This window comes from Schistocerca americana, chromosome 1 (assembly GCF_021461395.2).
Source record: "Schistocerca americana isolate TAMUIC-IGC-003095 chromosome 1, iqSchAmer2.1, whole genome shotgun sequence".
Taxonomy (NCBI): Eukaryota; Metazoa; Arthropoda; class Insecta; order Orthoptera; family Acrididae; genus Schistocerca; species Schistocerca americana.
Genome location: NC_060119.1, coordinates 1,044,085,303 through 1,044,373,660, shown reverse-complemented (window position 1 = coordinate 1,044,373,660; position 288,358 = coordinate 1,044,085,303).

The following is a 288,358-nucleotide window of genomic DNA, read 5'->3' as shown; positions in this document are numbered from 1 at the left end:
CTTTTCCTTGTAATATATTTGCTTTGACATCCGTATTACAGTCTTTAATATTTTGCAGTATTTCTTATAATGTGCTATAGCATCAACATTGGAAATGTTTCGGATTGACAGATACAGTTTTCTTTTTGTTTTACAAGATACCCCTATTCCTCGAGTAATCCATGGCTTCTTTGTAGACTTTGCTCTAACCTTGGTAAGTTTTGGGGGAAAGCAGTGTTCAAATAAGGTAAGCACTTTATTAGCAAAAATGTTATATTTTTCATTCATGCCATGAGCACTGTAAACATCAGTCCAGTGAATGTCTCTGAGGAGTGTCCTAAAATAATCAATTTTTGGCTTACTGATTACCCTCTTGAGCTCAGATTTAACAGATTTTATATCCTGTTCAGTATTAACATTTAACAGAAGGAACTGCATGTCATGGTCTGAGAGGCCATTGACTATTGGTTTTGTAATATAATTTTGTTCATTTGACTTTTCTATAAAGATATTATCAATGGCTGTTTGTGAGCAAGTGGTTATCCTAGTGGGGAACTTTACTGTGGGAATTAAGTTGAATGATAGTGTTACTAACTCAAATAGGTTCTTATTGGGAGAGTCTTTAAGGAAATCTACATTGAAATCACCAGCAACCACTATTTCTTTGTTTTTGGTTGTTAAATGGGCCAGTACAGCTTCAAGGTGGTTTACAAACAGATTAAAGTTACCTGCAGGTGCTCGATATACACTTAATATTATGAAAGATTTTTTGTGAAAATCTAATTCTGTTGCACATGCTTCCATATGCTGTTCTAGGCAAAATTTATGAATGTCTATGTTCTTAAATTTATGACAGTTCCTGATGAATGTGGCAACTCCTCCTTTCTCCATTTCTGATCTACAATAGTGAGATGCTAACCTAAACCCTGTAACACTTAAAAGTTCTATACCAGTGGTCACATGATGTTCAGAGAGGCAGATTATGTCAGCTGGGTTTGAAGACTCTAATTCATCTATGCAGATAGTTAATTCATTAATTTTATTTCTCAGTCCTCGAATATTTTGATGCAATAAAGATAGCTGACATTTCACATTGACTGACTCAAAATTGGATGGAGTTAAAATATCTGCTGACAGTTGAAAATTCTTAACCAATGGCTGTTTATGTTGATGTAATAAGCTGGAATTATGTTTTTTGATTTCTTTCTCAAACTGAAGGTTTGTCTCAGTTCTAACCTCTCTTAAAATTTGTTTTCTTTCTGTCCTCCCTACCCTAAAAAAGGGTCTTTTCTGAATCCTATAACCACTGGTATTTTACCACTCATGACAGTGCCTCCCCCCTTTAACTTTCCTGCTATTTCCCCAGCCAATTTACCCTTCCCCTTCCTGTTGAGGTGAAGGCCATGCCTAGTATAATCCCACCTACTGACAGAATCAACATGAACCACACCAATGTGTGACCCCGCACCCGACATGAGCAGCCGTTCCAGCTCCAAATTAACTCTCTTGACAGAAGAGTTCAAATGAGGTCGGTCATGGCGCCCAAGAACAGATACAAACTCAACACTGGTATGCCTCGATGCTGATGCAATCTTCGCCAGGTCACACTCTATGCTGTACCCAGGATCTCTGTCAATACTGTTACCTGCCCCACCCACTATAACCACGGTGTCTTCCTTAGTGAAATCTTTGCAAAGTGATCCTAAATCCTCTGTCACCTGCTCCAGACCAGCACTAGGTTTAAAAAAATTGGTGACCTGGTATTCTGATCCTAGTTCATCCTGCAAGAGTTGGCCAACACCTCTTCCATGGGAACTACCTAACAACAACACTTTCTTTCTCTTTAATGATTTCCCTACATTCTTACTTTTCAATTTGCTGCTGAAAGTTTGTTGTGCCCTGTCTACACCTGTAACTGCTTGAGGCTCACCAGCTTCTAACTGAAGCAACAGGTCAAATCTATTTTCCACATTCACCATAAAGCTGTCAGACAAAGTTCTAGGCCTGTTCCTCCTGTTGCCTGTTGCCACTTCCCACCTCTCTTTACCCTTCTCCCTCCTTAACCTGTCAAGATCTCCCCTGGCCTTGTCTAACTCAGCCTGAAGGGCAGCAATTTTCCCCTCCTGTTCCAGTATCTTCCTATCTCTACTACAAATCCTACAAAACCACTGATGAGTCTCATTTACTTCCCCTATTCCCACGCCACTACAGTCACCCACATGGAAAAAACTACAGCACCCATCACACCAAAGCCCCGACCTAACAATTCTACGGCAAGTCAAGCACTTTTCACTCATGATAAACGTAATAATTTATTAAGAATAAGTCAGTTAAATTACAGATAAACACGAAAATATGGTTACACAAATTTGGCCTATACGCAACTGTGTGTAAACAAAAACAAAAGTGCAAAGTTTCTGAAACAACAAGTTAAACTTTACGCTACTTTCCGGAAATGCTAGTTAAATAATGAAGAGGTACGCTAAGTTAAATTGCTGGAGAGAGCAAGGAACAACTAAACGAAATTCTATAGATTTGCTGCAGCAGAACGTAAACAGAAAATACGACTGTACGGTCTTTTCGCGTTTTCTGCTATATTACGTAATGAGAAATGAAACCTTTAATGGTACACTTAAACGGCACACTAATACACTTATTTACCACGTAATCACACACCTTTCACAATAATTATAAATAAATATTTGTTTATAAATAAAGAAGCCGGTATTCTTGCACAAGTGCGCTCACGTTAAATGACAACAGATTATAGCAAAATTTTATTTAAACAGTTATGTGTGCCTGCTTGACAAAAGTGTCTTTTCACACTCTTTACAACAGTGGTGTCATCTAACACTTGCGATTGACCACTTCTTAAATTACCATGATTTTTTACTAGCAGTTTTAATAAATAGTTAAATAAATATCTGAGAAAATTAATAACATATTGATCAAACAATCACACAAATATGAGAAGCTATGAGGTATTCTTATTGCATTCATTTGCTGTGTTATTATGCTGCGTTCTGGCAAACATTTCTGTAACAAAAAAGATATAAAAGACATTAAAAGTTAATAAATGTTATAGATACAGGTACATAACTTTCAGAGATGATACCTATAGTGGAATGCTATCATCTGAGATGTCAGATGTTGAAATCGCATGAAGCATTTAAAAGCTGTTAATTCAGAGGTTTATTGTGAAAATGATTATTCACTGTGAAATATTAACTTCCAAAGTACTGTAGATACTGAAAATATTATTGCGTCATTGGATGTGTAATTTTTATGAGATCACATACAGGGAAAAGGCAAAAAAATGTGAACAGTGGTAGTGATGGATGGTTGTGTTTGATGGTCAACAACGCAGGTAAGGCACGACTCGCTCTGGTGTGTGCGTGGTCAGTACGGACTAGGTAGCAGTGCAGGTAGTTTACGAGTAGTGCACGCTTCGTATTTGCATTCAGAGGCCGACGTCAGTTGGTTGATCCGGGGGAGGGGATCAGACAGCAAGGTCATCGGTCTCAACGGAGTAGGGAAGATGGAGAAGGAAGGCGGCCTTGCCCTTTCAAAGGAACGTCCCGGCACTTGCCTGATGCGATTTAGGGAAATCACGGAACACCTAAATCAGGATGGTTGTACGCGGATTTGAACCGCCGTCCTCCCGAACGCGAGTCCAGTGTGCTAACCACTGCGCCATCTCGTTCGGTGGACAGAGGTCGACGTGAAATGAAAGACCTAACAGAGTTCCAAAGAGGGCACATTGAGTGGGCCCGATTAGCTAGAGTACCAGTAATCAAGACAGCCAACTTAGTGAATGTTTCAAATGCAACTGTTTCAACACACATGACAGCCTACACAAAAGGCGGAAATATATCATCGTGTAAACGTAATAGTAGGCGCAAATCAAAACTAAATGACAGAGATCGGCCTACGCTAACACGAATTGTGTCAAAACAACACAAAACTACGGCGGCCCTGTATCTATCGATACTGTCCGCCGAGAACTCCATAAAGCGAATATTCATGGACGAGCTGCTACACCGAAAACACTAGTGACGACAACCAACACAAAGAAGCGTAAAACGTGGTGACAGGAGCGTAAATCCCGGACGCCTGATCTGTGGAAACACGTCATATGGTCCCGTCAACGTATTCGTTATTTCCAACATCGGAGAGGGTTTACGTCTGGAAAATGCCAAAAGAAGCCTACAGTCCTGATTGCTTGATTCCAGCGGTAAAGCGCAGAGGTGGAAGTGTGATGGTGTGGGCAGCCATATCATGGTATTCTGCTGGTCCCATCATTACTCTCGAAGGCCGTGTTACAGACAACCATTATGTGAGCATTTTAGATGATCAGGTGCACACCATGATTCAAATGGTGTTCCCAACAATGATGCCATATTTCAGGACGGTAATGCGCCAATTCACACAACCAGGACAGTACAATCGTGGTATGAGGAGTAGGCAACTGTACTGCAGCGCCTTCCCTGGCCAGCACAGACTCCACACTTTAACATATCGAACCCTTGTGGGTGGTATTGAAGAGCAGACTCCGGAGCAGACTTCCGCAACAGGAGTTAGAAGAGGTTCTGATAGAAGAGTGGCATAACGTTCCACTGGAGACTATACAATCATTATATGCCAGTACTATAAGAAGAACCGCACGTGTATTGCGAGCAAATTGGGGTTCAACCCCTTATTAATAAACCATTCCGAACCAATTACAGGTGTTCACATTATTTTGCTTGTCCTCTGTATGTATTCAGATTTGTTTTAATATTTGTCTGTGAATTATTGTCTCATTTAAAAACACTGTAAGAAGCCATGAAAAATGCATGGTTTCGCGGCGATATGAATTAATAAAATTTTCTCGGGCTTGCAGCCGCGTCAAGACGTTAAAATGCCACTAGGTCGGTCGAAAGCTCGTGGGATTTTAACCACCTGACGCGGCTGGAAGCCCGAGAAAATTTTATTAACTGTAAGAAGCCTTCTTTCAGCTTGTCTGATACACCCCAAATGATGGAGCATAGCCGGTCCTTTTAGCGATCGATGCGTCGTCCGAAGCTCCCCGCACTGGGATTTTCCCCATTTCCGGCCAAGCCTTTGCGCCAGCACCTGGGCTGATCAGAAACGGCCGCTGGGGCAGGACCGGCCGCGGCGGTTTAGCGACCTTGGGGCTGTCCGCGAGCTCTCAGCCTCACAAGTAATTCACCTCGCCTCGGACCAGTTCCAGGCTGCCGAATGACTCGCCTACATAGGCTTATGCTTAGATGATTCTTTGTCTGAGACTCTGAGTGCTGCTGTATCTTGGGGTATCTTTCACGTTAAGTTCAACAGCGTTGGGCAAATGGGTTTCTGGTTATCACGCTTAATCTGTGTATATCAGGACAGGTATCAGTTTTTGTGCATGCCAGAAAACATTTATACGTGAAAGGGCTAGATAAGTAACCTGAACAATGGAGGTACCTCGCTAATGTGTCACTCATTGCTTAAAACACAGCGAAGTTTTACGACAAACTCAGGGAAGAAACGTGTTGCCGTTCATTGACTAGACTGATACCTTGTCCGGCCCCGGTAGCTGAGTGGTCGGCGCGACAGAATGTCAATCCTAACGGCCCGGGTTCGATTCCAGGGGTCGGAAATTTTCTCCGCTCAGGGACTGGGTGTTGTGTTGTCCTAATCATCATCATCATTTCATTCCCATCGACGCGCAAATCGCCGAAGTCGCGTCAAATCGAAAGACTTGCACCGGGCGAACGGCCTACCCCAAGGGAGGCCCTAGTCACACGACATTCATTAACTGTTACCTTGGTAGTCACCTGCCTCGCTAAAAATTACATCAGTTTTCACCGCCCACATCGATTCTGCCTTCTTATATTCAATGTAATTCATAAGAAGGGCTGGCGGTGCGGTACCTCAGCGTGTTCGAGCGTGGGTGTGGCTAGCCTCTGTTATATAATAACTAAGCAGAATTTTCATCGTAATATTTGAAAAGACATTATGTGACTTCCGCACATAATAAAGGTGACGAATAAACAGACTCAGAAATAAAAATAAAAAAAACTGAAATATTGGTTAGCTTCTCTGACTTTGGTACGGTAGGACCTGGGTTCGATTTTCCTTACCTCTTCCCGTTCTTTTGATGTATGGAGGTCTGAAACGTGATCACTGACTCGCGAGGCCAGATGAGGAACTGCTTCAGTAAAGAATCAGCGGAATCATCAGGATTCCTCTAGATCTACATCTACATTATTACTCTGCAGTTCACAATTAAATGCCTGGCAGAGGATTTATCGAACCACCTATGTGCCGGCCGCTGTGGCCGAGCGGTTGTACGCGCTTCAGTCCGGGACCGCGTGACTGCTACGGTCGCAGTTTCGAATCCTGCCTCGGGCATGGATGTGTGTGATGTCTTTAGGTTAATTAGGTTTAAGTAGTTCTAAGTTCTAGGGGACTGATGGCCTTAGATGTTAACTCCCATGGTGCTTAGAGCAATTTGAACCATTTGAACCACCTTTAAGGTACTTCTCTACCGTTCAACTCTCGAAAAGCGCGCGGAAAAACTAACACTTTAATCTTTCCGTGAGTAACCTTCTACCTCTTAGTTTATTATAACGTGTAAGTGGGCAGCAACAAAATATTTGTATACTCTGAGGAGAAAGCTGTTGATTGAAATTTCATGAGAAGGTCCAACAGCAGCGAAAAACGCCTTTGTGTTAACGACTGCCACCCTAGTTCGTGCATCATCTCCGTGACACACTCTCTCCTGTTTCGCTATGATGCAAAACGAGCTGTCCTTCTCTGAAATTTTGCGATGTCGTCCTTCGTTCCTGTCAGATGCGGATCCCACACTACACAGCAATACTCCAGAAGAGGGTAAACATGTTACATTTTCTAAGTGGTCTACCATTAAATAGCAATCTTTGGTTTGCTTTCCCCACTGCGTTATTTATGTGATCCTTTCGACTTAAGCTATTCGTAATTGTAATCCCTAAGTATTTAGTTGAGTTTACAGCCTTTATATTTACCGAATTCGTTTTAGCGCTCAAGTGGGTGACTTCCAATTTTTCAGGATTTAGAGTCAATTGCCACTTTTTTGAACCATTTAGATATCTTGTCTAAAGCACTTTGAAATTGGTTTTGGTCATCTAATGACTTTAGTTGACGGTAAATGACAGAGCCATTTGCAAACAATCCAAGAGCACTACTCAGATTGTCTCCTAAATCGTTTTTGCAGATCAGGGAGAATGGAGGACTTATAACACTTCCTTGAGGAAGTACAGATACTACCTATGTTTTACTCTATGACTTTCTGTCATACGAACTGTGACCTTTCAGACGGAAAATCACGAATCCAGGCACACAACTGACACGATACTCCATAGGCATGCATTTTAACTAGAAGTCACTTGTGAGGAACGGTGTCAATAGCCCTCTGGAATTCTAAAAATATGGACTCAATCTACTGTCCTCTGCCGACAGCACTCTTTACTTTGTGAGAATAAATAGGTAGTTGTGTTTCTCAAGAACGATATTTTTTAAGCCGAGTTGGTTATTTCTCAATAATTCGTTTTATTTTTCGAAGTGTTTCATACTGTTCGAGCACAGCACATGTTCCACAATCTTATTACAAATCATGGTTAGTGATATGGGTCTGTAATTCAGCGGATCAATCCTGTTTCATTTCTTAAGTATTGGTGTGACTTGTTCAACTTAACGGTCTTTGGATGCGGATCTTTCTACGAGCGAGCGGTTCAAATGGTTCAAATGGCTCTGAGCACTATGGGACTTAACAGCTGAGGTCATCAGTCCCCTAGAACGTAGAACTACTTAAATCTAACTAACCTAAGGACAGCACACACATCCATGCCCCAGGCAGGATTCGAACCTGCGACCGCAGCAGGGGCGCGGCTCCGGACTCCACGCCTAGAACCGTTCGGCCACCGCGGCCGGCAGCGAGCGGTTGATGGAGCTGCTCTATCAGCATATTTTGAAAGGAATCTCACTGGTATTCAATCTGGACCGGAAGTCTTGAATTTCTTAAGTGTTTTAAGCTGCTTCGCAAAACCGAGGGTATCTACTTCTACTCACAATAAAAACCAGAGATTGACTTCATGCTGATCACGTGTCCCACAATCATAGGCTCCATTTGGGCAGTCGGAACAGGCATAAGGCTTAGTCCGTGAGTGGTGTTCACATTTTACAAATTATACGTCAGGATACCTCCCTTTCCTGTTCCAGTCGCGTATGGTTCGCGGGAAGAACGACTGTCTGAAAGCCTCCGTGCGCGCTCTAATCTCTCTAATTTTACATTCGTGATCTCCTCGGGAGGTATAAGTAGGGGGAAGCAATATATTCGATACCTCATCCAGAAACGCACCCTCTCGAAACCTGGCGAGCAAGCTACACCGCGATGCAGAGCGCCTCTCTTGCAGAGTCTGCCACTTGAGTTTGTTAAACATCTCCGTAACGCCATCACGGTTACCAAATAACCCTGTGACGAAACACGCCGCTCTTCTTTGGATCTTCTCTATCTCCTCCGTCAACCCGATCTGGTACGGATCCCACACTGATGAGCAATACTCAAGTATAGGTCGAACGAGTGTTTTGTAAGCCACCTCCTTTGTTGATGGACCACATTTTCTAAGGACTCTCCCAATGAATCTCAACCTGGTACCCACCTTACCAACAATTAATTTTATACGATCATTCCACTTCAAATCGTTCCGCACGGATACTCCCAGATATTTTACAGAAGTAACTGTTACCAGTGTTTGTTCCGCTATCATATAATCATACAATAAAGGATCCTTCTTTCTATGTATTCGCAATACATTACATTTGCCTATGTTAAGGGTCAGTTGCCACTCCCTGCACCAAGTGCCTATCCGCTGCAGATCTTCCTGCATTTCGCTACAATTTTCTAATGCTGCAACTTCTCTGTATACTACAGCATCATCCGCGAAAAGCCGCATGGAACTTCCGACACTATCTACTAGGTCATTTATATATATTGTGAAAAGCACTAGGTCATTTGTATATATTGTGAAAAGCATTTTTGTAAGTAAATTTTGCCACAAGTACTGATGGAATGATACAGGAGTCGGTGTTAGAAAGTACTTTTGCGCTATTTTAAAGTTGATGAATTCGGAAAGAAACGCGATAAAAATTCGTGAAATGCCCTACAGACTTTTGAAAGATGTTCCCGTTCGCCCTCCCAGACTTCTCATTGCAACACTTGTACGTACCTCACCACAATTAATACAGCTATTAAGTAAATCTTGTTATAAAAAAAGGGGAACACTTTTTTAAAAATGGTGCTAGATATTTCGGTGCATTTGGTTCCCATTGTAATTACACAGAAGTTTTACGCTGGGGAGAAAAGGGTAAGAAAAAGAATAATAATAATAATAATAATAACAATCTAGCTCCATTTGCGCATTTCTCTCGTGAGAAATCAATAAAATAACCGAGAAGCTACGTGCATGGTGAAACCGCTCTGTTTGAAGAGTTCTTGTAGATTACAGTGGAGTATAATTGTAGCATTAGCATTCTATCCGTAACTCAGGTCCTAAACAACTGCAAAAGTAATGTGGAAAAGACAAATTCCTGTTGCAAACGGTACAAGACCTTCCAGATGACGATTTTCTATGAGCCCAGAATGTTGTCGAGGAGTCATACAAAAAAATGTATCCACATTTGATTACTTACCGTTTTTTCGGGTTTATTAACGAGTCCTGTTTCATAAGGAAAAAGGTTTTCAGCTGCGACACTTGCCATGTCTCGAACTTGCAAAATCAAAATAATATTCATGAGCCAAGATTAACAACCAGTTTCAGTGTGCTTGTTTTTAAGCACTGAACTGATGAAGTATTACCTTCCGCCCAGCACGCTTCCTCGTGAAAACTTGTCCTGTCTGCGCACCGTATAGCTGGAAATATACGGTTCCCGTCAATTACAGAACAACTATAATAAATAGTGAGACCCACGCGTATTTAGACGTAATATTTTATTCCTCCATACATCAGTTAAAGTGATAATCAAAGTAATCCGTACTACTTATATCTCCTTCACGGTTCCTTCTCCCGAAGCCTTAAGGTATATATATAATTTTATTTCGTAATTATGGTTACAATGTAAAAAGCATCACAACACTGTCTGTTACAAGTATTGAAAACATCGCTTTCCCTAACACCAATTACGCCAGTGCATGCACTGCTAACAGTTTGCATTAGTGGATGAGTAATACACTGACCGAAACTGAAAGCTTTACGCATAAAGCTTGTCAGACATTCGACACTTGTTCAACAAGTAATCGGTATTAAATGATGAACTTTAAATTCCATCGAAAATTATCTCCCTCTTCAACATTTTTATGAACATTAATCCGTACAGATACGAATACTCTCTAATCTTTGTTGCGACATGCATGCAAGAAGTCTACGAATGTCACCTTGAGGAATTTCTTGCCATGCCTGAAAAACACGCTGTGTCAGTTCGCGTATAATGTGGACTGGGGGCAGGTATGAAAGTGTACGTCTTTCTATGGCATCTACGACATTCTATACTGGTGTCACATTAGGGTATTGGGCAGGGCAGTCAGCTGTCTGCATCTTTAGTGGTGTAAGGCACACTATTCTGCTAGAATACGTCATTTGGTACACTGGTCGTGAATGGTTATGCCAATGGGGATCATCAGTCTTATCACATACTCGCCAGTATTCAGATTCCTATCAACAATTACGAGATTACCCATAACTAACTAATAGATTCCCCCACCATGATTCCACTAATTCCAGAGGTATCGATTCGAGAACCACCGCATTCTCTGACCCTCTGCCAGGTCGTCTACGATACCGTTAGCGCCGATATGACTGTCTTGAACAGAAGCCAGAATCATCGCTTAACACCGCAGGACGTCACTCAGTTTCGCAGTTCATTCTGACTCCACGTCGTGCAAGTGACTCTTGTCTGTGAAATGGCGTCGGGGACGAGCGACCCACGGCACTAGCCTCCGGTAATCTGTTTCGTACGGTTATGTGGTAAGAATTTACCTGTAGCCTCGGCTCAGAGTTCCTCTGTTGTCATCTGTCTACTCATCACAGATCGTCAAAATATATTACGATCTTCTCGTGATGTACTCTTACAGCCGTTTGTGCGGTTTGTCGGTATAATGGTCTCATATTGCTCTAGTCAATGCTTCCACCTTTCTTAAAGTCTGAAAGAAGGTGAAAATCTGCAAGTACAGGTTGTCTGGGTCTGCTATGTTAAGATATCCATATGAAATGTTCGAGTAATGTTAGACACACACACACACACACACACACACACACACACACACACACATGTTATAGACCGCCATGTACTCACAGCATTTTTCCTCTGTAGGCATTCTTTTCTTTTCTGTAGTGAAAATAAGCTTGCGTCAGAAGTAAATTTTAAAAAGTATATGACACAGGTGAGGACGTACTGGAGTATCAGTTCGGTAACTTCGGTAACATCAACACTTTTCACTTGCGTCACGTGAGAGATCGAGAGTTACTTCTGCGAGGCTGATCGACCACTTTGTTGAAGCCATCTTGTACTCCCACCATTATTCTGCTGTAGCAATGGCTTCATGTACCACTTTATACGTATACTATACTGTAGTGTGGACTTACGTACAGTCCATCCAAAACATTCGGAGACTGATTTTATTCTTGGTGTACAAGCCATGTCATTTCATTTATCACTGTTGCAGCTTGAACTAACTACTACTAACAGATGGAGATTAAACCACTCACAAGGGAATGGTCCAATCCGGCATGTCGAAGCCAACCCTGAAATTTTTCACACGCGAAGAATACACTGAAACAAATGCCATGTCAAAATGTTAGCTGCTAAGGTGCACTGCAACTACTTAAAAAAAAAGAGCATTGCCGAATTCGTAGGTCTCCAGGCGGCTGGAGAAGTGTACACCCCCACCGTAGCTGCAGCAGACAATGCATGTGCAACAAGAAGGCCACATATTCTTGGTTGATGGCACATTGGTAAGCAGATAACACGGCTCAGCACGATCGTAATTTGTAAAGCGAATTTCATTTCCTTTGACGCAGTTGTTCACAGTTATCATTCAGTTGAATTTGAAACTTATTTTATCCATAATTATTAGCAGTAGCCTTCGCGGTACCACGGTTAAGAATGGAGGAAAAACTGAATTAACTTTCTTTGTGAGTTCTTCATATTGTGTAGCTGGCTATGAGCATCTGCCTTCGTGGGGGTTCCAGAGTTTCACAGTAATGTGGATTTCAATTATTGTTTTCAACCTACCGAAGGGAAAATGTGAAGAACACAGTATGCAATCGAAATCACGTGTCTCTCATAAAGACCATGCCAAAGATGAAATATGATGAACGTAGTATGCAATCGAAATCACGTATCTCTTATAAAAACCTATATATGTCATATTGAGTAGTTAACTTCGTGACATTCATTCGAATGGTGTCGACACATTAGACAAACTAGACACGTTAGAGAAATTTGGAAGTAACTTGGACGATTCGTTGAATTTTGGTTCGTACGATGACTGTTGTCCTAATTAAAGTCCAGAACAAAGACCGAGTACCTTCTAAGCCCAAAGTAATAGATTTCAGAGACAAAGAAGAGGCTGAAAACTTTCTGGTTAAACGAAGCGGGCAGAAAACGTTTAAATTTAAACTGTATGGAAAGACGGTTTCCTTTCGTAAAATCTGAACATGAATTGTATAAGTGGATTTATACGAAGTACGAAATATGCGTCAAAACGAAGCTCAGAAAAGTGTGAAAGGAAAACCATTTGAAAGACTTAGAACTGCTTGTGATAGTCAATGCGCCACTACTGCGGAAGATCTACGAAACTTCAGCGCTCTGAATTGCAAGTGAGACAAACATTACTGGTATCAGTGAATTACCGTCTCCGCAGCTTTTTATTTGTATTCAGGTACCTCGAGTGAAATTAGAACCAAAAAATAAAAAAAAAAGGCCGTTCGCTTGTGTAAATCTTGTAATCGACGTAGCAAAATCTTGAAAAATAGGAGAGAATAATTTTCAATGTAACACCCGAAACTCCATCTTATCATTTGCAGCAAATAAATGATTGCCTTTGTTGGACTCTTGGCATGGTCATAATGACACATCCGTCTTCAGCAGGACGATGGAAAGATTGTTAATATAATTCGGATTCCACGTGGAACTAATAGTGTGATTCAGTCTCTCGATAAAAAAAAATTAAAAAATAAAAGTAAAAATAAGAAAATCAACAGTGTAAGGCCTTTTTCAGAAACTTATTTGACAGTATAATTTTCGGTAAATTCTCTGTCGCAGTTCTTTCAGCGGAATAGTATTGTTAAAATTCAGTAATTTCTGCATTGGCAGCTTGCATCATCAGAATTTACGAGTTTGATCGAGTATGTCTCGTACGCAGCACAATATACAGAACATCGGTCACGACCTTTTCTTCCTCCATTCCAGTTCTATGTAAATATGACTAGTAATTACTGTGAAGTGCTTGAATGCATTAATTTTCCTGTTACCAGTTGTACTAGGTGTAAGGTGTTTTCGTCATCCAATAGACACTTCGCATTTTTGTGACAATTGGAAGGTATAACAGGGAACTATTTCACTGTTACTAAAATATATAGTATTGAAATATTTATATGAACTGCGCTACAGGAATTGTTATAAAATATTTAATGGCAAAAATTAAGTCCCGATTGGTGGAAGTCGTCTGTAACGTAACATCATATACTGCCTTCATTTTCTTTTCTCTGCTAGTAACTTGTGTAACAACTGACTTAGCTGTGAACATGAACTGCATTTATTCAAAAAATTAATGATTTGAGGTATTGTTCGTGTAGTTTATGAGCTTCCAGTTCGCATGTGTGCACTTTGGTCTTCGTGCTACGTGGTGCTACGTTCTCTTTTCTCGGTTGCGTTTGCATACTCCCTGATTTGCACACTAGGCAACAACTGTTATAAACGGTTTATCGTGTTGCAACAATGAGTAACTTCAACATAAAAGATATTTGCAATGCAGCTTATCAGCTACATTTTGACAATACATTTCGTTCGGTGTATTCTTCCCGACTGTAAAATTTCAGAGTGGGTTTCGTCAAGTCGGACTGAACTTTTCCTTGTCAGTTGTGCGCAGACAGTGTTAAGTAGTGGACGTGCAGCCGTTGTGCATCAGCGTTGTTGTGTCACAAATGGCAATGGAGCAACGCCTCTAAATGTAGTCTTCAACGCATTTTCCAGAATGGTTTGAAGAAGAGAAAAGTCTGCAATGTTTTTGTCCGCACACCTTGACTCCCGAGTGAAAACCACGACGTGGACCCATCCGGCGACTTGGTTGAAACGCAAACCATTGAGAATTCTTTTCTGGAAAAGTCATCACGGGCAACACGACTTCTTGTTATCAATTCGTACCTACCACAAAACGATCACGTGCAGAATTTCGTATGAAGTGTCAACGCTTTAACGACATAGTTGACATTTAAGCCAAGGTGACGAGCTATTTGAATAACAACCCCAAGGAGTACTTTCTGTGCAGTTTCACATGGTTATATGAACGTTCTGTGCGTTGTAATCGACAGGGGGGACTACGTAGATCACGTGAAGCGTTAAAACCATCATCTGAACATTCTCTAACTTTATTGATCCAGTCTCGAAGTTTTTGGAGTGACGTCACGGGGAACAACTTTTATTAGAGAAAAATGTTCACTGACGCTTCCCAGCTCTTCTAGGCACCTTTAAGTGATCGCCGGACCTGGGACGCTGGTGTTTCAGCGAATTAGCAAAGTCTGCTAACGACTTGTGCAGCATATTGCCTACCCCCGTTAACTGATGAAGTTATTTTCAACAGGAAAACCATAAGAAAGGGGTCTCTAAGTGAAGAAAGATATTTTAGAAGCGAATCATGGACTTCAACTTGTCTAGGCCTATCGCTTCTCATGCAGACCAAAAGCATGGATGACAGGCAACGCACCTTACATTCGAAAGTAGCAGGGTGCCAAAGCCTTGTCACGTCTCAGGGAAATAACTAGTCATAAACACGCCATTAGCAAACTTTTTGTCTCTCGCAAAAGTTGTTACCCATGACGTGATTTATCACACTTTGAAGTTTGTCGTAACAACTTTAAACGCCCTGTATATACAGGGTGAGTCAGGAGGAAAGGTACATGCTTTCAAGGGTGATAGTGATTCTGAACAACAAGCTTCATATGGATTTATGTCCTATTCCGAACAGTTTCCGATACAGAACACAATTAATTTCACTTTTGTATGTTTCTCTTGAATAACTCGGAAACCGCACCCTCCAGCGAAAATGTGTCGCGGTACAAAATTAAACCATATTAAATTTCATACAAAACAGGTCCAATTGATTTTTTCCTCTAAAACTACTGGGTTGTGCGAAGAGAGCACGAGAATGTTGAAAAACTCGCTCGACGCGCCTGCACTGTAGCTTACGTAGTTTTTGTAGGCCAGTTTGAGGGAGTTTCCTAACTTTATAGACCACAAGTGTCCCGTATCAAACTGTTCGTCTCAACTTGCTACTTCAATATGCTATCTAAAATTGGCCTTCAAAAATTACGTAAGCTACAGTGCATGCGCGATATGCGAGTTTTTCACCATTCTCGCGCTCTCTTCGTACAAACGATTAGTTCTAGAGAAAAAAAATAATAGGACCTTTTTTTGCAGGACATTTAATATAGTTTAATTTTGTACTGCGACACATTTTCGCTGGAGGGTGCAGTTTTCGAGTTATTCAAGAAAAACGTACAAAAGTGATACTAAAAGTGATCTATTTCGGAAACAATTCGGAAAAGGTTATCACCCCTCAAAGCATGTACCTTTTCTCCTGACTCACCCGGTATATGAGTGTTTCCCTCCTAAGAGTCGGCGCATTTTTTCTAGTGTTTCGGAACATAACTGCAATTTACATTTCGCAGTGTGTAGTTGGAGTCAGCTCAAACAAATACTGCGCTTCACATCTTTCATGTGACGGTCAGTGTCGATGGAAATCGTCGGTTTGTTTCCCATTACGAATTAATTGTTTTTAAAGCGGAATTTTACGTGCCTGTTCGATAGAGCGGACTCTCATTATTCTTTTCCGATATTCATTTTATCGACGTGTATTAACAGAGACATTAAAAACACGAAAAACAACAAGTAGACACTAAGTAGCGTTGCCGCATGCCGGTGCTGACGCTGCTGAAGTACTGTTTATTCATCTTGTTTTGCTGTCGCCGTTAATACATATCCCACGACACTAATTGGGATACGCTCTATCGAATAGGCACGTAAAATTTGGTAATGAGAAACAACTGGACGCTTTCTGTCGACGGTGGTAGTCGCATAAATGACGTGAACACTATTTGTTTGGCTGAGTCCATATGCACATCGCAAAACCGAAGATGCAAATATCCACCGAAACACCAGAGAAAATGCGCCAGATGACTCTTGTGTGAGTTGGCGCATGCGAATACATGCCACGGTTAATAATTGGCTCCTTTTACCGACCTCCCGACTCAGCAGCAGTAGTGGCAGAACAACTGAGAGAAAAATTGGAATACATTTCACATAAATTTTCTCAGCATGTTATAGTCTTAGGTGGAGATTTCAATTTACCAGATATAAACTGGGACACTCAGATGTTTAGGACGGGTGGTAGGGACAGAGCATCGAGTGACATTATACTGAGTGCACTATCCGAAAATTACCTCGAGCAATTAAACAGAGAACCGACTCGTGGAGATAACATCTTGGACCTACTGATAACAAACAGGCCCGAACTTTTCGACTCTGTATGTACAGAACAGAGAATCAGTGATCATAAGGCCCTTGCAGCAACCCTGAATATGGAAGTTAATAGGAATATAAAAAAAGGGAGGAAGGTTTATCTGTTTAGCAAGAGTAATAGAAGGCAGATTTCAGACTACCTAGCAGATCCAAACGAAAATTTATGTTCCGACACTGACAATGTTGAGTGTTTATGGAAAAAGTTCAAGGCAATCGTAAAATGCGTTTTAGACAGGTACGTGCCGAGTAAAACTGTGAGGGACGGGAAAAACCCACCGTGGTACAACAACAAAGTTAGGAAACTACTGCGAAAGCAAAGAGAGCTCCACTCCAAGTTTAAACGCCAAAACCTCTCAGACAAACAGAAGCTAAACGATGTCAAAGTTAGCGTAAGGAGGGCTATGCGTGAAGCGTTCAGTGAATTCGAAAGTAAAATTCTATGTCCCAACTTGACAGAAAATCCTAGGAAGTTCTGGTCTTACGTTAAATCAGTAAGTGGCTCGAAACAGCATATCCAGACACTACGGGATGATGATGGCATTGAAACAGAGGATGACACGCGTAAAGCTGAAATATTAAACACCTTTTTCCAAAGCTGTTTCACAGAGGAAGACCGCACTGCAGTTCCTTCTCTGAATCCTCGCACAAACGAAAAAATGGCTGACATCGAAATAAGTGTCCAAGGAATAGAAAAGCAACTGGAATCACTCAATAGAGGAAAGTCCACTGGACCTGACGGGATACCAATTCGATTCTACACAGAGTACGCGAAAGAACTTGCCCCCCTTCTAACAGCCGTGTACCGCAAGTCTCTAGAGGAACGGAGGGTTCCAAATGATTGGAAAAGAGCACAGATAGTCCCAGTCTTCAAGAAGGGTCGTCGAGCAGATGCGCAAAACTATAGACCTATATCTCTGACGTCGATCTGTTGTAGAATTTTAGAACATGTTTTTTGCTCGAGTATCATGTCGTTTTTGGAAACCCAGATTCTACTATGTAGGAATCAACATGGATTCCGGAAACAGCGATCGTGTGAGACCCAACTCGCTTTATTTGTTCATGAGACCCAGAAAATATTAGATACAGGCTCCCAGGTAGATGCTATTTTTCTTGACTTCCGGAAGGCGTTCGATACAGTTCCGCACTGTCGCCTGATAAACAAAGTAAGAGCCTACGGAATATCAGACCAGCTGTGTGGCTGGATTGAAGAGTTTTTAGCAAACAGAACACAGCATGTTGTTATCAATGGAGAGACGTTTACAGACGTTAAAGTAACCTCTGGCGTGCTACAGGGGAGTGTTATGGGACCATTGCTTTTCACAATATATATAAATGACCTAGTAGATAGTGTCGGAAGTTCCATGCGGCTTTTCGCGGATGATGCTGTAGTATACAGAGAAGTTGCAGCATTAGAAAATTGTAGCGAAATGCAGGAAGATGTGCAGCGGATAGGCACTTGGTGCAGGGAGTGGCAACTGACCCTTAACATAGACAAATGTAATGTATTGCGAATACATAGAAAGAAGGATCCTTTATTGTATGATTATATGATAGCGGAACAAACACTGGTAACAGTTACTTCTGTAAAATATCTGGGAGTATCCGTGCGGAACGATTTGAAGTGGAATGATCATATAAAATTAATTGTTGGTAAGGCGGGTACCAGGTTGAGATTCATTGGGAGATTGCTTAGAAAATGTAGTCTATCAACAAAGGAGGTGGCTTACAAAACACTCGTTCGACCTATACTTGAGTATTGCTCATCAGTGTGGGATCCGTACCAGATCGGTTTGACGGAGGAGATAGAGAAGATCCAAAGAAGAGCGGCGCGTTTCGTCACAGGGTTATTTGGTAACCGTGATAGCGTTACGGAGATGTTTAATAAACTCAAGTGGCGGACTCTGCAAGAGAGGCGCTCTGCATCGCGGTGTAGCTTCCACGCCAGGTTTCGAGAGGGTGCGTTTCTGGATGAGGTATCGAATATATTGCTTCCCCCTACTTATACCTCCCGAGGAGATCACGAATGTAAAATTAGAGAGATTAGAGCGCGCACGGAGGCTTTCAGACAGTCGTTCTTCCCGCGAACCATACGCGACTGGAGCAGGAAAGGGAGGTAATGACAGTGGCACGTAAAGTGCCCTCCGCCACACACCGTTGGGTGGCTTGCGGAGTATAAATGTAGATGTAGAATAATTATATTCTTCTTGAAGTATGAGGGTATTTCGTCTGTCTCATACATCTTGCTCATTAAAAGGTAGAGTTTTGTTAGGCCTCGCTCTCCCAAGGCTGCCATTAGTTCTAATGGGATGTTGTCTATTCCCGGGGCCTTGTTTAGACGTAGATCTTTCAGTGCTCTGTCAAACTCTTCACGCAGTATCATATCTCCCATTTCATCTTCGTAGACATTCTCTTCCATTTCTATAATATTGTCCTCAAGAACATCGCCCTTGTATAGACACTCTATATACTCCGTCCACCTGTCTGCTTTCCCTTCTTCGCTTAGTACTGGGTTTCCATCTGTGCTCCATGCAAGTCGTTCTCTTTTTTCCAAAGATCTCTCTATTTTTCCTGTAGGCAGTAACTATCTTACCCCTAGTGAGATAAGCCTTTACATCCTTACATTTGTCCTCTAGCCATCCCTGCTTAGCCATTTTGTGCTTCCTGTCGATCTCATTAATGAGACGTTTGTATTCCTTTTTGCCTGCTTCATTTACTGCATTTTTTGTATTTTCTCCTTTCATCAATTAAATTCAATATCTCTTCTGTTAACCAAGGATTTCTATTAGCCCTCGTCTTTTTACCTACTTGATCCTCTGCTACCTTCACTATTTCATCTCTCAAAGCTATCCATTCTTCTTCTACTGCATTTCTTTCCCCCATTCTTGTCAATCGTTCCCTATTGCTCTCCCTGAAGCTCTCTACAACCTCTGGTTCTTTCAGTTTATCCAGGTCCCATCTCCTCAATTTCCCACCTTTTTGCAGTTTCTTCAGTTTTAATCTAAAGTTCATAACCAATAGTTTGTGGTCAGAGTCCACATCTGCCCCTGGAATGTCTTACAATTTTAAACCTGGTTCCTGAATCTCTGTCTTACCATTATATAATCTATCTGATACCTTCCAGTATCTCCAGTCTTCTTCCATGTATACCACCTTCTTTTATTATTCTTGTACCAAGTGTTAGCTGTGATTAAGTTATGCTTATAGTTCATAACCAATAAATTGTTGTTAGAGTCCACAATCACCCTTGGAATTTTCTTGCAATTTAAAACCTGGTTTCTAAATCTCTGTCTTACCATTATATAACATATCTGAAACCTTCCGATGTCTCCAGGCCTCTTCCACTTATACAGCCTTCTTTCATAATTCTTAAACCTGGTGTTAGCTATGATTAAGTTATGCTCTGTGCAAAATTCTACCAGGCGGCTTCCTCTTTCATTCCTTACCCCCATTCCATATTTACCTGTTACTTTTCCATCTCTTCCTTTTCCTACTCTCGAATTCCAGTCCCCCATGACTACTAAATTTTCGTCTCCCTTCACTATCTGAATGATTACTTTTATCTCTTCGTCATCTGCTGAGCTGCTGGCATATATACTTGTACTACTGTGGTAGGCGTGCTCTTCGTGTCTGTCTTGGCAACAATAATGTGTTCAATATGCTGTTCGTGGATGCTTACGCGCGCTCCTATTTTTTATTCATTAATAAACCTACTACTGCATTACCTCTATTTGATTTTGTATTTAGAACCCTGAATTCAACTGACCAAAAGTCTTATTCCTCCTGCCACAGAACTTCACTAATTCCCACTGTATCTAAATTCAACCTACTCATTTCCCTTTTTAAATTTTTTGACCTACCTGACCGATTAAGAGATCTGACATTAAACGCTCCGATCCGTTGAACGACAGTTTCGTTTATCCTGATAACGACGTCCTCCTGAGTAGTCCCCGCACGGAGAAACGAATGGGGAACTGAAACTTCCTGGCAGATTAAAGCTGTGTGCCCGACCGAGACTCGAACTCGGGACCTTTGCCTTTCGCGGGCAAGTGCTCTACCATCTGAGCTACCGAAGCACGACTCACGCCCGGTACTCACAGCTTTACTTCTGCCAGTATCTCGTCTCCTACCTTCCAAACTTTACAGAAGCTCTCCTGCGAACCTTGCAGAACTAGCACTCCTGAAAGAAAGGATATAGCGGAGACATGGCTTAGCCACAGCCAGGAAGTTTCATATCAGCGCACACTCCGCTGCAGAGTGAAAAACTCATTCTGGAAACATCCCCCAGGCTGTGGCTAAGCCATGTCTCCGCTATATCCTTTCTTTCAGGAGTGCTAGTTCTGCAAGGTTCGCAGGAGAGCTTCTGTAAAGTTTGGAAGGTAGGAGACGAGATACTGGCAGAAGTAAAGCTGTGAGTACCGGGCGTGAGTCGTGCTTCGGTATCTCAGATGGTAGAGCACTTGCCCGCAAAAGGCAAAGGTCCCGAGTTCGAGTCTAGGTCGGGCACACAGTTTTAATCTGCCAGGAAGTTTCATATCAGCGCACACTCCGCTGCAGAGTGAAAAACTCATTCTGGAAACATCCCCCAGGCTGTGGCTAAGCCATGTCTCCGCTATATCCTTTCTTTCAGGACTGCTAGTTCTGCAAGGTTCGCAGGAGAGCTTCTGTAAAGTTTGGAACGTAGGAGACGAGATACTGGCAGAAGTAAAGCTGTGAGTACCGGGCGTGAGTCGTGCTTCGGTAGCTCAGATGGTAGAGCACTTGCCCGCGAAAGGCAAAGGTCCCGAGTTCGAGTCTAGGTCGGGCACACAGTTTTAATCTGCCAGGAAGTTTCATATCAGCGCACACTCCGCTGCAGAGTGAAAAACTCATTCTGGAAACATCCCCCAGGCTGTGGCTAAGCCATGTCTCCGCTATATCCTTTCTTTCAGGAGTGCTAGTTCTGCAAGTTTCGCAGGAGAGCTTCTGTAAAGTTTGGAAGGTAGGAGACGAGATACTGGCAGAAGTAAAGCTGTGAGTACCGGGCGTGAGTCGTGCTTCGGTAGCTCAGATGGTAGAGCACTTGCCCGCGAAAGGCAAATGTCCCGAGTTCGAGTCTCGGTCGCGCACACAGTTTTAATCTGCCAGGAAGTTTCATATCAGCGCACACTCCGCTGCAGAGTGAAAAACTCATTCTGGAATGGGGAACTATTTTACCTCCGGAATATTTTACCCAAGAGGACACCATCAACATTTAACCATAGGGTAAAGCTGCGCGCCCCCGAGAAAAATTACGGCTGTAGTTTTCCCTTGCTTTCGTCCGTTCGCAGTACGAGCACAACAAGGCGATTTCGGTTAACATTACAAGGCCAGATCAGTCAATCATCTAGGCTGTTGCTCCTGCAGCTACTGAAAAGGCTTCTGCCCCTCTTCAGGAACCACAAATATGTCTGGCCTCTCAACAGATACCTCTCCGTTGTGGTTGCACCTACGGTACGGCCATCTGTATCGCTGAGGCATGCGAGCTTCCCCACCAACGGCAAGGTCCATGGTTCATTGGGGGTGCTATGAAACTTACAGTTCTGAAAACCACTTACCCGCCTAATTAGGCAGGAACATTACAGTTTAAGCTAGATATAACATTATAATTTACAAGCTAAAAACCTTTGTAGTAAGAAATCCAATCAGAGAATGACGAGACCATAATCATTCTATCTTACACCAGATGTAATACAAACAAGTAAGTAAAATGCGTCGCAGAGAAATAGATAGTCGGTAGTTAGTGTCGCATTTGAATATGGCGATATATTGCGGCGCAGACCTGAAAGGTTCTCGTAATACAGAACTGATTGGGCAGGAACCTCAGCCTGTAACGGATATATAGAAATTTGCCACTAACATAACAACGACAATATACATTCAGATTTCTCTTGTGAATCTTCACAAAATTGTTTGATTAAACTTTCTGATATTAATTCAATTTAAGTGCTACTGTATACAATTGTCATTGCAGCAATAGAAATTGTATAGCGATTAATCAATGAAAATGCTAATACGAAATATGATCCGAAACACCACCCTAATTATTATCGATAGGCAGAAGTATGTAGCTCCGACATGGGGAGGTTGTGACGACGTGGAGGGCACCGGAACTCAGCGCGTGCCAGAGAGTACAGAGACAAAGAGGTATCCGAACTATAGCGTGCTCCATGGTAGTGTTAACGTCAATATGTCGGTGCGTGAGAAACAGCGTGCTGTAATTGAGTTTCTAATCGTCCACACAGAGAGCACCCTCTCCTTCAGCAGGCCACACACGAGGGATGCGACGTCACCAACCAACCAGCACCCTGGGTTCACTGTCATCAATCATCCTCCATACAGTCTCGATTTGGCCTCATCTCTTCCAAAACTTAAATAACATCTTTGTGGCCTTCACTTTGATCGTGATGAAGCGTTGCAAGCAGAGGTGAGGTTGAGGCTCTACAGTGGTGGTATCAACAAAGTGATTTCTCGTTGTGAGAAATGAGTCCGTCGCCAGGCAGGAATGTTGATGAAATATCGATACATCGATACTTTCCAAAAATGGGACGATATAAATCGGTGGAGCTCTTCCCACGATATGTCGATATCGAAATCGCAAAATCGAGTGTTTGCTTCTTTTTAAGCTTTCATCGCGTCCAGTCTTTCTCTCAGACTGTGTGAAGCAAGTACAGGGTTATTACAAATGACTGAAGCGATTTCACAGCTCTACAATAACTTTTTTATTTGAGATATTTTCACAATGCTTTGCACACACATACAAAAACTCAAAAAGTTTTTTTAGGCATTCGCAAACGTTCGATATGTGCCCCTTTTGTGATTCAGCAGACATCAAGCCGATAATCAAGTTCCTCCCACACTCGGCGCAGCATGTCCCGATCAATGAGTTCGAAAGCATCGTTGATGCGAGCTCGCAGTTCTGGCACGTTTCTTGGTAGAGGAGGTTTAAACACTGAATCTTTCACATAACCCCACAGAAAGAAATCGCATGGGGTTAAGTCGGGAGAGCGTGGAGGCCATGACATGAATTGCTGATCATGATCTCCACTACCACCGATCCATCGGTTTTCCAATCTCCTGTTTAAGAAATGCCGAACATCATGAAGTGCGGTGGAGCACCATCCTGTAGAAAGATGAAGTCGGCGCTGTCGGTCTCCAGTTGTGGCATGAGCCAATTTTCCAGCATGTCCAGATACACGTGTCCTGTAACGTTTTTTTCGCAGAAGAAAAAGGGGCCGTAAACTTTAAACCGTGAGATTGCACAAAACACGTAAATTTTTGGTGAACTGCGAATTTGCGGCACGAATGCGTGAGGATTCTCTACCACCCAGATTCGCACATTGTGTCTGTTCACTTCACCATTAAGAAAAAATGTTGCTTCATCACTGAAAACAAGTTTCGCACTGAACGCATCCTCTTCCATGAGCTGTTGCAACCGCGTCGAAAATTCAAAGCGTTTGACTTTGTCATCGCTTGTTAGGGCTTGTAGCAATTGTAAACGGTAAGGCTTCTGCTTTAGCCTTTTCCGTAAGATTTTCCAAACCGTCGGCTGTGGTACGTTTAGCTCCCTGCTTGCTTTATTCGTCGACTTCCGCGGGCTACGCGTGAAACTTGCCCGCACGCGTTCAACCGTTTCTTCGCTCACTGCAGGCCGACCCGTTGATTTCCCCTTACAGAGGCATCCAGAAGCTTTAAACTGCGCATACCATCGCCGAATGGAGTTAGCAGTTGGTGGATATTTGTTGAACTTCGTCCTGAAGTGTCGTTGCACTGTTATGACTGACTGATGTGAGTGCATTTCAAGCACGACATACGCTTTCTCGTCTCCTGTCGCCATTTTGTCTCACTGCGCTCTCGAGCGCTCTGGCGGCAGAAACCTGAAGTGCGGCTTCAGCCGAACAAAACTTTATGAGTTTTTCTACGTATCTGTAGTGTGTCGTGACCATATGTCAATGAATGGAGGTACAGTGAATTTATGAAATCGCTTCAATCATTTGTAATAGCCCTGTATAGGTGGCACAAAGTAGTAGTCCGATGGCACTGGGGAGGGGAGCGGGGGGTGACAGTATGAATGGAACAACAAGATTTCCGAAGTGAAGAAATACTTCACCAGTTACCTCAATAACAATTTTTAACGCAACTAGTGTGCTATTTATTCTCATCGGCATTCTTCAAAAACAGTTGCTGAAAATTATGAACGAAAATCTAAATGACAAGATTGGTCTTTACGGCGGGCGGACCCGTGTGAGGGGAAATGCTGACGTAATCAGAGCTCGGTGCTACCAACAGTAACTGTAACGTTTAACTTCACCACACAATTTTGACACTATAGCTGCTAGGTCGCTGGCGTTTGCAGAAATGAAAAAACAGGGAAGTCAACATGAAGTGTTCCGGCCAAATTCGATGTGTGACGAAACAGAACAACGGACCCATCGAACACCTTTTATTGTGCCATTTACATGCAGTGGTTATCGCCAAGCGTGAACGTGCGTCGTTTTCTTTTCAGTTCTTGGTCTAAGGGGGATAAGCAGCCTGCTAGCTTGTTGATGTACAGAATAATTAATAATAAATCAATACTTTAACGTACAGTTCTAAAACCGGCAGTATATTAACACTGTGCAACCAATATTTTTATAAGTCGGTACGTCGATACTTTTCCCTCTGTTTACCGATACATCGACAATTTTTTCCTATACATCGAGGGCTGGTATATCATTAACTTCGGTGACTTTTTCCAGGTTTACGTTGCCTGACTACAAGATTGAACTCATCATGCACGATTTCGTCTCCCTATTCTTCCGTATCGTTTTCCTCAGCATTCTCCAGCCCCAGTTCTTCATTACGTCCTGCATACAGTTTCTGGAGGTATTGTTTTGCCTTTCTGCTCATATAATACTATTACATCATCGTTCTGAATCCCACTGAATTTTATTTGTCTCTTTCGAAAGAACTGTTTAATTGATTTATAGGCAGATTCCAGCTTTTCTACCTTGATCATTACGTTCACCACTTTGCATTGGTCCTCCAATAATTGTTGTTTAGCCTTTCTTTACTTACAGTTGATTTCATTCTTCAGTGCTCAAATTGACTTTTTCCTTCCTCAGCGTTGTCTTAAGTTACGTCTTAACTTCATCTTTGTTATTATGCTTTCTGTAACCCATCCTTTTTTATGCTTTGCCTTCTGTCTCCCAATTACTTCTTTTGCTGCTTGTAAGATACTGCTTTTCAAGGACTCCCACATTTCTAAAACATTTCTGGTGTTCTTCATAACTGTTGCCATCTTTGTGTGTTCCTAGTATGTCGACGTAACCATATCATCCTTTAGTCTGTCCAGTCCCATTTTTTACAAGATCTTTTGTTAAGATTTTTGGATTTCAGATCACACTCTCCTTTTATTATGTTATGGTCACTATCAAAGTCTGGGCGTTGATAGCTTTTACAGTGTCTTATCCGATTCCGGAAACTCTGTCTATTTAGAATGAAGTTGATCTGATATCTCTTCCTGTCTGCAGAGGCTTTCTATGTATACCTTCTCCGTGGATGGCGTTGAAACCCAACTTTACTAGTTGATGTTCTGTAGAGAATTGTACTAATCTGTCTCCCTTTCATTTCTTTCTCTAGGCCCAAAAGGTCTCACTACAGTGCTATCTCTTCCTTTCCTACTGATGACTTTTATGTCACTGAACACACTTCTCAATTCTTCTTCCTCAGAGGTTGATGTCGGCATCTGCACTTGAATTATCAACTGTCTGGTTCGGTTTTGTGTCCAGTTGCACAAGTAGTATTTTTCCACATATTTGTTGATAACCATCTACTCTGCTTCCGAGCGGCCTGCAGTGGACAATTCCTACCCCTCCTTCTCCCGGTCGCTCCTGTATGCAGCCCTTGCGTATAACTCTGTAGTCACCACTCTAAAAGTCTCCACCATCTGGCGAACTCATCTGCATTTCCAGCTGTAGGTTCTCTAGTTTGTCTCACCTCAGAAGTGCCCGAACGTTCCATGATGCATTCCGTTTTCCTGTTTTCTTCATAACCTTTGTTTTATTGGAAGAGCAGACTTCTGTAGTCCTCTCCCTGAGGTCTGAATCGGGGAATGCCCGCATCTCGTGGTCGTGCGGTAGCGTTCTCGCTTCCCACCCCCGGGTTCCCGGGTTCGATCCCCGGCGGGGTCAGGGATTTTCTCTGCCTCGTGATGGCTGGGTGTTGTGTGATGTCCTTAGGTTAGTTAGGTTTAAGTAGTTCTAAGTTCTAGGGGACTGATGACCTAAGATGTTAAGTCCCATAGTGCTCAGAGCCATTTGAACCTTTTTTTTTTTTTTTTTTTTTTGAATCGGGGAATATTCCAGAATCATCCACAAAAGTACGCTTCATATTCATTTCTTAAGTGAAACAAAACTGCTGTTTCTTGGGATATCCTTCGGATCTTAATGTGGTGGTTTCCCCTTGCCTTCCACATCCTATGCCATTGAGTCGTGAAGAGTGCATCCGTCTTCATGAAGGATTTCTCCCACCAAGGGCAAGGGGGTGTCCTATATGTGGTGTCACCGCCAGACACCACACTTGCTAGGTGGTAGCTTTAAATCGGCCGCGGTCCATTAGTACATGTCGGACCCGCGTGTCGCCACTGTCAGTGATCGCAGACCGAGCGCCACCACAAGGCAGGTCTCGAGATACGGACGAGCACTCGCCCCAGTTGTACGGACGACTTTGCTAGCGACTACACGGACGAAGCATCGCTCATTAGCCGAGCAGCTAGTTAGCATAGCCTTCAGCTAAGTCAATGGCTACGACCTAGCAAGGCGCCATTAGCATTACATTGCATTTATCTGGAGAGAGTCTCACTTGTATCATCACGAACGCTGTATACAAATGATGGATTAAAGTTAAGTATTCCAGCAGCTACGTACTTTTCTTTATAGCATTCATTACGTATCCTGTTTCAGACCTAACGCCCGCCTGCGTGAGTTAGCGCGTGCATCTTGGCCGTCTCTTTCAATTAGTGTGCGTAGTGTTGGCAAGTCTGCCGACACTACACTATACATCTGCCTGCGCATCCGTCCATCAAAGTAGCCGTTGACACTTGTCAGAGTGGTATTCCTGTCCCTGTCTTCGTTAGCCATATGTCAAAAACGACAGGATTTTCCTTTCATCATGGCTAGGACTACGATGGTTTTTCCTAGTTTCTCCAGTACTTTAGAGATGGGCGCATTGTCAGCAGATTATTGCTATTATTATAATTGTTTTATTATTATTATTATTATCATCGTTATATTCTATCAGACTGGTTTGATGCGGCCGGCCAACAATTCCTGTCTTGTGCCAAACTCTTCATGTCAGAATAGAACCTGCATCAAATGTCCTCAGTTATTCAAGTACTTGTTCGACGTATTCCAGCTGTGTCTTGCCTTACAGTTTCTAACGTCTACAGTGCCCTTCAATGTCATGAAGGTTATTCCCTGACGTTCTTAACACATGTCCTATCATCCAGTCCATATTTCTTGGCTGTGTTCTCCATATGTTCATTTCTTAGTCGATTCTACAGAGAAGCTCTTCATTCATTATCTTATCGGTCCACCTACTTTTTAACAGACTTTTATTCTCCTACATCACAAACTCTTTGAGTCCCTTTTCTCCCTGTTGTTCACAGTCTGTTATTCACTAATATACAATGCTGTGCTCCAAACGTGTATTCTCAGGACTTTATTCCTCAAATTAAGGCATATATTTGAACGAAATATTAATTACTAATGAATTTTCTTTTGGCAAGGTAGTTTATATGCCTTTTAGCGAGTAACTATTTCATACGAAGCGGTATCAGTGGCTAGCGTCGCGCTTTAGCACTCTTGCGTCCCTTGCTCGAAAGCCGATTTTTATTTTTTTTCGTGTATCTATCTGTGTGCATAGAATAGTATTAAATGAATACTTTCCAATGTACATTGAAAGAAACCTTCTCTTTTCGTCTATTACTTGTATGTCTGGTGAATGAATAACAAAAAAATCGAATGAAAAAATTGTTTGAAATTGTTTCCGGTGAAATTTCTGTAGTGTATCTTGATTCATAATCAACTGTAAGCGCCAGTTTCCAGATATGTGATCTGTTGGTTTGCCGCAAAGTTGTTGCCTACGTGTGAAATCTTCAGCAAAGTTAACAACGTTCCTTTCCCGAATGAGATTCACAAAAGGAAATGTCACTGTGGAAGACCAGACTTCGCGTGATGCTCGTGGTGTTAGGGTTTTCTATGTTTCGAATCTTTCTACAATTGGTATCATCCAAGAATAAACATAAGAATAAGATATAAGAATTGCTGGAAGAATGAAATACAAGAATATGAGAGTTTAATAAGATCGTAATCCCTGAAAATACCATACATGTCCCTAAAAATACCATACATGTAGCATATGTTAAATGAATGACGCGTATTTATTGTGGAAGCCAGTTGCAATTTTGAAATTGGAATAATGCCCATGTATTCACAAACGTGATAAAACAAATCGAGTTGTAACCTTCTATGGCCTATGGTAGATGAATGAAGAAAATAAATATGTAAAAACAATAATCAGATTTCGAACACACACGAAAAAAGAAAAAGAAAAAGGAAGTCAGGGACCGCGACTCTAGCATGACATTATCACCTGCTAAAAGGCACTGCGATGGAAACTTTGATGTTTTCTCAGAAATGATCGAGTATTTACAGGTAAGCGGAGTCATGTGTTCGCTTATTTTGACTTCTCTTCACGAGCGAAGTTCCTGAGAAATTGGGTTACGGCATTTGCTGTGTTCTGCTCGTGAGGATAGCAATGTCAATAGCGAATCTTATCATTGATATCGTTTCAGCCTGAATTTTAATCCCACGCAAGAACTTTTCTTTCATTTTGGACAATCGTTCTTCGATGAACAGATAGTGCAGAAACGGGTGAAAAGCTGCATCCCTCTTTTACAACCTTTTTTATTCCGAGCACTTCGCTCTTGGTCGTCCTACATTAGATACATATTCTTGTACGAATTGTGCACTGGTGTGCTAAACTTAAGCGATGACATCGCATGTCACTGCATGTCACTGCCAAGTAGCATGGCTCGATGAAACATGGACCATACGTAGAAAGAACTGCTACAGTATAGAATTGAAGGTACCTGAAAGAAACCCGCAATGAGACGAACAGAAATGACACTTTTGTTCAAGACGATAATTACATTGAAATCACCGCTATTCATAATGGTCCATAGGACATGCAAAAGACGGGTCTTAAGAGGCTAGGTGAACACAGTAGAGCGCAATGCATGCCCTGAAACGTACTCCCATACTGGCCACAAAGTTAATAAGGAGCTCTTACGGTAGGGCGTTCTCCACTAGTGCTATAGACAACTATTGGATATTGGTTGGTGCGTGTGGATATGCTGCAACGCGTCTCCCCCAGACGCATCCCACACTACGTCAATGCGATTTACGTCGAGGAAACTGGAAGGCCAATGTATTCGTTGAATATCATCTCCTTCCAAGTGCTCCTCCACCTGCGCTGCTCGAAGTGGTCGCGAATCGTCATCCATGAAAATGAAGTCAGGGACGAATCCACCCCTGAAACACAAACCACGTTGATGGAGGAGTGTAAGGCCCTACCAAAATAACTCCTTACTAATGTAGTTGCCAGCATGGGAGCATGCTGCAGAGTACGTACTGACGTAGTGGTAATCAAAACCCTGGTCCGTCATAGCTCGCAATGACTTCAGCGCAATTATTGTCTTTGAATAAAAGTGTCATATCTATTCATCTCATTGCGTATTTCTTTCAGTTACCTTCTGTACTGTACTATACAGTATTGAACTGTACCGCATCAGTTCTTTGTACATACGGTCCAACTTTCATTGAGCTATGTTATCTGGGAGTGACACTTCATACGAAAGTTTTCTAAACGCTTAAGTTTTGCACGCCAGTGTATATTACCCCTCTTTACTTTAAGCTCACTCCAGTACTTTTTTTTCAGTATGTTGAACATATTGTACCATTTACCATTATCTTTTGAATTTTTTCAGTGTCGGTAAATTCTGTGAAAATGTCCTAATGTTTCTTGAGTCTTTCTTCCGTTATTAAACAAAAGAACAAAAGAACTGCTTCTCTGTTGTCCTTAACTTTAAGAAAACCAAACATCTCGTCATCTAATAAATTCTCAATTTTCTTTTCCAATTCTTTCCCATTCTTCCATTCTTCTCAGCAACTTAGCTACACGAGCTCTCAATCTGACTATGCGGCTGTTGTCTTCCGGAATATGTGGAAGATAATTTTCAGTAAATTGATGGTATGTTTCCAGTCGCACCGATCCAATATAATAGCTTTGACAGTTGTTGTGTTGGCACCTACCTCAATAATTTTAGGAATTCCGATTAAGTGTGCCTAATTTGGTCGCAAGCCTTCCAAAGCTCTGTTGAACTCTGACTCTAATATTTTATCCTCGATGTCATCCTTATCACGTATCTTTTTTTCTTTTATCACGTCGTCACACAAATCCTCCTGCTCGTAGAGACTTACGTACTCTCTCCACACATCCGCTCTCTCTTTTGGGTTTGAAAGTGGGACTCCCACTCCACTCATAATGTAGCCGCCCTTGCTTCTAATTTCAGGTAATGCTGTTTTGATTTTTCTAGCTGCTGAATCAGTCCTTCTCACGATCACTTCTGCTTTCATTTCTTCACATTTTTCCTGCTTCCATTTCGCCACAGCTAAACTGTTTTATATATATTTCATTCCTAAAGGAGATTGCTATATTCCTGTCTTTCCCTGAACATTTTTGCATTTCGTTCTTTCCTCAATCAGTTCTAGTATTTCATCTGTGTCCCTAGGTTTCTCCGCAGGTATCTTCCTGGTACTCGTATCTGGCTATTCAACTTAAGTGATTACCGTTTTTTTAAAAAAATGTCTATTCCTCTTCATCTGAAAATCCTGCTGTGGTATTCAATATTGCATTATGTAGTCTCCAAACGCAGCTCATCATTCCTCAGTAGCTCAGAAACATATTTCGTTCCACACTGATTTTCGCGAACAGTTCATTTAAAATTCAGTCCACTCTTCATCATTACTAAGTGGCGTTCCATTTCCATTCCTGATTCTGGGTACGCGTTATAACATCTGATTTCGTAACTTTTGTTTGACTATGATATAATCTAGCTGGAATCTTCCTATGGGCCAGCCGCTGTGGCCGAGTGGTTCTCGGCGCTTCAGTCCGGAACCACGCTGCTGCTTCAGTCGCAGCCGATCGGAGTGGCCGAGCGGTTCTAGACGCTACAGTCTGGAACCGCGACACCGCTACGGTCGCAGGTTCCCATCCTGCCTCTGGCATGGATGTGTGTGATGTCCTTAGGTTAGTTAGGTTTAAGTAGTTCTAAGTCTAGGGGACTGATGACTTCAAATGTGAAGTTCCATAGTGCTTACAAGGGAACCTCCCCATCGCACCCCCCTCAGATTTAGTTATAAGTTGGCACAGTGGATAGGCCTTGAAAAACTGAACACAGATCAACTGAGAAAACAGGAAGAAGTTGTGTGGAACTGTGAAAAAATAAGCAAAATATACAAACTGAGTAGTTCATGGGAAGATAAGCAACATCAAGGACACTGGGAACGCAGGAGCGCCGTGGTCTCGTGATAACGTGAGCAGCTGCGGAATCCAAGGTCCTCGGTCAAATCTTCTATCGAGTGTAAAGTTTAATTTTTTATTTTCAGTTTATGTGACAAACTCTTATGTTTTCATCACTTTTTAGGGAGTGATTATCACATCCACAAGAAAACCTAAATCGGGCAAGGTAGAAGAATCTTTTTACCCGTTCGCCACGTGTACAAGTTAGGTGGGTCGACAACATATTCCTGTCATGTGACCCACATACCGTTACCAGTGTCGTATAGAATATATCATATGTGTTTTCCTGTGGAGGAATCGGTTGACCTATGACCTTGCGATCAAATGTTTTCGGTTCCCATTGGAGAGGCACGTCCTTTCGTCTACTAATCGCACGGTTTTGCGATGCAGTCGCAAAACACAGACACTAAACTTATTACAGTGAACAGAGACGTCAATGAACGAACAGACAGATAATAACTATGCAAAAATAAAGAAAGTAAAATTTTTACTATAGGGAAGACTTGAACCAAGGATCTCTCGTTCTGCAGCTGCCCACGCTACCACGGGACCACGGCGCTCCTGTTGTGTAATTGTCCATGATGTTGCATATGTGATCCATGGACTACTCAGTTTGTATATTTTGCTTACTTTTTCACAGTTCCACACAACTTCTTCCTGTTTTCTCAATTGATCTGTGTTCAGTTTATCAAGGCCTATCCACTGTGCCAACTTATAACTAAATCTGAGGGGGGTGCGATGGGGAGGTTCCCTTGTTAGAGGCATTTGAATCATTTCTTCCTATGGCTGCATCCCTTTACCAAGTATACCTCAGCCTCTTGTGATCTATGAACGGTGCACTCGTAGTTTCTAGCTGAAATATATTGCAGAATCAATCAGTACTTCTCCTCTCTCACCCTTACTCCTATAACCCTTTCTTCTGTTCCTCCAGCTACAGTACTGCAGTCCCTCATGATTGTTAGACTATCATCTTTATTTACATGCCGAATTCCCCGTTCAGTTTCTTTTTATACTTTCTGCATCTTCACATTGTTGACCACTGCTGACTCTCCCACCTTTTAAATGCACTTTTCCACCCAAGTACAAAAGATTTTCCTGAAGGTTCGCTCTTCTGCCCTCTTTGTCAGGGTCATTGGTAGATCGAGGTGGTCTACTCATACCGGAAGACTTCGGCCGCCATTACGGACTCATTAACAGCGCGAATATACGCAGGTACCGGCTGTGGGCTGTGCTCGCAAGCCATCTGTAACACTAGACAACTGGGAATAGTAATTCATGTAGAATCGTGATTTGTAATCAGTTAATCAACGTACCTCAAACACACAATGTTTGCTTCCAAAATAGCTGTATGTTAACAAACAAAAAACTCAATCTAAATTCGTATTTGAGTGTGAAACCACATACAGGCACGCATGGTCATCGTGACATAACTTACAGAAATCAATACAGGGTGGTACGAAACAGCTTGAAAAGCTTTTTAGGGTGTTGTAGGGCGGGTTGTATTGAGAAATAATAGAAATAGTTAAGAAAAAAATTCGATACGTCCGCAGTTTCCGCGTTAATTATTATTCAAGACAGCCAGTCAGGTCGTGCGAGCGTAAATTCAAGTGGCCAGCCACATATAGTTCGTGTCAGTTGTTCTCATAACGAAGAATCGTAGATGACAGCGCATGAGACTGTTAAGCCTTTGGCTCTGGTTCGATCCTTATTACCGTCCATTTCCAATTTCTGTATCACTTTCTTACCCGGTTTCAGGAAACCGAACGAGGAACACTTCGGCAACACCGTCCTTGTTCGGCCGCTGCAACGTGCGAGCGGTGACGGCCTGATTTGCTAACTACAGTGCTAATTACCTCGAAAACGGTGCAACGTATCGATTTTTTTCTCAATAATTATATCTTAACCTAACCTAACCTGCAACATCCTACAACCTTCTCAGACTGTTTTTGAAAACCTAGTATTTTTCGTCCCTATGTTTTCAACAATATGTTGTTTGCAATCCAGGACACAGTAAACGTACCACAGGACATAACTTTCACATTTGATAATTTTTGTCAAATTTTCCTTGTTGTTTTACTTTGATCTTGGATGTGCAACAATTCTGAATCCCAAATAACGCTAAAGTTGGTAGCAATCACAAAATTATATAAGACGTGGCGGATAGCCTACGATCGTAAACAATAACCCATGTAGCAGAGCAACGATTCTTGGATTGGCGACTTTGGTAGTTGCTAATGTTTCTAGTCCACAGCTATGAAGACTGAATGACCACGGCCGCTGGTCTTACTAATCAGACAGTAGAGTCTCACCTGAAGTAAAGTAGAAGAGTCCCCCAGCTACCCAAGTGCCAAGGAAAGAAAAGTTTCCTAAACCCATTTCTACGACCTCTAAAAGTAAATGGCAAGAAGATAAACAGAGCTTATTATTTCTTTGAAAGGACGAAGAAAACGACCGTGCGTAAGTTTCATTGGTTATTAAGAGTTACAATTGTTACATAGTGTTATATGGGAATTTAGCGACTGCTCATAAATAATGATTGAATCACTGCATAAATAATGACCTGATGAACGTTTAGAAATTCGAGAGTAGTGAATTCCATCTGGAAACTGTACTTTAGAGATGTATATTTACAACTAACCTTGGGTAATGAATCTTAAAAATAGTGCCACTAAATTTGTCTTTGGATTTGTTTCGTTATAATCGATTGGCATTGACGATAGCCAGCTCTCTACCTGCACTTTAGAGGTATTTGGATTAAGTAACAGCAGCCGTTCCTCATCACGTATTGGTTGACACAGTAATGGAAGACTAATTTCGGGAGCAGCATATCCGAAATCTAGGAACCGTTTACTCGCCTCCACGATTCAGAATTAAAATGCATTCTAAACAGATAGAACTTTTTAATAGGAAAGTCGCATGTCTGGGGCTTGGGTTCACCATGTCCGGCGCTTTCCATTTACAACAACGCTTGGAAACAGGTCACCAAGCGTTCACCTAACGTCACAGAGTTTTAAGCGTTTTTAGGTAAAACTAAATATTAAGAGTAGTTTTGGCCAGGGCCACTGAATTTCCAGGGGCCTTATATATAACGCTGCACAAAAACAGAGAGTTTGAGTGGGCCTCTGTATGTGAACGGGCATTTCAATCTCATAAAAGAAAATTGCTCGCCTCGCCTTGCATAGAAAAGCACAAGTCCGCGAAACCATTAGACTTGGCGACCAGAGTGTCATGATATGAAATGGGTGCGGTCTTTTCATATTGAAGTCCAGATGGTAGTGAACAGCAGACGGAATTCGCTTCTGAAACAATATAGGACGATTTAATTATTCCAGAGAAGGGAATGAATATATCTGTAAGGCCTGAGGTCGTCAGTTGAGGAAGACACAGCGATATATATTATTTATTACAAATGTGAATGTTCATGATCTCAATAAAATGAAAAATAACTGGGTCATAACTACTTTTTCTTGAACAGCAACCAGTAACTCGTCAACTGATCTAGTTATTTTTACATGGCACTGATATCAAGATCGTTAAAATTTATAAGTAATTAACTCAGAAACACGGCGTTGCCCGGATGAGAATATACGGCTTGGGAAAGCCATGAGTACCATTCTAGATATGAGATGCACACAGACGATTATCTGATTGAGGATATTATGAATGCTGTTATTGTGTAAGGTAATAGCGGTGCGTGGCAATGGGTGAGCGCGTTGGGCAAAAATCCGTGAAATGTGGAGAAATAAAGCTATTAGTTGAAGGTAAATAATGTGTGACTTGCGAACTTCTTCATACATGTGAAAATGTTTTTATTGTTTCATTTTCAATGCAATGTAATGTCGATCGGGTGGGTGGAAGTTGGTGATTGTGGTTTTCTTAGGAAAAGCTTTATCCTCTATGACTTTTGAATTTTACCTTATTAGTGAATACATAATCCTCACCCTGTTCTAACTACACTACCATTAACATTACGTTATGCAGATATATTTAACTGTGGGTAACACGGCGTAGCCAATGCTACTTTAGGGAAGTTAGGACGTGGTGAGTATAAAAAAGAAGAAGAAATAGGTTATTGACGAAAACGTTCTAAATTGTGAAAACGATTATAGTCACGAAGAATAAGTGAAATGTTTGTCCGAAATCACTGTATCGTATCGTCCAGTCAATCATTTGTTAGTTACAAGTACTTTTGTCTTTTAGTCTGAAGTGCAGTGTTACTTGCAGTGTAATGCTGTGTGCGAGTGATGGCTATTTGTAATTATTATCTCTGGCGCAGTCTCTGACTAACGTTTCTTCATTTGTTTTTATGCTGTCCTGTTGTTTAATTTTCTAGTAAAGGCGTCGTATGAGTTACAGTTTGCTTTTATGATGCAATTAAGTAAATACAACTAGTTCCGCAGCACTGGTGACCCCGACGTGATGTCCGATGGTCACTAACGTGAAATTCGACGATCACTAACACTCAGTATCGTGCCGCGTCGCGTTAAACACGAACATCCGCGTCAGCCGCGTCGCGCATCTTCCGTGTTCACTATGGCAGACCCACCACCATCTGCAGAAGTGTCCACTGGCGCAGTAATTAATCGCGTGATAGTAACTTTGGCAACAGAATCCCGTGCTGTGGTTTGCTCAAGTAGAAAGTCAAATTGAGCTAGCGCACATCTCTGCAGACGAAACGAAGTACAGTCACGTAGTTGCTTCACTCAATGAAGACATGGCTGCAGGAGTTCAAGATATTCTGGCGTCAATACCGAGTACTGATCGTTACACAACCATCAAGAACGGTATGATTGCCCGGCTCTCGCAGTCCGAGGCGAAGAGATTGGAGAACCTACTCGGCACAGAGGAGCTAGGCGATCGCACGCCATCGCAGCTGCCACACCGACTGCGTACATTAGCGAGCAACAAGGTCAGTGATTACATTTTGTGGAATGTTTGGCTATCGCACGTGCCACCCGACTCGCAGAAAATATTGACAGTGTGTGCCGGCGATCTGGATGCACTCGCGCAAACCGCGGATCGCATAGCGGAAATGGATCCATCTGCAAGCATCGCAACAGTTTGCCTGCAAACTCGCGCAGATAACACTCTCGTCGCACTCCAAGCACAGGTTGCCGAGCTCACCGCCCAAGTAGCTGCATCACGGACCCAACTACCAGCCGCCGATCTCGTCTCCACCGCTCGCCAGGTAAGCGCAGCCACTCACCTTCGTCAACAAGAGTCTGTTGGTATCACCGACGGCATGGAACCGCTACGGTCGCAGGTTCGAATCCTGCCTCGGGCGTGGATGTGTGTGATGTCCTTAGGTTAGTTAGGTTTAAGTAGTTCTAAGTTCTAGGGGACTGATGACCTCAGAAGTTAAGTCCCATAGTGCTCAGAGCCATTTGAACCATTTTTGAACCAGTAAGTCACTGATAATGGCCTCTGGCTCTCCAGACTGCTTGTAACGGAACGTAGCACAAAGTTGCAGTATTTTGTAGACACGGGTGCTGACGTGTCAGTCTATTCATCTGCCTGTCTGCCACGTCGCAAATGTGATAACTGCCACTTTTCCGCGGCCAATGGCTCCACAGTAACAACGGATGGTTGTGCCACATTAGTTTTGAACTTGGGCCTGCGACGCAAATTTGATGGCAATTTGTCGTAGCAGATTTGACGCACCCAATAATTGGATCGGAGTTTTTATCATTTTATGGACTCCTGCCTGACCTCCGTCACCGACGCCTTCTTGACATTACTACCAACCTGGAAAGCCAAGGTCGAGTGCATTGTGAGGTAGACACAGCAGTACGAGAGGTGATTCTCCATTTGTAGAGCTCCTTAGACAGTTCCCAGAGATCACGTGCCAGACTCCCACAGGAGCACCTGAGCAGCACTCGACAGTGCACTATATTTTGACTACACCTGAGCCACCACTACATGTCCCACCACGCCGCTTGACACCCCAGAAACTGAAGGAATTCTCGTACATGCTGGCACAAGGAATCTGCCGCCCATCGAGCAGTAGTTGGTCATCTCCTCTACACGTGTTATTGTTACCGCTTTGGGTCCGCCAACCCCTGGCGCCACCTGACGTCACCGTTAGCTGCCCGAGTCGATTTACGAGCGCGACCCACATTGGACCGATCCGATTGGCTGCTGATGATGTCATCATGCCTATATAAGCGAGAAACCGTAACAGCCCAGGCAGTCGAGACTTCAGCACCGAAGAACTCCACAGAGTAGCAGGAGTCCCGTTGCTGAAACACCGATTCCGGCAGGCGGCGCATCGTTTTTACGCGGCCGCCCGGATGTCGGAGAACGACCTTCTACGCAGCTTGGGAAACCAAGTGCACTGGCGCCCGACCACAAGGTGGCCAGACCTGTTGCTGGAGTGAAGGCACGCCGCAACATGAGCCAGATGAACTAAAAGAAGCAACGCAATCGGGAGGAAGATTCTGACGAGAAGACAACTTCCAACACACCCAGAAAGAAGAAGGAAAGACGTGATCCGCTCACCCTACAACACACCGGATTACGAAGCTCCATGCATTTGCGTAGCGAGCGAGCCCAGGCAGTCAGTGAACTCCTGACGACGATGGCGGGGATTGCCATCGAAAGCTCGAGGATTTTATTCGAAATGACTCGACTGGAAAACCGAGAGCGTTTTATTTAGCAACGTAGTTTGTTAAAGGAATGCAGTGCGTTCTCACGAAAAAATTGCAGCAAAGATTCATCACTCGTGTATAATTAGGTTGCTTGAACTCATAAGATAGGAGATTTGGCGAACATTTTAAGAACAGACATTAGTTTCAAATTAAACCTACATTCATGAACGATAATGTCATGTTTCTGGCTGACAAGTCTAAGACGTGTGTCAAACTGGCTAGTGGAAAAATAACTGCAGCAAGAAAAACAATATAGCCTCCATACGGCATCAAGGGATCACCAATTTAGTTTTGGAGGGCAGCGTGGAGGGTAAAAATCGTAGACGAAGATCAAGAGATGAAGACACTAAACAGATTCAGAAGGATGTAGGTTGCAGTAGGTACTGGGAGATGAAGAAGCTTGCACGGGATAGAGTAGCATGGAGAGTTGCATCAAACCAGTCTCTGGACTGAAGACCACAACAACAACGGAAGAATAAGGCAGCTGTTCTGAGGGAACTGGGCTATGCAGGAACGCAACCGTTTAACGGAATTCTCATATCTGTATCACCGTAGACGGAACATTGGCTCAACTGAATATAATTAGAGTAAGGTGTTAGCCGTTTAATGTCACAGGAACCATTCCAGAATTCACTTAACGTATTTAGGGAATCTATGGTCAGTTAAGACTGGTTTACGTTTCTCGGCATCTCGTCATGGGTTGTTTACGTTTGCTTCCGTTAATTACGTTAATGACATAATCTCTTAAGATATCGTAATTTCGCGCAACTCTGTGCATTCACCAAAAATTATTAATAGCCCCGAAAAGAGATGTGAGACAGAAATATTGTGTCAGTTCGCGAATATATGAACAACGGCGTAGGGGAAGTTCGTGAACTGACACAATACATCAGAATAAACTTCACACTGAAGCAAGAAAGATAAACAGTTTACAGTTCAACAACACTCCCTTCGGGATTGTACAGAAAGGAGTACAGTATTCATTAGACTTCTAACAGAACTGAAAAATATATGTTTTCATTCCAAACACTCGAATTAAAGTTGAATGTTTCCATTGTGACCCACTCCTATTTATATGGGAATTAGTGATAAGTTCTGTAGGACCAAACTGCTGAGGTCGTCAGTCCCTAAGCTTACACACTACTTAAACTGACTTACGCTAAGGACAACACACACACCTATGCACGAGGGAGGATTCGAACGGGAAAGGGGGGGGGGGGGGGGGAAGAGGGCTGCCCGACTATCCCGCACGGCCTATTCATATGAGTTGCTCGCAGTAGCATGCAGAGTGTATTTCCATGCAGAGTGTATTTGCTTAGTATAGTTTATTCCCTCAGATGTTTTCATGTTTTATTATTGGAGATTTTCGCTTGTAAATTTTCTTATTATTACATAAATAATCCATTGGCTTGTTTCATAAAAGAAGTAGTTTTGGTTCGATTGAACCTAAGGAACCTCACAAATAAATAAAAAAAATACAAAAAAGAAATAAAGTACCGCAGAATTAGATGATATGTCCAACGGCGTTATTCCCCGTTCACGTAGCTCAGCAGGTAAGAGCTTCGTACATTACAGCCAAATGTCTGCGTTACAGTATCGATAGAGAAGAGAATCGAAGCATTTGAGATGCGGTGCTACAGTAGAATGTCGAAAATAACGTGGAATGATAGGGCAGAATCGGCGAAAAGAGGAAGATACACAAAATACTGACATAAAGAAGGGACAGAATGATAGGTCATCAAGGAATAACTTCGATGGTAGAGAAAGACAGAGACTGGAATACAGACGACAAACGGCTTAGGACGTAAGTTGCAATTGGTACTCTGAAGGAGGAGGAGATTACCGTTTAACGTCCCGTCGACAACGAGGTCATTAGAGACGGAGCACAAGCTCGGATTAGGGAAGGATGGGGAAGGAAATCGGCCGTGCCCTTTCGAAGGAACCATCCCGACATTTGCCTGAAGTGATCTAGGGAAATCACGGAAAACCTAAATCAGGATGGCCGGACGCGGGATTGAACCGTCGTCCTCCCGAATGCGAGTCCAGTGTGCTAACCACTGCGCCACCTCGCTCGGTCGGTACTCTGAACTGAAGAGGTGGGCGGAGCAGAGGAATTTGTGGCATGTCGCATGAAGGCAATCAGAAGACTGATAACAATAAATAAATAAAATTAAGAAATTTTAAAAATAAAAAACCCTTTTAAACTGACTTATTTCTTTAACGAAAATTTTCTATCTTCATTGGTTTTTACGTTTTTACTCTATTAATATTTAAAGTATACACAGTAATCTTTTATGGCTGCCCGGGCGTGGCAACCATAGTTTGGATATGGAGTAGGACGTGACCAGGTTGTGACTAATTCTGGTGGCAAGAAAACGATTAGTGACAAATAAGCGCCAGCTAGTATAAAACAGTTACTTATCTTTATTGACAGCGAAGGGTGTACCGTAGATACAGTTCCAATTAGTGTCCAAAGAACATTCCTGGTTCGTGGCCTAAGTCGTTATACAATACTGAATCACACAGCGAGCTAGCTAACCAGACAACGAACGACGGCCCTGACGACTGCAACGAGCTGTCTGCAAGACTCGCTGACTCGGTGCCGGCGCTCCTGTTATGTCGTGTAGCCAGAGGACGCTGTGGGCCCCAGCTCAGCAATGGCGCGACGTCTTCGGTCGGCGGCAACGCCATGCGTCGCCGGCGGTCGCGACGGGAAACTGTGGCAAGCGATGCGACGGCAGGGCGCGCGCGCTATTCCGTTGGGTCCGTGGATACGACATAATCCACCCTCCAGAAGTGGTTTACATCCTCAAGCTACTTCGTTGAGTGCGGGCGCAAGAATTTTTTTAACGTTTCTAGACCACCGAAACTAAAATAAGAAGTTGCAGTGTCTGACATGACATATTTAAACCTGCAGCTTAGTCCGCTGCGAGACGTGCAGAAAGAGAGTCAATGAGGTTGTGGAAGGTACCGACCGGGACGTGGAGCCATGCCGAATCCACATTTCTAGGTCGAGGATCCATGGCGCGGGACAGCCTAGACGAGGTGGTTCACAGATTCTCGATTGGAGCTAAATTTGCGAAGCTTGGTGGGCAGGGGAGACGGTAAACTGATCCAGATTCTCTTCGGATCACATACGTACACTGCATTTTAGTACTGGTAGATGCCATCGGGCCGAGGAAAACCAAATTGCGTATAGGGTTTGACATGGTCCCAGGGGAAGATGCATACATGCATACATCCATTTTGCCTCCCAGAATAACGAGATCACCTAGGGAACGCCACGAAAACGTTCCCCGGACCATAACGCTCCCTCCCCCGGTCTGGCGCCTTCCGACGATTGTTATAGTTTTTGCTTTCAGACGCTTCACGCCGTACCCGCCAACGACAATCGTTTCAATGGAGCATAAAACGTGATCCACCTCAAATGGTCACGTATTGCTATTCAGTGGACGTCCTGTTGCAATATTGGCGTGTAAATTCCAGCCTTGGCCGCCGATGAACATCAGTCAGCATGAGCACATGAACCAGGCGCCGGCAGTGGAGGCTCATACGCAGCAACGTTCGTTGAACACTTGTTGTGGAGAGACTGTTGGTAGCCCCTTGGTTCATCCGGGCAGCCAGCTGCTCAACAGTTGCACGTCTGTTCGCCTGTAAACTCCTCCGCAGCCGTCGTTCATCTTTGTCGTCCATGGCCCGTGGTGTATATCTACATCTACATCTACATGGATACTCTGCAAATAACATTTAAGTGCCTGGCAGGGGGTTCATCGAACCACGTTCACAATTCTCTATTATTCCAATCTCGTATAGCACTCGGAAAGAACGAACACCTATATCTCTCCATACGAGCTCTGATTTCCCTTATTTTATCGTGGTGATCGTTCCTCCCTATGTAGGTAGCTGTCAACAAAATATTTTCGCATTCGGAGGAGAAAGTTGGTGATTGGAATTTCGTGAGAAGATTCCGTCGCAACGAAATACGCCTTTCTTTTAATGGTGTCCATCCCAAATCCTGTATCATTTCTGTGACACACTCTCCAATATTTCGAGATGATACAGAACGCGCTGCCTTTCTTTGGACTTTTTCGATGTACTCCGTCAGTCCTATCTGGTAAGGATCCCATACCGCGCATCAGTATTCTAAAAGAGGACGGATAAGCGTAGTGTAGGCAGTCTCCTTAGTAGGTCTGTTACATTTTCTAAGTGTCCTGCCAATAAAACGCAGTCTTTGGTTAGCCTTCACCACAACATGTTTTATGCGTTCCTTCCAATTTGAGTTGTTCGTAATTGTAATACCTAGGTATTAAGTTGAATTTAGGGCTTTTAGATTAGACTGATTTATCGTGTAACTGAAGTTTAACGAGTTCCTTTTAGCACTCGTGTGGATGACCTCATACTTTTCGTTATTTTGGGTCAACTGCCACTTTTCGCACCATTCAGATATCTTTTCTAAATCGTTTTGCAGTTTGTTTTGATCTTATGATGACTTTATTAGTCGATAAACGACAGCGTCATCTGCAAATAACCTAAGACGGGCGCTAAGATTGTCTCCCAAATCGATTAGTAACAGCAAAGGGCCTATAACACTATCTTGGGGAACGCCAGAAATCACTTCTGTTTTACTGGATGACTTTCCGTCAGTCACTACGGAACTGTGATCTCTCTGACAGGAAATCTTAGGTCCATTCACATAACTGAGACGATATTCCATAAGTACGCAATTTCAGTACGAGCCGTTTGTGTGGTACAGAGCCAAAACCCTTCCGGAAATCCAGAAATGCGTAATCGATGTGGAATCCCTCGTCAATAGCGCTCAGCGCTTCATGTGAATAAAGAGCTAAACCCATGTTGACTGTGTGTCAATAGAGCATTTCCTTCGAGGTAATTCATAATGTGCGAACACAAAAAAATGGCTCTGAGCACTATGGGACTTAACATCTGAAGTCATCAGTCCCCTAGAACTTAGAACTACTTAAACCTAACTAACCTAAGGACATCACACACATCCATGCCTGAGGGTTCGAACACAATATATGTTCCAAAATCCTGCTGCACATCGACGTTAACGATATGGGCCTGTAATTTAGTCTATTACTCCTATTACGTTTCTTGAATATTGGGGTGACCTGTGCAACTTTCCAGTTTTTGGGTACGGATCTTTCGTCGAGCGAACGGTTGTATATGATTGTTGAGGTGGTCCGCCACAATTGCCTTGGCGCCAGTTTTGGGTAGCGTCATTTTGCCATACACGGTATGGTTTAACCGCTGCGGCACGGGAACAGCTTACGAACTTAACGACGTCAGAAATATTCGTTCTGCTGCAGTTTAGTTCTTCCAGACGCGTTTGGCAGTTTACTTTAAGGCATCTTCGGTGGAATGTAGACTTATATACAATCAGTTTTATTTTAATATGCGATATTTGTAGATTGTAAAGCAGTTTACGTCTTGTTTATTGCGTAAATAAATGGTTACTTACAGTTCCTCGTGGTTTTGGTTGGGATCGCCATTTCCTCTCATCTGGCTACAAAACGAATATTTCTGTGAATGCTGCTGATGAGGGCCACAGAAACTATCTTGTCATCGCTGCAATGCTTCCACCCTTGACGCGAAACCAATGACCATTCCCCTTTTGGACGGCAAATAAATCGCTCCGTTTCCGCTTTACGACAACGACTGCACGCACTGTTTCCTGGATCCTCCACTCTCCCCGACATGTTTTGTATACCCTCCACAGCTAGTGGTTTCGCCTGCCGTCTATAAGCGGTTATTGCACATGACGTCGAACATCAATCTCTCTGGACATGTGTAACAGACATGAGCGTGGAAGGAACAACAAAAAAATGGTCACTTTTAAACTGGCTTGCACAAAAGACTTGTAATTTTGACACCATGGAAAGAAACCCGAGAAGCGAAAATATATTCTCGTTCCCGCAGTGACGCAGTAACACGCTCGTCCCTTTGAGACCATAGAGTGCGAGCAGCCGTCCATTAACATTTTCCCGGCGCAGCGGCGACAAAATTTCTGTGACGTGTGAACGCGATAACATTTTGGAGAGGCGAGGAATAGGCAGCGCTTGTGGAGTATGTTGTGCGAACAGCCGGACTGTTCGCAAAGGAATCGTTGATGCGGCAGCAACAGCGCGTCTGACGTAGAGCTCTCGTCATAAATTGAATGCCAGATACCCTGTGACGCGTACCGCAGTTTGCCTAGCATTTACAGATGCGATGGTGGAACGAAGAAGCCGTTCGGGGACTGTTGATGTGTGACAGTGGTGAGCTATCGACGGGCAGGGGGCAGTGCGTGATTCCTCTTTAGTTCAGACCTACTTGTTCGTTGTACTTCTGCAGTGTGAATGTAATTACGTCTGTGCCTGCCGAAATACTCATACATCGAAAAAGTCGCGCACATGAGAATAAATGATTCTGAGGACAGAAAATCTTCGAGGCCACGATTCGCCACAACCTTTTGGTTTCCAGCCAAACATTCTACGGCTCTTTATTTTTTTTATTTCTGTGGTGTACAAAATGCTTGTGCCGGTGGAAAAGAATAGACACAGTCAGCTTCAGGCTGGCTGGAGAGGAGGTGCATAGGGATCGTCGAATCCCGAGGCTTGACCACGACGGCTTCGCCCATCTGTCGTTATGTTGGTCACTGTAACATCATAGATTAAGGGTCGACCTGCGACAGCAATCGCCCAACTTGCGTACGAGCCGCTAGACGCCGCCGCGAGCGCTATGAGGGCATTGCGGTCGCAGGCGCGCGTGTTGCGTACGGGCCGCGAGGTTTCCGCCACGAGCGCAACCGTATATAAGTGCCGACGGAGTTCGGCCAGCTCTCATTTTGTTGGCATCTCATTTTTGCCTATTCTCTTATTTGCTTAGTTGCGTAGCTCTTATTCGTTTATGGCTCATGTTATTGTGCTCTCTTTCAGCCATTATGATTGTTTTGATTTACTCCCAATTGAGAAGTGCTTGTTTTGGCATTTCACTTTCGCATATTTCTCATTTTACAAATAATATGCTCCTTAGCTTTTTACAGTTGAATTGATTAACATAGTGTCATGTACCGTTTGTTCATTTCAGTCTGTTCATATTTTCATGTTCTTTAAAAACTGTAATAATTATCGGAAGTATTTCTTCCCTTAAACTTGTGTAAAGTATTCTCGATGTAGGATTTGTTCTGTGACTCAGGTGTAAGGTTTTGAGTATAAATTATATACGAAACTGTGCCTTAAAAGGAATTTATTTTTTCAGTTTGTACTACATCAGACGACAATTTTGTGATATGAGGGAGAAATTTGAGGGGCGAACCCATGGAAATAAAGTGATCCCCTTTAAAAACAAAAAATTGTGTGACACAGAAAGACGTGACACTGCAGGCACCGAAAATTTATATATATAAAATTATACGTAACATCCCTCACATGGTACTGGTATTTTTATTTTTATTTGGTTGTTTTTTAACTTTAACAACTTCCTATACAAAAAGTGAAACAAAATCGGAGTTCATCCTACATAGCTTCAGCCACTTAAAAAAGAAAAAAAATCATTTCCAGTCATTACCTGTAACAATTTTTGTTTACCTCTTTTTTATTAATTAAAAAAGAAAACAGAAACAAAAAGGGCCACAAAAATGGAATAAACTGCTTAACAATAATCTTGAACCGGGCCCATGTCTAGAATACCAAAATAACCGATCAACTCAAACCGATACCGTGCTGACGAGAGACAAGGTTCAACATAGTGGCAATAAGTCGCGATAGAGTGGCAGGGGCAAACACTTCCAATATGCAGTGGTCATATATTGGCGGAAGGTTTATGGGTCCCTATGGCCCCTTTATGTAGATGTAATGAACACTCATGCAATGTTATTTGACTTTGCTCTGAGAAAGTTAGAGGAGTCTGCACATCGTAGGATATCAGCCGAAAAGGCAGTCTCAATGGATTCAGTTAGAAACGTTGATTATCTTTTTAGGCCAGTGCCAGATTGCTTCGCGACCATGACAAGTACATCCATGTTTTAGCGTGCCAAACTTCATGGTTCAGAGTTTGCGGGCTACGGGTGCGCCAAGGCTCGACGTGTCTCGGCTTTGTTCGGTCCTTTTTGGAAGTGCCCAGAACAGCACGACACTTCGTTGAGTATCGCGCTGAGGCATTTTCGCGTCCAACTCTCTTCAGTTGGGCAGAACCATGTTCACAGCGCTGCTTACCCTTTCCTATTTGTTCTTAGTATGGATGTCCAATGGCTCTTTACACAAAGAGAGAGAGTCTAGCGATCTATTTTTTTTCTTTATTGATTTTCAATTCCCCCCGAAAGGGGCGGGCTGGCAGCAGCTTAGTACGCTGCTCTACAGCCTACAGACTTTTTTTAAAAAAACGGAAGAAGAAAAGAAACAAGAAAAACAGGCGATAAAACGGTGACTTAAAATGTAAAATGGCGGAAAAATGCGGAAAGTTAAAGCAAAAAGCAAAAGGGATTGGCAATGTTAACAAAAGACACAGGAATCAGACAAGTAACGTAGTGCAAACACAATTAAAGAACATGACGACAGTTTGGTTTCTGTTCGCAAGAGATAAAAAGCACACCCAGCGACTGTATGATGGCCGTTCGCAACACTTCCCAAAAAAAAAAAAAAAACACGGAACACTCACTGTAAAACACTGCACGAAAATGGCGGCACAAAGATGACACTCCCGAGCCAAAGGCAGATGGGGGAGGGCGAGGCCTGGAGGAGGGGGAAGAACAAGGAGGGAGGAAGCAAAAAAAACGAAAAGGGGGGGAGAACGAAGGAGGGAGAGAACTCAAAGGGGGAGAGGGGCAAGGCAGACGCGAGAGGGAATGAGAAGAGGCAGAGGAGGGAAATTCAAAAGGACTCGGGGGAGAGAAGGGGGCAGAGAGAGGGGAGGTGGGGAAAAAGAGGATGGAAGGGGGGGAGAGGGGGCCTGGGAAAAGGACAGAGGAAAGGAATGGGAGTGAAGATCAGAGTTCATAGGAGGGATAAATGGAGGGAGAGAGGGCATCATCCGAGAGGGGAAGTTGATGGAAGCCACCTTGGGAAAGGATATGAAGGGTGTAGAGATGGAGGGTAGGGGGGACACAACAGTGAATACGTGGCAGGGGGTGGGGATGGGAGAGGAGAGGAGCAACCAGCGGGTGAGGGGTATCAAGGCGGTGGGAGGTGTAGAGGATGCGGATATGTTCGAGGCATAGGAGCAGATGGGGGAAAGGAATGAGATCATAGAGGATCCGCGTGGGGGACAGGAGGCGTATATGGAAGGCGAGGCAGAGTGCATGACACTCAAGGATCTGGAGGGACTTATAGAATTTGGTGGGGGGCAGATATCCAGGCAGGACTGGCATAACAGAGGATGGGATGGATTAGGGATATCTAGGTGTGGAGGATGGTAGAGGGGTGCAACCCCCATGTCAGGCCAGAAAGGAGTCAGAGGCGGTTGTGGGCTTTGGATTGGATGGAGCGGAGATGAGGGATCCAGGTGAGGTGACGGTCAATTGTGAGGCCAAGGTAGGTGAGGGTGGGGGTGAGGCGGACAGGATGGGTGCAGACAGTAAGGGAGAAATCCAGGAGCCGGAAGGAGCGAGTGGTACTACCTACGATGATTGCCTGGGTCTTGGAAGGATTGATTTTCAGGAGCCACTGGTTACACCATGCAGCAAAAAGGTCAAGGTGATTCTGGAGAAGGTGTTGGGACTGTTGGAGGGTAGGAGGGAGGGCGAGGAATGCGGTGTCATCAGCATAGTGCAAGAGGTGTATTGGAGGGGGGGGGTGGGTTGGGGCATATCTGCCATGTACAGGAGGTAGAGAAGAGGGGAGGGGACAGAGCTCTGGGGCACACCTGCAGAGGCGCAGAAGGTGTGGGAATTGGCATTATGGATGGTAACATAGGAGGGGCAGTGGGAGAGGAAGGAGGGCATAAGATGGATGTAGTTGATAGGAAGGGCGTAGGTTTGGAGTTTAAACAGGAGACCGGGATGCCAGACACGGTCATAGGCCTTTTCGAGGTCGAGGGACACAAAAATGGCGGAGCGACAGGAGTTAAGCTGGAGTGAGAGGAGATGAGTGAGGCGGAGGAGTTGGTCATCAGCAGGGAAGGAAGGTAGAAAGCCACATTGGGTGTTGGGGAGGAGGTGGTTTTGGTGGAGGTGGTGATGGATGCGCCGGGAAAGTATGGAGTCCAAGAGCTTGCTGAACACCGATGTGAGACAGATAGGACGATAGGAAGAGGCATCAGATGGAGGCATGTTGGGTTTGGAGAACATCAGGATATGGGAGGTTTTCCACAGGTCGGGATAGAAGCCATTGGCAAGGATGACGTTGTGGCAAGGACTGAAAGGAAAGAGGGAGGGCAGTGTTTGAGGTGGTGGTAGGTAATGCAGTCGTGGCCGGGAGCAGTGTTGCATTTAGTGCAGAGTGTGAGGCTGATGTCCTGTGTAGTGATGGGAGTGTTAAGTTCAGATGGTGGTGTGTGGCCCAAGTACTGGAAGCTAGGAGCAAGGGGAGGAACAGAGGTATTCGTAGTGTCCATGACGTCAGGGAAGAGGGTATAATCAAAGTGGGGATCATCTTGGATGGAAAAAATATTGGAGAGGTGAGAGGCAAAGTGGTTGGCCTTACTGAGGTTGTCAGGAAAGGGACGGTCATTAAGGAGGAGAGGGTACTGGGGGGTGGGGTGGTTCCCAGTAAGGCAGTGGAAAGCAGACCAATACTTGGAAGAGTTTATGGGGAGTGTGGTGTTGAGTTGTGTACATGTCTGGCGCCAGGCACGGCATTTCTTCACAGTAAGCAGGTTGCGGATGTGTCGTTGTAATTGCCGGTGGTGGGTAAGTGTATCCCAGTCAGGAGTGCGGAGAAAAGAGTGGTAGAGGCGGCGGGACTCTCAAAAGAGAAGGACGGCCTGTGGAGGCAGGGCGGGGCGGTGAGGGTGGATGGCTTTGGTGGGGATATGGGTGGTGACGGCGTCAGATAAGGTCTGGTGCAGGAAGGCAGCAGTGCGAGAGATGTCATTAGGAGATTGGAGGGTAAGGTCGTGGCCGTCAACCTGGGTGTGAATGGAGTCCTGGTAGGCATCCCAGTTGGCACAGGAGTAATCATGGACAAGTTTAGGAGGGACGTTGGGGCGAAGTGCGTTGCGGGGATGGCGACCAGTAGAGATAGTGAGGAGAACAGGAGCATGGTCACTGCCAATGAGGTCAAGGACATCTGCCGTGTTGCGCCCTAAGAGGTTGGGAGAGGCAAGGACCACATCGGGAGTGGTGTTGGATTCGGGTCAGGTGTGCTGAGGCAGGGAACCAGGTCTCCCTGGAGGGTGGTGAGAAACTGATACCACCGCTGGAGGTTGGCAGGATCACGGCTGTGGATATTGAGGTTGGCGGCAATCACGTAGGTGGAGAAGGTGCGGTCAATGTGGGCCAGGAAATTGTATGGGATGGGGGTGCGAGGGCGGACATAAATGGTGACACAGGTGATGGTAAGGGTGGGGAAGAAGAGGCAGAGGGTGAGATGCTCGGCAGGATTGTTAAGGAGAGGTTGGGCTGGACAGGATGGTGCTTGAGGTGGCCTTAGCAACTCCGCCATGCGCCAGAGGGTACGAGGTATCAGTGCAATGAAGGGTGTAAGGAGCCGTGGAGATAGAGATATGGGGTTGAAGGAAGGTTTCATTTAGGATGAAGGCATCCGTGCGGTGCTGACAGAGGGTGTGGAGGAAGAGGGGTTTGTGGGTGGGCAGGGAGCGAATGTTGTGGTACAGGATACGGTAGGGTTGTTGTACCATGGGAGGGGAGAGTTAGACGAGGGTGGTGAGGGGGGTGAAGGTGGGCCTGGTTGTGGGAGTACATGGCATAGGTGGTAAGATGGAATGGGCAGCAAGGGCGATTTGGGAAAGGGTGTGGGAGCGCTGGAAGGGGTGGATGTTTTGGAGCACAATGGTGATGAAATGGATGATGTCCTCTGCAGTCGGGTGGAGGGCGGAGCGAGTTGTTGGGGTGGATGGGGTCATCAACAGGACGGACAGGGACGGTGAGCTCAGGGGTGACTGGAGGTGGTTTCGCTTTACACTTCGAGGAGTAGGTAGGATGTGGTTCGTTACAAGTGTTGCAGGAGGGGGGAGAGGTGTGGTTGGGGCAATTCTTGAGGAAGTGTGAAGCTTTGCAGTGGGGACAAGTAGGGAGGTTCTTGCAGGCAGAGGTAACATGGTCGTTGTATGTGAGACAGCGTTGGCAGCGGTAGGATTGGACTGGGGAACGGGAGGGGTCCACTTATGACGGCGATTGTAGATGAAGCGATTTATTGTCAGAACCCTTTAAAATGGATGGGAATGACAGAAGAGAGGGATAAGAATTCTCAATATATGTTATGCAGTCATATAAACTGTGGGTACTACAAATTTGCTATGAAACGATATTACAATGCAATGCAGAAAGAATTTAGAGATTTATAACGGGCGTTAAAAAAAACGAGCCAGGGTCTGGAAAGCCCAAACCGGTGACAGGAGGATAATATCGTTGCTTGTGTAACGAGATGTGGTTCTGACCAGAGCGTGGAGGTTCACGGCCCGTCGCTAGAGGGCACAGTGCACGTCACGTGAGTATACAGAGCTAGCAGCAGCGTGCATCAATCGTCCAACTCTGTCACTCGCATTGAAAACAGTGACTTGGAGGCATTAACAAAAGAGCAAAGATGTGTTGTTCGTTTTCTGACAGCGGAAGAAGTAGGAGAAACGGACATTCATGGACGAATGTCACAGCCACGAGGGGTAACCGCGCGATCTAGGCGTCTTGTCACGGTCCATACTGCTCCCCACGTCGGAGGTTTAAGTCCTCCCTCGGGCATGGGTGTGTGTGTTGTCCATGGCGTAAGTTAAAGTTAGATTAAGTAGTGTGTAGGCTTACGGAAAGATGACCTCAGCAGTTTGGTCCCATAAGTCCTTACCACAGATCTCCAATTTTTCGAATGTCACAAGTGTACGGCGAACACTGCATGCGGTTGGCAAGGCCGTGGCACAAGCGCTTTAGTGAAGAACGGGTGTCGTTAGCCGATGATTCACGGTCTGGAGCACCACACTGCGTTACCGATGACATCGTTCAGCTGGTGGGTGCACTCATTACCCAGGACTGCCGAGCGTCAGTGGAAACCATAGCCCGACACCAAAAAAAAAAAAAAAAAAAAAAGCCAAGGCCATCGACACGAGTGCGGGAAAGGTTGTGCTGACATTCTTCTTTTACCAAGATGGCCCCCTTCTGATTCACTTGCTGCAGCGCGGGACAACACTGAAGGCCCAACGTTACTCGCAAACCTTGACCAACCTTCGCCAAGCGATCAAATCAAAACGAACTGGCAATCTCACCCGTGTGGTCATTCTGCTCCACGACAATGCAAAGCCTTATACAGCCAACACAGTCGCGGCACTCGTGCAGAAATTGAAATGGGATGTTCTCGGCCATCCTCCATACGGACCGGACCTCTCTCCCTGTGATTGCACCATTTTTGGTCCTTTTAAAAAGGCTCTGAGGGGCAAACAATTCACCTCGGATGACGACGTCCACTGTACGTGCGGAAATGGTTAACATCGCAGCCTCAGGAATTTTATAAGACAGCCATTCACCGCCTTGTGTCACAGTGGGACACGTGTCTCAACAGCCAGGGTCAATACTTCTAACATACAGGTACTGGTTTCTGTAATTATGCCTCCGGATCGTTTCTTTTTGAACGCCCCTTATAGTTGACAGTGAAATACGCAGGTCTCAGCATTACGAAACACTCAACCGACAAAATTACTTTCTGGAGAGGTGGGTGAGGAGTAGACGTATCCGACTTCTCACTATCCTGCGTACGCCGTCTTCTAAGTTGCACTTCGGACACTGCCGGTTTAGAAACAATAATTTCCAGACCGTGCTTCGAGGGTAAAGGCGGAAAGTCGAGAGCAGTAAGCTGCACATAGCTCTGTTGTTCCATTGCACACGGGGAAGACGTGGCAGCAACGTCGTGAGCAGTAGAAACTGGACCAGCTAACGTCAGTTTTCGGCGCTATTCGAATGAGGACTTCAACATAAGTACCCCCAGCGGGAAATTAGATCTAAGACGCATTGCAGAGAAAGCAGTCCTCCCTTGCCCGCTAAACGTTGTAGAACACGAGATTTATCTTATGAGAACCTCGTACACTCTCAGAAAATTAGAGTTTCGTGAGCCGTATCGCAGAGTCGAGTAGTGGACGTTAATTCCTTTAAAATTATCTCTGAATGGTAGACCCTCCCCTCCCCCCTTCCTGCCTTTGCAAGTTCTCCTCTTTTGACGACTCCAGATTTCTTTCTGTGGGACTATCTTAAGGGAAGGATCCAGAAAATCAGGCTGCACACACTGGCAGAACTAAAGATTAACATAGAGATTAACAACTTCATTTCCCACGTCTTCCGTAGCTGGTACAACGAGTGCTTGCATGCGTTAGTGAACAGGCAACCATTTTGAGGAAATTTTGTAAACAGTAACTGCGAGTTTATGAAATAGAATACGTTTTATATTGTACCTTTTACTTCCACAATTGTTCTGATTTCTTCCATTCTGATGTGCTCTGATCTTTAGATTCCAGCGCTGCATTTTCAGTAATCCTTTTCTTTGGCTAGCAATGGATCTTCTTCTCTCTTTCTTCTTGTATATAATCGTTTAGATTTTGTTTGTGAGATTATTACTCCAAATGATTGAATTTACCTGCCGAATAACGCGTTCCCTTGTCCAATCCTATTTTTAGCATCTTCTACGCCATTTCCATTCGTAGTTGTAAGTACATATAGGTATTTTACAGGAGAACAACATCTAATACCAAAATTCCCGGCATCTAAATCAAGCGATTCAACATCCACTCTCACATAATCAGTTTCCTTGAAGCAGTTTCCTCACTTTACAGCTAGAGTCTTTATCAATTACTACCTTGCTATCAGTGAGTAAGAGAGAATACAGTTTTTCATCTTTGACTCATTTACCACACTTCTACCCTGAAGATACACATTTCATGGGCAATGTTCTTATATCAGCTCTTTTGTTATGTACTATACTTCGAGAACTGGTAATCCTACCAAACTGTTCATTCTTGTCCGTCTACAGCTTTCAGATTCGAGTACTGTCTTCACTCACGACAACACATTCGAGTACTGGTTTACTCACCAGAACACAATTTGGTAGAGGGAACCCATCGCAGAACATAGCAAAAGGTAAGGTCAATTTCTCATTCATGCTGAATATGAAATGACTTTCTACTCTGGGCACACCACTTGAGAACTTTTAGAAATCTTGTTAACGGGTTACGGCCAACAGCAGATCGAGATAACTTCAGAGGAACAGTTAAATCGTACTGGCTAAGCGTTTTTCGTGCAGAAATGTGGCGTTTCGAGAAAAGATGATAGGAAGGAATGCATTTGACAGCAACGTGAAAAACAATGCTATTTGCTAGGCAGAAACAGAACGGTACGACAGATCACTGACCGGGAAGACAATACTAAATACGGAAAAGTGTGAGCCAAGATACTTAGGTTTAAACGATGAAAACGTGTTTACAACGAAGCCAAATATAAATCGAAGAATTCATGTACGTTAATGAATTAAGAGTTTAAAATAAACCCAAGCTGCGACAATGAAATTTGGTCCTGATATAGCTCTTCTCCATACTGTATATTCGCCTTGAATGTGACCATAGAAGACTTCGAGGAGACCTCGGTTGAAGAAGACTGGACTTATACCGTCTTGGCTGTACAGGAAACGTTCCACCTCAAAAGTTAGCTCATCGTCACTGTGGAAATGGATTTTTTTTTTCATACGAGGAATGTGTGACATGCCAGAAGAATACGGGGCAGGGGGAGGGAGGAGGAAAGACAAAATTTTTGAGTGTATACTGTGAAGAATAACCTCGGGCGTCGTCGTAGCGGAGAAACACCACTTTGCATAGCTATAGCTTAACAATAGGCCTACTCCTCGTCTTGACAGCCCACGTAACCTCGTGAGGTGATTTCTACAATATGCTCCTGAAACAGTTTGTGCCTTATGAGCTTAATCTGTTTACACCACAGCATGACAATGCCAAGAAACTCTCAGCGCCGTGTTTTCCGATTATACATTTAAAATCTACCCTCGATTTGTTTGCGAAAATATATGTTCAAAGTCGGTGGTAGACATAAAACATCTTCCGAAATTGTACTAAATGCTTTCTCTGAGAATTACTTTGAACAATTATTACATGAGCACACGAATTGTAAATGGTTGCAAAAACACACTTGATCTCTTAGCCACAAATAATCCTGATCTAATAGAGAACGTCATGACGGATACAGGGGTTAGTGAACACAAGTTCATCGTAGCGAGGCTCAAAAACATATCAACCAAAACCACTAAAAACAAAAGCAAAATATATCTATTTAAAACAGCAGATAAAAATTCGCTTGATGCCTTCCTAAGAGAGAGTCTCCATTCCTTCCAAGCTAATTATGTACGTGTAGACCAGATATGGCTCAAATAGATTCATACAGCATAAATTAATAAGATACTGGGCTGATCCACCATGGTACACAAAACACGTCAGAACACTGTTGCAGAAGCAACGCAAAAAGCATGCGAAATTCAGAAGAATGCTAAATCCCCAAGACTGGCTAAGTTTCACGGAAGCTCGAAATTTAGTGCGGATGTCAATGCGATATGCTATTAATAGTTTCCACAATGAAACATTGTCTCAAAATATGGCAGAAAACCCAAAGAGATTCTGGTCGTATGTAAAGTACACCAGTGCCAAAAAACAGTCAATACCGTCACTGCGCGATAGCGATGGAAATGTTACCGATGATGGTGCCACAAAAGCGGAGTTACTAAATACAGTTTTCCGTAATTCCTTCACGAAGGAAGACGAAGAAAATATTCCAGAATTCGAAACCAGAACAGCTGTTTGCATGAGTGACATAAAATTAGATATCACTTAAGAAAGGCAAAGTCTTCCGGTCCAGATGGTATACCAGTCAGGTTCCTTTCAGAGTATGCAGACACAATAGCGCATTTCTTAGCAATCATATACAACCGCTCACTTGACGAAAGGTCTGTTCCTGTAAACTGGAAACTAGCACAAGTCACACCAATATTCAAGAATGGAAATAAGACTAACTCACTGAATTACAGACCCATATCACTGACCTTAATTTGCAGTAGGATTTTGGAGCATATACTGTACTCGAACATTATGAATCACCTTGAAGAAAATGACTTATTGATACATAACCAACACGAATTCAGAAAATATATTTCTTGTGCAACACAGCTAGCTCTTTATTCCTATGAAGTAATGAGTGCTGTCGACAAGGGATCTCAGATCGATTCCATATTCCTAGATTTCCAGAACGCTTATGATACCGTTCCTCACAAGCGACTATTAATCAAACTGCGTGCATATGGAGTATCGTCTCAGTTGTGCGACTGGATTCGTGATTTCCTCTCAGAGAGGTCACAGCTCGTAGTGATAGACGGTAAATCATCGAGTAGAACAGAAGTGATATCTGGCGTTCCGCAAGGTAGTGTCATAGGCCCTCTGCTGTTCCTGATTTACATAAATGATCTACGTGATAATCTGAGCAGCCCCCTTAGATTGTTTGCAGATGACTCTGTAATTTACCGTTTAGTAAAATCATCAGACGATCAATTCCAATTACAAAATGATCTAAAGAGAATTTCTGTATGGTGCGAAAAGTGGCAATTGGCACTAAACAAAGAAAACTGCGAGGTCATCCACATGGGTACTAAAAGAATTCCGATAAATTTTGGGTATACGATAAATCGCACAAATTTGAGGGCTGTTAATTCGACAAAATACCTAGGAATTACAATTACGAGCAACTTAAATTGGAAGGACCACATAGATAATATTGTGGGGAAGGCGAAAGAAAGACTGCGCTTTGTTGGCAGAACACTTAGAAGATGCAACAAAACCACTAAAGAAACAGCCTACATTACACTTGTCCGTCCTCAGCTGGAATATTGCTGCGCATTGTGGGATCCTTACCAGGTAGGATTGACGGAGGGTATCGAAAAAGTGCAAAGAACCGCTGATATCTTAATTGAGTAACCACTTTCGGCCCACAGACCATCGTCAGGTTCATAATTATTTGTTCAACAGTACACTAATAAGCTATATACGAGCGGCATTCAGTAAGTAATGCAACACTTTTTTTCAGCAAATTTCGGATGAAAGAAATGCGGAATTTGTTGAGGGACATCGTGGAATATTCGCACTTCAGTCCCTGTAGTGCCATGAGGTTCCGATAGGAGATGGCGCTATACATAGCCTTCAAAATGACGTACGTAATTGAGGTGCGTCCCAAGCAGAAAACTGTCATCAGGTTTCTTTTTGGCGAAAAATTAGATCATCATTCATTAGTGCTTGAAGAATGTCTACGGAATACTGATAATGAACAAAAGCACGATGAGCCGTTGGGAGAGGTGTCTGTCATTATCACAATAAGGTCGCACAAACCAGCCCGGTCTCTTGCATGCCGACCGGCCGCACACACTCGCGACTCTTGCAGTGATGGAGCGTGCGGACACTCTCAATCGATGTGATCGACGGATCACAACCAAATACCTCGCTCCGAAATGCACCTCTCTGTTGGTAGTGCTGAAACGATGAACTCTGACGCGTATTGGGCTACTCTCAGGAAAATGAAGAAACAGCTTCAGTGTGTTTGTCACCATAACGAATTTTTCCTTCTCCGTGACAACGCAAGGCCCCACACCCGAAAGAAGCTCACAAAACTTCATTGTGCTGTTCTTCGTTGTCCATCCTATAGCCCGGATATTGTCCCTTCAGTCTATGGCCCAAGGAAGTGTGCAGGAAAGCAGTACTTGGGTGATGGGGAGGTTATTGATACAGCAATGCGTTGGCTCTAGAGTCAACCAGTAGAGTGGTACCATGCGGGCATGTGGGCCCTCCCAGTATAGTGACGCAAGACCGTCGTTTTGTAGACGAAAGAGTGGGGAATAATATGGTGTACTGGAATCTTAGATAAAAGCAACCTACTGTCAGATTAAAAAAATGTATTGCATTACTTATTGAACGTCCCTCGTAAAATCCACGGCATCAAGTAATAAATTCCGTTAATTTGACACAGTTGTCAAAATAATATAAGTTACACTGTCAACCATAAAATGCGCTATACAGTGCACTCATTCATCTATATCTACAGCTTTAATGCACGAACGGAAGCATCCTATTTATGCCCCTATACTTTCTTTCACAGCGTTAATGCTGACTGTTCAAACAGCACAAATGTGTGCGCTGTCTTGCGCATTTTATGATTGACATTGTAATTTATGTTACTATGCGATCAAAGTTACGAATTAATGGATTTTATAATCTGACGACATTGATCTTATATCGCCTAGTAATGTTTCAATACTTTTATGGACTTGATGATCGTCCGTGCACGGAAACTGGTTGCTCAATAAAGATATTTTATCAGTATGTCTGGGCGGTAAATCATAACATTTTTCAAATACTAACTAATCGCGGAGCACCAATTTCTGAAAAGATAGCTGTATCGATTGTTGTAGCATTGTTCCCATTCAAATTTTCTAACGTACTACAATATTATTGTCCGTTTTATTAATAGGCTGCAACGTATTGTTTTGGTTCCTGTAGCGTAGTGACTAGCGATTTAATGTTTACCAGGAATGCAGACGTGTTGGTCTAGTTGAAAACCTATGAAACATTAATTACGTAACTTTGTTTTTGTGAACTGATAATTAAGAAATTTTGACTACCGTCACTTATATTCTGTTTTGAATTATAAAAAGTAGTTTTTTATATAAAAGAAAAAAGTTACTAAAATGACGACTATTTACGAACAAACGCAGAGATCCAAGATGTATGAGGCTCTTTTATAGTAGTACCGTTTCACAGGAAGCACTTAAGGAAGGGTAATGGGAGGGTTTACATGTACCTTCACGTATAATTGAACATTACATAGAATGTTTGAACATTATCGCGGAGTGTTAGGATCACTTCTAGGATACTACAAATGGCAGTTTTGTGGGCGTATATTGCTGCCACATCATGGTATTTATTTTGCTGTGGTGCTCCAAGATTCAGGTAATAGCGCTTTCTCTGTGTAACTGGAAACGAGCTACGTGATCCTTTATACAAGACGACAGGGCTGTGCTGATTCTCTAGTACCTGCTGAAAGTCATATAATCATCGCTTAGCTCACGAGTTGTGCTCTCACGCCCACTGCAAAATGAAGGAAGGCAGATGGGGGTTTAACGTCCCGTCGACATCGAGGTTATTAGAGCCAGCCGCCCACAGCAGCCTACATCGTAGTTACAAGTTGCGTGCACAGCTGCAGGTGGACAGGTCGCAAGAAAAAGCCGCATGATTAGCGATAATATCGCTCCTCGCAGATTACCGTTGCAATTACTACTCTTCTTATTGGATGTAAGGTCCGCCACTTATGCAAAACACCGTTTTTTCAAAGTTCCCAAACATGTTTCAGCACTTCTGCGCCGTCATCAGTGGGTTTATCTTCAATTTAATCTGTAATATGAACATTTTTACTGAATGATTACAAAATTACGGAAGTATTTAGTTCAAACTGCTACTTGTTCCTGTTAGTTAATACCTTTACATTCGGTTTGCGTGGTCTTGTAGGACCACTTTGCGTATAATTTCGTACTGTTCACTTGTCATCTGCATTCAAACGAAGCTGATGAGAATTTTTTTTGGGAATTCACCTATCATTTTTTATACAGTAAACGTAATTTAGTTTGTCGCGATATTTCGCGCATGCATTCTTTTTTGCTTACGTTTTTGTGTGGCAAGCCCTTTTTTCAAAGCATCCTGATGAGGTGTTGTGACGCACTTAAATATAACAGATATTTTCAAAAATTTGGTCGTTAAAAGCATTTTACACTTTACCAAAACACACTGCAATCGTGGTTGTTGTGAGTCCCAGCCGAGTCAGTGTTCATTTGTTCACCAGTGAGTTTGGTACCAAATTTGAATTTTCTTTACATTTTATCTTTCTGTGTGTGTGCGTGCATGTGTGTGTATGTGTGTGTTTGAATATTATCCGATAGTACACACACACACACACACACACACACACACACACACACACACACACACACACACACACACACGAACGCACCCAGACTAAATGTCCCTCCTCGAATAATACTTGCATTTTCATCAGTATTTATCAGCAACTGAATGTGTTACTGTTACATTAATTCAAATGACAACCGAAAGAATTCTCGACTTCATTGTACTTATTCTTGAATGTAGTTGAGGATAGGAAAACCAAAAAGTGAAGTTTTAATGTTTTGTGGCACCTTGGTAGCACTACTGTGCAGCAGAAAGGTAGCTGAGACCGCAAATAAAAGAAAGGCGGACAGAAGAAACTCACAGTCAGGTACAAGGTAATTTATTTTTACTGGAGAAGATGTACGTACTCATACAGGTATTGAAACGTCCCCTTAGAACAATTTATACATGACTGTGCTTAACCTGACACACAATATTTTTAGCGCAACGCAATCTGACTTTCAAAAATCCCTGCAAAAGAATGGCCCTGAGTAACATTAAACTATACCTTTCAGAAATCACCTACCTCACAAAAATCTTCATTACTCGAACTACTGCAGGACAGCGAGCGCCACTACTGCCAGCTAAATAAAAGATTCAAACTACGGAAGGCACTAACTACTGATAGGCATAGTTAGCAAATGAAAGATTTTAATAGAGAACGAACAATGTATTTACCTTAATAGTCATAATATATATAGCAGTTCATGACAAATTACAAAACTCCGCCATCTCTCTCCCCACATCCACCACTGCTGGCGGCTCACCTCCAACTGCGCAACGCTACGCGCTGTTCACATCCAGCTGCCGCTGCCCAACACTACAATGGCAGACAACAATGCAAACTAGCCACAGATTGCACACAGCACAGCCAGTGATTCTCACACAGAGCGTTACGTGGCGTTACCAATAAGAAAACCTAAACAGCCTACTTACATAGCCCCCATGCTCCCCACAAAAAATTTTACAAATTGTTTTGGGCAGTGGCCAATAATGATTTGAAAAAAAATTTTCATAATTACAATAATAAAGAAATCAAATGCACACACTTATTGATACAATGTTGGTCAAAAGTTAAAATTTTCTCACAGTCCATAAAGACAGTCCTGATCGTTCATCACAATAAAATGGCACTGTTTTTCTCAAAGTCTGAGCAGTAAAAGAAAATGCACACGGAAGTAGTGGATTTCCATGCAGTCTTGAAGAAGTAGTGTTGTCCTTCCAACAGAAAGACAGTGCTGACTCTCGACATGCTGACAGATAATGGGCCACAACAGAGCAAACCCACAGCAGAGTCATTCGACGTTTTGAAGAATATTGGTAGGTAGGTCATCACAGAGTAGACCCACTATAGTCTTGGTAGAGAGTATGGTATAGGTGGGCCACCAGAGGCGCAGACCCGCTGCAGTACTTGTAGAAATAATGGTACTGGTGAGTCAGCAAAGACGCAGACCCACTGTAGTGCTTGTAGAGACGGCCAGCAGCCATCTGTTGCAAATGTGCAGGTGCACAATCACCATCGAAGAGTCTTGCGGAGAATATAGCAAGTCCATAACCACCACTTTTGCACTCACAAAGTGTTTGGAATTGTCCTTAGAACCAGCAATGCTGTTATCCAGTCCCTTGCTGAATTATTAACACACATGCAAACACTAACAGTCCCTACTTCTCACATATTGTCCATATACTATGACCAACAGAAACGTGTGCAGTGAAATGTAACTTACAAGTTACTTAATTTGATGAACTGGTGTCAATTACAATTTTATAACATAAGAATACAATAATAATGGTACAAAATACATCATTAAAAACATAACAGTACAGATAAGATAACATTTGTAGTAATACAGGCTTTACAAAAGAATAAAAATAAACATATACATCATTGTCACAGGAATTATGAGTACCTACATAAAAGATCAGAATAACTTTGGAAATATCAACTTCACACCTAAGCATTAAAACAGATCATTTATTTCCAAGAAAATCCTACCTAAACCTGTTGTCCCTAAACCCTACTTTTTTGGTTCATATCCTCTTTCAAAATACTTTTTTTTTTGTTGGTCAAACCATTTTCTTATAGCTTCTAAATGCATTTCTTCCAATTCATCATAGTTAGTTGCTTAAATCTACTGAGCTCAGATGCTAAACTAAGGGACGAGGCAATGCAGCAGCACAAAACAATTAACACAAACAGTAATGATAAAAAAAATACAAATGCCATGCAAGCAGCATAAATTAGCAGAGCAATTGCAATATTACAACTAATATAAGGCAATGTGCAGCAAATAATAAAAATAAATCAATAGTAAAACTGGCTTAACCCAGTAATACAAAGTCAAATTCAGTAACACTATGCCTGGCAAGCAGCAGCAGCAAGTGCTATAAACCTAAACATGACAAAGCTCAAGCAGAAACAATTTTACACTAAAGATAACAATGCAGATAAGGGAAATGTCTATTCACATCTTAATGTCTATGTAATTAAAGTGGTGCACCACCAGAAGTCATTCTACCAAAAAAATTACCAAGTACTTGAAAAGAAAATTATGTCTTTTTGTGCTCCCTCATTTTTTTAAAAAAAATTATTATTTACTCGATCTGTAGACAGAAAATATTTATATAAATACATCTATAAATTTTTATTTTAACCAATGCTGCAGTGCAGCTAGAAACTAGATATTAAACAAAATAGGCAAAGCAAGGTGTCAAACGTCATTCACTAGCCATATGGCACTTCATAATGCAGTAAACAATCTTTCAACTAGCAAGACAATAGACATAAAATGTTTCTCATCATGTCATTTCAATAAATGTCATAAATTAAGAACTCTACAGTGTAATCATGTTTTCAAGTTTGAGGGTGTCGTATTTACGATGCTTTCTACAAAGGAACATCAATAGCGAGGATAATGGCCCCCCCTTTTTTTTTCCACCCATGCCTCTGGAAGGCACACGCTAATAGCTTTTTTTTCAAGGCGACTGTCGCCCAGCTGGGTGCCCACGACGCATTAGGTGCAGGTGGTCACTTAACTTTCTTACCAAAATATTTACGACACTAGTTTCCGCTACAGTGACAGTCTCATATGAAAATTTCACAGGTCGAAAATTTACGTTACAAATGTGTAGAAACAAAATCCTGTAAATATAACAGTGTCCAAAAAAGTTTCGTCAGCATTGTGGTACATTCAAGCACTTACACACATTTCATAACTCTTAAAGTATGATTCTTGGTTTCCAACATCCTGTTCCACAAATCAGAGTCCCTAACCACTACTCATTATTCCTTACCTCATTATACATATACATATTCATCGACACTTCTTCAATATTTCATCATGAGAAATACGTAGCATAATAAACATTCCTCAACAACATAATACACATCGTCGTCTTAATAATAACATCATAACACCTCAGTCAAATCTCAAAAACGTCGTAGCTTTCTGCAATAATTTCAAACCCTAAAAAATATTCTCTGCTCATTTCAATAGTGTCATCTACCTCAAACGTACTTTAAAAATCATGATCCCATACCAAATACATCATTCAAAGCTCTCATAGTATCACAATGGTTCTGAAAAAATATGAACAGTTCACAAAGTACAAACAACATACAATTTTGTAAGTGTGAAGTTATCCAACGGTGTAATTACGTAAACGTCTGTCACTGATGTGGTAAAATAAATGTTTGTCTCTCTCAGGTAAATAATCAGATAGCTGTGTAATTCTGTGTTAGAGAAATATGGTACCGATGTGTAAAGTTGTATAAGCAAATACCATATTAGCTAGGGCTCCTTGTGCTTGCCAAACACATGGTACACAAAGTAGGCGTGTACCCCCCTGAGGATTAATGTAATTAAACCCTCAGGTGTTACAAATTACAGCAATGGAATGAAATATATCACGGAAAACCCTTGTATCACTGTACTTCAAATATCTTAAAAAATACATGTTTTAAGTGCGAAATTAATCACTCAAATACGTGTCCTGTAGCGCTAAATGTGCGTCTTGCTGTAAGATAATCTCTGTGGAAGTGTCGTAGTTATCGTCCTCCGAAAGCTAAGTTCTGCAAAAGCCAATGTACTTACCTCATGATAAACAAAAGTGAAATGCTTTGCGTATAGATATCGTAGTTATTACGTACAGTACTGTGATCAAGAAAGTACTGCACTGTAACGTATTGTTGTGCTGATAGAAAAAAAGGCTGTCTCCTTGTAGCTATACCACAAAGTTACTACTAAAACCTGTTTTACTTACCAGAAGAATTCAGAAAAATTGTGCAGATATAAAACAGATACACCGCAAAAGTAACAATGTAAATTGTGTCACACATTAGTAGTGTCATGATATAGTCGTGTAGCTGTCAAATAAACTAACCACTGTGTCATCTGGTATCTCTCAGAAAGCACTTTGAATCCATAATGTATTTTCAAGTAAACCAAAATGTTGCATTAAAATCTCATTAGTAGTACCAGTACATGTTCGAAGTATGTAAGCCTGATAGTCGTTACGTAATCGTGTAACTAACAAGCAAGAATGTACACACACAATAACACTGTGTCGTCTGTTCACAATAACAATGCATTCGTAATTTCTGTTTAAATAAGTTCTCTTGGTTCTTGACTGGATATTTAACTTCAAACATTATTGTATGTTAACAGATTCTAAGTCTGACAAAGCATACTAGCAATGTAAAGTGAAAAGTTATATGGCAAAGACAAAGTTAAAAAGCAGATTATCTTTCAATAAACGGTTTTACATGTGAAATGTGGTGTAAACCTTTACTCTTCCTAGTACGCAGAGTTTCAACTTCAACGTAATTATCATGTGGTATACGTCGGATTCTATAAGGTCCATTGTAAACTAGAAAGAATTTGTGACTCAAATGTTTCTTCTTATGTGACAATGAATGAGCTTTAATGAGAACTTTCTGACCAATATACAATTTCTTTGCATTTGCTTTACCGTGTAGTTTTCGCCTTTTGTCTGCTGCAGATTTTATATTTTTAAGATCCAAATCAATTATGTCTTTGTGTCGACGTTTACGTGTATTCGGGAAAGGTACAAGCTCTCTGATTCTGTTCGGTGGTTCTTCATTCTTTAGTACAAGAGTGGGTGGTAAAGCAGTGGAATCATGAGGCATTTCATTCAGCACATTTTGAAATAAGTGTAAATATCTGTCCCAGTGCTGATGCTTTCTGTGACAATAAAGTCTGCTAAGCTTATTGATTTCTTTCATAATCCGTTCAGATGGGTTACAATGTGGTGAGTACAATGAAATAAAAACAGGTTTGATTTTATGATTCCGAAGCATGCGTGACCAAACAGCAGATCTGAATTGAGGTCCGTTATCTGAAATGACTTTGCTAACGTGTCCAACTTCACGTAAGAAATTTTTAACAAAGGCGTTGGATACAGACCGTCCAGTGGCTTTACGTAACAGTGTGAAAGAAACAAATTTCGAAGTAAGTTCAACAGCGACTAGAACGTACGAAAATCCATTAGATGTTCTGACAAGTGGTCCCAAGAGATCAACAGCAGCAAATTCTTTTAATTTAGAAGGAATGATAGGAAACAGCGGAGCACGATGGGAGATAGTAGATGGTTTCGCCTTTTGACAAAGTTTACAAATAGACAAGACTCTTCGAATTCTCTTTTCCATATTGTTAAAATAACAAGTCGTTCGAAGAATATGATAACATTTTCGTGGGCCAAAATGTGCATAGCTGAAATGAATGTACCAAATGAGCTTATTAACAAAATCGTCAGGAATGCAAGGTACCCATAGCTTGTCATCAACAGTGCAGCGTTTGAACAGTATGTTGTTTCTAACCAGATAATAATGCCGAATCTGTGTGTGTGTCTTTCCATGTCATTTGCTCTTGATGTCTTTCCAAATCGGATCTTTATCTTGTTCATGAGCAATGTCCTTTAAAGATGTGGTGATGAAGTTTTCAAAGGCGACTTTCTGAATGTAAAGAATACTGAAATTTTTTTCGAGGTTGCCTTCTGTGTTCCTTTTTCAAGCCCAGCCGGTGCGCGTGACAGTGCGTCCGCAACAATGTTCTCCTTGCCGGGAATTGTGAAGCGGAATTCTTGCAGAAACAATGCCCAACGTTTTAACCTGTCATGATTTAATTTTGAAGACATAAAAAATTGTAATGCACGATGATCACTGTATACTTTTACGTGCTTACCAGAAAGAAAGAAACGGAATTTGTTAAATGTCCAAACGATAGCTAAAGCTTCTAATTCACTAACGGAATAATTTTTTTCAGATTTTGTTAGCACTCGGCTAGCAAACGCAATGGTTTTCTGAACGGTAGTGTCATTTTCTATGGCTTCTTGAAATAAATGGGCACCAAGATCGACTTTAGAAGAATCCGTGCTAAGGCAGAAATCTTGTGACAGATCTGGATGAGCTAGTATTGGCGCGTTAAGTACCGGTTCTTTCAAAGAATTGAATTCCAACTGTGCTTGTTCGTCCCAGTTCCAAATAGTATTTTTTCCAGTGAGAAAACAAAGTTTTGGTGTAACAAGAACTTGCATGTTCAGAAAACGACGGTAAAAATTTACGAGACCTAGAAAACTGCGGACTTGTCTTTTTGTGGATGGAACTGGAATGGCTCTGATTGCTTCTAACTGTTCAGGATCCGGCTGAATACCTTCAGAAGAAATAATATGTCCCAAAAACCTCACCTTTGACCTACCGAATTCAGACTTTTCCAAGTTAACTGTAATTCCAGATTCTGCAAAAACACGTAACAAACTGTTGAGGATGCGATTATGTTGTTCCCATGAAGCTTCTGCTATTAGAATATCGTCCACATATAAGGTGATGAGACGTTTTAAGAACTCAGGTAATATGGAATTTAGCCCGCGAATGAATGCTGCCGAAGACATATTCAAACCAAAAGGAAGTTTCCGAAACTGATAACAAACGCCGAAACAAAGGAAAGCTGTGTATTTTCTACATTCTGGATGAAGTTCGATCTGATAAAAGCTGGATCTGAGATCAATGGAAGACAACACTTTTACACCATTAAAATTTTGAAGAAGTTCTTCCAACCTTTGCGGCCTGTCTGTTTCAGGAATAATGATAGTATTGATTTGTCTCGAATCTAAGACAAGCCTGATCGATCCATTCTTCTTCTCAACAACACGTAATGGATTGTTGTATGAGCTTACTGCAGGCTCAATAATGCCCTCGTCAAGCATAGATTGTATTTTTGTTCTAACACGGTCCCTATAATGTGCTGGAATTACGTATGGTCTAACACAAAATTTAGTATGCTCACGAACACGAAATTCCTTGATTGTTCCTGTTTTGTGAGTAAAAACTGCGGAATGTTCTCGTAAAATCTCAAAAAGGTCCTGCCTATCAGTGTCATTACAATTCTCAATTGTTTGAATTTTATTCTGAATTAACTCATTAATTTCAAATATGCCGTCGATATCATCCCTGTCAGTACTTGCAGAGTGATTGTTAGTGTCTAGTTCCGTAGAAAATTCCGAACTGTTGTCCAACAGAAGGTAAAGCCGATTAATTTCTTCGTCATGGTTTGAGAGCCAATCTTCAAATTTCAAAGCTATTGACTTACCTTCGTTCTCTAAACTTATTTCAGCATCGTGAAAGTTTAAGATTGCTTTGTATTCATTCAAAAAGTCTACTCCCAATATAATTTCCGTCGACAATAATGGAACAATAAGAAAGTTCATAGAGAAGCTGTGGCTTTGGCAAAAGAATTCTAAATTGGTTTGTTGGCGTACATCTACACTTTTTCCAAAGATTGCACCTTGTAATTTAATCTTACGTAACGGAAGTGTGGGGCAATCGTTCGATTTGTTACATTTGCTAAAAGCTGTTTCACTAATTACTGAAATGGGACTGCCAGAGTCAAGTACTGCCGTAAATTTTACGTCATTTACAGTAATGTGAATCACAGGATATTCAATGTTGTTATGTTTTACATCGTGTTCCTGGAGTAAGATGTCCCTAATGTCTTCCATTTTTACGTAATTACTAGCTACAGCAGTTGCGTCGTCAGTTTCATAAGTACGTTTTGTGGCTGCCAGCGGTGTGAGTCATTGCCTATTGTCTCTTTGTTGGCGCGCGTCGTTATTGGGATTTGGGGACCTAACTTCTACAAATTCACCTCCTCGAGAGGGCTCTGCTCTGTTTGAATCCCGCCAGTTCTGATGCAATTCAGGTCTGTCGTTACGATCACATCGTCTGTAGTCATGTAGGTAGTTCCTGTAGTTTCTTTCTCGTCGGTTAAGTGGTGGAGAATTTCTCCCTGAATCGTAACTGTGCGCTGGACCATTGCGTCTGAAGTTATTCTGTCTCCCGTGATAATAATAGTTCTGGTTGCCATATTGTCTGTTTCTATGATTGTCTCTGTCATAGTCATTACCGCGGAGGGGTGATCTTTCCCTGTAATTATTACTACTCTGCCAACGGTTGTCATACGGGTGCTGTCTGTTATGATCACGATATGTGTTGTGAGAATAGCCTTGTCGTGTCCAGTTATTATTTCTTTCATCGCAGAATTGTGACAGATGTGACCTGTAATTGTTGTGCTCCTGTTTCCGCGTTCCCCGATTGTCAGTGTCAATTTCCAGTTCTTGTAACAGTCCCTGAAAAGCCTCAATGTCTTCTTTGCAACGTCCTGCTAAAATAATATGTCGTAAATGTTCAGGTAATTTGATTAAGCAAATGCGGATGAGTTCTGAGTGGCTGTATGGGTTTGACAGGTACTGATTCTTGTGCAACATGTCTTCAAAATATTTCACAAGACTGGAGAATTCAGATTGTTCGAAATGTTTCGTCATTATGATGCCATGTTTTACTCGGTCTTGTGTGGCTTGAGACCAATATGCTGAGAGGAAGGCATGGTAAAATTCTCCTTCACTGTGGCAATCGTGAATGACCGATCGCATTCTTACAGCTGGTTCATTCTCTAAGTAGCCACACATAAATTCTAATCTGTGTTCTAACGACCAGTTGGGAGGAAAACAATGAGAGAATTGATGGAGCCATGCTTGTGGATGTATGTCGTTGCCAGAATTCTTAAATGTTTTGAATTTACGTGTAGTAATGAACAGCTTATAGTCAAAATCATCATGTCGGCGGGTCGCATATCGGTCATTGTTAGGTCGTGTCGGCCGTTCCATCTCAAAATTCGGTGCACATTGCCAATTTCTTTCATAACTTCCGAAATGCCCTGTGTTATTATTTTGCGGCTTTTCCGTATTTCTAAGTCCCTCTTCCCGTGTTGGAGCGCGAGTGTCCTCTGAAATTTGTAATTTTTGTATTACTTGTGCCGACTGATCTTGTACTTCCCGGATTTCTCTTTTGTACTGTATATTGATTTGATTTTGATTGAATTTCCTAATTTGTTCGCACTCTTCTGTGTCATTTAAGACTACCGGTTTTGTGTCATTCAGATTATCATCTACCTTCGTAGATAAATTACTGAATTGATCCGAAAGTTCGGCTACTTTCTCCGATAGTGTACTTATTTCCTCAGTGTGTTTTTCTGAACCATGTTTCAGAGTATCTACTGTGTCCTTTAAGTTTTCCTGAGTTTTTGCAAGTTGCGTAACCGAATCGGTAGATGCAATTGAGTCAAATTTAGCTTGCATGGTCTCATGATTTTCATGAACAATAGTTTGCAGTTCTTTTATGGCTGCTTCGTGATTCTGTAATGCATTTTCATGCCGCGAAAAAATAGGTTGAAAATGCTCACAAATTTGAGTTTTTGCGTCATTACAGACTTTTTGACATTTCGATTCAATGTTATGTAACTCAGTAGTTAAATCTTCACGTGTTTGTTCAAGAGTTTGTTCCAATTAATCTAACTATTGAAGCTGTTGCTGTGTTTGTCTCTGATTTTGTTCCATCGTGTCTAACTTTTGAAGATTTTGTTCCATTGTGTCTAACTGTTGCTGTGTTTGTCTCTGATTTTGTTCCATTGTGTCTAACTTTTGAAGATTTTGTTCCATTGTGTCTAATTTTTGTAGCCTTTGTCCCATTTGTTGCATTAACTGTAATAACAATGCACTGGTGTCTGAAACATGTTCCTCAGTGCTTTTCGGCAGTGAAGTTGCACCGGCAACATTCACATTTTGACAAGCAGAAAATGTTTCTTGACTCATTTGAGAAAACGGTGAGAACCCAAAACCTGAGTCTACAGTATTTGCAATATTGTGTTCTGTCATTCCCGATTCCTGAGGCGAGCTGTTGCCGACCGATCGATCGATAATGCTTCCCTGTTCACTACCTGTTTCACTGTCTACACCGTTATTTGTCGCCCGCTCCATTTCCCTATGCACAGTTACCAAATTACTACTTTGAATGTCTGTTAATTCATTACACAGCGGTGCTGGTAAGCTACACTCGTCGTCACTATTATTTCTCAGTTTACTTTGGAGCCTAGTGTTACGTTTTTCACACGCCATTATTGTCACAATATTTCACACGATAACACAGAAAAGCACAATTTGAAGAGCAAAAATAAGAGAACACATTAACATAGCACTGAAAATAATATGTAGTTAATTGCAAGCGCAGCAGCGAAATACTTGGTGCAAATCTATATGCATGCCACAACTATTTTACTGTACAACAATGAAAGGCTGCAAGTATAAAGGAGATTCTCTCTACAATTACGCGCTAGCAATAAACAATAGCTACACTAATTACACAAACTACAAGAAAAAAATCAAAAGATTCCAGTGAGGTATCCTCGGCTAAGGGTCGACATATGAAACGTCCCCTTAGAACAATTTATACATGACTGTGCTTAACCTGACACACAATATTTTTAGCGCAACGCAATCTGACTTTCAAAAATCCCTGCAAAAGAATGGCCCTGAGTAACATTAAACTATATCTTTCAGAAATCACTTACCTCACAAAAATCTTCATTACTCGAACTACTGCAGTACAGCGAGTGCCACTACTGCCAGCTAAATAAAAGATTCAAACTACGGAAGGCACTAACTACTGATAGGCATAGTTAGCAAATGAAAGATTTTGCTGGCCAAAGTGGCCGTGCGGTTAAAGGCGCTGCAGTCTGGAACCGCAAGACCGCTACGGTCGCAGGTTCGAATCCTGCCTCGGGCATGGATGTTTCTGATGTCCTTAGGTTAGTTAGGTTTAACTAGTTCTAAGTTCTAGGGGACTAGTGACCTCAGCAGTTGAGTCCCATAGTGCTCAGAGCCATTTTTGAAAGATTTTAATAGAGAACAAACAATGTATTTACCTTAATAGTCATAATATATATAGCAGTTCATGACAAATTACAAAACTCCGCCATCTCTCTCCCCACATCCACCACTGCTGGCGGCTTACCTCCAACTGCGCAACGCTACGCGCTGTTCACATCCAGCTGCCGCTGCCCAACACTACAATGGCAGACAACAATGCAAACTAGCCACAGATTGCACACAGCACAGCCAGTGATTCTCACACAGAGCGTTACGTGGCGTCACCAATAAGAAAACCTAAACAGCCTACTTACAGTATGACTGATATGTGGGGTAATCATAACTTCAAAAAATGGTTCAAATGGCTCTGAGCACTATGGGACTTAACATCTGTGGTCATCAGTCCCCTAGAACTTAGAACTACTTAAACTTAACTAACCTAAGGACATCACACACATCCATGCCCGAGGCAGGATGCGAACCTGCGACCGTAGCGGTCACGCGGTTCCAGACTGAAGCGCCTAGAACCGCAAGGCCACACCGCCCGGCAAATCACAACCGTCGCCTCAAAAAATAAAGTTACATAATAACTTTTTCTTCGTAAATTGTCTTCACGGGTTTGTCATCGGATCAGGTTCTGAAAATTCCATAATATTTCTTCGGAGCAACTGTCCGACATCTTCAGGTGGTTCAAACTTGCTCGTGGCTAGGTACGACTGACGGTATCCGCACACCGACGCCCCGTTTTAGAACACGCGCATGCGCAGTGATTTGACGTATTCAAACTGCCTGTGCCGAAAATCGCAGAGTGGCTCTCCCACGCGTGCGCTGTACGCTGCGTTTGTTAACAATGCGGCCAGACGTTACTCACCAACGGCCGTACTAGGCCACTGTTATGATGTAAATAGTCTTTTCGTAACACTAAGAATGAAATGGCTGGCCATTTCTCCCAATGTGGTCAGACAAGTCAGAATGTAATGGCAGCCCGTCTCTTCCATTATAATCAGGCAAGTTAGAATGAATAAGAATGAAGTGCAGACCATCTCTCCCAGTGTGGTCAGACAAATTAAAATGACTAAGAATGAAGTGGCAGACCATCTCTCATAGAGTTGTTACTCAATTCAGAATGACTAAGAATGAAGTGGCAAACTATTTCTCTGTGAAAAACCGGGAACTGCAGGAGAACTGGAGGCCGTGGTGCTCGAAGCCCGGTGTGTCGCAATCGAGGTGGCACTGAAAAAAAGTCATAGATTATTTTAGACATCTTAGAAAGCATTTTGAATGTGACAAAGGTTGGCCATTCAAAAGCTCACCGAACAGAAGCAGCAACGAAACTGGTGCAGGGGCGTCAGGTCGATTCAGATGATTTCATTAGCCACCTAATATCCGTGTAGAAGTGTTAAATGTGTGACTATGACCGCGAAACAGAAGAGCCATGCAAACAGTAAAAACATGCATTTTCACAATCGCAGAGAAACGCAAAGACCGAACTATCAGAGGGAAAAATGATGCAGATTGCTGTTTGGGACTGCAGTGCCAACACATTATGCTCACAAGGGGTTAAACAGTCACAGAACGCTAAATAAGTCTCATGAGATATTACCAGAGGCTGTCAAGACGACCATTCGCAGGAACCTGGGGCGGCGCGGTTCCTTTCGTCCTTTTTACCGGCACGTACGTGTGAACTCGTTGCAGCAGATCGTCGGTAGAAAAGCCGAACAGAATCCTACCGTACTGCAACTCGCACCAGGCTGCATACAACCTAACTGTTGTAAGAATCGGGAAATGTCTTAATTCTGAATGACAGGTGAAGAAACCGGCAGAACGTGGGTATATTCTCTTGCGTATATTCTGAAGTTGAGAATTACAAGTTCACTGCCAAGCCCGTGCTAATCCTACCACAGTCGTGGACAAACCCTTTCATTCACGTTATCAAGTTTATGGTAACGTATTTCCCAATATCTGAACAGCTACTAAGCACGGATTGTTCTTAAATGAAACTGCTCGCCACTCTATAAACTTTATCGATGACTAACACACTCAAGTTTTTTAGTCACCGACGTGCTCAATATGCCAAGCGGAATCACAGTCTTTTCTCATACTCAAAATTACCTAAAAAAATCCGGACTTTCTAAAAAAACAACACACGGGAAGGAATAGGCCTTCACTTTAAAAGCATTTTTAAGGCATGTAGCACAACTAAAACCGGCAAACTATGGCTTCCTTCGGAGCTCAAACTACACACGACAGTACCATTGAAAGGCTGGGCTCCGACTTCTTAGACTGCTTAAGCATTATCTATCTCCATGAGAAAAGACGAGCGAAGAATACTCCTTTCAGATTGGTCAGTTTTCTTTAACGCCAATAGAAGAACATTATCCCCCGCGTTAGTCCGCGCTTTTAATAACTAACCAATCAACAAATAACACACTTTCCAACTGTACTTTTTCCCGAAGTAAATATTTAACATTCTGATACTATGCTTATACTTTACGTTATTAACTACTTTCATTGGCATTCTAATTAGCTTTCCTTTTACCACAAACTTTCTTAACATATCATGATACAAAATTCCCCGTCGTCTGCATTCACACTGTCTTCAAAAATTTCTCATGCTAGTTCGTACAGCGGTTATCAGTAGAACAATGAACTACGTATTTACTGTAGACCACATCCGCGCATCATTCACACAACTGAAAGCATATACAAAACTGTACTAACGTCAATAGACAGAAAAGCCTTCAAGAAATAAACAGAACAATTCACAAAAACATTCTCTTGACCTGTTTCTTGAATGTCTCAGTGCACTACTGTCATCTATCAGATGAAAATTAGAACTACATACTCGACTGAACCCGCTTCAGACCGTCTGTCACAGTGCACGCATGAGGCATTCTCCCGATACACAGGCTCTAGACAGGAGCGATATAAGGCGCCACGCCTCAAACCTGTCCAAGAGGAAGTTTTTGTTACACAGCAACACCCCAAAGCATTCTGCACATTCACATGTAGCTTATTTGAGCTATCAGATTTTGCCTTATCCTCGTATTCTCCTGGCATGATACGCTATGGCTTCTTCAAAAAATATTCAAATGTGTGTGAAATCTTATGGGACTTTAACTGCTAAGGTCATCAGTCCCAAAGCTTACACACTACTTAACTTAAATTATCCTAAGGACAAACACACACACCCATGCCCGAGGGAGGACTCGAACCTCCGCCGGGACCAGCCGCACAGTCCATGACTGCAGCGCCTTAGACCGCTCGGTGGCTTCTTCCCTTTTCCGTGTGGTAGACACGTTCAGAATGATGACGATGTAAATTTCGAGGTGGAACGTTTCCTAAGCAGCCAAAATGCAGACTGCTTCAATCGAATTCTCCGGCGAGTCATCCGTCGCTGGAAGATTGAGTTTCGCCAGCTCATAACAAAAACTGTCTAACCTTGTTATGTTCTGATAAATTATTCTACAACGTATCAACACCAATAACAAAACTGTAAAACCGTTGTGTCAGTCTGTTTGTTTTAACACGCTGATCTCCAAAATTGCTTGACTAATTTGAATGGTGTTTTCAGAGGTAACTTGAGCGTTGCTTTGAGCAACGTACAGGCTTTATTAACTCAAAATCTTGTCACGGAAAATGAAAGATATCGTGATTTAAAGTTTTATGTAAAATCATCTGCTAAGCTTATAAGATTGGATAAATAAATGTTGTTTGACTAGGGCCTCCCGTCGGGTAGACCGTTCACCGGGTGTAAGTATTTCGATTTGACTTGCGCGTCGATGGGGATGAAATGATGATGATAAGGATAACACAACACCCAGTCCCTGAGTGGAGAAAATATCCGACCAAGCCGGGAATCGAATCGTATGTTTCATCATCACGCCGTAGTACACCAAAGATCCAACAAATGGTGCTCTTAGTCCCATAGTAAATCAGGGAACCGATAGATGGCACTGATAGCTTTTTACCTGAGTGACAGAAGTATTTTCCTAACTTTACATCGATGTCAGAATTAAGCAGGGCAGTCTTATCTTCACAAAGACAAATTGGGATGTGCTGCTTTACTGATTTCTTTTTGTGCATTAAAAACTTAACAACATTGCTTTCCATCTTTTGACATATTTTGTTTGTACTTTTTACTAGGAACGAATGTATTAAGTTCACCTTGTGATTTGGGTGCGTAATTATTACATTTTGGTTTCGTTTCGTTTATGAATAAAAGGCCCTGGAAAATGGCCGAGTTTCTGTGACTACACCAGAGTGGCTAAAAGAATGAGGACAACGTGGTCTCAAGAGTCTAAGGAGGAATACACAAACGAATTACAGACCTTGGCTGTGAGCGGGCATTGATTGAAATCAATGGTGAAAGTACAAAATTTGTCGCAGATCTGGGATTCCCACCCGCCTCTCCTGCTTACTAGGCAGATGTTCTGACCAGTGAGCCATACAGACACAGTGCACAGACTACACATCTCTCCTCTCAACAGATCCAAATTCTCAATTTATCCACACACTAATGGGCAACGGGCATTACTCCCTGATCAGAGCATCTGCCAGTTATGCAGGAGACCCGGGCTCGAATCCCGGCCCGACAAAAATTTTCGACTTTCCCCACTGAAGTCTCGGTCACAGCTATAACTAAATACACAGGCAACCCCGGGTTTTTCAGCTAATAGTAAATAATTTTGTCAAACTTTCGTAATGATATTAGGAATTGCGTTTTTTCAATGCCACAGAGAATTTGACCTTCGTATGAAATGTCTATTGGTTAGACATATTTGCTGTGTAGAGCGAGTATGAAAGAATGAAGCGTACCAGAAACCGAAGTCCTATACCTTTCATGTCTTGTCTGACCTGAACACGTATTCTAAACAATGTCGTAACCTTGTAACCTTGACAACCCACTGCATTTCCTTGGCGTCTCACTAATTTCTCTTCCGTTTAATCTATGAGCCACGCAAATTCTTTCAACAAGAGGATGAAACTAATAATAGATTTCATCTTCGCAGCAGTTTCCTTGTATCCCAGAGATTAAATATTCTCGCGATGTTGAAAGAGTGCACGTTGTTATTGAATATTTCAAGATTTATCACACTCCCCGTGCCCCTGTGCTACATATAACTGCCGGAATTCTACTCATCTCGTCTCGTAGACCTCCTCCACCGATAATGAATCAATCCGCGTACCATTCAGGAAGCACAACGCTGGTAATAGTAGAACGACGGTTAGAGTTAGCGTCTTTGAGACCTGTAATTCAGTGGAAATGATCATCAACTCAGCCCTCAGATTACGTTTTGTGTGTGTGTGTGTGTGTGTGTGTGTGTGTGTGTGTGTGTGTGTGCGATTGGTGAGAGGGGCTGCGGGTGGGGAGGGGTTGTAGCGGAAGTGTGTAGTCCACAGCAGTGCTGAATATATCATACTGGAATTCACCTCAAGTGATTAACTCAGTCTATTAGGTCGGTTCCTTCAGAATGCAAAACGTGCTGTTACCTATGTATAGCTTTAGCTCGACAGGATACAAATGACTCTTTGATTCTGCCACAAGCATACGAGCTTACATTACAAGCACTGGTTTCCAGTGATGTAGTATTATGTATAGATTGTACTGAAGACCAACACATCTTTCATAAATTTTGAGCAAGATCCATATAATTGGGAGTGTGCAGTCATAACTGCATCCATTCTTCCATGGATGTTTCTGCTGCATCCATTCTTCCATGGATGTTTCTGCCTGACTGGTTTTAACTTTACTTGCTGGATATCAAAATTGTTGTCGTGATCAACTAATTGCAATGCAAGCAGCTGAAGGTAAGTGCACGACTCCAAATTTTAATTTGTGGGTCGCAGAATCAAAAGGGGTTGGTCACACACTGTTACTTTTATGCCCTAATCAAAGTCTAAATCATGAAGCCGTGTCATTAACATAAACATCAAGGACAATGAAAACAAAAGGATAAACAATAAATGAATGGAAATTAAATGGTAAGGATACGAAAACAATCGGTTGGCGTAATAATGTCTACAACGGATGGTTTGACCGTTTGACCGTACATAAATTAGCACACAAATGCGTGCGAGTGCTGCCCTCATATCAGTTGATCATTTATCAGAACAGTGAATAAAGATGGCAAATTAAAATACAGACGCGCAGTGCAAGCAGGACATCCGCTAACAATAGGACCGCTTGAGCAGGCGTTTGTGAAGTCGCAACAGCCGTTCCATTTACCCCCGTCGCTTACCATCGTAATATGAGGGTCAAATGGTCAAATACTGACAGAAACCAGACGGTGAAAATAAATGCTTTTTCTGTCGAGATTACACATAATATATTTTTAAAGTTCATTGTTAGCGTAAGTAAAATTGTCGAAGTTCGTTCCACTAATCACTGAAAATCGGCTTTAGATTCTAAGTACAACCGCATTCAGAATCAAGAAAATATTCTAAGTAGTGAACTCGGGTACATGGAAGTAAAGCGAAGAAGACCAAGCGGCACTCAAACCGCACATACCTGCGTAATACCAAATCGACCGTTCACTGACAAAAGACGCTGGGGCCTGACCTCCTTGCTTATTTAAAGGTATCACGTGACGACTACGCTACTCAATACAGTGACTTCAAGCAATGATGAAAATTGGATAAAAACTCAAAATTTAAACATTTAATAATAGGTTTTACAAGTTTTTGCTCAGTTTGTGTACATTACATTATTCAACTCTAAATGTGGAATAACAACTAACTTTACTAGCTTTGTTCACCGCATCAGGCGCTACATGTCAATAGACAAGACAATAACTTGGCACTGAATCATTACACTAGTCAAAATAATAACTTTATAATCACAAAAATATCGAAATGTCCCTAAATAAACATAAATATTGTAAGTAGGCTTTTCAGGTTTTAATGTTGGTAACGCCACGTAGCGCTCTATATGAAAATCATTGACTGTGCTGTGTGAAGTCTGTGGCTGGTTGGCATTGTTGGAATAGTCGCTATTGTAGTGTTAGGCAGTTAGAGGTGACCCTCCAGCAGTGGTGGATGTGGGGAGAGAAATGGCAGAATTTTGAGAGCCCACGAACTGGACGTGTGTCCATCAGAAAGAGTAAATTTGTAATATTCGATATCATGAACTGATATATATATATATATATATATATATATATATATATATATATATATATATATGGCGACTTTCGAAAGTTAGTGCCTTCAGTAGTTAGAATCTTATATTTAGCTGGCAGTAGTGGCGCTCGCTGTATTGCAGTAGTTCGAGTAATGAAGACTTTTGTGAGGTAAGTGATTCATGAAAGGTATAGGTTATTATTAGTCAGGGCCATTCTTTTGTAGGTATTATTGAAAGTCAGACTGCGTTGCACTAAAAATATTATGTGTCAGTTTAGTGTTGATCAGAATAGGTAAAGAGCGAAATGTCTGAGTACGTTCAGCTCTGCTCAGCTGTTTGAAAATCAAATAATGTAAGAAGTTTATCAGCACAGTCATTCATAAATTTTTCTAAGGGGACGTTTCATACATCGACCCTTAGCCGAGGATACCTCACTGGACTCTTCTGATTTTTTTCTTGTCGTTTGTGTAATTAGTGTAGCTATTGTTTATTGCTACCGCATAATTATAGAGAGAATTTCCTTTGTAGCTGTAGTTTATCATTGTTGTACAGTTCTGGCATGCATGCAGATTTGCACCAAGTATTTCGCAGCTGCGCTTGCAACTAACGAGATATTATTTTCAGTGCTATGCTAATGTATTTTCTTGTTTTTGCTCTTCAAATTGTGCTTTTCTTGTTATCGTGTGAAATATGTGATAATTATGGCGTGTCAAAAACGTAACACTAGGCTCCAAAGTAAATTAATACATGACAGTGAAGAAGAGAGTAGTGAGTTAGAGCCACCGTGTAATGAATTAAAAGATATTCAGAATAGTAATTTGGTAACTGTGCATAGGGAAATGGACCAGGCAATAAATAATGGTGTAGACAGTGAAACAATTAGTGAACAGGAAAGCATTGTCGATCGATCGGTCGGCAACAGCTCACCTCAGGAATCCGAAATGACAGGACAAAATTTAGCAAATACCGTAGATTCATGTTTTGCGTCCTCACCTTTTTCTCAAATAAGTCACGATTGCATGGAAATCCACTACTTTCGTGTGCATTTTCTTTTACTGCCTAGACTTTGAGAATAAAATTGCAATTAATACTGTGATAAAGGATCAGGACTGTCTTTATGGACTGTGAGGAAATTTTACTTTTGACCAACAGTGTATCAATAAGTGTGTGCATTTGATATCTTTGTTATTGTAATTGTGAAAAATTTTATGAAATCATTATTGGCCACTGCCCAAAACAATTTGTAAAATTTTTTGTGGGGAGCGTGAGGGCTATGTAAGTAGGCTGTTTAGGTTTTTATGTTGGTAACGCCATGTAGCGCTCTATATGAAAATCACTGACTGTGCTGTGTGAAGTCTGTGGCTGGTTGGCATTGTTGGAATAGTTGCTATTGTAGCGCAACGCAATCTGGTGAGCCGCCAATATTGGATATCATGGATATATATATATATATATATATATATATATATATATATATATATATATATATATATATATGATGACTTTGGAACATTATTAAGGTAAATACATTGTTTGTTCTCTATCAAAATCTTTCATCTGCTGACTATGCCTATCAGTAGTTAGTGCCTTCGGTAGTTAGAATCTTTTATTTAGCTGGCAGTAGTGGCGCTCGCTGTATTGCAGTAGTTCGAGTAATGAAGATTTTTTTGAGGTAAGTGATTCGTGAAAGGTATAGGTTATTGTTAGTCAGGGTCATTCTTTTGTAGGTATTATTGAAAGTCAGATTGCGTTGCGCTAAAAATATTATGCGTCAGTTTAGTGTTGATCAGAATAGGTAAAGAGCGAAATGTCTGAGTACGTTCAGCTCTGCTCAGCTGTTTGAGAATCAAATAATGTAAGAAGTTTATCAGCACAGTCATTCATAAATTTTTCTAAGGGGACGTTTCAATATCAATGGGGTACATGGCTGAGATTCTAGTGCAGTTATCAGTCGAAAGTGGCCACGTAGAAGACTCTTAGTTCAGGTACATTTCTTTATATTATTGAAAAATTGTCGCAATTATTTACCAATTTCTTTAACAATAAAAGTAACACTCGCAGCATTGCTGGAGCAAGAGCTTTCCAACGCTGTGCTTAATGTGTACATTGGCGTATGTGCTTCATCAGTTATGAATTTTGTAAACGATAATAATTTGACATGCAAATAGCTTTGTCAGAAATATGTTTGCAATCACGGTTTAATTTTCAACGAGCTCCTCTCACTGCCGGAAGTCAGACACTGATTTTATGTTTTCCGTAGCGTGTCTGTGAAACATTTTAGTGATTTCAGTGCTTATTTCATGTTTTATTCTATACACCCAGTCACTCAGCCATCCTACCTCGCCTCAGCAGGCACGCCGCCGCATCCTCCCCCCCCCCCCCCCCCTTTCCACTTCAGCCGTCGGTACATGGACCGTGCATTCGAAAGTTGAGCGTCGAGAGTGCCGAATTTCTGACGTCACAGTGTGAAAAAGGTACATTTGGGAGTACTTCTGAAAGTACAGGGCAATAGCTAGCATGCCAAATATCACGCGTTTGAATGTCAGCCAGTGAGACGGACGAACGCCACCTACGTCAGATAAACGATCTATCTTCAGTGCCGGGTCGCGAGACGCCATTTTAACTTTCAGTTGAATCCCACATGCATAAATGCAGTTTATAAGCAGTAGAAACTTGCCGATCTCTCGAAAACCTGTCATTAATTTTACGATTTGTTGTAATAAAACAACGGGAAACGTCATTGATGATTAAAGAATTATTGTAATTTGTGTATTATAAAAGTATGCCTTTTTAAGGCAGCAGAATATTGAAGATGAATCAAAAACGCATTGTTTTTGGTACAGTTTGCTATAATTAAATGTCTGTTGACGACGTATCTACGATTGAAGCTTTTAGGAAACGCTGAGACGCAATATATATGTCCAACGATGATTTATGGGAGACGTAGCGCAGTGAATAGATACACTGGTTGATATTGTAAAATATGTGGTGTTGCTGGTTTGCATCCCACTGCATCCATTTATTTTTACCAACCATCCCTTTATCTAATGGGTTCTGATACTTCCTTGTTTGTTTAATAGAAGGATATTCTATAATATTTGATGCTACGTAAATATAAGCGCGTTCTTCCTAAGAAATGATAGCTGGCGCTTCTTGCACTAAGAAATTTTGCAGTTTCTTGTTTCAAGTTTTTTATTTCACATGTTGTGCATGTTCTGCTACTGAATAGGAAAAATTATGAATTAAGAATGACACTAGGGTTTTACTAAAAAGTGGAAATGATGAAAAAGTTTTTAACTTATGTGGCGGACTACTGTAAATTTCCATCGTACTGTTTGTAATGGTACTTCTATAGGCCGATGTTCCTATTGACTGCACATAGCATTTTCCTTTTTGCATTATACCACGTTCATAGATATTGAAATTTTTATTTTTGCATACCACACACACGACAACAATACAAGCGTATGGACAAGGGAGGAAACGTACATTCTAATACGTCCGTCTATTTAGTAAACAGTGTGATTTGCGAGCCAGTTACAGCCGATACTGCTCACTGTAATCGCGTGTATCACTTTCAGGCACACGTAACGTACAGTATGATTAAGTCGCATCTTTTCTGAGCTTTCATCAGCACGTCGGACTCAGTACCCTCAACGTTGACGTTCGAAAGCACGGCCCGTGAGCTGCTGACTTTCCTTTAACGTACCGGGCGGCCCCTGTCCTCTCACGGCTCGCCGCAGCTGCCCGGCTGCTCTGCACAGACTTGGGGGCCAGAAACCTCTCAACCACATGCTGAGCACTCACACAGTTCGTAGCAGGTAATCAGCTCGTAATATCGCTGCCTCATCAGCCATATTCCGAATTAAATGACTATCTTTCTGCTGGCGTACATCCAAGAAGAAGAAAAAATCAGTAGAGGAATTCGAGTCATGGGCTATGCGGCTGGTCCCGGCGGAGGTTCGAGTCCTCCCTTGGGCATGGGTGTGTGTGTGTTTGTCCTTAGGCTAATTTAAGTAGTGTATAAGCCTAGGGACTGATGACCTTAGCAGTTAATTCCCATAAGATTTCACACACATTTGAACATCGAGTTCGAGTTATTACGCTTGCTGCCCAGAAACTTACTGAGTCATTCAGCACCCCGGAAAAAAAATGTTGCACACTTTCAAGTATGTTCATAAGGCATATCTTTCTCAATAATTTCCGAACAACGATGAGACATTGCTACATGTCGTTTCAAAGGTTACAGACGCGCGAAATCTCTTGTCCGTCAAACGTTAATATGCGTATGCTTTCGTCTTCATTTCGCTTACTAGGAATCTTCTCATCTACAGTGACGCAGCAGACACTCAATTTTGAAGCTTGCAGCGATCAATGATGATTCAAAAAGTCTTTATTGCCTTGATCACATAGGTAAGCCATCAATTTCGGTGATGAGTATCATCTTCATATGTGTGTTGACTTCAGTGAGTCCCAATAAATTCGGCCGTCATTAAATTCTCCTGAATACCTACGCTACAAACTCTAGATCTAATTGTAAATTTTGCTTATCTGATGTAATAGTTGTAATATGCACAGAAATGTTTAACATAGTTTCCTTCTAGAAGTGATGTAGAATTAAGTTTCTGTGATATCTCATTTTGTTCGTCTCTCTAAAATGCCCAACTTATACCTTCTAGTACTTCTGTTCTCGTCTGTTAGACTTGTTTTTACGTTGAATCTCGTTCCTTAACTTTGTTCATAAGTTTAAACAGTGACTATTGACTCTGCTACGTAATTTAAGTTCTGTATGTAGTGAAGTCTACGTGTCATTTTCCCAATTCTTTTCATGTTCATCGAGAATATTTTGACGTTCTATTATTTCAATACGTCTTTAAATATTTTAAATGAAATTCTTAATGTGCGCCATTCCATGTTCATTAACTGAATGGACCATAGCTATTTTTATGCACTTAACACTCTTCTCTTCAATAAACAAATAAAATACTTTCATTCAGCGCAAGTCTACTATTATAAGCCAAATTCCATTTATTCAAATTCAGTGTCGCAATACAATGAAACAAAATTGTTGTGTGTTAACTTCCACATTTTAGAAGCTAATAGAGATATTGCGAACAATTATAGCGGTCTACTTAACAAAATACAAAACTTTAAACTAGAAAAATGAGATATTCGAACCAGTATCCTATTCCAGCAAGTACAGATACGATTAAAGTAATTATGTCTCTTTTTTTTGTAGTTATTCCTGGTTCAGTATCAGAAAAAACACATGTCATGGGCATCTGACGTCTGGTACTTGCAGATATGTTAATTAACAAAGATGATTTTGGCATGTTCCCTGAGTAGAATTATTTTCCACTGTCGCTCATCCTCAATAGTGAATCATACAGGTGTGGCTTATAATTTCGTGATCAGTTTATGTATCTTTGTGTGACACTTCTTGGTACAAAAGGCAAAGTGGGTGTCGTATTTTGCTGTACAGAATTCATAACAAATGCCGTTCTCCAATTTGCATAAATTGAAAATACAAAAAAAGTAAGCAATGCTTTTTTAGCTAGCTTTCATTCATTTCTCATTTTTTGGAGCTATTTACAACAAAAATGTTCATTCCTTTCTACTAAATGTATTTCTGTTTGTCTCAATCTTATTTTTAATACATATTATTCAAATATGAAGATGTTAGTTTATTCTGCAAATATCCATTCAGTAATTAACTTTTATTCATTTCTTGGGGAAACTGAACTTGCAAGAGAAATATTTTCCTATTGCAAAGTTTGTTATAAGAAATATATTTGGTGTCAGCTCTGCAGAAACTGCTTCAAAAACCATTGTATTTTGGCTACTTTTCGCAATACTGTCCTTTCTCTTTACCAGTTTCTTTTGTCTCCGAAAATTCTGCGAAGAACGAATATAACTCTATGATCTCTACATAGATTTAAACAGCTAACAGGAGGTTACAGAAAGGAGCCAGATATATGGACAAATGTGAATTCACTAGTCTGCCAGAGTGTAGGAAGTTGTGGGTAACGATGGAGAGATTTTAAACTCTGTTGATCCATCGCAGACAATTAAAGCAAGTTCTGTTGCGCAACTAATTCCAAAATTCTTCACAAAAACACGTATATAGTATTGTAACAAAAATTACATTATCGTACAATGCCATACGATAATCGAAAAGCAAAGACAGTTTAAAATGAGCAGAATTATGTTGATAAAAAAAGAAACTTCTTTGTCGTCCACTGTTTCATGTCGTCGTAACTGCCGTCTGCTTCACGTCTGCTGTTCAGCGAGCTACGTTAATTTAAGTATTAACTGTATTTTTCTGACTTGTCACTTCTTCTTCCGTGTGTTTTAGCTTTTAGGAAGCTTTAATTGTCGAGTGCTAGTAATAGTGTTCCATAGATTTCGTGTTTGTTTTGAATACAGTCAGAGAGAGTCCCTTTAGTCAGCCATTGTGCCAGTAGTGCTAGAGTTTGTTTTGAATACAGTCCAGAGACACGTAGTGCTATTTGCATTGTTTTCTACAAGAAGTGTCTAGTAACCTCAGTTTAGTCAACTGTCAACCGCCTTCAGTGAATTAGCAGTCTAGTTAAAAGTTGATTAACTCTCTACAGTAAATTTATTTCTTAGGATGGACAGGATGTGTGACTGTTGTGTACGGACGCAGGAGGAGCTGCCCACTGCTCGCGAACAGATGAACGTGTTGATGGCCGCGGTCAGCTGTCTTGAGGCTGCTGCCTCGGAGTGTAGCGGCAGTGGGGAGTCTGGTGCGTCGCATGGTACACCCCGGATGTTACATGCTTCACCCACTGTCCCTGCTGTCGAGACATCTTCGCGGGTACCGGGCGCGGTTGGGCCACCCTCTCCCCAAGGGGAGTGGCGGGTTCAGCGGCGTTCGCGGCGCACGAGGCGGAGGGTCAATGTGGAGGCTGGCCGTGTGGCATCGCCCGCTCTGCCTGTGAGTGGACATTTAGCCACTCCTTCTGCAAGGTCCGAGCAGGCACACGGGGAGGGGGGGTTATTAGTGATTGGGAGGTCCAATGTTAGGCGGGTGATGGAGCCCCTTAGGGAAATAGCGGGAAGGTCGGGGAAGAAGGCCAGTGTTCACTCTGTCTGCTTGCCGGGGCGTCTCATCCGAGATGTGGAGGAGGCCCTGCCGGCGGCGATAGAGAGCACTGGGTGCAACCGACTGCAAATTGTTCCTCATGTCGGCACCAATGATAATGTGCTAATAGTAATCTGCAGGAGCGTCTACAGAAAGGTCCCATAACTGCTCTCATTAATAAACGGTCACAATGCCCACATAGTACTAGGGACAGAAAGTTGGCTGAAACCAGATGTAAACAGTAATGAAATTCTAAACTCAGATTGGAATGTATACCGCAGAGACAGGTTGGACAGTGAAGGGGGAGGCGTGTTTATAGCGATGAGAAGTGCAATAGAATCGAAGGAAATTGACGGAGATTCGAAATGTAAAATAATTTGGGTGAAGGTCACGGTTAAAGCAGGCTCAGACATGGTAACTGAATGTCTCTATAGGCCCCCTGGCTCAGCAGCTGTTGTGGCTGAGCACCTGAAGGATAATTTGGAAAATATTTCGAGTAGATTTCCCCACCATGTTATAGTTCTGGGTGGAGATTTTAATTTGCCGGATATAGACTGGGAGACTCAACGCTCAAACGTTCATAAAGGGTGGCAGGGACAAAGAATCCAGTGAAATTTTTTAAAGTGCTTTATCTGAAAACTACCTCGAGCAGTTAAACAGAGAACCGACTCGTGGCGATAACATACTAGACCTTCTGGTGACAAACAGACCCGAACGCAGAACAGGGAATCAGCGATCATAAAGCGGTTACTGCATCGATGATTTCAGCCGTAAATAGAAATATTAAAAAAGGTAGGAAGATTTTTCTGTTTAGCAAAAGTGACAAAAAGTAGATTTCAGAGTACCTGACGGCTCAACACAAAAGTTTTGTCTCAAGTACAGATGGTGTTGAGGATCAGTGGACAAAGTTCAAAACCATCGTACAATATGCGTTAGATGAGTATGTGCCAAGCAAGGTCGTAAGAGATGGAAAAGAGCCACCGTGGAACAACAACCGAGTTAGAAAGCTGCTGCGGAAGCAAAGGGTTCTTCACAGCAAACATAAACATAGCCAAAGCCTTGCAGACAAACAAAAATTACGCGAAGCGAAATGTAGTGTGAGGAGGGCTATGCGAGAGGCGTGCAATGAATTCGAAAGTAAAGTTCTATGTACTGACTTGGCAGAAAATCCTAAGAAATTTTGGTCTTATATCAAAGCGGTAGGTGGATCAAAACAAAATGTCCAGACACTCTGTGGCCAAAATGGTACTGAAACAGAGGATGACAGACTAAAGGCCGAAATACTAAATGTCTTTTTCCAAAGCTGTTTCACAGAGGAAGACTGCACTGTAGTTCCTTCTCTAGATTGTAGATATCGAAATAGACGACAGAGGGATAGAGAAACAATTAAAATCGCTCAAAAGAGGAAAGGCCGCTGGACCTGATGGGATACCAGTTCGATTTTACACAGAGTACGTGAAGGAACTTGCTCCCCTTCTTGCAGCGGTGTACCGTAGGTCTCTAGAAGAGCGTAGCGTTCCAAAGAATTGGAAAAGGGCACAGGTAATCCCCGTTTTCAAGAAGGGACGTCGAACAGATGTGCAGAACTATAGACCTATATCTCTAACGTCGATCAGTTGCAGAATTTTGGAACACGTATTATGTTCGAGTATGACGACTTTTCTGGAGACTAGGAACCTACTCTATAGGAATCAGCATGGGTTTCGAAAAAGACGATCGTGTGAAATCCAGCTCGCGCTATTCGTCCACGAGACTCAGAGGGCAATAGACACGGGTTCCCAGGCAGATGCCGTGTTTCTTGACTTCCGCAAGGCATTTGATGGCTCTGAGCACTATTGTGTGATTGGATTGAAGAGTTACTAGATAACAGAACGCAGCATGTCATTCTCAATGTAGAGAAGTCTTCCGAAGTAAGAGTGATTTCAGGTGTGCCGAAGGGGGGTGCCGTAGGACCGTTGCTATTCACAATATACATTAATGACCTTGTGGATGACATCGGAAGTTCACTGAGGCTTTTTGCGGATGATGCTGTGGTATGTCGAGAGGTTGTAACAATGGAAAAAAAAGGTTCAAATGGCTCTGAGCACTATGGGACTTAACTACTGTGGTCATGAGTCCCCTAGAACTTAGAACTACTTAAACCTAACCAACCTAAGGACATCACACACATCCATGCCCGAGGCAGGATTCGAACCTGCGACCGTAGCAGTCGCGCGGTTCTGCACTGCGCGCCTAGAACCGCTAGACCACCGCGGCCGGCTGTAACAATGGAAAATTGTACTGAAATGCAAGAGGATCTCAACGAATTGACGCATGGTGCAGGGAATGGCAATTGAATCTCAATGTAGACAAGTGTAATGTGCTGCGAATACATAGAAAGAAAGATCCCTTATCATTTAGCTACAATGTAGCAGGTCAGCAACTGGAAGCAGTTAATTCCATAAATTATCTGGGAGTACGCATTAGGAGTGTTTTAAAATGGAATGATCGTCGGTAAAGCAGATGCCAGACTGAGATTCATTGGAAGAATCCTAAGGAAATGCAATCCGAAAACAAAGGAAATAGGTTACAGTACACTTGTTCGCCCACTGCTTGAATACTGCTCAGCAGTGTGGGATCCGTACTAGATAGGGTTGATAGAAGAGATAGAGAAGATCCAACGGAGAGCAGCGCGCTTCGTTACAGGATCATTTAGTAATCGCGAAAGCATTACGGAGATGATAGATAAACTCCAGTGGTCGACTTTGCAGGAGAGACGCTCAGTAGCTCGGTACGGGCTTTTCTTGAAGTTTCGAGAACATACCCTCACCGAGGAGTCAAGCAGTATATTGCTCCCTCCTACGTATATCTCGCGAAGAGACCATGAGGATAAAATCAGTGAGATTAGAGCCCACACAGAGGCATACCGACAATCCTTCTTTCCACGAACAATACGAGACTGGAATAGAAGGGAAAACCGGTAGAGGTACTCAAGGTACCCTCCGCCACACACCGTCAAGTAGCTTGCGGAGTATGGATGTAGATATAATGAAATGGCGGGCACTCGCAAAGTAAATGACGTAAATGCTACCTCTCTCCCACCACTGGCAGCGGTCTACTAGCCAATTTAGAATCGTCCGTTTTCCGAGCGTGAACCTACAGACGTTGCGGAATTCACTTCATTGTACTGCACTTATAATAAAACGCACACACTTGACACACGTTATGATTTTTATCGGTGGCATCCAACGAACGTGTCATAACGTAAATTTTTTTCGATGTGTTTCTGTTCTTGGTTCAGCATCTGACTTCGTTGTTTGCATGTATCCCTGTTTTTGTACTGATATCTACCTTTCGAAGTGAAATAGTTACAATTCCGCTACTTGTGGTGTTTCTCTTAATTTGTCCACTCAGCTTTCATTGGCGTAAAGGCAGGGTTCATACTTCTTTGCCATTTACAAACTTTGATGAGATTCTAAAACGTTAAAGCTGTTTTAGTGTCAATTATGAGAATCATTTGTTCCTTTTTAACCTCGTATACCAACAACAGTAACGAAGCCACCTGGAAAACATGTGTGGTAAATGAATATCCGGTGTTAATATTACTGTATAGATACTGTCATTTCATTAAAAGAGAAGTTGAACATAGGTATAAAAGTGTATTAGAAAAATATGTATCGAAGTTACTGTTCGGGCATGATGTAGCCCTTTTTGTCGAAATTAAGGACTACTTTGTAAATTTAACTATTTGGCATAGACGAACTCTTGAAGTAGACAAGCAGACAGAAAAACAAACATCCTAACATAGAAGATTAGGAACATGGCTTACGATGGCGTGGGGTTGAGGGCCCATACAGTGCACTTCACGAATGAGAATAATCTGCCGCTTGGGGAAACCTTGGAGAAACCTTACACAATCGATGTCTCTGTTACTTCAGAGCTCTCCAACAAGAGATACTATGTAAATGACATGCCTGTCTATTTTTCAGATGCTAGCGACAGCCACATTTTCAGTTTTCCTCTTTCACTGAACTGGAGGCACCGGTTAAACAAATAGTGCAACTTCTGAACCTGCGTTCTTTTCTTAAGTAACCGAATGAAAAGTGTTATCGATGACCGCACCACTTCGACACTCTGAGGAAGACTGCTGTAAGACGGATATGTGAATGGGACCTGCCAAAAGAAGTATCAGATGACTTAACCCATCTTTCCTATTTTGTTCTTTGACAGTTTTCTTATTAAGGAGAATCATCAAGACTTTAAACATTATGAAATAATATGAATTTATTAAACGTACATTCAAGAATACATGCTGGTTTATTTATCAGATTCCTTGAGACTATGTGAGCCAATGCTACTTGTTAGAAGAACGAGGCAGTATATAGTTTACAAAACACTTACCTGAAAATTTATAATCGGAAGGATCAAAGAATTAATAAAACGCCAAAAATAATCGTAAGGGAGAATACGAATAAATAAATCCTTGCAAGAAAAAGTTCTGGAATACTGTGAAGAAATACTGTACGGAATAGAAGGAATGTGCCACAAGGAAACTGAAATGGTAGGTACCTACATTAGTGAGTGGTAGGGTGCTGGAGCAAATAAATTGATACAGTTTCAATTAGTTTACTTGACAATAGGATGAAACATCAACAAGATGTTTTAGCTCTCTTAATGTTCCAGGCGGACGCTTCAGGCAAATAATATACACCCTATTAATTTTTGCATTCTGGTAAACAATAATGAGGGTACAAGCAATAAAATTTGAAAAATAATTGCAACTATTAGCCCCCTTAGAAGGGAATAGAATAAAAAATGCATTAATTAAGTAAATGTCTTCCCGGTGGCGAATGTGTTTCAATTCAATTTGAAAACAGTTAGAAGTAGTAGCTCGCCTCAGTCGGCACCCAGAGAAGCAAAATTAAAAAAAAAATAGCATTTGGCTTCTAGTCGTGACAGCAGTTAGGTTAAACTGCCAAACCAAAGGACACCAGAATTTAACCGTCTGCCCCAGTTCGACAACAACGTTTCAAATGAGGTACTAAAACTTAGAAAGCATCTTTTGAATAGAAACGTTTAGCAAACAAGGCCCTCCACTGAGTTATTTGTTAATAATTTAAATCCGTTATAATATCAAGGCCTGTAAACTGTAAGAGGCTACCTGAAACACACCAGAAAAGCTTTAAAGAGTGCTTAGAGAAGCAAACAGAATTCAACCTGATTTAAAATTCACAAAGGAGATCAAACTTTAAGGCCTCAGCCAGTAAAACAGAAAATAAGGAATACACCAGAAAGTAACCACAAGACGGGCACCAGCTGAGAGGGCACAAGAATCAAAATATAAAAACCAGTTAAAGCGGAAGTGGCACAGAACATGTCGAAAGCCAAATAATGATAAACGTGAATGGTACTTCTGCCAGTGCCTACGGCCTCATGCAATTTTACCTCCAATGTAAACACAAACAAAATATGTTATATATGGATAATGTCAACTAGTAGCCTACTGCATGTACAGGGTTATTACAAATGATTGAAACGATTTCACAGCTCTACAATAACTTTATTATTTGAGATATTTTCACAATGCTTTGCACACACATACAAAGACTCAAAAAGTTTTTTTAGGCATTCACAAATGTTCGATATGTGCCCCTTTAGTGATTCGGCAGACATCAAGTCGATAATCGAGTTTCTCCCACACTCGGCGCAGCAAGTCCCCATCAATGAGTTCGAAAGCATCGTTGATGCGAGCTCGCAATTCTGGCACGTTTCTTGGTAGAGGAGGTTTAAATACTGAATCTTTCACAGAACCCCACAGAAAGAAATCGCATGGGGTTAAGTCGGGAGAGCGTGGAGGCCATGACATGAATTGCTGATCATGATCTTCACCACGACCGATCCATCGGTTTTCCAATCTCCTGTTTAAGAAACGCCGAACATCATGATGGAAGTGCGGTGGAGCACCATACTGTTGAAAGATGAAGTCGGCGCTGTCGGTCTCCAGTTGTGGCATGAGCCAATTTTCCAGCATGTCCAGATACATGTGTCCTGTAACGTTTTTTTCGCAGAAGAAAAAGGGGCCGTAAACTTTAAACTGTGAGATTGCACAAAACACGTTAACTTTTCGTGAATTGCGAATTTGCTTCACGAATGCGTGAGGATTCTCTACCGCCCAGATTCGCACATTGTGTCTGTTCACCTCACCATTAAGAAAAAATGTTGCTGCATCACTGAAAACAAGTTTCGCACTGAACGCATCCTCTTCCATGAGCTGTTGCAACCGCGCCGAAAATTCAAAGCGTTTGACTTTGTCATCGGGTGTCAGGACTTGTAGCAATTGTAAACGGTAAGGCTTCTGCTTTAGCCTTTTCCGTAAGATTTTCCAAACCGTCGGCTGTGGTACGTTTAGATCCCTGCTTACTTTATTCATCGACTTCCGCGGGCTACGCGGGAAACTTGCCCGCACGCGTTCAACCGTTTCTTCGCTCACTGCAGGCCGACCCGTTGATTTCCCCTTACAGAGGCATCCAGAAGCTTTAAACTGCGCATACCATCGCCGAATGGAGTTAGCAGTTGGTGGATCTTTGTTGAACTTCGTCCTGAAGTGTCGTTGCACTGTTATGACTGACTGATGTGAGTGCAATTCAAGCACGACATACGCTTTCTCGGCTCGTGTCGCCATTTTGTCTCACTGCGCTCTCGAGCGCTCTGGCGCCAGAAACCTGAAGTGCGGCTTCAGCCGAACAAAACTTTATGAGTTTTTCTATGTATCTGTAGTGTGTCGTGACCATATGTCAATGAATGGAGGTACAGTGAATTTATGAAAAGCGCTTCAATCATTTGTAATAGCCCTGTATATTGACAAGGCAACCCTGCGCCAAATGTGAGGCAGAGCTTTATAAAAATGAACAAGAAGTAATACATGCTGATCACCCGAACGGGGGGAACCAATGCGCCCACACATGTCGGCATCGCACAGTTTGACGGCTCAATATGTCTCGATTACTAGGATGGTAGAACCTTACGGCTGAACAATGGGATTTTCCTAAATTCCCCTACGCGCTTGCTGATGGCTGTAAATCATATGTTGACTGTTTGCACGGTGTTCGTGGATGAAATTAAAACCGCCACAGTCCCCCTGTCCACCAAGCAAAGCAGCGAATTTCAGAGACTCGCTGCCGTGCTGCCCAAGCAAGAAGCAAACAGCCAATTACAACTGCGTGGCAACCCCGTTAACAGTCAACACGTTCGTCTCGATACTCCAAGCGGACCCAGTTGCCGAAGACAGTCCCTCGATCGTTACACTGAGCCCTATACAAAATGTTGCCCACATGTCGCAGTACCGCAGTAGACGCTCAACCAACCTCACAGCCGTAACTCGTGCAAGAGCGTATATCCTCAACAAGCACTACGTCGTTGCCGCTAGCGCAACGTCGGACCCACAGTTACCAGGTAACGGGTCAAAAGACGTTAAACTAGAGGGGCAGATCTCAATAAAGACTCTAGCGCGATTCGGATCTGAATACTCGGGATTTAACATTTAGTTTTCGCCGTTATGCTGGAATCTCATAGAGAAGGGAAACTGCTGAATAGTGCTCTCCTATTTGTACTGCAGCGGCGCGCTCAGGGCAAGTGCTCGTTGCTGTAAGTTATGTTCGTTGCAGTAATCAGCTGGTACAGTATTTCATCATCGCACCTGCCTCGGTAGACCAGTACTAGCACTCGCTCCATGACCTGTGGTATTTGCAAAATCCAGGACGCTTCTGTACCATTCCCAGGGGATTATGTGATACCTAGGAGGTGTGCTTGTCAACACGTCCACCTCTCGCGCATGCAGATGCTGGCCATTAAGCTGGCCAGAGGCAGCAAATCGGTGTTCACTGGGGATAAATTCTAGTGTCCGGTACCACCCGGCGGCTTTGACCAAAGACGTCATATGTAAGGCAAAGATGCTGCAATGGACAATCTATGAATGGGACGGATCATAATCGTAAACTAACGAATGTAGCATGCCATAAAATAATACTTTTAACGCGACTATTACTTACGCGCGAATTTCATTTAAACGAGTTGAAGATGAATGAAGTAAATAAGAACAAGAGAGCAATTACGAGTGCATATATTATATTATATTTTCCACACGTACTACAAAAACGATCTAAATAATGAACCGTCGAATAGTTGTGATCGATAACTAGAAACAACCTATGCAGGAGGTCATTTCCAGTTACCGATTCCAATATTATTGTTTGTTGCGCAAAAATCATATAACATATCAGAAACGTGCTTAAAAAAATGATCTTAGAGAACAAAATAATACGAGTAGACTTTCAAAACATGAAAATCTTTACACACTTTACTGCACACGCAAAGAAATAAAACGCAAAAATGACCAAACCCTGGAACCGATAACTGTACTACATGAAAGTCACACCTGCTACAGTAACTCCAAAACAACACCCAGTAAGACTGATACATCAGGAATGAAAGCAAAATTAAGAGCAGTGTAGCAGAAACATCGAAAAGGAAAATTAAAAGTGGCTACATAATAAGAAACTTACTCCATACGAACTTCCAAAGGAGTCAAAGATCGAGGCTGACAAGAACGAAATAAGGAGATAACAAGAAATAATAATGTTAGAAGGTCAAACTGTAACTAAAGAAGCAAAATCCAGAATAACTAATGAAAAAATAATAGGAAACACAAACTAACAGGCATGAATGCTATACCACCTAAATCATTTCTTCCCTGCCACCCGCCCTCAATCAGACACAAAATTTTGAAATAAAAAAAAAAAAAAAAAAACGAAACCACGAGTCAGTCACATAAACCCTCCGGAAGAGACACAGCAATGTCCCTCGACCCACTATTGTAACCAGAAAATATTAAAATGACATAAAAACCTCCCTCCAGATAAACCAAAAAAGTAGCAGTCACGCAATACAGTACCATAAAAAATATAACGTAAAGCAAGAAAAAAGTATCAGACCCACCAACACCTAACTAACAAAACGAGGCTGATACATTTTGCTGACTACTTTCATAAAGGCAAGAAATAAACAATAACCTTTAGAAATACTCTTCCTCCAACAGCATTCATCTAAAAGGCCTTGCAACATTGAAATACTTCCCTTTCCCCGCCCGACAACAGGTTTTACAGCCCCCAATACCCCTCGATAGTATTAGTACATGCCCCCGTCTTATAATCTTTTAAGTGAATATTGTGATTCACAATCAAATGATGATAACCCATTTCACCCAACCCCTTGTACGAAGAAAACTCATCCAACATGACTACAGAACCTTCTTCCACATATTCTTCTATTAAAGATGTCAAGACTTACTTTGTTCGATTTGGCACAACCCTAAATTCATCAGCACAATCTCCTCCAGAAACTAATACTCCAAAATCCCAAAGCCCAACAACCTCGTGCCCCCTTTCGTACTTTCTCTTTCCAAAATGTGGCTCATCTACTTCAACTATAACCCCCGCCGAACTCCCCCCCTCCCCACAATGGCCCCCTATACTTCATAAATTCCCCGCAGACATCTCTACAAAATGAGAATCCGTCGACTACAGTGCCACACGAATCCCCTGCTTCATGCGTGATAGATTTCCGAAATATTCATAGCAAAAATAGTAGGTTAGCATGACAATTACTTCTAAATTCAGCCTCGATCTTTCGAACCACGTCTCCCGGCATATGAATCTCCATATGTCATCTTTTCTGCATCTCCACATGTACTCGTCGGAAGTTTGTGATGACCCAACCTTCGTCAAAACCATATAATTTCCACAGACACTGCACTTGCAAAATTCAGCAATGACGCCGAATGATTGCAAAAATTTTATAGTTGATTTACGGTCACTCATTTTCTGAAGCAGAATTTTCCCAGTAAAAACAACTGACTCATCCATAACGAACAGCGTGAGAAATCAAGACATGAATCACGACTACTTATAAATCACGACTAATTTCATTAACAAAAGATGCCTAAAACAAATTACGAGATGAAAACAAAAGAATCTACATCGAATTTTTAATATACGCACGTAACGAGGAAATCTAGAGAAATCATTTAACGTTCATCGACAGCAATTTGCGGCACAAACAAAATAATATCACACGTAACGTCATTGGTCAAAGCCGATGGGTGGTATCGGAAACTAGAATTGACCCTCGCTTGGGGGCAGGCTAGCACCGTGTGACCGGTGAGACACCGACACTTTGCTTTCGGATAAGACCGTGATCTTTTTGTCATAATGTTGGCCAATGAGAGACAAAGAATCTTTTAAAATTACCTCGGTATATAATGATACCACGTCAAAAATCCCCAGCACATCCGTTCGGACGGAAGTTACGTCAACAATGGTTCCAAAAGGTGGACCAAATTGTGTGTGTAGTCTGTCTAAATGACACGAGACGAGAAGGTATTGTGAAAGCACGTTTTTATCATAATATCAACTGCACTGCGTCTGACAAGGCAAACTACTAACATTTAATTTCGCCCTTAGTGTTACAACACGAGAGGCAGGCAGTTTAGAGAGGAATTGTACTGATTACTATTTTGGAACAGTACATTAATAGTTTACATTTAGAAAGTGCGGCCCCAGCTCGGAAATAATTGAATAACGTCATAGTTACCGCCAAGGGCTTCTGATAAAATTTATTTATTTAGCAATTAGTTTCGGTGCACAGAGCATCATCAAGTTCATAAGAGCACTTACAACATGATATTCGGCGATATAAAATTAGTATTTCGAATGCCTCGGTTCCTCGCGTTAATGCTGGTTTTTGATGTTGCGAGAATGAGTAACCTGTCTGGCACAATTTGTGATCGCCGATATAATTTATATTACAATATGGCGTCAGTGACGAATACATGGATTTTATTATCTGACACCAATGCATTTACGTCGCCTAATAAGATATTGTTGATGCTTTTATGAACCTCATGATGGACTGTGGACGGAAACTGGTTGTTAAATAAGAAAATATTATAAGCAGCTTATGGTGTTTATCGTGACGTTTTTCTTATAAATTCCTGTTGATAGCTTTACATTATTTTTCAAGTATATTCTGTTTCAAGTACTTTTGCTTCAATCCTGTCAAAATGCAATTTGGTAAGTGAATAGACAACACTTACCATAAAAATTGGTCTGGCTCATATTTATAAGGAAATGGAGACATGTAAATTTGATAGATTTCATTTTAACAGCATTTGATTAAATTCATATTGTTAGTTTCTCAAGGCAAAAGTAAATTCAATCTTACAACAATATTTAATTTCATTTCTCTTAGAATAGCTTTCGTAACATCGATGAATAAAAAGAAAGACTATAAATATCTTGTGGGTTCATTCTTGTACTAAAAACGCATGTTATATTTAGTCAGAGATAAACTCATTGACTATTTATTCAAAATTTGTTCCCTCAGTGCTTCCGAGCGAATTTAGAAGACATAATTATTTTCAGACGGAAAGTATGTAACGTTAGGTTTTTTTTTATCTTAGCTCAGCTGTAAATAATGACAGTGGTTTTGTGGAAAAATCTAATCATCAAAAAGTTTAATTAACGTAGAGTGAAATGAAAAGTTAAATGAAGTTTCTAGAGGGAACGACTCCTCTAAATTTAAGATAGAATTGACAATAATCAAACGTCTTCACACGCAGTTAAATTTTATAAAACTATTCAATTTAAGTAAAAGCAGTTTCCGAAGTGTAAAATTTATTAATCTTCTCGAGTTCATAATTACGACATATTGAAGGTTGTAGTCACAACTTAACAGATGCGACTTTCCACTCGCAATAAGAGACGATAAAAGTGTACGATATTTGGAAGTAGGAAAGGAGTAGACAGGCAATGTAGAGTGCTTGTGGAGTGTACAGACCATGTAGATATAGAAACATTTCCGTACTGGTATTATGTACGAATATAATACTCCGTTATCTAACTTTCAACATAACCATCGGTAAATAATGGACATTCTGTGAAAGTGGATAAGACTTAGATTATTCAAACGTTGACGCATCTCACCGGTAGCTCATTTTGCCACTTTATACTCCCACGTGTTGAATCTTGACATCAACTGCCAAAATCTTTACAGGCAAATATTTCTTACGCATGAATGTTATCAGTGAATGTGCCAAAGTATCCTACTGCCACGACTGGAACTGTGTGGACCAGAATTATTGTACAATGAACAAATTTACTTTCGGCTTTTGTTTTATTTTTCGCTCTCGTTTGTACAAAAACATGTGTAATTTTCGTTTCGTTGATAAATCACTATCCTCACTCCCGATATCGACATTAGGGTTGATTTTTCTAGGCGTGAACTCAACCATACACACATGATAACGTTCCAGTCAGCTTACATGTGTCAGCTGTAGGCCTGTTGTTCACATCTTAGCGAACAAATCCTAACATAGAAATCAGACCTGAAGACGATGATCTGTTAGCCATAACCTGTAAACCATTGGTATTTTTGCGATGCAGACGGGAATACGAAAGAATATTTGAAATGCAGTGATCACTGTTTTCTCCAATGATTGTTGCATCATTTGAAAATTTACTTTCTCTGGAAAATACTTTACGAAGAAATTTATAAGCACTTGAAAGTCACAACAACGGAGATTGTTTAATGTACGTGGTATCGTGTTAACATTAGTATTTGCCTCCGCAACTGAAGCACAGATACTACAACACTATTTTATTATTTGTTGATTTATTTAACCTGCACTGATTAAGGCCATCGTGCCCTCTCTTACATGGACCAGGGTTTCACATATACAGCACCTTTTTTTACATCACAGATACCTGATTTTAGTACAACAAACAGTATTAAAGTGATTTCAGTGTCTACAGTGACAATGTGAGTAAATAATACTGACTACGAGCTAATAAAGTTAACATTGGTAGTACTTCTGCTACCGTTGCTACTGCCACTAATCGTATTTAACAACAACAACAATAATAATAATAATAATCTTAGTAACAATATAACAATAATGATACCAGGAGATATAAAAAGAATTTATAGAAGAAGAGAATAGATGTCTTCTGATACAGCGAGTTCTGGATAAAGGAAATTTAAGGAGACTGCTCAAGCTGAGAATACTGGGAAATGAAGATCTGAATGGAAAGAAGGATTTACTGGGGTTACGAGCACATACAGGGGCAATAATAATCATTATTATTGCTTCAGCAGGTATGTCATCAGCTGTCTTGAAGCCAAAGATGTTATTCAGTTCCCTAAACTTGTGCGGCAAGTTATTCCAGAGATGGGTTCCTGTTGCTGAGGAGGATTTCGAGGAAGTGGCTGAAGGATTGAGCAGAACAGAAAGGATTTTGCTCTTGTTAAGTTTGAGGAGAGGTACAAGGAACAGTGTATGGTTGGTAAGGCAGTAGAGAAGGCAGAGGGTATGCAAATCTTTGCACTTGTCTACAAGCAGCCAGAACAGTTGAGCATATCTTACTGAAATGTGATCAAAGAGTCAAACATCACAAATATAACAAGCATAGATAATCATAACCAGTTCCAGGCACCGTGAGCCTTCCTGGGAAAGAACTTGCAGCATATATCGCTGTAATCAATAACTGGAAGCAGAACTATTTGTACGAGATTCCTTTTCAGGTCAAGAGGGAAGAGCTTTTTATATTTGTGGATGGCAAGCAGATATCTTGTAGCCTTCTTGCACATTTGAGCTACGTGCCCAGCCACTTTAGATTTTCAACAATCATTACTCCTAGACTCTTTGGTAAGGGAGAGAAGTCGATATCTATTCCATTTACTGTTAATGATAGTAGAGATTCCCGCTATTTCGGGCTAATATGCCTAGAACAACCAACCAGTATCTCTTGAGTATTGAATGGATTTAGCTTTAAACATATATCCTGCGCTCGTTTTTATAGTGCAGACAGGTTGGTATTGAGATCCTTGTCAAATGTATTCCGTTTTATTGTTTTAACCGATGACACATCATTGACACGCAGTGAAAAGAGTATACGACCTAGTACCGAACCGTGGGGGACGCCTGATACTACCGTCCTCCATTGTGACTTAATGGTGTCAGAGCTGGCGAGACGCCAGGTACGAACCGAACCACTGCGCTGCACTGTGCGATAAGTTTAGGCTGTTAAGTTTGGCAAGTAAAATGTTGAAGTTTACAGTGTCAAATGATTTTCCTGAAGTCTAGAAAGCACGCGACAGTACCCTCTTGCGTATCCATGGGAAGCTTACGGTTGAGATAGATGTTGCGCTTCGATGTTAACGGAAACCTGGTTGGTATTCGTCTAGTACGAGGGTACTTCGGAAAGTAAAGATCCACAGAACGCCAGCGGAACAGAAGAGTTTTGGCGAGCAAGTTGGCAACACTGGTGTTAACCTTGAACCGTTAGCTTCCCCCTCGCGGTCATTCGGCAGCTGAACGTTGCTTCTGGTTGGAGTAGGTCTTGTTTAAAATGGCTGCGCCGATTCAGAATCCCGCCAAATGCGAAGTGCGCTCCGTCATACGTTTTCTTGGTGCAAAAGGTCACCGACCAGCGGATTTCACAGAGAAATTGTTTCTGTTTATGGGAACATTATGAATCGACAAAATGTAACCAAATGGTGTCGTCATTTCTCTGAAGGTAGGACCGATGTTCATGACGAACAAAGAACAGGTAGGCCATCTGTGATCTCTGATGCCCTTCTTCAGAGAACGGAGGAAGCAATTCGTGCGAATAGACGTCTCACATTGAACTAATTGCATCAGATCATACCGGATGTGTCAATGACAACTCTTTATGGCGTTGTGACTGTCGAGTTAGGGTACAGGAAATTGTGTGCACGCTGGGTTCCAAAATTGTTAACGGAAGAACACAAAAACAAAAGGATGGGCTTTGCACTGGACTTCCTCACACGCTATGCTGAAGCAGGTGATGAGTTCCTTGATCACATTGTGACAAGTGACGAGACGTGGGTGTATCACCATACACCTGAATCCAAGCAACAATCGATGCAATGGCGCCATTCGAATTCACCAGAATCCGAAGAATGCAAAACGTCGATTTCAGCGAAGAAAGTCGTGGCTTCTGTTTTTTGGGACAGACAAGGCATTCCTCTGTTGGAATTTATGCCTCCTGGAACGACAGTTAATACTGCTGCATATTGCCAGACTTTGAAACGTCTTCGAAGTGCAATTCAAAACAAACGCAGGGGAATGCTGACAAGTGGAGTACGTTAGCTTCGTGACAACGCTCGGCCTCACACAGCGCTCGTAACCAAAGCACTACTGGGAGAATTCAAATCGGACATATTGGACCATCCGCCATACAGCCCCGACCTTCCACCCACCGCCTTCCATGTCTTCCGTTACCTGAATTCACATCTTGGTGCACGACGGTGAAGAGATCGAAGATGAAGCTGAAATGTGGTTCCGACAACAGGCGGCAACCGTCTACGACTGTGGGACACAGAAGCTTGTGCACCGACTAAACAAATGTTTGGATAACGCGGGTGATTATGCCGAAAAGTAACCAATAAGCCAGTTAATAAGATGTAACTGACGTTTTCTAAATAAATGTTCTATTTAAGGACTGCGAGCCATTGTATCTTTACTTTTCGAAATGCCCTCGTAGATTGATCGTAATTAGGTAGTTTGTTAGCTGGTCGTAGACAACACATTATAAGGTTTTGGCCAGTCAGGAAGAATGGTTTAACTGATACCTGTTCCCAGGCCTTAGGAATAACACTCCTGGTTAAGGAGTGGTGGAAGATATAAGTTATAGCGGGGAAAGGTTTATCATTTTGACTGGAATGTCATCGTGTTCAGTAAATGCTGCTCTTATACCCATGACAACTTTTCTGACAGTATTGCAAGTAACATACTTTAGATAGAATGTTTCGTGGACACAATTGTTTACCTCCATGAAGTAATTAACGAGTCTCTATTTCTGTCACGGATATATGATGCAAATATAGATCCCCCTCAGAAGGTAAACATATGTCATAACAGAAAGTGGAATTTAACGTTAACTCTATCATTAGCAACTATTACAGTGAAATGGAGGAACTTATATCTACAGACAAATAACTAAGTTCTTCTTTGCCTTCGTTATATTTTACGTTTAGGGATTCTTGTGGTCTCTTTTAAATAAAAGGCAGCTGAAAGATCCACTTTAATTAAATCCAGTTTTACATTGGTCTGTTCGCTGTCTTCGAATTCTCGTTTGCCTACCAGTTACGTAGGGAAAACAGACGCGGGCTTCGGGCAACTGCTTTGTAATGCAGCTCCTGGGAATTAATTCCGGTGACCTCAGAGTTCCAGAGATATCAAAGGCCTCAAGTTCGCTCCCTAGTTCACAGGCATCGCCTCCAGGTTTAGCCTTGCCTCGGAATGAACTGGAGGTTGTGGCCAAATCTCGAGGCAAACGGTTCATTGTGGTTGCGGTACCGGGTAGTTGGAGATATGACAAATAAGACTCAGTACGACTGAAGTGTTGGATGCATAATTATGTAATACCGTCGTTGTGTGGTTTTTTAAGGTCATATTGGACAAAGACCCCAAGGAACCAAGGGTCGTACCGTAACTACAATCACTACGCAGGGTTATCTGTCAGAAGCCAGACAAAATGGGCTTCCTGAAGAGGGGCAGCAGTCCTTCCAGTAGCTGCAGGAGCAACAGTCTAGATGACTCAATGACCTGGTCTTGTTACATGAACCAACACTGCCATGCTTTGCTGGTAATAAATCACAGCCGTGATTTTTCACGAGGGCATGTAACTCCACGGTCTGGCTAAATGATGATGACATTCTCTTGAGTAAAATATTTCGGAAGTAAAATAGTCCACCATAAAGATATCCCGAAGGGTCGGAGAGGGGAATTTAGATTCCTTAATCGGGCAATTACGTTAAAAAGTTTTGAACGGGAAAAGAATAGTTTGAGAGCAGATGTAGTGGGTATTAGTGAAGTTCGGTGGGAAGAGGAACAGGACTTCTCGTCGGGTAAGTACAGGAGTATAAATACAATATCAAACAGCGGTAGTGTAGGAGTGTGTCTAATAATTAATAAGCAAACAGGAATGCGATTACTATGAACAACATAGTGAACGCGTCACTGTAGCTAAGATACACACGAAGTCCATGCCCAGTACAATAGTACCGTTTTATATGAAAAGAAGCTCCTCAGATGATGAAGATACTGAAGAAATGTATGATGAGAACAACGACAATTTAGATAGTCAATGGAGGCTATTATTTAATTGTAATGGATGACTAATATTCGATACAAGGAAAAGGAAGGGAAGGGAAAATAGTAGGTAAATATGAAATGGCGGAAAGGAATGAAAGAGGAAGCCGCCTAATGAAGTTTTGCACACGAAATAATTTAATCATTGCTAACATTTGGTTTGAATCATAAACGATAGCTACATACGTAGAAGAGATGTGGAGACATCGGAAGGTTTCATAGTGATTACGTAATGGTAAATAATTTAATCATTGCTAACATTTGGTTTGAATCGTAAACGATAGCTACATATGTAGAAGAGATGTGGAGACATCGGTAGGTTTCATAGTGATTACATAATGGTAAGATAGATTTTACGGATCACGATTTTAAATTATAAAACTTTCCAGGGGCAGATAAAGACTGGAGTCATATTTTATTGGTTATCGACGGCAGAGTAAAAGTGAAGAAATTGCAAAACAGCAGGAAATTATGGAGACTGGACTTGGATAAGTTGGGAAAAAAAAGAGAGGTTGGTGAGGTTTTCAGAAGGAGCAAGAGGATGAATTGGCTACAACATGGGAAAGGAATTCAGTAGAAGACGAATAGGTAACTTTGAAGAATTAAATAGTGAAGATAGAGGATCAAATAAGTAAAAAGACAAAGTCTAGCAGTAATACTTTAATTTCACAGAAGATACTGAATTTAATTGATAACATGAGAAAATATAAAAATACAGCAAATGAAGCGGGTGAAACAGAATATAAACTATTAAAATTGAGATTGGCTGGAATTGCAAAATGGCTAGAAGACAAATGAAAAGATATAGTAGAAGATATCACTGGAGCACAGATAGATACAACCTACAGTAAAATTAAAGGGGCCTTTGGAGAAAGGAGAAGCAGATGGATGACTATCAAGCGTTCAGACGGAAAACGGGTACTAAAAAAAGAAGGAACAGCTGAAAGTTGGAATGATTACATACAGGGCCAATGCAAGGGAGATGGACTTGAAAGCGATATTATAGAACAGGGAGAGGACGTAGATGAAAATGAGATGGGAGACACGACACTGCGAGAAGAATTTGACAGAACACTGAAAGACCTCAGTCGAAACAAGGTCCCTGCAGTAGAATACATTCTGACAGAACTACTAATAACCTTGGGGGAGTCAGCAGTGGCAGACGTATGTCACCTGGTAGGTAATATCTATAAGACCGGCAAATTCCTTCAGACTTCAAGAAAAACGTAACAATTCCCATTTCGAAGAAACGAGGTGCTGGCAAATGTGAATATATCAGAACTATCAGTTTAATTAAGCTATGGTTCCAAAAGAATATCACGAATTCTTTACAGAAGAATGGAAAAACTGATAGAATCTGACATCTGGGAATACCAGTTTGGATTCTGGAGAAATGCAGGAACACGAGAGTTGATACCGACCCTGTGACTTCTCTTATAAGGTAGGTTAAGGAAAGGCAAACCTACAGTTATAACATTTGTGAACATAGAGAAATCTTTTGACAATGTTGACTGGAATACTTTCTTTGAAATTCGGAATTAGCGCGGATGAAATACAAGGAGTGATAAGCTATTTACAACTTGTACAGAAGCCAGACGGCAGTTATAAAGAGTCGGCGGGCGTGAAAGGGAACCAGTGGTTGAGAAGGGAGTGAGATAGTGTTGTATCCTATCCCCGATGTTATTCAAGCAGTACATTAAACAAAAAGTAAAGAAAACCGAAGAAAAATTTGCTACAGAAATTAAAATTCGGGGAGAAGGAATAAAAACTTTGAGGTTTGCCAATAACATTGCAGCTCTCTCAGACACAGCAAAGAACTTGGAAGATCAGTTGAACGGAGTGGATGTGTCTTGAAAGGAGGATATAAGATGTGCATCTAAAAGATGAGCAGCTAAACGAACATAATGGAACGTAGTTGAATTAAATCAGATGACGCTCAGAGAATTATGAAACGCAGAAGAGTAGCAAAGTAGTGCCATAAAGACACCCAGAAGGAAGGCGATCATGCTGAATAACTTACAAAGTCTGCTATTTGCTGAATTGGTCGCAAACTATGGAACTTTATAGAAAGTAAAAACATATATTCCTTCATTTATTAATCCACTTTTATGCGATTTTCGACATCATCAGAAACCTGGTTCAGATACAAACGAGACGATTACATAGTTACATGGTTGACTTGTAGTCTTCTCACGTTCTTTACAAGACAACCATGCACCGATGAAATCCTCTGATTTTTACCTGAACCAGGATTCTACTGGTGGCTGACGCCGAAATATGTGAAAATGGATTAACTGATAAATGAATAGTAGGTTTTACTTTTTCTGCATTACAGTTTCTTCATCCGCGTTTAATTCAGAAAATTGCAGCCTACCTAAATGGTAGAAGAGTTTTGATATTTAGGCAGCAAAACACCTAGAAACAGGTGAAATAGAGGGGATACAAGATACAGAGCGGCAATTGCAAGAAAAGCGTTTCCGAAGAAGGGAAATTTGTTAACATCGAATATAGATTTCAATGTTTGGAAACCTTTCTGAAGGTGTTTATCTGGACTCTAATCATGTACGGAAGTTTACTACGCAGGATAACAGTTCAGACGAGAAATGAAGCTTTTGAAACGAAGCTTTACAGAAGAATACTGAAGATGAGAAGGGTTGATCATCTAACTAATTAGGAAGTACTAAATACAACTGAGGAGAAAAGAAATTTATGGTACAACCATACTAAAAGAAGGGATCGGTTGATAAAACACATAGTGAGACATCAAGGGACCTCCAGTTTAGTATTGGAGGGAAGCGTGGGGGATAAAAATTGTAGAGGGAGACCAAGAGATGAATAAAGTAAGCAACTTCAAATGGATGTAGGTTGGAATAGTTATTTGTAGATTAAAACGCTTTCACAGGACAGAGTAGCACGGAGAGCTGCATCAGACCAGTCTTCGGACTGAACACTACAGCAGAAACAACTGGACAAGGATTGGGGTGGGTTAGATCTTGGCCGTTTGAAAAGTCGGTACTCGCATTTGTCAGCAGAAAGTTTGTAAAATCATAGAAAACTTAAAACATGGTGGCCACACAAGTATTTGGTTTTCGCTCCTCCTAAATACTGGTACATCATTACCCTCGCTTGAAATGCACATATTGGCATCTTGCCACTTTTTTTGCTTAGTGTGGTGACTGAGTCACGTTTCATTGCATGACCGTGAAACATAACTCAGTAACATGGAGGAGAATGTCAAATGTGATACGGGCGAGAGCATACATCTCTGCTCTCTGATGCACAAGATCGTTGGGCAGTGAAAGATTTCGAAAATGCTTCTGTGGAAGCAGACACACTTCGGCGGGCGGCAAGATGGGTTAGAAGTAGCCAGGCTACAGTTACTGCCAGCACTCGTTTCACGATCTTCTTTTTCTCGCAGGTTCATGTTTTATACTAAATATATTCAGTAAAGACAGACTTTCCATATCTAAAGCTGGGGTATGCTTATGTCGTAAATTGTTCATTTTTAGCTAATTCCTTTATAAATAGTGGTACGGTACGGTATTATTCCCACCATAGGGCTTTAATACCAAGATGTTTTAATACTTATTCATATTGTCTGGATGTAGGAAACACGACAAAGCTCCCAAAGACTTAAGGTGAACGGCTCCCGCATTCCCGTGCACCAGAGAGTGACCGTTGCAGGTGACATGGGGAGAACACCAGGGTGTCAATGACCACGGAAAATCTCTCGGAATTTGGCAGTCGCCAGGCACGATAACTTGAGACCGCGAGCTCCTCTTCAGTCAACCACCAGCAGTGGAAGGTAAAGCTTTGACAATACCAGTCAGCCGTGCTGGCGAAACGTCAGAGCCGGCCGCAGTAGCCGAGCGGTTCTAGGCACTTCAGTCTGGAACCGCGCGACCGCTACAGTCGCAGGTTCGAATCCTACCTCGTGCATGGATGTGTGTGATTTCCTTAGGTCAGTTAGGTTTAGGTAGTTCTAAGTTCTAGGGGACTGATGACCGCAGATGTTGAGTCCCATAGTGATCAGAGCCATTTGAACCATTTTTTGAAACGCCAGAAAAATTATCATAGCAACTTCACCCGAAGAAACCGAAACAGGAGCCAACAGACAAATTGTCTTACACATAATACCTGAGTCTCTGTGATACCTACCTTACAAACTCAACCCCAACGATGCCGGCTGGTGATTTAGTTTATTTTAATTTTTGTGGATGTGAACTCCAGACCGTGTAACCGTTCTTTCAGGCACTCCTGAGAAATGAGCGTCTTTCAGAATAATATTTTCAAATGGCGTTTACGCACATGAAATGAGTTGTTTACAGAACGTATTCTGTCAGGCAGCATTTTTGCTAACGAAGAGATCAGAGCAGACACGTTTCATTCAGCCGACTGTGCCAGAACTTCAGTTCCACCGCAGGTTGCACACACGGCGGGTTTTCCCGCCGCAGTCGATTGTCCTTCACCGCTGAAAATACAGTAGAGTTCTGAAGGAAGTTAGAGCTTGCACACTGAGCGGAAAAATAAACGAGCGGTAAATTTGCCGCCGGTGGTCGCTGTTCGACCGTCACCGCCCAATCGTGGCGTATGTTACAGATTACGCGGTGACACACATAGCAGTTTCTCTATCGTCCAGAGCCGTTTTGTTCCACGTGAGTTGAGGCTTCATCAGTGTACACAGTTGTTAACTGATTTTGCCTATTAAAAACATGAGTACTCTATACATTCATGATGAAATTTTGATTTCATTAAATCGTAGAAAAGGCGCATTTTGTTGGCTCCAGCCTTCGACAGACTCAAGGACCGAGATGCTACCAGAAACGCTTGTCATGAAGTTTGGTTGGAAATTCCTAGCGACTTTGATGTGTTGGAGGGAAGAGAGAGAAATTATTCTAGTAATACATTCTGTTTTCACATACATATACTAGAAGAAATTCGATTCAGAGATTATGAAGTAGGAGTCACACACTCTATAGCCTCACAGGATCTTTACATTGCAGGCGTCTCCTGGTTTCATTACTTATTTGTTTTCCTTTTATTATCGTGACAACTGTGGTGGGTTATCACTAAACAAATATTTTACTTGTAGAAATATAAACCATATTGGAAAAACCAGAAAGAGTGTCACGTTTTTTTAAAAAAAATTTACTAGGCTTGAAACTTACTTCTAATGATACAGTAATAGAAGACAAAGAGTTCTATATTGGAACAATTGTGTTCAATACGAAAGAAGCACATTCGGCAGTTACCTGTCGTCGGCGTCATACCGTTCAATATGGCCTTATAGCTTGGACATATGCCATGAAATGCGCCCTACACTTGAAACAAAATACTGACGTAGAATGTTTTTCGCATTTTTTTGCCTTGAGGCCTCTTCTTGTGGTATTCTGTCCTTAAATATCTTCCAGGACGACAGTTGATATTGTGTCCTTAGTCATGTATCCATCTCTATCCGTAACATAATTACGTAGAACAAAGCAGGCTTTAATAATGTCATTAGCAAATTGTGATCGGAAATTTTATGGTTGATGGAATATTCTTCATTTCTTGCTAAGGATACCGACAGTGCTTTCTATATCCTTTCTTGTTTGGCGAATCGATAGTTGAAGATTCGCTTGTCGGCTGCTAAATGAGACCCAGCGTAAGCCCTTAGCAGATGCACATGTAGCCTAAATGCTGCATCACCAACAAAGGAATATAGCACTATCGGACTGTGTGTGCCAAGTAGGCACTTTTCTTAGATAACATTTTTGATCTGCTTTCTACTGACTGCCACAGCTGAGTTTGTTCAAAAATCTGCGAGTCACAGTAGTTTGCTTCCCTACCATTATGCACATAAACAAAAAGTACTTACTATCAGCAATATCCGTCAACACAGTTGAAAATCGGTCTTGATAATTACAATACATACATCCACTTTCAGCTGGACTCACGATGCATCTTCCCCATCTACTGCCCCTATGCAACGGTGAAATTTAGCTACACGTTCAACTCCATACGCTCCTAACTGACACATTTCTTTTGTAAGAGAACGTATGCACTAATTCTGCGTAACTTCCCATAGAGCCTGACAAACATCTCTTTCTATTCTAAGAGGACGTATGCACTCGCTTTCCAATACCTTCCACAGTGCTTGGCAAACAACTCTGTCACGCTTGCTGTTGAGATTCATACTCTGAAGAAGTAATGACGATGGGTGGAAGTACATCCACTTGCTATATATCTGAAAAATAAAAAAAAGTTAACATGTAAAGAAGAACCAAACTATTATTTGGTAGATACTGTAGCCGGTAAAACGTCTATGTTGCATTCGTTTCATACTATTTAACTTTTATTTTGTGCTGTCATGCTGAATTATTTGTAATTTAATTTGTACATCGTGTTTGTCCCCATTCAGTGGTACACAGTTACATTAAAGTATCAATTTTTCCAGTAAGCATCCATTCCTATGTGCATTACCTAATTTTGTATTTCCAAATTTCCTTTGTATCTTTATCTTCAGTATGAATGAGTGAGTGAGTGTGTATGCAGAATTTATCTTACAATCGTACACTACTGGCCATTAAAATTGCCACACCACTAAGATGATGTGCTACAGATGCGAAATTTAGCCGACAGGAAGAAGACGCTGTGATATGCAAATGATTAGCTTTTCAGAGCATTCACAGAAAGTTGGCGACGGGGGACAGGGGGGGGGGGCACCTACAACGTGCTGACATGAGGAAAGTTTTCAACCCATTTCTCATACACAAACAGCAGTTGACCGGCGTTGCCTGGCGAAAAGTTGTTGTGATGCCTCGTGTAAGGAAGAGAAATGCGTACCATCACGTTTCCGACTTTGATAAAGCTCGGATTGTAGACTATCACGATTTCGGATTATCGTATCGCGACATTACTGCTCGCGTTGGTCGAGATCCAATTACTGTTAACAGATTATGGAATTGGTTTGTTCAGGAGGGTAATACGGAACGCCATGCTGAATCCCAACGGTCTCGTATCACTAGCAGTCGAGATGGCAGGCATCTTATCCGCACGGCTGTAACGGATCGTGCAGCCACGTCTCGATCCCTGAGTCAACAGATGGGGACGTTTGCAAGACAACAACCACTGCACGAACAGTTCGACGACGTTTGCAGCAGCATGGACTATCAGCTCGGAGACCATGGACGCGGTTACCCTTGACGCTGCATCACAGACAGGAGCGCCTGCGATGGTGTACTCAACGACGAACCTGGGTGCACGAATGGCAAAACGTCATTTTTTTGGATGAATCTAGGTTCTGTTTACGGCATCATGATAGTCGCATCCGTGTTTGGCGACATCGCGGTGAACGCACATTGGAAGCGTGTATTCGTCATCGCCATACTGGCGTATCACCCGGCGTGATGGAATGGGGTACCATTGGTTACACGTCTCGGTCACCTCTCGTTCGCATTGACGGCACTTTCAACAGTGGACGTTACATTTCAGATGTGTTACGACCCGTGGCTCTACCCTTCATTCGATCCCTGCGAAACCCTACATTTCAGCAGGGTAATGGACGACTGCAATTTGGAGGTCCTGTACGGGCCTTTCTGGATACAGACAATGTTCGACTGCTGCCCCGCCAGCACATTCTCCAGATCTCTCACCAATTGAAAACGTCTGGTGAATGGTGGTCGAGCAACTGGCTCGTCATAATACGCAAGTCACTACTCTTGATGAACTGTGGTATCGTGTTGAAGCTGGATAGGGAGTTGTACCTGTACACGCCATCCAAGCTCTGTTTGACTCAATGCTCCGGCGTATCAAGGCCGTTATTACGGCCAGAGGTGGTTGTTCTGTGTACTGATTTCTCAGGATCTATGCACCAAATTGCGTGAAAATGTAATCATATGTCAGTTCTAGTATAATATATTTGTCCAATGAATACCCATTTACCATCTGCATTTCTTCTTGGTTTAGCAATTTTAATGGCCACTAGTGTATATCGCAGCACTACAGCATCTGGCTGTCTGCTGTGGTAGCAACAATGTAGCCAACGTAACTTTCTCAGTCAAGGCAAAGAGATTTATACACTTTCGGTAGTCATTCGACAGTAGTTAAGTTGGTGGCGAAAAGGGCCCCTCGGGTCTGTTCCGGCTGTCTGGGGGAAGTCCGTTGCAGGGAGAGCGTGCTCTCAGTACTATGGACTCGACCTTCGGTGAGTGACGTCACTACTCTGAAGAGCGACTTGGCACTGGTGAGTGTAGGTATTGTAACTGATGTACACGCTTGATCTGCTGGTTCATTTTATGTTCTGCAGTCGAATTCTTACATTTTCAGAGTGTATTTTTCTGTATGTAGTAGAGGAAAGGCGCCTATTATACGATAGTTCCCTTATATGAGACACCCCAACTGTGCTCGTGTTAGGGGTTGCACTCTGATGGAGAGTTTCTTAAACATGTCTGTTGCGTGCCAGACGACGACACAGCGAGTAGGACGCCACACTTGAGCCGGACACAGTATGTAGAGGTTGATACAAAATTTCTTGTGTTTGAAGTTTTCGCGACATCGGTGTTGAGACAATATTTCAGCTTAGAGGTGAGTGGATATTACTGCACTCTTTTATTGTTGTTATTTGTCACGGTATTACCTATAATTATTGACAATTAGGTTCATTTTCCAACGAACATTGTTAGCAAGTGCGTGATTCTTTGTGTAAGATGGCGAAATTTCTAATATGCGATAGTATGGGGATCCAAATACGCGACAGTGTCGCATATTACGATACCTATCGCATATTGGGGGAACTCGTTCTCTCTCGATTTTTTATTTGTAATTTACGCAATACCGCCATGAGATAACAATATTTCATCATTTATTGTAGTAAAATTTTGACAACTGCGTTTATTTTAATTCGATTAAATTATCATAAATAGGGATTACTTTGACCAGTCTTATGATCAGAAATTGGAATGTTTTCTGGAACTTGATGGACGTTACACCTGCAGGATCAAATCAGCTTGTCATCCAAGTGGCTGGATATAAACTCACATTTTTACTCAGTGGTTTGATCATTTTGTGAGTCATGTAAAGCCATCTTCAAATGACCCTGTCATTTTGATTCTTGATGGGCATTATTTCCACACAATGAATCTCGATGTGTTAGATAAAGTATGTGAAAATAATGTTCATATTGTATGTTTGCCACCTCACTCAACGCTTAAAATGCAGCCACTTGACGTCGGATTTATGGGACCTTTGAAAACCTACTATGTCCAAGAGATAGAAAAGTGGATTGCAAGTAACCCAGGTCGTGTTATCACCCCATTATTAATAGACAAGTTATTTGGGTCAGCTGAAAACCGAGCAGCAACAATGGAAGCATCTGTGAATGCCTTCAGAAGAACAGGTCTAATCCCATGCAACAGAAACATGTTTAGGGAACATGAATTTTCAATTCACCGCCGTGCTAACGCTCTTCAAGAAAGAGATGCCAAAACCGAAAATGAAACTACTGATGGTGATGGTCAGGCTGTCAGCCTGGCAGACATCAGACCTTTCCCACACCTCGCAAAACCACCTGGAGTTAGTCAAATAGGTCAAACATCGCGTTCGTGCTCTGCTGCGTTACTAACTTCAACTCCTTATGTGAAGCAATTGCAAACAGAAGAAATCAGAGGCTGAAGCTAAGAAAGCAGCGAGAAATTTATTTGGGGAGAAGAGTGGAAAATCTTCCAATCGTAGACCTAAAGCAGAAGAATCGTGTAGTGACTCCGTGTCCGATGTCCATCTTGATGACAGTGGGGATTCAGACAGCAGTGATGACGATGACGCAGAGTGTCTGTTCTGTACTGGGCGCTTTTCTGAAGGCAAACACGGGGAGAAATGGGCACAGTGCACGAAACGTTATCGCTGGGGTCATGAATACTGCGGTGTCACAGAAGACAATTTTGTTTGTCCTGGATGTCGTAAATATAAACCTAAGCAGTGTGGAAGGAGTGAAGGATAACAGAAATGAATGAACATGTAAAACTTGTATATTCATATGTCGTTATTATGTAATAAAATAATTAAAGCAAAATATTATTACTGTCTCATATTAGGAAACCTTGATCTCATTTCTACGAAATGCCTTGTTTATGTAGATTTAATTACTACTTTGAAAGATTGTTTATTATTGCAAATACGATGATTGTATGATAAAATCAAATAATGCAAGATCTTATTACCATCATAAAAAATACAACTGCACTTACTTTTAGGTCTTCCAAATGGGTTTGCAAAAGTGTCTCATATTAGGCACCTTTCCTCTAAGTTTTTCCGGTCCTCCCTTTGCGTAAGCAGAACGCGTGGTTAGAAAGTTCGTTACTCCAACAAGGTTTAAAATTCAATTGTTTTACTTTTATTTTTGTTGGAATGTGTGTGTGAACTTTTGTCTTGTATATGTGTTTTATTTCTTCTAGCTTTCAGTTTTTTTCATACCACATGATGGTAATTTCACCGTGTGTGATTTCAGAACCATCCTGAATAGGTTTTATTCTTAATTCCGCGTGATATTTTATTGCTATTTGTGTTTATACGATCTACATTTGTGTTTATAAAGTTTTCACGAGTCTTAATAACTTTCCCTTATTCATGAATATTCATGGCATTTGCCGGCGTTTCACGCCAGCGTAGCTTAGTTTGTTGGGCAAGGTGATGCAGATAAATTTCTTTGTCGGAAGGCGTTCCATAGTATTCTTATTCACATTAATTCAGTCGTACCGATAGGGATAAACATCTGGGCCTCTGACTTATTGTGATCGGCAAAATTCTTTTTATCTCTATTCCTGTGTGTGAATAGCGTATGTTTGCGTGAACTTTTCTCATGCCCACCTAAGACTTCCTGGTCACTTATCACCGCAATGTATCACAGCACTCAATATAATAATAATATAAGTGAGACATAACAGGTAATGACAGATGGTAGTTTGGAATCACTTTGTCATTTTTTAAATGATGTTTTATTTTAATAAACTATGCTAAATTGTGATGACTATTTCTCAGACAATCCCGCCCCTTTTGGTAAAATTATTTTTAATGCATCCCACCGGGCTTTTGTGAATAGCAAAAGGCAGGCCTTTTACTTTTAGACTTTATCTGATTATCTTATTCTTTTTGTTGGGGCTTAAGCTCCTGCTTACTCTGAATTTCTGTGTGCAAATCGGTCTCTAGATAATCATTCACCCATTAATAACGATATGTATGGTGACCCTGCATGCCAGCTGCATAACTGGAGCTATAGAGAAATAGTCAGTGGGTATGATGTATTAAACTAATTTTTTTTTTCCTTAGTGCTCGAACAGCTTACGCGTTGTTCCGATTTCTCCCGATTTTACAGCGATGTTTCATTGTTCTGTAACGTATATATAAGTATTTTGTAAGTTTGGGAACTATTTTGTTTAACTGCATATAGGTATATATTGCGTGTGTCGATTCCATGTGTCAGGTCGTGTGTGATATTTTTATTTAGACTGCGCATGAAACTTTATTCTGACTTCTTGTTTATTCTGTGGCTGCTGATTCTTTTATACTGACACTTTTCGGACGTGTGCTTCGCTTATGATGACTCGTATCCGGTGCAAAAGAAAGAAAACATTGATACGACGCAACAGGGTAATCGCTCAACTGCGGGGGTCTAGCAAACGGGAAGTATAGTAGGAAGGATTCTGTACTTCTCTGATGTAGTGCAGGGTAATAAATAATTTTCAACTGGAATCTTTAGCAACAATAACACGCATGTAAGTTCTGAAAACGAACAGACACCATACACTCTCGTGTCAGAAAGTGCAGGAAAGTCCTGAAGTAACAGTAGTGAAAGTACAGTTGAGTTCCCAATCAAGGCTATAGTAAACTATCAATTTGATATGAGAGAGCTAGTAAGACTATTATCTGAGTAGAGTTGTAAGGCGTTAGAAGAAAGTAATTAAAAATTATCTCAGAAGAATCGTACGGCGTTGGTAGAAAGTAATGAAATATTATCCGAGAGAATCGGACGCAATAAAAAAGTATCTGAGAAACTGTCTGAGGACATATATCAGAAGCTGGCGGGTCTCGCAATAAGGGTGAAAAATGACATAGTTGCGGAAGCTGATTCAAAGTCTCGACCGGCGTGTTTGCACTTTGGAAGGGGGGGGGGGGGCTCTTGCACGCTAGCGAACGAACAACTTAAGCTGCAGGAAGAGCGTCTTACCGGGTATTTCCGCGCGCTAGTTGAGTCGTGTAAACACGAACACGTGGAGCTGCGGATCCTTGCAGAAAGGCCGGCGGCACAGGTGTCGGAGCGCATTAGCGGCCGGGATGACTGTAACAGCGGAGCGATCCAGGTATTGACTGCCCAGTCACAAGCATGGCCCGAAAGTTAGGGGACTTGTTCACAAGCGAAAATTGCGACAAGAATGCACCGATCAGCGTAGCTGAGACTGTAGGGAGCAGATCACCACAGAAATCTCAGCGGGGTCAGTGGGAAGCAAATATACAACATAGACCCAATACAACAGAATTCACTACATCACTAAAGACCAAGAACTCTCATGGATATGACGGGGTATCTAGCAGAATACTGAAGTATTGTTCTATGTATGTTAGCCCAGTACTTAGCCATATCTGTAACTTTTCCTTTAGGAGTGGTCGGTTTCCTGACAGATTAAAGTACTCGGTAGTGAAGCCACTTTATAAAAAGGGTGTTTGCTAAAGTTATCGAGAGGGTAGTATATACAAGGTTACTGGAGCATTTAAATTCACATAATTTGCTGTCAAATGTTCAGTTTGGTTTTAGAAATGGTTTAACAACCGAAAATGCTATATTCTCTTTTCTCTGTGAGGTTTTGGACGGATTAAATAAAAGGTTGCGAACGCTAGGTGTTTTCTTTGATTTAACGAAGGCTTTTGACTGTGTTGACCACAAAATATTACTGCATAAGTTGGACCATTATGGAGTAAGGGGAGTAGCTTACAATTGGTTCGCGTCTTTCTTTAAGAACAGAAAGCAGAAGGCAATTCTCCGCAATATTGAGAGTGGTAGTGATGTTCAGTCCGAATGGGGCACTGTTAAGTAGAGCGTTCCCCAAGGGTCGGTGCTGGGGCCACAGCTGTTTCTTATTTATATAAATGATATGCCTTCTAGTATTACAGGTGATTCAAAAATATTTCTGTTTGCTGATGACGCCAGCTTGATAGTGAAGGATCTTGTGTGTAATATTGAAACAGTATCAAATAATGTAGTTCATGAAATAAGTTCGTGGCTTGTGGAAAATAATGTGATGCTAAATCACAGTAAGACCCAGTTTTTACAGTTTCTAACTCACAATTCAACAAGAACCGATATTTTGATCAGACAGAATGGGCATATTATAAGCGAGACGGAACAGTTCAAGTTCCTAGGCGTTGGGATAGATAGTAAGCTGTTGTGGGAAAGCCCATGTCCAGGATCTTGTTCAGAAACTAAATGCTGCTTTATTTACCATTAGAACAGTATCTGAAATAAGTGACACTTCAACACGAAAAGTAGTCTACTTCGCATATTTTCATACGCTTATGTCGTATGGTATTATTTTTTGGGGTAATTCTTCTGATTCAAAAAGGGTATTTTTGGCTCAAAAACGGGCTGTTCGAGCTACATGTGGTGTAAGTTCGAGAACCTCTTGTCGACCCCTATTCAATAGTCTGGTAATTCTGACATTGCCCTCACAGTATATATTTTCTTTAATGTCATTTGTTGTTAGCAATATTAGCCTATTCCCAAGAGTTAGCAGCTTTCACTCAGTTAATACTAGGCAGAAATCCAATCTGCTTGTGGAATGCACTTCCTTGACTCTTGTGCAGAAAGCAGTGCAGTATTCTGCTGCATCAATTTTCAATAAGCTACCACAAGAACTCAAAAATTTTAGCAGTAGCCCAAACTCTTTTAAGTCTAAACAGAAGAGTTTTCTCATGGCTCATTCCTTCTATTCCGTCGAGGAGCTCCTGGAAGAGCTAAAAAATTAAGCAAATTGTTGATTTTCTTTATTTAAACTTGCGACTTGTCACCTGAATACGTTTTTTTTTATATTTCATTTTATCTGTTTCTAATACAGTGTTATAATTTCATGTATTGACTCGTTCCATGACCATGGAAACTTCTCCTTAATTCGGTCCCATGGAACAATAAATAAATAAATAAATATGAGCGGGTAGCTCACCTGGAGGACCTCACGTACAATGCAGAGGCTAGGAAACGTGTTTGGAGAATACAGACCTGGACTCTGGACACGATGCTGATTCGAACGAGGATAGCGGCAGAAGAAAACGAAATGGGAGCGCTCGTGAGTGATCTGCACGAGAGGATTTGATTTTAAATATTTCCTCTCGGTGAGAAACTTCGAAGTGTTTCGGAACGGTCCATACGGGTTTCATTCCAGGGCTTGTTTACAGCAATTCCAATTTTCCGTACCTCCTCCCTGGTTGGCTCTGAGCACTATGGGACTTAACATCTTAGGTCATCAGTCCCCTAGAACTTAGAACTACTTAAACCTAACTAACCTAAGGACAGCACACAACACCCAGCCATCACGAGGCAGAGAAAATCCCTGACCCCGCCAGGAATCGAACCCGGGAACCCGGGCGTGGGAAGCGAGAACGCTACCGCACGACCACGAGATGCGGGCACCTCCTCCCTGGCCGGACTCGCACAAGATTGAATACATGTGTGGGTACCTCACGAGTGAGACAGCTACACTCAAGAGGGCGGCAGCACACGATTTCAACGCAGTCAAGGAGTCCCAACAGATTTTTCTATCGGCTTACTGGTCTGAGGCGGCCCAGGACCACGATTTATTTAAAACACGGGATAATTATGATTCCGAACTTGCAGAATTCAGTCTTTTCAAGATCGGTTCAGTCATCTGAAGATATACGATGCAAAACTCAGTTGTTGTACGATCCTTACGGATCGAAAGAACTAATTCGCATTTTCATTATGAAGGCACCAATGAAGCTGCTCCACATTGTTACTACAGGAAGATGTAAAGATGACATAGAAAGATGTAGAACCACGCTCAAAGAACTGCAGCACATATCCCGACCAATTTCTCAATGCAAATAATATGTTTTATCTATACTATATAATAATTCACTTTATTGTCTAAACTTTGAGTCTCACTCCAGTGGTGGTGGTAAGTTACTAGGGGGCTAATTTGCTGCGATCATCGGTCCCTAGGCTTCCACGATACTTAATCTAACTTCACCTAACCTACGCTAAGGACAACACACAAATCCATGCTCAAGGGAGGACTCAAACCTCCGACGGAGGGAGCCGCCCGAACCGTGTCAAGGTGCCTAAGACCGCGCTGCTACCCCGAGCGACCTCACTCCAATAATGTTATAGAAGCTTATATATGTATCTCGGTATCACTTTGTACATACAAGTAACCTTGTGAGAATAAATTCATTAGTTTTTCATGTTGAAATATTTTTTAAAACTTGATAATTTAATCAGATAAGATTTCTTTCATTTCATTTTATTAAGGAGGACCACCTTATGAAGCAATTTTTGGGGTACAATTAAAACTTCCGGGCTGATAGGCTGTGGTCAATGTAGAAAACTCTCCCCTGACGTTTCGTCTCCGACTGTGGGAGACATCCTCCGAGGTAAAGCGGCGAACTGCCGTGAAAGCCTACATTGTATGACCAATTTTTGGGGTAGTTTCTCATGTATTAGTTTTAAGTCAGTACCAGAAATTTCTTTTGTAAAGTCTATAATGCCTGTACGATGTTGTCGTGAGATGTTTCTCAGTGTTTGAAACGACCTTCGTGAGCCGGCAGCATTTGCCGAGTTTCTGCGGTTAACAGCACGGCATCTGCAGCTAAGGACGGATTTCCCAGGTGCGCTAACAGCAGGCGGGGTCCACACAGTGGCGTCAAAAGCAGACCTGCAGAAAGGGGCCGCTCGGCCCACCCCCCGCTGCTTCCCAGTACCGAAAGATGGAGGGAGACTTAGGATCGTGGCTGCCTGCCGAGCCGAGGCCTATTGCCGGGCACGTGTCCGCAGGAGGACACGTCAACTGGCAGACACGCCCAAACAAACTAGGCGGGCTTTGTGCCGCTCATCGGAGACTTACAGAGGCGGAAAAAAGTATTCAGACACAGGCCACATGCGTATCTCACGGGGAATTGTGACTGATGCATATACGAAATGTGTATCTGCATATGTGCTATAATGCAGGGAATATTTCGAAAGACGTCGAGTATGCGAATGTCACGGTACCCTCTACCTGGAACGATTAGTTCTGTGTTATCATCACAGGCGTATGTTTCACTCGGGACAAAAGCAATCAGACACCGCCCCGCTTGACAAGTTAACCGCAGTCTGAAGGCACAACTGGGCGGCAGCAAGCAGTCAGTGTACGCAATTAAGCTGTCTTGTACTACAGGAACGGGCAGTTTTCGCCAAAAAAGACCAACGTAGCTCCATGTCCCGTAAAGGTAGGGAAACGACAGTGGAAGAGCGAAGGCTTATTATGCAGCTGCATAGTGATGGAAAATCGTATGCAGAAGTAGGCAAGGTCACCAACCGAAGCCGAAAAACTGTATTTAGTATCGTCCAGATATGGAAAGAAGAAAAAACTCTCGTCAATCGCCCACGACAGGGGCGTCCTCAGAAACTCACGAACAAAGACAACAAGAAGATATTTCGAATGGTGAAAAACGACCCCCGGACAACGGCCCCTGCTATAGGTTAGGTTAGGTTAGTGTTGTTTTAACGTCCCGTCGACAACGAGGTCATTAGAGACGGAGCGCAAGCTCGGGTTAGGGAAGGATGGGGAAGGCAATCGGCCGTGCCCTTTCAAAGGAACCATCCCGGCATTTGCCTGAAACGATTTAGGGAAATCACGGAAAACCTAAATCAGGATGGCTGGAGACGGGATTGAACCGTCGTCCTCCCGAATGCGAGGCCCCTGCTATAACTGCAGAACTGGCAGAAGGCGTTGACGCCGAATTTAGTGGCAGAGCAGAGCGCAGATGCCTGAACAGTGCTGGGTACAATATCAGAGTGCCAAGGCGCAAACCGTTCGTCAGTAAGTGTAACGCAAAAAAGCGGATGGTATTTGCAGAAGAATTTGTCGGCAACGATGTGACCTTCTGGGACAAGATTCTGCGGAATGATGAATGCAAATTTACTCTGAGCCACTGGACGGCCGCTGTTTAGTATGGCGTCAAGAAAACGCAGAGTGGGAGCCCGAAAACATGCAAGCAACCAGCAAACATGGAGGCGGCAGTGTGATGGTGTGGGGACTCATGTCTTCCAGAGGTGTTTGCGAGCTTGTATTTACGAAGGCACCATGGACAAATTTATGTATCTCGATATACTCAAACAATGAGGAAAAGAGCTGCGAAGTTGGATCTTGGTTGTATCTTTTATTTCCAACAAGACAATGATCCTAAGCTTACGGCGGAAAGTGTCAAACTGTGGATACTATACAACACGCCTCATTGCCTCATTACCCAACCGCAGTCTCTGGACCTCAGTCCCATCGAAAACATCTGGAATGAACTGAAAACGAGACTACACAAACGACATCTGAGCAGTTTGACGGATTCGCGTGCATGATAGAAGAAGAATGGGTGAATATCGGTTCGGATATAATGAAAAAGGTTGTTTACTCCATGCCAAAAATTCTGAGGACTGTAATACAGAGAAAGGGACGCATTACCAAATACTGACTGCTGAGTGTCTAAATACTTTTCCCATTGTATATTTCGATTTTCTTTCTTTCTTTTTTACACAAGGCGTGTTTTGTTACTTGTTGTTCTGCATATGTTCAGACTGACATATGTGTTACACATTTGTAAAGAAAAAAATATATGTTTTGAGTTAAAAACACATTTAAGATTTACTTCTCAGATTACTCCCATTATCTGAGTATTTTTGTCCGCCTCTGTATGTCAAAGGGCGACTGCACCTCGATCCGTGTCTCTGCTGCCGAAGACGACACAACAAATGCCAATTCGTGTCTCCCTTGCGCAGAGGTATCACAACATTCGTTCGAGTAAACCTATCACTTGTTTCAAACTGTCTCTTCTGCGTATGCGCAGCTTCGCGATAGTTCCGACCGTCAGAACTCTGTGGGTTTACTCGGTGTGCGGACATTTGCCACAGCGGACATTTGCCACGATTTTACCTGTTCCGAAGGGTTGGGTCCCTTGTCTCCCCCCCCCCCCCCCCTCACCACCTCCTCCTCCTCCTCACCCGTCGCCCGACCCGCAGTAAAGGTACTTACTGAGTCTTTCCGCTGGTTTACTTAACATAGAACCAGAATCTCTATGAATTTTTCGCCATATTTCTAGAGAGAGTTTCGTTGTGGAAACTATTAAATGCATCTCCCATTGAAATCCGCACCAAATTTCAAGCCTCACTAAAACTTCGCCAGTCTTGGAGATTTTGCACTCGTCTAAATTAATACGTGCCTTTTTCAGTGCTCCTGCAGCAGCTTTCTGTCGTGTTTTGTGTATCATGGGGGATCACATCCGTCTTATTTGGTATGAATCTCTCGAGTGCTGTTGATACTATTTCTTTGAACTTAAGCCACATATGGTCTTCACTTACATAGTTTGAAAGGATTGGAGACTGTCTCTTAGAAGGACATCAACCGAATTTTTGGTTGCTTTTATAAATAGACATATTTCGCCTTTAGTTTTAGTGAATTTGTTTGTTACGGAATTGAGCCTCGCTACGACTGTGTGTTCACTAATCCCTGTATCCGTCGTGATGCTCAGGACTATTTGTGGCTAAGAGGTCAAGTATGTTTTCGTAACCAGTTACAATTTGAATGGCCTCTTGAAATAATCGTTCAAAATAATTTTAAAAAATAATTTAGAACAGTTACGGAAGTTGTTTTCTATCACAATAGGGTCTGAAAATGTATTTTTGTCAACATACGGAAGATAGATTGAAGTCACTGACAACTATAATTGTACGAGAAGGGAACCTGTTTGCGATGAGACTCGAGTTTTCTTTGAAATGTTGAGCAACTGTTTCATCTGAGACTGGGGGTCGGTAAAAGGAACCAGTTATTAATTTATTCCCATTGTCGAATATAACCTCTGTCCATACTAAGTCACAGGAACTGCCTGTTTCAATGTTGCTTGTGAACTGGAACACACATTACATTATCTTTCCTTAAGTTGTGCTTCTTGTTTCTGTTGTAGTGCAGATCACTATAATTACGGCTTTTCCCTCCAAAACCTAGGATGCTTTCTCTGTGACCCTGTAAATACCAGAGCTAAACAATGTAGAACAACAACGTACGTTACAAGCATAGCATTCTGTATTACTTCATTTCCTTATTTCTAACATTTTAAAATTGTACGTTGACTTTAGATGACATGCCAATCATAGATGTTCTTATCTCTGTTTATAAACGTCATTCAGTCATGCTTTGAACATTGTCCCGCTACACTTTATTAACTAATGTTTCGCCAAAAGGGATATCGGATTTTAGAGAGTAAATTAATATGGAGTATGTCGTTCTTCTTTTCAAACATTCACATACCCATTTCTTCTTTCGTTACTGTCTTTTGGGCATGCAGTTGTAGCAATTAAAGTAGGCACAAATGCAGTGATCAAAAAGAAATGATTAGCGTACATTCGCATTCTCTTTACGTCGTTCCTTTCTTGTTGCTCTCATGGCGATGGACTGTTTCTATCGCAATCAGTAAGCGTGATAGGAAGCTACCGTACAGACAGAGGGATCTATATTTATACTTGGCAGAACTAATTACATACTGACATAATCGTCGAAATTGCTTTAGTTTCCCAAAACTTATAAATATTTCGATTTCGGAAAAGAAGCTCTGTATTTTGTCAAGATGTCGAAGAACAAGGTCCCTTACGTACTGGTCGTATCGAGTAAGATGTGGAGACGGCGGTTTGAAAGCGGACAGAAGAAGTACGAGGAAGGGCGTCTCTTACCTGAGGGATCGCTACTCAAGCTACCTGGCGAAGGGGCAAGTGTGGCAAATGTCCGGCGTGGCGAATGTCCGGCGTGGCAAATGTCCGGCATTCTGTTTACTCGAACACGTATTTCGCTTGTTCCGTTGTCTGACCACCCGTAGCGCTAGTTGACACCTCTACTCTCTTCGTGTTACGCAAATGTTTCTGGTTTAAACAACGAAACAGTGCACCGGTTACGTAGTTTTTGTATGCTTTGCACTACTCCTTTCCAGAATTTATTCTCATTCTCAATTGAAAATATTTTCGCAAGTTTTTTGTATGCTGTTTGTATATGTGTTGTGCCGCTCTTCCAAGTTCTTTTTGAGGTTAAGTTACCCTACTGTGCCTACTACAGTATGCAAAAGCACACAAACACTATGAAATTTCACCAACAGTGTGACTGATGGTGTGCGTGTGTCTTATTTTCTGCATTATGGAGAAGACACAGTGTTCAGGCGTAACGACAAGCGCCGGCCTCGAAGATCAAGAAAGTAACCGCAGAGAAGGCTGTGAGACGACGTCAGCCAATAGTACGCGACTAGGACCGCACGACGGCAGGAGCGGCCTGTACGGGAGGAGAATATAAGCGCCGCTTCTGCCAATCTCGAACGGACAGCAGAAGACGCTCACTAGAAGAAGCACTAGCAGAACCGGGCCAGAAACCACGCACTAGGAGAGAGACACTAGAAGGGCCGTGATTAGTGATCCATATCAATTTGTGTAAATTAATTGTATGGACATTGATTATTTGCATGTCGCCATTTGTTTGCGACCCAAAGTTATGTATTGTCAATCTACTTTATCGTAATAAAAACCATCAATGTGATTTGCTTGAACTGTAGTGAAGCTGTCCGAGAAAACAGTATCCTTCAGGCACCCTCTAAAGAGACGAGTGGGCAGGACTTATGACCATGAGAAATTCTCGAAATGCATCGTACGAAGCATGAAAAAATACATAAGTGGTGTAGTGTTTCATTATTTAAAGAATAAGTGACATGTTTTCCAAAAGCAGCGGTATGATGAATGAAATTGAGTCAAATGTTTTGCTTCTCACTTGTGGTCGGCACTTCTTGGAGAACCAGTGATACAAAATGTTAACTGAAGAGGTTCGTAATTATTCCTGACACTTCTTTCCTCATAAACATCCTGTTTTCTTTTAAATGTTTTAATTACATGCATGTGATGAAGTAATTCGATGGGCTTGTGTCATTGATTTTGGTAACACACGTTTTGTTGCTGTCTGACAATACATTGCAGATGATTAGTACCAATGTCAATAAACAACGAGGTACTAAATGCCCAGACATTACAAATGCCGGAAATTATGTAATCTGAACAAAATTATCGTTGGTTTGGTTGCTAAGAAGTGGTCGCAATGAGTCCACTGGTTAAGAACATAGTACGCAGCTTAATTTCACACACACACCCACACACACACATATATAACACACACATATAACATGTTAATTTGTACCTATGCCACCTGTTCTCTAAAGTGAGCCGATTTAACGTGCCCGTGTTATGTGTAGCAAGATTATAGCATATATTTATTTATTTTGAAAGTGAGGTTAAAGGACAGTGAGATCCTTTTCTTTTGATATCCCATGCTTTAATAAATATCATCTGTATCTGTCACCCCTTAAGAGAATGAAATTAGACTACGATTTTTATTGATAAAATAAAACTACACTATTAGGTATTAAATTATCACACATTTGAGGTATATAGTTTCTTTAAAAGGCTAGCAGGAACAGACGATTTCTTATCTTCAATGAGACAGCTACGAGATTGAACACAAAAGTTCTGAACATGCTCACACTGATATCTTTGCGGCAAGCTTCTTAAAGGCTTTGGAGCCAGTTACAAGAATTTTCTCTGATCAGTCGGAACTGGATGCAACCTTCCATCGGTTGCAACTCGAATAGCTTTCACCAACTGAGAAACCACGAGAACTGGGAGAATGAGTGCGTCGAACGCATACGCGTCGTTGCAAATGTTTCTCTAACGAACCTATAGACGATCGAACGCGGATCACAATTCGACGTCACTGACGATTCATGGACACCTGCAACCAGTCCCAACGGTTATCCGAAGGGGGTGTGCCTGTCAACAGCGGCTTATGCCATGGGGCGACTGCACCTAGATCAGAGCCTCTGCTGCCGAGAGCGACACACAGCAGAAACAGTCCGTGTCTCCCTTCCGCAGAGATAACATAGACGACCGAAGGATGATTACAAACCGACGTTACTGACGACGCACGGAGCAGGCGCAGCCGCCACTGCGTGTTGCATAACTGATGATGGAGGTGACAGAAGCAGCGAGATCGCACACAGCGTACTTCATGGACTGCCAAAACGAAGCGATCCTCTTGCTTCGGATCTCGACACAGTGCGACGACTGAGTGAGAAAGCTGCACAAGTGTGCGACGTAAACGAAACTTATGAGAGAATTTTCAATAAAAGCTATTATGACATAGACATTAAAATTAACGAGCCGTCAAAACAGTCACATGTTTTCCATATTCCTCGATCTATTGGCACTTCGGGTAAGGCCAAGAGATATTTTAAAATTTGCTTATTATCTGATCTTATTTTTTTGGTTACGCACCATTATAACAAAAACCTCTCACAAACATTTTCAACAATGTGTGACAATTGGAACAACATTTGAATAATACATTACATATCCAAGTTTCTCATGTATAAGGTATTATCTACGTGAAGTATGAAACTACGCACAATGGTGCCACGAACAAATTTCTTTGTTATTGATACCTTTACACTGAAGCGCGAAAGAAACTGGTATAGGCATGGGTATTCAAATACAGAGATATATATACAGGCAGAATACGGCGCTGTAATCGGCAACGCTTATATAAGACAACAAGTGTTCTGGCGCAGATGTTAGATCGGCTACAGCTCCTACAATGGCAGGTTATCAAGATTTAAGTGAGTCTGAACGTGGTGTTATAGTCGGCTCACGAGCGATGAGACACAGCATCTCCGAGGAAGCGATGAAGTGGATGAGTTCCCGTACGACCATTTCACGAATATCAGCAGTCCGGTAAAACATCAAATCTCAGACATTTCTGCAGCCGAAAAAAGATCCTGCAAGAACGGGACCAACGAGGGCAGAAGAGAAACGTTCAACGTGATAGAAGCGAAACCCTTCCTCAAACTGCTGCAGATTTCACTCACACTGCTGCGCCATCACCAAGTGTCAGCGTGCGATCATTCAATGAAACATCATCCATAAGGGTTTTCGAAACCGGATGCCCATCCGTGTACCCTTGATGACTGCACGACAGAAAGCTTTACGTCTCGCCTGTGCCCGTCAACACCGACATTGGACTGTTGATGACTGGAAATACGTTGTCTGCTCGGACGAGTCTCATTTCAAATTATATCAAGCGGATGGACGTATACGGGTATGGAGACAACCTCATGAATCCATGGACCCTGCACGTCAGCAATTGTACTGTTCAGGCTGGTGGAGGCTCCGCAATGGTGTGCGGCGTGTGCAGTAGGAGTGACATGGGACCCCTGATACGTCCGGATACGCCTCTGACAGCTGACACGTACGTAAGCACCCTGTCTGATCACCTGCATCCATTAATGCCCATTGTGCACTCCGACGGACTGGGGCAATTCCAGCAGGACAATGCGACACCCCACACGTCCAGAATTGCTGCAGAGTAGCTCCAGGCACATTCTCCTGAGTTTAAACACTTCCAGTGGCCAAAAAATTCCCCAGACCTGAATAAAATTGAGCATATCTGGGATGCCTTGTATCTTGCTGTTCTGTAGAGATTTCCACCCCCTCGTACTCTTACGGATTTATGGACAGCCCTACAGGATTCATGGTTCCCTCCAGCACTACTTCAGACATTAGTCGAGTGCGTGCCACGTCGTGTTCCGGCACTTCTGTGTGCTCGCTAGGGCCCCACACGTTATTTGGCAGGTATACCAGTTTCTTTGGCTCTACAGTGTATAATACTCATGGTAACCTTTGAAGTTGTCGAGCAACTCTTTTTCAGTTAACCTTTGAAGTTGTAGAGCAATTCTTTTTCAGTTATAGATCTCATTATTCAGTATGTACTCATAAAACCCATTTCAAATGTTCAAATGCTTATGAATTCCTAAGGAACAAACTGCTGAGGTCATCGGTCCCTAGACTTTACACACTACTTAAACTAACTTTATAACCTATGCTAAGAACAACACACACACCCATGCCCGAGGGAGGACTTGAACCTCCGGCAGGAGGAGCCGCGCAATCCGTGACAATGCGCCTCAACCGCGCAGCCACTACGCGCGGCTATAACGCATTTGTTTATGTCACAATGTTGCAGTGTCACAGAGTAGATTCAATTTACACATATATGTGCTTTAGCTTTAGTTTCCTGGTTATGTTTTTTTTAACATTTGTTGCCTGTTCGCTAATTTGTTCAGAACTTCTTTATTATTTGGCTTGTTATTTTGTCCCTTGTTTTTTGTTTTCTTTCTTTTTCTCCTTTTGGTGAAAGATTGTTTTGTAATGCCCTAGCATGGCAAGTACATTCTCTGCACAGTCTTTTTCACAGAGCTTAGGGTTTATGAAACCTCTCTGTCAGATTCATTTCATACTATTTAACTTGTATTTCTTGGTGTCAGTCTCAATTATTTGTATTTTATTTTCATACTTCGTGTTTGTCCCGATTCAGTGGTACACAGTTAGATTGAAGTATAAATTTCTCCAGTAAGCAACCAGTCCTATGTTCATTACCTACATTTGTGCTCCCAAATTTCTTTTCTCTGTTTATCTTGTGTATGAATGAATGAGTGTGTATGTTGAATTTGTCTTATAAATAGTAGCAGTACAGCATCTGGCTGTCTGCTGTGGTAGCAACAGTCTGGCCAACGTAGCTTTCTCAGCAAAGCAAAGCGATTTATGCCCTGACGGTTAGTTAGTAGTTAAGTTGGTGGCGGAAAGGACCCCTCTGTGCTCTTCCGGCTACCTGGGGGAAGACCGCTGCAGGGAGAGCTTGCTCTCAGTACTGTGGTCTGAACGTTTGGTGAATGAAGTCGGTACTCTAAAGAGCGATTTGGCGCTGGTGAATGCATTAATGTGTGCGCGTGTGTACTCATGTACACGTTTGATCTCCTAGCTCATATTAAGTTCGGTAGTCGAGTTCTTAAGTTTCTCATAGCATATTTTTCTGTATGTAGTAAGTTTATCCGGTCCTCTCTTTGTGTAAGCAGAACACGTTGTTAGGAAGCTCGTTACTCCAGCAGAGGTTTAAAATTCAATTGCCTGATTTTTCTTTTAACTGGAATGTATGTCTGAACTTTTCTCGTGTGCATGTATTTTATTTTTTATACTTTTCATTTCGTTTCAGTTTTAAGATTGCCTAACTTTCTTCATAACACGTGGTAGTAATTTCACCGCGTGTAATTTCAGTACCCTCTTGAATACGTTTATTCTTAATTACGGGTGATATTTTATTGCTTTTTGTATCCACACGATCTACATTTGTGTTTTTGAAGTTTTCAGAAGTCTTTTCTTTGTTCATGAATGTTCACCGCATTTGTGGGCGTTTCACGCCAGCGTAGCTTATTTTGTTCGGCAAGGTGATGCATATAAATTTCTTTGTCGGAAGGCGTTCCATAGTATTCTTATGCACATTAATTCAGTCCTAGCGAAGAGGATGAACCTCTGAGCCTCAGATGTATTGTGATGGGCAAAATTCTTTTCATCTCTATTCTTGTGTGTGAATCGTGTATGTATGAGTGAACTTTTGCCATGCGCGCATAAGATTTCCTTGTCACTTATCTCCGCATTATATCACAGCACTCAATATAATAATAATATAAGTGAGACATAACAGGCAATGACAGATGGTAGTTTAGAATCACTTTGTGAATTTTTAATATGGTGTTTTATTTTGATAAACTATGCTACATTGTGATGACTGTTTATCAGACAACCCCGCCCATTTTTGTAAGATTATTTCTAATATATCCCATCGCGCGTTTCTGAATTGCAAAAGGCAGGCCTTATACTTTTAGACTTTGTCTGATTATCTCATTCTTTTTGTTGAGGCTTAAGCTCCTGCTTATTCTCAATTTTTTGATATAACGGTTGTACTTAAATTGTTCCCATATGCTCATTTCGTATATTCCTGGATCTTTTTATTAATATTAACACGTTAGTTATATTTTCCGATTCAGTGATTAATTCAGTTCTTATATTAAATTTTCGCAATTTTAATGAAATTGTGTCGTGACTCAGAAAAATTTTGTGGCACACGAAATTTACAGTAGCCTGCAGAGTTCCACATTGGCTAACTACCATATATATCTGTTTGCAAAATACTCTCCCGATAATCATTCACCCATTAATATCCGTTCAACGGTACTAAATTATTTTCTTTTTTTGATAACCTAGAGATAAAACGTTGGAAACACTTACGTGATGCATTCGGCAAGGTTGAAAAGAGGGCATAATAAAGCAAAATTAGTATCCCAAAAGCAAGTATTTGTCGAAATAATAGCAATAAATCTAGAATTTGCTCTCTGTTTATTTCATACAATACTGTGCGCTTGAAAGCAATAAATAATTTAAATAACACAGTAAACTTAAGTGAAGTGGCTTGATGACGAAAATACACTGTCAGTGATGGACTAAGCTGTACGACGGTGACGGAGATTTTACCGCCATTTGTGTAGTGGCCAGAGTTCTGCTAGCGGCGACTGACATTTTAAAGCGGCGGAAAAAAATCCGTATTTGTGCAGCCGGCGTAACGGAGCACAGGCGTGCTTAAGTCCGTTCAGCTACTAGTTCAACTCGCGGTTCCATTCATCTCTGTTTGGTATCAGTTGCTATGGACAGAATTCAGTCTTTGAAACTGAACTCTTCCCCAGCTGCAGTAGTGATTACAGCAACTGAGTACGATGTTTCAGCGAATCTAATTGTGTTGCACTGCTCACTTACAGATATAACTATGCTGCTGAACTTTATGCATTCGAGTATCTCGGATTCATGAGGAATAAACCATTTTCAGACGAATTATGCGTTCTCTTCCTTTCTTTCAAAAATTAATCTCAAGGAAGTAGAATTTGCTTAGAAAGCAGTGTCGAGGTGCGCAGCATGAATACGACAGAGCGGTTGTGGGCGCAGAGCTGACACCCGATTGCGCCGCAAATCCGTTCTACCACGTCCAGGACAATTTAGCACGTGTACAGTAACAAATGTAACTGCCAGTGACATCACAGGTGCATTTTGTTGTTGTGATCTTCAGTGCGAAGACTGGTCCGATACAGTTCCTCATACTTCTCTGTCTTACGCAAGCCTTTCTCTGTAAATAACTACTGCAACCCACATCCTCTAGAACCTGCTTACTGTGTTCATCTCTTGCTCTCCCTCTACGATTTTTACCCTCCAAGCTTACCTCCAGAATGTGTCCTATCAACCGATCCCTTCTTCTAGTCAGATTGTGTCTTAAATTCCGTTTTTCCACAATTCTGTTCAGTGCTTTCTCACTTGTTACATGATTTATCCATCTAATTTTCAACAGTCTTCTGCAGCACCACACTTCAAATGTTTCCATTCTCTTCTTGTCTAAACTGTTCAACGTTCATTTTCCCGTTCTATACATCGCTGCACTCCATACAAATACTTTCAGAAAAGACTTCCTAACTCTTAAATTTATTTTCGATGTTAACAAATTTCTCTTCTTCAGAAATGCTTTTAATGCCATTGAAAGTCTACACTGGAAATCTTCTCTACTTCGGTCATCATCAATTATTTTGCTGCTCAAATAACAAAACTCGTCTACTGCTTTAAGTATATCGTTTCCTTTTCCCATTCCCTCAGCATTATCTGATTTAATTCTACTACATTTCATTCTCCTCGTTTTGCCTTTGTTGATTCTCATCTTACTCCTCTCAGGGTACTGTCCATTCCGTTCAACTGCTCTTTCAAGTCCTTTGCTGTCTCTGATAGAATTACAATGTCATCGGCAAACATCAGGATTTTTTATTTCTTCTTCCTGAACTTTATTCCTACTCCTAATACTTCTTCGAGTTCCCTTGCTGCTTACTCAGTGTACAGATTGAATATTTTCTGGGACGGGATACAACACTGTCTCTCTCCCTTCTCAACCACTACTTCCCTTTCACGCTCCTCGACTCTTGTAGCTGCCGTCTCGTTTCTGTACAAGCTGCAAATAGCATTCGCTTTATGTATTTTACCGACATTACCTTAAGAATTTCAAAGGGTGTACTCCAGTCACAATTTTAAAAAGCCTTCTCTTAGTCTACAAATACTACAAACGTAGGTTTGCCATTTGTTAACCTGTCTTCTAAGAGGAGGTCTGTCTTGCCTCTCGTGTTCCTACATTTCTCCGGAATCCAAACTGATCTTCCCCGAGGTCGGCCTCTACCAGTTTTCCGTTCTTCTGTAAAGAATTAGTGTTAGTATTTTCCAACAACTTTTTATTAAACTGATAGTTTGGTAATACTCACACCTGTCAGCACCTGTTTTCATTGTAATTGTAATGTTTATATTTTTCTTTGAAACTGCAGATGCATGTAGCGTATGAGGAAGAAATAGAATTCTGCCTCCAATACTATGCTAAAAACTGATGTACGGCGAAAGGGAAATAGGATGAACAGGAACAAGTCTCCAGTTATTAGAAAATGATGGCTGCCACACCGCAAAAAAGCAAAGTGCTGACCCCATTGTCTTCGGTGGGCGTACTGCATTCTGTAGGCTTACCACGCAGTACCCCGTTTCAGAACGAGTAATGATATTATCCTCACACGTGAAACCCGTGGCTAATGATTTGTCTGCACCCGCCTTTGATAGCTTATCATTCTCTGTTAAATCCCTTAGAAGACCACCGTAAAGCCAACAGTGGACTTCTGTCATAATCTGAAAATCCATCTGTGGCAGAAGCTGGGCATGACGCATGCAACCTGATCCTATATTACCCTAGTGCACTCCTCTACGTATCACGATCCAGTAGCTTCTGATCGCATATATCAACAACAGTGCTTGTCAGGCAGATATTGATGATAGGATGGCTCTTAACATATGTCCTTTAGTGTTGTCAGTGTTTTCCATGTGTTCTTTTCTTCTCCGATTCTGCGGAGAATGTCTTACCAGTCGACCTAGTTTTCAAAGTCCTTCTAAAACACCACGAACCAAACATTTAGATTCTCTTCTGTTTCCGTTTTCCTACAGTCCCCGTTTCACTACCATACAACGTTGTGAAAAGTACATTCTCAGAAAAATCTTCCCTACATTAAGGGCTATGTTTGATACCATCTGATTTTTTTTTTCGTGCAGGAAAACCCTTTTGCCTGTAGTGGTCTGATTTTTATCTCGTTCTTGCCACGACCATCAAGTTTTATCTTATTCCCAAGGTAGGAGACCTCTTTGAATCCGTCTACTTCGTTATTATCAATTTGGGTGTTATGTTTATCGTTAATCTCTTTTATGCAATTCCTCTTCTTTGTCTTTCTTTCATTTACTTTCAATACGTATTCTCTACCCATTAGACTGTTCAATTCATTCAAAGCGTCCTGTAATTCTTGTTCACTTTCACTAAGTATAGCAATGTCATTATATGACTCATATTGATATGCTTTCACTATGATTCGTAATCCCCCTCTTGCACCTTTCTTTTATTTCCGTCATTATCTCATCGAGGTACAGACACCTCAGTAGGAGTGAAAACCTTTTGTAATCTGAGTACTTAGTTCTTGATTTTCTACTCTATTGTTCCCACTTGGTTCTTGTAAATATTGTGTGCTATCAGCCTTTGCCTATGGCTTACTCTTATTTTTCTTAGAACTTCGGATTTCTTGTGCCATTTTACATGGTCAAACGCATTTTCTGGTTCGGCAAATCCTGTGATGGTGTCTTGATTTAACTTAAATGTTGCTTCCATCATCAAGCGCAACATCAAATCGCCTCCCCGTTGCCTTTACCTTACCAAAAGCCAAATTCATCGTCATTTAATAACTCCTCAATTTTCTTTTCCATGTTTCTGTATATTACTCCTGTCAGAAATGTGGATGCTGAGCTATTGAGCTGATTGTCCAATAGTTATCACACCTATCTGCCCTACCTACCTTCGGAATTGTGTGAATGATATTTCTCTTGAAGTCCGATGATATCTCTCCTGTTTAAGATTCTACACAGCATCTTCAATAGTTGTTTGGTTGCCACTTCCCCCAATCATTTTTCGAAGTTGCGAAGCGATGTTACGTATGTCTTCCATACTGGCTCTCATTTCTTCTTCCTTCTTTTTTTCTCTCGTAGAAGGCTTCAATGAATTATTTTAACGTGTCCGCTCTCTTGTCTGTGATTACCAGCTCTCCTAATGGTTCTATCTCCATTGAGCAAAACATTTCACCTTTGCAGATTAATTTAAGACGATACTTACTTGAAGCGTTAAGGGATTTTCCGAAGTTTACACCAAATCGATGGCATAAGAAGCGAGAAAAAAACCACATTAACTTTTAATTCACATATATATTTTTAGTTTACTTCAAGTTTAGAAAATTAGGAAGTCTTTGCCATCGTTATTCACAGTTATTTTCTCTTTTTGTTTAGTTTTCAAGTGAATTCAACCGAGGAAGTTAGAGCTATGGTTAACACCCTTGACTCGCATCCGGGAAAATGACATCTGAAATTCCTGTTAGGCCATGCAGATTTAGGTTTTCCGTTATTTCCCTAAATAGCTCCAGCCAATGGCGGGATGGTTCCCTTCTAAATGGCGCGGCTAATTTCCTTCGCCATCCTTCCCTACCCAGAGTTTGTTTCCCGTCTCTAACGACCTTGTTGCTGATGGGAAATTAGACAGTAAATCTCCCTCCATTTCTCCCCGTGTGAATTCAAGGATCTCTTGCCTATACAGGGTTATACAAGAATAAGTAGTTTAAGTTGTCGTAAAAAGATTACCCAAAAGTGAAAGAACGCCAAGAACACTAGTATTTCGCTGTATGGTTAAGACATCACAAAGCAGGACAAATTATGCTGTGCCTGCAGCCTAGATCTAAAAATTGTGCACACTTCTAGAATACTATTGCTGGAAGTCTTAATAAGATCAGGAAAGATTTGATTTCTAATTCTGATTTTGAAGAAGTGTTGAATGACAATAAAAAAGCGTGGAATTCAAGATAGAAAACAACCATGGTTGCTTCAGTATGCTTGTAGGCACAGAAGTTACGTGTACCGAATATTCAGTAACCTGATCACCTTTTAAATATTTCATTTCTTTTCAAAAATCATTTCTCGGTAGCTTGAACTGTTTCTGAAATTTTAGTAGCGTTCGTTTGAAGTGAGACTTCTAGTAACATCTCGTGATCTGAGTGACTTTCGTATTGTATTATTTATAGCAATATTAAAACAACTTTAACCGTATTAAAATTAAAATGATGGTATTCGAAATCAAAAACAGGAAAAAAATCCTACTTCTATAACGTTTGTTAATTGCCTTGGAACCAATGCATAACGTGGTCGAAATTGTCCTTAGCCAACAGTCTCCGTCTCTCCATTCAAATGTTACCCATCTATTTTTGGTGATTATATCTGAATATATTAATAAATGTAGCAGCTTATCCTTCTCAAATCAAGAAATGTTTATTGCTGTTACAGAAAACGGAAAACATGTAATTCAGTTCCTAAAAGCTATTGCTTTTGATATCTCGGTAAATAAAAATGTTAATAACACCAAGCATACAACTTTTGATAGAATGATTTGTTTGAACGTCTTTAATCGCTTATAGAAAATTGTGAATGTCACGCCCAAGTTATTAAATGATACAGTATACACTCTATTATAGGGTGCATTTATACACTGTTCATTCAAAAAGTTTCGAGACTGGTTTTATTCATGGTGTACAAGCGACGTCAGCTCAATAACTATGGGGGAAGATTGAACTAACAACTACAACCAATAGAAGTGCATTCGACGAGTCAGCAGGTGATGTTTATTAGTGGACGAGCGACCACAGTGTGGCAACGTTGTCGTGTCACAAACTGCAGTGGAACAACGTACTGCACATCTCTAAAACATATTTTCTAGACATTCTCCAGAAATACATTAAATGAATTCGCAATTGCGAATGAGGACAACCATCAGCTGTAGAATGGAAGGACGACAATGAAAACCTGTACCGTATCGGGATTCAAACCCGGAGTTCCCGCTCATCGCGAGCGGTCGCCTTACCATTTAGCTATCCGTGGATGACTGACGACCAGACCGAGACTTCCATATGTCGTCAACTACGCGTCTGCGACCTGTACTCGTACATCCATCATCCACGTTCCCGTACAGGTCAGATGTTGTACTTGAAAACCGCTTGCCCGGTATCGGCAGATAAATACGATTGCAGTGGCTGTGTTATTCTGATTTCGATCCAAAGATCCTTTGGACATGCCCATGCATGTTATTCTGATTACGATGCAAAGTTCATTCCGACTTGCCAAAGCATCATATCAGAATAACACTGGCACAGCAATATCTTCATTCTCTAGAGAGGTTTGAAAAAGAGAAAAGATTGTGCAATGTTTGTCCCGCACGCGTTGACTCCCGAACAAAAATAACAATGCACGGGCGCCTGCGACTAGCTCATTGAAATGCAAAACGCAGACAGTTCTTTCTTGAAAAAATCATCGTAGATGACTGGGTGTTATCAGTACAAACCTATCGCAAAACGTCAAAGTGCATAATGGGTCTCTGATGGTCCGCCAAACCGAAGAAGGTGCGAATGTAATGCGCAGATCGAACAGCACACCAAAGAAGGACGGTTTTGATAGGTTCACATGGTTTTATGAATTTTCTGTGCATTTATAATATTACACAAAACATACCAATTTAGGATATAACATGCGGCTATACGTCCACAAAATTCATTTGATATAGGAATGCAGCTTAACACCTAAATCGACGACTTACTTTCTAACAAGAACAAATTAGAAGATGTACCAGCTGTAATCCTAAATCGGCACCAAATGCAAAGACTTCGCGGTCGTAGACTGCTAAATAAAAGTCTGTTGTTGAAGCAATGCTTGCACTTCCCATTATGACAGAAAACGGTCTATTCTTGAAAAACCTTACGTCCCGTAAACGGACTTAATAACCTTCCCTGAACACACTGCAGTGACATTCGATTGTTCACTGTGTCCATGTTTATAATAACGTTGAAACAAAATATTCATTTGGGAACTGCTGGCGAAGAATTGGGAATTCGCTTCCATTGCTGGGCCTCCATACTTGAAGCTCCCGTCAACAATTAATGCAATCTCTTGTGTCTTCGGAGGTGCATCACTGTAGAACTCTGAACTCAATCCGATCCAGTCTCTTACTGCTTCACTTCCTTACATGTATATCTGTATACATATTTCATAAATCACTTAAAAGTGCTTGATAGGGATTGCCTCAGACTTTTACTTGTGCCTCTTCTCCATACTGCAAATGCGAAAGGCGTAGGGAACAAAAAAATACAATGTCTGTCTGTCTCATCTCTCTCGAATATCCTAATTTGAGATACACGGTGGAGGCTGCAGAATCATTTTTGAGTCACTGTTCCTAGCTATCAATCAATGTGTCCAAAAAAGAGGACTATCTACCTTGCAGCAATTCCTATGCGGATACTTGTGAAACATTCATAATATTATCCTACTGTACTGAACTGGCTGGTTAGGAATCTAGAAAAACATATCAAACTTCCCTCAGTTTACTATTGCTCAATTACTGGCAGAAGAACGACCTACAAGTCAATAAGATTTATCGCCAAAACATTACAGATTTCCGTACTTCGCATGAACCAAACATCTTTGAGCGCAGGCTGTATAACATGTTACTCAATACTACAACTTTTAGGAAGAAAAGCCATTTTCAATTTAGCTTCAAGAAGAATTTTAATTATTCGTCGAAAACGGACATTCATAATTTCGTCTGATTTACACTGTCCGCTTCTACAATGTCCTTCACACAGCTGCATGACTGAATACACTCCTAAAACGTTCAGAGCGGCGTCAGATTCATCCCCACTGTACGAAAATTAGGTCATATCTCCTGGAGAACTAGGCCACGAAGTAAATCCTCCTACACAGCGGGGGGCCTCGTCCCTTTCTGACTGGCGTGATAAACTACAACCAATGAGCATTGTAACTGTCCTCACATACTTAGCTACTTCCCCTGTGTGACAAATCAAAAACCCTCACTTTAGTTTTCTGCCTTGTTATCAGTTCTAAGAAATCCTAAAGGAACTTCAAATAAGATTATCTTTACACGTGACTACAGTGAAGATGCTAGCTATTTTCCAAAAGGTTTTCCTTCATTGCACGTGATATACACTCCTGGAAATTGAAATAAGAACACCGTGAATTCATTGTCCCAGGAAGGGGAAACTTTATTGACACATTCCTGGGGTCAGATACATCACATGATCACACTGACAGAACCACAGGCACATAGACACAGGCAACAGAGCATGCACAATGTCGGCACTAGTACAGTGTATATCCACCTTTCGCAGCAATGCAGGCTGCTATTCTACCATGGAGACGATCGTAGAGATGCTGGATGTAGTCCTGTGGAACGGCTTGCCATGCCATTTCCACCTGGCGCCTCAGTTGGACCAGCGTTCGAGCTGGACGTGCAGACCGCGTGAGACGACGCTTCATCCAGTCCCAAACATGCTCAATGGGGGACAGATCCGGAGATCTTGCTGGCCAGGGTAGTTGACTTACACCTTCTAGAGCACGTTGGGTGGCACGGGATACATGCGGACGTGCATTGTCCTGTTGGAACAGCAAGTTCCCTTGCCGGTCTAGGAATGGTAGAACGATGGGTTCGATGACGGTTTGGATGTACCGTGCACTATTCAGTGTCCCCTCGACGATCACCAGTGGTGTACGGCCAGTGTAGGAGATCGCTCCCCACACCATGATGCCGGGTGTTGGCCCTGTGTGCCTCGGTCGTATGCAGTCCTGATTGTGGCGCTCACCTGCACGGCGCCAAACACGCATACGACCATCATTGGCACCAAGGCAGAAGCGACTCTCATCGCTGAAGACGACACGTCTCCATTCGTCCCTCCATTGACGCCTGTCGCGGCACCACTGGAGGCGGGCTGCGCGATGTTGGGGCGTGAGCGGAAGACGGCCTAACGGTGTGCGGGACCGTAGCCCAGCTTCATGGAGACGGTTGCGAATGGTCCTCGCCGATACCCCAGGAGCAACAGTGTCCCTAATTTGCTGGGAAGTGGCGGTGCGGTCCCCTGCGGCACTGCGTAGGATCCTACGGTCTTGGCGTGCATCCGTGCGTCGCTGCGGTCCGGTCCCAGGTCGACGGGCACGTGCACCTTCCGCCGACCACTGGCGACAACATCGATGTACTGTGGAGACCTCACGCCCCACGTTTTGAGCAATTCGGCGGTACGTCTACCCGGCCTCCCGCATGCCCACTATACGCCCTCGCTCAAAGTCCGTCAACTGCACATACGGTTCACGTCCACGCTGTCGCGGCATGCTACCAGTGTTAAAGACTGCGATGGAGCTCCGTATTCCACGGCAAACTGGCTGACACTGATGGCGGCGGTGCACAAATGCTGCGCAGCTAGCGCCATTCGACGGCCAACACCGCGGTTCCTGGTGTGTCCGCTGTGCCGTGCGTGTGATCATTGCTTGTACAGCCCTCTCGCAGTGTCCGGAGCAAGTATGGTGGGTCTGACACACCGGTGTCAATGTGTTCTTTTTTCCATTTCCAGGAGTGTATTAGCTGACTTTAGATTAGATTAGTTTTTCGTTCCATAGATCCGTGCTGAGGAGATCCTCGTGGATGTGGAACATGTCAATTTTTTAAAGCTGAAATAACAATACTAATAGTATGAACATATACAATACATCATTTGTTTCTATTAAAAAATTCGTCACTGGAGTAGAAGGAGTTGGCCACTAGTAAGTCCTTCAGGCTCCTTTTAAATTGATCTTTATTTGTAACTAAATTTTTTATGTTTGCTGGCAAATTATTGAAGATGAGTGTTCCTGACTAGTGGACCCCTTTTTGAACTAAAGTAAGTGCTTTCAAGTCCTTGTGCATATCATTTTTGTTCCTGGTATTGTATGTATGAACTGAGCTGTTTGTTGGAAAAAGAGATATATTATTTAGTACAAATTTCATTAAGAAGTTAATATACTGAGAGGCAGTAGTTTGTATACCCTGTTCTTTGAAGAGGTTTCTACAGGATGTCCGTGAATTTACTCCACAAATAATACGTATTACACGCTTTTGGACTCTGAAAACTTTTGTTTGACTTGAAGAGTTACCCCAAAATATTGTACCATATGACATTACGGAATGAAAGTAGGCAAAGTATGCAAGCTTTTTCAGTTTTTTGTCACCAATGTCTGCAAATACAGATTTGTTAAGGCGTTTCTGCAGTTCTGTAGTGTGCTCCTCCCAACTGAATTTATTATCAAGTTGTAATCCCAGGAATTTAAGACTTCTCCTCTTCTATCTGCTCTTCTTCATGCTTTATGCATATGCTGGGTGGAAACCTCTTACAGGTTCTGAATTGCGTATAGTGAGTCTTTTCGAAGTTTAATATCAGTGAGTTGGCTTTAAACCATTTATTAACATCCATGAAAATATCATTAGCAGATCTTTCTAGAACTACACTCAACATACTATTTATTGCAATACTTGTGTCATCTGCAAACAAAACGAACTGTAGTTCTGGCAGTGTAACTGATGAGAGATCATTAATGTACACAAGAAAAGGCAATGGTCCTAAGATGGATCCTAATGAGACACCACATGTAATTTCTTCCCATTCTGATGGTGATTGATGACTTAATTCACTAGTGCCCTGCACTGAGACCCTTTGTTTCCTGTTAGCGAGGTATGACTTGAACTATTTTGCAGCACTGCCCGTGACACCATAAAATTCTAATTTATTTAAAAGGATGTTGTGGTTCACACAATCAAATGCCCAAATACACAGTATTATGTACAAGCTTATATGTACTTACTTAATTTCTTATTATTTTAATACTAGATGTTACCCGCTATTTCGCTCGCATACCAATGGTTTTCATATATTATTTTAATGCTAGATGTTCCACGCTGCTTCGCTCTCATACCAGTGGTTTTCATATGATGTGATGGTAAGTAAGCTAGTAATTTTAAAGAGACGTCTGTGGTACAGTGGTGTAGGGATGTGTGCATGGAAAACGTATGCAGTGTCGCTCTGTAAGTACATAATGATAGTGTTTCTATTTCTTTATTGTATGTTGAATCTGAAAGCACGCATTATATTTCTCAATTATACCTTTAAAAAATACCTCGATTTGTAATATTCGTCCAGAAGTAGAGTTTCTAAGGGTTTCTCTGGCTCACCTAGTACTGGATGTAAGATTTTGCCACCAGAACAACACATAACAACCAGTTCTCCCTTCCATTTCAATGCGTTATGGTGCCAACATTTTTGATCCAACCCCCTGTAATGACTAATTTATGATTAACGTAGTCTGTTGGTAGATCATAATCAAATGTAGTCTCCTACGTTGCACATGTAAAGATACCACGCTCTTTTTGTCGTACAGCCTTTAAATGACGCCGTGGTTGTAAATCTTCAAGAGTCTTGGAAGCTGCAAAAGAGACGTGCCGCTCAGCGTCTAAAATGAGACGAGATTGTGACTGTTCTCATGTCTCTGTTGCCCTTGAGGCCGCCTGACGTTATACATCCAAGTAGCCTATGGGCCGACGTGAGGTAGCTCCGAGATTTGTTGTATTGGTGTACATTTCTCAGCTTGAGCTCTCTTACAGCTATGCGCTAAATCAGACTTGCGTTTGAAAAGCTTATAGTAATAGTTTTAAATATGGTTGGGGAGCTTACCGTCCAATTTTATTGTTGGATCTTCACGAAAGCACTCCAACTTTGTCAGGTGGTGTAAGAAGTCAATATTGTAAACTACCCGCACAATATCATTGGATTTGCATTGTCACGGAATAATCTGTAGACACTAAGAGTGGCCGACCATTGCGCCAGCATCGTATGCATGCCACTCACGTAGACCATACTTAAAAACGTCAATAATACTCAAAAACAAGTAAAACTTTTTAAAGTTGCTGTGGTCTCTCTAAGGGTTCGTCGGTAGAGTCATGGAAATGTAATCGAGCGAGTTATTTTCGCAGTTGATAAAGAGTGTGCTATTTTCCAATCAATAATACTGATTTTAATATGGAAGTATGGATTAAAACGTTGAGAACTGATTAAACAGTGTATTGATTACGTCGAAGTGTATTACGTAGAACATATCGACCAATAAAAGCATTTTCACAAGTTCGATGAACTTCTAAAGTGAAAGAGTAAATAGTTTTTTCAAAGAGTAAATATTTTTCCTTGGTTTGTGTAATATTCTTTTAGTACACACTTCGTAAAGTAGCATATCATCTTCATCACCAATTTTGATGGACATCGGTTCAGCAGTTTAGTCGGGAAAACGTAACAGATAGTTAATTTTGCCTTTATAATGTGTGGACTGGCATGATTAAACACGCTGATAATTGTAGAAGCATTGTATTCTAGCTGTTGTCCCCGCGTAACAGTAAAATGAAATTAATTGTGTGTATGGCTTTATCGTGCGGGCCACCCCGGAGGTATGTCTTTTTATTTGACGCCACTTCGGTGACTAGTACATCGATGATAATAAAATGATGATTTGGATAATGAACGCACACATCCAGAGGAGCAAAAAAAAGAAGCCTGTGGGAGCTGAACCTGGGATCCCGCCATCGTGAAACAGCAAGCGTAAACGCATAACTGTCAGTTATACACACGAATTGAGCGTAACTATGGAGTTATACGCGACGCTTAAAGCTCAGCGGCAAAAATTTGACGGGTTTATGACCGATATTAGTACAACGGCATGGATTAAACACGTAAAGAATTGTGTCAACATTGCATTCATTACGCTGAAACGTATTATGTAGAACATATCAAAAAATAAAAGCACAAGTATGAAAAAAGTTCGAAAATGAGAGAGTATATAGCTTTTTCAAGAGTAATTGTGTAACATATTTCGCATTATATTCTTCAATTCAATAAATTTGTTGTACTGCACACTTGCTGAAATAAACTGTGTTCTTTCTCAGCAGTCAGGCAATCTCCATAATAATTAGGGTGTAGAAAAATTTCCGCTACCAGTCACAATCAATAAAAGGTTATTTATTTGTCACACGACCAGTTTCGGGCTTCTGCGCGTCCACGGGTGTTTATACATTCATGTACATGTTTATATTGCTGGAGATCGCTGTATAAATCCAAAAAAATTATTTGCTGATGACTAAACAGATACAAGTGGGACAATTGTAAGTGGCAAGGCAACATTTGTCAAAAATATATCTGTACTTACATAAAGATGAAGCATCATGACTGGTAACGGAAATTTTTCTACATCCTATACGGGAACAGTCATGAAGTTCAACAGCATCCACTATGGATAAAATCCATAATAATTTGTTTCAAAATTGGTTCAGCTGATGGTTTAACACACAGAGTTACTTTCACATTTTTAATATTAGTGTGGATTCATTCTTTAAGTTCGTTCTTCATTTACTCCGCCACACATACTGACAGTAAAACAGTAGTTTGCTCTCACACAAAAAAGACTTAAAGCGAAAATGGAAGGGCAGAAATATTTACGACACTTTACGATATTTTCTTGTTGTCACAAGCTGTATTATAACTATCTAACAATAAATTGTTTAGCCAAGTTTTTTCTGCGACGATGTTACGATAGTGTAGCGCACTCACAGCGGCACGCCATATTAAACTGCAAAATTCGGGGCCAAATGCATCAACGAAATTTAGAGAGCCACTTGGTTTTTAGTGTTATTACCTCTTTTTTATAGTTCGACCTGTATTGCTGACGTCAATTTGTTGTTAAATCATAGATTTCGTGCTTGCGTATTTTTAATGATGTGTTGACTGAAATATCTCCCGTGTATAATTGATCATGTACAGCGAGAGCCACAGTCGCGTCAGACTCAGCTCTTTTTCCTTCCATGAGATTCAGTAGAAACAAAATGTCGGCGCACACGTTGGTGACGGGTTTCTCCTCTTCCGGCAGGTGCTCTACACGATTCAGCACTGTAGCCTGCTAAACGAAACACGTGCTCTGCGTCTCTTTTGTACCGTTGGATCGTTAGAGCAAACGCTACTTCACTTGTTCGAATCCTTCTTAGAAGACAGAAACAGGAAAGAGTCATCATATCTAGATCAAGCTTCGAATGTTGTAAGGTGTCAGGCAAATCCAACACCTTCCATGAAAACCCTGACATGATAAGTAAATCCAGTAGTATGTCACATAGCTACGAATAAACCGTAACATTAAATTAACCAAAGTAATACGAGTAACGAGTTAGCAATTGGAATACCACAGACTAACACAAGAATGCCTAAATGCATGTCATACCTTCCCACCGCGAGACAGACGCAGTTCCGAGGGGAGAAACGAGAACAGAAGCCGAGAGCAGAACCGTGTTAAGCGAGAAGGCCCTACGATAAGGCACGGACACCCACGTCGCCAGCTAACCGCTACGACCACACCACCCGCAAGTTTTTAGCGTGAGACTTTTTCGCGTCTCTGTTACGTTAGGACCACCCCCAGCCCATGTTAAAAGCTAGAGCCCTCCAGAAGAACAGTATAGATCTTACGATAACACAAAAAGGTCCACACCACCCGCAAGTTTTAGCGTGAGACTTTTTCGCGTCTCTGTTACATCAGGACCACCCCCCAGCCCATGTTAAAAGATAGAGCCTTCCAGAAGAACAGTATAGATCTTACGATAACGCTAAAAGGACCACACCAGCTGCAAGTTTAAGCGTGAGACTTTTTCGCTTCTCTGTTACGTTGCAAACTTTAAAAACATTGCCCCACCACGAAAAGTATAACGTTTCTGATTGGATAGACAGAATTTTTGTAGGCAGAGCTTAAGGTTAACATTGAGACCCTGATTGGTCAGATGAAAACACAGCCAGATAGTTTTTTTTTTAAACCAACTTCGGTAAATCATAGTAAGGAGAAGATAGAAGAGAGTTGCTTTGGAGACGGCGAGGTGAGCGGAGCTGTGCTGTCCGCCGCCCCCTGACGAACACCGACAAAGTAATGAACGCACGTGATGCCGCATAACAGCGCATAAAGCTTCACTCAGAACTGCAGAAGTCTCATCTGTTACACCCCCTTTTTGCGTAATACTAGTGTCGATCGTCAATTAAAGCTCATGGCGTTCACATTTGCCACTTGAAGTAAAAATCTGAAACGCGATGATTTTTCTGTTATATACGAGGGTTATTCCGAAAGTAAGGTCCGATTGATTGCCAAATTGAAACCACAGTGAACATCAGAAATGTTTTACTTGTAACAATTAGCTACACCTTTCAGCTACTTCTCTACGTACTCGCCGTTCTGACTTAGACTTTTGTCATAGCGTTGTACCAACTTTTCAATAGCCTCATCATAGAAGGCAGCCGCCAGTGATTTCCGCCAATTCTCCACGCTGGCCTACACCTCGTTGTCTGTGTCAAAATGTTGTCTTCAAAGACAGCGGTTCATGTGACCAGAGATGAAACTCTGGGGGAGACAATTGCGGACTGTATTGTGGGTAATCTAACATTTCCATTTGAAAACGATGCAGGAGCATCTTCATTGCCCCTGCAGAATGCGGCTGAGAATTGTCGTGAAGACGAAACAGCACGACAGTTATGTAATGTTGGCTGCATAGCTTCAGGCGAAATTTCTCACCAGGCCCTCGTACTTGGCGGCAGACACTATTTTCTAGACATCTTTACGCACTCACTGCGAGCTCAGAAATGAGAAGAGCGACGTGATGCTAACTGGGGTTATACTAGAGACACTACCCAACACATCTGTGCAAAGCTTTATCGGATTTTCATAGTCGTTTCCATTTCGCGACCGATCGGACCTTACTTTTGGAATAACCCTCGTAGTTATTGAGAAGCCACATCAGTCACTGTAATTTACAAGTTAGATAAGTAATTAAAGATAATTGAGGGTCACTGTAAACCATTTTGATAGTTTTCTCTTTTGTGAAACTTAATTTAAACCTAGATTATAGATGTGATATGGCATAGGTCATCCTTCGATCCATTGTAGAACTTGGAAACCCATTCAGGGAATATTCGTTCACATTTTTGTTGAACGCAGTTGGTTTTTACCATCCTGTATTAAAACATTTCCTTTTATCAATAGTGCAATTTATAAACGATGTTTTGTGAGTAGAATAAAATTTCCAGTGGTAAACTTAACTGCTTTTTCGACGTTATTTTACCAGCTAACTAAAAATAGGAAAGCCTTGAACCCCTTCCACTAAATTTAGTTAGTATTAAGATTCTTTTACAGCGAGTGCAGTGGAGCTGACGCTGAAATCATTAAGTATTTGGTTATATCGTCGCTAGTCTCACTGAACTCTTCTGAATTCTACATGTCATGTGTAGTCTGGCGTCTCCTTACCAGCAACAGGTCCCAGGTTCAAACTAGTCAATTCCCTAAAAAACACGCTCAGAGCGTCGTTGCGCGAAAGTGGTAGGGAGACACGATATAGAACAAACAGACACTATGCAGAATGTTTAGAATGTTCACCAGGAAGTATTGTTTAAATAAAACTTAACGGTTGACGCTGGAATCTCCGTGACGATGCTCCCGTTTTGTGGGAACGAAAGTCTCAAATACAGCAAATAAAAGTGAAACAGAGGAAAAGCAGTAGAGGATCGATACTTGGCGCAAGGACTGGTTGGTTAAATAAGCGTATGTTTTCGTTCATAGTTCCTTCTTCCAAAAAATGGAAGGCAACGAGCTTGCAGTAGAAGAAAAGTGTTTCACAGTATCGAGGATGAACAAGCGCTCATAACTCCTTAAGTGCTTTAGAGCCCTTGTTTACTCGATATTTTTTCTTGTTTTGGTTTAAGGAACCTGTCCCTAAGGTTTGACGATGTTTTAACTTTTTTTTTTAGCGTTCCTGTATTTTGAACAAGATCTGGCAATATATCTTGGAGGCGTTTACAACTGTTTTACAACTGTGATAGCAGCCAGCTTTTATGGAGGTTGCTAATGGCGTTGGTGACATGGGCCACTTCGACTGGGGCGAGGAAAGGACTTGCCACGAGTGTCATGGACAATACTTTTAGGGTCTGCGAGATAGGAATACATCCGCAAGTAAACAGACTAATAAAATGACGTCCACTCTTCAGAATTTTCAGAGAACGCAATGCTGTTTCAGATGCAATTCAACTGCGGTCAAAAGTAAGACGCACTATATGGAACAGATTCCACCTATATCTGACCACGTAGCTGAGAGTATCCAAGGAGCGCTGTGCTGGTTTAAACCAGACGATGCTCTTTCAAAATAATCAAAATAAGTTGTGATACCCTAATCCTGTCAATAACGGAAGGCGGACTAAGCATCACGAACTTATGGGAGCATTGTAAGGCTTATAAGTAGTCTGTTTATTTGTTTGTATGTTGACAGCGCTATAGAGTGTACTAATATCGCTGACAGCGCTCTGCGCCCTCGGTAAGAGACTCCGTGGTTGGGCGGACTACCAGTTAACGAGCCGACGGCTTAGACATGTGTCCTCCGTGAAGACTCAGTGTTGGTAAGGCATGCATTGTAAAATCAGGATGGATGTAGTTGGTAATGCTTGGGTAGTGGAATTATTGATGACTATATAATTTTTGGAATTGGATGTCATGAATAATGTAAAATCTACTAAATACATTGTTTGCTCTTCAACAAAATATTTCTTTTGCTAACCATATGCCTCCCAGAAGTTAGAGCCTATAGTAGTTACAATCGTTTAATTTAGCTGGCTGTAGTTCCTGCTTTCTGTAGTTGCTGCAGTTCGTGTTATGATTTTCTGTGAGGTAAGTGACTTGTGAAAAAGTAGGGGTTATTGTTAGAATTTCTTCCAATTCAGGGACTTGCTTTTGTGTTAATTACTGGAAGCCATGTTGTCATTGTATAGCAGTCACATTGCGTTGCTCTTGTATATTGTGGGTAATAAATGAATAGGGTAAGTTTGAGTTGTCTTTGTCAGGGAAAATTATGTAGGTCATTGTTGAAATGATAAAAAAAGTAAAGAGACAGTAGTAGCAGCTGCACTCAGCAGTTTAAGTAAACACTAAGAAGTTTCAGGCTCTTCTAATCAACTGCACTACGAATTTATCGGAAAAGTAGAAACAAGAAAACTATAGAACTCCTGTCATACAGCACTGTAATTTGCCGGTTATCGTCATCTAAGGCTGCACTACGAAGAGTGTAGACAAACAAGATTTTTAATTCCCTCCAGGCACCGTCGATCTCAGAATTTTACTAAGTCGTGGCACAAAACGATGTAAGAAATAATGTCAAACATAATTTGGGGGAACGTCGATAATAGTAACCTACCTATTCAGGTCAGAACGTTATAGTGTATAAACGTCAACGATAACGCACCAAAAAACAAAAAAAATTAATAATATTTCTCTTCTGGTATCACGTATCAATACCATCCTCCTAGCTTATCGAGGTTGGCAAGCAACCTGGCAAGTTTCGTCTGACGCCTATAGCGGTCGCACAGTACCTGGAGGATCCAATGGTGCGCACCCACTGATCTTGGCTCCAACAACTCTGTATCACAAGCGCTGTCTGCAGCCGCTTAGCCCACTTGCACTTGGAGCGTCATTGCTACGACATCATTTGTTAAGCACAAATGATGTCGTACGAGCGAGCCTCAGCCTAGAGGACATTGATAACTGGACTCTGCTTCTTACTGCATTATTCGTAATGTTTGCAGAAATACAAGTTAAGTAAATCTTCTGTTTTTCTGTGTTATCTTGTTCGCTAATCATTTTTCGCTTCTGTCCAACTTTACTACGACGACAGTTGCCGCACCACTCTACAATCCACCTCTTACAACCACTCTGTACGATTATGTGCACAATGCATCTCTGTTCCAGACTAGGGTACGAGGTATGCAGTCATGTGCATGCTCTAGTCAATACATTTCAATACATTCATGTATTGTGACACATTAGCAATAATTAGTGATGCACGCCTGACTTTGGATGTCTGGCATACTCCATTGACAAATAATTTTGGACTAGTTATGTCACCAAATTATATATTTGTCTGTCACAAATTAAGTACACGACAAAACGTCATTACACCCTAGTTCATGAACTGAATGTACAGACGTCGAAAACAAAGTGGGAACAATCTTTCATCATATCATTCTGGATTATTTTCATTTCACTTTAAGAGATTCAGTAACGTGCATGCCCTCTGTGAACGCTGATCACAGCTCGACACTTATGTGGCATGCTCTATATGAGTCTACGGAGGTCACATTGTGGTATCCGTTCCCATTCTTCAATGAGAAACTCTGAGAGTTCTTGGACAGTCTGTGGTGGAACAAGGTGCCCACGAACAAGTCTGTCAAGCGTGTCTCACCCGTATGGAGCAGTCACCGCCTGATCAAACAGGATCTGTTCGATGTACTGCCTGGCGACAAGGCAACCATGGACAACGACGAGACCCATACATCTGTTAACACTGATGCTTCCCCAGACCATCTCAGAACTTTGGCCACATCTACCGATTTCCTGGACAGCATTTGGCACGGTGTCTCCACGCATGAGCATGGCCATCACCATGCGTCAGAGGAAATCTGGACTTGCCTGTGAATAACACGTTCCTCCAGTGGGAACGGCAGAACTGGAGCCGCGATATGTTGTCATACCAAGCGGGGCACTTGAAGAGAACATCCGAGTCGCAAGATCAGGACGTCTGAGTCGCAAGATCCTTTCTCGTAACCAGCTCCTTACAGTCTGATCAGACAGAGCGACTCCAATGACCCTTCAATCTTGCACTGCTCTGGTGGTGTATACAGGACGCCACAAAGAATATCGGTCTTCACGTGGGGTTTTAATGTGACGGTGACCTTGTCCAACCCGCTTTGTGTACTGACATGTCTCCCTACAGCGTGTCCAAAACCTAGGGACCACAAATGGAGACACACCGGAGTCTGCAGCAACATGAGAGGAAGTCCAACGCTCTAGGATTCAAAAGGCGGCCCTTACAACTTGCACCGAATTCAGATGTCCCATTGCGTGTGCTGCGCTGAATACAAAGTCGACTTATGTATGACAGCTGCCAGCTGTTTGTCACTAGGAAACAATGGGTCATCGGTAGTCACTTCCTCCTGCGGGGTCGCCATATACTGTAAAACCGAGCGAGGTGGCGCAGTGGTTAGACACTGGACTCGCATTCGGGAGGACGACGGTTCAATCCCGCGTCCGGCCATCCCGATTTAGGTTTTCCGTGATTTCCCTAAATCGCTCCAGGCAAATGCCGGGATGGTCCCTTTCAAAGGGCACGGCCGACTTCCTTCCCCGTCCTTCCCTAATCCGATGAGACCGATGACCTCGCTGTCTGGTCTCCTTCCCCAAACAAACCAACCAACCAAACCAAACCACATACTGTAATGCATAACACAGCCGATAGATGGCCAATGACTATAGTTATTGCATATATTAAAATCTAAGATCTCAAGATAAGCAGTAAGACCACATTTACCACATGTATCAAAATGGATTTAACATACGGACGTTGATACACGTGTTCCCCTAATTGTATTGAACAATCTGAATCGCATTGTTCTCAGTTACATCAGTGTAAAGGACCTCCTTTATTCTCAGAGACTGAGATATCCAGTAATGAAGAACTGCTTACTTTCACTCTTGAAAACGACTGTTAGAAACCACGGGATAACAAAAAGAATTCCAGTGGGGACAACGCGATCTGAAGTGTGTTGGCCTCTTATTGGAACAATCAGAGGATCGCCGAGTGCAGATCGCTAGGAATAGCTCTCGTAGTTGATCCAACTTTCGTATGCAGCTTCACGTAGGGAACAAATTACGGAATTAGCGTATTCAGATGCTGTGACGTATCGAGACAGGCAGATTCCACTCTTTTTACAGGTCCAGGTATTGCTGCAACGTTAGTAGTACTCTGTCCCTAATCAAATGATGATCCATTATGTTAACTTCCTGAGTTGCGTAACACGACTGGTTGTTTCCTATTAACTGAATACAAACAAATTTCGATAAGGAATGTTGTGATTTTCACCATGTAACACCGAAAATGCAGGATGCATGGCACCTGCTACCGATATATAACTTTTTTTGAATTGCAGGCAAACATTTGTAATTTAAATGCTTTCTTTTAGTAAGTAATGACATTGCTTCACTGTATGTGTACATTTAGGTAGAAGTCTGTTGACGTTTCATTGTATTTATCTGTGTTTTACTGTGAAACTTATAAGCTCTGGAAAAAAGCCAAAGAAATTGTTATTTGGATCGACTAGCAACGATAATAGCAGTGCTTGTGCGTTGTAAAATCTTTGGGTAGGGAGTTGTTGCGCAGAGCGCGCGGATAGAGGAAGAGGCGGGTTCCAGCGCTTGTAGTGTGCGGAAGGGTGGTGTTAACACTCTCGCAGTAGACAGTACCATTTTCGGCGGCATTATGTACGCGCGCCGGCCAGATGTCTAGAGCAGGAGTACAGACAGAGGACTGGTGGAAGAGGCTGTATTAATTAGGATTGCCCGTTCCTGTAATTAGCCGTGGCTCCACAAGATTCTACCGTGTTCAACAACAGCAGCAGTTCCAGCTGTTGGAATTATGTAATACATTTATATCGGATACGAGAAAGTTCCAGAACATCGTTCTAGAATAAGTTATATCGAGTATGTTCGAGAAGTATCGATTGTGGTGACAGCTATGTTTGTGTATATATGCGTGAGTGATGAGGTGCAATAGATAGTCTTCGTGTGTCTTTTGTAAAGTGAGCATATGTATATTTTAATAAAGTATTCTATAAGTAAAAGTGTGAACGTGATTCAAAACATGGTAGCAGAGCGTGGTTATTGAAAAGAAAAGTAGAAGTTAAATATTATATTGTGGCCGTCGCGTGTTATTCAGAAAGTTCGACATGGCTGATATAACTATTCCTGTATTTGATGGCGAGGACTATGGGGACTGGAAGCAGCGGATAATCATGTACCTAAAAATGAAGAAATGCCATACAGTGACTACGAGGGCACAAGTGAGCTGAGACAACGAAACGTGGGATGAAGAGGACTTGAAGGCTATCAACTATATTTATGGTGCAATCACAAATAAGCAACTAGAATTCGTGAGTGACAGAGAAAGTGCTTTCGAGATCATGAAGAAATTTGATGAATTATATTCGAAAGAGTCTACAGGCCTTCAAATATTATGCAGAAACAAGTTGGACAAATTGAGGTTAAGTGATTACAGTGATACGAGGACATTTTTCAGTGCATTTGAAAAAACTGTAAATGAGCTGAAATCTGCAGGCGCTGAAGTAACGGAAAAGGAGAAGTTAAATTATATGCTGCGAACGTTACCAGAGTCAATGAGCTATATTGGGGACTTAGTGGACGTCTTGAAGGAAGAGGACCAGACAGTTGAATACCTTAAAAGTAAGATTCAATTACTGAATGCAAAAACTGGAAATGAAGAGGTAAAATCAAATGCATTTCACACAGAAAGAAAATTGAATTCAAGAAATCAGGAGCAAGTATGTTATCGATGCGGCAAAGCAGGTCACTTCAAACGTGATTGTAACCAGGGAAGAACAAGTAACAGAGGCACATGGCATCGTGGAGTACATTTTCAAAGTAGCGACAGAGGTAATGGAAATATGCAGCGTGGAGGCTATAGCAATGTACAGCGTGGAAATTACGGCAACATGCAGCGTGGAGGTTATGGCAGCAGGCAACGTGGTCGAGGAGAGCAGCATGGTTTTAGCAACGGTCGGCATCACAGCAAGCAAGGTTACCATCAGAGTGATCATGGTATGAGTAGTTTTATAACAGAGGTTAATTCTATGATAGGTCAAAATAGAACAGTAGAGTCAAGTAACAACAATCAAATTCAAATCAATTGGTTATTAGACAGTGGCTGTACTGATCATGTTATTAATAATGAGGAATATTTTTCTAAGAGTATAACTTTAAAACAACCTATAAATGTAAAAATTGCTGGAAGGAAAAATTTTGTAAGCTACTAAAGTTGATAATGTAATTAGTAATTTTCCTGTCTATGATCAAATGGTTCCAATTAATATGCGAGATGTTTTCTTTGTAAAAGACATAGACAAAAACTTGATCAGTTATGCCAAAATTACAGATAATCACAAAATTGTATCGGTAGGGAATAGTGCTAAAATTTTTGATAAAGCTAATGGATTGATTGCGATTGCATGGAATGAGAGTCGGTTGTATAAAATGAGTAGTACTATTAATAAAGGATACGTTAATGTTAATGTTATGAGTAAAGATAATAATATGACAACAAAGGAAAAATGGCACCGCATTTTGGGACATGTTAATTTCAATTATCTAAATACTTTATGTAAACATCAATTGTTAGATGGGGTTCCTTCAGAACTAGAATCAGAATTTATGAAATGTAAAATTTGTATCGAAAACAAAATGCATAATGTTCATTTTAAAAATAATAGAACCAAAGCAAAAGAAATCTTAGAAATTGTTCACACAGATCTAAATGGGCCTCACTCAACTACTGGAATGCATGGGGAAAGATATTTTCTTTCTTTCATTGATGATTACAGTAAGGCAGCTCGTGTTTACGCCATAAAATCTAAAGATCAAGTATACAATTGTTTTGTAGAGTATATTAATGAAGTTGAGAATCTCACTGGGAAAACTGTTAAAAAGATAAGATGTGACAATGGGAAGGAATATTTAAATGAAAATGTCTATGAATTTGTGAGACAAAAAGGAATTGTATTGAATGCTTGTCCACCTTATGTGCATGAGCTTAATGGTACTGCTGAAAGGTATAACAGATCCATCATGGACATGTCTCGGTGTCTGCTAGCCGAAGCGCGAGTAGACACGAGATTTTGGCCTGAAGTGGTTTGTGCAGTAGCGTACCTCAAAAACAGAACTTTAGCTAACACCATTGAAAAGAAAACTCCTTATGAGATATTACTGGGGAAAAGACCTAATGTTAATCATTTGAAGTTGTATGGGAGTAGAGTTTTTGTAAGAGTACTTGAGCAACTGAGGAAGTCGAAATGGGATAGGAAAGCCGATTTGGGGGTTTTAATGGTTTATTGTGAAGTAGGCTACAGAGTGCTAATAAATAATAAGATAGTTGTTGCTCGACATGTGGACATTGTTGAAAGTGGTGTTAAATGTATTGGGTTTAAAGATTATGATTCAGTAAGTGAATATTCTAGTGATTCTGAACACGAAAGTATAGAAAATGAAACTGAACCAATAGAAAAACAGAAGGAAATTGAGAAAAATGAAAAGCTTTCTGATAATCATGAACCAGAGAAAGTACTTGAGTTGAGGAGATCATCTAGAGAAAGAAAACCAAAAATATTAAATGATTATGTTTACAGCAATTTTATTTATGTAAACTTTTGCAGTGCAAATAGACCGGAAAGCTTTGAGGAGGCGATTAACAGCGCCGAATCAAATTATTGGGAAAAAGCGATGAATAAGGAAATTGATTGTTTGAACAAAAACAAAACATGGGAATTAGTAGATAAACCAGTTGATAAAGAAGCCATTGATGTAAAGTAGGTTTTCACAAAGAAATCAGAAAGTGTTTACAAAGCAAGATTAGTTGTCAGGGGGTTTCAACAAAAAGAAGTCGTTGAGGATATTTATTCTCCAGTAACCAATATGCAAACATTAAAGATTTTGTTGTCATACTGTTGTCAAGAAGGTTTGGTTATAGAACAAATGGACGTAGAGACTGAATTTCTAAATTGTAAAGTTTTATCTGAAGTTTATGTAAAGCAGCCAAGAGGATATGATGATGGTACAGATAGAGTCTGTAAATTTTATAAAGCATTGTATGGTTTGCGAGAAAGCTCACGAGCTTGGTACAATTGTCTTGACGAGTTTTTAAGAAGTTTAGGTTTTAAAAGGAGTAAATATGATTATTGTCTTTATGTATTGCGAGATGGAGATGTCTTGATTTATTTGATTATTTTTGTCGACGATTTGCTCATTTGCTGTGTGAGAAAAGAAAAAATTGTTAAGATTAAGAACTTATTGTCAAAACGATTTAATATGAAAGATTTAGGTGAGGTAAAAAGATATCTTGGCATCGATATTAATTATGATTGTGAAACAAGAGTTATGAGTTTGAGTCAAGAAAAATATATTGATTCGTTAGCTGCAAAATATAAAATTGAAGATTCGATCTTGTACAAAACTCCAATGGAAGTAAATTTAAAGTTAGAACCAGCGTATGAAGATTGTAATGACGTTAGATATAGAAACTTGATAGGTGCACTCTTGTACATAAGTTCGGGTACTAGACCAGATATTAGCTATAGTGTGAATTTCTTGAGCAGATTCCAATGTTGTTACAGTAGTACTCATTTTAAATATGCTTTGAGAATTTTGAAATATTTATATTTAACTAAAGCTTTGAAATTAAACTGTTGTAGGAATGAAAGTGCTGAGATATTAGATTGTTTTGTGGATTCAGATTGGGCAGGTGATAGTGTGGATAGAAAGTCAAGTTCTGGTTATGTAATTCGATTATTTGGTAATGTTGTATTTTGGAAGTCAAGAAAACAAGCGAGTGTTACAAAGGCTTCAACTTTCGCAGAATATGTAGCATTGTCTGAAGCTGTAAGCGAGGTGAAACTTGTACATGATATTTTAGACATTTTTAAAGTTAAATTTGAAAAACCTATTGTCATATATGAAGATAATTCAGGAGCATTAAATATAGCGAAGTTTGGTAATTTTACAAAGAATTCAAAATACATAGAAGTGCATTACCATTTTGTGAATGAGTATTATTTACAGGGACTCATTGATATTGTTAAAGTAGATTCAAATGAAAATGTTGCAGATATATTCACAAAGTCGTTATGTAAAGAAAAATTCATTAAAATTAGGAATATGTTAAACATCGCAATATAAATGTAAGGAGGTGTGTTGGAATTATGTAATACATTTATATCGGATATGAGAAAGTTCCAGAACATCGTTCTAGAATAAGTTATATCGAGTATGTTCGAGAAGTATCGATTGTGGTGACAGCTATGTTTGTGTATATATGCGTGAGTGATGAGGCGCAATAGATAGTCTTCGTGTGTCTTTTGTAAAGTGAACATATGTATATTTTAAAAAAGTATTTTATAAGTAAAAGCGTGAACGTGATTCCAAACACCAGCAACACGATCTCGTCTTCACCTCCGAGTTTCATCGCATGCACAGCACTGAGGTAAGACTGTTCATTGGTAGAAAGTATTAACGACTAACCCAGCAGCACAACTGACTGTGATTTGATTAATAAGATTTATTTAAATAATAATCAGTTAAACTCACGCAGACTGTGTCCTCATTGTCCCCAGACATTGCTACCAAGCAAGATCCTTGTTTTTTTAAGATGCTAACTGAATGTCATAAGAAACAAATTGAATAGTTACAGCCAGTTTATTAAGGAATAATTTCTCTTTTAAGAATTTTGGCCTCAGTCTACTTTCAATTAACTCTAGTACAACAGAGGCTTCAGTATATGACTAAAGTAAAGCAATTTCATTTTTCAAGTTTGAGAATCAATCACTGGAAAAAATTCGAATCTGAAGTAATGCAGAAATTAAAAGTGCGAAAGTTTTATTTATTTTACATATAGCTTGGAGCACATGGCTGTTTGGTTTGGTACGTATTCTAGTATTTAATTCTGTTCAAGTCAGTAAAAAAGGCTCAGTTGTTCAGACAATAATATGAAATCCAGTTTGCAAAATAAATACAGGACAGTAAAAAGAGCCTGCTTTTTTTCTAAATTTCTTTGGTGACTTTATGCTGAGGTCACTGAAAGTCATTGTTCACGTAACGAAGTTCAGTACTAACATACACTTTAATTGCATATTTTCAAATCATTACTCGATTGCCTTTTCCAAAATTTAATGCCAAACATAACATAAGAGTGACTTCTTGTTTTTCTTTCCCATCATCTTGTACAGGATTTTGGATGTAAATTGCTGTAGTGGACTGGCAAACGTTAATTACTTCATTTCTGTTCATTAGTGGAACTTTTTGATTCATGATCACTGCCACCCCTTTCTGTCCAGTGTTGTTCGTGAGTGAATGCACGAAATAACTTTCATTTTCCAAATGATAGCCCTGTTAGGTTTAATTACTTTTATTTTTGGTAGACCTTCCATCAGAAGTGTCGGTTGTACACTTTCCTCCTACTTATCGGTATCACTTCTTCGGGAAAGACAGCCTTGTACAATTAGAAAAAGTCCATTAGGCATACACGCATCCACGGTCAAATTTTATATCGCAAGCAGGATAGCCCGATTAGTAAGAGGGAGGTTACAACGATAGAATACCTCAAACACATAAAAGAAGGTATAAAAATTTCGTTGTCCGTATATTTAAGTGTATCTGATCTGGAGGAGACAATGTAATGAGATGCGGTAACTGTAAGTGAGGCGGCGTCACGAAGTCAGAGTGTAGGACACAGCATAGCACAGCCCAGCCCAGGACAGCAGAGCGGAGTGGCGTCCCCCCTGGGAACGGATCGGGTCACAGTTTGTTAGCGCGCGGTGTCTGCCTCAGGGACCATGCTCCGACGTCACAGGTTGCTGCATCAGCGAACTTCATTACTGACTATCCGATTATCAGCTGCCGAACCGGAGGCGCGTCCTCCAATCTGGCTTCTGCAGAATCTCAAACACACCATCTCATAACTAATATTGCTGGCCATTAAAACTGCAGCAGCAGAGAGATTAGCAGACAAAGAACTTTTACTCATTGTACATATACAGCATAATAGGAGGAATACAATTTAAATTTGTTGATGATTTGGGGCTACACATGATTTGAAATGCAGGATATACAGCTCAACCACTGTTGGCAATAGCGGCTCTAACCCTGCTGGGCATCAAGTGCAACTGAACCTAGTCCAGAGATGCTGCTTCACCTAGAAACCAGCGTCCATTAACAGCAGTGGTTAGCGATTGGTGGCGTGCTAAGCTCTCGGCAACCCAAGAGCTGATGTTTTCAATGGGCAAGGTTGTCAAAGAGCAACATCTTATGTAATAAGATGGGTCAGGACACACGCGAAAAATGCAGTCTTGTTTTTTTTTTTGTTATTATTATTAGCTTCCAGCCAGTCAGAACTGAAGACTTGCCTATCCCTCGAAGGTATCAATAAATCTCTTGCATAATTGCCGGCCGAAGTGGCCGTGCGGTTATAGGCGCTGCAGTCTGGAACCGCGAGACCGCTACGGTCGCAGGTTCGAATCCTGCCTCGGGTATGGATGTGTGTGATGTCCTTCGGTTTAATTAGTTCTAAGTTCTAGGGGACTAATGACCTCAACAGTTGAGTCCCATAGTGCTCAGAGCCATTTGAACCATTTTTTCTTGCATAATTATGAGGAATTTAAAACATAAATTTCATTGACATGGTTAAGTAGACATAATTAAGAACAATTTCATCTTATCTTAAACGACGAGGTTGTAATTAATCGAAAGAAACGCCGAAACCCTCTACCTCGCCTCCCCCCCCCTCACTCTCTCTCTCTCTCTCTCTCTCTCTCTTTCTCTCTCTCTCTCTCTCTCTCTCTCTCTCTCTCTATATATATATATATATATATATATATATATATATATGTGTGTGTGTGTGTGTGTGTGTGTGTGAAATCTTATGGGACTTAACTGCTAAGGTCATCAGTTCCTAAGCTTACACGCTACTTAACCTAAATTATCCTGAGAACGAACACACACATCCATGCCCAAGGGAGGACTCGAACCTCCGCCGGGACCAGCCGCACAGTCCATGACTGCAGCGCCTTAGACCGCTCGGCTAGTCCTGCGCGGCTCTCTCTCTCTCTCTCTCTCTCTCTCTCTCTCTCTCTCTCTCTCTCTCTCTCTCCCCCCCCCCCACCCTCTCTCTCTCTCACACACACACATACACACACACACAACACATACGTACACAGAAACTCGTACATACAAATCCAAACTGCGTGATTAAAATTTAATTCCTACTCATAACAAATTTTTTTTTTTTTTCTTTATTGAATTTCAATTCCCCCCAAAGGGGGCGGGCTGGCAGCAGCTTAGGACGCCGCTCTGCAGCCTACAGATTTTCTGACAAAGAGCAGGAGAATAAATAATAATAAAAAACAGGCGATAATATCGAGGACTTAGTGAGTAACAAGGTGAAAAGAAAATGGGGCAATTAAAACAAGCAACAGAGGGATGATGAAGCGAATAAAAATACATACGGAGCAGACAGGGAAAACAATAGACAGTTAAAAAAAACACGGCGACAGTCTGGATTCTGTTCGCAAAGTATATAAAATTCACACCCAGCGACAGCATGGTTTCTGTTCGCAACACAACACTGAATAGGCACTAGAACACAGCACGAAAAAGTCGGCAAAGGTGACACCACAGTCGAGAGCAGGTGGGGGGAAACTGGACAGGAGATGGGAAAACAAAAGGGGGGAAAGGAGAGTAAAAGCGAAGGGGGGGGGGAACTGGGAAAGGAGCTGATGGAGGATGAGGACCCATAAGAGGGGTAGGGGGCAGACGCGACAGGGAGGGGGGTAGGTAGAGGAGGGGAATACAAAAGGACTGGGGGGGAGAAGGGAGGTAGGGAGAGCCGTAGTGGGGAGGAAACAGGACGGAAGGGGGGGGGGAAGAGGGAGCCCAGGGAAAGGACAGAGGAAAGGAGGGGGAGGGAGGATCAGAGTTGATAGGAAGGATAAATGGAGGGAGAGAGGGCATCATCCGGGAGGGGGAGCTGACGGAAGCCACCTTGGGAAAGGAGATGGAGGGTGTAGAGATGGAGGGTAGAAGGGACACAAAGGTGAAGACGTGGCAGGGGGCAAGGATGGGAGAGGAGAGGAGCAACCAGGGGGTGAGGGGGTTCAAGACGACGGGAGGTGTAGAGGATGCGGATATGTTCGAGGAAGAGGAGCAGATGGGGGAAAGGAATGAGATCATAGAGGATCCGCGTGGGGGACGGGAGGCGGATACAGAAGGCGAGGCGGAGTGCATGACGCTCAAGGATCTGGAGGGACTGATAGAATTTGGGGGGGGGCAGATATCCAGGCAGGACTGGCATAACAGAGGATGGGAGGGATTAAGGATTTGTAGGTGTGGAGGATGGTGGAGGGGTGCAACCCCCATGTCCGGCCAGAGAGGCGTTTGAGGAGGCGGAGGCGGTTGTTGGCTTTGGATTGGATGGATCGGAGATGAGGGATCCAGGTGAGGTGACGGTCAATGGTGAGGCCAAGGTAGGTGAGAGTGGGGGTGAGACGGACAGGACGTGTGCAGACAGTAAGGGAGAAATCCAGGAGCCGGAAGGAGCGAGTGGTACGACCTACGATGATTGCCTGGGTCTTGGAAGGATTTAGTTTCAGGAGCCATTGGTTACACCATGCAGAAAAAAGGTCAAGGTGATTCTGGAGAAGGCGTTGGGACCGTTGGAGGGTAGGAGCGAGGGCGAGGAATGCGGTGTCATCAGCATATTGCAAGAGGTGCACTGGAGGGGGGGGTTGGGGTATATCGGCCGTGTACAGGAGGTAGAGGAGAGGGGAGAGGACAGAGCCCTGGGGCACACCGGCAGAGGGGTAGAAGGTGCGGGAATTGGCATGATGGATGGTAACGTAGGAGGGGCGGTGGGAGAGGAAGGAGGCCACCAGACGGATGTAGTTGATAGGAAGGGCGTAGGTTTGGAGTTTAAACAGGAGACCGGGATGCCAGACACGGTCGTAGGCCTTTTCAAGGTCAATTGAGACAAAAATGGCGGAGCGACGGGAGTTAAGCTGGAGGGAGAGGAGATGAGTGAGGCGGAGGAGTTGGTCATCAGCAGAGAAGGAAGGTCGAAAGCCACATTGGGTGTTTGGGAGGAGGTGGTTTTGGTGGAGGTGGAGATGGATGCGCCGGGAAAGGATGGATTCCAAGAGCTTGCTGAACACCGACGTGAGACAGATAGGACGATAGGAAGAGGCATCAGATGGAGGCTTATTGGGTTTGGAGAACATCAGGATACGGGAGGTTTTCCACAGGTAGGGATAGAAGCCAGTGGCAAGGATGACATTGTAGAGGGCGGCAAGGAGGGAAAGGAAGGAGGGAGGGCAGTGTTTGAGGTGGCGGTAGGTAACGCAGTCGTGGCCGGGAGCAGTGTTGCGTTTAGTGCGGAGTGTGAGGCTGATGTCCTGTGTAGTGATGGGAGTGTTAAGTGCAGATGGTGGGGTGTGGCCCAAGTACTGGAAGCTAGGAGCAAGGGGAGGAACAGAGGTATCCGTACGGTCCACGACATCAGGGAAGAGGGAATAATCAAAGTGGGGTTCATCTGGGATGGAAAAAACATCAGAGAGGTGGGAGGCAAAGTGGTTGGCCTTACTGAGGTTGTCAGGAAAGGGACGGTCATTAAGGAGGAGAGGGTACTGGGGGGTGGGGCGGTTCCCAGTAAGGCGGTGGAAAGCAGACCAATACTTGGAAGAGTTGATGGGGAGCGTGGTGTTGAGGTGTGTACATGTCTGGCGCCAGGCTCGGCGTTTCTTCGCAACAAGCAGGTTGCGGATGTGTCGCTGTAATTGCCGGTGGCGGGTAAGTGTATCCCGGTCACGAGTGCGGAGAAAAGAGCGGTAGAGGCGGCGGGACTCCTGAAGGAGAAGGACGGCCTGTGGAGGCAGGGCAGGGCGGTGAGGGTGGATGGCTTTGGTGGGGATATGGGTGGCGACGGCGTCAGACAAGGTCTGGTGCAGGAAGGCAGCAGTGCGAGAGATGTCATCAGGAGACTGGAGGGTAAGGTCGTGGCTGTCAACCTGGGTGTGAACGGAATCCCGGTAGGCATCCCAGTTGGCACGGGAGTAATCATGGACAAGTTTAGGAGGGACGTCAGGGCGAGGAGTGTGGCGGGGATGGCGACCGTTAGAGATAGTGAGGAGGACAGGAGCATGGTCACTGCCAATGAGGTCAAGGACATCCGCGGTGATGCGCCCAAGAAGGTTGGGAGAGGCAAGGACTACATCAGGAGTGGTGTTGGATTCGGGCCGGGTGTGCTGGGGCAGGGGAACCAGGTCTCCCTGGAGAGTGGTGAGAAACTGATGCCACTGCCGGAGGTCGGCAGGATCACGGCTGTGGATATTGAGGTCGGCGGCAATCACATAGGTGGAGAAGGTGTGGTCAATGTGGGCCAGGAAATCGTACGGGATGGGGGTGCGAGGGCGGACATAAATGGTGGCACAGGTGATGGTAAGGGCGGGGAAGAAGAGGCTGAGGGTGAGATGCTCAGCAGGATTGTTAAGGAGAGGTTGGGGCCGGACTGGGAGGTGCTTGAGGTGGCCTATAGCAACTCCGCCACGTGCCAGAGGGTACGGGTTATCGGTGCGATGTAGGGTGTAAGGGGCAGTGGAGACGGAGATACGGGGCTGAAGGAAGGTTTCATTGAGGACGAAGGCATCCACGCGGTGCTGACGTAGGGTGTGGAGGAAGAGGAGTTTGTGGGTGGGCAGGGAGCGAATGTTGTGGTACAGGATACGGTACGGTTGTTGTACCATGGGAGTGGAGAGTTAGACGAGGGTGGTGAGGGGGGTGAAGGTGAAGTGGGCCTGGTTGTGGGAGTAAGTGGCATAGGTGGTAAGATGGAAGATGGAACGGGCAGCGAGGGCGATTTGGGAAAGAGTGTGGGAGCGCTGGAAGGGGTGGATGTTTTGGAGCACAATGGTGGTGAAACGGATGATGTCCTCAGCAGTAGGGGGAGGGCGGAGCGAGTTGTTGGGGTGGATGGGGTCATTAACAGGATGGACAGGGACGGTGAGCTCAGGGGTTACTGGTGGAGGTTTCGCTTTACACTTCGAGGAGTAGGTAGGATGGGGTTCATTACAAGTGTTGCAGGAGGGGGGAGAGGTGAGGTTGGGGCAATGCTTGAGGAAGTGGGAAGCTTTGCAGTGGGGACAAGTAGGGGGGTTCTTGCAGGCAGAGGTAACGTGGTCGTTGTAGGTGAGACAGCGTTGGCAGCGGTAGGATTGGACTGGGGAACGGGAGGGGTCCACCTTATGGCGCTGATTGTAGATGAGGGCTCCCTCGGTGAGGAGGCGGTCAATGGAGGAGGAGGATTCAGTGAATATCCGCATGAGAAAAGTCGGCCCAGCATCATTGAAGATGCGACGGGCCGAGCGGATTTCGATGTCGGGCCGGGAGTTGAGTTCCGCCAACACCTCAGCCTCCGTGATCACGGGGCTAAGCTTCGTGATCACAGCGGTGAAGGTCGGCGGACGTCGGGGAGGTTGAGGCTGACGGGGAGAGGACGGGGTGTGGTAGGGGGTGAGGGTTGCACGTTGGCCAAATTGGATACGAGGGATGCGGGAGAGGAGGTCGGTGTGGAAGGAAGCATTGGGGGATTTTATGAGGACTGAGTCCTGGCGAGGAATCAGTTGGGAGATGGGAGCATTGGGGCAGTATTTCCGGATGGCGAGAGTGAGGGAGCGGGCATCAAGGAATTGAGGGTCAGGATTGGAGAGGACAAAGGTGTGGGTGGCAGGCGTGGCGGGGGCGGGGGTCGGGGCCGCGTCCATGGGAGTGGGTGGGTCACGGGGATTGGGGGTTTTTTTGGAGGAGACTTCGGGGGAAGGGTCAGCATTCGGGCGCTTGGAAGGTTTCGTGGACACCACTGGGTGGGGAGGGGGCAGGGGGACGGGTTGCAGGGGGAGATGGCGGGGGGCAGGACCACCCTGAGCAGCGGAAGACGCAGACGGTGGGGGCGTGGGTGTCACTGAGACTGTGGAACGTCGAGCAGAGATCCGTGCTGGCTTGGAGCCTGTCGGAGGCGGTGCGGGGAGCGGCGGAAAGTCTGTAGCTGTCGATGGGGCGACAGTGATAGGGGAAGAGGAGTTGGGGGTGGGTACAGCCGAAAGTGGCGCAGGGGTGGGGTGGACAGGGAGAGAAGGAAGGACGGGAAGTGGGGTGGAGGATGAGCTCCATGTGATGGTGGTTGGAGCAGCGGAGGGAGAGGTGAAAATGATAGTGGTAGTGGTGGTGGGTTGGGACATGGCGGCGGCGCGCGAGAAGGGCGGCGGCGGTGACCAGACGGCGACGGCGGCGACCGGCAGGCGGCGGCGGCGGCGGTGGCGGCGGCGAGCACCGGCAGGCGACGGCGGCGGCGAGCCCCGGCAGGCGGCGACGGCGGCGGCGGCGGCGGCGGCGGCGGCGAGGACCGGAAGGCGGCCAAACGGCGGCGGCGGCGGCGGCGGCGGCGGCGAGTACCGGCAGGCGGCGACCAAGCGGCGGCGGCGAGTACCGGGAGGCGGCGACCAGGCGGCGGCGGCGGCGAGCCCCGGCAGGCGGCGACGGCGGCGGCGGCGGCGGCGACCTAGCGGCGGCGGCGGCGGCGAGCACCGGCAGGCAGTATGGACGGCAAGCAGACGACACGGCAGGGAAACGGCGGGAATCTTCCACGTCGAAGGTGCACCCTGAGAGTAGCCCAGACAGTAATACTCTTCGATGAAGAAGAGAGGGAATCCAACCCTCGAATGCTCATAACAAAAATTCCACGAGCTCTTTATAAACGTCAATATGAACTATCGTCTAAAGCAGTAGTTTCCAACAGGTGGTCCGCGGACCGCCAGGGGTCCTCGAGCTATGCCAGAGGGACCGCAAGATGCTATTAGAATATAAAATATTATTTCGTATGATAACAGATTTTTTGTTTTGGCCGCTTCCTGCATGAGCAGAGCTTTACCGAACGCTATCTTCTGCATCTAGCGTCTTCCTAGAGCCAACTGACACTAGCACACTCTAGCGTAAAACTAGAATTAGACAGAGGCAAATAGTTCTGCTGTATGCCGCTAGACTGCGCGCGCTGCCTCTTTGCAGCTGACAACTGACAATCACACAGAAACTCGCATTTCAGACGACAATCGGCCATTATTTTTTTAAGGAGTTTGTTATACTGAAGACCCACATTTTAAGACAAAGATTTTGAGCAATAATCAAAAAGTTAACAATAACAATGATGGCTAAATTGAAAAAGTTTTAAGCTCACTATTTTTTCAATAGTGAATATGTCAATGTTTTTTCTAAGTATCAAAAATAGAAAACGTATAAATAGACTCTTAATTCGGCTTTTTTTAGGTTCTTGATACTGTGATATGACAAGGTACCGATCATGCTCGTTGAGAGGTCCTCGAGAAAATTTTGTTGGAAACCCCATGTCTAGAGTATTAACACTGTGGAGAGAAGTCCTGATTCAGTGCAGCAGTCCAGTATATAGCCAGTCTCATTATCTCCTGGCCAGGGTTGAAGTGTCTGTCACTGACGTCATGAACCCCCCCCCCCCCCCCCCCCCCCCACACACACACACACACAGTCCCATTACTGTGATAGTATAACTGTATTGTGAAGAGGTGTGGTCGGCAGCAGTCGTGGTTGAATTTCAGTCTAGCAATGATCCTTATGAAGTGCCTCTCGTTCTCTATTGCCGTTAAGCTAGATTTCATATCCTACTTTTCTGAGCATTTTTTGGCCTTCGATAAAATCGCGTTGATCTTTTGTTCCAGGCGTTTCTGTGCAGATCATCGGTCGCCCACACTTTTTTTCATTCACTTTTAGTCATATCTCTGACTATAGTAATTAGATCAACCGCTGGAATATATCGGTCTTATATTCAATTCTTCGTTGCGTTGCTTGCCAATTGACAGGCTTTTTCATTCCCGCCAATCCCACCATGGCCCTCGTCCATGCCAATGACACCTCTGTACCGTTTCTTCGTTATTCTAATGCAGTGCAGCTATTTCCTGTGGTAAAGAGTAGCTTCCTTTGTATGTACCAATTCATGCTGGCATCGCGGAGAGCGAGTCCATTATTATTAGCTGTGATGGTCATGTTATTTGTTTCTGACTTTCCAAAGGCGAGGAGCTCAGCTGTACAAAGCGACGCGTCATTTCGGTAAGCTAAAAGGTTTACTCCGTTTACAAAATGAAATGGAATGATCGTTTGGCATTTATTGGCCGGGATATCCCCTTCGGGATTTAGCCGCCGTATTGCAATATTTTTTTTTAGTTGGCGCCACTTCGGCGACTTGCGTGTCAATGAGGATGGACACACAATACCCAGTCCCCTGCCGGGAATCGAACCCGGGCCCCCTACGTGATAGGCGGTAGCGCTACTGCTGCACTACGGAGGCGGACACTTCGTTTACAAAAAAGACACAACCAACGTTGTCGCTGTGTTTCGACTTTTTTTAAGAAACTTTTATTATTATCTTATGAACTTTCATAAGTAGCTCAACAATTTAATTTGTTAAGTTATTTGACACTAGGGACAGTCATGGAAAAAGCCTTCTTCGATTTCCATGTTAATTATCCATATCTATCGGTGCAATTTGAAGCTGGAGGTTTAGTGTGGCTGAGTTTTCCTGTAAAGTAGATTCCGTGTAGTGGGATGTCCAAGTCTCGACTCTCTGCGCTGCTACGTCATGATGATAATTTGAGCCCATAGGTCTGTTGTTATTGTTAGACGCATGTTGGGAAGCCTGGTGGTTGACATTCACCACATTTTTAAAAGAATGACCAATGCAATGATTAAGTTCATGAAGATTTCCCTTTATCTGGGCATTTTCGTTCGTTCCATGCTGGTTCCATAGGTTAGCTAGAAGCTGTAATATTTCATTGGGTCGCAGGTGGAGATGGAATGCGCTGTGTGAGCTCCTATCCATGTGGTGGCTGATCTCCTGCATGTAGGCGATGGCTTAAAGACTGGTAACCTGATCGTTGTTTCGTGGGAATGGTTCGGCGTGGTTCTGTCGTTCGGGCTGAGTATTTACCTATTAGTTTGCCAATGTCTGCGACCGTTCGGTGTAGAATCTTCTGGTCCAGTGCGCCTAATTCACTACACTTGTCACAGGCGTCTGTCCGAATGAAATGTAAGCCCACTAGTTTTTCATTGGCCGACGTCGTCCTGTGAACAATTCCTCTTAACAATCTTGTACCACAAGATGCAGACTTGGTCTATATATTGGGCCAATATAAACTTATTATCTACAGTATATCAAGACCTAAATATGTAACACATTCTCTAAATGGGAATTTCGTTAGTGCTTAGTTGTACGGTTCGTCGTTTCGATTCTCAGTTGTGAGTATATGTTTACTGCTGACTTATTAGGTGTAATGTCAATTCCGTTCACCTGCAAGCAGTGTTCGAAGTTGTGTATTCGTTCGTTTCCATCAATCGATCTTGATTGTGTCTAGTTGATAGATAGGGTACAGCAACCGGTCCTTTCTTTCTTTATCTTCTTTCTTGAGTCATCAGTTTTCTGATTTGTCTGATGCGGCTCACGACAAAGTGGTTTTCCTGTGCCAACCTTTTCATCTCCGAGTAGCACTTGCTACCTTGCAACATGCGTTCTCAACTATATGTTGGATGAATTCCAAACTCTGTCTTCGTCTACAGTTTCTAACCACTACAGTTCCCTCTAGTACCATGGAAGTTATTCCCTCATATTTTAACAGATATCCTACCATCATTATTTATGTTTTCCATATATTCCTTTTCTTGCCTCATCATTCGTTACGTTACCAGTCCACCTAATTTTCAACATCCTACTGTAGCACCACCTCTCAAATGCTTCTATTTTCTTCTGTTCCGGTATTTCCGTCATCCATGTCTTACTACCATACAATTCCGTGCCCCAAAAGTACATTCTCAGAAATTTCTTCCTGTAATTGAGGTTATGTTTGGTTCTAGTAGATTTCTCTTGGCCAAGGATGCACTTTTTCCTGTGCTAGTGAGCTTTTTATGTCCTCCGTGCTCCGTCCGTCATGGATTATTTCGCTGCCTAGGTAGCAGAATTCCTTAATTTCATCCACTTCGTCATCATTAATGCCGATATTAAGTTTCTCCCTGTTCTCATTTCTGCTACTTCTCATTACATTCGTCCTTTTTTTTTTATTTACTGTCAATCCACATTCTGTACCCATTAGACTGCTCATTCATTTCGACAGATCGTGTAATTCTTTGTCACTTTTACTGAGGATAGAAATGTCATCAGTGAACCTTATCGCTGATACCCTTCCACCTTGAAATCTAATCTATCTCATGAACCTCTATTTTATTTCCATCAGTGCTTCTTCGATGTATACATTGATCAGCAGAGGCGATAGACTGCACTCCTACCTTACACCCTTTTTAATCTGACCACTTCGTTCTTGGTCTTCCAGTCACGGGTCGTGAGTCGTGCTTGGGTAGCTCAGTGGTAGAGCACTTTCCCGTGAAAGGCAGAGGTCCCGAGTGCGCACAGTTTTAATCTGGCAGGAAGTTTCATTCCCGTCACATTTTTCCCCTCTTGTTTCTTGTACGTTTAGTATATTTCCCGTATTTCTCTATAGCTTACCCCTATTTTTCTCTGAATTTCAAACACCTTGCACCATTTTTCACTGTCGAACTCTCTTTCCAGGTCGATATATCCTGTGAACCTGTCTTGATTTTTCTTCATTCTTCCTTCCAATATCAACCAGAAATGCATGTCTGCTGCCTTCAGCTTTCCCGAAGCCAAACTGATTGTTATCTAACAGACACTAAATTTTGTTTTTCACTCTTCGGTTATTATTCTTCCCAGGAACTTGGATGCATGAGCTGTTTAGCTGATTGTGCGATAAGTCTCGCACTTATTCGAGAGTGAGTGCACGATGATTTTCCGAAATTATAATGGTGTGTCGTCAGTCTCATACATGCTACACACTCACGGGAGCAGGTCGTTTTGTTGACACTTCCCACAATGATTTTAGAATTTCCGGTCGAATATTGTGTATCCCTTCTGTCTTATTTGATCTTAAGATTTCCAAAGCCATTTTAAACTCTGATTTTAGTATTGGATCCCCTACCTCAGGCCTCTTGACTTCTGTGTCTCCTCCTATTGCAGGGGCGGCGAAGATTTCAGCTCGTGGATCGTGCCGGGCCACGAGTGGCAAAGAGCGCAGCCTCCCTTCTTATTTCCCCCACCGCCATGCCACGCTGTCTGAGCGTGAGGAGGGCGAAGAGGAGAAAAATGCGCATACGCGGCATTTAAGTGGCAGTGCAATCGCACCCCATGTGCCTTTGTTTTATATTTCACATTTCTCTAAGACATAGGTCATAAATAAAAAATTTAAGTATTGTCTAATTATTTTTGACTTGCTGAAGACTTAATGTAATTGTCATCTGGCACAGACTGCTGGTATGAGGACAGACGCAGACAATTTCACAGTTTCGCACTTAAGTTGCCACATAATCGTGACTAATTTAGTTTCATAACTCAAAAAGGATCTTTCACACAAGTATGTCGTTCGAAATATTGTAGCACTTTTGTAACGTCATTATGTAGAAATGGAAACTGTACCTAAGGAAAACAATACAGAGTTCCTGGACAGTTCTGAGGTAAAAAGATTTGTCATAACTGTAATTACCTTTCAGGTCAATCAGTTACATCTACACTTGCATTTTCAACTCAAAATGGCAAACATCTCGAAAACAGCTTGGAAACAGACATGAGATTGACAGTGTTCTCCAAATCCTTATGAAACTATCCTTAGAATTCTTTCTAGGCCACAATGAATTCTTTAAGCCTCGCGTTTCTTTTAAAGCCAGTGAACTTAGGGAACTAGACTGTCTTTGTCAGAATGTGTCCCTTCTACAGCGATATTTTCTTGTTAAATGTGTCCTGATCAAATAGTAAAGACATTAGCTTAATACGGGCAGTGGGCAGTCAAGTCCATGTAATATACAGGGTGATTCAAAAAGAATACCACAACTTTAAAAATGTGTATTTAATGAAAGAAACATAATATAACCTTCTGTTATACATCATTACAAAGAGTATTTAAAAAAGTTTTTTTTCACTCAAAAACAAGTTCAGAGATGTTCAATGTGGCCCCCTCCAGACACTCGAGCAATATCAACCCGATACTCCAACTCGTTCCACACTCTCTGTAGCATATCAGGCGTAACAGTTTGGATAGCTGCTGTTATTTCTCGTTTCAAATCATCAATGGTGGCTGGGAGAGGTGGCCGAAACACCATATCCTTAACATACCTCCATAAGAAAAAATCGCAGGGGGTAAGATCAGGGCTTCTTGGAGGCCAGTGATGAAGTGCTCTGTCACGGGCTGCCTGGCGGCCGATCCATCGCCTCGGGTAGTTGACGTTCAGGTAGTTACGGACAGATAAGTGCCAATGTGGTGGCGCTCCATCCTGCTGAAATATGAATTGTTGTGCTTCTTGTTCGAGCTGAGGGAACAGCCAATTCTCTAACATCTCCAGATACTGTAGTCCAGTTACAGTGGCACCTTCGAAGAAAAAGGGACCAAAAACCATATTGGCTGAAATGGCACAGAAAACGTTCACCTTAGGCGAGTCACGTTCATACTGAGTTGTTTCCTGCGGATTCTCAGTGCCCCATATACAGACATTGTGACTGTTGACTTTCCCGTTAGTGTGGAAAGTTGCTTCATCACTAAACACAATCTTTGAAACGAAAGATTCATCTGTTTCCATTTGAGCAAGGATAAAATCACAGAAATCGATTCTTTTAATCTTATCAGCTGCAGACAGTGCTTGAACCAATTTCTGACGATAAGGTTTCATAACTAACCTTTTTCATAGGACTCTCCATACAGTTGATTGTGGAATTTGCAGCTCTCTGCTAGCTCTGCGAGTCGATTTTCCTGGGCTGCGAACAAATGCTTGCTGGATGCGTGCTACATTTTCATCACTCGTTCTCGGCCGTCCAGAACTTTTCCCTTCGCACAAACACCCATTCTCTGTAAACTGTTTATACCAACGTTTAATACACCACCTACCAGGAGGTTTAACACCATACATCGTTCGAAATGCACGCTGAACAACTGTCGTCGATTCACTTCTGCCGTACTCAATAACACAAAAAGCTTTCTGTTGAGCGGTCGCCATCTTCGCATCAACTGACGCTGACGCCTAGTCAACAGCGCCTCAAGCGAACAAATGTACAACTAAATGAAACTTTATAGCTCCCTTAATTCGCCGACAGATAGTGCTTAGCTCTGCCTTTTGTCGTTGCAGAGTTTTAAATTCCTAAAGTTGTGGTATTCTTTTTGAATCACCCTGTATAAAATCTACACTCCATACCGGATGTTTTAATTTTCGTTCCTGCACTCCTTTTCTCTTCAAAGAATGAAACAGTAGCGAGTTTTAAATCGAAAAATCGTTACAGGCATATCCCTTGACTTAGCCTACATACTTTGCAATAACTTATGAAGTCTCCATACTGTTCATTCAGTTCCATTGAAAACTGTTGCAACTGACAATGGAATAATGCGCGTGACTTCAGAAGTCTTACTATTCACATCAGCAATCTCTTCACATGTTCAAGGCATGTACAAAACAATGAATTCCATCTGCCGATGTTTCTAACATTTTGCTCTTTCATTGTAAATCTTTAAATTCTTTCTCCACAGTACTGTAATGACGTTTCATGCCACATGTGCGCTACCTGTCACTTACGCGAATTGATGATTCTCTTCCCTCTGTTCTGTCATTCCCGTTCATTTACGAGATTCCGACGACACATCGCTAGACTGCCTCCTTTATGCAAATAGCCACTGGACCAGTGAATATCCTTCATACCACAAACAAACAGCCAAGATTAAACAGTGCTGACAACACATTCTACCTGACTGAAGAAACTAGTGCCGAACGAAAAATGCCGCACCGCAATGCTAAATGAAATGTGACGCTGTTCCAGCTTCCGAGAAGGACCGAACAAAGCCGAGTGACAGGCCGGGCTTGGCCTGTCCGTGGCCCACACATGCTGCATGCGTAAATTGTGGCAAATCCATATTCTATCGCGTCATCGGATATTTCCTCCCCGTCGTTTACGGTGTGCTCTTCTGCCATACCTGCTGTGCCCTCTGCATTCCCATTGCACTCATTATGTTAGTGCTCTTGCTTTTAATTTCACTGGCCTTAACATTTCACTGGCCTTAACATGTCACAAATGCAACGCCTGCTGTCTATATTACCGGCTACGTGAACTGGAGGTAATCGTGTTGTTCAACCAATCGCACCCCAAATTTCACACCAAGTGCTTGGCCCATACGACGATGGCAAATTGTGCTTCACGCGTTCAGTTTCTTCAGAGCCTATTCATTGAAACTTCCGTCCTGATGCTGTTTCCAGAACCGAGACTCACCTAAATGACGACGTGGTGCCATTCGTATGTCCAGTGTTACTGAGCATACCACTCTTTGCCAGCGAGTCAAGCGAAGCCACACCACCAGTCGCCGTGTATTCTGTCCAAGGTTCTCCTGACATTGTTGCACTGTTGTTGTGGATACTTGTCTTGCTGCAAGCAACCTGTAATTTTTATGCTATATGTCTGCTTATATGAACCCATTTGGCGAGAATATGCGAATCTTTCATATTCGGACGTCCAATGTGTGTAGTTATGTACACTTTGTGCAATCTCTGTGAAGCCTATAAATCTGAGCCTCTAGATGTGGTTGCTGTATGAACCTTCTTGCTTAATCTTTATGTCTGAACTTGTAATACGAAACATTTACATCATCTTTTAACTGACCAATATTAGTATTTGTTAACCGAACCAGTGATTCCGAACGTAACTCTGAAATATTCTTGCATCATGACTAAACAAATAACTGAATATAAAGTTTACCTATGCATTGCTATGAGTATTTAGCAACGCAATATTTTTTTAACACAAAAAAATGGTTCAAATGGCTCTGAGCACTATGGGACTTAACATCTGTGGTCATCAGTCTCCTAGAACTTAGAACTACTTAAACCTAAATAACCTAAGGACATCACACACATCCATGCCCGAGGCACGATTCGAACCTGCGACCGTAACGGAAGGTAATTTGAATTTGTGTATAATGAACAAAGACCCACTGTCTTCTAAATGCACTTAACATCTAGGCGCTCAGTCCGGAACCGCGCGACTGCTACGGTCGCAGGTTCGAATCCTGCCTCGGGCATGGATGTGTGTAATGTCCTTAGGTTAGTTCGGTTTAAGTAGTTCTAAGTTCTAGGGGACTGATGACCACAGATGTTGAGTCCCATAGTGCTCAGAGCCATTTGAACCATTTTTTGCCCTTAACATTATCTGAACCTGGGCCTAAGAATGGTACGGCCTACCTGTGCGACAATGGAAATGTGACTCAACTATGGGTCTTATTGCAACATGCAATAAGATGGGCTGGATCAAATCTTGCTGCTTTCTCATATTACGTAAATAAATCTCACTAGGTGCAGTGCGAGAAAGCAAAGTGCCACTGAAACATTCACTGATAAGTGGATCGCCGGCCGGTGTGGCCGTGCGGTTCTAGGCGCTTCAGTCTGGAACCGTGTGACCGCTACGGTCGCAGGTTCGAATCCTGCCTCGGGCATGGATGTGTGTGATGTCCTTAGGTTATTTAGGTTTAAGTAGGTCTACGTTCTAGGGGACTGATGACCACAGATGTTAAGTCCCATAATGCTCAGAGCCATTTTGATAAGTGGATCGCGCAAACTGCAATGTGTGTCCAGATAGTCGTACTTCAAAACTTTCGAATAGCCGTGTCTGAAGGCTCATTAAGGTATGACTTAAAAACTATTATGATTTAGTTGTGTATTCACCAAGAACGACTAAGGCGAATAGAATTTGAAAATACGAACACTTCTACACTGATGATCATTGTTATTAACAGTTGCTGTAATCTGGATATAAAACAGAAAGCTCACAGAAGGAACGCTTTTGACAAATATTCTTCTTGAATTCAGTACTTTAAAAATGAAAGGGTGAAGGGTGCTGTGATACTTTCATGAGATCATGTATATTATGAAGCGCTTAAGCCTAAAATTTTCTAATAGTCAAAACACAGATTACAATAGTGATAAAGCGTAATCTGAAGACACTGCCTAAAGAAGGAATTCCGTTTCCTGCAATATTAGCGCACGGGAATGTATAGCCAGATACTAAGTCGTTTGATATGTCCTCACATGCAGCAACTGCATTCCGAAACACAGCCCCTACACCATCACGGCCAAAACAACACATCCGACTTTACCAACGCTCGACAAAGAAGTTGTAGCACAGTCTAATAAATACAGTCACGATACTTCCTGGTATATGAAGGAGAAGGCAGTATCTGTTCCCGAAAGCTTCTCTAGAATAAAATGATAATTGCCGGCTGGGGTGACCGAGCGGTTCTAGGCGCTACAGTCTGGAGCCGCGCGACCGCTTCGGTAGCAGGTTCGAATCCTGCCTCGGGCATGGGTCTGTGTGATGTCCTTAGGTTAGTTAGGTTTAAGTAGTTCTGAGTTCTAGGGGACTGATGACCTCAGAAGTTAAGTCCCATAGTGCTCAGAGCCATTTGAACCATTTTGAAATGATAATTAAATCGACACCCTAGCTGCGAACAGGCGTTGATATACATCATTGGGGAAAATGGCTAGAGCGTCTGCCATGTAAGCAGGAGATCCCAGGTTCGAGTCCCGGTTGAAGCACACATTTTCAACTTGTCCCCAATGATGTATATCAACGCCTGTTCGCAGCTATGGTGTCGATTTAATTATCAATTCACTCCCTGGTATGAAAGGTGTTACCGTTTTGACGGATGGAGCGACACTAGCGCTGCTAGCGCTGAGTAACCATATACTCACATGTGTCATAAGGATAATATTTATGTAATTATTTTCACTTAATTAACGGAATAGCGGTAATACTTTTGCGTTCCAAGAGACATGAATTATCGTGCAATACATGTAAAACCAGCCGATTCACATTGATTCAGTGGCAGTAACTACAACTCATCCGTGAAGAAATATTTCCGAATATTATAGCCGAATCCACTGAAAGCAAGAGAATATAAATACATTTCGTGCCTGACAAGCAAATATGTCTCTTGATGTCTATTGTTATTATCATAGGCACTTGACACTTAAAAAATTTTATGGAGTTAAATGATTCACCCTTTCTTACGCTTCACTCGACTTTCTAATACACGTAGAGTTTTGTAAATATAATTATTTTTGCTTCAGAGGCGGATGTGTTGATTATAGATTCTTGCCGTTTCTAGCTCAGATTTAGCAACATTTTTGTAATTGGTTTTTTTCTGTTGACTGATTAATTGAGAGAGGTTATGGGTTTTTCCTGTTTTGGGGAAACAGTGTTGATAATTTTTTTAATCACATCTGTGTGGTTTTCCCTAAACTGAAATCGTGGTGGCTTTTGTGATACGTTGAGTAACGCAGGTATTACATTCTATATAGGTTACCTATGTCCCACATTCATTGATTTGGATGAAAGTGTAGCAAACAAAACTCTGCTTTTTGGAAAGATATATTACGTCTTTCTGTAAAAGGTCAGGTCTTCTGTCGGCTACCAGCGATTTTTTGTTACTGAAGGATAACGACATTGTTCAGTAAAGTTCTATAGGTTACAAGAGAATCGTAAATAGACTGACCTGTAATGCACCGTTCCGTATCTCAAAAGGTTCTTAAGAAACTAAATAATAAAAAATGTGCTGTAATTCTTTAGTTATTGTTGTTTCTTATGGCACTACATACACAACCTAATGTTACACTGTGGTGCTAGCCAGCGCGGAGCCGTGGGCCGACTACGCGACAGCAGTATAAATTTTGATAACCAGAGAGTCTTCTCTATACATATTATCAGGAATACGCTCTCTTTGAAAAACATTATAAACAGAACTGCCAAATCTCACAATATAGAAACCTCACGAGTCCCATTTCCTGATACAAGGGACGTGAGGTGTCTCTATGATTCTGTACAGAGGATCGTGTCAGTCCTTGCGGAGGCATCGCACAAGTGCACCGAGATCCAGCATGCCGTTCAGCAATGGCCCTCCAGAAGCCGTCGATCCAATATTCGCATGGAAATAGTGCGGACCCGACCAACGTGAGTAGCAATATAGCCGAACGGTAAGCCACAGTATCTACAGGCCACGAGGCTGTCTCTGACAAATTTCAACACTTGCTGTTATACGTTTCGCCTTATCACAAGAGGCATTACACCTCCTCCTCACAGCAAAGCAATCGCCAAAACGATTTCTGAATGAGATAGCCATTGCGTAATTTTTCATTTACATACTGTAGATGATCTTCGTTCTATTTTTTTGCGATTGCGCTGATGTGCTACAATCTGCATATCAAGCATGTAGCGTGTTTTAGGTACATTTGACGTTTGTTGCATGTCGTCATCAGTGTGGTGCGTCTTTAATTACCAGCGGTTTGTTTACTCGACACAAACTGCGGAAAACATCCTCTAGTTGATATTTGGCAACCTGTGTCCACGCATTCCATAACCATGTTAATAACTGTAGTGCGCAGCTTTTGGTGTAAATGTTAATAAACAAATTTGTATCTTACAACACAAATTTCCTTAAAACACAGAGTATTTGTTTGTATTTCGCCCAGCCGGCCGCGGTGGCCGAGCGGTTCTAGGCGCTAGTCTGGAACCGCGCGACCGCTTCGGTCGCAGGTTCGAATCCCGCCTCGGGCATGGATGTGTGTGATGTTCTTAGATTAGTTAGGTTTAAGTAGTTCTAAGTTCTAGGGGACTGATGACCTCAGAGCCATTTGAACCAAACCATTTGTATTTCGCCCACGGTAGCTAGCTGAGTGGTCGGCGCGACAGAACGTCTATCCTAAGGGCCTGGTTTCGATTCCCGCATGGGCCGGATATTTTTCTCCGCTCAGGGACTGGGTGTCGTGTTGTTCTAATCATCATCACATCATCCCTACCGACGCGCAAGTCGCCGAAGTGGCGTCAAATCAAAAGACTTGCACCGGGCGAACGGTCTACCCGATGGGAGGCCATAGTCACATGACATTTACATTTATTATGCAGATTTTCTTCGGCAGCTCTACAGCGTCCTTTGCTGCTAAGCATTTGTACGTAGATTTTTGAGACAGCGATCACTTCAGTTATCGCCTGCCTACTTTGACTGGACCAGAGTTGGGAATCTTCCTACATGTCGGTCAAGGGGCCTTCAGATGGCGTAATATATCACCGAAACTAGTATCCTAATAAAATAACAATTTTGAAATTTAGACGGCTGAAACGTGTTTGATTTGGCGAAGGGGGAAATGTTACATTGTTATTCAACCATAATAAATTTTAGTATTCCGCATTCTATTCAAACTATGTCATAATTTATACGCTAGCTGATTACAATTATAAGGTCTCCAATGGCATAAGTGCATAATGACCTACTTTACACAATTTCTGACATTACCAGAAGGGTAGAACCGCGAATTGGTACCAACTGTAATCGTAAAATTTTCGATGGTTTAGTAATGTGTGGTTAACGATAGCTTGAAAAGCAATCTCTGTGTTGAGGGAGCCCATGGGAGAGCTACATTCGTCGTAATTCAGGAGAACAATAACTTGCCAAATATGGCGAGGAACGTGAAGTAATCTATTGGGGAAGGACACATAACACCGTGTCTCTGGCCTTATCATTCGTCTGTCTCTCACGAATTGAAAGCGTACTGTAAGTCGACGGTTTTTACGTAATGCTGCAACTTTGTGGATTCGCAAATAAACCACGTCTCTCTTCGATTTCATATCATTAAAGGCTCTAATTGTAGCTCTTATGCGTTTGTGAATATACTGTTTTCGAAATCACAAATCACGCCCGCATCTCGTGGTCGTGCGGTAGCGTTCTCGCTTCCCACGCCCGGGTTCCCGGGTTCGATTCCCAGCGGGGTCAGGGATTTTCTCTGCCTCGTGATGGCTGGGTATTGTGTGATGTCCTTAGGTTAGTTAGGTTTAAGTAGTTCTAAGTTCTAGGGGACTTATGACCACAGCAGTTGAGTCCCATAGTGCTCAGAGCCACAAATCACGTTTTCTTTCATACTAACTGGCAAATAAGCAAACTGCACTCCCCCTCTCAGGAGAGTTCACGCTGACTCCAAGTACCACCGCTTCTAGCCCTGTAGTTCCGATAATGACCTCATTTCGGTGAACTATAGAACCTGAAAGTTTTTTTAGGGATGCTGCATTAGCCGATGTGACCTGGTAGTCAAGGGAAGGCAAGACTCGGTTACGATTGTGGACGGGGCCGTAATCAGTTACTACTGGTTGCCTTTTACAGTTACACACACTTATTTTTAAAACAGTAATTCCAGACTCAAGAACAAGTAAAAAAATTCCACACGTTATTAATGAAGAAATAACAACTGTGTAAATAATAGTTTTCAGTGCGTTACAATTTAGTAAATCACCATAAAATACAGATAGTGTTAAAAAGAAAAATGCCACTGTGATCACGGCTGAAGGCCTTACACGCCAAGAATGGCTATAAACTAAAAATCGTTTAAGAACTCGCTGCAATTACAGCTTACAGGTATTGAAATATTAAAAAAGGTAAGTGGCCACAAACACAGCAGAAGGTATCAGACGCCAGAAATTGCAGTAAATAAGGTTTTAAGACTTATTGCTAAAATACAAATATCGAATTATTTTTCAAAGGAAATGACCACAATCACGGCTGAATGTCTTACATGCCAGGAACGGCAATTATATAAAAAATTTAGAAACCTGCTGTAAAACAACAAATACAAGCAAAGGTCAATTAAAAGAAACAAGCAACTGACCACCAAACTGGTGAAATAAGGTGATGGTAACCTTGTAACACAACCCTTACACTACTATATTTATTCCAGAAGGCGACCAGAACTATTACCTAGACATACATAACCTTTAATGTAGGCATTACAAGATATGGTGATAAATAATACAATAATAAAACACAAGGACCAGTCACAGACGGTGCTCCAGGAATCGACCTCTGAGGAGGTCCGGCAACAAACACTTTCGCGAGCGATGAGATAGGTAGCCAAGAGTTGCATTCACTTCATAAGATGGTAACTCAGACTAGTGAACGAATGTCTAATGACAAACTTGCTGAAACTACCTGACGTCCAATAAACCGGATGCAAGAATGGAACAACACGCCAAAGCCGGAACCGGTGGACTGCACTACGCCCCCAAGAATACTGTGCTTACAGCGCCCGGAACGAGAAACGAATCACTACCACCAGAGTAGAAGAATCACAAACGGCCTCCAATCAAGAAAGCTGTCAAAACTACAAGCCTTACCGGACAGCAGTGACAATGCGAGGAAACGTACACTACCGTTACATACACTAACCCCCAGGGCAGGTAACTGGGGCGTTAGCGCCCACCAGGCAGGAAAAATATTTGGTTGAACTTAAAAAATTCTAACAAGCTGAACGCAGTAAATAGTAATAAGAAGAAGTCGAGGGAAGCTAATCACATCCGCTTTCCCCAAGCACTCCACTCGCTGCTCTTCGCCTCGGCGATACTACGAGCAGCAACACGAACCCAAGTCACTGGAGAATCGCGAGATGTCACAATGGTGGAGGTTTCTCTACTTGAACTGAAATGCACCCATCTCAAAGCCTGCAGGCTCTGGTTTACGCCGAGGTCGTGCACCCTCGTGACCACAGCCCTTCCATCCAGCAGTCCATGCTCGCCGCCAGTGGTCCTTTGGTGTTCTCGCACTGCGCGGACCTGGCTCCTCCTAAGTCCCCAACCGAACTGCCACACTCACACGACACGTAAAAACAACGACGTTGCCCCAAAGATAGGGCAACAGTTACTACATATCGATAACCGCCGCTGCTGCCACTAGCGGACAGACAACGCTTGCGAAACGAGTGGCGCCAGTCAAGACGAGAAGAAGACAAACAACCGTAACCATGCCGACTAAAGGATACGGTCTGACTTCCAACAGAGGGCGGAAACCAGCAAACAGCTCAGCTGAACTGGTGATTAGATCCAATAGAGTTACCAAATAATTATTGATTTTTGGGTTTTAGAGGACCGGTAGAGATGTAATAATGAACCTGAGTGAGTTTTCTTTGCACCATGAACGTGTGTGTGTGCAGTCCTGTGAATACGACATCATCATGGAAGACGGGATTTTCAGCAGCATGCTCATTATGCAGATGTGGAAGAAAAGGCAATACTTGGTCACCAAGGATACTGGAATGAACCGTCCTGGTTTGTGCTGACAGTAACGTGATTAAGTCCAAAACACAGAGCAACAAACTCTTCTAAAACCTCAGATTTATTCACGGTGGACGCGAGTTCGTGGTTGTGGAACTCAAAGTAAAAATGTAGGCCAAAAATGTTTAATATTTTTACTATCGCTATTATAAGATTATTGTAGAGCTAGCTGCTATCCGCGGCTGCGCTCACAATCTGTAGCTTTGTTATGCTGAGTGATGGTGAGCTATAGAGCTGCACTGCCAGAGTGCGCAACCTGGCGGCATGGGCACCGTCGCTACCGAGCGGTGCAGGCAGAGCGCCGTGGGCTAGAGTGCGCCTCTGTGCATTGCACTACTGAAGCGACTGCACACCATACAACGTGGAAATTCTGTAATAAATTTAATATTTTAACATAGTTTATGTCCAACGCTGTAAAAAGATTTTTCGCCCCATACTTCACACTCTTAGGGGGAATTTCCTCGAAATCAGTTCAGCAGTTTAGTTGCCATAAGCTATAATCAAGTTACCTTTGAAAATCTCATGAAAATTCGTCTAGGTGTTTGGAGATTAACGAGCTGAAGCAGACAAGCAGAGATGATAGTTTATCGTTTTATTCTTAGTATAGGTAATTTGATGATGAAAGATTGCTCAACCCAAACGTGTAATTTTAGTACATTTGTGTAGTGAAAGGTGTTTGTGCTTACATTTTTAATATCTTATTCACTCAAAAAATATCACAGAATCACCTCCAGCGTAATCTAAACACCGCTCACACACTGTTGGTCGGACGCCTCACTGGGCCATCCGCGCACTAGACTCTTTCTGTCATTTGAAAGGAGGTAAAACAGCGATTTCGGGGCACACTATCCACCTACAGTCATCTGCTGCCCCGCTGAATCCGTGCAGCCTTATGAAAGCTTCATTGGAAGAATCCTAAGGAAATGGAGTCCGAAAACAAAGGAAGTAGGTTACAGTGCACTTGTTCGCCCACTGCTTGAATACTGCTCACCGGTGTGGTATCCGTAGCAGATAGGGTTGATAGAAGATATAGAGAAGATCCAACGGAGAGCAGCGCGCTTCGTTACAGGATCATTTAGTAATCGCGAAACCGTTAGGGAGATTATAGGTAAACTCCAGTGGAAGACTCTGCAAGAGAGACGCTCAGTAGCCCGGTACGGGCTTTTGTTGAAGTTCCTAGAACATACCTTCACCGAGGAGTCAAGCAGTATATTGCTCCTACGTATATCTCTCTAGGAGACCATGAGGACAACATCAGAGAGATTAGAGCCCATGCAGAGTAATACCGACAATCTTTCTTTCCAAGAACAATACGAGACTGGAATGGAAGGGAGAAACGCTAGAGGTACTCAAGGTACCCTCCACCACACACCGTCAGGTGGCTTGCGGAGTATGGATGTAGATGTAGACGTGCCTCTGAGCAACGGTATTCTGCGAAGTTCCCACCACCGAATAATGAGTGAATCCAGTTGCCTTCGCAGTGTTCGCTCGAAAAGTAGCTGAGACGGACATGCGTAACGTTTCGCTTCCATACATGGCTACACTCCATACAAATACTTTCAGAAACGATTTCCTGACATTTAAATCTAAATTCGATGTTAACAAATTTCTCTTCTTCAGAAACGCTTTCCTTGCCATTTCCAGTCTACATTTTATATCCTCTCTACTTCGACCATCATCAGTTATTTTTCTCCCCAAGTAGCAAAACTCCTGTACTACTTTAAGTGTCTCATTTCCTAATCTAATTCCCTCAGCATCACCTGATTTAGTTTGACTACGTTCCATTATCCTAGTTTTCCTTTTGTTGATGTTCATCTTATATCCTCCTTTCAAGACATTGTCCATTCCGTCAACTGCTCTTCTATATATAATATACACAAATAAAAACTTCAGTATCGATGTCCTTTTTTTAAGACAAAAATGGAAGTACCCTGTCCAATCAATAAGGACACAGGCTTACAAAAGTTCCATTACAAACAGTGCGACACAAATTTGCAATAGTTCCTCACATAAGATAAACACTATTTTATCTTTCCCACATTTTAGTAAAACCGTAAGGTCATTCTTACTTGATCACTGTTCCTACCCAGTACCAGAATCTTTACAACATGTAAATTACGAAACTCATAAGAAAAATGAACAAAATAATTTTTTATACAAGTAGCGCAAGCTGTTCTGTAAATTAAGCCAATCGAACCAACTAACTCCTTAAAAAAGTGTATATCGTAGTATATACTTAGATTAAAGTAATAATAAACCATCAGAACCTATTACATACGCGAATGTAAGGAAAAAATTATTTAGACTTTGCGAGACGCGAACAATCCTCAGATCATGTTACTGGTCTTGTATCATCAACGCCACTCATTACGCTAAAGTCACAACAATTCTTTAGTGGCCAATTCTAAGATGTTGCCACATGCTAAATGCTTTAACCGTAGCTATGTTACTAACAGAAATTTAATTATAATAAATTGTCCCAAGAACAATGTATTTTTGGTGGATCCTCAGTGTGTCGCTACCTTCAAATGACATACTCTCATAATATGCAAGTTACAATAATTATTTTACCACGAATATGATGTCTCTCATTATTTTATTTTAACAATCAGGCAGTTAACAAAGGGGTTTTCCAGTCATTCTCAATTTGCTGGTGCTCAGAAACGACATATATATACCTATAGTCTTGAACTGAATGCCAATAAGGCGCCTCACAGCTCTATGCTGAAGAGGGATGGCATGCATGTGACGTAGGTGGCGTTGTGCCATCTGATTGGTCAACGCTCAGACGCACGCTCAGAATATCTGACATGCTCTGCACGTTCGGAAAGACTACCGAACGTGCTGTTCCACGCTATGACGTCAGAAACTCGGCACGCTCAACATTCAACGTTCGGATGCACGGTCCGTGTGGCGACGGCTTTAAGCGACTGGCCTGAAATGTGAACAGATATCATCTTTCAGACGTATAAATACGCCTACCAACGTTCGTTCACTATGTAAACTAAAGGTGGAGGGGGAGAAAGGAAAGGAAAGCGAAGAGACTACTGATGTCACCTGCGTCGGGACTTCATGCGGAGTCATCAGGAACGAGTGAAAATGTGTGATGTACCGGGATACGAACCCGGAATCTGGTGTTTACTAAGGAGTTGCGTTATTAGCTACTGTGCCACCCACACGCAGTGTTTGCCGCAGTTGTGCAGACCGCCTCGGCACGCCTCCTGGCCGAGCCACATTCCCACGTAGCACCACCTATCCGCAGACACCACCCATGCCCTGCACTATCGATACTTTGAGATTCCCGCATGAGATCGGACGTATTTGTGCGTCCACAATAAAGGTGATGGATTCATTGTCCATCGAAGCGACCCAGTTATATGAATCCGTGGTGTGTGTGAACTTGTTCGAAAGAGCAGACACCACGCGGAATCTCCCTTTCCTTTCTTCCCCCTCCACCTTCACGTTACATATTATGTACCGTACCTGCGGAGCCCACGTGGCGTCTGTTCTTTCGGTCATGTCCGAAAGAACACACACCCCGCATTCGTCTAACTTTCGTTTATGTGCGATTTTCTTCCATCAGTGTATGTTCGACCAAGCTGCTACGGCAACAAATCGGGACAACTTCATTCACTGTATGGTGATGTGCACTACGAAACACGGCTGCTTCTTTGCACCTTCCTTCACGTCTTCGCCTCAGCGCAATCATATACGGCTGATTCCATACATTTGAGTGCTCGCCTTGTAGCTCTGCTGCACCCCGTCGCTGCCAAATAACAGTAAGTTACATTTACCTGGTAATACAACGGGGTCAAACAACTGTTACGAAATTTTGTATTTCTCCTGTAGACCAATGCTAAGATGCCTAAATAAAGGTGAAACGTGTCATTGGGAAGTAGTAAAAATTTGAACAGTGCATCTGGTTGTTTCTTCATATGATGCATACTGACTGCTATACCGACAGGCCGGCCGCGGTGGCCGAGTGGTTCTAGGCGCTTCAGTCTGGTACCACGTTACCGCTCCGGTCGTAGATTCGAATCCTGACCGGGCGCGGATGTGTGTCATGTCCTTAGGTTAGTTAGGTTCAAGTAGTTCTAAGTTATAGGGGACTGATGACCTCAGATGTTAAGTCCCATAGTGCTCAGAGCCATTTTTGCTATACCGACATCTTCCGCTAAACACTTGCCACTACAACGAATCAAATATCTTCGAAACAAGACGATGGAAATACATTTGTGCCAAAATATAATCTAGGCGTTATAAGAAAACGTGATGAAATGAGCGTTTATTTATGGTTCTTTCTTGCCTGTACGGCAAATGTAGGTCATTTATTCGTAGCAAGTAGATCGCGCACCCACTTTGCTGACATATACGCTTGGAAGTACCGATAAATAAATTTTCATTTCATCTTGATTCCCTGTTACACCTTCAATTATGTCTCGCCATAAATGTACCGATTACCATTATTACTGTTCCTTTCTGAAGAAGTGTTACAAGTGTTTGAAAAAAAAGAAAAAAATATTCTGTAAGGGCTGACTTCTAATCTGAGGCCTCGTCAAGCTGCAGAAACGACGCTGCTTAATGATTTGCGCTGCTGTATTTGTATTCAACAGTCTTCTAAAAATCTGAACCCAGGTTTCCTGAAAACACTTCAGAAGTGCATCGTACTAGAGGAGAATGTACTGCAACCGTCCGAAATGTGAGCAGCATTGACCTGTTGGGTGTATAGTTCCCTCATATATAGCAAAGTATTTCCGGCTTTATTCGAGCAAGGTTACTATCCCGTTTTTTTGTCACTCTTAAAGTGATAAGTGTGGTATTAATTCTCGTATGGTTGTCTGCCGCGTACTGATGACACAAGTGGTAAGCAGCGCCGCTGCTTTATATGCACTAGTTTTGTGCAGCATTATACTTCAAACGTACTAAACTTCTGTGCCGTACGTTTTGAGTTTGTAAACTACGGAAAACATTACATGCAAGTATAATAAAATTAAAGTTAATAACATGTTTATTGAGAAAAAATACCGATCTCCTTCGCCACCGACTGTTGACGAAACAGCTTGTTTCCTGTCCCCGAAAGAGAGAAGATGCAGGAATCCACTTAAACATTTATAAGCCAATGAGAAACGCAGTAGTGAACGTCCGAGGGCTATGATCACCTCGGGTCACAAATATTTACATAGCCTGACGACAGAGGCGCAGTAATTAATAACCGTTCTGCGGACGGCAGGGATGATTGTTGACCCTCGGGGAATGTAAATAAGCTCACAGCGTGCCCCTTGGGTTTAATGTACGCCACTTAGGTCGCCACAATTGCTGTCCACAATGGTTCGCATTCACCTTACTCCGCGCTGCGTCACATACTACCTCTACTTGCAAATCGCTGCTGTTAAAGCACGCAGCAACTGAGCTTGTCCTTCAAATAAAGATATATTTTGTCCTGTTACTCTCCTGCCATTGAGCGACTTTTCACTAGTCACCGGCGAGCAACAAGGCCAATTGGGATCCGAGCAAAGAGCTACCTTTTAGGACCGGGTGAACTCTTGTTCGGCCAACACTTGCATATTGCTCGTCAGTATGGGAAGCGCATCAGATAAGGCAGCATGTTCCGATATAGGATCATTCAGTAAGCGCGGAGATGATTATTCGGTTCCAATGACAGAAGCTGCAAGAGAGACATGTGACAGTAGTACATAAGGTACCCTCCTCCACACACCACGAGGTGGCTTACGGAGTATAGATATGGATGTGGATGTGGAAGTAGAAGTAGACGTAGAATATTAACGTTTTACGCGAACGATGGAGTAAATCAACACGCTACCGTATTCAGAAACCCGGAAATGTGTTAAAATGACCAGTATTAAAAAATAAAGCACTGCGAATGGTATTTTTAGATACGTGTACGATAACGTCGAAATTTTAGCCTCGACTTCATCCTTCTGGGACTCAGTAGTGAAGGAAGCAATTGACATTCGCTTGGCAACGCATTTAATTAATAGAGTTAGCGGCTTCAGCTAAGACAAATCTTGGAATACGGCCATTTCTGTAATAAAATCACAAAAACGTCGCGACGGTGCAGCTCGCACTGATACATCGATATCACCTTGTGGTCCGACTGCTCAGCCATAGATCTATTTCCATGCATATGCCATACGTCTTTGCCGCCGATTAAGGTCCCTGGGGCCTTGTGTATCTGTGGCCGCATGCGCAGTGGTGCGGTCCACAGCCTTAAAAGGACGGAGCAAGCGCTGGAGCGTCAGTCACCTCGGCTCACTCTGAAGATGGCTGGACGGTAGTCAGCCGAAATATTAGAAGAAGAAGTCAGATTTAAGCTGCTGCACGCCAGAAATTTTATGGATCCATATTGTGAATTGTCTACCGTTTACTCTAAAGTCTTACAATGAGGGTTTTTGTTTGTGTTACAAAGTGGCAGGTTCATCCTTTATCAGTCCACTGATCAGGGAGACACTATTTCTGATTTATTTGAAGTATTTCGTTATGTCTTTTCTCTTTTAATTAGTTGCTTTAGAAATGGCGTATGATTTGGTTTAAACGTGTGTGTCTGTAGATGTGTGTGTGTGTGTGTGTGTGTGTGTGTGTGAGAGAGAGAGAGAGAGAGAGAGAGAGAGAGAGAGAGAGAGACGGATTTTAAGGAAGAAATGTAGCTTAATACATCGTGAAACTACATTCGTAAGGGCATTAAGGGCACTGATGTCGTGCTGCTAACGACATCGACCAAGAGGTCTATTAGTGTTCTAACAAAGCACTTAATAACTGAAAGTTCTGAGAGTGTACGTTTCGAGCACAGTATTGTATGGTAGTGAAATATGGACTGTGTGAAAACGGAACAGAAGAGAATCGAAACATGTGAACTAGGTGGACTGATAAGGAATGAGGAGGTCCTCTATAGAATCTGTGAGGAAACGAATACATAGAAAACATAGAGAAGAAGAAGGTACAGGACGGCAGGACATCCGTAAGACATCACACAACAACTTCCATGGTACTAGATGCAGCTGTAGAAAGTAGTAAGTGTAGAGGAAGACAGAGATTGTAACATGTCCAGCAAACAATTGAGGACGTAGCTTGCAAGTTCTACACTGAAACGAGGATGGTGGCTCAGCAGAAGACTCTATGGGGGCCGCATCAAACCAGTCAGAAGAGTGGTGACTCAAAAAAAATCGTGATATAAATGGTATTGTCCATTAAACACCAATGAGGGTACTCTTGAGCACCCAGCAACCTGCGTACGTGGCGCGGTGCATGTTTCGAGCAGCCGTATCCAGACACGATCATCGACCTGTTCTGTCGAGAAATGCTGTTCATCGCGCTAGGAGACACATATCCGTTGAGACACAGTCCAATCTCGGCTGCACCGTTTCGTGGGCATTTCTCCAGTGTTTGGATGTCATGAACACGCAAGCGCCTTTGTACTCAAGTCATCGAGTAAAACAGAAGTAATATGTGGCGTTCCCCAAGGAAGTGTTATAGGCCCTCTGTTGTTCCTGATGTATATTAACGACATAGGAGACAATCTGAGTAGCCGTCTTAGATTGTTTGCAGATGATGCTGTCATTTACCGTCTTGTAAAGTCATCAGATGACCAAAACGCCTTGCAAAATGATTTAGATAAGATATCTGTACTGTGCGAAAAGTGGCAATTGACCCTGAATAAGGAAAAGTGTGAAGTTATTCACATGAGTACTAAAAGAAATCACCTAAATTTCGATTACGGGATAAGTCACACAAATCTGAAGGCTGTAAATTCAACTAAATACTTAGGGATTACAATTACAAATAACCTAAATTGGAATGATCACTTAGATAATGTTATGGGTAGAGCAAACCAAAGACTGCGGTTCATTGGCAGAACACTTAGAAGGTGCAACAGGTCTACTAAAGAAAAATGGTTCAAATGGCTCTGAGCACTGTGGGACTTAACTTCTGAGGTCATCAGTCCCCTAGAACTTAGAACTACTTAAACCTAACTAACCTAAGGACATCACACACGTCCATGCCCGAGGCAGGATTCGAACCTGCGACCGTAGCCGTCACGCGGTCCCAGACTGTAGCGCCTAGAACCGCTCGGCCACCCCAGCCAGCTCTACTAAAGAGACTGCTTACACCACGCTTGTCCGCCCTATTCTGGAGTATTTCTGTTCGGTGTCGGATCCGCATCAGGTGGGACTGACGGATGACATCGAAAAAGTACAAAGAAGGGCAGCTCGTTTTGTATTATCGCGAAATAGAGGAGATAGTGTCACAGACATGATACGTGAATTGGAGTGGCAATCATTAAAATCAAGACGTTTTTCGTTGCGACGGGATCATCTCATGAAATTTCAATCACCAGTTTTCTCCTCTGATTGCGAAAACATTCTGTTGGCAACCACCTTCATAGGGAGAAATGATCATCACGATAAAATAAGAGAAATCAGGGCTCGTACAGAAAAATTTAAGTGCTCGCTTTTCGCGCGTGTCGTTCGAGAGTGGAACGGTAGAGAGACAGCTTGAAAGTGGCTGATTGAACCCTCTACCAGGCACTTTATTGTGAATAGCAGAGTAATCACGTAGACGTAGATGTAGATGTACTGTTTGAAACTATAAGTGTGCAGTTTCATCAGAGCTGCTGTGCCGCCTGGAGGCTTGCTCGGTTCATCTCTGCTTTGCAAGCTGCGCGGGAGATGACGTGGACTGAGATGAGGAGACACAGTAGTCACCAGTGATGTGTGTACAGAGTAGGCCGATAGGTACGGTTGCAGTCATACTATGAGGAAGTAGAACTTGTTGATTTACTTTTTCTTTAATCAATTTTTGCCATGAATTTCTTTCCTCTACAATTTCATTCAATACCTCCTTGTTAGTTACATGATCTATCTATCTATCTAATCTTCAGCATTCTTCTGTAATACCGCCGGCCGCGGTGATCGAGCGGTTCTAGGCGCTTCAGTCCAGAACCACGCTACTGCTACGGTCACAGGTTCGAATCCTGCCTCGGTCATGGATGTGTGATGTCCTTAGGTTAGTTAGGTTTAAGTAGTTCTAAGATCTAGGGGACTGATGACCTCAGATGTTAAGTCCCACAGTGCTCAGAGCCATTTGAACCATTTTTTTCTGTAGTGCCACATGTAAAAAACTACCATCCTCTTCGTGTCTGAACTGCTTTCTTACTTCCATACAAGGTTTCATTACATATAAATATCTTCAGAAATGATTTTCGAACACGGAAATTTATATTTATATTCGTTAACAAATTCCTAATGATTTATTCACTCAGTTAAAACACACAAACAATTAAGATAACGATCCTTCAAAGTCGCGCATGAAATAAAATAATAAAAATAATAATAAAATAATCAAATGCTGTAAAGACTGCGTATTCAAAGTGGTAGCAGTTACGCCAAATACTGATTACACACCACCGGTTCGCGGAAAGCAGAGTCCCATTCCATCAAGCTACTCACAAATAATTCTCCAACTTAGAAGTAAATGAAAGTTTGCTATGGCGATAAACACATCAAAACTGTAACAATCATAAGTAGCTTTCAAGAGGCTAAGCAGTAATAAACACAAAATGCGGCCGAAATAAACCACAGTTCAAAAGGTGCCCATCCGCAACCACTCTTGAAAAGTAAAGAGTTCCGGCTGGCTTATGAATCTAATATGAAAAATTAAGAACTTATGCACACACCAGCTACAGCCTCATCTTAAAATCATAGAAGCTATACAGTATTTTTCAAGCCTTATTTAATATTGAAAGAAAATTTTTCAAATCGACATATCCTTATAAAATGTATTTCATCGCGGGTCTGTCAATTATTTATTCATGCACGAGTAAGTGAGTTAATATGAGCGCTTGCTTTAGTACAGCACGTTTTTAGAAAATTTGCTTTGACAAATTAGGCGTAAAAATGTCTGTGTACTTCTTTATGATTTTAAGATGCGACAGTCACGGACATGTGCATCAGGTTTCAGTTTTCATATTACTTTAGAAAATATTTTTATTCTTCTATAAACATTTTAAATTTTTTAAAAGTTTTATTACTTTCATTATTTACGTTTTTGCCTGCTTTTTAAAATACCTTTAACGCGGTTGCCCGCAGAAGACTTACGTACACGCAGGGCAAGCTTTTATCCACATGCTTCTCCGACGTTTTTTCTCTCTCTCTCTCTCTCTCTCTCTCTCTCTCTCTCACCGCCTCCTACTCCTGCCCTCATTTTTCCTACCCCCTCTCTCTCACACCCCTATATAATAGCGCAGAGCTATATTCCAATTTGAGAATTTTTATCATGTGACGATATAATTCCATGTTATGATGTTAAATGACTTCATCATACGCAAAGTGCTTAACTATTTCTGTTTATATATTTGCATGAAGCATTTAGTGCATTAAGCACCTATGAAATTACAAACTACTTGCCGAGACCGGTAATGTGAATCAAGTTTCAAGATGAAAAATATCAGTTTAGTGATTAAGTTATTATAGTTTAAGGAAGACGTATTTCAGTTTCAATATAGATTTTTTGTGTATTGTTTTGCATCAACAAATCAAAAATGCTGGACAACGTACGCCCTAATTCCGCTACCTGGTTGCTATTTAGCACTGCTGTGTAACAAGCACGCTTGAAGAAATATGTTTCATCTATTGCCTGCAGACAAAACATACACATATTTGGTAAAAATGGAAGGAGGAATCTGAAATGGTCTTATGACTTAGATGCTACTGCGTGACAAAATACGCGGAGAATGCCTATGATAATTTGCAGATTGTCAAGTTTCGTCGTTTTAGAACGTACATATTTTAATCCTGCAAACAAAATTAAGCACAGCTCATTCTTTACTATTCTGTTCGAGTCATACTCAGTCGATAATGAAAGCTGTTTATGCAGCAAAATCACCAGCAGCTGAAACCGTCAGTTGTGTAATTCTTCGATAATGTCGCTTACAAACTAACATTAACAACTGTTTGACAGAGATGAACGGAAGTGTAGACTAAATTTACAGCAGAAACATGCGCACTCCGATACTACTGAAATAACAAGGCACACGTGTGAGTCCTACATAGTTCTCCTTCTGTGGTCGGAACGGTTAGCGCCGAGTCACATCCGCACATCAAAGAGTCACGAGGTGAAGCGAAAATGCGAAATCATGTATTTTTTGTTGGAGCCAGAGGGCGTAGGAACAGGCTGTGAGTGAGTAGAAACGAGGGGAAATATCAGCCTTGGGGAAAAAGTGTTTGTCGTAGCGTGACATTTCGGGATATGCAAGCCGATCTACCACGGTAGTGTTGCATGGGTGGATCCGGTGGGCAGAAGGGGTTTGTATGCGAAGACGAGCTGATACTGGACCATGCAATGCGATCAAAGCACGGAGTGACCTTAGACTGACCGGCGGATCCGGTTAGCTGGAAAGTAGGTCTGAGTTGCGAGTAGTTATCTCCGGTACTCCCAAAGGAAGCGAGTATACAGAGCCCTGCCGAAGCTAACCCAGGGCACGGTCATTTGGGTGGACTGCAAGTAGTTAGCGGATCCGATTAGCAGCAGGGTAAATCGAATCTTCCGACAAGTGCACTCCCTCCAGTTACGTACGGTGCGGCCTTGGGAAAGCAAAAGCAAACGTGTGGGGCGGTCATTTGGAGAGAAACAGCGCACAGGCAATGACACTGCCTGGGAATAGCAAATTTCATTGATGAAATCTTCAGCCGTCAAGTAGCGGCGTCACGTCGTCGCAACGTTTTGTCAAGTTTTTTACTTGCTAGATACAACAAATTTGGTACAGCGCGATAGGTCACATTTTGGTAGCTCCGATCATTTCAGAAGTGCGAATGACGGGACAGCAGCGCGGGTTAGCCGTGCGGTCTGAGGGGGGGGGGGGGGTTGCCACGGTTCACGCTGCTCCGCCCCCCCCCCCCTCCGCCCCATCGGAGGTTCGAGTCCTCCCTTGGGCATGGGTATATGTGTTGATGTGTTGTACTTAGTGTAAATTAGTTTAAGTAGTGCGTAAGTCTAGGGACCAATGACCTCAGCAGTTTGGTCCCATAGAACTTACCACAAATGACAGAGGACAGAATTACTTGCACTTTTTGGAAAATTCGTTTGTTGAGCACTTTGAGGATTTTCCTTTGGCCGCACGGACCGCAATATCCTTCAAGCATGGTGGAGGCGCTCCACATCTCACCAGACGCGTGGGGATACAGCTCAGCCACGCTTACCTTGATCGCTGCACTCCTCGTGATAGTAAATGGTTCAAATGGCTCTGAGCACTATGGGACTTAACTTCTCAGGTCATTAGTCCCCTAGAACTTAGAACTACTTAAACCTAACTAACCTAAGGACATCACACACATCCATGCCCGAGGCAGGATTCGAACCTGCGACAGTAGCAGTCACGCGGTTCCAGACTGTAGCGCCTAGAACCGCTCGGCCACCCCAGCCGGCTCGTGATAGTACAATTAACTAACCACCGAGATCGCCAGACGTTAAACGATTAGATTTTTGTTTATGGGGTTGTATGACGTCTGAGGTGTGCAAAGGGAAGGTGTGCACACGATGAAGTGCTTGATCGTTTTATGGACACTGCTGCTCTCATTAGGGAACGTGCAGAAGCTCTCAGACAAACAACACAGGTTCTCCCAAGAGTATTCAAATGCATTTGAAGTTGACGGTGGGATACTCGAAAATTTATTGTAAACTGTGCAACAACTGTAATGTGACGTGTACGAAAATGCGTAGCGGGTGAATGTTTTAAAAATAGGCATTTTTTAACTGACACTTTGCAAAACGCATGTTGCAGTATTCACTATCTGTTGTATGTAGGTGCACCTGACAGGATGCTGAATAGTACAGAAAATAAGCCGGCCGGTGTGGCCGAGCGGTTCTAGGCGCTTCAGTCTGGAACCGCGCGACCGCTACGGTCGCAGGTTCGAATCCTGCCTCGGGCATGGATGTGTGTGACGTCCGTAGGTTAGTAAGGTTTAAGTAGTTCTAAGTTCTAGATGACTGATGACCTCAGATGTTAAGTCCCATAGTGCTCAGAGCCATTTTTGAACAGAAAATAAATAATAATATGTATTAAATATGTTCAACTCAAGAGAAAATTGAAATTTTTTAAGAAGTTTCAGAGAAAGTAGGATTACAAATATCATTCGAAAAGAATGGTATATATGATATGCAACAAACAAGCATCAAAGTTTTTGATTACGAAATATGGAAAAATAAAAAGGGTTTCTCAGTTTAAACAATTAGGGGAAATCTACACGTAAACGGTCTGGAAAAAGCTGCAAACGAAGATCGCTGTCAAAAAATGGCAACTGCTTTCAGAATAACATAAAATGCTTATAATAAAAAATCACTTGCTAACTTCAGTAAACTTAGGCTTTACAGCACGGTAAGCAAACCTGAACGTCTTTATGGAGCAAAAACGTTAATTGTAAGCACAAAGATAAGAAATTAAAAAGAAATAAAGATAATCAGGAAAATATTAGGCCCCAAAATTGCTGATGGAGAAACTTATAGGCTGAGAAGTAATAAGGAAGTAGAAAAATACACAGCCATATACCGTGACATGAGAAAACGAAGATTTAAATTTTATGAGCACATTAAAAATGGCACCCAAAGAATGTCATCCACTAAGTTGACAAAACAAATAGCAGAATTCCACGAAAACAGAAGTAAGGCCAAAACTGAGCCAATTTAATGGATCGCTGCGATTAAGGAGGATCATAAAGCAGTCGGTATTACTCCAGCAGACGTTACAGTTAGAAAAACATTCAGACAAAAGATATTTCATTGGAAACTTGATCAGAGGATAATTAGAAAATGGACTAGAATACTGTGGTCTCATGAAAGGAAGTGACTTCATTCTGAAGGATGAAAGGAAAGGCAAGTGTCAAAAGCGACATTGATGGATTGTATCTCGCGTGGCCCTAATGGGCCCATGTGTAAATAACAATAAATATGTTCTACCTCGGAAGTGTTTCGAAATCAGGAATGTTCTCCAAATGCCGTTTTTTGTTTCACATTAACGTTCTTGTCACAACCCTCAATATTGACCTCTCCTGAGGACGTTTCAGTACAGGCATGCCTAACACAGGTCTGGAGTGCATAAGCAAAGCAAGAAAAAGTGCAATCTTTACGCGGGTTTCTTCACTACGCCAGCATTCTTCTATTGCATGTCGAGTTGTGCTCTCGCCTGTTCCGATCTCATTCTAGCCATCTCTTCCATGGTCTCCCGGCATCTTGTCTGCCTTCTAGTTTTGTAGTTAATACTTGATTTGTTCCTCTTCCTTGTGGCATCCTGTCGACAAAGAAATGGGATTTAACATATGAGGTCATCAGTCCCCTACTTAAGCCTAATAACATCCATGCCCGAGGCAGGATTCGAACCTGCGACCGTAGCAGTAGCGCCGGGCCGGATTGAAGCACCTACAACCCATCGGCCACAGCGGCCGGCTCCTGTCGACATTTCCTAGCCATTTCCGTCTCTTACGTTTTATTAGTTTGTTAACTGAATAAATTCCTAGCTCACTTTTTATGGGTACATTCCTTATCTGATTCTCCACAATGCAAGCATTGTTGTTGTTGTTGCTGTTGCGGTCTTTTGTCCGAAGACTGGTTTGATGCAGCTCTCTATGCTATCCTATCCTATGAAAGCCTCTTCATCTCTCAGTAACTATTGCAACCTACATCCTTCTGAATCTGCTTACTGCATTCACCTCTTGGTCTCCCTGTACAGTTTTTACGCCCCCCCCCCCCCCCCCGAACAGACTTCCCTTCAATACTAAAATGACAATCCCTTGATATCTTATGATGTGTCCTATCAACCGATCCCTTCTGCAGGTCAGGTTGTGCCACAAATACGTTTCCTCCCCAGTTCCATCCAGCACCTCCTCATTAGTTACGTGATCTGTCTACCTAATCTTCCGCGTTCTTGGGTAGCACCACATTTCAAAAGCTTCTACACTCTTCTTGTCTAAACTGCTTATCATCCATGTTGCACTTCCATATATAGTTATACTCCCGACAGATAACGTAAGAAAAGACTTCTAAACACTAAAATCTGCCTTAGATGTTAATAAACCTCTTTTCTTTAGAAATGCTTTTTGTGTCATTGTCAGCCTACATTTTATATCCTTTCTACTTTGGCCGTCATCAGTTTTTCTGTTGCCCAAATAACAAAACCTATTTATTAATTTAAGTGTTTTGTTTCTTAATCTAATTCCCTTAGCATCAACTTATGTAATTAGACTGCATTCCATTAGTTTTGCTTTTCTTAACGTTCACTTTATATTCTCCCTTAAGGCACTGCCCATTCCGTTCAACTGCTCTTCCAAGTCCTTTGCTGTCTCTGATAAAATTACAACGTCTCGACTAATCTCAAAGTTTTTATTTCTTCTTCCTGAATTTTAATTCATACTCAAAATTTTTCTTTTCTTTCCTTTACTCCGTGTAGAAATTGAATAACAGCCGGCCGGAGTGGCCGTGTGTTTCTAGGCGCTACAGTCTGGAACCGAGCGACCGCTACAGTCACAGGTTCGAATCCTGCCTCAGGCATGTATGTGTGTGATGTCCTTAGGTTGGTTAGGTTTAATTAGTTCTAAGTTCTAGGCGACTGATGACCTCAGAAGTTAAGTCGCATAGTGCTCAGAGCCATTTGAACCATTTTTTTTAATAACACTGCCGATAGTCTACAACCTTATCTCACTCCCGCCTCAACCACTGTTTCTCTTCCATGCCGCCCGACTCTTGTAATTGCTGTCTGGTTTCTGAACAAGTTGAAAATAGCCTTTCGCACGCTGTATTTTTACGCCTGCTGCCTTTAGAATTTCAAAGAGAGTGCTCCTCCCAACATTATCAAAAGCTTGCTTTAAGCCTACAAATCCTATAAACGTGGTTTGCGTTTCCTTAACCTATCTCACTTCAGAAAAGACGCACAACACTTAACAATCACTGGTAACACTGCACTAAAAAGGCGGCACAAAAATGACACACCATAGCCAAGGCAGATGGGGGGGGGGGGGGGGGAAACTGGATGGATGAGGGAAACAAGGGGGGCGAGGAGAGGCAAAAACGAAAGGGGCGGGGAATCGACAGATGGAGAGGACTCATAAGGGGGGGGGGGACAGGGCAGATTCGAGAGGGAATGGGGAAAGGCAGAGGAGGAAAATGCAAAAGGACTTGGGGGAGAGAAGGGAGGCAGAGAGAGGGTAGGCAGGGAAAAAGCAGATGGAAGGGGGGAGAGGGAGCCCAGGAAAAGGACAGAGAAATGGAGGGGGAGGTGAGGATCAGAGTCGATAGGAGGGATAAACGGAGGGAGACAGGGCATCATCTGGGAGGGGGAGTTGATGGAAGCCACCTTGGGAAAGGAGATAAGGGGTGTAGAGATGGAGGGTAGGGGGGGGGACACAACAATGATGGCACAGCAGAGGGCGGGGGTTGGAGAGGAGAGGAGCAACCAGGGGATTAGGGGGATCAAGGCAGTGGGAGGTGTAGAGTATGTGGACATGTTTGAGGAATAGGAGCAGATGGGGGAAAGGAATCAGGCCATAGAGGATCCACGTGGGGGATGGGAGGCACATACAGAAGGCGAGGCGGAGTGCATGGCATTGGAGGATCTGGAGGGACTTATAGAATTTGGGGTGGGGGGCGGATATCCAGGCGAGACTGACATAACAGAGGATGGGACAGATGAAGGATTTGTAGGTGTGGAGGACGGTAGACGGGCTCAAACCCCATGTCCGGCCAGAGAGGAGTTTGAGGAGTCAGAGGTGGTTGTGGGCTTTGGATTGGATAGAGTGGAGATGAGGGATCCAGGTGAGGTGACGGTCAATGGTGAGGCCAAGGTAGGTGAGGGTGGGGAGAGGTGGACAGGACGGGTGCAGATGATAAGGGAGAAATCAAGGAGCCAGAAGGAGCGAGTGGTATGACCTCTGATGATTGCATGGGTCTTGGAAGAATTGATTTTCAGGAGCCAATGGTTACACCATGTGGCAAAAAGGTCAAGGTGACTCTGGAGAAGGCGTTGGGACCATTGGAGGTTAGGTAGGCTCAGTATTGCATCATGTGTTTCCGTATTTCACCGGAATCCAACTGTCCTTCCCCAAGGTCAGCTTCTACCAGTTTTTCCATTTTTACATAAAGAATTCGTGTTAGTCTTTAAAAACCATGAATTTTTAAATTGATCATTCCATAATATTCACATCTTCATCAGGTTACCTTCCATTCAGAAAGCTGTTGCACTCAGCAACTGTTTATCTTTATATTATATCTCCCCTTATTGAAACATAATTAGTATATTGGTCATCATATTTACTAAATAGTTTACAGAGGGCGCCAAATGTCAGTCAGATGCATGGTTGGTGCGATTTGGCTATTCCGCTGTCGATATAGAGGGTGCTAACCTCTTTATCCGTTAAAACCCGATTTTCCTTGTAAATGCAAAACAACCAATATATTAAATTGCTGTTAACAATACTGTATATGGATCTGAGCTAACATATCATGGAAGAAGATCTGTTGGTTCAGAATTATAATCATTGTACTCGTACAGTATGATGCAAATGGCTGCTACGTATTGGCAAGACGGCAGGTGTTACCGCACAGTGCGCCCGTGAATGGCTTCATTTATTTTACTATGTCTGTCTCTCGTTTTTGTCCACCATGTTTGTTTGTTTTTCTGTCTTTCTGTTTCCATTATGTGTTCACTGTGGCCGAAGAGCGGTGTAGATAGGCTGCTGCCGGCCTACCTTTATTGTAAAGGTATGAAAATAACAATAAAGAAGAAATTGTGTTACCGCGTTCCCCCTGAGTCAAACCCTCCCCTGTTTCCCAGCAACAAATCTTCGAACAATTCACAGAACCGTGCATCGTTCATACCAACCTGATCATTAATCATGTTGCTGTCGGTATTTTTATGATGGCAGAAGATCACGAGGTCTTCCAGGAGGTCGAGGAACCTGCCCTTCTCGAACTTATGCAGCAACCTCACATTAGATGTCAAAGTCGGCACCTTATGTTTTGTTGTAAGTAAATATATATATTGACATCTATCACCAATTGCTTTCTTTGAATCTGGAATTATTACGTTCTTGCCAAAAATTCCATAAATTTTATTTCAGTGGCCTGTATGTTCATTCTGTCTCGCTTCCTTGTGGTCCACGGCTCTGAGCTGTACTTTATGATATTACGAGCAGCTGTCTCGCGAGGCTAGAGGTGGTGACAGTGCCAGAGGTCACCTGGCAGGCCGGCGGAGTGGACTGAGCTGTGGCTCAGGATGGTGAAGCTGCGTGAAGAGGTTGGCCAGCGCGTGGCGCAAGGACACACCAGCAGCTGACTACAGCGGCTTAGCTGAGAAATTCCAACCGGTGGAGTGTCGAACGGAAGTGACAATGGCGTCCACAGCTAGTTGAAAAGGAGAAGAATATAAAAAATATGTAACTTATCTTACAAACTTGCGACGATAAAGGTAAATACTCCAGCGACATCGTGGTAGTGGGACGGGTTCTTTACGAATTTAGGCTTAACTCTAAACCGACGTCTTTAAAAACTCATAAATGTTTTAATTAAAATAATTTGCGAAATTAATAATAAATGAATCAATGAAACAACGTATGCATATGATTAGTTATATGAAAGCTGACAACATCGGAGCTAAAAGCAATACGTTACATTTACAAGCAGCTATGAACCATTGCTAATAATTCTCCACACAAAAACGTTACATGAAAACAACATGATCGTCCTAGAACATTACCTAACATTCACACTGCGTGAGGAATCATGGCTATTATTTAAGACGTAAGACTTAAGTCCACACGTTCACAGCGTTTATGTTTTGCATGTTGATATTCCGGTTGCTACGGGTTTATTTATCGATTGTCAATTTTATTTGTAGTTCACTTTTGCTATTTCAGTGTAAATATTGTCATTCTGTCATTCGGAAGTAAAGAGTGGAGCTAAGGAAGCTAGAAAATGGAGTGTCAAGTGGAGAAATCGGAACATTTCTGACATATTCTTCTGTTTGAGTCCAGTAGAGGGGTGAAAGCAGCGGAGGCAGCCAAAAACAATTGCGTCATGTTTCGGGATAACGCCAATGGACAGATGACGGCAAGAAAATGGTTTTCTCCTTTTAAGGAAAATCGTTTTGACATTAGTCAATCTCCACATTCAGGAAGACCTTCATGGTTTGATGGAGATCATTTAAACGCAATAACCCACAACCCTCTACGTCAATGTACTCGAGAACTGGACTGGTAAGTGTTATGAACTCTGATCATTCCACCATCATGTGACATTTGCATTCAAAGGAGCAGGTCCGAAAATCTGTTTTATGGGTACCACATGCCCTAAGCCAAAATCACAGAAACCAGCAGGTGACCATATGTGTGTCCCTGCTTGCCATCTATTGGCCCGCGAACAACACAGACCATTGAGTCCAAACAAAGCAGCAGTTCCTTTTACAAAGATATTCGTGCATCCACGAAAGGTAATTTTGTGGATCTGGTGGGACAGCGACGATGCGGTGTACCATGAATTGGTTCCCCTAGTGTAACCATCACTGCTGACATTTATTGTCAACAAACGAGACGGTTTGCAGACGCTATCCAAGAACAACGACCTGGAAAACTGCGTGAAGTGATGTTGCCCCACGGTAACGCCAGATTTCTGCTAGAATGACAACAAGCACTATACAGTAGTTGGGTTGGGCAGTCATTCTGAGCCCACCTTATTCACGTGATCTTGAGCCCTTAGATTTTCACCTTTCCCGCTCTCTACAGAGCACCCTTCAAGGAGCTTTCTTTCCGGATGAAAATGCGCTCCTATCATGCCTCGATAAGTTCTTCGCCTTTACAGCCCGTGCTTTCTACTGTCGCGAAATCGAAAAGTTGCCCCTGCGTTGGCAGACTGTTGTAAACACTGAAGTAGAACACATTATTGATGACTAAAGTCTCTGTTGATGACTAAAATCTCTGTTATGTGTATCTGATGTGTTTATTAAGGTTACGAAAAAACACTTGGAACTTATGCACATGTCCGAAAGAACAGACACCTCGCTTTCATTTAACTGATTGGCCTAGATGGGCAATTTATCCATCTAATTCAGTATGGATGCACAAATACGTCCTACCTCCTTTGGGAATGTCTGAGTAGCAAGCATGGAGGAAATTGACAGGGAGGTCAGATAGGTGGGCATATGGGTCGGCTGTGAGGCGCGCCGAAAGTGTTCGTGCAGTTGTGGTGACTCTGTATCACGGATGGTGCAGTGGTTAACGCACACCCATAGTGACAAGGACACCCCGGGTTCGACTGTCGGTCCGGTATACATATTCTCTCGTCGCCGCTGATTGCACATGAGTAATTCCTTTCCTTTCACCCCCCCGACCACATTCAATTTAGGTTTAAATTTTCTCCATGTTCCAGTGTATTGTATGTTATCCGGGGACCTAGAAACGACGGAGAGGCTCCGTCCCCGCCGCAGCCGCAGTGGTCCACAACCCCACGACGACTACCGCAGTCCACTTCACCCCTCCGCCGCCCTACACCGAACCCAGGGTTACCGAGCGGTTCGACCCCCGGTGGACCCCCCCCAGGGAACGTCTCACACCAGACGAGGGTAACCCCTATGTTTGCATGGTAGAGTAATGGTGGTGTACGCGTACGTGGAGAAGTTTTTGCGCAGCAATCGCCGACATACTTTAGCTGAGGCGGAATAGAGGGAACCAGCCTGCATTCACCGAGGCAGATGGAAAACCGCCTAAAAACCATCCAAGACTGGCCGGTTCACCGGACCTCGACACAAATCCGCCGGGCGGATTCGTGCCGGGGACCAGGCGCTCCTTCCCGCCTGGAAAGCCGTGCGTTAGACCGCACGGCCAACCGGGCGGGCTTGTTCCAGTGTACCTTTTTTATACATAAGTTTATACAAATACATAATTGAACGGAGATTATTTCGTAATTCCTTAATTTGAATGCAGTAGCCATGTCAGGAAGCGCATTTTAGAGTGAACACAGGCACGTGAGGCATTTAGTCAGTGATCGCTTTGCAATGATAAGTTGGTGAGTGCGCCGCCAAAGTGCCGCATTTCTTCGATTAGCGTTGTTGCTCTTAGAAAATTTCTTAAGCGTGCAAAAGTTGAATACTTTAAAATTTCACGGGACTTAGGACAATTTCATGAGCGCGAGTTCTACACTCTGTTGACTTAGAATCATTTGAGTGATTTTTCAGTTTTTTTGCGCGACCACTGGAACTTCAACTTTTTTGGCGAAATTGAGGCAGCTCTCTGCCGTAATATTTCTGTACATTTATTATTTATACTAGTGTTCAGAGATCATGTTTTGTCGTCATAGTCGTGAATAACGAACTTCAGTTTTCGTAGCGACTGTGAGATTTGCACTGTCTAACTTCTTACGTTGCTGACACTGTAATACGAACTTTATTCGCAAATATTGCTGTGTTTCAACTCGTTGCTCGAACTGAATGTCTACATACTTTGCACTAGATAATTAATCATTATCTCACCATTTCATTTACATTGGATCTGCAAATCTACTTATATATACAGCTTGAAATAATAAACATTAATTCTTTTATCCATTGTGGATGTGGAAAACTGCGCCTGGGTGAATAACGATTTCCACAAATTACTACAACCAGTTGCTTTTAGTTTTATTCTTCAATTTTCATTTTCCACTACCGGTTTTGATTGGCCTAGTGATTCATCATCAGATGGTACGTATTTGCAGCATTGTGAAAATAGTGTAGCGTTATTCGTAGCTGTTGGTTTGTTGTTGATGCACACACAGCGTGTGTTTTCCAGTGACGTTAATTCTCAACTTTTCAGAAATTTAGCTACGGGTAACAACTTCTTCGTGTTTTACAAAACGTAAATAAGCCTAAAAAGTGACAGTGCTTGACCGACCCATTTTGACATGTAGAGAGACAAACTAATGAAAATATCGGTCGTGAACTGCCCACAGCAATACGGGTGTTCCCATAATGTCAAAGAAAATTAACTATATCTTTAAAAAAATAATTTAGTTTATTTCCGTCAGTACACATAATAGACGAAAATACTTTAGCGTATGTATTGAAATGGAAAAACATAAGGCGTGGCCAATGTCTGTTTGATTTAGATACATTGAGGTGATCTGAGGATTTTTAAAAGGCTACGCTTACCTATGATGGCCGATGGAAACATACAATCACCATTGATACTGAGTATAGTCCTAACATCTCGTCTTCAGTTTCAATTTCTGTCTGCGTACATTTGAATTTCTTATCTACTGTACAGATGCACCGCCTTCATTCCCTATTAAACTGTCTTTTCGATGTAAGCTTAGATTTACACAAAAAAATCTCACTGCTATCAGTTTCGGGCTTTAGCAAGCTTTCCATATCTAGTGTTACACAAGTTTCACTGCATTTTAGAGTAATTGCTTGCAATTGCTTGCTTAGGGATAAAAAACACTCATTGCTAAAAGTTAATTCCTGTTTATGTCTTCGTTTACAGTTAGTTTACAATGTGTTTCACACCATTGCCGAAAGGATCAATGTTGTAAACCACCGTGACAAACGTTACAAGTGTCACAGATGTTAGAATGGCCGTTACTTTACTTTCTATTTTTAGGTTACAATATCAGTGGTAACATTAAGAAGGAGTGGAAGCTTTCATCTAAATTCTTGAATAACAAGGAAGCTTTTCAATACGCAGCAAATCGCTGAGTTGGTGGACGATTCGGATGAAACGTGTTGTGTCTGGGAGACCAGCCTTACTGGTTCAACGCCCCCCGTAGCTTCTTGTTGTGTGGAAGGATTACTCACGGTTCTTACCCGATCGATTCAATATGTGATAAACTGTCTTAGTATCGCGTCTTATCACTTTGTTTTCCTGCTTTAGACTGTGATCTCTGTCGCTTTATTATAGGGAAAATCTAGGAGAGTTGGACTATTGTGTTACACAGAACAGTGGCGATGTAATTTTCGCGTCAGTTCATGGGAAAAAAGATCACATTCTCTGTTCTGGAAAGCCGAAAAATTTTATCATGTAATTACATCATTTTAGTATTAAGTCTTCGTTTGCACAGCGTTAATACAGATTTTGTTCTGTGGGCTTGACAGACAATCGGGAGAGATGGTGCACGTATTTTAGTTTCTGAGAGAGCAATCACAATCAAATTTAGATTCAAAGCATGTGGAATAATCTCACTGAATATTGCCACAGTCCTAGGCTACGCTTATTTGTCGGAGAAACGTCTGTGCTGACAATGAAAGAGCAGAATCTCATACACAGGTCAACCAACCATCCACTTCAAAGCTCATCATAAGGCCAAGTGATCCCAAGCACATCAAAAGAGCATAGTTAACTGCACAAGTCAAATTTATTCACTGACACAACATCGCACTGCTATTCTACTGAACCTAAGACTTCTAAGGTCACCGCTTCAAAACTGACCACCCTAAGCCAACACAGACATAAATTTGGAAGAAATATCAACTGTTCTTTCTATTTACAAAACTATGAATTGTAATGGGAAGGCAGCAATTGTATCCAGAGTGCTGAACTCCGCTGAAAAAAATATTGAAACTACAAAAAAAAAAGAGATAAGAAAAGAAAGGAAACAGAAAAAAGCGCAAAAATCACCACAGGAAAATGCCAGTGAAGAAAAAGACAGAAAGAATAAGCTAAAAAAAAGTTCTACAAAAAGCTCACCGTATTCAGGACATGCAGAAAGCCACAACATTAAAGACGCTGTAGAATGCTGCCAAAGTACTAGTCACTTTGATGAATGAGATGAAAATGAATGTTATATTTGTGATGAAATATATTACGAAGATAATAAAAAGGATGACTGGAGTTAGTGTGTTTCCTGTTCACAATGGTCATATTAATATTGTTCAACATTTTGTAATAAATGTGATTACTGGGGTGAGAGCCAATGTTCCATTAAGAAATATTTTGGACTAAAATATTCAATATTATAATTCTTTATTCATTAGACATATTCCAAATAAAGTTATGTAATATTAATTGACTATTTTCTTCATGAATAATCATTTTTATATGGTTCGTCTCTCCCTGTACACTGGCCATCTCACCCGTACACCAATGGGTGAGATGGACCATTCGCGTATATTTTTATTTTGTCGTATCTGTTGCATTTTAAGTGGGAGTGTCTCAATAATATATCGTACTTAGGTCTGTATGACACTCGATACGCACATGCTGCCAGAAGTCAAAGTTGAAAAACACACAAATTATATGCAGCAGAAATAAAGTGATCCAGTTCTCTCGCGGCACTACATTCCAATGCGTTTCATCCCCTCCACATTCCGCTGCGTCTACAGCTTCATGGTAACGATTTTCAAAATTTATTATAGTAATTTATTATTGTTGTTCAAATTTTATCTACGAAAGTGCAAAGTGACGCGGCACATGCAGGGTGGTCCACTGATAGTGACCGGGCCAAATATCTCACGAAATAAGCATCAAACGAAAAAACTACAAAGAACGAAACTCCTCTACCTTGAAGGGGGAAACCAGATGGCGCTATGGTTGGACCGCTAGATGGTGCTGCCATAGGTCAAACGGATATCAACGGCGTTTTTTTTAAAAATAGGAACCCCCATTGCTTATTACATATTCGTGTAGTACGTAAAGAAATATGAATGTTTTAGTTGGACCACTTTTTTCGCTTCGTGATAGAGGGCGCTGTAATAACCACAAACGTATAAGTACGTGGTATCACGTAACATTCCGCCAGTGCGGACGGTATTTGCTTCGTGATACATTACGCGTGCTAAAATGGACCGTTTACCAATTGCGAAAAAAGTCGATAACGTGTTTATGTATGGCTACTGTGATCAAAATGACCAACGGGCGTGTGCTATGTATGCTGCTCGGTATCCTGGACATCGCCGGATAGTTACGTTATTTAAGGAAACAGGAAGAGTTCAGCCACATGTGAAATGTCAACCACGACCTGCAACAAAAGATGATTCCCAAGTAGGTGCTTTACCTGGTGTCGCGGCTAATCCGCACATCAGTAGCAGACAAATTGCGCGAGAATCGGAATCTCAAAAACGTCGGTGTTGAGTATGCTACATCAACATCGATTGTACCAGTACCATATTTCTATGCACCAGGAATTGCATGGCGACGACTTTGAACGTCATGTACAGTTCTGGCACTGGTCACAAGAGAAATTACGGGACGATGACATATTTTTTGCACGCGTTCTATTTAGCGACAAAGCGTCATTCACCTACAGCGGTAACGTAAACCGGCATAATATGCACTATTGGGCACCGAAAATCCACGATGGCTGCTACAAGTGGAACATCGGCGACCGTGGCGGGTTAATGTATAATGCGGCATTATGGGAGGAAGATAACTGGACCCCATTTTATCGACGGCAATCAAAACGGTGCAATTACTACGTAACGTTCTACCGATGTTACTACAAGATGTTTCACTGCTTGACAGAATGGCGATGTACTTCCAACATGATGGATGTCCGGCACATAGCTCGCGTGCGGTTGAAGCGGTATTGAATGGCATATTTCATGACAGGTGGATTGGTCGTCGAAGCACCATACCATGGCCCGCACGTTCATCGGATCTGACGTCCCCGGATTTCTTTCTGTGGGGAAAGTTGAAGGATATTTGCCATCGTGATCCACCGACAACACCTAACTACACGAATATATAATAAAAATTTGGGGGTTCCTATTTAAAAAACGCAGATGATATCCGTTTCACCTATGGCAGCGCCATCTAGCGGGCCACCCATAGCGCTACCTGGTTTCCCCCTTCAACCTAAACAAGTTTTGTTTTTCGTAGTTTTTTCGTTTGACGCTTATTTCGTGAGATATTTGGCCCGGTCAAGATCAGTGTACCACCCTGCATATGTCAAATTTTTTTTAAGGGAGAAGCGTCATTTACAAAAAAAAATGGCATGCCAGTCTCGACAAAATGCACTAATCCTCAGATGAAAATCCGCACTCAATCAAAGAAGTGGCTAAAAACAACGCTCTTGGTCTCTTAACGTCGGGTGGATATTTTTCAAGACCCGCACCATTGGTCCCTCTGTTACTGATGGGAATCTGAACACACTCAAGTATCTCGAGTTCCTAAGATATGGTGCTGCAACAATTATTGCCGTCGCCCCACTGCATACAAGTCAATCAGTGTGCTACCGACATGACGGATGTCCCTCCAATTCTGCACATGTAATGACAGACCCTCTTGAGAGAACATTTGCAGAGCATTGGAACGGTCGTTCAGCAAAAGATAAACGGTCTGCGCACTCACCAAAGTTAACACTTCTATATTTTTATCCGTGCCGAAAATTAAAACAAAAAGTCTATTAGGACACACCGTCGACTCCCGAATGCGTGAAATACCTTATAACATTGGCCTGTGCTGCCGATACATGAAATTCAAGATTCAGTATGGTTCCTCCAGAATCACTTTATAGTATGCAGCAATGTTCAGGGTCAATATTTTGAGCATTTGGTTGATAGCTGTGATAACAAGCTTCCAAACCGTACCTGTGGTACGTGCTTGGTGCAATACAGCTGACGTTTGTGGAACGTCTTCTCCTGATAGCAGGACAGTGGTTTTTGGCGATGTTCTCTTGATACTACACACATCATAAAAAGTTTTGCATCACCCTGGTTCCCAGAACTCTTGAAGATAGATATTGACTGTGGATATTGTATCACAGACACAGTCCCTTTGACTGTTCAGAGACGGCACTAAACCCGCCTACAGTTGCAAACAACCATGCATGAGCAGCGCCTGTTAGACGGAGGGGGTCCGACAGCCGATCAGTCGCAGCCATTCCACCAGGAAGGTAGTACACGGCTCGTGTTTAGTTCAACCATGCCTAGACGGTCAATACCGCGTTCGATCGCGTCCGAATTGTTACTCTGTGCCAGGAAGGGCTCTCAACAAGGGAAGTGTCCAGGCGTCTCGGAGTGAACCAAAGCGATGTTGTTCGGGCATGGAGGACATACAGAGAGAGAGGAGCTGTCGATAACGTTCCTCGCTCAGGCCGCCCAAGGGCTGTTACTGCAGTGGATGACCGCTACCTACGGATTATGGCTCGGAGGAAACCTGACAGTAACGCCACCATGTTGAAAATGCTTTTCGTGCAGCCACCGGACGTCGTGTTACAACTCAAACTGTGCGCAATAGGCTGCATGATTCGCAACTTCACTCCCGACGTCCAAGGCGAGGTCCATCTTTGCATCCATGACACCATGCAGCGCGGTACAGATGGGCCCAACAACATGCCGAAAGGACCGATCAGGATAGGCATCACTTTCGATTCACCGGTGAGTGTCGCATATGCCTTCCACCAGACAATCGGAGACGTGTTTGGAGGCAACCCGGTCAGGCTGAACGATTTAGACACACTGTACAGCGAGTGCAGCAAGGTGGAGGTTCCCTGCTGTTTTGGGGTGGCATTATGTGGGGCCGACGTACGCCGCTGGTGGTCATGGAAGGCGCCGTAACGGCTATACGATACGTGAAGGCGCTGGAGATCGAGCGGCTGCACAGTGCGGCTGAGTATGTGGATGTTTGTTGACACGGGTATGGTATAAAGGCGTGTTTGTATGTGTTTACATCTATATTTATGCATGTAATACGCAATTTGTGTGTGTGTGTGTGTGTGTGTGTGTGTGTGTGTGTGTGTGTGTGTGTGTGTGTACGTAGCTGTCTGCGTGGATATCTGTGTCTGACAGGAAGTGCTGTGTTTCCGACTCACGTAAGATACAAGTGAGGTATACGTAAAAAAAAAAAGGAAAGTAAAATAAAATGGTAACAGGTGAGAAAAAATTCCAGAAACTGGTGCCCTTTAGGACAAGGCTTCTTCAGATGACAGTAATGAAGCAATTTTGAAAGTTATGAAAATTATGAAGTATACAAAATTGAGGAGTTCACAAATCATGTACAACATTATTGCCTCCGCTAGTTGAAACCCATGCGTGGAGCTTAAATTCGGTAAGTAGAAGTGACTAAGCGTGTAATTCATAAATGCGAAACATAGCCAAATATTTAAAAATGATGAAAATAGCCTTACATTGGGATGTACCCTTGGCAGGTCTTATATTCCAATATCATTGGAGAGATGTTTTGAGGAATGATATATTTCGACATAAGACAATCGTCACATGTTGATTTCGGCGCCAATTTTTACTAAGCATAAAGTGTCAGAATTTTTCCCCGCCATTTCAATTTTCATTTTTAATTTTCTTATTTGAATTTCGCATCTTTTTATGTTTACGTACATTTGGACCAAAATTTTGAAATTAACTTAGGACACGTGACCTAAATCTGCCATCTTCAATTTTTACTAACTCAAGAGGAGTATTTCCACCATCATATTATTTTCCCGCGAGAGTCTCGTAACTCTACTTGTGATAAAGGAGAGTGGGACTTCTAATTCTGGCATGGCTACAATTGGCACTAACTACCACCATTTGATGTCTGAGGAATGTGTATGCAGTTAACGCTGAGTCCCCGGACCCTCCCAAGTGGTCATGAACTGTCCGTAACCAACTTTAGTTCCCGAATGTCCAAATTATAGACCTGAAAACCTCGTTCAACTTCTCGAATCCCTTTACTCAGCTATAAAATAATGTTTTTGGTCGTGGAAACATATGTAATTCAAGAAAGCAGTTCAGTATGGTAACAAGGTAGAAAAAAATAGATAATTAAAGCGTCCCCATATTTATATACACTGAAGAGCCAAAGAAACTGGCACACCTGCCTAATATCGTGTAGTGCCGCAACACACGACCTGGTATGCACTCTATTAATGCTTGAAGTAGTGCTAGAGAGAATTGACACCATGGATCCTGCAGGGCTGTCTATAAATCCGTAAGAATACGGTGATGGTTGGGTGGTGGGGGGGGTGGAGATATCCTCTGAACAGCACGTTGCAAGGCATCCAAAATTTGCTCGATAATATTCATCTCTGGCCTGGCGAGGCTTAAAGCTTTGTGTCGTGCAGTCATTAAGTGTACACGAGTGTGCCTCCGGCTCCGAAAGACCATGTCGATGATGTTTCGTTGAATGGTTCTCACGCTTACACTTGATGATGGCCCAGAATTGAAACCTGCAGCAATTTGCAGGAAGGGTTGCACTTCTGTCACGCTGAAAGATTGTCTTCAGTCGTTGTTGGTCCCGTTCTTGAAGGATCTTTCTCCAGCCGCAGCGATATCGGAGATTTGATGTTTTAGCGGATTTCTGATATTCACGGTAATTCGTGAAATGGTCATACGGCAAAAAACTCCACTTCATCGCTGCCTCGGAGATGCTGTGTCCCATCACCGACTATAATATCACGTCCACACTCACTTAACCCTCCATTGCAGCAGCAGTAACCGATCTAAGGACAGCGCCAGACACTTTTTGTTTTTGTTTTATATAGGCGTTGCCGACTGCAGCGCATTATTCTGCCTCTTTAGATATCTGAATATTTGAATACACATGCCTATACCAGTTACTATAGCGCATCAGTGTATGTTTATCTGTTTTGTGTGTTGTGGTCATCAGTCCAAAGACTGACTTGATACAGATGTACATGTTGCTATACCTTTTCTGACTCTCCTTACTGTATACATCTATTCGTATATCTGCTATTTATACTCCCCACATCCTCCAGTAATAAACTGATCATCCCTTGAAGACTCAGAACAGACCCCACAAATTTCTGGTCTCCCTGATTCTATTCAGTACCTCCTAATTAGTTATGTGATCTACCCATCTAATGGTTGTATTCTATTATTGTCTAAAGTGTTTCACCTGCATACACAGCTACAGTCCTGATAAATACTTTCAGGACCGAGCGAGGTGGGGCAGTGGTTAGACACTGGACTCGCATTCGGGAGGACGACGGTTCAGTCCCACGTCCGGCCATCCTGATTTAGGTTTTCCGTGATTTACCTAAATCACTCCAGGCGAATGCCGGGATGGTTCCTCTGAAAGGGCACGGCCCACTTCCTTCCCCATCCTTCCCTAATCCGATGAGACCGATGACCACGCTGTCTGGTCTCCTTCCCCAAACCAACCAACCAACCCACCAACCAACCAAATGCTTTCAGAAAATAATTCCTTACACTTAAAATTATACTTGATGTTAACAAAGTTCTCTTCTACAGCAACGTTCTTCTTCCCTTTGCCAGTCTACATTTTACATTCACTCTACTTCGGTCATCATAAGTTATTTTGCTGCCCAAATACCAAAACGCATATACTACCTTAAATGTCTCTCTTCCTAATCTAATTGCTTCGTCATCATGTGATTTAATTCGACTACATTCCATAATTATTATTTTGCTTTTGTTAATTTTCATCTTATATTTTCCTTTAAAGACCCTGCCTATCCCGTTCAACTGCTCTTCCAGGTCCAAAAAATGTGTGTGAAATCTTATGGGACTTAACTGCTAAGGTCAGCAGTCCCTAAGCTTACACACTACTTAACCTAAATTATCCTAAGGACAAACACACACACACACCCATGCCCGACGGAGGACTCGAACCTCCGCCGGGACCAGCCGCACAGTGCATGACTGCAGCGCCTAAGACCGCATGGCTAATCGCGCGCGGCTCTTCCAGGTCCTTTGCTGTCTCTGAGAGAATTACGATGTCATCTGCAAACCTCAAAGTTTTTAATTCTTCTCGCTGGATTTTAATTCCTTTTGTGCTTTCTCAGTATACAAAGTGAATAACATCTGGGATGTTATTCACTTCTCAACCACTGCTTCGCTTTCATGCCATTCGACCGTTATAACTGCCATCTGCTTGTACAAATTGTAAATAGCCTCTCTGTCTGTGTATTTTACCCCTACCACCTTCAGAATTTCAAAGGAAGTATTTCACTCAACATTGTCAAAAGCTTTCTCTAAGTCTACAAATTCCATAAACGTACGTTTGCCTATCCTTAACCTACCTTTTAAGAGATGCCGTAGGGGCAGCAATGCCTCGCGTGTCCTTAAATTTCTCCGGAATCCAAACTGCTCTTCCCTGAGGTCGGTTTCTACCAGTTTCTCCATTCCTCTGTAAAGAATTCATGTTAGTACTTTGCAATAATGATTTATTGAAATGATAGTTGGGTAATTTTCACGCTTGTCAGCACCTGCTTTCTTTGGAACTGGAATAACTGTATTCTTCTTTAAGTCTGAGGGTATTCCCTGTCTCATACATCTTGCTCAGCAGAGGAAAGAGTTTTGACATGGCTGGTTCTCCCAAGGCAATCGGTAGTTCTAACGGAATGTCGTCTACTCTCACGGCCTTGTTTCGACTTACGTCTTTCAGCACTCTGTCAAATTCTTCGCGCAGTATCATATCTCCCATCTCGTCTTCAGTTACATTCTCTTCCATTTCTATAGTATTGCCATCAAATTAATCTCCCTTGTAAATACCCTCTATATGCTACTTCCACCTTTGAACTTTGTGTTCTTTTCTTTGGACTGGCTTTCCATCTGAGATCTTGATATTTATATAGGTGTTTCTGTTTTCTCGGAAGGTCTCTTTCATTTTCCTGTATGCAGTTCTATATTTCCTCTAGTGAAATACGTTTCTAAGACCTTAAAATTGTCCTCTGGCCACTCCTACTTAGCTTGCAGTTTCTGTCAATCTCATTTTTTAGACATTTGTATTCCATTTCGCCTGCTTCATTTACCGCATTTTTTGTATTTTCTCCTTTCATCAGTTAAAGTAAGTATCTCTCGTGCTATGCAAGGATTTCTACTAGTCCTCGTCTTTTTACCTCCTTGATCCTCTGCTGTCTTCGCTATTTCATATCTCAGAGCTACCCGTTCTACTTTCCCCTTTTCTTGTCAATCGTTCTCTAGTTCTCTCTGTGACACTCTCAAAAACCTCTGGTTCTTTCAGTTTATCCAGGTACCATCTCCTTAATTTCCTACTTTTAGCAATCTCTTCAGTTTTAATCTACAGTTCATTTACAATAAAGAAAAAATATGCAAGTAATAGAGGAGTTTCGGCAATGTGGGATGTTCGATACTAATAAACGCTTACATTCTAATGATACATATTTCTTTATTGTACTTCTGCAGTGGTCACAGTGATGTATCCCAGATCCTAACAATTAGCTTTCGAAGGGTTGAACTCTAATCATTTTCTTTCACAACAACTATTCTGAGGGATACATTACACCACCGACACTGTAACTTGGCTTTTTGTAAATTTTATGTACGTTATATATTTATCTTTATTGTTACATCTTTGTTATAACCTTTCTAGTTTGTGTTTCATGAACAACACATCCAGTATATTGCAAGAGAAAATAAACAGAAATACAAAAAGTATTCTAAATAAAAAACGACAAAATATATAATTGGAAGATTTAATGAATTTTCAAAATTATTGGACTTTCGCTGTTTACTCCACGATGAACATGAGAAGATAATGACTGCATTGTGTACTGTCCTTGACTGCGTGTAGAGCGCAGTAATGCATCATTTGTACTCATACAAAACAAATATTGCTTGGTAGATTAAATTTTGCGAATTTTACAATAGTAATTAACTTTCACTATATTAAGAGCCTAACTTGTACAGAATGGCTGACCTCATGTGATGAATGTGCATAAAGCACAGCGAAGTTTTAAAGTTTCATCTCAGTAATGTGTTATTCCAGAGTATTCTTGTTCGTTGATTTTACATTTTGTAATAAAATCGGGAAATTGTCATAATGGAACACGAAGCACTAAATGAAACTGAATGTAGTGCTGATGAGAGCAAATTTGCTGATGTGACTATAGATGGTGCAGCCACTTCGTCTCGTGAAACTGAATAGCATTCTGAGAGGGAAGTAATTAGTCCTATGTTTAGTTCCACCACTAGCCAAGTACATGATCCAAATACCATAATGCTTTACAATTTAATAGATGTGATAAAGGAAATATCAGCTAGAAATGATCAGTTACATAATGAAATGTCTACTAAACACAGTGAAATTTATCCTCAAATAATGAACTTAACCACCACTGCATCAAATTTAACATTACAGCAAAATGCTATGAAGACTAACATAACAAACTTGTCATTATAGTATAGCACACTGACTACCGAAATAGTTGCATTGCAACTGCCTGACACAAAGAAACAATTGTCTAATCAACAAATGCAAATCAAAGAGTCTGTTCGCAAGCTAGATTTAACTAAAGCAACTCACTGCAGAATATGAGGCTATGACTAAACTTCTATTTGACACACAAAAAGTAAGTTTCAGGGAAGGTTATTCTGGTAGATTTCAAACAGGGAAACACATATTAATGAAAAATTTAATATAGTTACCTCGTACTGTTCAACAGATTGTCAGTGAGGTAATATCATAGAGAGATACTCGGAGCGCAACAATTAACACGGAGTTAAGCCAGATTAATGTGGCATCAGAAAAAGACCTACCGAAGTGGCGAGAAAATGTCGTGTCACAAATCAGTCACATGCTAGAAATAACACTAATTAAAGACAAAGTAACTGACCCAACCCCCACGTTGTGAGAATAGAAGACGATAACATCAGTCCTTTTGGCATATGAGGGAAGGTATGAGAATGATTTAAATCACATAGACATGTCACCCAGCCCTGCATTGTATAGGATGGGGCTAGCAACTGAGCCTGTGGGGTGCTGGAATTGTCGGCACATCCCTGATTTCTAAGGCAGGCCAGAAGAATTCAAGATGCTTTCGTGCGTACATTCTCGGTGTTCAGTCATGATGGCTGCAGGTGTCCATCAGCTCTCGGCATGGCAAGTTTCTCGTTGTCGCGTCGTGCCCTGCTTGAGAGCGGCTAGGACGTCGGCCCGGCTTCCTGCTGTGTGCTTGCTGAATGACAGCAGTGTTCCTCTGCTCGGGGGCTCACCCGACTGAGTCCAGCCCCTTCCTCCTCCACGGCCGCTCGCGAAAGTGGCCGCGGTCAGACGTATTACAATACGGACATAAGAACAACGATTAAAAGACCTGCTGAAGTGCCTGAAGAGCCTGGGGGGGGGGGGGGGGGACACGGCAAACGAAAATTCATAGAAGAGACAAAGCCTGCACAACCGACAGCTGAGAGAAAAACAACAGAGAGATTACACAGGAGATATCGCAGCCAACGCCAACAGAGCGACGAATATCTCAGAAAAGATGTATAAAGACAGAACTGGGACCGTATGTGGTGTACATCGTCAGAAATATCGGTACACTCCACCCAACGGCGACGATGAAACAAATTTATTCAAAAGTACAGGTTATGAATACTTATATTGTGAAAGTGTCTGCTATTGGCAAGAATAGAGAAAAAAAACTGAGCTTACGAAAAGCACAGTAGTAGACCACTACAAGAAACTATTTTCAAAGAAAATAATTGAGATACAAAGTATGTATGTTCCCACATATATGGTGAACAAACTAAGTGTAATCTAATTCAATAAAGAGTGGACGTAATTGTTATTGAGTGTGACGCTACACAGAGATGGCTGTGACAAAGTTTAAATTAAAAGCAATACAAGCCTCAAGTGCCGCCCTCGCTGCTATACTCGCGCAAATACCTTTTCTCCTCTGTTGCAAACTTCACAAACTTTGTCGTGTACACGTTCCTTGACTAACACTTCAGCCCCTACGCTGTGGCTAAGCCATTTCTCCGCAATATCTTTTCTCCCACGAGTGCCCGTACCGGAAGGTACGCAGGAAAACTTTTGTGAAGTTTACAAGGTAGCAGGAAAGGCACTTGCGGAAGTAAAACTGTGACAGCGGAAGTGAGGGGGCTTCCTTAGTCGTATCTGGTTAGCGTAGTTGGTTGAAGCATTTGCTTGCTAAGGCAGAAGTGCTAGATTTGGCTCCCCGTCCGGTACACAGTTTAAATCTGGCCGTTAATCTGCTCCATTGCAGAATGAAGATTCATTTTGGAACGTGTCCAAAAATTAAACACAGTCCTGTAAAAATGGAAACGCAAAGAGAAAAGCAAACTGGAGTGTAATTCAAGGAAAACGAAAAGCACTGAAGTAGACACACAATGTTCGAGTTGTATGTGCCCGTTTTAATGCGATATGGTGGTTTCAGCTGATCTGTATATTCCACCAATTGTCATTTCAAGACTTCGAAGAGAGTTCCGAAACGGAATAACACGTTCGTTATAGACCAGGAATAGTCCACCAAGAGTATACATCCCGCAGCAGGACGAGTACCTGCTCTTATATGCGTGCTGAACTCCAAAACTTTCTACAAGGCATTAACCTGCACGAGTAGCTCTTGCCTCAATGACTGGTTCTCCCGCAGTCTACAACCGTTGCTCTTACTGCATACATCCGACAGTGCATGTATTGCTTACTTCAGGAATAGACATGCCTCTTTATTGTGTAGCCCCCAAATGGAGAAGGACAGAGATTGGCCGGCCGAAGTGGCCGTGCGGGTAAAGGCGCTGCAGTCTGGAACCGCAAGACCGCTACGGTCGCAGGTTCGAATCCTGCCTCGGGCATGGATGTTTGTGATGTCCTTAGGTTAGTTAGGTTTAACTAGTTCTAAGTTCTAGGGGACTAATGACCTCAGCAGTTGAGTCCCATAGTGCTCAGAGCCATTTGAACCATTTGACAGAGATTGACGGGAGGAATGCGTCTTCACATACAAATGCCTTTCCAGACCGATTTTCGTCACATATTCGTCTAGAAGGTATGTTCTACCGTCACTAGGAGATCGTGAAAACAAATCTTAGGCCTTTTTTTTGTGGAATGTCCTGGTAGCAAGCATCAGACTGATCAGATTAGGAGAGAACATCTCCACAACCATCTGCGTAGGTAAGCGATATATTACCATCTCGAATGAAGTTAATTACTACAAGCAGATGGGCAACTTGTGGAAGATACATTTTCTTCCGAATTAGAGGAGAACGGAGCACTTTTTGTTGGTGTTTGTTACCTCCTAGGCTCACGGAGAGGAACATGGGGTTAGAGATACATGGAGACTTAGAGGAACGGCTGTCAGTAATGGCTGACGGGTAATATGGGCCACGTAGTGTTTCTCCGGTATAGACCCAAACACCGGAACCATGCAGTGCTTGGAGTAAAGCGCAAACATCACTCCGCAATTTACTATAACTTGTGTCACAAGTAAATTTTATTAGATTTTGAGTATCTAAGAGCGTGAACTGTTTATTCACAGCATCTGTTCACATTTTTAAAGGTATGAAGTAATGTTATCACAGTAACGATGCCAAGGATGAAGAAGAAACCTATCGGTGAGGATCTAGCGAAGTGGTCCGAGACTGCAATGAAGCACCTGGTGTCAAGTGCCTGGAATGCGAAATGACCAAACGGGCTTTTGCCGACACGTCGTATGGCGATTTTCAAACCAACTTTTTAATAAAATTGTGAAGAAATCTTGGTAGCACATACGTGAGATTTAGAGTCCAGGTTAATGTCGTTAGCTTTAATTGAGTTTTAGAAGTTGGCTTACGATTTGGCAAAAAATTTAAAATTGCCTCAGAGATTTACGGGGAAAACAAAATGGCAGGTAAACATTTCCGTCAAAAATGTATGAAGAAGAACGCAGAAATGTTTAACAGAAAACCTCAGTCCACAAGCCTAATGTTTCGTGTTAGGTTCAATCGATCACAAGTTGAAAGGTTTTTTATCCAACTTTTTTGGTGTTTTGTCCTTTTGATATAGAAACAGACATTTGTTTATGAACATGAAAACACCCATACTACCTGACACTTTTCTGAGGAACTCGATAGTTAAGTCTTGAATAATATATTCTTGCCACGTGTCTTTTGGGTTAGAAATCTTTCTTTCACCATTTGCACCAAAGAAAAATGTTCAAGAAAAGGTTTTAAGCAGTTAACCTTATTTCAAAACAACAACAAAAGTTTAATACCAGTGTCCATTTAAGTAGTCCATAGTACGAGTAGCCGCCGTTCTCCTGTGTCATCAACAATAAATCACTAGTTAACCAGTAAATACTTGAACTGAATGTCATCGTAATGAAATAAACATTTCAGGTTCGATGAGCAATAAAATCAACTATGTGAAAATTTCAGGTAAGATGCAAGTTTTAGTTCACATGTATTATGGAGAGCAGTACATATAAAATTCAAACACAAAAGAGTATCTGTACAAATTGTTATAAAAGTATCTGGGTCATGACAGTATTAGGGCGATCTCAGAGCGTTTGACCGTATTTATGTATGTGTTTTACGTACATACACTACTGTATAATAAGATTACAATACCACAAAGAACTGAAAATAACGAAATCCTATTCATTGTGAATATGTAGAATAGGAAAATACATGGTTAAATTTGGAGGGCGATGTCGGGGTATACTGGCTGGGAAATGTAGTACACTGAGATGCCACCTCTGGCGACAACAATGCCTCTAATCCATTTGTTCACTGCTTCGAACTGAGCTTAGGTGACAGACATAGGCGTATCATTCCACGCTGATTCAACTTTACTCCAGTCGCAGTACCAGTCCATCGGCAACCCATGGTCTGAAGTATTCAGTAGGTGAGAGATCAGGAGAACATACTGGCCGAGGCTAGATTCGAACACCCTCACTGTCGGGGCAGGTCAGGCTAGCACGGAATAAATGCAGTCTTGCGTTATCTTATTGAAAGATAACGTCACGGACGCCTCGAAGGTAGGGCGCAGCCGTCAGCCTCAAATCAGAAATAAAATGGCTCCTGTCAAAATTACTAGCTACTTGAGCCAGTGGTAATCGTGTTACGCACCGAATGGCCATCCATACCATCACGTAAGGCATGACGTTGACGAGTGTAGTCTCAAGACATTCATTCTCCTCCACATAAGACTACGCCACTTGTGACATTGTCCGCTCCCTTGATACTGTCGCAAGTTTAATGTCTAGCAGAGTATTTAATATAACCCGGGTGATTAATTCTCTATACTTGTGCTGATTGCGCTATTGGTGATTATACACTAGTGGCCATTAAAATTGCTACACCACGAACACGACATGCTACAGACGCGAAATTTAACCGACAGGAAGAAGATGCTGCGATATGCAAATGATTAGCTTTTCAGAGCATTCACACAAGGTTGGCGCCCGTGACGACACCTACAACGTGCTGACAGGAGGAAAGTTTCCAACCGATTTCTCATACACAAACGGCAGTTGACCGGCGCTGCCTGCTGAAATGTTGTTGTGATGCCTCGTGTAAGGAGGAGAAATGCGTACCAGCACGTTTCCGACTTTGATAAAGGTCGGATTGTAGCCTATCGCGATTGCGTTTTATCGTATCGCGACATCGCTGCTCGCGTTGGTCGAGATCCAATGACTGTTAGCAGAATATGGAATCGGTGGGTTCAGGAGGGTAATACGGAACGCCGTGTATTCATCATCGCCATACTGGCATATCAACCAGCGTGATGGTATGGGGTGCCATTGGTTACACGTCTCGGTTACCTCTTGTTCGCACTGACGGCACTTTGAACAGTGGACGTTACATTTCAGATGTGTTACGACCCGTGGCTCTACCCTTCATTCGATCCCTGCGAAACCCTACATTTCAGCAGGATAATGCACGACCGCATGTTGCAGGTCCTGTACGGGCCTTTCTGGATACAGAAAATGTTCGACTGCTGCCCTGGCCAGCACATTCTCCAGATCTCTCACTAATTGAAAACGTCTAGTTAATGGTGGCCGAGCAACTGGCTCGTCACAATACGCCAGTCACTACTCTTGATGAACTGTGGTATCGTGTTGAAGCAGGATCTATGCATACAAATTGCGTGAAAATGTAATCACATGTCAGTTCTAGCATAATATATTTGTCCAATGAATACCCGTTTATCATCTGCATTTCTTCTTGGTGTAGCAATTTTAATTGCCAGTAGTTTACGAAGCGAAGATTTTCCTAGAGCCTCAGGCGACGTAATTGCACTAAGCTTTGGCAGTAAGATGTTCTTTCCTCGTCAGGTGCCGACCACTTTAGGTTAGTTAGGGTTACATGCCGGTAAGCGTGGCTGTTACCCAGTCGTATCGACTCTTCTGACGTAAGACAACTCACATGAGAACCGTAACTACCGTTCATTGGTTTCTGGCACAATATTGTATTCAAAGAATTAGCTGTCATCTTCGACGGACTGGACTACTACTTTGAAGAAAAGATGTCTCCCATCAGGTTAACCTCCTGTTCCATTTAGGAGGAGATTCCTGCGACAAATTTCTCATCTAATCAGCTAACCTGTTCATAAATTACAGTTACGTGTAAATGGTGGCAAGAATATCATGTGTTCTGAATAAGTATATGAATTATTTTACTTCGACAACAGACAAAAAGCCATGGGTATGAGGCAAGAGTAATGTGCAGGTCACGGAACTAGTCGATCTGTATCAACCCATATGTCGTGGGAGACATTAGCCAGTATTTAACTCAGAATGCGAGGAATCAACGTCTTCATGCATAAACATAGTGACACACTGTGCAGGTTTAAGCGAGTTTATAAGCTTAGACAATAGCTCCAAAAAAAAAAAAAAAAGTGATTCAAATGGCTCTGAGCACTATGGGACTCAACTGCTGAGGTCATAAGTCCCCTAGAACTTAGAACTACTTAAACCTAACTAACCTAAGGACAACACACGCATCCATGCGAGAGGCAGGATTCGAACCTGCGACCCTAGCGGTCGCGCGGTTCCCGACTGTAGCGCCAGAACCACTCGGCCACCAGCGGCCGGCAATAGCTCGAAAAACTAAGCATTCGTTTAGACGATATATTTAGTTGCTTCCTCGAAGTATGTCTATGTGTTTTTTGAAACAGCCTACATATACAGTAAACAGTACGGAATTAAAGTATTGATTCAGCTGTTAATGTCACATGTTGTTAATGTGGAATTGACTGCGAAGACTGTTTTGATGCACATCTTCACCATAATCTTTCCCGAGAAAGCATCTTCATCATTCCAACCGTAATCTATTTGAAACTGTTCACTATAATCAAGCCCTCGTTTCCCTCGACAATTTTTGCCCCCATACTTCTTTCCATTAGCACACTGTCTGTTCCTTGATGCTTCAGGATAGGTGCAGTAACCGATTCGTTCCTTTAGTCAAGCTGTGCCATAAATTTCTTTTCTCCCCAATTAGATTCAGAACCCGTCTAACTTTCGCCATTCCTTTGTAGCACCACATTTCAAGAGCTTGTATGCTCTTCTTGTCGGAACTGTTTATCGACCTTTCTCTTCCTTAGCAGGCTACACTCCGCGCAAATGCATCCAGGAAAGACTACTTAACATTTGATGTTAACAACTTTATCTTTTCCAGAAACACCTTTCTTACTGTGGCCAGTTAGCAGTTCATGTCCTCTCCACTTCCGCCATCGTCAGCTATTTGCTGATGAAGTAGTAAAACCAGTCGACTGCTTTTCATGTTTCATTTTATACTCTAATTCTGTCAGCTTCAAACGATTTAATTCGTCTACATTCTATTACCCTCGTTTTACTTTTGTCCCATAATATAAACTTTTTTGAAGAGTATTATCCATTCCGTTAAACTCCTCTTCCAAGTCATTTTCCGCCTCTGTCAGAATTCCAGTATCTTTGATAAACCTTAGAATTTCTATTTTTTCTCGTTGAATTTTAATTCCTTTTTCTGACTTCTCCCTGCTGAATGTGGAGACTGAATATTATCTGAGAGGGACTAAAACCATTTCTAATCTCCCTTTCATGTCCGCCGACCCTTACAATTGCAGTCTGGTTCCTATACAAGCTGTAGAAAACTCTTCACTCCACGTATTTTCCCCAACTAGCTTCAGAATTTCAGAGGATGCATTCGAGGCAACGTTGTTAAAAGCTTTATATAAATCCACAGATGCTAAAATGAGGGTCTGTCTTTCATTAAGCGATCTTCTAAGATAAGTCGCAGGTCAGTATTGCATGTGCCATTTCTCTGGGATCCAAACTGGTCTTCCCGGTGGTTGGCTTCTACCAATTTTTCCAATACTATGTAAATGTTTCGCGTCGATATTTTGCTATCAGTATCGGTAGTGAATTCAAACAGGGCAAGGAACTAAGTAAGACGAAAGAAGAACCTTTGTAGGATTCGCAGTTTGTTTAGTGGAAGATTTTTGTTTTATTTCTTTTAACTTACGGGAAAGTAATCTGGTGATTCGTTTACCAAAATTATGATTTGACTAAAAATGTCATTTTATTAGGACGCATGTCTTCAGTAGCCAGCACTTTCAAATAAATTACACATTGTGGTTGTCCTTCCCTTCCAACAATAGTTCAAATCAAACAAATTCAAGTAACTGTCGCCATACTTCCTGTACTTCGGTCGGTTCACGTCTTTAGAACTTGATGACCAGCCCGGACAGCCGAGCGCCTTAACGAGCTACTTCTTGGATTCGGGGAGGTGTACCAGCTCCTGATCGAACTCGCTAGAAGGATTTAACAGTGGGGAACGGTGTGCCAGTCAGCCCGGATGTGGGTTGTACGCGTGCCTTCTCATCTAACTAAGCAAAAAATCACTGTACAGTGTACACAATCGATTTCATTTGTCAAACTCGTTCTTACCAATCTATGGATGTGTCTACAACGCCGTAAACAATCCATCAAGATTGTCAGTTTAACCTCACTTTTCAAGTAACAGCTATTCTTGTATGTTGTATTTTATCGCTAGTGGGAATGGCTACAAATTCCAATAAAGCATTTCTAACATTGACTCTAGCGCTGCCTTTTAGCCAGCCGGAGTGGCCGAGCGGTTCTAGACGCTACAGTCTGGAACCGCGCGACCGCTACGGTCGCAGGTTCGAATCCTGCCTCGGGCATGGATGTGTGTGATGTCCTTAGGTTAGTTTGGTTTAAGTAGTTCTAAGTACTAGAGGACTGATGACCTCAGAAGTTAAGTCCCGTAGTGCTGAGAGCCATTTGAACCATTTTTGAACTGCCTTTAAAGAGGAAAACAAGACGCTAGTCCAGGGAATGGTTTAAAATGAGAGAGAAATCTATACCTGAATACTTGTTAGAGGAAATATTACTAGAGGAGTCTGAAGATTACATCAGCTTTCTCCGACTGGACAGTAAAACTATTAATAATATGTTTAGAGTTACTTCGCCCTCAGGTTCAATATGAGGCACAAGAATACCATAATTTATTCTCTTCTCTTCGGTATTCTATCGACTGCTCATTAGAATACCACACTGTGGGAACACATAGCCTACATTGTCCGTGACACCGGAGAATATTCGATGTTTGTTTTATTTTATTGCTCTCCCTCGTGTATGTTATACATAGAATATTCTACATCTACATACATACCCTGCAAGTCACTGTATGGTGCGTGATGGAAGATACCCTGAATCGCTACTAGCCACATTAATTTCTGTTCCACTCGCAAACAATGACAGGAATAAACGACTGTCTGTCTCTTATCTTCGCTGTCCTCACGCGAAATGTGTGTTGTTGGCAATAGACTCGTTCTGCAGCCAGCCTGAAATATCGGTTCTCTGAGTTTTCTCAATAGTGTTCCTCGAAAAAAATATCGCCTGCCCTCTAGGGATTCTCATTTGAGTTCGCGAAGCATCTCCGTAATACTTGTGTGCTGTTCGAACCTACCGGTGACAATTCTAGCAGCCCGCCTCCCAATTGCTTCGATGTCTTCCTTTAATCGGCCCTGGTGCTGCTCCAAGACACTCAAGGATAGGTCACACCAACGTCCCATATGCGGTCTGCTTTACAGATGAACCACAGTTTCCTAAAATTCTCCCAATAAACCGAAGTCCACCATTCGCCTTCCGTAGCACAGCCCTTACATGTTCGTCTCACTTCATATCGCATTGTAACGTTACGCCCGCACATCTGACGAGATGTCTGTGTCAAGCAGGACACTCCTAATACTGTATCTGAACACTACGGGTTTGTTTTTTCTACTCACCCACATTAACTTACGTTTTTCTACATTCAGTACTAGCTGCCGTTCATCACATCAACCAGATTTTTTTTTCTAAGTAGTCTTGCATCCCCCTACAGTCTTTCAGATTCGATACGTTTCCGTACACCACAGCATCATCAGTAAACAATGGATTACTGCCCACCCACTCCGCCAGATCGTTTATGTATATAGTAAACAATAGCCGTCCTGTCACATTTACCTGGGGAACTTATTTTCTCTGATGAGGGCTGAGATTCACACTTAACGTCCAGTCGTCAACGAGGTCATTGGAGACGGAGCACAAGATCGGATTAGGGAAGGATGGGGATGGAAATCGGCCGTGTCCTTTCAAAGGAACCATCCCGGCATTTGCTCGAAGCGATTTAGGGAAATCATGGAAAATCTGAACCTGTATGGCCGGAAGCAGGTTTGAACTGTCGCCCTCCAGATTGCGAGTCCAGTGTGCTAACCATTGCGCCACTTCGCTCCGTTTTTCTCTGATGAACACCCGGCGTCGAGGAAAACGTTTTGGATTCCATTACTTAAGAATTCGTCGAGCTACTCACATATGTGGGAACCTATTCCATAAGCTAGTAAGTTCGTTAACATTCTGCAGTGCGGCATCGTGTCAAATGCTTTTCGGAAATCTAGAAATATGGACCTGTCTGTTGCGTTCCATGCACAGTTCGTTGTATCTCATGTGCGAAAAAGGAAAGCTGAGTTTTGCAAGAGTGACGCACTCTATAACTGCACTGATTCGTGAACATAAGCTTTTCGGTCTTAAGGACATTTATGATACTCGAAATCAGAATATATCCAAGAATGCTCCAGCAAACCGATGTTGAGGATATTGGTCTGTAATTTTGCAAATCCATTTTTTTACAATTATTATAGACAGGGGTCACCTTCGCTTTTTTCCCAATCGCTTGAGACTTTGCACAGGGCGAGAGATTCGTGATACATACACAATAAGTAAGGGGCCAATGCCGTAGAATATCCTTTGTAAAAGCCATCCGGGCCTAGTGAATTGGCCGTGCGGATCTAGCCGCTGCAGTCCGGAACCGCGGGACTGCTACGGTCGCAGGTTAGAATCCTGCCTAGGGCATGGATGTGTGTGATGTCCTTAGGTTAGTTAGGTTTAAGTAGTTCTAAGTTCTAGGGGACTGATGACCTAAGATGTTAAGTCCCATAGTGCTCAGAGCCATTTGAACCATTTTTGAACGTGGTGAATTATTTGTTTTCAATACTTTCGACTCTTTTTCTACGGCAGGAATATTTATTACTGTGTCCTCCATAGGGGACTCGGTGCGATGGTCAAAGTTCTCCGGCGTGAACTATTGATTTTCTTTTTTACGATCTTAACATCTTCCTGTGAAATATATGGCTGGGAACGGTGCTACATTTCTATCATATTGTTCATTGCCAGTACTATTTTGTCTTTATCCTTGATCGCAATTTTGCACTTACATCTAAACGTTTACCATGCTACCAGACTAGCACAAGTCACAGAAGACAATTAAAAACGATTTGCATTCGTCAAACCTAACCTTTGAACTGACTGTTACCGTATAAAAACGAATGAATCACGCAGTATGATTTGACTGCCATCTGGCTCGTTGTTTAGTAACAATACTAAGTTGCAGGTCCGCTAGATATCTCTACTAGCTCACATTTTCTTTCTCTATGGGGAAAACAGATAGACCAAATTATTATTTTTATGAAACCACCGCGACGCCCCAACTTTGAGCCCGCAATATCCCTAGGAACTACGAAGAACTGTTTGAGAGCACCTGGTCGAAGATATTCTAAATCTGAGGACGTAAACTGCAGTGGTATCGGGTACGAGAGCTGAGCAGGTGGCAGCTGCTGCTCCTGAAACATTGATGCCGAAGTGGCTTCAGTAGCGCCGAGTTTGGAGGAAAGTTGTCAGAATATGAAAGTGAAACGCAGAGCGTCGTGCCACTGTAGAGCTCGAGGCTCTTTGCAGAGGACACGGCAAATATGCTGCGGTTCTCACGGTACACATCAAACGCTCGCCGAACTCAAGGTCTAAGTTACGAAATTTAAATAACTTGCTCCGCCTTTAGAACGGATCTTCCGAAATTACCGTCAAGAGAAGACGTCTGCCCTACTGCACAACACCATTTGTATAAATGCTGGAGTTTAACGTTGTAGCTGTTAGAAAGACACTAGCGTATTAAACAGCTATGATATGCAACTCTAGCAGAGGGAACGCTATAGTGAAACGTCCTGACAAACTGAATTACGACTCGGCTTATGACTGCTCGTATCGTGTAGAATGTTCAAGTACGCTTCTAGACACCAACTACTACGGAGCTTTTCCAGTATATCCGGCTGGAGTATTTTCTCTACAGGAGCATGCAAGTCTAATCAACGAAAGACAAAGATTCCGATTACAGTAATGAGTTTCTCAAGTCTTTAAGATGATCCCTGTCTTCGTTAAGTTCATTCAGACACTACTGACGACTTTCCTGAACCACATGGCATCGCTCGTTTGCAATAACGTTAGCAGAAACCCACCCGCAGAGATATTCTCATCAATGCCAGTTCATGCCATCCTCCATAATATAAAAAAAACCTTCTGTACCCCAATGATTCAACGGCTCTTTCGTTTATCTTTGACTGACAACGAAATAGTTACAGAATTCGATATTTTAAAGTAGACTGCAATAGCAAATGGTTTTCCTGTAAATGACTTTATGTGCCCATACAATAGGCTAAATAAACAAATAAACAGTAGATAAAAGCAGATTCAGCCACAAAATTATTAACACAGGAGAATGAAAACCATCTCAGTGCAATTTCCCGGTAATATGTTCCAGAAAATAGAGAAATTATTTAGAAAATCAAAAGTCATCTACGGTTTTCAAGTTATTTGAGAAGTGCACATGACAAATTTGACAGTTGCTGTGTATACAGGATCGAGTGTAAGAAATGTGGTAAGTGTTATACTGGCCAAACTGGCTGCTCTTTTAATGTAAATTTAAGGGGGATTTACAGACAAGTAACAAAACTGCCTTTGAGCTACACTCAGCAGAAACCGGTGATACTATAGGACATATTGAGAAAAGTACTCGTGTTCTCCACATCCAGTACCTCTGTGAGGTTTCGTTGGCAGCTGCGGGCAACATCATCTGAGGTGAGTCTACGACTGGCTGCTAGGCCGTAGAGGTCCTGTTTATTTAGAGCGTGTTGTCAACAGTAAAATAGTATTTCTACTATTGGACCACGGCCTCTTAGCCCGGAAGTTTTAATTACTGAGTGTTAAATATTTTTCATTGCTTTGTTGTTCTCATCACTATTACATTACAATGAATGCTCAAATTGAGCACCATTATCATCAGTGCAGAGCCGGTATAGATCTGTCAGGGAGTCACGTGTTCGCTGGAAAATGCGTGATGTGTTCTGTATTTGTGTGGCTGCGGCAAAAATTGTGGCAACAAATTCCGCCGCCCAGTCAACAGGAGTGGAATGCACCTCAGCTTTCACGTAGGCCGCGAGAAAGAAGTCTAACGGGGTGAGGTCTAGGGATTTTTCAGACCAATGTACATGTCCTACCCGGCCTTTCCACCGTCTGCCAAATGTACTGGTTATTACTGCTCGGACTGGTGCTGCAAAGTGCGCTGGGTCCCCATCATGCTGAAACTACATCCTTCTTGTGATATGTAGGATATCTCCTCAGCCGCGCGGAGTGGCCTCGTGGTTTGAGGCGTCCTGTCACGGACTGCGCGGCCCCTACCGCCGGAAGTTCGAGTCCTCCCTCAGGCATGGGGGTCTATGTTGTTCTTAGCATAAGTTAGTTTAAGTAGTGTGTAAGTCTAGGGACCGATGACCCATGCAGTTGGGCCCCTTAGGAATTCACACACACTGGAAGATTTTTGGGTATCTCCTCCAACGTGTGGGCAGGTGAACTTTCGAGAACACTTTGTATATGGGCCACCTAGGTCGAGTAGGCAACACGTTAGGCCCAAGTAACTAGCTGTCCACAATACCGGTCCACATGTTTACCGCAAAACGTCTCTGATGACCTCGAACAACTGCAATACGTGGGTTTTCGTTCGACCATACATGTGCATTGTGACTATTGTAAATACCTTACGAGTAAGTTCAGCCTCATCTGTGTGCATAACAACTTCATTAGCCTGCTGTTTTACACAAGACAAGATGGAGAGTCTCCTGGCGTCATTGCCTGTACCCTCGTAGGACGATAAAGTTCAAATGGTTCAAATGGCTCTGAGCACTATGGGACTTAACTTCTGTGGTCATCAGTCCCCTAGAACTTAGAACTACTTAAACCTTACTAACCTAAGGACATCACACACATCCATACCCGAGGCAGGATTTGAACTTGCGACCGTAGCAGTCGCGCGGGTCCGGACTGAAGCGTCTAGAACCGCTCGGCTACCGCGGCCGGCAAGACGATAAGGACGAAGCAGCTATTCACGGAACACATCCCATACTAAACTATGGTGAATACTGACCACAGTAGAAATTGCTCCTGTAGTTGTCTCTGGATTGTTCTCAAAGTGTAACTGCACTTCTTCCTAAACGTAAGGCGTACGTACCGTCCGTAGTCTACCGACATTGACCCTGCTTACTGTCATCGTAAATGTGCGATAATGGAAATGTTTGCGTATAGAGAAACGTTCGCAGTACATTGGCTGGTCTCTTCAACTGTTGCCTACAGCCGCGCCGTAAACAAAGTGCACGTCTCGCAGTTCTCCCCACGTACAGTGGTTCCATGTTGACGCTGCAATTGTCATGCAGGCACTTGTGCTACCTGCTGTTTACTGACTCAGTGTCGAAGAGCATGACCTCAGACTAACATCTCGTGTATCAAAGTTACACACAACGACTTTTGTCTGCTCCGTTCGTGTATTATCTACGCGTAATCAGTGCTCACACAACGTGGGTTTCCGTCACATGGTTGCTTTACAAACTATATCTGTTTTTGTCTCCTGTATCATCCCTGTTCGTTTGAGCACTGAATTTTAGAAAACACTGTATAAAGCCACACGTGGCTGCGACTGTGTTAATAACAAGCCATCCAATGAAATGCTGCTCTAAACAGAGTTAATATCGTGGCTTCCAACGGATGCACGACCTCCTCCGTGATTCCATGCTGTGGCTTCTGGTGGCAGTTACTGTTCTATACATACCTTCTGCGTTAAAAAATGACGAAATTCCTCCAGCTGTATTAAGGTGTTGGTTTTATTGGCAACTAGTTTCGATGTTGTTACATCATCATCTTCAGGCATATACTTGTTGACAGCAACTGTATGTGTCTAACGCTAGTAGTCAGTAGTGAGATAGGCGTGCTCCATGCGGAAGGCACGTCGGAACACGCCTATCTGACCACTGACTACTAGTGTTAGACACATACGGTTGCTACGATCGCAGGTCCGAATCCTGCCTTGGGCACTAATGTGTGTGATGTCCTTAGGTTAGTTAGGTTTAAGTAGTTCTATGTTCTACGGGAATGATGACCTCAGCAGTTAGGTCCCATAGTGCTCAAAGCCATGTTTTGAACATACGGTTGCTGTCAACAAGTATGGGCCTGAAGATGATGTAACAACATCGAAACTAGTTGCCAATAAAACCAACACCTTAATACATCTGGAGGAATTTCGTCATTTTTTAACATATATTATAGTAAGTGACGTCCCAAGTCGTCCGTTTCAATTATGAATATACGAAGATACATACATTCGTTCGACATGGCGAAGACAACAATACATCACGGAATAAAAACTACGAATCATAATAAATCAGATAACATACAACAAAAAATATTAAGTAGATAGCAAAATACACTACACACACTGCAGACAGATAGCATAACTGAATTGAAAAGCACAGAACCTCACGAACGTAAAAGAACTATTTAAAAAGAAACAAAAGTTTGTTGTTGAAGTAAGATGTGCACTATACACACTACAGTCAACTAGAACACTGAAGATTACTCGGCCTCTGGATGGCTCCTCAGAAGACATTGTAAATGTCTTTGATTCCTCGTATTTTGCAATCATAAATTACACAGTTTGAAGTTCATCGCACTCACAGAATGGATCGTTTGCAAGATGCCGTTTTGTTATTAAGCCTTTACAGCCACCTGATCCAGTTCTTGTTCAGTTTAATCTTGTCCAGAGTCTTCTTTGAAGGTCAAAACCAGGAACCTGTTTGGCCAGGCAAGCAACACGGGATCCATTTCGAGGTGCGTTTCTTCGCCACTGTTCCTGATAGTTCTTTTCATCCTGAAAAACTGTTAATTTTTGGAAGATTTCTCAGAGAGATGTCCACGACTTCAGGCGATCCATGGTGTGTACATAATGATGAATTCTTCCACTGCTTTTTCGTTGCAGCTTTGCGTCTGATCTTTTGATGTTGGATATTGCCTAGCACTGGTAGCCAGGTTGTGTTGGTCCGGGTCAGTGAGACACTTATCATTCTCATTAATTCACGGAGCTCCACATCAACTTTTTTGTATGGGCGGTGATTGCCCATACTGGAACAGTATTTTACGGTAGTAATACCAGTGATAACTTTGATGCGCGTAGTATGTTTGCGCCTCTTCCCCATGAACTGCCTGCTGGTCTGGTTAGTAAAGGGTTTCTAGATTTCAGTTTTTCCTTCACTTCTTCTATATGGCGCCCGTAGGAAAGCGTACGGTCAAATTTCATTCCTAAGTATTTATGAGTCTTTTCATGTTTAGTTGACTATCCGTTGAGTTTAAAGATCGACTTCCTGATAGTCTTTTTACTGTTCAGATCCTTAGTGATAGTTACAGATTTGGAAGAATTTGGTTTCAAGTTTCATTTAGCATAATGCTCAGGAAGTGTACGTATTTAGTTTTAGAATTTATTCACAGCAGCTCCTATTTTTGCTGAAACCAGCTTTCTCCACCGGCAGCACCTTTTCAAGTGGCATTAGTCTGGAGGCAGATACATTCTCAAAGTGTTTTTAGGATGCACACAGTAGGGATATAGGTGTAAACTTCTTCGTATTGTCTACAGTTTTCCCTGGTTTAAGCACTGCAATGCCTTTTGTCTCCTACCATATCTTTGGCACTTTTACAGAATCATTTATTTACGTGAAGAATCTGGCCAATCATTATTCGGCTTTTGGTCCCAAATTTTTCATTAATTCTTGTTGTACATTACCGACACCTGGAGCCTCCTGGTTTTACACTTCCTTTAGCAGCGCCTATTTCACCAATATCAGTTGCACACGCAATTGTTTCCTTTCAGAATAACTTTTTAAATTTTTCTTGACATTTCTTCTAACATCCTTCATATCTGAAGTACTAGTTTTTATTTTAGACGTTTTCTTAAGTGTGGAAGCGATCTTGCTTAGCGAGACACTGGTAGCTCCAGCTATCATCTGGTTTGTTCCTCTCAGTTTTCGTAATAAATCCCATCCTTACGACTAGAGTATGTAACGTTTCGAGGGTATACGGTGTCGTGCCACCTGTTTCTTCGTTCTTGATCTAAGAGCTCGTTTATGCGCTAAGCAACTTCACTATCTTCAGTCATTTAAAGTAATCCAATAGTTGCACAAATTCATCTGACCTGCGTAGGCCGTACTCCTCCCATCCTCTACGAGGGAAGGATCTTGTTGCTGCGATCAACAGTAACCCGATAAATCTTTTATAGTTTGTTGTGAGTTGGTGAATCTCGATTGATGTCTTTTTCGTCCACTTATTCTTGATACCATCTCTGGTCTGCCCTCTTTAGGTTCCAGGGAGAGAGTGATGCGCTGTCTATAATCGGTAGAGATACTCCAACTTCGATTATCATGTGCAAGTGTTGACTTTTGGGAAACCCCGGTGTACCCTCCTTTACGTTTGAAGGACAATACCATTTACTTCACGAGAAGTGGAGCGAGAGTCAGGAGTCGATCTAGCACATCATGTCAATCTTCACAAGTAAAATGTTTTCGATGACGTTGAGTCACAGTCATGCAATATTATTAAAGGAGTAATCCACTAGTTGACTGGATGTTATATGTATCTTTTGTACAATACAGATTTCCGCTTTTATGCCATTATCAAGTACAGTGGTAAAAATTATTAGACCATTATTAAATCACACCTGTTGAGGCAGATATGACTTAATAATGGTCTAATAATTTTTAGCATTGCACTTGACATCGGCATAAAAGCCAAAATCTGGATAGCACACAAGGTAACTATAATAACACACAGTGAAATGGCTATTTACTCTTAATAATAAATAATTAAATCTGCCCAAGTGGTCAGCCTTTCACCATCCTCATTACATTTTGTGTAACCCAGTCTTTTGTGTCGTGGGTTAAAATCCCCAACATATACCGCCAGGTGTTCAGCAACTGACAGGCTTTCTGTGGTCGAGTCGTCACTTAGAGATTTAAATACATTCCAGATTGTCGAGACCCCCATAGTTTTATAGTACAAGAAAGCTCAGTGGCATTTGTCAGGTAACTGATATGCTTTAGGGAGATATTTTTTACCGCTGCAGCCAAACCATGTTTTTCGTGTTCTTTTTATGTTACCACAGAAAAACCTGGAGTTTGTTAGTTTGGTTTCCTGTGGCGCAGTCACTTTCTTCTTTTCTAGGATATTCTCGAGAATTGTTCCTTTTGCCTTGCCGGCCACTGTGACCGAGCAGTGCAAGGCGCTTCAGTCTGGAACCGCGCTGCTTTTACGGTCGCAGGTTCGAATCCTGCCTCGGGCATGGATATGTGTGATGTCCTTAGGTTAGTTAGGTTTAAGTAGTTCTAAGTCTAGGGGATTGATTGCCTCAGATGTCAAGTCCCATAGTGCTTAGAGCAATTTGAACCATTTGAACCTTTTGCCTTCGTGAGTCCCTCTATGTTGAAATGATATCTCTTCAGTGTCCTTACGTCTTCCTTCAGGCTTGCTCGTATCAGGACATCCCCACCCTTTCTTGTCTTCAACAGGTCCGAGAAGCAGGTGAACGTTCGGCAATGGTACCGTTTCTATGTGTGTGGGCATCGGTCGACAGCACGTACGGTGGCGAAGTGAATGTGGCGTGCCCGCGCGCCTCTTACGTTGCGGCCGGAGCTTGATGTAAGCTGCTGGCTGTTATTCACTCTGTAAGTTGGCTGTTTAGGTTTTTATATTGATAACGCCACGTAGCACTCAGTATGAAAATCACTGGCTGTGCTGTGTGCAGTCTGTGGTTGGTTTGCATTGTTGTTCGTTATTGTAGTGTTGGGCGGTTGGCTGTTAACAGCGCGTAGCGTTGCGCAGTTGGACGTGAGCCGCCAGCTGTGGTGGATGTGGGGAGAGAGATGGCGGAGTTTTGAGAGCGGATGATCTGGACGTGCATCCATCAGAGACAGGAAATTTGTAAGACTGGATGCCATGAACTGATATATATATTATGACTTTTGAACACTATTAAGGTAAATACATTGTTTGTTCTCTATCAAAATCCTTCATTTGCTAACTATACCTATCAGTAGGTAGCGCCTTCAGTAGTTAGAATCTTTTATTTATCTGGCAGTAGTGGCGCTCGCTGTATTGCAGTAGTTCGAGTAACGAAGATTTTTGTGAGGTAAGTTATTTGTGAAAGGTATAGGTTAATGTTAGTCAGGGCCATTATTGAAAGTCAGATTGCGTTGCGCTAAAAATATTGTGTGTCAGTTTAGTGTTGATCAGAATAGGTAAAGAGAGAAATGTCTGAGTACGTTCAGTTCTCCTCAGCTGTTGGAAAATCAAATAACTTAAGGGGCTTACCAGCACAGTCATTTATAATTTTTCTAAGGGGACGTTTCATATGGCGACCCTTAGCCGAGGATACCTCACTGGAATCTTCTGATTTTTTTGTAATTAGTGTAGCTATTGTTTATTGCTAGCGCGTAATTATAGAGAGAATTTCCTTTGTAGTTGTAGTTTTTCATTGTTGTACAGTAAAACAGTTGTGGCATGCATGTAGATTTGCACCAAGTATTTCGCAGCTGCGCTTGCAATTAACTAGATATTATTTTCAGTGCTATGTTAATGTGTTTTCTTATTTTGCTCTTCAAATTGTGCTTTTCTGTGTTATCGTGTGAAATATTGTGACAATAATGACGTGTGAAAAACGTAACACTAGGCTCCAAAGTAAACTGAGAAATAATAGTGACGACGAGCGTAGCTGTGTAATGAATTAACAGACGGCAATTGTGCATAGGGAAATGGAGCGGGCGGCAAATAATGGCGTAAACAGTGAAACAATTAGTGAACAGGGAAGCATTATCGATCGATCGGTCGGCAACAGCTCGCCTCAGGAATCCGAAATGACAGGACACAATCTTGCAAGTACTGTAGATTCAGATTTTGCGTCCTCACCGTTTTCTCAAATAAGACACCTTTTCTGCTTGTCAGAATGTGAATTTTGGCGGTATTAATGCACTGCCGCAAAGCATAGAGGAACAGATTCCAGACACAAATACATTATTATTGCAATTAATGCAACAAATGAAACAAAATCAGAGACAAACACAGCAACAGTTACACACAATGGAACAAAATCTTCAAAAGTTAGACACAATGGAACAAAATGTTCAAAAGTTAGACACAATAGAACAAAATGTTCAAAAGTTAGACACAATGGAACAAAATGTTCAAAAGTTAGACACAATGGAACAAAATCATCAAAAGTTAGACACAATGGAACAAAATCTTCAAAGGTTAGACACCACGCTTGAACAATCACGTGAAGATTTAACTACTGAGTTGCATAAAATCGAATCGAAATGTCAAAAAGTCTGTAATGACGTAAAAACACAAATTTGTGAGCATTTCCAACCTATTTTTTTGCGTCATGAAAATGCATTACAGCATCACGAAGCAGCCATAAAAGAACTGCAAACTATTGTTCATGAAAATCACTAGACCTTGCGGGCTAAAATTGACTCAGTTGCATCTACCGATTCGGTTACGCTACTTGCAAAAACTCAGGAAAACTTAAAGGACACAATAGATACTCTGGAAATTGATTCAGAAAGACACATGGAGGAAATTAGCTCATTATCAGAGAAAGTAGTCGAACTTTCGGATCAGCTAAATAATTTAACTACGAAGGTAGATGATAATCTGAATGACACAAGACCGGTAGTCTTTAATGATACAGAAGACTACGAACAAATTAGGAAATTCAAACAAAATCAAAATCAAATTAATACGCAATACCAAAGAGAAATCTGGAAGTACAAGATCAGTTGACACAGTTAATACAAGAATTACGTATTTCAGAGGACACTCGCGCTCCAATACGGGAAGAGGGACATAGAAATACGGAACAGCCACAAAATAATAACACAGGGAACTTCGGAAATTATGAAAGAAATTGGCAAGGTACACCGAATTTTGAGATGGAACCGCCGAAGCGACGTAACAATGACCGACATGCGACTCGCCGACATGATGATTTTGACTATAAGCTGTTTATTACTACACGTAAATTCAAAACATTTAAGAATTCCGGGAACGACATTGATCCACAAGCGTGGCTTCATCAATTCTCTCAATGTTTTCCTCCCAACTGGTCATTAGAGCACAGATTAGAATTTATGTGTGGCTACTTAGAGAATGAACCAGCTGTAAGAATGAGATCGGTCATTCACGATTGTCACAGCTAAGGAGAATTTTATCATGCCTTTCTCTCAGCATATTGGTCTCAAGCTACACAAGACCGAGTAAAACATAGTGATGAAACATTTCGAACAATCTGAATTTTCCAGTCTTGTCAAATATTTCGAAGACATGTTACATAAGAATCAATATCTTTCAAACCCATACAGCCCCTCAGAACTCATCCGCATTTGCTTAATCAAATCGCCTGAACATTTACGACATATTATTTTGGCAGGACGTTGCAAATACGACACTGAAGCTTTTCAGGGACAAGAATTGGAAATTGACACTGACAATCGCGGAACGCGAAAACAGGAGGAACCCAACAATCACAGGTCACTTCTGTCACAATTCCGCGATGACAGAAATAATAACTGGACACAAGGCTATTCTTACAACGAAAACTGTGACCAAAACAGACACCACCCATATGACAACCGTTGGCAGAGTAGTAATAATTACAGAAAATGATCGCATTTCCATAGTAATGAATGTGACAGAGATAACCATAGAAACAGACAATAAGGGAACCAAAACAATTATTATCAAGGGAGACAGAATAACTTCAGACACAACGGTCCTCCACGCAGTTACGACTCAGGGAGAAGTTCTCCGCCACGTGACCGAGAAGAAATTAATTACAGAAATTACTGACATGACGACAGACGATATAATCATAACGACAGACCTGAATTTCATCAGAACTGGCGAGATTCAAACAGGGCAGGGCCTTCTCGTCAAGGTGAATTTGTAGAAGTCAGGTCTCCTAATCCTAATAACGACGCGCGCCAACAAAAAGACAGACAGTGCCTCACACCGCAGGCAGCCAAGTACGCCGGCTGGGCCAGAGAAAAATAACATAGACGCTAACCTTGAGAAACATTCCAGTATTCTTTACCGACATATACCGCATGATAATTGCGTTCAAGTTGAAACTCTGAGTACTATGAAGAGTAAAGGACTGCACCACATTTCACATGTAAAACCGTTTATTGAGAGATAATCTGCTTTTTAACGTAGTCTCTGTTATAAAATTTTTCACTTCACGCTACTAACACAATTTGTCACACTTAGAAACTGTTAACATGCAACTATGTTTTAAAATTAACTTTCCAGTCTAGAACCTAGGGAATGTATTTAGACAGTAATTATGAATGCATTGTTATAGTGAACAGACGACACAGTGTCATTGTGTGTGTACATTCTTGCTTGTTAGTTGCACAATTACGTAACGACTATAAGGCTCACATACTTAGAATATATACTGGCACTGCTAATGAGATTTTAATGCAACATTTTGGTTTACTAGAAAAGACGTTCTTTATTTGAAGTACTTTCTGTGAGATTAAAGATGACTTAGTATTTGGTCTCTTTGACAGCTACACGATTATACCACGACGCTACTAATGAGTGACACAATTTGTATTATTGCTTTTGCGCTGTATCTGTCTTACATCTGCACAATTTTTCTGAATTCTTCTGGAAAGTAAAACATGTTTTAGTAATAACTTTGTGGTACAGCTACAATGAGCCAGCCTTTTCCGTAGCACAACAAGACGTTACAGTACAGTACTTACTTCATCACGTCAATAAGTGTAATAACTACGATATCTATAGGTAAAACATTTCACTGTTGTTTATTACGAGGTAAGTACTTTTACTTCCACATACCTTTGCTTACGGACGACGATAATTACGACACTTGGCACATTTTTTACCCTTAAGTAATGACAGAAATTATGTTACAACAAGACGCAGAATTTAGCGCGGCAGTACACGTATTTGAGTGATTAATTTTGTACTTAAAACATTTATTTTTAAAGATTTTTGAATTACAAAGAAAGTTTCCGTGATACATTTCATTCCATTGCTGTAATCTGTAACACCTGAGGGTATAAATACATTAATCCTCAGGGGGGTACACGCTTACTTTGTGTACCATGTGTTTGGCAAGCACAAGGAGCCCTAGCTAATATGGTATTTGCTTATACAACTTTACACATCAGTACCATATTTCTCTAATACAGAATTACACAGCTATCTGATTATTTAACAGAGAAATAAACTTTTTTTTTTACTATGTCAGTGACAGATGTTTACGTAATTAAACAGTTGGATAACTTCACACTTATGAAATTGTGTTTTGTCTGTACTTTGTAAACTGTTCATATTTTTTCGGAACCATTGTGATGCTATGAGAGCTTTGAATGTCGTATTTGGTAAGGGATCATGATTTTTGAAGTACGTTTGAGGTAGATGACTTTATTGAAGGTCTTGAAATTACTGAAAGAAGCTGCGACGATTTTGAGACGTGATTGATCTGTTATGATATTATTACGATGATGATGTGTATTATGCTGTTGAGGTATGTTTATGATCAATAAGCTGATGCTGTATGAGGAATTTGATTATGCTACGTATTTATTATGATGAAATATTGAAGAAGTGTCGACGAATACGTGTATGTGTAATAAGGTGAGGAATAATGAGTAGTGGTTAGGGACTCTGATTTGTGAAAAAGGATGTTGGAAACCAAAAATCGTACTTTAAGAGTTATGAAATGTGTGTAAATTCGTGAATGTATCACAATGCCGCCGAAAATTTTTTGGACACTGTTATATTTATAGGATTTTGTTTCTACACATTTCTACTGCAATTTCTCGACTTGTGAAATTTTCTTTGTATCAAACTGTCGCTGTAGCAGAAACTTCTGTTGTAAATTTCTGTAAGAAAGGTAAGTGACCTTGACATAATACGTTGTGGGAGCCCAGCTGAGCGATAGTCACCTGAAAAAATAAAGCCATTAGGTGAAGAAAAAAAGAGGCCATTATCCCCGCTATTGACATTTCTTTGTAGAGAGCATCGCAAGTACGACACGCTCAAAACTTGAAAACATATGACTACACTGTGGAGCTCTTAATTTATGATATTTACTGAAATGCCTAATGAAATGACGAGAAATATTTTATGTCTGTACACCTGATTATGACTACTGTCTTTCTAGTTGAGAGATTTTTTTCTGCCTTATGAAATGCCATATATATTTGCTCATTTTCTTTAATATCTAGTTTCTAGCTGCACTGCAGCACTGATTAAAATAAAATTTAATAGATGTACTAATGTAAATGTTTTCTGTCTACAGATCCATTAAACAATAATTTTATGATCTACTGTCTTAAAAAAAAGGGAACACAAATAGACATTTCCCTTCACAGGAATTGCAAAAACAGTTTTTTTACGATTTGGTAACTTTTCTGCTAGAGTAAATTATCGTGATGCATCACTCTAGTGTTAAGATGTGACATAGATATTAGACATGGCCATTTTTAATGTAATATTTTTTCTGCTTGAGCTTTGTCATGTTTAGATATAAGTTATTGCATTTGCTGCTGCTGTTTGCCAGGTATAGTGCCACTAAATTTCACTTTGTATTACTCTGTTAAGCCAGTTTTACTACTGATTTATTTTTCTTGTTGCTGCACATTGGCTCATATTATTTGTAATGTTGCATTTGCTTTGCTAATTTAGATATACTGCTGCTTGCTTTGCCAATTTGCATTTTTTTGTCACTGCTGTTTATGTTAATTGTTTTGTGCTGCTGCATTGCCTCATCCCTTAGTTTAGCATCTGAGATCAGTAGATTTAAGTCAGCTTAAGAGGGGGTAGGCTATATAAGAGAGCGAGTTGTGATGAATTGGAAGAAATGCATTGACAAGGTATAAAAAAAGTGAAATAAGAGGAAACATCTATGAAATGGGAAGTTTTGGGTTGGACTACAGTACCAAATGTCACATGGAAAACAAACCCTGTACTATCCTTTCGTGTTATTCCACTATGTGTCTGTGTACCTTGTGTATTTGTGTTCTTCCTGTCTTTATGTGTTTATCTGATAAGACTATGATGAGGAATACTGTTATCCTAAAATATAATTTGCATTAATAATAAATTATTTACTTTGTAAAGATGTTTAGACATTATTAACTCTGTTCTGTTCAATGCTCATACGTGAAATTAATGTTTCGAAAACTATTCTCATTATTTTATTTATTGACTTATGTCATAATTCCTGTAACACTGATGTACATGTTTCTTTCTATTCTTTTGTAAAGCCTGTATTACTACTAATGTTATCTGTACTATTATGTTCCTTAATGATGTATTTTGTACCTTTGTAATTGTATTCTTATATTGTAAATTTATAATTGTATAGACACCAGTTCATCAAATTAAGTTACATTTCACTGCACACTGTTTCTGTTGGTCATAGTATATGCACAATATGTGAGAACTTTGGGCTGTTATTGTTTGCACACGTGTTAATAATTCAGCAAGGGACTGGTTAACAGCGTTGCCGGTTCTAAGGACAATTCCAAAAACTTTGATTTATAATTTTTCTAGTGGTCATTACGCTCGAAAACACGGTACTGAACCACCCGCGAGCTTTAGCGAATGAAGGCTCGCACCGAAGTCTCCTCACTGAAATCTCCCCATTGGTACTCTCTTTTCTGTAGCATTCTAAGTTTTCTGTGGCTACGTACACCTGTTTGGCCACTTCAAGCTTTTCTTCTCGTCAATCGAATAATTTTAGGACGACTTTCACAGCTGTTGCTTAATAAACTCCTTTGAAATTTTTTCTCGCATCGTATACCTTCATATTGGCAAAGTGCGTTTTCTCCACTATATACAAATCGTTTGCGTTCCCATAGCTTCTGTAAAACAAACTCTGTTTACTTGCCGTGTCCAATATGGGTAAAATCTCGAGCTTTCAAAGAAATCCTCCGTCATCAGGAACAACTGACTGTCGTGCTACTGTTATGAGCTTTCATGTGGCCTAGATAGGACGAACATAAGGCAAACGGGATACATAGTATTATTAAGACCTTAATCGACCGATGAAATCCAGTACGCATGAAGCAGCTGGTCAACGCAAAGACGATATCGATATAATGAGCTTTTTCGAGTTCATTTCCGTAAACAAGAACCATAACATAAAAAACAAAGCAGATCTTTTTTAACGAAGTAAGCAAACAAAATCTACTCTCAGGTTAAGTTGAATATCCTCTAATGACAATGTCAACATGTTATCGCTAATGAAAAATATTATCTAATGAAAAATAAACAACATGCAACACAGCACAACCGTCACAAGTCTAACATGTGGTCCTGTCGATGCATTACCTCACAGGTTACTTGCGGAACTACTTCCAAGCTTTCATTCATGTAATGGAGGAAACACTAGATACAGAGCAAGTCAAAGTTTCAGTGTTATAATTCCATATGTTAATGTTTGTTAGTAATATTGCTATACACAATAATCTGTAAAATTAACAAGCTTTTATTGTATGTTACAAAAAATAGCTCTTGGTAGGCGACGTCATCATTACGTCACGTGTCAAATCTGCACTAGTAGCGCCACCGCACTCGTAGGAACATAAACAGTTTGGCACATTTCTTTGTATCTTCTAAGAACAGATAATGTTTTATACAAGGATTTTACCGTCCGAAACTCCCATCTCACACCTCGTTCCTGGAGAGCAACGGTGGCTAGTATGGACCACTTAAGCCAAAATTGGAATATATGCTCAGTTGTTGTTTTGAAATAAGGTATAACATTGGCATACAGCACCTCAGTTCAACTACGCGAAGGCGAAATAAAAGTGACATACGCAAAATTTGTATCTCATACTTGTTATTTACGTAGGTCAATACAAGAATAGGATACTAGTGTTCGGCGAAGGCAAAAACTTGAAATGCGTAAAATTTGTATCCCGTACTTCAGATGACCTGTATAGGTCCACTGAAGAATGGGGTACTAATACTAGCGAAAGCGAAAAATAGTGACATAGATAAAGACTGTATCCCATACTTCAGTTGACCTACATAGGTCAGGTGAAGAACAGCCTTCGTAATTCAGCTGAGGTACAGGGTGCCATTGTTAATTATCTCGCTTTTTTCGTCTTTGCTGGTACTAGTATCATATTCTTCTGTTGACCTGTATAGATCAACTGAACTTCAGGTTGCAAATTTTTCGCATACTGATAGTTTTGTTTGACTTTGAAGGATTAGCTTACCATGAATTTGTGCCACAAAGACATATGATCATGGTACTGTTTTACATATGATTTGTCGGTTCCTCTTACCGGTCGCTTAATTTTTGACAACCAAGCGTCTGCCACGTTTAGTCATACGTCTTGAAGACAATAGATATGCTGGACTGATGGTTACGTACTACAACACTTCTGTTTTATTGATACGTCTATGATGATACTGAAGATTTTACAATATGTATGAATAAATAATTAACTCTGATAGTGTATATCATGGTGTATTATGGGATTTTATTAAGACTAAGTTCTTTTAATTAAGTAAATTTACATGTAGTACTTGCAGCTTTTAAGCAATATGCTCTGTATTTTAATGTGATTTATTGCTCTGCTATAACATTCACTGTATAATACTCATTACCTAAAATAATATGCAACACTTGATTCTTTTAGTCAATATGCTGTGTATTACAATACGAAATTATAGTGTAACCTCGAAACTGGTTGCTTAGAAATAAACCTTTATAACGACGATTGGTATTGTTTTTATTGAACATTGAACAGCCATAGTCCCATACTCCACCAAAAGATGGAGTTACATTCTGTAAAATTTGTATTCCGAACTGCAGTTGACGAACCCTGCTTCATAAATGGATAAATCCATACCTACAAACGAAAATCAAAAAATAAAAATTATCCAGAACGAAAAACAGTTCTTCCAAAATAACTCAAACTCACCAAGAATGAAAATAAGTACCGAATGAATTCGGAACGAACAGATGATTTAAATTAATACAAGTGACAAAAATCGTACACAATATCTAGTCCTCTCTTTTGAAAACACGTTATTTTCTTTACAATGATCACGCCCCGCCACAGAAGATAACAGATTTATCATCTGTGGCTCTATAATAAAGACATCTACATCTACATCTACATCTATACTCCGCGAGCCACCTTACGGTGTGTGGCGGAGGGTACTTATTGTACCACTATCTGATCCCCCCTTCCCTGTTCCATTCACGAATTGTGCGTGGGAAGAACGACTGCTTGAAAGTCTCCGTATTTGCTCTAATTTCTCGGATCTTTTCGTTGTGATCATTACGCGAGATATATGTGGGCGGTAGTAATATGTTGCCCATCTCTTCCCGGAATGTGCTCTCTCGTAATTTCGATAATAAACCTCTCCGTATTGCGTAACGCCTTTCTTGAAGTGTCCGCCACTGGAGCTTGTTCAGCATCTCCGTAACGCTCTCGCGCTGACTAAATGTCCCCATGACGAATCGCGCTGCTTTTCGATGGATCATGTCTATCTCTTCTATTAACCCAACCTGCTAAGGGTCCCATACTGATGAGCAATACTCAAGAATCGGACGAACAAGCGTTTTGTAAGCTACTTCTTTCGTCGATGAGTCACATTTTCTTAGAATTCTTCCTATAAATCTCAACCTGGCGCCTGCTTTTCCCACTATTTGTTTTATGTGATCATTCCACTTCAGATCGCTCCGGATAGTAACTCCTAAGTATTTTACGGTCGTTACCGCTTCCAATGATTTACCACCTATGGCATAATCGTACTGGAATGGATTTCTGCCCCTATGTATGCGCATTATATTACATTTATCTACGTTTAGGGAAAGCTGCCAGCTGTCGCACCATGCATTAATCCTCTGCAGGTCCTCCTGGAGTACGTACGAGTCTTCTGATGTTGCTACTTTCTTGTAGACAACCGTGTCATCTGCAAATAGCCTCACGGAGCTACCGATGTTGTCAACTAAGTCATTTATGTATATTGTAAACAATAAAGGTCCTATCACGCTTCCCTGCGGTACTCCCGAAATTACCTCTACATCTGCAGATTTTGAACCGTTAAGAATGACATGTTGTGTTCTTTCTTCTAGGAAATCCTGAATCCAATCACAAACCTGGTCCGATATTCCGTAAGCTCGTATTTTTTTCACTAAACGTAAGTGCGGAACCGTATCAAATGCCTTCCTGAAGTCCAGGAATACGGCATCAATCTGCTCGCCAGTGTCTACGGCACTGTGAATTTCTTGGGCAAATAGGGCGAGCTGAGTTTCACATGATCTCTGTTTGCGGAATCCATGTTGGTTATGATGAAGGAGATTTGTATTATCTAAGAACGTCATAATACGAGAACACAAAACATGTTCCATTATTCTACAACAGATTGACGTAAGCGAAATAGGCCTATAATTATTCGCATCTGATTTATGACCCTTCTTGAAAATGGGAACGACCTGCGCTTTCTTCCAGTCGCTAGGTACTTTACGTTCTTCCAGCGATCTACGATAAATTGCTGATAGAAAGGGGGCAAGTTCTTTAGCATAATCACTGTAGAATCTTAAGGGTATCTCGTCTGGTCCGGATGCTTTTCCGCTACTAAGTGATAGCAGTTGTTTTTCAATTCCGATATCGTTTATTTCAATATTTTCCATCTATGAGTAAACTATGACGTCATGGTCAAAGTCGACGGGTTGTACCAAATTCTTCAGTTGAAACAAAGTCTTCATATAAATTAACTTCGGCCTTATAAACGAAAATCCTCAATTCGTGCTCTCGGTTTCATGACCAATGTTTTAAACGGTGGTCGATGGACCATGCAAATGTGTTTTCTAATGGACTTAAAGATGGAAAAGAAAAATTAGATTTCTCCATAAGCAATACCGTTGGAATAAAAGAAAATTATCCATACAGCAGACCTCTATTGTTTCCATCCAGCGTGAATAATAACGACTATTAGTTTCAGACTCTAATAACTTCATCAGATTTCGTTTAAAAGAAATACCTGTTTTGAATTCGTAGGAAACAAAATTTTTGTAACAAGGTCTCCTTCACAGAGGTCTCGTTCTAACTTACAAAACACTGTACCGACATTTTATTGGACGGTAAAAACAGAAATGAGATGTCCGCGTAACTACATTCGATATTTCTGAATTACTTTTACTGCTTCAATCGCCTTTTACTTCAGTACCCTTTTACTTTTTCGGTATAATGCCTCCATCATCATATGCGTTATCGTAACATGTACATTAATTTGAAGTGTGATGTAGATTATGTACTGAGCGCCCAGTGAGGTTTTGTACCGAAATTTAATCTTGTACAGAAGGATTAATTTATTTTGGTGTAAACCTTAAACGAGCTGAATGTTTAAATCATTTCATTCATGTCTTTACTGACATTTTTTTCTGCACATTTATTTTTTGCCACACAGAGCACAGTAATCCCTATGCACAACACCATCACCTAACACATTCAGACGTTTACATTCCAAACATCTAAAATCAAATTATTTCAGTTCCTATCAATAAAAGGAAATGCAATTATTTTTGTATAAGCATGATTATGTAATGGCACATACTAAATATTTATACTGATACATTGTTCTTGGTACACGGTGACATAATTGGTATTAATAACACATTTGATACATTGAATAAACAGGGCAGAAATGTAAAATTTACTGTTGAATATGAAAACAACGGTATCATCAGGAAAGAAAAGAATTCACACAGTTTCGAACTCCTCACAAAAACGACACACTTGTCTACAACAAACAAACAATATGCACACATAGTACTAATTAACATCGCCAGTGATATATCAATAGATAAATATTCAAACTTGTCGAACTCAGTATGACCACACAGACAGCTACAGCAAATGGTTATGATGACATACTTATTGACAGCCTCATACAGAAAGGAAAAACAATATCAAACCAACTGCTACACATAAAATAAAGAATAAACCCACTGCTTACATACCATCCACAAACACTCTCTCCTAAAAAACAGCAAATATTTTCAGACTGCACAAAATTAACATCGCTATCACTATACATAACAAACTGCAGCACACACTGACGCACAAGTTAAACACAACGACAGTTAAACGCACACTATCAGGCACTTGCAATATAGTGTGTGCAGCATACATAGTAGGAGAGAATTCCAAAAACCATAAAACAAACACATGAATTATTCATCTACATCTACATGATTACTATGCTATTCACAATAAAGTGCTTGGCAGAAGGTTCAGTGAACCGCCTTCAAGCTGTCTCTCTACCGTTCCACTCTCGAACAGGTGGGAAAATCGAGCCCTTAAATTTTTCAGTGCGAGCTCTGATTTCTCTTATTCTATCGTGATGATCATTTCTCCCTATGTAGGTGGGTGCCAACAGAATGTTTTTGCAATCGGAGAAGAAAACTGGTGATTGAAATTTCAAGAGAAGATCCCGTCGCAACGAAAAACGTCTTTGTTTTAATGATTGCCACTCCAGTTCCAGTATTATGTTGTTGGCACTATCTCCCCTATTTCGCGATGGGTCAAAAAGTGGCGTCCTCCTTTGACCTTTTTCGATGGCAACTGTCAGTCCCACCTGATGGGGATACCACATCGCACAACAATACTCCTGAATAGGGCGGACAAGCGTGGTGTAAGCAGTCTCTTTAGTAGACTGATGCACCTTCTCAGTGTTCTGACAATGAATCGCAGTCTTTGGTTTGCTCTACTCGCAACATTATATATGTGATCGTTCAAATTTAGGTTATTTGTAATTGTAATCCCTAAGTATTTAGTTGAATTTACAGCCTTCAGATTTGTGTGACTTATCGCATAATCGAAATGTAGTGGATTTCTTTTAGTACTCGCGTGAATAACTTCACACGTTTCTTTATTAAGGATCTATTGACACTTTTCGCACCATACAGATATCTTATGTAAATCATTTTGCAATTCGTTTTGGTCAGCAGATGACTATACAAGAAGGTAAATGACAGCATCATCTGCAAACAATGTAACACGGCTACTCAGATTGTCTCCTATGTCGTTAATATAGAACAGAGACAATAGAGAGCCTATAACACTTCTTTTGGGAACGCCACATATTACTTCTGTTTTACTCGATGAAATCCGTCTATTACTACGAACTATGACCTTTCTGACACGAAATCACGAATCCAGTCGCACAACTGAGGTGATATTCCATAAGCACGCAGTTTGGTTGGAAAACGCTTGTGAGGAACGATGTCAAAAGCCTTCTGGAAATCTAAAAATATGAAATCAATTTGACATCCCCTGTCGATATCACTCATTACTTCACGAGTATAAAGAGTTAGTTGTGTTTCTCAAGAACGGTATTTTGTGATCAGTGCTGACTGTGCGTCAATAAATCGTTTTCTTCGAGGTACTTCATAATCTTCGGCTACAGTATATGTTCCAAAACCTTACTGCAGATCGACGTTAGTGATATGGACCTGCAATTCAGCGGATTACTCCTACTTCCCCCTTGCCAAACTATTATATTCGATCAGCAATAGCCACCCACATCAAAAAATACTGGCCACATTCTCCAAATTATCACGAACGATGTTCATACATTACATAAACTGGACAAGTGTCACCAAAAGGATTGTATGAAGAACCACTAATTTTCATTCATGGCTCAGTACGTAGTAACAGGTTGCTAATTGATAAACTACAAAGTAACAACGCAAATTTCTTTAAAAACTTCTACAACGTGGCATGCTTGTTCTACTAAAAAATTTAAGAAAATGTTTGAAATATTTATCTTAATTTTACTGAATAACCAAGAAATACCAAATAATCGTACTATGTACATGTATGCTTACTTAAAAAAGTATTTTCGTTGTTTGAACTACCATAGCAACTGAAACAAGTTTAGGAGTTACGAGTCTTTGGAATATAAATATATGAATGTGATACTGCTAAGTGATGGTACTGTGGTTATTACTGTGGTCTGTGTATCAGACATATAAAGCTCCAGCAAAACAATTTAAATAAGGACATCAATGAAACGATTTAAATATTTGAATCATTTAAGGAGTTGTGGCGGTAACTTTTTTAAGTTGATTGAAGGACGCACTATCTGTCCTCTAGATAGTCATAACATCTGTGACAACAATGAAAGTGAGGCCATAGATGATTATTAATGAGTAATCCTGCGCCCACTAATTAATTAGTAGCAGCGCCTTTGTGCTGAGATCTGAAAGATACCGGAGTTGAAGAGGTATAAGAAATCATTTGAAGCATGGACTTAGAAGATTTTTAATTTTTATATCTATACATTCATAACGAAATCTTGTTGAATTTTTTTCACTAGCTACGATGACTGTTCAGATAGCCGAAACCCTCTTATATCCGATAATACATTAGAGAATAACCTAAAAAATCATTTAACCCTTTAAATAATATTTCCCTTATTACTTCCAAATCCTTTTTCCCAGTCTTTTACAGTATGCATTGAAATAAATGAATTTTCTGTACAGGCTTAAATCTCGGCACGTAACCTCACTGACACACCCAGCAGAATATCCTCATCATACTTCAGAGTAATGTACATTTGGCTGTAACGCACCTTATGAGCCGCGTGACGTAGCAGTGCGGTCTGAGGCGTCTTCTCACGGTTCGCGCGTCTCCCTCCGTCAGAGGTTCGAATCCACCCTCGGGCAAGGGTTTGTGTGGTGTCCTTAGCGTAAGTTAGTTTAAGTTAGATTGAGTAATGTGTAAGCCTAGGGACCGATGATCTAGCAGTTTGGCCCCATAGTCTTTACCATAAATTTTAGCACCTGATGATACCCGAATGATGTCGAAACGTGTCGCGCTAATAAATATTAATAAACAGTGATTCAAACAGTACAATTATTTCATAAATTTGTAATCCAGTCACTGACCCAAAGCAGTTCAAAAATGGTTCAAATGGCTCTGAGCACTATGGGACTTAACATCTGAGGTCATCAGTCCTCTAGAACTTAGAACTACTTAAACCTAGCTAACCTAAGGACATCACACACATCCAAGTCCGAGGCAGGATTAGAACCTGCGACCGTAGCGGTCGCGCGGTTCCAGACTGTAGCGCCTAGAACCGCTCGGCCACTCCGGCCAGCCCAAAGCAGATCCACACGGCTTAGATAAAAACAAACAAATTGGTGTAACTAGTACAAAATTGTAACGGCAGGAATGGGTCCTCGACATTGCTATGAGGATGTGAGAAGTAAAAATTTTACGCAAATTATTGCACACGTCATTGCGGCCGAACAGTCCACGATCGGATATTAATGTGAAAACGATACCGAACACTGGAAAATGCAGAGAGGGGCCAGAGCACCTATTACAATGAAATGCGCTGATAAACACTTGCTGTATGCCCGCAGGCATGATCAGTGACTGAACTCGAACAACAGTAGGCAGCTCGTTATCGCTATACGAGGGTAATGGGACGCAATAGCTGTTAAACAGGCCGCTGCGAAATATCAGTTTCTATTCATTGTGCAACGACTTTCAGCTCCGGACCAAGTTGTGGTGTTCGTTCAGAAGTTTCCGCATGATTACCGCAGAGTAATGAACCGAACAGCGACACGGGAAAGCTTCCACCTGAGTTAGACGGCTTTGTGTGGAAATTAAATTCGTGAATCTACCACTGTGTTTCGTTTTTATCATTATCCTTTGTCAAATACTACTTTTGTCATGATTATCTCCCGACATTCAATACCATTCCAATTCAGTTCTTATCCTCTAAAGTCCTTTGAACTGTATTACAAGCTGTTATGCATTAATCGAAATTTTGTTTTGTGTGAAACATGCATACAATGCGGGTAGCACCTACATTTCTACACTTTCCGTCGGATTCTACTGCCAAAACAGTGATTTGAAGAGAACACCTTTTTTTGAAATGTCAGCATCGTAAGATACAAAATGTGAAAGCAACTGACTTGTAGACTATTATTACTTATTAACCTAACATCTTGCTGCTAACATATAATATTTCTAATTATGTGTACTTCAACGGAGCATTTCGTGACGATTGACAGAAACGGGAGAAAGAGATGGAACAGTAAAGACAGCAGAGGATCAAACAGAAAGAAAGACAAGGCCCAGTAGAGCCCTTCGTACAACGCACGAGACATTTAATTCAGTTGACGGAAAGAAAAAATACAAAATGCAGCAAATGAAACAGATGAAAGGGAATGCAGACGCCTACAACGACTGACAGAAAATGCTATATCTCAAAGGAATGGTTGTAGGAGAAATGCAAACTATAGTACAAGTATCCCTATGAGAAAAATAAAGACCGCTTATAGGAAATTAAAAATAAATAAATAAACTTTAGAGAAAAGTATAGTATCAAGAGCTCAAATGGCAAGCATGTACTTTGCAAAGAAGAGGAAGCTGGAAGGAGGAAGGAATGTGTAGGTGGATTAAACAAAGGATACCAACTTGCTTGGAGTCTATATTATGAAAAGATAATACGAAGTAGATAACAGTATGTACTAAGAGACAAATCTTACACAGAACTGAAAGACCCAAGTCAAAATAAGGCATGACATTTCCTCACAATTACCGAAGTCCTTGGGAGAACGTACCATGACAAAACTATTCCTCCAGATAGACAAGGAAGGGCGCCCATACCCGGCGCCAAGAGCGGGCTGCGGAACCCCCTATTAGGGAGAGGAATGAATATAGTGTTGTAGGTGTTTCTTTTTTTTTTTTTAAGAAAAGTTTTCAGAGTCGGTATTACGTAGATTTCTAACAGGGTAAATCTGAAATGTTTTATAGCTAATGAAAAGTCGCCTTTCGTCATCTAAACTATTGAAAATACTCCATATCCCCATGTTTTACCCCTCCCCCCCCCTCCAATCACCAACCCTACAAGCTATCGCATGCGCCCCTTATAGACAAGATATGCTGTATGAGACACCTTCAGATTTCAAGAAGAAACTACGTATTCCAGTTTTATAAAAGATAGATGTTGACAGCAGGTGTGAATATTATCAAAGCATCAGTTTAATACGTCATGGTTACAAGATACTGACACGAACTAATTAGTACAGAATGGGAAGACAGGGAGAAGTTGACCTTACTCTAAAAAAGTTCAGTTTCCAGAAGAGTGTAAGAACATGCTAGGCAATACTGACCCTAGGCCTTACCTTAGGCTGCGTTCACACTACCGGCCGGGCCGAGCCGAGCCCGGCCGGGCAGCCGCCCGCTTTGATATCAAACACATGGGTTTGAATTGCGGTGTTCACACTGGCGGCCGGGCCGCGCCGACACGGCGTGAGCCTCCCGGAGCCGAGCCGGCGACATCCAGAGTGTTTAATATTGCCGGCGCGAGCCGACCGCAGGCGCGAGCCTGTGGAGCAGCACTACAGCTTCTGCAGTACACGAATCACACGTCTCCCTGCTGCTTTCATCCCAAGTGTGACTGCACACGTTTTTTATTTTAAGATGTTACCTCACATTTCACAATCATTGAGGAAAAATTACGTTTATTATAATGATACATGCGAAATTACTTTTATTTCATTTATTTAATCTACATGCATTTACAACAATAGCTTGCCAGCGATCGCGGCATTGCCGCCACTGAGTACTTCGCATTTACTTGTAAACGGAGGCAGATATGAGTGTCACTGAGGGACGGAAATGTGTCGCTACCAGATGACAATGCATTGTAAAGTAATGCTGTGGCACTTTACTATAAGCAGTTGTCTGTGACATCTTTTTGCGATGTTCTTACTTTAATGAATGCAAACATATACATGACATTAACTTGCGTCCATCAATTTGGTATCAGAAATTCGGCTAGTATGACAGTAATGATGCAGTTTCCAGATTATGGAACGAGGAAACCTAGGAGTGTGTTTCAGATTGTACGCACAAATATAAATTATTTTCCTTTATAATTTTATTTGTTTATTTACAGTGAAATGAGATACACAAAAATACAGTAAATATCTAAGTACTTTCAATTCCAAAATTTATTTCTGAAAGGTTTTTTTAATTATTTTAAGTTGCATTTTTAACGAAATATTCAACAAAAGTGTTCCTGTCAGTTTTCGAACGTAATGTGGAATTTCTGTTCAATGTGGCACCAGCTGTCTGCATATCAGCATTGTTACAAAACTTTTCAGCTTCAACATTGCATCCTTCTCTGACAAGGACAATATTATGAAGTAGACAACTGCACTTGACGATGTGATCAGCTACGTCAATGGATGTTTCAGTTTCCTTCCTCAGTAGTCTCCATTTATTGGTCATTATACCAAATGCACATTCAACAACTTTTCTTGCTCTGGAATGCATATCATTGTATAGAATCTTCCCGTTGTCCAAATTTCTGCGAGGAAAAGGTCTCATCAAATTCTCTAATAAGGGGTAAGCTTCATCTCCCAAAATGACGTACGGTAGTTCCTGACACATTCCTTCAAGTCTTGTTGCTGGCGGTAATAACAGCTCCCCATTTGTAAGTTTCTTATATAACATACTTTCTTTAAACACGCCTGCATCAGACTGTTTACCGTAGGCACCAACATCTACAGCTATAAATTTGTAATTTGCATCATCAACTGCTTGGAGTACAATCGGATAATACTGTTTGTAATTGTAAAACATGCTGCCAGAAAGTTTAGGACATTGGACACGTATGTGCTTCCCGTCTATACATCCAACACAGTTTGAAAATCCCCATCTCGTATGCATTTCACTGGCAATTTCTTTAAATCGAGAAACAGTTGGCGTTGGTAAATGAATGGGAGCAAGTGACTACCATATGGCCATACAAACGTCTTTCACCACCACTGATACGGTGGACACTCCTAATCGGAATGACGATGCTAGTGCATGAAAGGAGATGCCAGTGGACATATACCTGAGAAAAAAAATCGTAAAATGTGTTACACAAGTGTGGTGTTGGGCGAAGTTTTTACAGTTTTGTTTGCACAGTAGATATTTACGTAGTCCATGTCATTTCATAGTTATACAACAATAAATAATTAAAGAGACATTTTCTTGCACCCTTCTATATTCTTTCAATTAAAACAATGAAATCGTAATGCAAAGACCGGAGAGACAGTTACAGAGAATAACTTGTATAACTTGGCAAAATAAAGTAATGTGATCCAGAGAATAGTATATTAAAATTCAATTCTACTCGGGCTTTGTTCTGTCATATGATTTTCCTAAGTTCCAAGAGCTATGCACAGTTCCTTATCAGTGGAAATAGAACCACTGAGTCAAAGGGCATTATCTCAAAACTCTTCGCCTATCAAATGACGAAGCTAATTACTTACTAGTGATTCTCAAGAGTCCCATAAACTCTCTTCCCCTCAGAGGTAAGCGTTTGTGAAATTTAAAATACAAAAGCATGACTACAATTAATTGGAGGTAGTGAATGCTGCACAAAGTTCTACTGCAAACCAAAAAGTGTGTACTAACGAATCTTACCTTATCGTTATACACAATTTTTTTCTGCTGTTATACTTCTGCGAAAATTTGTGTTCTGTTTCGAAATTTTGTCTTGAATGTTCTGCAGCACATACTGAAATGTATTATGATTCGTTCTGTAATATGAATAAAATTTTTCAGGGTAGTTTTTAAGTTCTTCATGTAAAGAAAAACACTCTCCTAAACGTCTGTCGCTATTTATGGGTGAATCCATAACCTCCTAGTTCTTCTGTACTTCAAAACTCGACGAGTTACTGCAGAGTCAAACAATACCAATAAAAGAATGAAGAGATTGTTGTACACGACAGCTCAGACTAGCTAAAGGCGAGCAGCTGTTGACTGCAGCTGCATTTTCTACTGACTTGCTTGTCAGCTGTCGAAGCGTGGGGATTTTTTTAAATTTATTTATTTGGCCTTCGCCAACTAACAGCCATTTAGCCAAAGAGTGGGGATTACCTTGACAGTGCAGCGCAGCCCGCCAAGGAAGAATAAAAACAATGAAGTCCAATGAAACGCACATCTGTGTCGATCTACAGTAGTTTCATTAACTGTCCATTATTTTTTATGTCAAAGTAGACAACGAGACTACAGAATTGCGCTTCAGTTTCTGCAGTAAACGTATCACAAATCTCCAGTTTGTCTTTGTGATTAGTTTTACACCAAATTTTATCAGACCTATGTCATTGACACGTCTACCTGTACATGTACTAAACCAAGCTGTAACCGCGCGAACTCCGTGGCTTGCGGACGCGGCACTGACGCCACTAAATAGCTCGCATTACTTGTGACCAGAGACAGATATCAGTATCATTATCATTTCAAAAACTTTTTGGTACTTTTAGCTACATTTCATTCCCAGCAATGCATGGTCTAAAACGGATCTAACAGTAAGCTACCCGCTACATAACTTTTTCACTACAAGATTTGTAAATCAAGTGCACAACGTTGACAAATAGCATCATTTCAAAACGACTGTTAAGAAATACGGAAAGATAAATGATTCAATACGAAGCTAAGATGTTACACTACCACGTGTACAAAAATCAGATTTTTTAGCCTCATACTTTCTTCAAAATCGGTTGGGAAGTGTTACGAAACTAAGAAATCACGCGAAACGAAAAGTAGACTTTTTCTTTTTCACGACGCAAGTAACGCTTTTAAGGAAAAAATAAGTTCATAAAAGAATTTTTAAAACATGAAAATCGGAGAAGTGGATTTTCCCCCATTTCGCCGTCCCGGCTCGGCGCGGCGCGCAGTGTGAATGCACTACACGTCGGCCTGAGCTGGCTAGGCACGAGCCGAGCCAGTACGCGTCAGCCCGGCCCGGCCCGGCCGGTAGTGTGAACGCAGCCTTAGAAGAAAGACTGAAGAGAGGCATACCGACGATGATAGCATTTTTGTACATAGAGAAAGTTTTTAACATCGTTGTTAGGGTAGACTCTTGTAAATCGCGAAACTAGGAGGGGATAAAAACATTAAGACATGATTCCAGAATGAGATTTTCACTCTGCAGCGGAGTGTGCGCTGATATGAAACTTACTGGCAGATTAAAACTGTGAGCCCGACCGAGACTCGAACTCGGGACCTTTGCCTTTCGCGGGCAAGTGCTCTACCAACTGAGCTACCGAAGCTGTGAGTACTGGGCGAGAGTCGTGCTTCGGTAGCTCAGTTGGTAGGGCACTTGCCCGCGAAAGGCAAAGATCCCAAGTTCGAGTCTCAGTCGGGCACACAGTTTTAATCTGCCAGTAAGTTTCATATCAGCGCACACTCCGCTGCAGAGTGAAAATCTCATTCTGGAAACATCCCCCAGGCTGTGGCTAAGCCATGTCTCCGCAATATCCTTTCTTTCAGCAGTGCTAGTTCTGCAAGGTTCGCAGGAGAGCTTCTGTAAAGTTTGGAAGGTGGGAGACGAGGTACTGGCAGAAATAAAGCTGTGAGTACCGGGCCAGAGTCGTGCTTCGGTAGCTCAGTTGGTAGAGCACTTGCCCGCGAAAGGCAAAGGTCCCGAGTTCCAGTCTCGGTCGAGCACACAGTTTTAATCTGTCAGTAAGTTTCATATCAGCGCACACTCCGCTGCAGAGTGAAAATCTTATTCTGGAAACATCCCCCAGGCTGTGGCTAAGCCATGTCTCCGCAATATCCTTTCTTTCAGCAGTGCTAGTTCTGCAAGGTTCGCAGGAGAGCTTCTGTAAAGTTTGGAAGGTAGGAGACGAGGTACTGGCAGAAATAAAGCTGTGAGTACCGGGCGAGAGTCGTGCTTCGGTAGCTCAGTTGGTAGAGCAATTGCCCGCGAAAGGCAAAGGTCCCGAGTTCCAGTCTCGGTCGGGCACACAGTTTTAATCTGTCAGTAAGTTTCGTATCAGCGCACACTCCGCTGCAGAGTGAAAATCTTATTCTGGAAACATCCCCCAGGCTGTGGCTAAGCCATGTCTCCGCAATATCCTTTCTTTCAGGAGTGCTAGTTCTGCAAGGTTCGCAGGAGAGCTTCTGTAAAGTTTGGAAGGTGGGAGACGAGGTACCGGCAGAAATAAAGCTGTGAGTACCGGGCCAGAGTCGTGCTTCGGTAGCTCAGTTGGTAGAGCACTTGCCCGCGAAAGGCAAAGGTCCCGAGTTCGAGTCTCGGTCGGGCACACAGTTTTAATCTGCCAGTAAGTTTCATATCAGCGCACACTCCGCTGCAGAGTGAAAATCTTATTCTGGAAACATCCCCCAGGCTGTGGCTAAGCCATGTCTCCGCAATATCCTTTCTTTCAGGAGTGCTAGTTCTGCAAGGTTCGCAGGAGAGCTTCTGTAAAGTTTGGAAGGTGGGAGACGAGGTACTGGCAGAAATAAAGCTGTGAGTACCGGGCGAGAGTCGTGCTTCGGTAGCTCAGTTGGTAGAGCACTTGCCCGCGAAAGGCAAAGGTGCCGAGTTCGAGTCTCGGTCGGGCACACAGTTTTAATTTGCCAGTAAGTTTCATTAAGACATGATAATAACATTCTGAGTATATCAGAGACTGCAAAGGACATGGAAGACCATTTGTTCAGACAGTAAGCTGAAAAGAGGTTATAGCATGAAAATCAAAGAAATGGGTAATGGAATGGAGTCGAATTAAATCAGGCGATGCTGCGGTAATTAGATTAGGTAGCTAGGCAATGGCCGAAATGGAGAGGATAGAAAATAGAAAATGCAGGCTAATAACATCAAGAAATACGTTTCTGAGAAAGTGAAATTTGTTGGCATCGAATATAATTTGAAGTCTCAGGAAATCTTTTCCAAAAGTATTTTTCTGAAGTACAGCTTTGCATGAATGTGAGTCATTGATGAAAAAAAATTCAGCAGACAGGGAAATTTAATTTTTTTAAACTGATGATACAGAAGAACGTCAAAATTTATGTGAGTAATTCGCGTAATTGCTGCAAAGGTATTAATTCCAGTTGGGAAGTAAATAAGATTGTGGCAGGAGTTCACCAAAAGAAGGGATCGGTTGACAAGACAAGTCCTTTGGAATCAAGAAATAATCAATTTGATAACCAGACTGTGGTGAGTGAAATCTGAAGACGGAGACTAAGTCTTGGTTAGAGAAAATATGTTCAGGTGGATGTAGAACGTAGTAGTCATGAAAACATGAAGTGGCTTTTACAAGACAGACTAGCGTCTACAGCTAGATCAAACTAGATTTCGGACTGAAGATCACGACAACACGCATTAGTGGTACAAATATTAGTGTCCACATGCTCATAGACGAACATCGAAACGGCGGTCTATCGTATCGTGACATTGCTGCTCGCGTTGGTCGAGATCTAATGACTGTTAGCAGAATATGGAATCGGTGGGTTCAGGAGAGTAATACGGAATGCCGTGCTAGATTCCAATGGCCTCGTATCAGTAGCAATCGAGATGACAGGCATCTTATCCGCATGGCTGTAACGGATCGTGCAGCCACGTCTCGATCCCTGAGTCAATAGATGGGGACGTTTGCAAGACAACAACCATCTGCACGAACAGTTCGACGACGTTTGCAGCATGGACTATCAGCTCGGATACCATGGCTGCGGTTACTCTTGACGCTGCATCACAAACAGGAGCGCACGCAATGGTGTACTCAACGACGAACCTGGGTGCACGAATGCAAAACGTCGTTTTTTCGGATGAATACAGGTTCTGTTTACAGCATCATGATGGTCGCATCCGTGTTTGGCGACATCGCGGTTAACGCAAATTGGAAGCGTGTATTCGTCATCGCCATTCTGGCGTATCACCCGGCGTGATGGTATGGGCTGCGATTGGTTACACGTCTCAGTCACCCCTTGTTCGCATTGAAGGCACTTTGAACAGTGGACGTTACATTTCAGATGTGTTACGGCTCGTGGCTCTACCTTCATTCGATCACTGCGAAACCCTACATTTCAGCAGGATAATGCACGACCGCATGTTGCAGGTCCTGTACGGGCCTTTCTGGATACAGAAAATGTTCGACTGCTGCCCTGGCCAGCACATTTGAAAACGTCTGGTCAATGGTGGCCGAGCAGCTGGCTCGTCACAATACGCCAGTCACTGCTCTTGATGAACTGTGGTATCGTGTTGAAGCTGCATTGGCAACTGTAACTGTACACGCCATCCAAGCTCTGTTTGACTCAATGCCCAGGCGTATCAAGGCCGTTATTACGGCCAGAGGTGGTTGTTCTGGGTACTGATTTCTCAGGATCTACGCAACAAAATTGCGGGAAAATATAATCACATGACAGTTCTAGTATAATATATTTGTCCAATGAATACCCGTTTATCATCTTCATTTCTTCTTGGTGTAGCAATTTTAATGGCCAGTAGTGTATATGTGTATATGTATATATAGGAAAATGTACTCTGCCATGCTGCACAGGCGTGAAACATTGAGAGAGACGGAGTTATGGAATAAAAACTGTTTACTACATTCGTTACATTAATGATTCTTTCTTTGATGAGTTATTTCTCAGTTGTATATTATTATTATTATTTTAATCTGCTGAATGGCACTATTATCACACACTACTGAACAAACGCGTGGTATAAATTAACGGAATCAGATTAGAGCAGACACAATTTATATTAAAATGGAGGAAAAAGACCTTTTTGTACGGCTAATGCCACGTCATAATAAATTTACACGTGATTACAGGCAATATGCAACAATTATAAAGCTCACAGAATATAATTTCACACGGCATTTGAGTGTGAGCTGACATGAAGCTCCCTGGCAGGTTAAAACTGTGTGCCTGATCGAGACTCGAACTGGGAACCTTTGCCTTTCGCGGGCAAGTGCTGTACCAACTGAGTATCTAACTAGTACCTTCCTTCCAGGAGCCCTAGGCCTACAATGTACACAGGAGAACTTTTTCGAATTTTGGCCAATAAGAGATGAGATACTGGCGAACGTAAAGCTGAGAGAGAGGGTCATGAGTCGTGCGTGGATTTCTCGGTCGTTAATTAACTTCCCCCGAAACGCAAAGGTCCCAGATTCGAGTCCCGGATTTCTAGAGAGATTCAGTAGTAGTACTTCTGTCAACGTGAGTATTAGTTTGAACACCGCAATGGTTCTATTGGTCATATTGCAGGTGGTACTCCTTTGTGTTCCTCAAATCTCTGAACTGAAGGTGTATGAAGCGATAAGGGACAGAAAACTCCTAATGACAACACATGAGGTTTTGGTATGTGGTCCGTCACCTTCTGTGCCAGCTAACCACATCGAGTGTACGTTCCAGTTTTGTACTCATTTATCAGGAGAAATATCAGTTTCAAAATTAATTAGCCTTAAGAGAGAGGCTAGGCGTAATGGGACAATAAAAACGAAGACAAATTTACTGATGTTTGCTTAATTTCATTATTTTTATTACAATGCTTCTAAACAGTTCTCCTCAACCAAAGCGAAACAGCAGGGAGCGTGGAAGGGAGTTGGAGCACTGCGTTATTTGCGACCGAGGGTAGGTTGGCCTGATAATCTTATTTCTCAGCTCTTTTATTCTTTTTAATTTTTTTTTTTTAATTTCATTAAGTCTCCTGACGCAAAGCCAATTGGGAACGCCCTACGTCCTTGGAATGAGCCAGATGACAGAAGTGATGGCATGACCTAGCTGAACCACTGCTGAAAGTGTAATTCCGATGACAAACGGAAGCATTATTGTTCTGAAACAAATCTGGATTATCACGTGATTTCACTTCACGAAACACCGCTATCTGACAGTATTTAAAACCACACAAAAGGTTCAATCGGGCAGTGTACTAAAACTTGAATGAAATAATCATTACACAGGGATTTCAACATTTCTGTTCTCATTAAGTATTATGTATGACTTCAACATGCAGTACGATTAAGAAACGGCATTTATGGCTATGTAGTTACGTACTCAACATATTTTGCACGTGCCCAGTTAGTAATAATTATTACCACCATTAATAGATATAGTAGTGGTCGCTCTCTAAGCTACACCCAAAGCTACTGAAGATAGAGTACTCAATATTTGTTCACTTATAACTATGACTGTAGAGAATTATGATAAAATATCACTCAACTAGTTTTCATGAGCCGTAGCTAAATCTGTGCTTGCAATTCAGAGCGGGGACATAACTCCTTTGTAACTAAACAGACACTAGCCTGATCAACACAAATAGTAAAACTCAGCCTACGACGGTATCCTTAGTAGTAATCAGCGCCATAGGCTAATTTATCACTAAAATACTCGAAACATCTCTCCTGCAACACTTCGCGGATGAGAGCTCAAGACAGCCACAGAGGGAAGTAGATAACCTTGACAACGAACGTACGTTCGTTCTGCCTTGCGCAACGCAAGGGTACAACTTAAAAAATACGGACGCGTCCGTAAAAAATTCAGCACAAGTATATGAAATGTTCACATAACATAATCAATAAAGACCTCGTTCCATAGAACCAGTGAAAGTACACAACGGCTATCCTCAAGCCAAACGCTGATGAACACACGCCGACGACTTAAAATAAATGCGCGGACATGTGGTCAACACAAAAGGAATATCAAAATCACGACGAGAATACTCAAGGCAAATACAGAGCAACACAAGGGGATGGCGTATCTAAAGAGGGCCATGTTCGTCCGACAAAACAAGAACAAAAATACTATCAACAAGATCATGACAAAGTATCTGAAGCACATTAGTACCTCCAGTCTTATGTTGCTCATGCTTCCACACAGCATACATGCGAAACTTTCTCGTCTTTCCTTTCGTGTCACTTATTCCCTCGTTAATGTACTCACTACTCTTATCATGCCAATCAATAAGAGATTTCAAAAGTATGCCACTGCAATTTCAGAGCACAACGAATAATACAAGCCGTCAGACAGACCAACTATAAGCACTTATCTTTCTTATGGTTTGCCTACGAAACAACGCAAGACACATGTGTGCTTTATGACCGATCAAATTCCACTGCGGAACTACTTACGTTGGAGCAAAAACCGATCTCTTAACATGTGATACATGATTGTCCAGGAACACCTACGCTAACCAAAATCACTCTAACAACGCTTCGGTGCCTATACAGGAATTAATCCCTAAGGTGCTGCAAAACGGAACATGACCGAAGTTAGCCAGTATTTTCACATTTCATAATCCAGGTGCCAAGCTGAGAAAAGAATTCAGAACACTCCACGTTCCAGGAGAATACCGCATAGTAACAAACTCTGTGCAGGTTTCGTTGCACACTGCTAAACTCACTACGCCAGTGATGCAATCACTCTTACAGAAATCCAATACAGGATTTCAATCAGGTTGTGCAACTCAGATCTCAATTTACAGCTGGCAGTACTAAGAAGCGGGAATCAACTTTCGATAGATGAACCTCCAAGCGTTTCGCACGCATGCCACACTTAGATATCTTACTACACTACGGGCCATTAAAATTGCTACACCAAGAAGAAATGCAGATGATAAACAGGTATTCATTGTACAAAAATATTGTACTATAACTGACATGTGATTAGATTTTCATGCAATTTGGGTGCATAGATCCTGAGTAATCAGTACCCAGAACAACCACCTCTGGCCGTAATAACGGCCTTGATACGCCTGGGCATTGAGTCAAACAGAGCTTCGATGGCGTGTAAAGGTACAGCTGCCCATGCAGCTTCAACACGATACCACGGTTCATCAAGAGTAGTGACCGGCGTATTGTGACGAGCCAGTTGCTCGGCCACCATTGACCAGACGTTTTCAATTGGTGAGAGATCTAGAGAATGTGCTGGCCAGGGAAGCAGTAGAACATTTTCTGTATCCAGAAAGGCCCGACAGGACCTGCAACATGCGGTCGTGCATTATCCTGCTGAAATGTAGGGTTTCGCAGGGATCGAATGAAGGGTAGAGCCACGAGTCGTAACACATCTGAAATGTTACGTTCACTGTTCAAAGTGCTATCAATGCGAACAAGAGGTGACCGAGACGTGTAACCAATGGCACCCCATACCATCACGCCGGGCGATACGCCAGTATGGCCATAACGAATACACGCTTCCAATGTGCGTTTACCACGATGTTGCCAAACACTGATGCGACAATCATGATGGTGTAAACAGAACCTGGATTCGTCCAAAAACTGACGTTTTGCCATTCGTGCACCCAAGTTCGTCGTTTAGTACACCATCGCAGGAGCTCCTGTCTGTGGTGCAGCGTCAGGGGTAACCGCAGCCATGATCTCCGAGCTGATAGTCCATGCAACTGCAAACGTCGTCGAACTGTTCGTGCAGATGGTTGTTGTCTTGCAAACGTCCCCATCTGTTGACTCAGGGATCGAGACGTCGCTGCACGATCCGTTACAGCCATGCGGGTGAGATGCCTGTCATCTCGACTGCTAGTGATACGAGGCCGTTGGGATCCAGCACGGCGTTCCGTATTACCCTCCTGAACCCATCGATTCAATATCTTGCTAACAGTCATTGGATCTTGACCAACGCGAGCAGCTATGTCGCGATACGATGAATTGCAATCGCGATAGGCTACAATCCGACCTTTATCAAAGTCGGAAACGTGATGGTACGCATTTCTCCTCCTTACACGAGGCATCACAACAACGTTTCACCAGGCAGGAACGGTTAACTGCTGTTTTTGTATGAGAAATCGGTTGGAAACTTTCCTCAGGTCAACACGTTGCAGGTGTCGCCACCGCCGCCAACCTTGTGTGAATGCTGTGAAAAGCTAATCATTTGCATATCACAGCATCTTCTTCCTGTCGGTTAAATGTCACGTCTGTAGCACGTCTTCTTCGTGGTGTAGCAATTTTAATGGCCAGTAGAGCAGGAATGATTGCGGAATTCTGTGTTCTCGCGGAGCGATCCAAATTCTACATCTCTAGACGTGGTGCCTAAACTCGCTGGGAAAACACGCGCACACTCGTGAGAGACCGACAAATATTAATAACCATTCCTACATGCAGTTAGCACACAAAACACACACAACATGTACTCCTAATCATTAACCACGAGTCATTGCTACACCAGTCATAACGGAGCGATGCATTTCAGAATACCTGAAGACCTCCCTCGAGGAAACGTGTATAGTGCGTTTCTGGCAATTTTGAATAAAGAAGTACATCACACGACTCATGCTACCATAGCAAAGGATGTTTTTTTGTGTATTTTTTTTTCAGGCGTGTTGCATATACCAAACCAAAGTATGTGCTTTTTGACAAACAGTGTGGGTCTTTCGTGAAATACTACTCGCTTGTCTTGTGGGACACCTGGGTTCAGTTTCTAGCTGGAATCAAATTTTTTTAAAAAAAGTTGCGTGTTCTACGAGCATTTCTGTGAAGCGTAGAATACGTATTGTGCAAAAGACTGGTAATCACTCTATCGAGTGTCATTTCCTCATTAATTTCTTTGTACGCATTTCGAATACCTAATCTACATCTACATGTAAAAGCCTTGTGTGTGTACGTACTGACATGGGTTTCTAGATGACAACACACAGCCACGCACTCGTGGTTGCGGTAGTGGATAGTCCTTGGTCTCGTGCTGTTAGAAAGGGAGTACGACCGCGGTGCGTGGCAGTCGGTGAGTGTGGCGACCAGAGATCTGTGAGGTATTGGGCAATAAATAGTCTTAGCGAAAGCTATATACTCTGTGACATTGGCGCATAACAGCACATATAAAAATGTGTTCATTATTTCATTCGCCCTATCGCAACACAGTCGCAATGTGTGACGATAAAGGACCAGGGGATAGAAAAGATGAAACTCTAACATGGGTACCCGTGGTCTAGGGGTTTGCCGGCACGGTAGCTCAGCGTGTTCGGTCAGAGGGTTTAGCTACCCTCTGTAACAAAAAAACTGAGTGAACGAATCAATGATCAACCTGAACAGGCGTCATCGGACGTCCGCCACGAACAAATTCAACGAACAATCTAGAAGAAATTGAGATTTAAAAAAAAGGGTTAGCGTCTTTAATTCATAGTCAAAACGTCTTCGGTCCCGGGTTCGATCCCCGCCGCTCCCTAAATTTTGATAAATAATCAGCATTGGCGGCCGAAGACTTCCGGCATAAGAAGTCAGCCTCATTCCGCCAACGGCCTTGTCAAAAAGGGCGGAGGAGCGGATAGAGGTTCAGGGCACTCTCTTGTCCTAGTGGGCGGGGGGGAAATTGCCCCTAAAGGCGGAAGAATCAGCAATGATCAACGACATGAGGATGCAGAAGGCAATGCAAAAACCACTGCATTAAAGACACGTAACATGTATCCACAGGACATGTGGCCTGTAATTGAAGAAGTGTCATGATGATCTCTCCATTGGCAAAAGATTCCGGAATAGTCCACCATTCGGATCTCCGGGAGGGGACTGCCAAGGGGGAGGTTACCATGAGAAAAAGATTGAATAATCAACTAAAGGATAACGTTCTACGAGTCGGGGCGTGGAATGTCAGAAGCTTGAACGTGGTAGGGAAACTAGAAAATCTGAAAAGGGAAATGCAAAGGTCAATCTAGACATAGTAGGGGTCAGTGATGTGAAGTAGAAGGAAGACAAGGATTTCTGGTCGGATGAGTATCGGGTAATATCAACAGCAGCAGAAAATGGCATAACAGGTGTAGGATTCGTTATGAATGGGAAGGTAGGGCAGAGGGTGTGTTACTGTGAGCAGTTCAGTTACCGGGGTGTTCTAATCAGAATCGACAGCAGACCAACACCGACAACGATAGTTCAGGTATACATGCCGACGTCGCAAGCTGAAGAAGAACAGATAGAGAAAGTGTATGAGGATATTGAAAGGGTAATGCAGTACGTAAAGGGGGCGAAAATCTAATAGTCATGGGCGACTGGAATGCAGTTGTAGGGGAGGAGTAGAAGAAAAGGTTACAGAAGAATATGGGCTTGGGACAAGGAATGAAAGAGGAGAAAGACTAATTGAGTTCTGTAACAAGTTTCAGCTAGTAATAGCGAATACCCTCTTCAAGAATCACAAGAGGAGGAGGTATACTTGGAAAAGGCCGGGAGATACGGGAAGATTTCAATTAGATTACATCATGGCCAGACAGAGATTCCGAAATCAGATACTGGATTGTAAGGCGTACCCAGGAGCAGATATAGACTCAGAATATAGTAGTGATGAAGAGTAGGCTGAAGTTCAGACATTAGTCAGGAAGAATCAATACGCAAAGAAGTGGGATACGGAAGTACTAAGGAATGACGAGATACGTTTGAAGTTCTCTAACGTTATAGATACAGCAATAAGGAATAGCGCAGTAGTCAGTACAGATGAAGAGGAATGGACATCTCTAAAAAGGGCCATCACAGAAGTTGGGAAGGAAAACATAGGTACAAAGAAGGTAGCTGCGAAGAAACCATGGGTAACAGAAGAAATACTTCAGTTGATTGGTGAAAGGAGGAAGTACAAACATGTTCCGGGAAAATCAGGAATACAGAAATACAAGTCGCTGAGGAATGAAATAAATAGGAAGTGCAGGGAAGCTAAGACGAAATGGCTGCAGGAAAAATGTGAAGAAGGTATGATTGTCGGAAGGACAGACTCAGCATACAGGAAAGTCAAAACAACCTTTGGTGACATTAAAAGCAACGGTGGTAACATTAAGAGTGCAACGGGAATTCCACTGTTAAATACAGAGGAGAGAGCAGATAGGTGGAAAGAATACATTGAAAGCCTCTATGAGGGTGAAGATTTGTCTGATGTGATAGAAGAAGAAACAGGAGTCGATTTAGAAGAGATAGGGGATCCAGTATTAGAATCAGAATTTAAAAGAGCTTTGGAGGACTTACGGTCAAATAAGGCAGAAGGGATAGATAACATTCCATCAGAATTTCTAAAATCATTGGGGGAAGTGGCAACAAACGACTATTCACGTTGGTGTGTAGAATATGTGAGTCTGGCGGTATACCATCTGACTTTCGGAAAAGCATCGTTCACACAATTCCGAAGACGGCAAGAGCTGACAAGTGCGAGAATTATCGCACAATCAGCTTAACAGCTCATGCATCGAAGCGCTTACAAGAATAATATACAGAAGAATGGAAAAGAAAATTGAGAATGCGCTATGTGACGATCAGTTTGGATTTAGGAAAAGTAAAGGGACGAGAGAAGCAATTCTGACGTTATGGCTAATAATGGAAGCAAGGCTAAAGAAAAATCAAGACACTTTCATAGGATTTGTCGACCTGGAAAAAGCGTTCGACAATATACAATGGTGCAAGCTGTTCGAGATTCTGAAAAAAGCAGGGGTAAGCTATAGGGAGAGACGGGTCATATACAATACGTACAACAACCAAGAGGGAATAATAAGAGTGGACGATCAAGAACGAAGTGCTCGTATTAAGAAGGATGTAAGACAAGGCTGTAGCCTTTCGCCCCTACTCTTCAATCTGTACATCGAGGAAGCAATGATTGAAATAAAAGAAAGGTTCAGGAGTGGAATTAAAATACAAGGTGAAAGGATATCAATGATACGATTCACTGATGACATTGCTATCCTGAGTGAAAGTGAAGAAGAATTAAATGATCTGCTGAACGGAATGAACAGTCTAATGAGTACACAGTATGGTTTGAGAGTAAATCGGAGAAAGACGAAGGTAATGAGAAGTAGTAGAAATGAGAACAGCGAGAAACTTAACATCAGGATTGATGGTCACGAAGTCAATGAAGTTAAGGAATTCATCTACCTAGGCAGTAAAATAACCAATGACGGACGGAGCAAGGAGGACATCAAAAGCAGACTCGCTGTGGCAAAAAAGGCATTTCTGGCCAAGAGAAGTCTACTAATATCAAATACCGGCCTTAATTTGAGGAAGAAATTCCTTAAGGAATTCATCTACCTAGGCAGTAAAATAACCAATGACGGACGGAGCAAGGAGGACATCAAAAGCAGACTCGCTGTGGCAAAAAAGGCATTTCTGGCCAAGAGAAGTCTACTAATATCAAATACCGGCCTTAATTTGAGGAAGAAATTCCTTAGGATGTACGTCGAGTACAGCATTGTATGGTAGTGAAACATGGACTGTGGGAAAACTGGAACAGAAGAGAATCGAGGCATTTGAGATGTGGTGCTATAGACAAATGCTGAAAATTAGGGGGACTGATGAGGTAAGGAATGAGGTGGTTCTACGCAGAATCGGAGAGGAAAGGAATATGTGGAAAACACTGATAAGGAGAAGGGACAGGATGATAGAACATCTGCTAAGACATGAGGGAATGACTTCCATGGTACTAGAGGGAGCTGTAGAGGGCAAAAACTGTAGAGGAAGACAGAGATTGGAATACGTCAAGCAAATAACTGAGGACGTAGGTTGCAAGTGCTACTCTGAGATGAAGAGGTTAGCACAGGAAAGGAATTCGTGGCGGGCCGCATCAAATCAGTCAGTAGACTGATGACCAAAAAAAAAAAAACTCTAACATCCGAAACACCACCTCTCGAACCTCGACTGGACTAGAACTGACCGTGTTCGACTACTCCAACTGAAGCTACTTCAATCCATCCCCCCTAGATTCATCAAAAAATGTTAAAATGTGTGTGAATTCCTAAGGGACCAAACGGCTGAGGTCATCGGTCCTTTGACCTACAAACTACATAAACAAACTTATGCTAAAAACAACACACACCCATGCCCGCGAGAGGACTCGAACCTCCGGCGGGAGGGACCATGCTATACGTGATACGTCGCCTCTAACCACGCGGCCAATCCGCGCGGCTTAAATTCATCGTGCCCAGAAATTTTAAGTTAATTGGAACGAGGAATTCCCTACTGTTCTCCAACCTGGCTGAACAATACATTCACACATGCAATTAATTGCCCAAAAACTATAATATTACAAATGATCGCCCATTAATCTAAATCAAACACATTACCACTAATAAAATATTCTAAACAAATTGAACAGCCCGTGACGTGTTTCTACCTATAAGTGTTAAGGCGGGTAATGAATAGTGAGCAAAATTCATCGTCAGAGCACAATAATTAGTAAGAGATTAAATGAGAAACAACAAAACATGCAGATGTAAATAAACACTTACAGACTACATAAATAAAGAAACATGAGTAATTAGAAGCAAATGAAAAGAAACCAAAAATGTTTTATTCTTATCTCATTGCCATTAGTAACTATTCTTTTCAAGAATGACCGAAGTTAATAGGTTCGCAAAGTTATTACGGTTATGAAAAAAAAATTAAATGAATGAAACAAAATTTTAACTACTGTTCTGAACGTTATTGAAAATAAATGTGAATAGTAATACATCATGACAATTTACAGTTACGTAAAATGAATGACCAAGTAAGGTTATTGCTGTTTCCGTATAAGGAGTTTTTACATCACTGATTAGAACGATGTAGTTCACGGTGTCTCTTAGCCAATATTTCTTCAAAATAGCTTCAACTTAGTTTTCACTTAGCTGCCAGCGAGTCGTCGACATCCGCGTCGTCGGGCCATGATCATTGAGCGTGTAATCCAGTAACAGGTGGTGTCTCGCTGATCTCTTTGATCGTGACCACCAGTTACAAATGTGACAGGTACGCTCCGTGTTTGTAGAATTAATTCCACTCTGGGTATTTTCATACAACGGCGAAAATAAAACAAACTTCTTTCCATTAACGAGGGATGTAAAGTGACGTAATAATGTTTGTTACAATCGGATTTATGGTTTCCGATCGCGGCGGGGCACTTTCCAGGGTACATCCGTCCGCGGAACGAAAGTAAATCAAGTTAATTCAATCGTAAAGCATTATTCCGTGGTTTTCCCAAACAATTCATGCCGTGTTGTACAATTGTCTCCGTAATCAATTGAAAAAAACTGCAATCACCACACTGTACATTCCCAATTAAACTTCTTCGTATCAATATACGTCACGGAAATGTGTGACCATATTTTTTGTTTCATTCCACAGTTCCTGGTAACCACTAAACAGGTTTGTGCTGTCTACAATTGAAAAAATGTCATTACGGTGCGCACATAACTTAGCGCTTTGCATATCGAAGTTTTATGCTTAATGAGTCAAAAAGCAGTTCCGCAAATGAGCAACGAGACACGTAAAGTCACTAGTTCTTTTAATCGTGGTACAAACCGAGATCACAAACTTAGTACTGTCCAAATGCTGACTTTTTCATCGGCCACGAACACAATGTGTAGCAGCACATATGCGGCACGACAGTCACCTCCACTCTCTTCTTCTCGTTCCAGACTCTTTGTTGATGCCTTCTCTTTCGACCTAGCGATGCGAATCTACATCGCTCATACACCTCGCTTCACATAACACTTTCTGTTTACATTGATTTACAGTTTTATACAAAATTACAATTTTACATTGCTCTGTCCGTAGAAAATGAATTCAAATAACATGCTAACAGATAAAGAAGTGCAACACATCAGAATAATTGAAAATGGCAATCACTTTCATAGCAAATACATTATGTAAACAGAAACATGATTATACATATAATTAAATTTGCAAAAGTAATTCTGAAATACCATTTTCAATGTATAATGAAAATTAAGCAGGAAAGAAGTGAAAGACAATATAGTAAAAAGGAAAAGAAATTGTATAGCAGCCTGTAGTATTATTTTCACATGTAGAAATTGACATAACACGATACCTGCGCAGTTTCGTCATTATAACTTTAATAACGAAGTGTAATATCAAATAGATCAGTTTTTAATCTCTCAGCCCATTTTCGTCAATCACTCATTACCGACAATCAACAGAGACACAAAGAAAAAAATCCAGATAGGCTCGAAGACAAACATTCTCTTCACTAACGAATGAATAATTTAACAATACGCTAGTGACTTCAGATAACATTTCGCTTATTCTTGGTGAGTGTAATGCTTTTGGTAATTTTCTCCTCATAAAAATAAAAGAATAACTATATTTTACTTATTTTCTTCTTATAAAAACAAAGAATAAAAAATTATCTTGTTGGATGTTTTCCCTTTTTAACATTTGTACCATTTGTTAGGCTAATATGTCAATACTTGTGTATGTATATTTCTTTGTCAAAGCAATTCTTGGAAATAATTCTTATTTGTTAGTGTAACAATGTTGAAATGAGTGTCTAGAAACAAAAACATTTTACTTGTGCATAACATTTAGAAAATGTGTTAAGAATAGATTTTACTTAATTACTACATTTATAAAAAAAAAATTTCTAAGAAAAGCGATGTGAAAGACTCCTCATTTTCCATAACAAACTTCTTAAAAAAAAACTTCACACTTAAATAAAGAAAGAAAATAATTAAAAATTAATAATGATAATAGCATGAAAATATTCTTCTCTTGTCAATATAATCATATTTTTGAGAATAATGTGGAAGAATATAAAAATATAAATTAGTAATACAAACTAGCATAGAACTAGAATAACGTGGCTGAACAGTAGGCAACAAAATTTAGATAAAGGAATAATTTTTGACTGGCTTAGACAACGATTCAATCATTGCCTAACTTCAGAGCAAAAATTAAGTTCGAAGGGTGGTGATATGTAAGGTGTCAGGCAAATCCAACACCTTCCATGAAAACCCTGACATGATAGCAAATCCGGCAGTATGTCACATAGCTCCAAATAAATCCTGACATTAAATTAACCAAAGCAATACAATCAAGAGTGAGCAATTGGAATACCACAGACTAACACAAGAACGCCTAAATGCATATCATACCTTCTCACCATGAAACAGACGCAGTTCCGAGGGAAGAAACGAGAACAGAAGCCGAGAGCAGAATCGTGTTGGCTAGGAGGCCCTACGATAAGGGACGGACACCCATGTCGCCAGCCGACCGCCAAGCCCACCCCCCTGCCCATGATAAAAGATTTTTGTAGGCGGAGATTAACGTTAACATTGAGACCCTGATTTGTCAGTTGAAAACACAGCCAGATATCTTTTTTTTTTAACCAACTTCGGTAAATTGTAGTAAGAAGAAGTTGGGGGAGAGTTGCATCTGAGACGGCGAGGTGCGTGGAGCTGCACTGCCCGCCGCCCCCTGACGCTGCCTAAACATCGACAAGGTGATGAACGCACGCGATGCCGCATAAGAGCCGCATAAGGCTTCATTCAGAACTGCATAAGTCTCATCTGCTACACCCCCTTTTTACGTAATACTAGTGTCGATCGTCCATTAAACTTCGTGGTATTCCCATTTGCTACGAGAAGTTAAAATCTGAAACGCGATGATTTTTCTGTTATATAGTTATTGAGAAGCCACATTAGCCACTGTAATTTACGACAAGTTAGATAAGTAATTAAAGATAATTGAGGGTCACTGTAGACCATTTTGATAGTTTTCTCTTTTGTAAAACTTAATTTAAACCTAGATTATAGATGCGATATGGCATAGGTCATCCTTCGATCCATTGCAGAACTTGGAAACCCATTCAGGGAATATTCGTTCACATTTTTGTTGAACGCAGTTGGTTTTTATCATCCTGTATTAAAATATTTCCTTTTATCAATAGAGCTATTTATAAACAATGTTTTGTGAGTAGAATAAAATTTCCAATGGTAAACTTAACTGCTTTTTCGACGTTATTTTACCAGCTAACTAAAAATAGGAAATCCTTGAACCCCTTCCACTAAATTTAGTTAGTATTAAAATTCTTTTACAGGGAGTTCAGTGGAACTGACGCTGAAATCATTAAGTATTTGATTATATCATCGCTAGTCTCACTGAACTCTTCTGAACTCTACATGTCATGTGTGGACTCGCGTCTCCTTACCAGCAAGAGGTCCTAGGTTCAAACTAGTCAATTCCCTAAAAAACACGCTCAGAGCATCGTTGCGCGAAACTGGTAGGGAGACATGACTTAGAACAAACAGACACCACGCAGAATGTTAGAAGGTTCTCCGTAGAAACGACGAGGAGATTGTGTGGAAAACACTGACAAGAGAGGTACATATAATGATGGAACACATGTTAAGACATCAAGAAATAATTACCGTGGTACCAGATGGAGCTATAGAGGCTAAAAAAAAATTCAGGTCAAGACTGGGTGTAAGTGTTCCTCTGAGATGAAGAAGCTGGCAAATCAGACGCAGTGTTGCTGAACCATACCGACCAGTCGGAGGAGTGAGGACAAAAAACGACGGGAAACAACTTTCTTCCGTTGAAGGTAACTGCTCCGCAGTTCTCTCTTACCATTCTCTCATTGAAAATTTCTCAGGTCTGTTCAATGAATAATCCTTTTGTGAAGGAAGTTGTGAAGCCAAATACGCTAAATATTAGAGCAGTATAAAAATTGTTACAATCAAGGCGTAGTTGATTCGACAATTAGTACCTGTGTGCAACGAGATAAATCTCATGTTCATTACTCCAACAGCTGATGATTTCGCAACTTGTCGAACTTCGTCAGAGAGTTATGTTCAGTCAGAGCGTTTTCCATACACACTGACAGCAGCAAAAAAATCGCAACAACAAGGAGTTGTGCGACGTAAACGAAAGTTTGTAGGCACGTTTCTACATCTGTATGATGTCTGTTTAAATTTCGCCCTAGTCGCATAAGAGTGGGGTTATTAGCGCTACTATGAGAATGCAAATGAGGTTCGCTTCAAATGCGCATAGTAACGGTCTTGAACGTTAATTACCTTCGAGATTATTCGTGGTGAGTTGATGTTAGATAAGAATAACTTTGAGGTGACAAAGACGCCATTACCAGCTCATCACAGAGTCTCAATAAGGTCGCGTAATAGGCTACGAGAAGTTGGATCTTGCTTGTGATATATATCTGAAAGACCTGGCAGGAATGCAACCACTGTACGTGACTACTGGCAGCGATGGTCACGAGAAGGTACGGACGCAGGAAGTCCGGGCTCCGGACGGCCACGCGGAACTGCCGAGTGGGAAGACCATCGTGTTCGGTGTATGACTCTGGCGCATCGTACCGCAGGTGCAGCAGCAGTTTGAGCAGAAATTGGCACCGCAATAACACAGTGAACAATTACAATTCGGTCTCTTTACGGACAGCTCAAACGCGCTGCAGCGTGCATTCCACTGACCCCAAACCACCGCCATTTGCGACTTCGGTGGTGTCAAGCGAGAGCTCACAGGAGCTGATGAAAGTCAGTTCTACTTGCGTGCCAGTGGTGGCCGTGTGTTGGTCAGGAGGAGACCAGTTGAGAGTCTGCAAACACACTGTCTGCGCGCTAGACACACTGGACCTACACCTGGATTTATCGTCAGCGCTGCGATTTCGTATATCAGGAGCCCTCTCGTTGCTACGTCACACACTCTGACCACAAATGTGTACATCACTCTGGTGATTCGGATTGTTGTTCTGTCATTTACGAACTGAATTCCAGGGGATGTTTTCTAATAGGATAACAGTCGACCACATACCGCTGTTGTAGCCCAAGATTACAGAGTGCCGAAATAAGAAATGTTCAAATGTGTGTGAAATCGTATGGGACTTAACTGCTAAGGTCATCAGTCCCTAAGCTTACACACTACGTAACCTGAATTATCCTAATGACAAACACAAACACCCAAGCCCGAGGGAGCACTCGAACCTCCACCGGGACCAGCCCCACAGTCCATGACTGTAGTGTCTTAAACCTCTCGGCTAATCCCGCGCTGTGCTGAAATATTGCATTGGGCTAGTTGATCACCAGATTAGCCTTCAATCGAGCATATACGGAACATCTCCAGCGTCATTCACAACCAGCATTAACCGTCCCAGGAATGACCGACCAAGTGCAACAGGCATGGCATTCCATCCCACAAACTGACATCCGGCAGCTGTACAACACAATACAGGAACCTATGCATGCTTGCATTCAACATTCTGGTGGTTACACCGGTTATTCAAATGGTTCAAATGGCTCTGAGCACTATGGGACTCAACTGCTGAGGTCATTAGTCCCCTAGAACTTAGAACTAGTTAAACCTAACTAACCTAAGGACATCACAAACATCCATGCCCGAGGCAGGATTCGAACCTGCGACCTTAGCGGTCCTGCGGTTCCAGACTGCAGCGCCTTTAACCGCACGGCCACTTCGGCCGGCACACCGGTTATTAATGTACCAGCATTTCACGTTTGCAATAGCTTATGTCGCGTTTGTATTAACCGGTTTTCAATGTTAATCGCTTACCTATGTTGCCCAGACCAATCATTCCCGAAACTTCACTACCCTACATTATTTATTTCTTGATGTTGCGATTTTTTCCGACAGTGTACACAGTTTTTTTTATTTGTATCAACCAGTTTTCGGACTGGTTCGATGGAAGGATGGAAGGATGGAAGAAACAACGACAACGATGTTATTAGCGACGGAGCACTAGCTAGCATTATTTGAAGGATGCGGAGAGAAATCGGCCGTCCCTTTTGGACGGAACCATTCCAGCATATACCTGGAGCGATTCTGGAAAATCATTGAAAACCTAATTCAGGATGATCGGATACGCATTTGAACCGTCGCTCTCCCGAATAGGAGTCCAGTGAACTGGTTCGATGCGTTCCGCCACGATTCACTGTCTTCTGCGATCCTCCTCAGAGTACCACTTGCATCCTACATCCTAATTATTTAATGGATGTATTCCAGTCTCTGTCTTCCCCTACAGTTTTTACCCTCTACAGCTCCCTCCAGTACCGTAGAAGTTATTCCCTGATGTTCCGTCATCCTGTCCCTTCTTCTTGTCAGTATTTTCCATATGTTCCTTTCTTCGTCGATTCCGCAGAGAACGTCCTTATAATTTATTTTCTTTGTCCATCTAGTTTTCAACTTCCTTCTGTAGAACTGTATTTGAGACGCTTTGATTCTCTTTCGGTTTTCACACCGTCCTTGATGCCACTCTGTACTCCGTTCTCATGAAATTCTGACTCAGATTGAGGCCGATGACAGATTAGGCCTAGGCTAGTTGCCTGTCCTAGTATACGTCGTATGTCCTCCTTGCTTCGCCCAGCGTATGTTGCTTTCCTTTTCTTCGTCTATCTCCCAGCCTTCAGTTTCCATGTTCAGTTTATCGCTTGTGTTATTTCTGTTATTCCTCATAACTCCCATCTTTCTTCCGTTAATTCTTAATTCATGTACTGTACTCATTAGACAATTCCATTCAAGTGTACTGGGATTATATAGTAACATAAAAGGAAATAATTATTCATTATATATAACGTTATGCTCCATTTGTGCAAATTTGGGACATACAAGTTTAAAATTTCAGGTGCCTACGACCAACATTTCTGACCTGCCACAAGCAGACTATCGCTACACCAAAAAACAGAACGCATGCAGCTGAGTGGTCTGTACTTATTGTAGAAGCAACTCGCGCTTGGTCGCTTGTTTGTGACCACACATTTCTGCTGTGAGCACTTTCAGTCACACAAGAATCACTCAGCAATTCACAAGGTCCAAACAGCATTCCTTCTCTCAAACGATACATCCCTCTTTTCCTACTGATTATCTTTCCTCCTCCATTTTGTTCCTAAACTTGCTAAGCAGTTGGTAGACCGGAATGAAATTTTCACTCTACAGCGGAGCGTGCGCCGCTATGAAACTTCCTGGCAGGTTAAAACTGTGTGCCGGATCGAGACTCGAACTCGGGACCTTCGCCTTTCGTGGGCAAGTGCTCTACCATCTCAGCTCCCCAAGCGCGACTAACGCACTGTCCTCACAGCTTTACTTCCGGCAGTACCTCGTCTCCTACTTGCAGACTTCACAGAAGCTCTTCTGGGAACCTTGCAGAGAGAAAAATCTCGTTCTGGGAACATCCCCTAGGCTGTGGCTAAGCCATGTCTCCGCAGTATCCTTTCTTCCAGGAGTGCTAGTTCTGCAACGCTCGCAGGAGAGCTTCTGTGAAGCTTGGAAGGTAGGAGACGAGGTACTGCCGGAATTAAAGCTGTTAAGACGGGGCCTCAGTCGTGCTTGGGTAGCTCAGTTAGTAGAGCATTTGCACGCGAAAGGCAAAGGTCCCGAGTTCTAGTCTCGGTCCGGCACACAGTTTTAATCTGCCAGGAAGTTTCAGTTGGTACACCAGTTGTAAAATATTCAGGAATCAAACATTCCATTTTGTAACCTAAAAAATAATACTATTTGGTTAATGCTGTCGGTGAAAACTATGGAGTGATCTTGACTCGACAATCTGCCTACCGCTGAACGAGCTATGCACCCTTCCTATCGATCACACAATCGTGCCGCAGGTGCCAACACAAGACGAGAAATTACTAGCAGTTCTCCTCCATTACTTCTTAACTCCATACAAACGCTGAGGCTGTCGGGAAAGTTGCAGTTTCGTAGTTTTCAGTTTATCCGTGCTTGTGTGCACCATACAATCAATCGAAATACCTTCGCTAGGTAAAGAGCGGTTTTCAAGGTCAAGCACACAGTTCTACACTCCTGGAAATTGAAATAAGAACACCGTGAATTCATTGTCCCAGGAAGGGGAAACTTTATTGACACATTCCTGGGGTCAGATACATCACATAATCACACTGACAGAACCACAGGCACATAGACACAGGCAACAGAGCATGCACAATGTCGGCACTAGTACAGTGTATATCCACCTTTCGCAGCAATGCAGGCTGCTATTCTCCCGTGGAGACGATCGTAGAGATGCTGGATGTAGTCCTGTGGAACAGCTTGCCATGCCATTTCCACCTGGCGCCTCAGTTGGACCAGCGTTCGTGCTGGACGTGCAGACCGCGTGAGACGACGCTTCATCCAGTCCCAAACATGCTCAATGGGGGACAGATCCGGAGATCTTGCTGGCCATGGTAGTTGACTTACACCTTCTAGAGCACGTTGGGTGGCACGGGATACATGCGGACGTGCATTGTCCTGTTGAAACAGCAAGTTCCCTTGCCGGTCTAGGAATGGTAGAACGATGGGTTCGATGACGGTTTGGATGTACTGTGCACTATTCAGTGTCCCCTCGACGATCACCAGTGGTGTACGGCCAGTGTAGGAGATCGCTCCCCACACCATGATGCCGGGTGTTGGCCCTGTGTGCCTCGGTCGTATGCAGTCCTGATTGTGGCGCTCACCTGCACGGCGCCAAACACGCATACGACCATCATTGGCACCAAGGCAGAAGCGACTCTCATCGCTGAAGACGACACGTCTCCATTCGTCCCTCCATTCACGCCTGTCGCGACACCACTGGAGGCGGGCTGCACTATGTTGGGGCGTGAGCGGAAGACGGCCTAACGGTGTGCGGGACCGTAGCCCAGCCTCATGGAGACGGTTGCGAATGGTCCTCGCCGATACCCCAGGAGCAACAGTGTCCCTAATTTGCTGGGAAGTGGCGGTGTGGTCCCCTACGGCACTGCGTAGGATCCTACGGTCTTGGCGTGCATCCGTGCGTCGCTGCGGTCCGGTCCCAGGTCGAGGGGCACGTGCACCTTCCGCCGACCACTGGCGACAACATCGATGTACTGTGGAGACCTCACGCCCCGCGTGTTGAGCAATTCGGCGGGACGTCCACCCGGCCTCCCGCATGCCCACTATACGCCCTCGCTCAAAGTCCGTCAACTGCACATACGGTTCACGTCCACGCTGTCGCGGCATGCTACCAGTGTTAAAGACTGCGATGGAGCTCCGTATGCCACGGCAAACTGGCTGACACTGACGGCGGCGGTGCACAAATGCTGCGCAGCTAGCGCCATTCGACGGCCAACACCGCGGTTCCTGGTGTGTCCGCTGTGCCGTGCGTGTGATCATTGCTTGTACAGCCCTCTCGCAGTGTCCGGAGCAAGTATGGTGGGTCTGACACACCGGTGTCAATGTGTTCTTTTTTCCATTTCCAGGAGTGTAGTTCACAATTCGTTCTTCGCCAACAGCAAATAATTTCATACTTGAAACTGGTTCTTTGGTAACTTGTCGAACGACACCCGCCGAACTACCGCTGTTTCTTTTATCATGGGCCCACATTCAGAGCTGCCATAAATGTATTCAGTCAAACTATGCTTTATGCTTTCTTACTGGAAAACTGATTTAATGTAATGAATGTAACGTCCATAGTTCTTCTGGCTCAGAAAAACAGCTTCCTATAACAAACAGAAGTTGCAAGAAATGTTTCAACGTGAAGCAGGTCCGCCGCTCGTGGTCTCGCGGTAGCGTTCTCGCTTCCCGAGCCCGGGGTCCCGGGTTCGATTCCCGGCGGGGTCAGGGATTTCCACCTGCCTCGAGATGACTGGGTGTTTGTGTTGTCCTCATCATTTCATCATCATCCAGGAAAGTGGCGAAATTGGACTGAGCAAAGATTGGATAATTGTACGGGCGCTGATAACCACGCAGTTGAGCGCCCCACAAACCAAACATCATCATCATCTCTCAACGTGAAGCAGCACGTATTCATCATAAGGGAAACGGTCGTTGCGCTCATACTTCGAAGATTTTTAATTTGTTATCACGAATTTGTATCATCGGAGTTGTGTTAACATCACCAAATGCTGTGAAATATCGTCAGGGCATTGCATATTTGTTGGCTTTCACGGTGGAGTCAGTTTCTCTACAGGTGGTCTGTGTTACAAACCACGTCATGCTGTGACGTGACGAGCCAAGCCACTGCTACAGGTGACCTTAATCAAGGTATTTAATAGATGTAACTGTTCCTTAGGCTGGCGTAAACAAGAATAGTTAGTCTATTTAGAGGCTACTCGCGTCTAACCACCGACGGGCACATCTTCACACTCCCCCTCCCCCCCCCCCAACCCTCCACTAAGCGACTATCAACACTGCCGAGAACTGAAAGTAATCGACAAAATTCTTCAATACTGTCAAAAATTTACAATCAGTTTCACAGGTAAAAGCAAATAATAGATGGAAGTATTCGTATATATTGAAACAACTGCTTCCTAAATATTTGTCTGCCGCTCGTGGTCTTTTGGCTAGCGTTGCTGCCTCTGGGTCAAGTGTCCCGTGTTCGATTCCAGGCCGGGTTGGGGATTTTTCTCTGCCTGGGGACTGGGTGTTCGCGTTGTCCTCATCAATTCATCATCATCATCATTATTCGTTTACAGGCCGGGTTGGGGATTTTTCTCTGCCTGGGGACTGAGTGTTCGCGTTGTACTCATCAATTCATCATCATCATCATCATTATTCGTGAACGTGGCGAGCCTGGATTGTGTAAAGACTGGGACTTTGTACGGACGCTGATAACAGCGCAGTTGAGCGCCCCACAAGCTAAACATCATCATCATCCTAAATGTTTGACATTCTGAACATAACTATGCACAAACTCCAAAGGATTTACCAACAACAAACTTGACGGTAACGAAAAGAAGGGAGTGGATTCCTTATGGATTCCCTTGTCCTCTATGACGAATTCCCGGAAAATATCGTTGAACGGCTATGTGACATCATCTGCAAGTGAGGATTAAGATCAGTGGGCTGACAAATTGACCTGAAACGGTAAGTTCTCATCCTGTATGGTCCATACTCTACATTTACTGTTTATGTACGATATCAGTGGTCTCCAGTCTAGCGGCAACAAAACGTGGCCTAAGAGTAAATGGAGTCAGGACCAAATAAACTGCTTTATTATAGTGCAAGACAGTACAATGAATAAGCCAACGGAAGAGAAGCAGCTGGTCTCACAACAAACTACAGTTGTACGTTTACAGGATTTCGCAACCGGATTTAGTTTGCATAAAATTCTCCCGGGGTGCAGACCGTGTTACGCGGTGAAAGAAAACTACGTTTCGCCCGCTATTATAAGCGACCAAAAATGTGATATTTTGCGTTATGACGTGGTCCAAGAGAATTTCATGGACGCGCTCGAAACTGATCCAATTCTTACCGCCGATTATGATAACGCTCAAAACGATATAAGCACTACTTCTGTGTTAATGAATTCAGCCACATTTACGGGTATAAATCAGTAGAATACAAGGTGAAAAATGTAAATGCCAGACAAATACTGACAATTGAATATTCGACTGATTCTTCTACATCTACATCTACATGGATACTCTGCAAATCACATTCAGGTTCCCGGCAGAGGGTTCATCAAACCATCTTCACAATTCTCTATTATTCGAATCTCGTATAGCGCGCGGAAAGAATGAACACCTATATCTTTCCGCACGAGCTCTGATTTCCCTTATTTTATCATGGTGATCGTTCCTCCCTATGTAGGTCGGTGCCAACAAAATATTTTCGCATTCGGAGGAGAAAGTTGGTGATTGGAATTTCGTGAGAAGATTCCGTCGCAACGAAAAACGCTTTTCTTTTAATGATTTCCAGCCCAAATCCTGTATCATTTCTGTGACACTCTCTCCTATGTTTCGCTATAATACAAAACGTGCTGCCTTTCTTTGAACTTTGTCGATGTGCTCCGTCAGTTCTATCTGGAAAGGATCGAACACAGCGTAGCCGTATTCTGAAAGAGGACAGACAAGCTTAGTGTTGGCAGTCTCTTTAGCAGGTCTGTTACATTTTCTAAGTGTCCCGCCAGTAAAACGCAGTCTTTGGTTAGCCTTCCCTACAACATTTTCTGTGAGTTCCTTCCAATTTAAGTTGTTCGTAATTGTAATACCTAGGTATTTAGTTGAATTTATGGCTTTTAGATTTGACTGACTTATCGTGGAACCGAAGTTTAACGAGTTCCTTTTAGCACTCATGTGGATGGCCTCACACTTTTCGTTATTTAGGGTCAACTGTCACTTTTCGCACCATTCAGATATCTTTTCTAAATCGTTTTGCATTTTGTTTCGATCTTCTGGTGACTTTATTAGTCGATAAACGACAGCGTCATCTGCAAACAACCTAAGACGGCTGCTCAGATTGCCTCCAAAATCGTTTATATAGATAAGGAACAGCAACGGGCCTATAACGCTACCTTGGGGAACGCCAGAAATCACCTCTCTGACAGGGAATCACACACCCAGTCACATAACTGAGACGATATTCCATAAGTTCGCAATTTCACTACGAGCCGCTTGTGTGGTACAGCGTCAAAAGCCTTCCGGGAATCCAGAAATACGGAATCGATCTGAAGTCCCTTGTCAATAGCGCTCAACATTTCATGTGAATAAAGAGCTGGTTGTGTTTCACAGAAACGATGTTTTCTAAACCCATGTTGACTGTGTGTCAACAGAGCATTTTCCTCGAGGTAATTCATAATGTTCGAACACAAACTGTGTTCTAAAATCTTGCTTAATATCGACATTATTTTTTCCTTTTTATATCTATATTAGCCCTTTTCCCTAAAACAAGGCGATTTTAAAAAAACCGACTATGCCTTTAAGGCAGTTCAACAATAGGAATAAAATTTTTCCAGAGTCAACCAGAATTTCCAGAGAGGATTATATTGCACGCAAATAAGTATCCAGCACACAACAGTAGCTAGAAATGAAATAGTTACTGAAATAAAACAGAAAAATAAAAATGAAGTAACCCTTCCTTGTGGACATTTTCCCACTACATCCAGAAACAAATCTTAGAATGTAGGTAAATTTAATTTGGCCAAAACTAGTGATTCTTTGCCGTAATTTGTTTCCTTTTCCTCAGTGAAACGGAAACCTTGTGAACTGAGTCCTGAAAAAAACACTATTTGGCTATTACGCATACTGAGTTTCGGCCTCCTCAATTTTAAACGCCAAACGCGGTAGTAAAAGCGTTGAATTTAACATTTATGAAGAGTGAGTTCAAAGCCACACTCAAGAGCCTACGTTTAGACATCCCGTTGAATCCCTGAAGCTCTAAAGTCGAATTCCGGAATGGAATCACTGAAAATGTAATGTCCACTTTTGCTCCGTCCGAAAGGACCTCTCTTGTTACTAATCACTCCTTATCATTTATATTTCTAAGTGTCACAAATCGCTTTCCTTTCACTCTCAAACAGATTTCGGAATTATTTCTAATTTCAATTTGAAATTGGCTTCTCGTCTGCGGTAACCAGTTTCTTATTCTGTGTGGCTACTAACAACTTCTTCAACCATTAGCTTGCTTCATCAGGTCAAGAAAAGTACGAATCCATAAGTAACTGATTGACTAGAAGGACTGTCTTTGAATGACAGCAACGTAGCAGATAATAAGAAACACAGTTAAGAAAAACTTCGCCTCTCAAAGCCTTTTTGAAAGACGAACGCGTCCTCTCGGGAGACTTGCGTTGGTACCTTTTTTAAAGTCTGGTTTAATATCCAGTAAATGAGAACCTCTCTTTTACAACGAAGCTATTCACAGTTAAACATCTGAAGAGTCCTTAGGAACGCCTGAAACTTCTCCCAACGTAATTATTGTATCTGCGAACAACTTTTAAATTCTTACGATTTTAACCAAACTCTCTCCGGTACGAGAGAGTTCTAGGTAATTTGCGACACTGGAAAAATATTTCTGAATTTTAAGAGAATACTACAATAATAAAAAAATGCGCCTTTCTATAAGCTGGAAATAAATTTCATTTCAGAATGAGTGAGCGGAATGTGAACCTGAAAACCTCTGTTTAGCTGCAGAAGCAAGCTTATGCCGAAAATTAAAATTTATTTGGACGCCGAGTTTCATCAATATCGGCATTAGAGGCCATTTTCAGGTTATACCAGGAAGCTCCCAAACAAACCAACTGCTTTAATAATGGGAAATACGACACAAATCGTCGAAGGCCTCTATAGCTGACATATTTTCAGCCCCTTCTGTGTTTACTCAGCAGCCTCTTATCAGTTTAATACCTAACCTGAATATATTCTAAACTTGTATTTTATTGTTCTTTTAAATCCCTTATTTACTTCATATCCTAATGTAAAGAAAAATGTTACACGAAGGTGTCATATTATTTTGTCATTGTCATTATATAAAAACCTCTCCGTGTTCTGAGGCTTTCGTCCAGTAGGGAACTTTTTATTCATGAAAAATGTTTGTATAAGTGTGGTAGTTACAAAGGCAGAAATCAGTTTGGATATGCATGAAGAGACGGGTGTGAGGGTGAAGTTAATTAGTGGAACAATTATTTTCTGGAAGGGAGAACAGTTTTGTAGCTGGAAAAAGTGTAGGAGCTCAAGATTGTCTATGGAGAAGGGGAACGCAGTAATAGCGTGAACAGAAATGACGAACTCAAAACTTTCTGGAACACGATTGGTTCGCTATTGTTGCGATGATTCACTGATATTTCAAGAACAAGATAAATTCCGAAATTCGACACACAAGAGGATTCCTCAAAGGATGAATAGTTTTGGAGAAAAGAGGAGAAACAAGATCCAAGAATTTCAAGTTAAGGTTTTTTTTCCAAATCCAACTCAGAAGCTATCGGGGGCAGAGCTTGTATTAGGACTGAGCAGTCTAGAACCTACAGCTATCCCATCTAGTGAACGCAAATGGACAGCCGTTTCTCCTAGTGGCATACGGAACTGATTTTCGTGTTATTTTGGATAGTAGAGAGTATAACGTTCGCCATTCAATAGACTATGCTACTGGTGGAGACTGAACGATACTGTCTTTTGGGTTGAACTATAAACTGTCTTCGAAACTTAGCTTTATCCGAGTAAGCGTTAAGGCTAGCGTTGTTTAAAGTGGTATTAATAAAGCAGACATCAGAAGAGTTCAGAGGTTCAAGTACGTAGGAGAGATTCAAGCAACAGTGAAAAGGCAGCAACTGAAGAACGGGCAACAAAAAAGGAAATAGCATTCAGGCTGTGTCAGAACACATACAAATCTAAATCACTCTCATACCAGGCCAAATTCCGACACTACAGCACAGTCGTCAAACATTACTGTTTATATGCATCTGAGACAATAGCCAGGGAGGGACTTTCAGTATTGGAAAATAAAGAAAGGAAATTTCTAAGAAAGATTCTTGGGCCCAGAAAAATATCAAATGAATTTACGTTGCGCCTAAGATCAAGTCAAGAACTTTATCAACGACTTGAAAATATCACCGCCACAATGAAGAAAAGAAGAATGTCTTTCTATGGACATATTAAAAGAATGGAATCAGAAGGCTCGCCGACAAGATTCTTCTCTTCTAGGAGAACAGGAAGATACAAGTTCCTTAGGTGAAAGAAGTGCACTGGGATCTAGAAAAGGTGAAGGAATTCTTCGAGGAGAAAACGAGGAAGAACGGAGTATTCTCGGCAGAAGAACGTGCACGAGTGATCCAACGGATGAAGGAGTACTGGCGAAAGAGGAAGGAAGACAACTTTAGAAAGTGAGGGAAGTTGTGTAGCCGGGCGAGATGTCCGAGCGGTTCTAGGCACTACAGTCTGGAACCGCGCGACCGCTACTGGCGCAGGCTCGAATCTTGCCTCGGGCATGGGTGTGTGTGATGTCCTTAGGTTAGGTAGGTTTACGTAGTTGTAAGTTCTAGGGGACTGATGACCTCAGAAGTCCCATAGTTGAAGTTGTGTAAACGTAGCCCATAGATGGCTGTAACGAAAACTAAAAAAAATTAAAACAGCCATTTGAACATACAGACACAGAGTCCCCTTTGCTGAGAATGTAAACTAATAACGTAGGAACCATCAATGTATTCATATTTCATTGGAACCACCTAGGTATTCATATTTCATTAAAGACTTCCTAGAGTAGTACAGTGAAAGGACCGACATACTAGCAAAAACGAGGGTAAACAGGTAGTTAACAAGACATACATCACAAAATAGCAAAGTATAATGTTAATTTTCTAGCTTCATTGAGCTTCAGATTTTATTAGGAAACGCTTTTATCAGTCTTTCCTGGAAGAGTTATTTTATATTACAATCACTAGGGTTTTGTTAAACTTTGTACGTTCATATACAACGGATCTTAAAATGGCCAGTAGTCATTCATTCGGATCTAAACACCCTAAGAGATACCGAACAGCCAGTTCACGTGACTAGTGCACATCCATTCACTTGCTTCTTGCTTAACGCTACATCAAACCTAACCGATACACAAAATGTCTGTGGCAACTTGTTCACGTATTGCCTATTGCCTTCTGTTTCTGATTCTGTAGCCGAAGTTTGCTTGACAATTCCTTTGACTTTTTGCCTGCACTGCTGGTGGCCGACTGAAGCCGAGCTCGCGGCCACTGATTTTACATCCCTGTCGCGCCAACGAAAATGCCTTTTCCCTGGACATTGCCGTTGTGGTTCGCCCCTTGCTAACTGAAACGGTCACTCTCTGCAACCCGGGAATGCTGGCTCCGTTTACCGTCAGGCTTTCATCTTACTTGTTGGAGTTCTGTCATGTTTGTAAATTTCTAAGGCTTTCCTGAAAAAGTGGGAGTGGTAGCTCTTCTTCACAGAATGGACTTCCACTGCGGCGACTTTTGTCATGTGGTCGGTCTCATACAGTGCGTGTTCCGCCAAGGCCGAGTTCTCCATTTCCTGCCATGGGTAGTCCATTTAGTCCAGTGGTGGCAAATTTATTCATGGAACTTTTCAAAAGGCTCCGGACTTGGCACTATGTAAACCTAAATTGTGGCTCAGGTACGTCGACGACGGCTTCACCGTGTGGAGCCGTGGTGAGGATCACTTCGGTGACTCCTAAGACATCAGAACAGTCTCCATTCCAACTTAAATTTACTATGCGGGTAACAGAGGACCAACGGCTATCCTTTCAAGATTTTCTGGTGAGGAGGAATGGTGGGAATCTGAGACAGAGCGCATCGAAGCCCGACACATAAGGATCGATACCTGCACAAACTGTCTAATCATCCCTCGAGTTAGAAAAGAAGATTAATACGATCGTAGCGCGCTTATGGGACAGGTGGAGAAGTCATCGATAGAGTACCGCGCTCAGTATGAGACTGACTACAGAATAAAGTTAGCCAATACGAAAGTTCTCACCATGGAGACGAGCTACAGCGCCCACTTTTTCAAGGAAGCCATAGAAACTCACGAACATGACAACAGATACAACAAGAAAGAGGAAAGCTTTAATATAAACAAATGCTGGATTACTGTGAGGCAGCCTCAGAAAATAATGGGAGAACGACAGAGGTGATAACTAGGGAAAAGTGCTCAAAAATTGGCATGATGGGTACAAATAATCTGCGACAGCGAACTCGGCGCAAGTCCGCCAACAGTAACACAGATGAAGCTCCAACAATCCCAGCAACTCGTGCTGACGAAACAAAAAAATATCACCAAACAAACTTCGGCCGAAGAACACGAGACAGAAGTCAAAAGGCTATATTACTGATACACTTGACTACGTCTTTTCCTATAACAACTAGTAATTATCACTAAAATATGTTTTTATAGATACATTCATTCCACGTTGAAGCATCTTGTGTTTAGCTGAATCTGCTTAAAGAGGCGTGGCAGTCTGAAATAAATTTGCTTAGAAGTGTAGCTGTACCATTCATCAACTCGGTATGATACAAACTGTGAGATAATAGCGTTGGGTTTGACTTTCCTGACAAGTTACAATAGGATGCTGTGGTTTGCGCCAGACTGAATAAAATGTGTGAAATAGTCTTAGCTAATCGAGTTCTGCAGAGTAACTTCTATTAAAGATAGATCTGTATTTCTTTGACAGCCGAAAGTAGCCAGTCGTAACAATCAAATTTACGGCCCCTTGTGGAACCATGCTTTTGCCGGCTGGGGTGGCCGAGCGGTTCTAGGCGCTACAGTCTGGAACTGCGCGACCGCTACGTCGCAGGTTCGAATACTGCCTCGGGCATGGATGTGTGTGATGTCCTTAGGTTAGTTAGGTTTAAATAGTTCTAAGTTCTATGGGACTGATGCCCTTAGCAGTTAAGTCCCACAGTGCTCAGAGTCACTTGAACCATTTTTTGAACCATGCTTTTAACCACTAACATGGGTATAAGCACTCCGTCTTCAGGCCACAAATGGCCCATCTGGACCATCCGACCGCCGTGTCATCCTACGGCAACAATGCGGATAGGAGGGGCCTGTGGTCAGCACAATGCTCTCCGGATCGTTGGGATTTTTTTTTCATTTTTTTTTTTTTTTTTTTTTTTTTTTTTTACCGGAGCCGCTACCATTCGATCGAGTATATCCTCAATTGGCATCATGAGGCTGAGTGCACCCCGAAAAATGACAATAGCTCATGGCGGCCCCGATTGTCACCCATCCAAGGGACGGCCACGCCCGTCAGCGCTTAACTTCGCTGATCTGACGGAAACTGATGTATTCATTGCGCCAAGGCCGTTGACACAATATGTGTATAGCTGTTGTGTAATACGTTGAGGTTCTTTAAAGCGAAAGTAAATTACCTTCGAGGAAAACTCTTAAATCTCAGTTAAGGGGATACGGAATCACCTATCCCCGCAATGTTAATATATGCCTACTATAGGGAACATTTTCTCACAAACTACTGGAGACAGAGAGGTAAAAATTTTACTGTATGTGCATTCATATGTTACAACAATACTGAAACAACAGTTTATTGTCAAAGTATTTTCTTACAGAGATATTGTACATTTATTTTTAAGTAAATTTTTTCCATCGCTTTTTACTAGACTATCACCCCTAAGTCTTTTGTAAATCAAGTAATTAAAAAATCGTTGTTTCAGTATGTAATAGGGACCTATGTCACTACGTCATAAAAATTTCAGACTTCTAGGTTGACCAGTACCTGAGATAATGTTCCTAGATGAAGTAAAAAGTAAACTTACGGGAAACGGAGAAAGAAGATTAAAACATTCCTGATCCGTAGCTAATACCCCCTTCACAGTCTTCATAATCATCTTCAAGTCTTCTTTTGGCACCCCTCTGCACCTGTCTTGCTTTTTTCACTAATGTCTTGATTATATTATCAGCATGCCTTAGTCTGTGCTGATCTAAAAAGAACATAGCACGTACCGTACGGGAACCAACACACATACCCAACTCTTGAAGGACCTGGCATTTAGTTATATTTCCAAGATTGAAGGTTGCCACAGCATCATACACACCAAAATGTAGTGTATTAATTCCGACAAACACTGTTTTTGGGAGACGATGCCATATCACACTATTCAAGCACTCGTTGGGGTTCTGCGTTTTTCCGTGAAGACATTTCATCAGAAGACTTCTGTCAGCCAGATCTCTGAAAATGGGCTTTATTTCTGCCATGATGGCTGATGGTAGACTGTGGTGGTGAATGTATTTCTCTCCTGTTGTTAGTCCCCTATTGTATTTACACCAGCTGTTTTCACCTTTGGGGCACAAACCATGTTGTGGATGCTCATCCGTGGATGCGGTGTGGAAATATAAAGCCCATATAGCTCTCCTCATTTCTTCAAGATTGCCTGTATTTTGCCTGATTGCAAGGCCATAGCAGTTCTGAATGTGGTCTATTATGGAATCAGTCAATCTTCCTCTGCCATCCAAGGTTTTCCCATCATCTAGTTTTTTCCCTTTCATAACTGATTTTAACCTTCTCAGCCTGGCACCCATTCTCTTCTGCACATGTCCTATTAATTCAAGTTTGCTTATATTTACACTGTTCCCATATGGTTTGCTTTCCAAAACTTCTTTGAATGCTTTAGAGTCACCATCTCCCAGATATTTGACATAGCGAACATTATACCACTGTGAAGAGCGATGAAAAATTTTCTTCACCCCAGCAACCTCCATGCCACCACTACTACCATAATAATTAGCAATACAGTCATCACTGTGATCATTTTTCAGCCTGCCTGTGCACCTACAGTATTTAGACATTATTGCAACATCAATAACCTTGCCAGTATCAACACTAGTTGCTGTTACAACACCATTGTTGGAGGTGTGGCCCCTTTTCTGCCACGTGCCATCAAACGCCACTGTGAGGTCACGACTGCCGTCATTTTCTTCCACTGCTTCTTCCACAGCAACCTGCATTGACTTCTGTGCTACATCTTCAACTGCAGATCCTAGTACATAATTGTAAGCTTCAAACTTTGAAGGTGCACTTGGAAGATTTAGAACACCACATAGCATATCACCAGCTGCTTTGCCCTTACCAATTGCTCGCAATCCATAAACTAACCTAATATTTACACTATAAAGTTCAGTTTTCTTGTATCCATTATTTACAGTTACTGAAACCGAACTTGGAAACTTACAGCTGTATTTACAAACACTGCATATTAAATTAAACTGGGCAGCCAGGCCAACATGGGATTCTACTTTCAGAGAAACGTTTCCATGACATTTTTTGCAGCACAAACTGTTTTCAAGAGCTTCACACAATATATTCGTATCAATGAGTTCAAAAACTTCATTCCCTCTATCAAGTAAATTATATTTCTCTTCCAAATCTCTTAGTTTTTTATGAGAAGCACTGTTTTCATTTGGTGTAAGTTCGTTCGGCAAATCAGTAATAAGTGGATTCACATTTTCCAACAGTGATGATGATGAACTGGTTTGCTTTGCTAATGAATCATTATTTCTTTTCTTTTGCCAGTTCACACGCTTTTTAAATACTTTTGCTTTAGCTCTAGGCATTTTCACTGCGAAAAATGAAGCACTAAATACGAAATAACTCAACAACTACTTTCTTATATCACACTGTTTACAAAACAGTCCCGCCACAAAGTCAAAGAGTAACTTGAGGAAACCAGAGAGAAACATTTTCGGGCAACTAGTGTATAAATAGTCGCTGGAAACCGGGATATTTGAATTCATGTCACTTTAAAGGTACTGCCAAAAAGTTCATGGTCAGCCACGAGAGACGTGTATAACTAAAGCGCAATACCCGATCTCACAAATATATAAAAATAAAATAGTTATAATTGTAGTAGAGCTATGTATGATACGTCATTTTAAAGAGGAAACATGGCAGAATATAATACGCCAAAAAAAAAATTCGATTTTTTAACCCAAAATCCGATTCCGTATCCCTTTAAGGAAACAGAAAGTGTCAGATTACTTGGTTTAAGTTATTTTCTAGTATCAAAGACGACTTTTCTTTCTGGCAGTGATTTGAAAACCTGATAATTAGCAATTGCACCATAGCTCCCCCCATGAACCATGGACCTTGCCGTTGGTGGGGAGGCTTGCGTGTCTCAACGACACAGATAGCCGTACCGTAGGTGCAACCACAACGGAGGGGTATCTGTTGAGAGGCCAGAGAAACGTGTGGTTCCTGAAGAGGGGCAGCAGCCTTTCCAGTAGTTGCAGGGGCAACAGTCTGGATGATTGAGTGATCTGGCCCTGTGACACTAACCAAAACGGCCTTGCTGTTGTGGTACTGCGAACGGCTGAAAGCAAGCGGAAACTACAGCCGTAATTTTTCCCGAGGGCATGCAGCCTTACTGTATGGTTAAATGATTATGGCGTCCGCTTGGGTAAAGTAGTCCCCCATTCGGATCCCCGGGAGGGCACTACTCAGGACGGCGTCGTTATCAGGAAAAAGAAAACCGGCGTTCTACGGATCGGAGCGTGGAATATCAGATCCCTTAATCGGGCAGGTAGGTTAGCAAATTTAAAAAGGGGAATGGATAGGTTAATGTTAGATATAGTGGGATTAGTGAAGTTCGGTGGCAGGAGGAACAAGACTTTTGGTAAGGTGAATACAAGGTTATAAATACAAAATCAAATAGGGGTAATGCAGGAGTAGGTTTAATAATGAATAAAAAAATAGGAGTGCGGGTAAGCTACTACAAACAGCATAGTGAACTCATTATTGTGTCCAAAATAGACACGAAGCCCACGCCTACTACAGTAGTACAAGTTTATATGCCAACTAGCTCTGCAGATGATGAAGAAATTGATGAAATGTATGATGAGATAAAAGAAATTATTGAGGTAGTGAAGGGAGACGAAAATTTAATAGTCATGGGTGACTGGAATTCGACAGTAGGATAAGGAAGAGAAGGAAACGTAGTAGGTGAATATGGATTGGGGATAAGAAATGAAAGAGGAAGCCGCCTGGTAGAATTTTGCACACAGCATAACTTACTCATAGCTAACACTTGGTTCAAGAATCATGAAGGAAGGTTGTAAACATGGAAGAACCCTGGAGATACTAGAAGGTTTCAGATAGATTATATAATGGAAAGACTGAGATTTAGGAACCAGGTTTTAAAGTGTAAGACATTTCCAGGGGCAGATGTGGACTCTGACCACAATCTATTGGTTATGGACTGTAGATTAAAACTGAAGAAACTGCAAAAAGGTGGGAATTTAAGGAGATGGGACCTGGATAAACTGACTAAACCAGAGGTTGTACAGAGTTTCAGG